At 41.7% G+C, this 288,358-nt stretch overlaps 4 protein-coding genes across 8 annotated transcripts; 3 read left to right on the top strand and 1 right to left on the bottom strand.

The window, feature by feature from the left end:
* Positions 1 to 7,534: 7,534 nt before the first annotated feature.
* Positions 7,535 to 42,933, top strand: RFWD3 (ring finger and WD repeat domain 3). Of its 4 annotated transcripts, none has more exons than XM_072636551.1 (13): positions 7,535 to 7,746; positions 10,838 to 11,261; positions 18,415 to 18,620; positions 19,666 to 19,760; positions 19,848 to 20,057; positions 20,912 to 21,003; positions 24,571 to 24,685; positions 28,170 to 28,395; positions 31,228 to 31,378; positions 31,711 to 31,887; positions 37,136 to 37,350; positions 38,502 to 38,713; positions 40,417 to 42,933. In XM_072636551.1, the coding sequence occupies exons 1-13, from the start codon at positions 7,572 to 7,574 to the stop codon at positions 40,558 to 40,560; spliced, it is 2,442 nt and encodes an 813-aa protein (XP_072492652.1). In that variant the 5' UTR covers positions 7,535 to 7,571; the 3' UTR covers positions 40,561 to 42,933. The 4 variants fall into 4 exon arrangements, with proteins under 4 accessions (XP_072492652.1, XP_072492654.1, XP_072492655.1 ...); XM_072636553.1 differs by having other exon boundaries at positions 19,851 to 20,057; XM_072636554.1 differs by having other exon boundaries at positions 7,535 to 7,731.
* Positions 42,934 to 65,692: 22,759 nt separating this feature from the next.
* Positions 65,693 to 208,821, top strand: GLG1 (golgi glycoprotein 1). 2 transcript variants are annotated; one of them, XM_072636556.1, is made up of 27 exons: positions 65,693 to 66,148; positions 137,910 to 137,942; positions 141,622 to 141,708; positions 143,637 to 143,852; positions 151,070 to 151,273; positions 152,211 to 152,282; positions 153,910 to 154,093; positions 158,896 to 159,110; positions 168,307 to 168,428; positions 173,929 to 174,030; positions 176,394 to 176,547; positions 177,711 to 177,848; positions 181,271 to 181,357; positions 182,570 to 182,632; positions 183,297 to 183,410; positions 184,159 to 184,247; positions 185,199 to 185,316; positions 185,950 to 186,042; positions 186,519 to 186,656; positions 196,913 to 197,036; positions 198,212 to 198,354; positions 198,537 to 198,638; positions 199,925 to 200,032; positions 200,527 to 200,647; positions 201,292 to 201,398; positions 202,782 to 202,945; positions 207,227 to 208,821. In XM_072636556.1, the coding sequence occupies exons 1-27, from the start codon at positions 65,723 to 65,725 to the stop codon at positions 207,267 to 207,269; spliced, it is 3,567 nt and encodes a 1,188-aa protein (XP_072492657.1). In that variant the 5' UTR covers positions 65,693 to 65,722; the 3' UTR covers positions 207,270 to 208,821. The 2 variants fall into 2 exon arrangements, with proteins under 2 accessions (XP_072492657.1, XP_072492658.1); XM_072636557.1 differs by lacking the exon at positions 207,227 to 208,821 and adding an exon at positions 203,484 to 203,550.
* A 9,688-nt stretch (positions 208,822 to 218,509) lies between these two features.
* LOC140521492 (immunoglobulin kappa light chain-like) lies at positions 218,510 to 222,380 on the bottom strand. The gene is made up of 5 exons (XM_072636558.1): positions 222,242 to 222,380; positions 220,502 to 220,861; positions 219,809 to 220,132; positions 219,415 to 219,456; positions 218,510 to 218,848 (listed from the first exon to the last, which is right to left on the bottom strand). The coding sequence occupies exons 1-5, from the start codon at positions 222,300 to 222,302 to the stop codon at positions 218,742 to 218,744; spliced, it is 894 nt and encodes a 297-aa protein (XP_072492659.1). The 5' UTR covers positions 222,303 to 222,380; the 3' UTR covers positions 218,510 to 218,741.
* Positions 222,381 to 243,012: 20,632 nt separating this feature from the next.
* PDPR (pyruvate dehydrogenase phosphatase regulatory subunit) lies at positions 243,013 to 270,383 on the top strand. Its single transcript, XM_072636559.1, has 18 exons — positions 243,013 to 243,191; positions 248,797 to 249,100; positions 249,628 to 249,761; positions 252,338 to 252,419; positions 252,517 to 252,680; positions 253,436 to 253,557; positions 254,369 to 254,486; positions 255,313 to 255,462; positions 256,376 to 256,568; positions 257,169 to 257,293; positions 258,408 to 258,563; positions 259,216 to 259,349; positions 260,168 to 260,316; positions 260,804 to 260,916; positions 262,491 to 262,585; positions 267,369 to 267,458; positions 269,040 to 269,222; positions 269,790 to 270,383. Exons 2-18 carry the CDS (start codon positions 248,871 to 248,873, stop codon positions 270,192 to 270,194), a joined length of 2,643 nt encoding a protein of 880 aa, XP_072492660.1. The 5' UTR covers positions 243,013 to 243,191; positions 248,797 to 248,870; the 3' UTR covers positions 270,195 to 270,383.
* The last annotated feature ends 17,975 nt before the right edge of the window (positions 270,384 to 288,358 follow it).

Below are 288,358 nucleotides of genomic sequence, written 5' to 3' on the forward strand. Positions count from 1 at the left end.
CATATTCCAAGCCCTTCAATCCTTTAATGTAGAAGCTGTTAGATCTTGTGTTATTCTTGATTATATTTTCACAATACTCGAATTGTTTCTTTCTAGCTGCTTGCAATATTTTCTCCTTGACCTGGGAACTCCGGAATTGGGCTACAATATTCCTAGGAGTTTCTCTTTTCATATCTCTTTCAGGAGGTGATCTGTGGATTCTTTAAATATTTATTTTACCTTCTGGTTCTAAAATATCAGGGCAGTTTTCCTTGATAATTTCATGAAAGATGATATATAGGCTCTTTTTTTGATCATGGCTTTCAGGTAGTCCTATAATTTTAAATTGTCTCTCCTGGATCTATTTTCCAGGTCAGTTGTTTTCCAATGAGATATTTCACATTGTCTTCTATTTTTTCATTCTTTAGGTTTTTTGTAATTTCTTGGTTTCTCATAAGGTCATTAGCTTCCATCTGCTCCATTCTAATTTTTAAGGAACTATTTTCTTCAGTGAGTTTTTGAACCTCTTTTTCCATTTGGCCAGTTCTGCTTTTTAAAGCATTCTTGTCCTCGTTGGCTTTTTGGACCTCTCTTGCTGTTTAAGTTAGTCTATTTTTAAAGGTATTATCTTCTTCAGCATTTTTTTGGGTCTCCTGTAGCAAGATGTTGACTCGCTTTTTGTGATTTTCTTGCAGCACTCTCATTTTTCTTCCCAATTTTTCCTCCACCTCTTTTACTTGATTTTAAAAATCCTTTTTGAGCTTGTCCATGGCCTGAGACCATTGCATACTTTTTTGGAGGTTTTGGATGCAGAAGCCTTGACTTTTAAACCTTCCTCTGACGGTATGCATTGTTCTTCCTCATCTGAAGGGATGAAAGAAAATACCTGTTCACCAAGAAAGTAACTTTATATAGTCTTATTTTTTCCCTTTTTTTGGGCATTTTCCCAGCCAGTTAACTGACTTTTGAGTCCTTTGTTGAGAGGAGGGTATACTCTGGGGACCTGTAAGTTCTCAGTTCCTCCAAGGTGGCACAATCAAAGGAGAGGGGTTTACTCCTCTCCTGGCTTGTGCTCTGGTCTGTGAGCAACCACAAGCACTCTGTTCTGCCCAGGATCTGTGAGTAGGATTCCCTGTCCAGAGCCTCCACCAACTCCACCAGCCAGTGCTCCTCCTCACCCCAGGACCACCACTCAGTGCTGAGATCCAGATTAGCTGCTCAATTCCCCCAGGGTCTTTAGGCCGAGGGCTCCAAAAATGGATGCTGCCACTGAAGTTGCTGCTGCCTGCGGGGCCAGATCATGTTCCCTTCTAACCACAGGTGAAAGAGCTTTCTCACTGACCTTTAAAGCTGTCTTTGGCATTTGTGGGTTGAGGAATCTGAGAACTGCAACTGCTGAAGCCTGCTCCAGTCCTGTTCCTGCTGTGCCTTGAGGCCAAGGCTGAGTTGCACACTACTCCAAGACTGGTGGGATAGATCTTTTCTGTCAGCCTTCCAGGCTGTCTTGGGCTGGAAATCTCTTTCACTCTATCGTTTTGTGGCTTCTGCTGCTCTAGAATTTGTTTAGAGTCATTTTTTACAGGTATTTTATGGGCTAATGGGGAGAGCTTCTACAGGTCTGTCCTTCTACTCTGCCATCTTGGCTCTGCTCCCCCACCCCAAGAACATCTTGAGGCAAAATTGTGCAGTAGGCAAGGTTTATTTGGTTCCTCTCTATTGTTGGAGTTCTCAGGAAACACAAGCACTTGGTGCCCTCAAGTTGCTGGCCTCCCACTCCTCATTGGCAATACCCCATGTTCTGGACCACTATGGCCCCTGTCTCACCCACAGAAGCTCCAATGTCCTATCTGTTCTTTGCTCAAGACACTTCTTCTCCAGACTCCAAATGTCTTACTTGACTGTTCCCCAAGGCTGGACCACTTTCCCTTCTCATCCCCCCCTCCTCCCACCTTCAAGTATCAATGAAAGTCTCACCTTCTTCAAGAAGCCTTTCTCAGTCCTCCTTAACCTCAATGCCTTTCCTCTGAGACTGCCACCAATTTATCCTGTGTGCATCTTGTTTTTTGCCTTTCTTTGTATCCCCAGAGCTTACCACAGTGCCTGGCACATAGTAGGAGCTTTAAAAATGTTAGTTGGCTGACTATTCCTTTCAGGACCTTGCTGTCTTCTTGACCACTCTGATAAACATATCTGAGTTAAGAATGCAAATTTCTGAGGGTGTGAACTATTATTCATTTACATCTTTGTATCCATAGAACCCATCACAGTGTCCACCACATAGCTGGTGCTCAATAAATGTTAATTGACTGAATGAATGAATAAATGAAAAAATATGCATTTATTAAGCCCTTATACAAAGCACAGGGTTAAGCTCAGGGGATACACATAGAATAGTAACACAGTCCTTGCTCTTAAAGAGATCAGATTCTAATGGGGGAGACAATACATATGGAAGGTTTTAGAAAAAAATCTTATCAGTTTCTGATGTTGAACCATTTGCCGGTGCCAAGGATCGTGGGGAGCAAAATTTTCTTTCTGGGTCTTCAGTGACTCTGGCCTCTGGCCAGCCCCAGACCCTTTCCAGGATGATTAATTGAGGGATCTGGGCTAGAAGTGCCACTATTCCCAAGACTCTTAGGCTCAGGGTCCTGGGACTATCTCCATCAAGATCTGAGGCGATACTGGTAGAGATTCTGAGTGGTTTGGCCTGCTTGGCACATGCTGCCACATCCTGTCTCTCCCTCAGGGTGCTAGCTGTGGGTGGCAGGCAATGGGTTAGCAGGTGGTGGGGATGACTGCTCCCTTCTCCACAGGAGCCACTTCCCCAGATGTTGGCTGTGGAGGGCTGAAAGCCAGAATTGTAGTCTGAGGGTGGGTGGGGAAGGGGTGGGGAGTGCTGTCGCTCCCAGGACTCCTGTGCCTATCAGCCAGTTGGCAGCAACTTATCAGCAGGCCCTGCTTGTGGTGATGAGGATGGTAGGCTTCTTCTCCACAATGATTTCTCTCCTTCGTGATGGCTGCCAGGCTGGACTAGAAGCACCGAAGGGGTCTCAAGTGGAAAAAGTTTAAAGAGCCCTGGCCCAGGGCACATTTCATTCCCAAGGCTCTTGGCATCAGAGTCCTGAGGTATCTCCATCATTTAATCATCATTTAATTGATAAGGTATTAGAGGCTGCCAGTGATCATTACGCATTTTAATTTTTATGTATTATTTATATTATAATGCATAAATAATATATCATATTATGTTACCTTATTTTATTATTATAATTTATTAATATTAATGCACAGACCTAAGGTCTAATCTAGATACCTAGCTTGGGGTACCCTACAGTTAGGGAACATAGTAGGTATTCAATAAAGATGATTAATTAATTAATTAATGCTCTATTATACATGTAAACAGCATCTCATTGGGATATGGAGGGAACCCTGGGTTCCCAAGGCTCTACTCAACGCCGTAACACTAAACATTTGAGTGGGATAGACTTAGTGAAGACTCCTCAGATTGTAATTTTTCTCCCAGGGGTGAGGTAAGGCCTAAAGGCTCAAGGTTACAATATTTTTAGAATAGAATAGTTCCATATAAGGATATAAAACTGTGTAGTGTATTAGGGTCTCAATGATTGGACAAAACTTACATAATTCCTCGATGTCTTCATTTCAAAAGGGATTGGTTAGATTTCGTGTCTAGAATGTAAGACCATTTTCTCAGCTAATGAGGATAATGGTCAGTGGGGGGAGGAGGGACTTGCGTTAGGGTCTATATAAATCACTGTCCTGTTCTTTGTCTTCGGCTTTCCTACTCCTACAGGGGAGCCCCACTTCTCGAGAATCGAATAAATCACTTTTCTGTCATCACTTTGAGAGGCCTCTGAGTAATTGATTTATGTAGGGACCTGAGCCATCCCACACACATTTGAAGAGGTTTGAAGTCCTGACTGTCAAAAGACTGGCATGTCTGGCATCTGAGGACCAGCCTGGCTAAGCACATTCTTCAGATCTTTCCAGAGAAACATCCACAAAAGGTTGGCCAGAGCTGTGACTAAGCACGATTGCACCTGGCATAAGTACTATGAAGTGCCCCTGGGGCAAATAGGTGCCAGGCAGACCTGATGGGAGGACAGGTCTGAAACAGAGCTCCAGGGACCCTGGCCTGAGGGTGGGAGAGCAGGTGTAGGGGGAGAAGGAGCCCCGCCCCCCAGTCCACTCTCTGGAAGTTTCCTATTTTAGCAAATAATTCTTCCTAACTAGACGCTAAACTTTATTTTTTCTATGCTGCCCTCTGAATTTAGCGCTCTGAGGCAAAGCCCCAATTCTTCTGCTCTGGTTCCAGCTCCGAAGTCCACCACCAAATGATTCATCTGAGAAGGGCCACGACAATATCCTGCTACTGTGAGGAGCCGTGAGGTTGTGAGCCTTTGAGGAAAGGCTGCCGGCCTTGAGACATCCCACATCTTTCAAAATTCTGAAGAGGCAGAGTTAGTCCTACACTTGTTTTAATTAGTCTCATTCATGGAGAGAAGGGCTCTTGGCACAAGCATCTAAGGGGTGCCTCCAGTCCCTCCACCTTTCACAAAGCTACCCCCCAAAATCTTTCTAAAGCATGGATTTAATCAGATCATTCCCCTATTCAAAAGTCCAAGATAAAATAGAAACCTAGTATTTGGGTCCTCTACAGTTTGACTCTAATTCGCCTAATTCTGCAAACTTCCCTACATGCTGTGTACCATCCAAGCTGGACCATTCCTATGACTGATCCTTCGCCTTGATGGCCATCTGCCATTTCCCTCCCTTCATCTCTGAACCTCCCAGAGCCCCTTTCTTCTGGGCTTAGTTCAGATTCTAGCTCCTCAATAATCCTTCCCTGATCCCCCAACTCAAGGGGCTCCCCCTCTTATTGAATATCCCCTGAGCACTGTCTGAATCTTTCCTTGGATTCCATCTTTCCCCATCTTCCATTACTCCCACTATCTGCCTGTCATAGTTCCTTCCCTCCCATGACAGCCCCATTCTTTGAGGGCAGAGAGTATTCCAATTTTTGGTTTTTCAGCACCTAAAACAAAGCCTTGAATGTATGATAAGGTTTTTCTTCTCTGAGACAAGATAATAATTGGGCCACAGACAGCACTGAAAGAGTATCGTTAAGGCACAGCATGCTTCCAAATTCTTATATTTTTTCATATAAAAACATTTTTACTATTCTGATAAATTTGTTTCATTTTCTAAAAATGAAATGGATAGAGCACAGGCCTCAAGACTGAAGAGGAATTGAGTTAAAATGTGACCTCATACACTAATTAGCTGTGTGACCCTGGGCAAGTCACTTAACCCTGATTGCCTCCTAAAATAAAAAGACCAAAAAACCAGCATTCATTACTGCCTAGTATATGTCTGAATGCATAATCACTGAAAACTCAAGGAAAATAACACCTAGAAATGCTTGTGAATGATCCTACAGATAGCAGTTTTTTCATTTGTTAAGAGTTGGGTCAGGAGTGTGACATAAGTTAGTATAAGCGTTACCCAAAGTTCTCAACCTGAGTTTCACTGTCATTTAAAACTTTTTTATTTACAATTGTACTCATTGAATATATTGTTATTAAATGGTTCAGTAGATAGTGTCAGGAAGACCTGAGTTCAAATCCAACCCTCAGCACTTACTAGCTGTGGGATTGTGGGCAAGTCTCTTAGCTTCTGTTTGCCTCAATTTTATCATCTGTCAGATCTCTCAAGGTTGCTGTGAGGACCAAAAGAGCTGATATTTATAAAGCACTTGGCACGGTGCTTGGTATACAGTAGGCACTATAGAAAACAGGTGCAGCTGTTGTTGTTTTGGGGCCACTGTGCTCATTCTGCATCACCTCCCACATGTCTCCCTTTATTTCTATAAATTCTAGGAAGGAAGGAAGGAAGGGAGGGAGGGAGGGAGGGAGGGAATAAGCAATTAATAAGCACCTACTGTATATCAAGGATTTGTGCTAACTGCTTCATAAACATCATCTCACTTGAGCCTCACAGCAACCCTGTGAGGTAGGTGCTGTTATTATCCCCATTTTACAGGTGAGGAAACTGAGGCAGACAGAGGTGAAATGACTAACCCAGGGCAGGCGGCTAATAAGTGTCTGAGACCGGATTTGTCATGTTTGTCATTCCTTGAGGGGTACTAACATCTTATCACATTCATAATTCGTTCAGCCATTCCTTAATTGTTAGTCAATTTGCTTTTTTGCTGTTAATAATGATTATAATATAAATATTACATACACAAATAAATAATATGTTATATAAAATGTTAATAATTAGTAATAATAGTAAGCGACACATTTTGGTAGCACTTTAAAGTTTGCAAAGCGCTTTTGGTCTCAATTGATCCTCACAACAACAACCCTGGCGGGCCCATCGACAGATAAGGAAACTGAGACAGTGATTTGCCCAGGGTCACCTATTACCAACAGTGCTGGGATGTATTTGGAAGTATGTGTGTGTGTATGTGTGCGTATGTGTGTGTGTATTGTATACGCATGTATATATGTGCATGTGTGTGTATGTGTGTATGTGTATGTGTGTGTATGTGTGTGTGTGGGTGTATATGTGCATGTTTGTGTATATATGTGTGTGCGTGTGCGTGCATGTGCATGTGTGCGTGTGCATGTGTCTGTGTGTGTGTGTGTGTGTGTATATGTGCATGTTTGTGTATATATGTGTGTGTGCGTGTGCGTGCATGTGCATGTGTGCGTGTGCATGTGTCTGTGTGTGTGTGTGTGTGTGTATATGTGCATGTTTGTGTATATATGTGTGTGTGCGTGTGCATGTGCATGTGTGCGTGTGCATGTGTCTGTGTGTGCGTGTGCATGGAGACACGAAGACCTGTATAACACACGTGTGCGTAACCTGTATTACGAACACACACACACACACACAGCCAGGCGCTCCCTTCCTGTTTGCACAAAGGCCCCGCGGGGCACTAACTCAGGGAGGGCATCACCAGGTACAGCGTACAGTGTACAGGCACAATTTTCTCATCTGTTGCACGAATCCAAATTGTTGGGGTCAGACAATCGGGGATAAGTGACTCGTCCAGGGTCACACAGCTAGGAGGTGTCCGAGGTTGAATTTGAACGCGCGCCCCCGCGCGCCCTCCGTTGTTTCTTTAAGTGGAGGCGATGGACTCCAACCCACGCCGTGGGCGTGGCTACTGACTCTGCCTATTTGTTACAAGGTCTTGTTTTTCTGGGGGGGAGGGGTTGGGCTAGGGGGCCGACGGCGTCCCCGCCAGTTTCAAGGCTCCCCCGGGCCTAGCCTACCCACGACCAGCCCTTCTCCATCAACACAAATTTTTCCCGCCCAGAAGTTCAAATGAAATGGAGGTGGGATGAGTCCATTTCCGCAGTCCATTAGGGGGCGGGCTGTACGGTGATAGAAAGGTTTGGCCCCCAAATGGAAGGAAGTCTCTGCTCTTCCCTCCTCCCTGCGGGCCCTATCAGTAAAGAGCCTCCAGAAGAACCAATCAGAGTGCCTCTGGGCCTGACTCCTTCGACCAATAGGAGGAGGAGAAATGGGATTGGCTGGAGGCTGGAGACCGCCGTCCAATGAGAGTTGACGGTGGTGGCGGCTGTGATGGTGGTTGCAGCGGCGGCGGCGGCGGAGACGCGGCGGCGTTTGCGGGAGGCCGAGACCTAAGCTCGCCTGGGAGCCCTCGGGGAGAGCGGGTTCAGTGCGCGGTCCCGACCCTGGATCCCAACGGCCTAGGTGCGGCGGCGACAGGTAACGAACGGGGCGGAGCCAGAGGTTCCGCGGCGTCTCCTGCCCCCGGGCCTGGCGCCTCCGGGCCTCGGCCGCCCTGCCGACTCGGGTCCGGGAGCGCGGAGCGGCCGCGCTAGGCCTCGGTTTCCACGTGTGTCAAAATGCCGGCCGCTCGTTCGCTCCCAGCTCGAGCCCCGGGTCCCTGGCGGCGGTCCAGGCTGCGTGGGAGGCCCTGGCGACGCCGGCCCTCGGGCCCAGGCCGAGCCCCACCCCCAGCATTCATTAAGCGCCCGCTGAGTGTCGGGCACCGGGGATACAAAGACAGGCCCACCCCACAGCCGAGCACCCAGCCCTGCTCTCAGACGGCTTACGCTCTCCCCAAGCAGAGGCGGGACCGAATGGGCGGGAGGAAGGCCGGAGCATGGACCTTCCCGAAGCCAGAACGTGATGGGGGCGGGGATCGAGGGTCTGGGGGGGATCAGCCCCGGAGGACCGGGCGGGTTGGGGGGTCCGGCCTGGGAAGGCGGTGGGTTTTATGTCGGCGACCGCTCCGGGAGATCTCAGCGCGCGAGAGCTTGGAGCGAGGATAGAGTCGGAGCCGTAAAGTTAGCGATACTTTGTATCCCGCGCCCGTGTCTCCGCAGAGGAGGCCCCCTCCCCCCCAGGGGTTGGGCAGGGCTTGGCCACAGGCTGGAGGCCGCCTGCAGCTGGAATGGCGACGTTCTGAAGGGGGCACCGAGAAGGGCTTCTGTCTTAGGCTTGTTACACGCTGGGACAGCCCGTGGGGATGGGAGATGGAGGCCCGGAGAGCCCTCAGGCTGGGGGAAGGGTTATCCACGTGGAGAAAGATCCCCACACACAGTAGCGTAGAGAGAGAGGAGGTAGGAGACCTGGACAGAGCCTTGGGAGACCCTGCAGGTATCAGGAAGACCTGAGTGAAGATGCTACCGAGGAGGCGTCGGACCGGGAGGAGGAGAAGCAAGAAAGAGGGACACATCACGACGTGGAGAGGAGGCCATTGGATTGGGCCATTGGGGGTCATTGGTAACTGGATGTGATGTGGAGCAAAGCCAGACTGGAGACAGGGAAACCTTCTGGGGAGGAGATGTGGGGGGCAGAGCCGGTGGAGGGATGGATTGGGGGTTTCAGAAGGGATAGGGAGGTTTGGAAAAGCCACCGTGGTGAGTGCGGCTGTGTTAAGGCTGCCCGTGGCAATGTATCCATTTGTGGTTTTCTTAAGGAGCAAAGGCAGTGAGTTGGTGGTAGTCCAAGAGCGTGGCCTGATAGGGTGACAGGCCTGGAATATAGAGGGGTCAAGATGGGGAAGGGGGCCAGTGCAGAGGTTATGGCCTGAGAAAAGGAAAGGACTGAAGAGATTGGGGGTCACCCTGAGGATGAAAAGCAGAGTTGAGGATTGTGCTGGCTCCCTCTGGCCCAAAGTTTGGGGAATAAATAAGCGAAGAAGTGCCTAGCACTAAGAGTGGCTAGGAACATAACATGATTAAAATCTAAAAATGCTTATAATTTCATGCTTGCGATTTGATGTTTTTGAAGTAAGCTGATGATCCTTCCAAGCCTTTGGTTTTGATAAACTGATTATTTCTGCCTTGAAAGCTATAAATTCTGACCTTTGTTCCTACCTAAGGCATCTTGATGAGCCAGTCTCCAAGCCAGGAACATACCCTGCTTCTGAAAGATAAGGGTTACTCACTTAAACTAATTCTTAGTACTTGAAGTCAAGGGTGTCACATCAGACCTGCTTGCAGCATGGCCAAGGTGCTTACAAAATTTTGAATACAACCTGAACCAGATTAAAATATAATTGGGAAATGTTTAACAAAATAAATAAAAGTATCCTACAACATAGATCAGTTTTTCCAAGTCATCCTGCGGCCTACAGGGATTTGTTTCTCTTTGAGTTTAAGTTGGTGGAGAGAGTTGTCAGTCCTATCCCCACCCCAGCCCTACTCCCACCAGTTCTTGATACCCCTGAAATCACAGGTCCAACCTCTATCTCTATCCCTAATTTTTCTTCTTAGGGATGTTGGTTCTCTTTTGAATCATTTTGGTATTTCTTTTTCCTAATTGTCTCAGGATTCTACTGGATTCTGTGTTCATTGAGTATTGGTTAACTTTCCTTGGTCTTTTACTATTAGTCAAGGGTTGTATTCTCTTTGAGGTTTTAGTACTTATCTTTCCTTCTAGTTTTAGGAACTTCTCTTTTGATTTGCACCTGTTCTTAAGTTTTTAATTGAATTTCCTTCCTCTTGAAATCTTTGGTTTTATAGACTTTTTTCTCTTGTGTTCCTTCATTCACTTTCTGATTCTTTCCTGCCGTAATGGGTACACCCGCAAGATTGGAATGCAAAGCTACTCCAACTTTCTTCTGTGTGGGGGAAATTTCACTGACCTAGGTCTCCCATTAATTACCCAATTCATCATTATCCATCTACACCTTTTCTTTTTTGGCCATCTGAATCAATATCTGGACATTTTCTCAGGGCTGAGAGAATGTAGGGAAGGTGTTCTGGACAGAGCCTCTGCAGTTTTGGGGGTCTCTTGGATCGGGAGCCATCCTAGCCAGCAGGCAACACAGTTTCCTCTCGCCCTTTCTTCATCTGACTGACCAGAATAAACTTTCAGGATGGAGAGTGTGCAAAGGTTCTCTGCTGAAAGAAGAGAACCTCATTGTGGATCCCAAGAACAAGCTCTGGTGAACTGAGAGGATGGTGACTGGTAGAGGAGGGATGCTGAGAGAGCATACAAAGTGGATTAGCACTTACTGTCTGGTGTTACTTCATAAAGTGGTTACTTTGTGGGGATCTCTCTTGTCCTGTGGATTTAGCTGTCACTGCTGTGTCTGGTACATCAGAGACACTCCCTTTGGCATTTATGTCTCCTGTCTTCCTATGGGTCAAGACAGTCACTGCTTTGGAAATAAAAGCTGACACCTCCCATACTGAGCCTGACACAGGAAAGACAAAAGCAGCACAAACCTCTGCTTGAGCAGCTCTGGAAGACTAGATTGAGTTGAACCAATGGTGTGGTATTTTATGTTTACTTTGGATATACTTCTATCATATATTTTTTTTTAAATTTGTTATCTTTTCAGCAATGGCTCAAGAAGAAATGGACATTGATCTTCAGGTGGTGGAAGGAGGTCCCGCTGTGGAACATCAGGAGGAGGCCTCTGCTGAAGCATTTGTTGGGCAGGTGGATGCCCCACTACTTCCTGTTCCTCAGGTGCCTATCGAGGTAACTGAGGAAGTCGTGTCTTCTGTCCTGGAGAATGAGGAGAACGTGGATCTTGGAGCTGCAGCAGCAGAAGATGCAGTAGGAGGGGATATCAATCCCGTCCTCCCAGAGTCTGCCCTGAGCTCAGTGAATAGTTTTATTGACAGACTGCAACAGTTGCATGGGGTGCTGGGCCTCCTGAGGCAGCCTTCCCAGCAGATGACACAGTCCGTGAGAACAAGGAGGAGGACAGTCCGCCTGCAGAGGAGGGCAGGGGGGTCTCAAAGGACTGTGGACTACAGGTAAGAAGCAGGGCCACACTCACACGACCAGAAGTTACAGGCTTTGGGGATGGTTGTGCCTGGGCAGACCACCTCCCTTCACACTTTTGGACCAAAAGAAAATCCAGGTGTTTTCAGGTGGGATAATTATTCATCTGGCAAAGTATATCCTGGCACAATCAATCCATAGTACCCAGGGGACCCAGATTGGTCAGTCAGATTATATTAAATCTTTTTAAAAGACTGAAGAAAAGTAGCCTGGTGTTGTGGGATGAGTCAGTGAAGTTTGGGGTAAGGCCCAGCCCCTGTGACAAGGAGCTGGGTAACTTTGGATGTCTATGAAATGGAGATAAGATGTCCCAGGCTGAAGTAATGCCTGTAAAAGTGCTCTGAGAATGCAGACTTAAGCTGATCCCTTTTACCAAGACAGGAGTCCTTATCTGCATCAGGCCCCGCTTTGGCATTTGTGCCAGTGAGGTCTGTGGACCGCTTCACAGAGTCACATTTTTAAGCAGTTAAGGAAATGCTAGTTTTCAGTTAGATGTTACTGAAAATATGAATGGTATTGTTTTTCTGAAATATATCTGTGAATTCCAGACAAAGATCCCCTAACCAAGATGCAATTGCTCCCCCTGAATGAGTTAATACATTTCTTGTGTGCTAAAAAATATTTCCTGGCTTTAAATTGAAGTCTTTAGGACTGGGGATGAAATACTTTGTTTAATAATCACCCAGTAAGTAAATATATCCTATCCAGTCATCTTTCAGGGACCCTAAGGCTAGAGGGGAGAGAGAGAATTCTAGAAAGAAAATTATGTAAGGTTATGAGTTAGTTCTGAGAGTATTTTCAGTATGAAAATGTTTCCTGCTCTCTGCACCTGAGAATATGTTATAAATTTGAAAATAATTTCCCTTTATAACCTTTTGTCTGGACTGATCTTACCTCTTGGTAGATGTTCTATATGTCTTGCTAGATTATCATGCAGTATAATTTTTATACATTACATTTTCAGCTTTCTAAGACCTTCCTGCTTTATTAAATGGTTGCATTTTGTGTAGGATTCTCACCTTCATAAAATCCTGCACCAAATCTTCATTGTGTCATGGAGGTAGCCATGGCTTCATGGAGACACCTGTAGAGCATAGGCTCTGACACTGGCTTCAGGTCTGATCCCAGTCTCAGGCCTTGCCTACCAAGAGGCTGCCCTCTTGGTAATGGATGTCAGTGACCATGGCCGCCCATGAGTCAGAATAGGGAACTGCCTTTGGCAGGGCCTCGGACAGTTCCATGGGAGAGGAGGCAGAGGGTGCAAAGAGTCAGCCTGTGAGTAAGTATGGTAACTGTGAGGGTTTAGTCCAGCCCCTGAGTGGAAATGAGCCCAAGCCATCTTGGCCTTCTCTGCTCCATAAAATCAGAAACTGAATGGCGGCCACAGATTCTTCTGGAAGAAGCGACTCCTTGGCAAAATTGGGTTTATTGTGTGTCTGAGAGCCACATCATGGCAGTATACGTGGTCATCTGTGGCCCTGCTCCTACTCAGTGTTTGGAGACAGGCCCCAGGAGAGTTAACTAGAGCCTTTGTGCCAGCACCACTGCAGGGCAGAAGGCAGGAAAGAGTTTCTATGAGGAACTCAGCAAGAGCGCTCTAATTAAACTTCAAAGTAAAAGTGAGCCATGGGAAGGGGCGGGAAGAAACTTAGAAAAGATGGTGCAGGAGAAAGACATGAATGAGACCAAAGACCTCACCCCCATACATCACCACAACTTTTGTTTAAGGAAGCATTAACTATAGCTGTATTCAGCAGGATATGGATATAACCAAAAGGTTTTCATTAACACATGTATTTGAGAGCTACTCCTCCAGCAGCCCATCCTGACACAAATCCTCTTTAATCCTACAATTTACCCTTCACAGCCAAAATGGCTTCATCCTTAAAATATCCATGGCTTCCTCTTGTGAATTTCCTCCATTAAAACTTCTCCCCCAGAGTTTCTCCTAACCAATTGAGCAATCCACAAGTGTTTATGAAATCCCAGCAGCATAGTGCAAGGTGGGGTACAAAGACCATAACAGAAGTAGTCTCTGATCACAAGGAGCTTTCATTCCACGTAGGCGGACACTGTTTTACGCTGAAACAGCTGCACAGTAATTCTAAGGCGTATACTTGGATGAGAGACTGTCAGGCTTCCAAGTACAGAGTGAAAACCTGAACATAATTTTGAAGGAAACAAAATGGTTGGGGGGAGGGGCCATATTCAGACTTGGAGATGAAAGTTTGGCTGGACCACATAGTGAATAAAGGGCAGTAACAGATTGGCAAGGTAGATTGGGACAGGGTAGGTTGTGAAAGATTTGAAAAGCTTGTATTTGATCCTGGAGGCAATAGGGAGCCATTGCAGTTTCCTGAGCAGGAGTGACATGATTAGACCTACACTCTAAGAATAGGACTTTGGCAGTTGTTTGGAGGATGGGCTGGAGAGGAAAGAAACTCCAGGCAGGAAAATCAATTAGGAGAATATTGCAGAAGTCTGGGCAAGAGGTAATAGACCTCACGGGTGGCTGCCCTGTGAATAGAGAAGGGGATGGAGGTAGAAACTACTGCCTTTGGGAGTTGATTGAATAACGATAAATCTGAAGGTGTGATCCTGGGTGATGGGAAGGATGGTACTGCTCTTGGGAGAGGAGAGGGGGAATATAAAGTAAAGAGAACAGGTTCTGTTTTGGACATGCTGATTTTGAGATACCTACAGAATATGCAGTTGTTGTCTGGCAGGCATTTGGTGATGTGGAGAGAGATTAGGCCCAGATCTGTGGATTGGGAAGCTGTCTCTATTCTGGTGGTGGTAGTGGTGGTTTTCAGTCATGTCTGACTCTTTGTGACTCCATTTGGGATTTTCTTGGCAAAGATGCTGGAGTAGTTTGCATTTCCTTCTCCAGCTCATTTTATAGATAAGGAAACAGGCAAGCAGGTGAAAATATTTCCTAGGGTCACACAGATCACACAGATTTGAACTCAGCAAAATGCATCTTCCTTATTCCAGCATTCTACACACTGTGCCAGCTGGCTGCCCATCTATACCTGTGCACATAAAGATGACAATTGAATCTGTGAAACCCAATGAGATAGCAGAGAGAGTGTTGTGAGAAAAGGATCCTTTCCAGAGCCACTGGGGACATATGCGCATGCATGTGTACACACACGGGCCTAGGTAGAGACAGGGAAGGGCAAGCTGGAAAGGTGACCCAGCAAAGGTGACTGAGAAGGAACATTCCACCAGATGGGAAAAGAATGACAAGAGGGCAGTGTTGGGAGTGTCTGCAAGGAAGGGGCACTCAGCAGGGTGAGCAGGAGGAGGAGGCCTGGATCTAGCACAGAAGAGATTGCTGGGCAGCAAATATAGGCAGCTTCTTCAAGGAATTTGCGAAAGGTGGAAGGATGTAGGGTGATAGCGTTGAGGGGGGTGATAAGTTTAAGGATTCGAGATTTGCTTCTGTGTGTAGTCATCAGGAAGGAGCCATTGGGTAGGGAGACAGGAAAGATGGGGGGGGGGGGGGGGCGGGGTAGGAGAGTGATGGTCCAGCTCCCAGAGGAGATAAGAAGGATTTGGCAGAAGGATACAGAGAAGAGGGTACATTATAGTCTTCTTGACTACAGCGGTAGATCATAGATCAGAGAGGTTTCAGATTTTTCCATTCTTCCCGAGATTTAGACTGGACATTGGACAGGGCCTCAGGTATCCCATAGGCTGATCCCCTCCCTTTACAGATGAGGTCACGGGTCCAGAGAAGGGATGCAACTTGACTGAGCTCCCCCTTTTGAGACATCCCCAGCTGTCAGCCCCAATCCCCCCATGAAATAGTGAGGTCATGTGTAAGCAGAAGCCCATGAGCCCTCTCTTCACCCTGTTTTATAGAAAGTGGAGAGAGGAAGCTTGCAGCTTGCCAGAAGCTATACAGAAGAAGGGCCGCAGTTGGAGACCCTGAGCTTTCTGAGGGGCACGCCTTTGGCAGGCTTTGGTCATTCTCTGTAACTTAGGGATATTTTCAGCCAAAGAGCATTTGTGGTTTTACTGGGCATTAACAAGTCTGAGCATTGGAGGGATCCTTTGTGACCCAAGATGGGCACAAGGCTTCAGGGCACTCTACATGAAGTGAATACTACTACTCTTAATTTCCCAGGAGAGTACCCAGGGAGTTTCTGGGTCTCCACAGACCTGTTCTTTGTCCTTATCCTTAATTTCCCTAACAGTTCTGAGGGACAGTAAGACAGCCAGCTAGATTTCTAGGTCTTTTACCTCCTTTTCAAGTTTCCAGTGTTGGCATAGTCTTTGTTTTCTGACCCAGCCCCTGGGCAAGACTGTTGTAATTGCTGCTTTCTAACAAAAGGTGGCTAAGTGACTTCGTGGGTAGAGCGGGTGCTTGGGGCAACCTGTGGTGTGATATGTTGGCTTGGCTGCAAGTGGCATATAGCATCCCTATGGGCCTCCGCACCACACTGGGCCTTCAGGGGCCTGGGCCTACCCCACTGAAAGTTTCTAAGTCATCAAGGAGGTGCCAGCTGTCCACAGAATCCTCAATAATTCTTGTCCTCCAGGAAAGGTGAGACACTGAAATGAGAAAGGAAGGCAGAGTGGACCCTAGGCAGAATTTCCATGACACTTCTCTTTTTTATCCCCTCTTCCAAACTTTTGCCTTTTTCTTCCCCTGTTGTCTAAGATTGTCTGCTCTTTTCCTGGCCCTATCAAAATTACTATTTCTTTTTTCCTTCACCTCTCTTACTTGATTTTCAAAATTCTTTTTGAGCTCTTCTGTGGCCTGAGACCATTGTATATTTATTTTGGAGCTTTTGGATGCAGAAGGCTTGATTTTTATGTCTTCCTCTAGTATATGCATTGTTCTTCCTCATCCAAAAGGATGGAAGAAAATGCCTGTTCACCCAGAAAGTAACCTTCTGTAGTCATTTTTTTCCCTTTTTTGGACATTTTCACAGCCAGTTACTTGACTTTTGTGTCCTTTGTCAAGAGGAGGGTATACTCCAAGGACCTGTAAGTTCTCAGTTCCCCCAGGGTGGCACAATCAAGGGAAAGGAGTTTACTCCTCTCCTGGCCTGCGCTCTGGTCTGGGAGCTACCGCAAGCTTTTCCGCCCAGGATCTACAAGTAGAATTCCCTCTCCACAACCACCTCTGCCTCCACCAAGCCAGCGCTCCTCCTCACCCCAGGGCTGCTACTCAAGGCTGAGATCCAGACCAGCTGCTCAGTTCCCCCAGGGTTTTTAGGCTGAGGGTTCCAAAAATGGAAGCTACCTCTTTAGGTGGGGCCAGACTGGTGTTCCCTTCTCACCCAGGTGAAAGAACTTTCTCACTGACCTTTGAAGCTGTCATTGGTGTTTATGGGGTGAGCAATCTGGGAACCGCAGCTGCTACCAGGGATTGTACCTCCTGAGACCTGCTCCAGTCCTGTCCCTGCCACACCACACGGCCAAGGCTGGGATGCACGCCACTCCAAGCAGTGCAATAGACCTTTCTTGTCAGCCTTCCAGGCTGTCTTAGGCTGGAAATCTTTTTTACTCTGTTGTTTTATGGCTTCTGCTCCTCTAGAATTTGTTTAGAGTCATTTTTATAAGTATTTTATGGGCTATGGGGGAGAGCTTTTACAGGTCCATCCTTCTACTCTGCCATCTTGGCTCCACCCCCACATTTCCCCATTTCTTTTTTCAATACATCTAACCTCAGAAAGCAGTCTGCTATAAAATATGAGTAACTGATGGTTTTTCTTAGCCCTCCTGAGGATGTTTACTTGTTAATCTAAATTGGTGGTTTTAGGTAGCGTGGGGAAGACCTGGAAAGGGAGGGTTGCTTAAATCATATACTTTGCTGATATGCTCTGTTTACCCAAGTCCTGCTTAGGAAAAGGAATGATTGGGGCCCCCTCTCCCCCAAGACCCTCTCTCTGGTCATGGGCATCTGAGGGCTAGAATTGGGCAAAATGCATTTGTTTGGAGGACTTCAGAAGAAGTCTTGGTCCATAATCCAAGGAAATCTGAGCAACCAGGACTACTTCAAGGTGAAATCACCTAAGAGTTCTGGGAGTTTGCAGCATTGTTGTATTGTCTGGGAACTGATTCCTTCACCCATCCCCTTGGGGTACACGGTCAGAGGACATGCCTTCTGTTCCATACCCCTAGATCTTCTGAAGGAATCTTCAAGCAGCTTCCTGCTTCTCTGAGTACCTCATCCTGCCAAGGCCCCAGGGGCCACTAGGTTTGCCAATCTGACCTGCTCACTGGTGATGCCCACTGGTCCGTTCTACACGTTGTGATAGATCCCTGTCACGTTCTGTTTGACTGCAGCATGTGTGCTCAGTCTGAGTTTTGTTGCCTGTGTAACATATTTGTCTGTCCTCGGTGTAAAAAATAGAGAGATTTATTGGAATCTGGTAAAGGTGTTGATGAAAAGCCCGACTAAATATCCCTCTGTGTGTCTGGTACGTGTTCTTCCAGGAATGGAGCTCCTCTTCTGGATCTCGAATAGATAGTAGAAGCAAACCCTGTGAATTCTTTTTAAATTCTTCTTTAGCTTAGCTCTGTGACTAGGTGCTTAGGAACCCCTGGTTTTCCACAAGAAGCAGGCGAGCTATTAGAAAATGTAATTTTTCAATTGCACATCACCTCTAAAAGTTCATCTGGGGACTTCTAAATTTGACTCAGCGACATAAAGGCAGCTATTAAAGCTAAAAGTGGATCATTTTTTAAGACATACTCTAGATAATTATTATGAAGTGCTCAAAGCACATGGGAAAAAAGAATGTCAACAAATATGAAATTGAAGTGAAGAGGGGACCTGACTGTCAGGAGCCTTCCTGCTCACACCCTGCACAGTTTTAGCCAGGGCTGCTGGAGTAAGCAAAGGGTAGGAGACACCCAGCCGCTTCCCATCTTCTCCCTCCCCATGCCAAGGTGCATTGTGGGATCATGGCCAGAAACCCTCAGTGTAAAAGCAAAGCTGCCACTGCAGACCATGCTCAGCCCACTCGTGGGTCCCATTCCCAACTCTGTGAGGGAAGTATTTAAGCACTCCCCTTGACTAGGAACAGTGTCAAGGCCTCGTGTGAATAATCACACTCTGAGCAGGGCAGGCGTCTCATGCTGTAATGTGGTTATTTTTCTGTACAGGTCAAGGGCTCCACTGGACACATATTTTCGGGTTAACAGGGTACAACCACTCCAGTTAGCAGAGCCACCCAATCCTGATGATGATGATGACCCTGGCTCTGAGGACATCCATGTGTCGAGTGTCTCTGATACAGAAAGTAACAGCTCCAGTGAGGATGAGGAGGTGGACATCCAAGATGAGGACCCAGACACTGTTGGGCTTGGAGGTAGGCACTCCTGAGGTTTGGGTCTGGGTGGGCCACGGCCCATCTTTCTGGAGTTACGACAGATGGCCCCTAGGTGGGCAATGTTCCCACTAATGCTAAGGTCTCAGCTGGAGTTTTTCCTCCATGTTTTCATTACATGTTACAGGGAGAGAGTTATAATAGACAATACCAAGCACACACTTAATTTGAGCTGAGGTATATGGTATTTATGGCACACTGGCAGAATGGAATTCGGTTTTAGAGAGCTATGGATGGATATGTTCATTCCCCCCATCTTAGATCAAGTCAGTGTCTTTTCTGGGCTTCTGACTTACTTTTGTTTTAGTATCAAAGTGTTGTTCAGTAATTGGGGGCTCCTAAGTATCCGTTCTTTTATTAATCAGCAAACTTTTATTCAGTACCTGTCACATGCTTAATGCAGAGACAAAGAACAAAGCCATCCCTACCCCTACGTCCTACAGAGCTGACATCCTAATGGGGAAGTCAGACAAGTATGTAAATGCATGTACATAATATGTGCAGAAAGAAGAAACAGAAGTTTAGTACCAGGTAATGTGGGCAGGTACCAACAGGTGGGGGGTGAGGCCTCCTGTCGAAGGCTCTGGGCTGTGTCCGACTTTGGTCTAGAGTTGGAGGAGGAAGGGAATGAAAAGGATGCAGGGCAGAGAGGACAAAGGCATGGGAGAACGAGAACAGAGTGGTGTGTCTGCATCCCAAAGCAGGGGTGGAAGGGCAGGTAGTGTTTGGTGAGGCTGCAGGGGTCGGCTGGGGCGAGCTTGTGAAGGGCTTTCTTTAAAAGCTAAACCGTCCTTAAAGGCAAGAGGGAGCCAGTAATGTTTGTTGAGTTTAGCAGTTACATGATCTGGTCCAGTGTTGAGGACTCTGACAGCTGTATCAAGGATGGACTGGAGTGGGGAAACATTGAAGGCCATGGTCTAGGCCGGAGGTAGGGAAGGGAAGTGTCAGATGCAGAACAGACAGCCAGCTGACAAACTCTGTGATATAGCCTTTGTGTCAGTGGTTTCTTTTCTGTGTCTACCTGCAGTTTCTGGAGAGGTTCCTGCAGAGGCTCTTCCAGAGGACCCTTCGGCCCAACAGGAAGCTGCTCCTGCTGCTGGCGCAGAGGCCTCCCCCAAACAGGTAACAGATCTGCTTGGTCTTTTAAAAGAGCAAATGAGACCAGTGTGCTAAGTTGCCTAACCAAAGCATGTCTGTGCTTCCTGTCAGCAGTCTCCACTGAAGCCTGAACCGCTCCCCTCGCCAGCTGCAGCTGCCACATGCCTCTCAGATGAGGAGGACGGGGACACTTGCACCATCTGCCTTGAACAGTGGACCAGTGCAGGCGACCACCGGCTCTCTGCGCTGCGATGTGGGCACCTCTTTGGGTATAAGTGCATTTCCAAGTGGCTCAGAGGACAAGCTGGGAAATGTCCTCAGGTGCGTACCCTCATGTCCTGATGCAGAGGTGTAGAGGAGTCAAGGCTCCCCATGCCTGCCAAACAGCAGCCTTGGGTGAAGACAAGGCCAAGAGGCCTCCAAGAGACCTCATGGGTACCTCCTGAGGTCATTCACACCATGCCACCAACAAGGCAAGAGCCAGTCTATTTCTGCTGTCTGATGAGCAAGCACCATCCTCTGTCCTTGGCCTCCAGAGAAGTGGCTAGTGGTCCTTTGCTTTTTGGATTGGCCTTGGGTCACACTCCCTACGGAAGCTGCTTCAAAACTTATCTTTCAGTTGATGTTGCCCTTCTAGTCATCAAGGAATTCTGTTGGGATCTCCTCTCCTTTGCTCTGGTTCTGAAGAAGGAAGTGGCCCTGCCCCTTAACACATGCCCTTGATCCCATTTCCCCCATTTTTTCCACAGATTGCAGCCTCAGTCTCTTCCTCTCTCCTGGTCCCTTCCCCACCTGCACACATGCTCAGTTCTCTCCTGTCATCCCCTGCAGCGTTCATCTGTGTATGTCCTTGCTGCTTCCACAGCTTTATAACTGCCCCCTTTTTATCTGTCCCTTGCAGTCTGGTTTTTATTCCAGTGACCCTACCAAAAGGTTTCCGGCAATCTCAGTGACTAAAGCTGATGACCTTCCCCAGCTTTTGACACTGTACAGAGGACCTTCCCCATTCCCCCCACTCCTGGCTTTTAGGACACCATTCTGCCATCTCATCAGTCTTCTTTTTGGGTCTCCCTCTGTCTCCTCCTCCCTTTAATCTGATTCTGTGGTTTGGGTGTGAAGCAGGAAGCAGCAATCCTCCTTTAATGATTTTAATGCTTTTCCTTCATTTTCTTTAGTGCAACAAGAAAGCCAAACGCTCAGACATTGTGGTTCTCTATGCCCGAACCCTAAAAGCCCTGGATACCAGTGAACAGGAGCGCATGAAAAGGTAGAAGGAAAGGGGTCTGCTTGTCATGTTCTCCTTTGATTCTCTGCTGGCATTTCTTAGGAAACAAGTTGGCACATGGGTAGCACTCTGAATTGGGGAATCAGGAAGACCTGAGTTTGAATCCTCCCTCAGAGAGTTATTCTTAGCTGTATGACCCCCAGCAAAGTCACTTAATCTCCAAACCTCTTCCTCTGCTGTCAAATGTGAATCACAATAGCACCTGCCTTCTCTTCTCAGGTATGTGGTAGAACCAAAGAAATAATGCCTGTGAAGCACTTTGAAGTCTTAAAGTGCCAGATAAATAGCAGCTCTTATTATCGCTCTTTTTTTTTAAAATGAGCTCCCCGGGTCAGTGATCACCTCTCCAGGGATTCCTGCCACAGCTGTACATTCAGCCCTCATCTCTAGGACCACATTATAGGCTAGGCATCTCCATCAGAGTGTCCTGGGAGCATCTCAAGCTCACTACCATACACAGCAGAATTCTTCGTAGCCCTCCTGGATCCCATCCTTCCTCTCCACTTGGGTCCAGGGCACCAGCATCCTCCATTCACCCAGCTTCACAACCCCAGACTCACACTCTCCTCCTCCTCCTCCTCCCCCCCTTCCTCTCCATTGTCAAGTCTGGACAGTTGTAGTCACACAACATCCCTCACCGCTCTCCCTCCTATAGCCTTTCCCTTCATCTCATCTTCTATAACCCCTTGTCAGGAGACATTAGCCTTTGCACCACTCTTCCTGTTTCTGGCCTCTTCTCTAGTTGCAGTGCCTGGCACTATGTGTTAGGTGCTACGTAAATGTTAGTCATGATTATTATTTTTCTCAAATCTGCTAAATCCATATTCCCAATAATACCTGGCTTAGCACATCACTCCCTGGCTCAGGCATCTCCTGGAGCTCCATGTTGCCACTAGGATAAAATGCAAGCTGAATTGTAGAGGTGGGTGATTGGGAGAGACTGAAGTGACCATCTGGTCCACCCCAGACCAAAAGGAAATCCCCACTCTGACATACCCCAAGAGGTGTGGTCATCCAGCTTTGCTTGAAGAACCTCCCAGGACCTCCTGAAGGTGCCTTGTCCACTGTGGTGGAGAAGATTTTCCCTTTTGTGGAGTTTATAACTTTAATCTGGCATTGAAAGCCTTCTGTGACCTCCCTCTCCCCTGCCCACCTTTCTAGGCTTATTTTATACAAGTCCTCCTCAGTCACTGTCTGTCCCATCTCCCCATCCTGTGCCCCTTACATGGAGTTAGTTGTCTGTGTACCTGCTGTATACCTCCCAGCAGAATATAAGCTCTCTGAGGACAGGGGTTTTTTCCTTTTGCTCTTATACCTTCCCCCCCCTGCACCTAGCACAGAACAGGAATCTAAGAAACGTTTTTAAGTTGCATCCACACTATGATTTCTGCCTCCTGATCTTGATCTTGATGGGATAGATATGAGGTGAGTGTGTGTATATCAGGACTCACAAGTCACAGTGTGAGTGGATCTCTGTGATTCAGTTCAGCAAACATGCTGGGTTCCTGTTTTGTGCTACACACAGGTGGGGAGGTATGAGGACAGAAAGTGATGGCAGCCTCCTGTGTCGGACTAGTGGATGATTCAACGTATCCACAGATAAACACACTCCTCACTGCAGCCCCATGGAAATTTAGCATGTTCCTTAGTGGCTGCCTTCCCCTTTCTGAGCCCCCTCCAAGCTGGCTGCTCTGTGAGCAGGACCCAGGATGGAAGGTGAGGGGAGGCGCCAGCTCCTGGGATAATAATCTCCTTGGAGCACATTCCCCATTTCATTGCCCAGTGAGCTCAGGATGCATCCAGCTATTCTGTTAGAATGATTATGCAGCTGAACATGAAGTTTGAAGAATGAACTCTTGTTAGGAATTCTAAAATACCATGAAAATAATACTTTAATATGCTATACTCTTATCTAATAGTAGATGCAGGGACCAGCCTCATGGAAGGTTGATTTTCTGATGCCCTTGCTTTCCCTTTGTGGAGAGGTGGGGGGATTCAGATGTAGAATGTTGTCTATACAGTCAGATTCATTTGCCATCTTGACAATTTGCTTGCCTGTTTTTCCTTGTTTTAAGAGAGGGCTCTAGAAGGAGTGGTATATATATACCAATGGATCAATAAGCATTGATTAATCACCCACTATGTGCCAGGCATTACTGATACAAACACAAAGAATGAGTCATTCCCTACTTCACAGAACTTACATTCTAATAGAGGAAACTTATGTATAGAAGTTTTACAGAATAATAACAATAAATGCAAAATTAGGGCAGTGTGTTTAAATTCAAGAGTTAGAAAGGGAGGACACTAGCAGAGTAGGGTCAGGAAAATTTCATGTAGGAGATGATGCTGGAGCAGCGTTGGGTAGAAAGAGGATTCTGAGAGAAGGAACACATTCCCTGGGTCACTGTGTGCAGGAGCGGGGAGTGATGAGGCTGGAAAGAGATGCTGGGAAGGTTTCTAAGAGTCCACCGAAGACGTAATATTTGGTTGCATCTGGAAGCCACAACCAGAGTTCTTTGTATAGGGGAGTGGCCAGGTTAATTCTGTACTTGAGCATCCCTTTGGCCGCTGTGTGGAGGACAGGCTCAAGGGGGAAAAGACTTGAGGCAGGGATACCAGGTGGAAGGACCTTGCAGTAGTCCCACTGAGAGAATGAATTTAAATGGTTGGGGGTTGAGACAGTCAGACTTGGCAACTGAGTGGATATGGGAGATGAAGGAGAGTGAGGTATCAAGGATAATGCAGAGCTTATATATCTGGGAAAATGGGAGTTCCTTCAACTAGTGGGTTTTGAGGAAAAGCCAATGAGCTCTTTTTTGGACATAGTGACTTGAAATGTCTTCAGGAAATCCATTTCTAAATGTCCCATTGCACTGGAGATGACATATTTTTAGGAGACATCTGTTTAGAGATAGTAACTAAACCCATAGGAGCCAGTAAGGGAGAGTTCAGAGAAAAGAGCCTAGGACAGACACCTGGGGTGCACTGAGGGGTGGTCAGACAGATGGGAGGAGAGTCAGCAGTGCAGGACATAGCAGAGAGGTCACAAAGTGTGAGGACCAAGACCATCCAATTTTGTTTTTGAGTAACTTGGGAGAGAGCAGATTCAGGGGAGTGAGGAGTTTGAGAGCCAGCTTGCAAAGGGTTAAGGAATGAGAGGGGAGGAAATGCCTAGATGGCTTTGCCTAGGAGTTTGGCTGAAAGAGAGGAAAGATGTAGGATAGTTGGTTTAAGAGCATGGAAGGATACACTGGTGGTTTTTTTAAGGATCAGAGAGGTGTTTACATATATGAAGGCTGTGGGAAAGGAACCAGTTGATAAGAAGTTGAAGATTACAAAGGGGGCTAATTAAGGAGGAAAAGACAACTTTTAGAAATAGATATGGTAGACTAGAGAGGAAAATCCTTTTGTGTGATGGCAGAGTGAGCATGTGGGACATAGGAAATGTCATGAGTTTTAAATGTTGTGTCATTGTGCTATGGTGGGGAGTTCTTGTGTAGAAGGGATGCCTTCTTAATGGCTACCTGTGGTGACTTCTCTTTCCAGTTCCTTGCTCAAGGAGCAGATGCTGAGGAAGGAGGCTGAGTTAGAATCAGCCCAATGCCGGCTTCAACTGCAGGTCATTTCAGATGAATGTAACAAACTTCGAAGTCATGTCCAGGTACGTGTCTTACCCCTTTAGTCCACGGCATTTTTGGAATAGAAGTGAAGCAGGAATCATTTGAGTAGCTGTAGATAGTCTTCATCTTAACAAGCATTTATTAAGTGCCAGAAACTGCCTGATGTTAGGTGTCTAGATCCCAAAACCAATCCTCATCATCCAAGAGTTTACAGTCTGCTGAGGGAAGGCAGGTACGTAGATTAAACAAATAAGAAATACAAAGTCATGGAGAAGGGGGCCCACAAGTAAATCAGCAAACATTTATTAAGCACTGTGTGCCAGACCCTGTCAGATCAACAGCTAGGGAAATCGGGAAACTTTCCCTTCTGAAGGGGAGGGAGTAAAAGAGTTTCCAAGAGGTGGTGGTAAGGAGAGTAGATATTCTTGGCCTGTCCAGAGGGTCACTGTCTGTGCAAAGATGAGGTGGGCAATGGCATGTCAGAGAAAGAACAACAGGTAAGCTGACTTAGCTGAATATGAGGGGGATTTATATAGAATTAGCCTCTTCGTGGAGGCTGGCTCTGGATAGCTAGGCTTTCAGGGACAGAAATGCAGAGCAGTTTGCATTTTCTCCTAGAGACAACAGAAGCTGCTGAGGCTTCATGGTCAGGGAAGGAATATGGTCAGACCTGTACTTTAGGAATAAAGTTTGGCAGGTACCTGGAGGCTGTGTGGAAATGGGGAGCAGGGCAGGGAGAAGCTGTGTACAGAATAACTAGGGGGGCCATGGTGGTATTCTACAGGAGGGAGAGAGGAGAAAGGCCAGCCAGTGTGACAGGTCTGGAGGCAGAATTGACCATATTTGGTAGAGCGTCTGGCCAGGCTTCAGAGCCTCATCCTCTGACTCCAAAGCAGCAATGTGCAATTGGAACCAGATCCACTTTGGCCAAACCAGAAGTAAGCCACAGGTGGAGCATTTATGCTTAAATCTGGGGACCATATTTTAGTAAGGATATTCAGAGAAGGGCCACCAGGATAATGAAGGGCCATTGGGTGCTGATAGGCATCGCTTGAGGATGAGAGGTTGTTTGAGGAAGTAAATATAGCTATTCATTACACGTTAGAACCTCTTTAAAGAAATAGCTAATGATTTTACAAATTTTACTGACCTTTTCTTTGTTTAATTCAATTTTTATTTTTGCCTTCAATTCTATTTACTTGACCTTTAATTCTGATAATTGCCTCTTGTGCCTGTTTTGGGTTTATTAACTTGATTTTTCTTTTTTTTTTTTTTTTTTTTAGCTACATCAGTTCATTAATTTTTCTTTTTCCCTTATTAATTTGTGTTCATGGATATGAATTTGCCTCTGAGGATTGTTGTAGCTATATGCCAAAAACTCCAATATTGACTTACCTTTCATATATTTCTTTGTTGTTTTTATGATTTGGTCTCTGTTGTACTTCCACTTAAGTCTCATTGGAGTTTGGTTGCTTAACAAATGTAATTTGGGGTGATGAAAAATCAGAAAAGTGCTATGTTCCTAGCCGTAGCTAAAAGGAATCTCTGAGCTTTCCCCGTTGGACTGGCCTCTTGTTAACCATGAGGATGCTGAGGCCCATCCCTGGTGAGAAGCGGAGCCAGGCTTCAGAGCCATATCCTCTGACTCCAAAGCAGCAATGTTGAATTGGAACATAAGGATCCATCCCCCTTTGTTTGTTGGGTCATACAGATTAGATCCATCAGAAGGGATCCTGTGACTGCCTGAACCTGGGTATGACAGAGGGATTCCCAAAGCCCAGCTGAAGGAGGATCCCCTTTGCTATTTCAGGCCAGCTTTCAGTGCAGTAAAAGGATTAAAATATGTGCATGTAAATATGTGCACTCATGTGCAGTAGCACATGGAGTGTCTATTTTATTTTATTTTTAATTATTTTGTTTTCAGTGTTCAACAGTCTCTTCCATATATCTTAGAAATTTTCCCCTTCCTTCCCACTCCCTCCCTGAGACAGCATGCAGTCTTATGTAGGTTCTACACATACATTTCTATTAAATACATTTCCCTTAGTCATGTTGCATAGAAGAATTAAAATGAATGGGAGAAACCATAAAACAAAACATAATGCAAAAGAAAATGGTCTGCTTCATTCTGCAGTCCAGTTCCATAGTTCTTTCTCTGGATGTGGAAGGTATTTTGCCTCAAGAGTCCATTGGGAATTTTTTAGGTCCTTGTATTGTTATGAAGGACTAAGTCTACTAGAAAAATTTCTCTCACACTGTGGTTGTTGCTGTGTACAAAATTCTCCTGTTGCTGCTCACTCAGCATTAGTTCATGTAAGTCTTTCCAGGCCTCTCTGAATTCTTCCTGTTCTTACAGCACACTCGTATTCCATTACATTCATATACCACAACTTGTTCAGCCATTCCCCAATTGATGGGCATCCCCTTGATTTCCAGTTTTTGGCCACCACAAAGAGAGCTGCTATAAATATTTTTGTACATGTGGGACCCTTTCCCATTTTTATGATCTCTTTGGAATACAGTCCTAGAAGTGATATTGCTGGATCAAAAGGTATGCACATTTTTGTAACCCTTTGGGCATAATTCCAGATTGCTCTCCAGAATGGTTGGATCAGCTCACAGTTCCTCCAACAATGAATTAGTGTTCCAACTCTCCCACATCTTCTCCAACATTTATCATCTTCCTGTTCTGTCATGTTAGCCAATCTGATAGATGTGATGTGGTACCTCGGAGTTGTTTTGATTTTCATCCCTCTAATCAGTAGTGATTTAGAGCATTTTTTCATATGACTATGGATAGCTTTAATTTCTTCCTCTGAAAACTGCCTGTTCATATGCTTTGACCATTTTGTGTGTTCATCCTTTGTTGCCGAAGAAGACCATGCCATCAGAGAAATAGTGACATGACTTGTACTTGACTTTGTTTTGAGTGAGGGAGGGCTGTGCAGGTCACCAGCCTCACTTCTCCTCCAGAACCATCTGAATCCAGTGACCAAATATTCATCAGAATGATTGGAGATGACCCAGGGTGAGGCAGTTGGGATTAAGTGATTTGCGCAAGGTCACACAGCTAGTGAGTGTCAAGTGTCTGAGGTGAGATTTGAACTCAGGTTCTCCTGACTCTTGCACTGATGCTATATCTACTGCACCACCTAGCTGCCCATTTTGACCATTTATCAATTGGGGAATGACTTGTATTCTTGTAAATTTGACACAATTCTTTATATATTTTAGAAATGAGGCCTTTATCACAGACATTAGTTGCAAAAATTCTTTCCCAGTTTTCTGCTTCCTTCCTAATCTTGGTTGCATTGGGTTTGTGCAAAAACTTTTCAATTTAATGTAATCAAAATAATCCATTTTATACTTCATAATGTTCTCTATCTCGTTTGGTCAGAAATTTCTCCATTCATGGAGTGGGTCTTTCACAGACTGTGTCCTGTGTATCTGCTGGAAGTTTCAGCATGTGGAGAGTGTGGCCAACTCCAGGGTGCTCTTCATGCATTTTTGTGGTTGACTCCTCAGGAATTGAAGGTTCTTGTGGCTCAGCATGGGTCAAGTTCTTCTCAGCCAGGCAGCTCTCAGGCGTGTTTCCAGAACTGCCTGCCTCTCAGCCAGAGCCAGCACAAGTACCAGTTTCAGAAGGCCTTCACAGTGTCACAGGAAGGGAAGTGCCGCATCATGGCATACTGTGACTCCCTGAGCTGCTTGGTGGTGTCCCAGCCCTCTCCTCAGGCCACCTTCCTCCCCGGTAAGCAGCCTGCAGCCTTGGGCTTTGTGGTCCTTATTGATGCCTTGGTTCTTGCTTTCAGCTCACCGTCCTTCCCTCATCCCCTCCATTCAGCTCTCCCTTGTGCTATAGAGAAGTAGCCAAAGCCAACCTTGCACGTGAGGTCATGGCCCCATGCCTTATGAGAGGAAGAAAGGTCTCTGGGACCATGACTGGGCAATGCTTGTGGAGAGCGTTCTCCAGGCCTGGCTTACTGTGCTCCACCTCAGTTCGTACAAGTCCTCTCGTGCTTTTGGGAATGACTCATCTGTCACTTTCACCCAGTGCAGTCGTAGTCTGCATTCCACAGTTGCTCAGCTATTCCCCAGTAGGGAGATAAATAGAGATAGCGTTATAGTTTGGCCAGGCACTGTGCTAGGCTTTGGGAGCTCAAGCACAAAGAATGAAGCGATCTCTACTTGCAGTGAGCTGTCCTCATACTGAGGGAGATAGCAAGCACTTATAAAAAGGTAGACAGCAGCGTGAAGAAGGTGTTTTGGAAAGGAGGGGCAATCAGGAAAGGCTTCATGTTGGAACATGGCACCTGAACCTCGTCCTGAGGGAACAGAAGGATTTTATGAGGGGAGGGAGGGAACACGGGCATCCCAGTCATGGGAGACAGACAGCCTGTGTGAAGTCAGATGTGATGAAGTAATGGGAAATGTAAGGAAGGAGGGGGAAGTCTGGTTTGCTGGAAAGGGAGGTGGGACCAGATTGTGAAGGGTTTTATAAACTAAGCAGGAGTTTATATCTTAGCCTAGATATAGTAGAAAGCCCCTGGAATTAGGGGAGGAAGGGTCACCTGGTCAGATCTCTGATCTGGTGGGGAGACAGCCCTCCATGAGGAGGCAGTTGCCAGAATCAAGGCAAGAAGGGATGAAGGCCTGAACTAAGGGGGTAGCTGTGGTCATGGAGGGATGGATGCCAGAGCAGTCTGATTTTATGGTTGATGTCTTTGCATGCTGCTCTCTTTAGCACTACTGAAGTATTTCTCCTGTAAACATATTGTTAACTGCTGTTTCTCTTTTCTCTTGTTATTTGGCTTATAGGAAGGAAAATTCTTATCCTAAATTTAACAGAAATCACTGTAAATGAATTTTCTGTTTTATTCTAATAGGTATGATGGTTTCCTTATTAGCCCTTGTAAGAGCTTCACTTTAGGATTAGTTTCTCCTCTTTCTTAATTCCTTCGCTGCCTCACTCCATTTTTAATTCTCTGTTGCTCTGGAATACCATTCTCAAACAGTTCATGATTTAACCAGGACAGTGCTCTCTGAATGTTACTGTAGTTCGTTAGCAACTAGTTGATCTGATTGGAGAATATACGTTTCAAAATAACTTACATTGAGAAGTATAACTTTTTAAAAATACCTTTTTGGTTGGGAGCCCTGGTTATTGTTCATAGAGCTTCTTAAAGTGTCTATGTCTCTCTTTAACATATCACAGTTGTAGTGTTTCTTTTACCTTCAGAAAGCATACTTTATTTTTCTTAATAGATCTAGCTGTGGGTTCATGGCCCCTAGTTCTCAATTGACCCTTGTCCTCCTAGAATAAGGGAGTGGAGGGAAAGGTACAGGTAGAAGGAGTCCATCCAGGTGCTGATTATTCCTTGGTAAGTGATTTCTGTATTTCTTGTAAAAAACTGAAACATTTTCCCCCATTATTGTAATTTTGATAGTTAAATAGAATGTGGCAAGGAGTGCTAACCTTAGGTTCTATCTTGTCAGAATCCTATGAGTTCCTCCTATATGTACTTTACCAATTATTTGTTCCATTTTGGGAAATTTTGTTTAATGATTACTTGAAACAAAATTTTCATATTTTTCCCAGATTTTCTGGGACACGAATATTAGTAACCCTAGACAGATTATTTATTGCCTCTTGATCTGTTACTTGTATTGTTTTTCTTTTTTTAATTCATTTTTAAAACTTTAAAATTTTTAGTTCCAAATTCTCTCCTTCACTCCTGTCCTTCCCCCATTGACCGAGAAGAAAAGCATTATGATTGTGCAAAGCATATTTCCATATGAGCCATATTGGGAAAAAAAATAAAGTGAGAAAATTATGCTTCACTTTGCACTCAGAGTTCATCAATTCTCTATCTGAACATGGATAGCATGTTATCATCCTAAGTCCTTTGGAATGGAATTGTGTTAGTGTTTTATTGCTCAGAGCTGCTGTGTCTTTCACAGTTGGTTATCATTATAAAATTGCTGGTTTTTTACACAATGATTTCCCAGTTCTACTTACTTCACTTTGCATGAGTACATAAAGGTCTTCCCATGTTTTTCTGAAACCTTCCCACTTAGCATTTCTTGTAGAACAGTGGTACTCCATCACAATCATATACCACAACTTGATCAGCCATTCGCCAGTTGGTGGGCATCCCCCCACAAAAGATCTATAAATATTTTTGTACATATAGTTCCTTTCCCTTTCTCTTTGCTCTCCTTGAGGTATAGACCTAGTAGTGGAATTGCTGGGTCAAAGGGTGCAGTTTTATAGTCCTTTGCATGTAGTTCCAAATTGTTCTCCAGCATGATTCACAATTTCACCAACAGTTCATTAGTGTACCTAACTTTTTCTTCATTCTTCATTTGGGGGCTTTACCAAACACACTCCAGGGTCTTTTGAAAGTCTGTTGCTGTTGGTCTCTGACTCCTCTCATCCCCTTCCACTTCTGGTGACGCCTGAATTTTCTTCTCTCATACTAGTGTTCAAAGAATCAAGAGGCTAATTTGTGAAGAATCCTGGTGAAAGGGGCAGGAGAGGAATGCTTCTCCTCAGTGGCCTTCTCTCTCTTTTCTTTGGTAGGCTTTGGTGTAAAGATGATCAGCATGGCAGACATGAGAAGCAGTCAGTACGTCCCGATGCACAGCCGGGAGATCCGGGGGCTGGCCTTCAGCAGCAGATCTAACAGCTGGCTGCTGTCAGCCGCACTAGATAACACCATGAAGCTGACAAGGTGGGGTCTTCTGGGAAGGGGTTAGAGAAGGAGGCTGCAGTATTTTTCCTGAGCACTGCTAGGTCTCTTCACCTTGCCCTTTGATCCCTGCATGGCACCCAAGAAGGGAAACCTGTACTAGTAAAAGATCGAATTCATTCATTTTGAAATCAGAGGTCCTGAGGTCGTTGGGGGAGACTCTCAGGGGAAAATGGGGATGAATCTGGTTTCCCAGGGTGGGGTTCATGAGACTCATTAATGCTGACAATCTTCTTTGCCTTCTCTACAGGGTTTTTAATGTAGAGGACTCACTTTAAGTGTCTGTATTCATCACTTTCCCCTTTTCCCCATAGCCTTGAGACTAACACGGTGGTGCAGACATACCACACTGGGCGTGCAGTCTGGAGCTGCTGCTGGTGCCTCGATGATGAAAATTATATCTATGCTGGGCTGGTCAACGGCTCTATCCTGGTGTATGATTTGAGAGACACGAGATCCCACGTCCAGGAGTTAGTTCCTCAAAAATCCAGGTAGGAAACTTCTTTTCTTTGTCCTCGTGGCTTCTTTCCGTATTGTTGCTTTTGTATTTATCACTGCGTCATTAATAATAGTAATAACAGCTGACATTTATATAGCACTTACTGTGTGCCAGACATTGTACTCATTGCTTTACAATTATTATCGTACTTGATCCTCACAACAACCCTTGAAGGTAGATTATTTCCATTTTGTAGATGAGAAAACTGAGGCAAATGGAGTTTCGTTTCATTTTGTTTTTTAAGTGACTTGCCAGGATTACACAGCATGTGCCTGTGGTCATATTTGAACTCGGATCTTCCTGGCTCCATGCTCGATCTCTTGTGCCAACTCCCTGTTGCATAAGGACAGCTTTCAGTAGTACTAAACTCTCACCAGAGAGAAGCCCTCAGATGCTCTGGTGAGCATTGTGTTTACATCAAGAAGATGCTTCCTACTTCCATAGGGAGATGCTTGGTCAAGTTCACAACACTAGTGAGCTCTTAGCAATTGCCACATGTTAAAACAGGGTGTATCCCCTGCCTGGCAGGGAGCCAGTGCAGGGGCCTGGGGATGGGGGAACAGTATGGCCATCAGGAGCAGTGTGATGAAGAGCTGTAAATGCCAAACCTAGGGTGTAGGGGCTTACAGAGGCTACTTGGGAATCACTGGCATTTCTGGGCTGGACAAGATCAGACTTGAGAGTGAAAAGAGGCTAGTCTTTGCCTGTAGTGCAGGTAGAGGCAACAAAGACCTGACTTAGTTTTGGATAGTGTGTGAATGGAGAGGAGGGCTGGGGTAGAGCCAGAATGATACAATTGGGCAATGAGTTGGCTCTGTGAGGGGTGTGAAAAGGGGGAGTCTCAAGGGGCTAAGTTGTAAGCTTGGGACTTTAGTACTTCTGTGCCTCTACAGAAACAGTGCAGCTCACCAGAGGATGACTTCTGGTTTTACGTGTTGAATTTTCAAGTCCTCTGGAACTCTCACTTTTGAAATGTCTCATCATTTGTGGAACAGGCCTGGAGCTCAGAAGACCCAGGGGTGGGTAGATGTTCATTGAACCACCACGTGGGAGTGTGTAGACAGAGAAGAGAAAAGATGTCCAGGCCAGAGCCCTGGGGGACTACCATGGTTAGTGGATGCAACATGAATGATGAATCAACACAAGCAGCCATCACGTGGGTGGGAAAAGAACCTGTGGCCATATCATCTCTGCCTACAGTATTTTCTCAAATGTGCTCTGAGATGGGGGGAGAGGGGGAAAGGGGAGGCTTTTTAAAGACCTAGCAATGGAAATTGTCCATTCTTTCCAAATATATTTTCCCCTTACAAATGACTGCTGTCTTTTCATGTAGCCTCAGAATAGCTAAGCAGAGGTGGAAAAATTCATTATTATGGTGTAGCTTTCTTTGGAAACTGTAAAATAATAACTTAGCAGCTTCACAGTAAAACTGATCTGTTTGGAAATATCTACTTTGATGTCTGTTGGACGCCTTCTGTGAAAGGGATGGACACAGAGTGGGAATGTATAACTTTGGTGTCAGCCAAATCAGGAATCATATTTGCCTGAATTTTCCTTGTAATAGACCACACACATATTTATGGTGATAATAACCACATTTCATAGAACTTTGTGGTGATCCTGGAGAAAAGCATCACCTACAGACCTCCTCCGAGGCTGCAGAGAGGTCAGGAAGCATGAGGACCAAGAGATGGCCATTGGATCTGGCAGCTTGGGATAGAGCAGTTTTAGTGGAAAGACGAGATAAAAGCCAGAGCACAGAGAGCTAGGAAGGGGAGGAGCATTTAATGTAGTCAGTAAACTTACCATGTGCTAGGTGTCTTCTACCAATACTCTCTCAATCTTCACAACAACCGCATGAAGTAGATACTCTTATTATCCCTATTTTATAGCAGAAGAAACCGAGGCAAACAGATTAAATGATGATCACACAGCTAGGAAGTATCAGCAGCTGGATTTAAACTCTGGTCTCCCTCACTCCAGGCTCAGTGCTCTATGTACTGTGGCATCATCAGCTGTCTGGAAAATAGATGGAGTAAAGGGAAGTGGGGGCATTGGTCACAGGCGGCAACATCAAGGAGTTCTGCTGAGACAGTCTCATAGGCCTGGGAGATCCTGTGAGGGCTGTTTAAGGACAGGCCTGGGAATTAGGTAAGTCAGCGTGCAAGCTGAAGTGCCCTGGACTCATTTCAGAGTGTGGTTGTACCCAGAGACCAGCCCATAACTTGCAAGCATGTTTGATTAGCGTTCATCATGGGTGATTGGGCAGGTGTTAAGTGCTCCATATCAGTTCCTCTCAGGGTATGAGCTGTACTTGATGGGTGCCAGTATGGCTATGGACACTCACTCAGCTGATGGAGCCTCCCACGATGCTTCTGTAACTTAGTAGATGGTCTTAGGGAGTTACTGGACCAACTCTAATGCCTTCATGGCTCCCTGACTGAGACTGTGAATGTAAGCGGTCCTCGTATCTCTCCAGGGCAGCTCTGTCAAGCTCAGTGCAACACAAGATCATAGAATGCAGCCCCAGAGGGGTAGCTGTCTGGCAAAAGGTTCTTGTTTTACAGGTGAATAAACTTAGGCCTTACAGAGTGGAAGTGGCTTGCCCAAGACCATACCTGGGGTCTCTGGCTTCAAGGCCACCTTTCTTTGTTCACTGTTATTAGCATTGCGCTGCCCACTCTGAGGTCTACAGGCCATTATCAGCTCAGTCATTGTCCATATCCTTTTATTCTCCATGACTTTGATTTTGTCAGTTCTTGTTTGGCATAAATGGATTGGTTTTTCAAGTAAGATGATAGAGTGAGGGATTGTTCAAAGGGAATCAGGCTTTTCATAAATAGAAGCAACGGCGAAGAAAAACAGCTTTAAAAAAAGACAAGCCATCCAAGATAAGGACTGAGCCAAAAGTGAAGGAAAGTGTTGATGTAACAAACAAAAACCCTAGAATGAAGCGACCGAAAAGGGGAGAATACCAAAAGTAATGCAGATCATAAAGGACCTGCCCTAGACTGCACCCCCACAGGTTCCTGCTGTAGGCAGGGGCCTGGAACTTACTTTGAAGATGTTTGGATCTCTGTCTTTTGTTATAATTGATCTCTTCTGTCATCCTCTGGATTTTATTTTGTGCATCTCACATCATGATTCTGAGACGGTGCTCTCTGGCATAAGAAGAGGTTAGAGCCGCCTTCTGCAATGGAATGTGAAGAAGGAAAGCGAAAGGTGAATCTAGTAAGAAGTGAGAAGACCAACTAGAAGAACTTGATTAAAGTAAGAAATCTCAGGAAGAAAGAAAGCTTGAATTTCAAGTTGCTTTTTTCAAGAAAGATTGGAAAGAAATAGTAAAAAAAAGTGACAGATTTGGAAGAATATTTCACAGAACCGTAGAAGTACTGCCATAGCAGGGGTTTCTGCCAGCACAGATATACGGGGGAAAATACAAGCTCCAAATAACTGAATTGTCCGAAGAATTAAACAAGCATGCCAAACTCAGTGGCAGCCATGGTGTAGTGGATAAAGAACTTGGCTTTGAGACCCAGGAGGCAAGACCTGCCCCCGACATGCTGGCTCTGCAGCCTCAGACAAGCCGTTTGACTTCTATGGGAAATTTCTTAACACTGTAAGTGCAGGCAGAGTTCTAGACCTGCTTTGGGAAATGGAGTTACCAACAAATGGACAGCTTCAGATCTTCCCCATATGTTAGAGGAAGGAAGTGGCAGTTTTGGAAGAGAGTTGGAAAACAGAGGCAACAGTCTCCGATTACCGGTGTTTCTGATGATGTAGACAAACAAAATCATCTGACGAATATAATTCCAAGAAGTCACTGGGGAAAATTTCCCAGTGCTAGAAAAAAACAAGCAACAATATACATGTAAAAGAAATGCGCTGCCCCTTGTCAAAGAGGCATCCAAATTTCAACTTAAACACCTTAAAAATAGTTAAACTCTTAACATAAGGAGGGGAAAATGCTGCCATTTTTTTCCCAGAAATTACCTAACCATGCAGCATTAATTATGATCACAGAAGACTTCTGAAGGAAAACAGGTGATTGGTAGAAATTGAAATTAAAACCTCTACAGTATCAATACCTAATACTAATTACATGTTGTATATTACAGCATTAAGGCTCAGTGGATAGAGCACCAGGTCTAGAGTCAGGAAGACCTCAGTTGTGATCCATCCTCTGGGCAAGTCACCTAACCACAGTTGCCTGAAAAAAAAGAAAAGAAAAGAAAGAATCAACAGGCCATGTATTCAGAATTACCTTGCAAAATTGAGTGTTTTGTATTGGTGTAAGAAAGGGACAGTTGGGAAATATTTTGACTCCTAAAAGTTTGTAGAACTTCAAAAGTCTTTGAAAAACAAGCCACTTCGCAAAAAAGTTAAGTACTTAAAATAATTCTGATTCCTGGAATCAAGATAAGCTATCTGCTAACAAAATTTAAAACCACTCTGAGAATTCTGTTGTCTAAATCACTAAGTGGTTCTTCATTGTTTCTGAAAAACAAAGGGAGACCAAAAGGAGGTGAAGGTGCTCATCCTTATTAAGAGGAAGTCTAGTTCCAATAGATAGAGCAGCAGGTTCAGGGAGAGGGCACCCACCTCCAGGGGAATCTCAGTGGCCTTCTGGCAGAAGGTGGTCTTGCAGCTGCACTTGGAGGAAAATCAGGGATTCCACACTGGAGGTGTCTACACCTTGTTCAAGTATAGAGATGGGAGATGGAGCCCATTTGACATGCTCCTAGAGGGGGTGTGAGGGAATGTGCAGTAAGCCTGGCATGAAAGTGTGGAGCAGCAGAAATTTGTCTTTTCTCCTAGAGATGAGGGGGAAACCTTTGGAGTGCAGGCCTGTGCTTTAGGAAAATCACTGGAGGATGGATAATAGGGGAGAGACCCCAGGCAGCAGCAAAACAATGAACAGGCTACAACCATAGTCCCAAGGAGAGATAGACGGGCCTGAACTAGAGGGATGGCTGTGTGAGTGGAGGGAAGGGGACCCAGGGAACAGATAGAGGTAGAATCAACCAAATTTGGCACCTGATTAGATTGAGAAGAAAAATTAAAGATGACTCTTAAGGGACATCGCAAACACATTCCTGGTTTGTTCACTTATTTCTGCTTTGCCATATGTGAAGAATTTTTCCTGTAAGATTTTATTACCTATTTGCAAGTTTCTTTTTCTCAGTATTGTGGGCTGTTTTCTCACTGCAGAGCAGTGATCATTCTTTGTCCTTCTCCAGGTGTCCCCTGGTCTCACTCTCCTACTTATCACAGATGGCTTCAACAGCATTTCCTGCTGGCGGGATATTAGCTGGAAGCTTAGAAGGTGCCTGCTTCTGGAAGCAGAGTGGCAATAACTGCTTTGACCCTCACAGCCTACCTCTAGAGCCGGGCGGCTGCACTGACCTTCAGGCAGAGAGCCACAGTGGACACTGCCTCGTCACCTACCGGCCTAGTAAGTGGTGGCCTCTTGGAAATCAGCAGGCTCTTCAGTCAGGGCTGGACTTACGAGAGTCATGGAGAAAATGAAGGTTAAACCTAGAAGGGGCCCTGGGGCTGCCTTTCTGTCTGCCTGTCAGATAAAACGGGCAGAAGCCCAGTGCATAAAGAGAAATCTCCTTTTCCCTTGCTCCCAACTATGACTGTGGCCAGATTCTGCTAATAAGGAAGCTACTCCATAGGAGAAAACTGGGCACTTGGGGAACAGTGCGACTTCTTTTTAAGCCAGTGCTGCCCCTGAGCAGTCATTTCCTAAGTTGGGGTGACAGGGCAGGGCACCACAGAGCTGCCTGTGATGTGATTAAACAAGACCCTTCTGACCAGAAACATAGCTCTGTAAATGTAGACATTTTGTTTCATTTCTTTTTTTATTTAAATAGTATTTCATTTTTTCCCTAATCACATATTAAGAAAAAAATTTTAGCAATCAATTTTACAAGATTTTAAGTTCCAGATTTTTTTTGCTTCCCCTTGCTAACTTATTATTACAGAGTGGCTTGTTAGTGAAGCAGGCTTTTTAAATCCCTAAGCCACTGTTCATTGTGGATGGGTATACCATAGTGTAAATGGAAAGATTTCAGAACCATAGCAACTTCTTGCCTAGTTAAATTGTCCCTTGTGCTAGTGCTTACTTCATCTAAGAGACTTCTAGCCATTGTAGAATATTTAGCAAAGATACCTTCCCTAGAGCATTTGGAAGATCGGCCTTGAGAGGGAACAGAAGGGAGAACATGTAAGTTTTGTTTGTCTTTCAGTAAAACCTGACTTTGCTGTTCACCTTATGAAATAATTTCCTTTCTTTATAGTAGTGCAAACAGATCGTAGATGAAAGGCACCCCTCACATCGAGAGCCCTTTAGAGGGACAAATTCCCATAACAAATTAGGGCTGTTTGTAGAAAAGATGCTGTCTCGGCCAGTACTAGAGACAACTCTTGTTTTCTCATCATCCGGGCTTTACAACTTCAATTTGGGCTGCACTGTTGGGCCTTGTTTGTTCTCAGATGGCATCCCCAGGCTCCAGTAGGTCTTCCCCACTTGCTTGGGAGGCAGTCCTGTGCTCCCTGGGGTGGGTCCAGCTTGCAACGTGCTCTTTTTTCCTCGCCTAGATAAAAACCATAGCTCCATGCGCAGTGTGTTGCTGGAATTGACCTGCAGTTTAAATGAAGCTACTGAGCCAGTCTACTCATGCCGGCCCATTCAGACATTCCTCACTGGACCCACTTGCAAACTGCTGACCAAAAATGCCATCTTCCAGAGCCCAGAAGAGAATGGCAGCATCCTAGTGTGTGCTAGTGATGAATCTTCAAATTCTGCCATGGTGAGTTACTCAAAATGAAAGCAACAATTTCAGATTTGAACTCCAGGCCAGGAACCATTATTCCTGATTTCTGGGTTCAAATCTCACTTAATTTTGCCACTGCTTTTTGGTCATGTAGGCCTGCAGCCTACTTCTGTAGATGGTAGCAAATATGCAACTTTCTGTCTCTCGTCATTACTTTGTGAGTGAAGGTTAATTCTTGTTGAGTTAACTCTTCATTCTAAATGCAAACAAGCATTAGGGATAAAACATCAGGAATCTTTTGCCTCATGTGTCTTAAAGTACATGTTTGATTGTACAGATGTTTCAAGGTGACGATGGCCAAGTCAGTGCTTGGGGAAACTCTAGGTCTTCTGGGAGAGCTGTCAGATTCATCTGAGACACCTTGTCCACCTCACACTTCAAGGCTTTTGGGATTTGTGGTTCTTGTCCCCGTGAGTACACCTTGTACCAAGGTGGATCACAGCCCCACCAGGCCTCAGGAAGTGACTTCAGGAGTAGCCTGTGACCAGTGGCCATGCTGTGCAGGCCCACAGAGTCAAATATCTCTAGTCTCTTTTAGCTGCCACTTTATGGATAGAATCTCCCAAAGGGAGTGACACATCCTGAGGGGTCAATCACTTCCACATCTAAGAATGGTTTTAGAGGAAGTTTGAGTTTATCTTCAAAAACGTAATTAGAAGTTTATCTTCTGTAAAGAGAAACATTTCTGGTATTCTTCTGTCCCCTTACCCTCCACCCTGCCCACAGCCAATAAGAGGAGGAGAGAAGTGGTTTTATGTTGTATAAAACTGAGTCATTTCTGAAGCCTTTCCAAGAAGCACCTGTAGATGTTTTTAAACACAAGCTTACCTGTCATGTTTGTACTTTTATTGAAGTCCCATCACAGTAACCGGCTTCTCCAAATTCGGGTTAGACCTCTGTTGTCCAAGGCTTATTGGTGTTGGCATGTGTAGCCGCTTCCTTTGGGCATCTGAGAAGTCTGTGTCTGGGACCCAGTTCATGTGCTACTGGACCCACAGGGTTGGAGTTTTCAGCCCTCAGTCTTTCTGTGCACCTTTGATTCCCCATCCAGAAGAAAACACTAGGCTTTAGATAGCGAGAGCTGGAAACCAGTTTCCAATTTTCTGACAGACCTACTCTAACTTCTCCCTGACACTACTGGGAAGAGAGGTTGGTTATAGATGACAAAATCCCTGGGCCTGGTAAATAGTAGAACGATGGCATCCCAGCTGCCACCAAGATGGTAGCAACAGCACAGCCCCAGGAGTCTCAGCTCCCTCCGAAGTCTTAGGCTGTCATTGCCTGCCACCCTGGGGGTGAGTCCCTGGCCCTGACGGTGTCCTGAGGCACTGGGTCAGGCCCCTACTCTTCTCTGCCTTCTTCCCAGTAGCTTCCCCCTAGAGGACTGGCTTCTCCTGTTAGAAGGGAAGTTCCTGGAGTAGAGACCCTCCTTTCTGCCCCCATTTGTGTCCATGGTGCTTACCTGGTAAAAGCAAACCTTTCAGGGTTCAGGATGAACCCACCTGCCTGCCTGTCTTTCCCCTTCTTAGCCTGATCCCATGAAGCAGGTGGCCTTCAGACAATGGAAAGGTGGAACAGCTTTCAAAGAAAAGCTTCTTTACCTTGTGGTCCTTCCTGTCCCCTTCCCCTGCACCCAGACTTGATGCTGGCTGTCTGACATGTGCCTCTTCCTCTTTCAGATCTGGGATGCAGGCAGTGGCAGGCTCCTCCAGAAGCTCCAGGCGGATCAGCCTGTGCTGGCACTCTGCCCCTTCGAATTCAATGAGCACAGCTACTTGGCCTCCCTGACCGAGAAGGCCGTCAGGATCCATAAGTGGGAGTGATGAAGGGGGCCAGCCCAGGCATGTGGCCAGCTTTCAGCAGAAGCATTCTGACTTTAAAAGCTGAGCCTCCACACTGGTGCAGGGAGTGGCCAGGAGCCTTTTCACACACTTCTCCTGTGCAAGGCTTCATTTGTTTTCTGTCTCTGGTCTCATCTTAACCAGCTGGAAACAGAGGACTTCCAGATGGGAGGTTGTATCAGGCTTTGGGGTTTGGTATGTGAAAGCTCCCCGCAGGCTTCATATAGCTGCCTCTCCAGAAGTCCTGTTTGCTGGTTCCTTTTCTAACAGGCACAGAGGATTGTCCCTGATCAGACACAGGGCAGCGCTCGGGAATAGAGGCAAACTTGGGTTATTAATGACTAAGTAGCCCAAAGAAGGGAGTCTCTTGAGAAACAGGGTGTCTTTGGTTGGGGCATCGGTTCTGTGGCTCCCCTCTAGCCCCACAGAGGCTGCCTCGGCTGCTGTGGCGTACAGGTTGAGGGGAGGAGGGGAAACTTGAATTTACCAGACTTCTTGGGATCTCAGGACAAATTTGTCTTAGCGACTGAACGCTTAGTCGTCCTTTGAAAAAAAAAACAACAGGAATTATGTCAAAGTTAATTCTTTTCTCTCCATTAATGACAGCCTACAAAGAAATGGCAAACGAACTGGGATGGCAAAGAGAAGGGAATTTTAACTGAGGTAAAAACAGAGTATGGGCAGAAGGGTCTCTTCAAGCTATTTGTTATCAGAAAAGTCCCAATATAGCTGTAATTTGTATGTACACCTGGGGATGAGTACTGTGCTGCTCCTTGAAATGTTTGTAAAGCCCAGGTGCACCATGGCACGTGTAGTATTGGGGTGCTTTCTCCATCCCAAATTGAAGCTAGATTCCAGCACCTCCTTGTCCCACCCCCAGAAGCCACACCTTGTCACCCAGGCTTGTTTCTCCAGAGGAGTTGGCAATAGAATGGTAGCATCTTTATAGAAGGTAGGAAAAGCCACTGCCATGCCGGAAAGGCCTGAGCTACTTTTTCATCCCGCATAGGGATTCAGTTTGGATTTCGATTTTATTCCAGTAGCCTGAGCTAACAACCCAGTGATCCAATCAGAAAAGTTTCCAGGTGCAGACCTCTGAAGTGAGAAATACAATGCTTGGAATGCCAGTTTTTTCAGTATTCTCAAAGATTAGAGACTTAGCATAATTTAAGGAAACATAAGGCAGCATTGCCCCCAAGACCCTGGGCACCCATCAGAGAGCGTTCCTATTAGCTGGGATGGCCTCTATTCTCTGGCCCAAATGTTCTGAGAGCCTGCTTCTTTACCCTTTGGTAGGTTACAGTGTTTACTAAATTAAATGCTCCACTCACCCTTCAGATCAGCCCCTTTCCTTCCCTTCTCAGCGACTCTTTTTAAATCCCAGTTTCCCAACCTATGAGAGAGAAAAGAGAAGAGCCCCCTTTTATCAGCCAAAGAAGGTTCAATTGTTCTGTTTTGATTATCAGAAATTGTTGCCTAAATCTGGGCCTGGGGCCCAGATTTAGGCAACACAAAACTTGAGTTAACACTCACTCAGTTGGGCCTTTCAGCAAGCAGACTGTTAACAGAAATTATGAGGGCAGGCACTGGGCACAGGCTCTCAGTCTTCAGAGAGGCCCTGACTATGGACCAAGGATGGGACATAGGTTGTACTCTACCTGGGTAACCCCAGAGCTAGGAGGCCAGAGTTAGCTGCCTAACAGTTCAGGTGCATTAAAGTTATGTGCAACCAGTGAGGAATTCTGGCTCAGAATCCCCTAAAGGACAGGAAAAGGAAGTGATTTGGGCAGGCAAGGTTGAAATTTTGCCAGTTCTTAACTTGCTTTTCTAAAGTGAATTCTGGCTTTTTGCTGGCAAGTATGGAGGAAAACAAATAACTAAATTTAAGCTCTCCCTCAAAATGCCTTATTGGGAACAGAAACAGAATTCTTCTGGACTTTATGGCCAAAACCATTGTGTGCTTTGTTGACTGGTGCAAAGGCCCACAGTGATGTGCATGGGACCAGTGTTTCCTCCTACCTTTCAGTCTTCTAACACTTCAGTCTGTACTTATTCATCAAAGGGTTGTTCAGTTAGAAAATAGATTAAGAACCTCTTTCTCCTGAGGGCCTGCGGCTAAGGATCCCTTCTGGAGTTTATAGGGTATATCTCTTGTGGCATCTGGCACAATTTTAATTTCAGTTATTTCCCATCTAAATCTTGGAGCCAAGAGGCGTCAGAGTATTTGGGAGCTTGCTTTGCACCTAAGTCCATACTTACTTGGTGAAACAAGATTATGTTGGTCTAAGAAACCTTTGTTTAACTATCCTTTTTTTGTGTCCTCTGTGTATATGTAAAAATAAAGAATTTACAGTAGGCTCTTTCTCCTTGGCTATTAAGTTTCTGCATGTGGATATGTTCTCTCTGTCGACTGAGTTAAGTCTACACATGATAGATTTTTCCATCTTATTCAGACCCATGTTCTCTAAACTCCTAATGAAAAGTACTCTTGCCACTCCTGACTTCAGCTATCTAAAGTGAAAGTTTTTTAAAAGTGTGCTATTGTTGTCTTTAACTGAATCGGCTGTTAAAGCTTTTACTGGAAGTGTTCATTTTACTTGTGTATTTTCCCACGTAATGACTCCAAGCCTTTCCCTGAGGCGTTCTCAGAATGCTAGCAATTTCCTAGGGGATGCCGAAGAGGTGTGCCCACAATCCTGATAGTGGGAACCTAGATGAGAAAAAGTGGAGGGTGGCCTGCCAGGAGGCAGATCCATGCCTCGATATCCAGGGAAGATTTGAGCTTGGGTCACAGGCTTCACCTAGCACAGAGCCTGGAGGCAGCTGACCACAGCAAGTTCATACCTTCTACCTTGGTATTTTTTGTAGGAGGACTGTTTCAGTCAGCAGTTTTCACCACCATCAGCCATCATGTTGTGGGTGTTAGGTTAGCAGGGCTATAGATAACTACAACTGAACTGCCAGTAGACCATACTGGAGCCTCACAGCAGTACGAGGGAAGGTCTCCAGGTTTCCTCTGGCAGCGGGGGGAGAATGGTGGGCAGAGCAGTCAGGATGTGAGGCACAAAGTGACACATAGAAGTCCAATTTGCAAGGGTATTCAAGTTCAAAGTAGTTTTTGTCAAGAGACTCCATGTCAGAAAGAAACTAACAACAATACTTAGTAGGTGCCCACCATGTGTTAGGCACTGGAAATAGACAAAAATGGAACAGTCCTCTGGGAGAATCCCTCCACTGTCCTGGGATATATATACACAGAGAACTTAAGGTGATGGAAGTCAGGGAGACCAAGACCTCTCCTAACTAGTAGGACTGGAAAGAGGTGCCCAAGCTGAATTTTAAAAGGAGCCCCAGGGGTCTGGCTGTGTTTCAAGGCCCAGGAATGGTCCTCACAAAGACATCAGTGCAAGGAGGGGAGAATGTTGAATCTGGACAACACCTACCAAGCTAGTTTGTCTGAAATGAAGTCCAGGAAGGGGAGTGTTATGAGAAATAACGGGAAAAAATAGGCTAAGGACCAGATTGTGAAGAGCCTTCAATGCCTGGGTGATGGCTTTGACTGGCGGGGATTCATCTTGGAGAGAGCGGAGAGAATGCTTGAAGTCAGGAAGCCCACCTCAGATACCCATGCAGCCATGGGTCCTTCTCATCCTGTTACCTCTTCATCTTTAATAAGAGGTTAACGATACCTGCATAACTTACCTTGCAAGGTGTGAGGCTACAATGAGACAACATGTGAAGCTACCTGTAAATAGGAAGATGTTTTTGTCTCCCCCATTAGACTAAGCTCCTTGAGGGCAGGGGTGGTCTTGCCTTTTTTTGCGTCCTCCGCACTTCATATGGTATGTGGCGTAACAGTAGACACTTAATAGATTTATCTACTTACCACTTTATTAAATATCCATTAATCTTAGAAGCAGGAGAGAACAGTGCTCCAGAAAGATTCTTTCATCCAGTTGAGATGTGATAAGTACTAGAGTGGAGGAGAATGGACAAATATGAGATGTTCATCATATATTTTACCATACTTGGAAACTAGCTGTGTTTCAACTTACAGTGGAGCAGTTTTGTAATAGATAGAAGGGTCGTAGGGCCATCCCCTCCCACTCTCAGTTCCTCAGCCTTAGTCTCTGGTCATCCTGCTTTGGCCAAGCCTCAAGATCCCCTTCCGTTTCATGTTGTGTTGAGAGCGCTGTGGGCTCCAGCAGTCAGTCGGTCAGTCCAGAAACATGAAGCAAAAGTTTATTGAATGCTCAACACTGTACTAAGTTCTGGAATACCAAGGACAGAAACAACATCCCTGCTCTCCACGAGTGTACATCCTAACGCAGGAGACAACATGCAAACAGTCATGTATATACAAGATACAGACGAGTGGTGGAGGCACATGGATTTGTGTGTGGAAATGGTTTATGACAGTAATTTAGGAGCAGGCCTTTTGCCATGAGAAGTTACAGTAGCATTACCCTTCAGGATGGCTGACTTGCTAGCCAATGGAGATTATATAAGGAAACAGCAATTGTACAATATATAAGGGCAAGTTGTAAAAAATTAACATCATGCTACAACTTGGTGCCTGCTATTTCACATCGTAAGCTCATTATCTCTTACAACCTGACATGAAAAATGGCATATGGCAAATACAGGATTTGAAATATCCTTGGGAATTACCTAGACTACTATAATTGTTCAGTTGGATCTGACCCCATTTGGGGTTTTCTTGGCAAAGATACTGGAGTGGTTTGACATTTCCTTCTCCAGCTCATTTGACAGATGCATACAGATATTTGACTGAGGCAAACAGGGTTGTGTGACTTGCCCAGGGTCACACAGCTAGGAAATGTATGAGGCCAGATTTGAACTCACAGAGATGTCTTCCAGCACTCTATGCACTACAGTGCCACCTAGCTGCCTTACTTTTAGGTTAAATCCACCTTATTAACATTTCATCCATCACTTTGTCTAGATTCTCTGATCAGCCAGGCAGTCAAGCCCTGATTTGTCGTGTTTGCTTGCTGATTAAATAAATGAGTGACTGCAAATAGCCTTTCCCGATCTACCTCCCCATCTACACTCCCAAGTTACTAATACTTTTCCTGATAACCCAGTGCGTGGTGCATAATTGGTGTTTAATAATTACTTGTTGACTTAAGTGGGAGGGTTGAGAAAGGAAGAAGAGTGAGAGTAGGAGAACCCAAGATAGAGCCTGATCATTCCTTTAACTACAACTAACGTGAAAAGGTCAGTTTAGTAACTTACCTGCCCTAACTATAGTATGAGTCCTATTCTAGCCAGCCTGGTCAGTCCATCTGTTCCAGCCTGGTTGTTGTGACTGGTGAGTTCATTTGGTTCAAGTCTTTGGTAATGAGGCCTGGTTCTATCCCTATCTAGTCCAATTAGCTTCATTCTGTCTCCAGATCACAGCATGTCGCATCCCAAGGACTAGCCAGCCTCTTGCAAATTCCTGCCCTTGGGGAACAAGGGGAGTAGGGGGGTCAAAGCTGGGTTGTAGAGTAATGCCACTCATGGAAATAGCTCAGGGAATGGTCAGCTGATGGAGGGTCCCTGGCATTCTCTTATCTCAAGGACAACAAATTCTTTGCCCTGTATGGATGTTCCTTTAGTTTCGTGGCATTCATCGCAGGGAGGGCTTAGATAAGAAAGGGGAGAAATGTCAGGAATCTTTTTTATTATAGTCAATACCCAGGAGACTTGTTCAGGTACTCTATTTAAGAAAGCTATCCATCATATGGGCCAGTGCTGCTTAGGTGCTTCAGAATTTGAGAAGGCTTTGATCCTACCCTCTTTGAGAAGAGAGATCTCACAAGGGTAACTAAGTGGTCAGACTCCCAATGGAAAGAAGAATCTTTTACAGATCCCTACCTAACCCTTGCCTCAACCTCAACACAGATGAGCATTTGTACTGAGAATCCAGTGCGTTTGTCCAAGGGACATTTCAGCTAGTTTGCCCTAGCAATGGCCCACAGTTGTGGGGTGGGAGGTTCCCCTCTTTATAGTGCCTGGCTTATAGTTTTTAATAAATGCATGTTGATTGAGTAAATCCTTTATGGCCAATCTCCATCATATTTACTGAGTACCTACTATATGCACAGCATTGTGCTAGACTCTGGGGGAAACAAAACACATTTATGGAGGCCTTTCAAGCTTACACATCACTTTGCTCATAACACTGTAAAATAGTTGTATCGTATTGTTGTCTTATATGTGTATATATATATATACATCTTTTATATATATTTTTATGTTATCTCCACCTTATCACTGAGTGTGATCCCAGATTTTAAGTAGCTCTGTGTCTCCTTGTTTGATCTACATACAGGAGTTCTTAACCTGGAAGGGATGATGAATTTGAGAGAGAGAATTTATTTGAACAAATTTGTTTGTCATGCTATGTATTTTATACACGTAAAAATATTAGTCTGAGTAGGGGTTCATAGGCTTTCCTAGACTGACAGTCAACATTTATGTAAGGGCTCCTACGTGCCAGACACTAACTAAGCATTGGAGATTAAAAAAAAAATGTAAAGCAAAGATAGTCTCTATCTTCAAAGGGCTGACAGCGTAACGGTGGAGGCGACATGCAAGCAACTGTGTACACACAAGATAGGCAAGATAAACTTGAAAGAGTCAACAGAAGGAATGAGCTAGAATAAAGAGGGATCAGGAAAGTGGGGTTTTCAATGGGACTTGAAGGAAACCAGAGAATATAGGAGGCAGAGATAAATGAAGAGAACATGGGGGACAACCTAGGAAAATGCCTGGAGTAGGGACAGTGTCTTGGGCAGGTTGTGCACATCTGTAATCCCTGCTACTAGGGAGACTGAGGCTGGTGGATAGGTAGAGTGATTAAGTTCTAAACTGCAGGTAAGTTGAAAGCTAGTTGGGTATTTTTACTAAGTCCAGTACCAATATGAAGAGCCCCTAGGAGTAGAGGACACCAGGGCTGCCCACCGAGGGACAAACAAGCCCGGGTCGAGAGTAGAACAGGTCAGAGTTTCTGTGCCAGTCACAAGGTAAGGGAGCTGTGAGTGGCTGCCACACTTCCAGCCTGTTGCCCTTTGTCCTTCATGCTCAAAGAAGACCAGTGACATCAGGGAGGTGAAGCCAGGACATGCAAATGAATTGGATTTAAGTGAAGGAGCACTAATAGCTTAAGCAAGATAGGAAGACCCAGTCTCCAAAAACAAAACGGAAAAGAAGATCCCCTGATCTAGAACTTTGTTTTCAATGCCTTCAAGCCATTCCTTCTCTTATCTGGTTTTGCCCTTATTTTACTAGAAGGAGGGAATAAATCTACATATTGACTATGCATATTTGTTAGAGAGGTTTTGTTTCCCTTTTTCCTTTCTCAGTGTTGGGAAGAAGATAGGAGAAAAAAATAAATGCTGGTTAATTGATAAAAATTGATTAGATTAATTAAAATTAATTTGAAAAATAGAAATCCAAAGACTTCAGCTTCTGGGATAAGAACTCACTTTTTAACAAAAACTGCTGAGAAAACTGGAAAATTGTATGGCAGAAACTAAGCATAGACCAATATCTTATACCCTATACCAAGATAAAGTCAAAATGGGTACATGATTTAGATATAAAGGCTAATACTATAAGCAAATTAGGAGAGCAAGGAATGGCTTATCTGTCAGATATATGGAGAAGGGAAAATGTTATGACCAAACGAGATAGAGAACATTATGAAATGCAAAATAGATGATTTTGATTACATTAAATTGAAAAGTTTTCACACAAAGCCAATGCAACCAAGATTAGAAGGAAAACAGAAAACTGGGAAACAATTTTTACAGCCAGTGTCTGTGATAAAGGCCTCATTTCTAAAATAAGAGGGAACTGAGTCAAATTTATAAGAATACAAGTCATTACCCAATTGATAAATGGTCAAAGGTTATGAACAGGCAATTTTCCGAGGAAGAAATTAAATCTATCTGTAGTCATATGAAAAAATGCTCTAAATTACTATTGATCAGAGAGATGCAAATCAAAATAATTCTGAGGTACCACATCATACCTATGAGATTGGCTAACATGACAAAACAGGAAAATGATAAATGTTGGAGAAGATGTGGGAAAAATTTGAACTCTAATGCATTGTTCGTGGAGCTGTGAACTGATCCAACTATTCTAGAGAGCAATTTGAAACTATGCCCAAAGGGCTATAAAACTGTGCATACCCTTTGACCCAGAAATATCACTTATAGGTCTGTGTCCCAAAGAGATCATAAAAATGGGGAAAAGACTCACTTGTACAAAAATATTTATAGCAGCTCTTTTTGTGGTGGCAAAGAACTGGAAACTGAGGGGATGCCCATCAATTGGGAAATGACTGAACAAGTTGTAGTACATGAATGTAACGGAATACTATTGTGCTATAAGAAATGATGAACAGGAAGACTTCAAAGAAGCCTGGAAAGACTTATATGAACTGATGCTGAGTGAAAGGAGCAGAACCAGGAGAACATTGTACACAGTAACAACCACAGTGTTCGAGGACTGTTTCTCATAGACTTAGCCCTTCACAGCAATTCAATGACCCAAAACATTCCCAAGGGACTGTTGAGGCAAAATAACATCCACATCCAGAGAATTATGGAATTGGAATGTAGAATGAAGCAGTCTATTTTCTCTTGTGTTCTGTTTTGTTTGGTTTGGTTTTTTTCATGGTTCCTCCCATTCATTTTAATTCTTCTGTGCCACATGACTAATGTGAAAATGTGTTTAATAAGAGTGTATGTGTAGAACTTAGATAAGATTGCATACTGTCTTGGGGAGGAAGGAAGGGGGAAGGAAGGGGGAGAAAATTTAAAACTTATGGAAGTGATTGTTGAAAACTGAAAACAAATAAATTTTAAAAATTAATAAAAAAGAAAAGAAAAAAGAAATGACAAACAGATGGACTTCAGAAAAACCTGGAAAGACTTATATGAACTGATGCTGAGTGAAATGAGTGGAACCAGGAGAACGTTATACACAGTAACAGCCACAGTGTATGAGGACTATTTCTGGTAGACCTAGCACTTCAGAGCAATGCAAGGACCTAAAACATTCCCAAGGGACTCTTGATGCAAAATGCCATCCACATCCAAAGAAAGAACTAGAGACAGAACACAGAATGAAGCAGACTATTTTCTCTTGTGTTCTGTTTTGTTTGGTTTGGTTTTTTTCAGGGTTTCTCCCATTCATTTTAATTCTTCTATGCAACATGACTAATGTGAAAATGTGTTTAATAAGAATGTATGTGTAGAATCCCTAAAAGATTGCATGCTGTCTTGGGGAGGAAGGGAAGGAGGAGGAAGGGGGAGAAAATTTAAAACTTATAGAAGTGATTGTTGAAAACTGAAAATAAATAAATAAATTTTTTAAAAAAAGAGAGCTCCCAGGACTTAAAAAATTGTTACATTAATACATGCTATCAACAACCATAGGAAAAATGTTCTAAATCCCTATATTAATTAAAGAAATAAATTCAAGTTAAAGCAACTTTGTAGTTCTATATCACCTTCATCAGTTTGTCAAAGATGACAAAATGGAAAATCAGTCAGTCAGTAAACATTAAGCATCTGCTGGGTGCCAAGCACTGTGCTGAGCTCTGTGGATACAAGGAAGATGACACTTGTTGGAGGGGCTGTGGGAAAATAGACCCACTAATGTCCTTTTGGTGGAGCTGAATTTGGTACAGCCTTTCTGAAAAGCAAATTGGAACTATTTTCAAAACCCACAGCACTGTGCAAGCCCATTAACTCAGAAATATAACTATGAAGCTTCTACTCCAAAGAGATCAAAGAAAGAAAAAGGACCCATGTGTACAAAAATACTTACAGCAGCTCTTTTCATAGCAGCAAAGCACTGGAAGTTCATTGAGTGTCCATCTATTAGGGAATGGCTAAATAAATTAGGGTAAATTAATGGAATGGTACAGTGAAATTACTCTAAAAAACGAAACCTGAGAAGACTTGTATGAATTGATGCACAGTGAAGTGAGCAGAACCAGGAGATCCTAAAGAGTACTATTTAAATTTTGACCATAGGCTACTTGATATATTTATTTCTGAAGACTCCTTACAATATTTGGCCTGATGTAAGGGCCCATGCCATCTAATTCATTAAAGATGTATATGCCTAGTCCAAACCCTACTCCTTCCCTAGTACTTTCAAAAAATATTGTTATTATAAATACTAGCTGTTAACAAAGTCAATCAATAAAATAAACACACAGAAGGCAAAATTTTACATGGACCCCTTACCTTTTAACAAGGCAGAACCAGACATGTTAACAAGCATCAGAAAAAGACAGGATATATAACAGAACTATCAGCTCCCAAACTTTGCACTGTACCTAGCACATAATCGGTTCTTCATAAGTGTTTATTGATTGATGGTTCCAGCCACTGTGCCTCTAAATGTAGTTTGTATATACATATAGTAAATATGTACTTAATGCATATATGTTGGTATAAACTATAGAGATAATATTTTTAAAAATATATTATTTTCACTTAGTGGTCATTGTATCTCCAGTTCTGGTTCAGTTGAATACCAATTGGTATCACCTTATAAATATTTTTGTATATACATATATGTATGTGTGTATGTGTGTGTAGTCTATCTCTTTGACCTCATTTTTACTGGTGAACCAGTTCTCCCAACATAATTTTCATTGTCTTCATCTGTCACAATCCATGTTGTGAAGTCTTTGGCAAAGAATATATTGATTTAATTTGGAGAGTTCTCATGAGTTCTTCATAGCTTTTCCTTTTACAATTCCAAAATTTTCCTTTTTGGAAACATATAATAATTTATTAAGCCATTCTCTGATTATTGGACACAATAGGTTGTTTCCACTTTTTTTTTTTTTGCTATTGTGAATAGAACAACAATAGGTATTTTTATACACGTGTCTTTTTCTTCCTTCCCCTTTCTCTGATTTTTTTAAAATCAAGCTCCAGCAGTCCCTCCTGGTGCCTTTTGGAGAGCCTTCCTTCACTGTTAAAAAAAATCTCATTAGTGAGAATCCCATGATCCGACTTTTTTTGCCTGGGTACTGAGGATTGCTTTTGCTTTTGTGTTTATGACAGTAAATTCAGTTGCATTTTGTTCCCGATCTAAAACCAGGCTTGATGGGCAAGCTATTACAGACATTTTGTCAAAATCATTTCATGCTGCAAATATTTACTGTGAGTGAAGTTGTGAGGTTGTATACTGGTCCTCATCCCAGTCAACCTGTTCCAGACCTGCTGTGATGGACCACCATTTTCTTCCTCACGCATCTGGGTGCTGGGATGAAGGCTCCTTTTTATTCTTCCTGAAAGCTCTTTCCAACTAAAGCAAACTTAGTCCATCACCAACACCTAGCAGAGTTTAGTTAGGATCAAAATAGAAGCACTTTTGCCTATGGCCAGTTCAGATCAAGAAACAGGTCATAAACACCTACTATGTGCTGGGACACTATGTTAGGTGCTAGAGACACAGGGACCGCAAACACTAATTAAGCACCTACTATGTGCTAGGGTACTAAGCTTAGCTGCTAGACACAAAGACAAAAAAAGAAACCAGTCACTGCCTTCAAGGAGCTCATATTCTCCTGGAAGAATGTAATACGCTGCCTATATTTTAAATAAATACAAAATCTAGACAAAGTATCACAAAGTAATCTTAGAAGAATTAAAATAACAGATCATGAAAGGCTTCCTGTAGGATGTAATAATCCTAATAAGCTAACCTTTCTATCGTGTTTACTGTGTGCTACGCACTGTGCTAAGCTCTTTACGGTTATCTCATTTGATCCTCACAACGACACTGGGAGAGAGATTGTTTCCATTGTCTCCATTTTATAGTAGAGGAAACTGAGGCAGAGGTGAAGTGACTTGCCTAGGGTCACATAGCTGATAAATATGTGAAGCCAAATTTGAATTCAGGTCTTCCTGACTCCAGGTCTGAGGCTCTATCGGCTGATCCACACCTGAATTGTGCATTGAAGGAAGCCTGGGCTCCTAAAGGGGGGAGCTGAGGAGGGAATACATTCCAGAAATGTGGGGATCCACTTGCACAAAAGTATGCAGGGGAAGAGACAGGAGGTGGAATGTCGGTATGAGGGACAGTCAGCAGAAGAATTTGACTAGAATAGAGAAAGCGTGAGGGGGAATAAAAATGAGAGAAGATGGGATAGGATGTGGGAGACAGACCATAGAGAGCTTTTAGCATCAGTCTGAGGAGCTTTACATTATCAATAGAAAGCCACTGAAGTATCTTGAACAAGGGGTGAGGGGTGACATGCTCATATTTGACACCAGAAAAAGGATTGATGAGAGAGAATTAAGGTTGGAAACAGGGAGACTCATGGGAGCCAGGAAAGGTGACAAGGATGGGGAGTAGTCAAAGTGAAAAATATAATAGAGATACAATAGACAAAACTGTCAACTGATGGAATTGGGGGTTTGAAGAACAGGGAGGAGTCAAGGTTGCACCTCTGGATGTTTGGAAGGACAATGCTGCTGTCAGCAGAATTGGGAAAGTATGAAGGAGAGATCAGTTGGAGGGCTAGGGTGGGATATAATAATATAGAAGGAAAAAATAATCATCGCAGTCCTGTTGAGTTTGAGATGCCCGTGAGGATCAAGATGGAGATGTCTAGAAGGCAGTTAACAATAGGGAATTGGAATTCAGGAAAGAGATTAGGAAGGGAGCCATTAATTTGGGAGTTCATAGGGCACTTCTATGTAACCTCTAGTGTAGCCCATATAGACCCTGAAAGTCCTTATCCCAACTCTCCCTAGTACTGATAAGTTGGGGTCTAATAATGGGGCTAGTTGGCTGGTTGCTGTCCTTTATGCTCAAAGAGGACCAAAATGGCATCACTATGTCCTCACACAGTCAAGGTATTGTGTATCCAACTGTGGCTGATCAGACCTATACAAGTTCAGAAGGCTCTACCATGCGTCAGGCACAAATAGTCCATGTGAACATTTGCAGTGGAGATGGCTCTAAGTTTGTACATCTCACGATTCCTATGTTTGAGCTACTGAAATTCTGCTTTGCTCATAGATCATAGCACCTTCTTTGATGCGGGCATGCCATGCTAGGTTATCCTGTGCCAGCGTCTACTATATTTCTCACAATTGATTCCAAAGTTCTTCAGAGAGACCTTGAGAGTGTGCTTGTATCACTTCGACTGACCTCTGTGTGAGTTCTCTGTAAAATAGTCTTTTAGGCAAACATACTTTTGACATTTCAACAATGTGACCAGCCCACTGGAGTTGTGCTCTCTGCAGTAGAATTTAAATGCTTGACAGTTCAGCTCCAGAAAGGACCTCAGTGTTTGGTACCTTATCCTGCCAGGTGATCTCCAGAATATTCCTCATACAATTCAAATGGAAGTGATTCAGTTTCCTGGCATGGCGCTGGTAGACTGTGCAGGTTTCACAGGAATATGACAATGAGGTCAGCACGGCTCTGTAGACCTTCAGTTTAGTAGGCAGCCTAATGCTTCTCTCCCCCATTTTCCTTTAGAGCCTCTCAAACACTAAGTTAACTTTGGTAATGAGTTTATCAACTTTATCATCCATGGGTACATCCCTGGAAAGTACACTACCAAGAAAAGTGAACTTATCCACAGCATTCAAAACTTCTCCATTTTCTGTAACCCATGGTTCTGCGTAGGGATGGTGCCGTGATGATTGGAGGAGAACCTCTGTTTTCTTTGTGTTAATTACCAGGTCAAAATTAACACAAACTGCATAGAACTGATCCATATTCTGATTCATCTCAGCCTCAGAGGCTACATTGTGTGCACAATAGTGTAACCCATATAAACTCTGAGAGTCCTTATCCTAACTCCTACTTGTATCAATATGTTGGGGCCCTATAGTGAAGTTTCATTACCCTTTCAGAGTTCTAGGGGTACCTCAAAGGGCTGAGTATTTTTCTATGCTATTGGCTCAAACCCCCTTTCCTGTGTGCCCTCCCCATCAATTGCCAGTTAAAATTTAAGATCTCACTTATATCATTGGCTGATCCTATGACTAGGATCTTCCCCCTCAAAGGCTTATGGTGGTGTTTGGGTTGATAAGGAAAAGAAAGTGATTTGACCAGCTTTTGTATGAATGTCCATTTCTCCCTCAGCAACCAACCAAAAGAATTTGTCTCCTATATTCAGTAAGTAGACAGGAAACAATATTTGTGCATGTTCTGGAGTTTATGTAGGGGAATGCCTCTTGCCTATAGGCAGAATGTGCTATGCATGCTTATTTGTACTGGGCTCTCATTGGCCAGTCTTCCATTACAACAAGATCATATATTTAGTCACCAAACATCTATTAAGACCCTTCATAAGCTGACCCCTTCCTATCTTTCTAGTTTTATATCTTATTCCGTACCACATACTCTGCGATTTCAGTCACTCTGGTCTCCTGACTGCTCCTTGAACAAGACCCTCCATCTCCCACCTCCAAGCATTTTCCTGACTCTTCCATGCTTGGAACTGTCTCCCTCATTGTCTGTGCCTCTTGGCTTTCCTGGCTTCCTTCAAGCCCCAGTTTAAATCCCACCTTCTATAAGAAGCCTTCCCTGGTCCACTTCATGCTAGCACCTTTTTCCCTCTGAGATTATCTCCAGTGTATAGTCCATATATTTTGTTTGTACACAGTTGTTTGTATGTTGTCTTCCTGTTAGATTGGGTAGGACTGTTTTTGCCTTTTCTTTATTCCCTGACTTCCTGCCTGTCAGACACCATGCTACACACTGGGCATATAAAAAAGATATGAAAAGTCCCTGCTTCCAAGGGGTTTCTCTTCGTATATGGGGCCAACATGGAAATAATGACATACAAGGTAGGTACAGAGTAAATGGGCAAGGCGAGCTGAGAGTGGCAGGGAGGCCAGGAAAGGTCTGGAATCTGGATAAGGTAAGCTGAGTCCTGAAGGATGTATGGGGAAGAATATTTTAGGCTCCAGTGCAGAGACCAGCAGTTCTGTATTGGACTGCATGGAAGGGAATGAAGGTAAAAAGTCTTGTAAAGTAGGAAGAGGTCAGATTATGGAGAGCCTCAAATGTCTAATAGAGGAGTTTATATTTGATCCTCCTGCGAGATGGGGTGGAGAAGGAAGATGGTAGCAGAGAGCCACTAGATCGGAATGGGGAGGGGTGTGTATATGTAACGTGGTCAGATCTAAGCTTCAGAAAAATAACTGTGGAGGCCCTAAGGAAGTTGGATTAAAATAGGGAGGGACACGAGGCAGGGAGGCCAATGAGGAATCCAGGCAAGTGGTAAATAAGGGCCTAAATTGGGGTGGTGACTGCGTGGTAACTTGAGAGAGAGAGAGAGCAGTTTCAATTGAATAATGGTATTAGAAACTACATTGCAGAGGGTTTTTTAGACAGTGAGAGGAGAGGAATTGGAGGCAGTTATTGTGAGTGGTTTTCTCAGAAACTTTAGTCATGAAGGAAAGGAAAGATAGGGATGATGGGATTAAGTGAGGGGTTTTTAAGGATGGAGGAGACATGAGAATCTGCAGGCAAAAGAAAAGGAGTTGGTAGATTGAAGCTAAGAGGGAAAAAGGGGAATGACAGTGGTATTTGGAGGAGTCAAGAGGAGATGGATGGGAGCATCTGGGGAAGGCACAGAGGATAGAGCACCAGACCTGAAGTCTGGAGGACATGAGTTCAAAGCCGACTTCATACACTTACTCACCTGTGTGTCCCTGGGCAAGTCACTTAATCCCAATTGTGTCCTCCACCCCCAAACAAACAAATAAATAATTTAGAAGGGTTGGATGCATATAGAAGAGTTGGTTTTGGCAAGGATCACCTTTTCATGCAAAACAAAAATGAAGGGGTTATGTCTGAATGTGAGTGTAGGAGGAGGGGCAAAGAGATAGGCTTCCATTTTTTCCACAAAATATGAAATGAAGCCTTCAGCTGAGATCATGGGAGTAGGAGGTACCAGAGAAGATAAACAGTAGTGCTTGGAACAACTTAGAGTGTTAGAAAATCGATTGGGGAGGAACAGGATGTTTGCCTTGTTGCAATGAAGCTCCGGAGATTAGATAACATAAATTTGTAGCGGACCCCATCGGCTTGGTTTTGTGACCTCTCTCCAGCCCTGTTCAGGGGCACTAGAACAGGAGCAAAGGAAATGTAGGATTGGGGTGACTGAGGGTTGGGGTTTGGCAAGATGTGACCAGCAGTAGGAGAAGGAGGCAAGGATCGGAGAACACAGGATAGCATGGAGTTACTGGTTCAGCAAGGAGGTGAGAGGTGTAGGGGTGACAGAAAAGAACAGAGGGGTGACGGGAATGGCCAGGATGAAGAAGTGAGGAGTGGTAAAGCCAAAAAATGAAATGATAGATTATGATCAGATAAAGGAATTTCTGAATTATTTAAAACCAGAAGGGATCTCAGAAGCCATCAGATCCCACCCCACCATTTGTCATTTTACAGCTGAGGAAACTGAAGCCCACAAAGGTTCGATGACCTGCCCAGGGTCACATAAGGAAAAGGAGTCAGAGGTAGGTTTTGAACTGGCTCCCCCTGACTCCAGAGTCAGTATTCTTTTCATTGTGCCTTGATAGGTTATCATCTTTAGCAAGATACAGTTATGCCCCCACATTGCAACTTTCCCCATTGAGGTTTCAATATGTCACAGGTCTGTATAAGAAATTAAATAGGAATTTGGGAGGAGTTTTGTGGATGCTGCAAATGACATGGGAAGGCCAGCAGATGATACAAAACCTATGACCAAATACTTCAACCAAATTTTACAATAAGGTACTTTAACACTCCATAAAAGAAAAAGAAAAAATTCAGACTTCATCTCTAGTATGAAGGGAGGGGCCAAAAACTTTTACGTGGATTTTCCAGGTCACAGGGCACTATGTCCCTAACCCCTACAATGTGGAAAGGATGACTGTAGTTGAATCCATGGGAGCTGATGAAATCACCAGTCAGTTGATTGATAAGTATTTGTTTTGATCTACAATGTCTATAACAACACCCATTTTATTTGGCGTTTAACATCACAATTTTTAAATTAACTTAATTTAAAAAAAGAGACTACTGGTAACCTTGGAAAGAGACACTCCAATGGAGAGTCTATAGGGGTTTAGAAGTCAGATTGCAGCGGATTAAGCCCATCCAATGTGCCTGCCATAGATGGTACCAGATGCTAGAGACATAAAGACAAAAAAATAGTCTCTGGTCTGCCTCAAGTAGTTTATATTCTTTTGTGGAAAATAACATACATACCTATGCCAAAGGAGAAGGCATAGAGTGAGAAGAAGACCAAGGATAGAACATGAAGAGTGAGAAGGTACCAAAATTAGGGATGGGTAGTAAACGGGAGGGAAGGATGGAGGAAAGAATCCTTTCAATGAATGGAGATCAGAGAAAGGGTGGTGTCTCAGAAAGCATGGGAGGAGAATGTCCGGAAGGTAAGGGTGGTCCACAGAGGTCCAGGAGGAAGATGACCGAGAAAGGGCCAATGGATGTAGCAATGCAGTGTTTATTGCTTTTGATAGTTACATGCTAAATTTATCATTTAAAAAGAACAGCAAATTGTACGTACCAGATAAATGGTTGTATAGAATATAATTTCATAGACAATCTTCTTTGTTGTACTATGTAGATGGCAACACCCATTTTATTGGGTGTTTAATATCAAAATTTTTAAAATTAACTTAAATTTTTTTTTTAAAAAGATCCCTGGTTCAGAAGTCAGATTATAGGAGATTAAGAAGTGATTAGGATGTGGGGCAATGGATACAACATGTATCTGTAACCCTTCCTAGGAGTTTGCCAGTGAAAAGAAGAGACAGAGGATAATAGCTTGAGGGAAAGGTGGGATCAAATAAAAAAAAAAACTTTTGTTTTAAAGGAGTTTTAAAGACTGTTTTAGAGAGAAATGGGTGGGTAGGGTCTGAGTTTAGAGACTGTGAATAAGGAGATACTGAAAACGAGAAAAACAAAAAGTGAGAATGACTAAAGAATCCGGGTGCCAGAGAGGGAACTGATGCAAGTCAAGTTACATCGCTTGCCCCAGATTACCCAGCTAATCATTCACAAGGCCTGTGCCTTGGACAAGTGCATCTTGGCCTAGAGTTCTTCGTACATGTTTACACCATGCTTCCACGGTGGCCGCCCTCCTCACCCTTGGCACAGAACTCGAGCTTTATGATGTAGGCTGGAGGAAGGAAGGACAGGAAGGGAATCTGCTGGAGTCTCTATTTTAATCTCCTATATAATCAGGGGCAGAGCTAGCTGCCCGAGTAGACTGCTTATATAATGATCTGAAAAACAACACATGAATTCATTTAGCTCCAAATATTTTACCATCTCTAAAAGACCACATTAGAGTCATTTCTTTGGGTTTATACTCTTTCTCCAAAAGGTGACTGGTGTCAGATTAGACTGCAAACTCCTTGAGAATAAGGTACTCTTTTTTGGCCTTTCTTTGTAGCCCCAGTGCCTGGCATATAGTCATAATATCTGGAAAGGCAGGAAGGCTATTTTTCTCATTTATCTATGAGAAAAGAATGTTCACACAAACTCCATGTCCTTTTAGAAAAGAGAAAACTATACTTTCTAACCTGACATACAAGACAGGTAAGTTTTGACGAAAGCTTAAAAGAAAGAAAGGTAAAGACAATGGCATTAGAATGCTGCAGACGGAGCCCTTAATATCTAAAAGCTGTCTTTGTGAGTACAGCCATTTTCACAGAATTATAGAATCTCAGAGCCAAGCAGGGTCCTCAGAAGCCCTCTGGCCCAAATGGAGCAGCAGTCATCTCTCTGATATCCTGACAGGTGGTCACCCAAAGTCCTTCAGGAAAGAGGAACTTACTACTTCCCAAGGTAGCACACTCCCTATGCTTCTTGGAGCTGCCTTGCACCATCTTATCCAGAATTCTAAGTCTGCAAAGCTCCTCAGAGGCTGCCTGCACCTTTGCCCCCATCATCCAAGACAGGGCTTGAGCCTTGGGAGTTGTCTGTGGCCAACAGCTTCCGTTGAGCTCCGCTGCAAGGGCACAGTTGACATCATCAGCCAGACAGACTGCTCTTTCTTTCCCATCAAAGAGTGAGTCACTCCTGATTGGAGTCAAAGGGAGGAAATAACAGTGCATTAGTAAATGCCATGCCAATATCTGATTACCTGGCTTGGGGACTCAGGGGAAATGCAGGTCCTCAGTTGGGGGATTTCAGTGCTCCCATAGCTAAGTAAACAATCCCTGAGAAGTCAGGGATCTGAGTCTAGTCCTAGATACCAGCACAAGACTCACTGCATGACCTTGAACAAAACTGTTTACTTTATGGGGACTCAGTTTCCCTCTCTGTAAAATGGAGAGACTAGAAATGGTAGATCTGAAACTAAAATTTGTTTCCTAAGTCCCCAGGAACTAATTCATAGGCATATTGTGGAGACAGACAGAACTTTGTTAACTGTATGATGTTATAAAAATGTCAACCATTATTATTGCTGAGAAGCACTAGAATCAGGTAGTATCGTGGTTCCTGTGGATAAAGATGTTTGTCATTTGAATTGCCTTTAAAACCAGGTCCACACTGAGCCAATAAATCACTTCCTAAAATGAGTTTGCTCCCCCCTTCCAATGATATATACATATACGTACATACATACATACATAAACACACATATATTAACATCAGATTTACTCCATTTGAATGAACATTAGCATCCAGTTCCCTGGAAAACTCTTCAATTAACAAGAGTTTAATTTCCAACTCCTAGGATTTTCACTGGTTGGTCCCCCATACCTGGGATTCTCTCCCTGTTCATTTCAGTCTTTGGGTTTCTTTCATTTCTCACCTAAAATGCCACCTTTTGTAAAAAGCCTTTCCCAATTCCCCTTATTTAGTGACTTCCCAGGTACCATGGTTTCTCTAGGCTTCTCTGCATGCCTTCTGCAATCCTGGCTCAAGGTCACCATGGCCAGATACCTGGACCTGGTGGGGATGAGTGGGGTTTGGATTTGGAACAGGGACCATGCTCTACACTCTTAACCTGATCTCCTTTCCACCCCCAAGACCAAGGTGGTATGGGGGCATAGAGGGAATTATGCCTCCCATATGTTGGGGGGATAAGTTTATATATTTGTGATTATATTTTTTGAAGTGAATTTTTCTTTGTAAAAGCTTAAAAAAAAATCCAGTGCCTTCCTTCTGAGATTACTTCTAATTTATCCTTTCAATCTCTTGCTTGTACATGGTCTTTGGCACATTTTTTTCTCCTATTAGACAGAGGGCTCCTTGAGAGTATGAACTAGTTTTTGCTTTTCTGTGTGTTCCCAGGGCTCCTGGCACATTGTAGTCCCTTAGTAAATGCTTGTTAACTGACTGACTGTCTGACTGGGATCCATAATATGAGTAAGAATATAAAGTCTCCTCAAGAGCCAATTAATTGGGGTCCGAAATTAAATGGATTTTTTTTTGGCTTCTTCTCTTCAGGGGAAAGTAGGAAATGCCATTCATTCATCCAACAAATATTTATTTTGTCCAGGAAACAATCTGAGGTCAGTGAGTAATTAAAAACAAATAAACAAAAATACCTTTCCGGGAATACACTGAGTTCAGTGCTGATTCAGCCCAGTTTCTTACATCTTTATCCCCTTTCCTCATGAAGACTGAGGTCCTACAAGATTCTCCTTCAGAAAACAGAACTTCACTCATGTTCAAAACACTGAGTTTTGCTGAGACACAAAAATGACTTGGCATCGTAGAAGGGAATTCAACAACACAGGTTAGAACACAGAGGGTTTCTGGAGGCATCCTCAGTTAACGGGAAAACTCAATGCACCAACATTCCCTAGGCATTTCTGGTAATGTCAGTTGTTTTATTATTGGGCAGTTCCAAGGCCAGTATTTGGAAAGGCAGAACTACAATGCATTGAGCAAGAATCGAGCCAGTCAATCACTGTGGGGCAGGAGCCAACTACCAACATACTACTCAGGAGGTTTGACTTCTTTTCAGTACATTTTGAATGGTCACAAACCTGAGTCTTACATGCTTTACTCCCAGATGTGGAGTTCTCCATCAATGGATTCAGGGTCAGAGGTCTTGGATTCAAATCTCAACTCTGCTACTTATTATCTCCACCATCTGGGCAAAACTACAACTTCTGGACTTCTTTTTCCTCCACTGTAAAATTTAGGGGTTGAAAAGAACACTGGTTCTGACCCAGATTCAAATTATTCCTCTGGTGCTTACCTGTATCTTCCTGGGTAAGTTACAGCCTCACTGGCTTCTCTGTAAAATAAGGGGATTGGATTGGATGACCTCTCAAGTCCCTCCCAGCATCACCTCTGGCTCTCTGAGCCTCTGTCTAGGTCTCAACGATTTCTAATGTTCCCTTCTGGCTCTAAATCCTAAGACTGTGGTTACCTACCATTTCTGTTCATAGAGTTCTGCAGTTCTTCTGGGTCACTGCCAGCAGAGAGGACACAAGTTTGACTGAGGTTAGTCAGTTGAAAACCTCAGAGTCCAATGGTCAGAAATAAATGTCATTGACTTGTCTGGCTCCCCAGGGCTGTGAAGATTACGAAAAGTCCTTGAGACTGTTACCCAGGGACTGGTATTTCCAATGACTGCCCTGGGTGTGCATGAACAAGCAGATGTGGAGAGATTGTGGACAGACTCAGCATAACATCCTGGGTCACTTATCTTCCTAGAGGTTGGTTATCAGCCTGCAGTAAGGAAATATACCCAAGACAATGATCTTCACTGCAGATAAGAACAAGAAGCTGTCTGAACTTTCCTATCTTAGCAGGACCAACAAAGAAGAGAGGAAAATAACAGATTGGAGCAGGCTACCAACTTGTTGAGAGGCTGTTTGATTTAGCTCCTTATCAACCTACCAGCCGGAGTCTCAAACAAAAAAATGTCACCACCATCCTCTTCTAGAATTGTGAGGCTTATAATGACCGTGGAGAGAAAGTGGTATGGAGCAAAGAGCAGAGGCTGCTTTTGACATGTTCTCAAGCAAAAAGGGCTTTCCCTTCCTGATCCTCAGTTTCCTTTACTGTAAAGTAAGTTGGGCTGGTCGATATCTAAAGCCTCGTTTAGCCTGAACATTCTAAGACCAAGGTCTTCCACTACATCTGGTGCCTTCTCCAGTTGTCCTGATCTATATCCTGCCACCGGACTCCAATGACTCTGGAGGATAGAGTGAGGCAGGGGACGTTGCCCAGCCCTGCCCCACTTCAATCCAATTCACTTGCAAGCCCTGGCATTACCTCCCCCATGTCATGGTCCTCTTCAAGAACGAAGGACTAACAATAATCTCGAAGGCATGTACAAAAAGGCCAGCTCTAACCATTCTCCAGGCCAATGAATGACCTCCCTTACCACAGACTGGGGAGAAAAGGATGAAGAAGGACTTGGGACAAGAAGGCAGAGAAGCCCTGATGTGGCTGGTAGCCCCAGGTCAGAGTCTGGGGGAAGGAGTTATAGCTGTAAACAAAACTTCCACCAATTTTATTCTTTCCCAATTAGATTATAAGTTTGTAGAGGGTCTGGACTATGTTTTCCTTTGGTTTCTTCCCCAGCACAAAGCACCCAGCCTCATCAATAGTAAATACTTAAGAAATGTCTCTTGAACAATGAGTTAATGATCAATGGATAAAGAGCTTATTATGTGCCAGGCACTGCTTTAAGCATTGGAAATATAAAAGAAGAAAAAGAGAATAAAAATGAATAAATTCAAAATAATGTTAATTAACCAACTGGTGAGACAGAAAAAGTGATAAAATGGAAGAAGTCAAGAGATTAGGAATTTAGGAGGCTTGGATTCCCTATTCCAGTTTGGTCACTGACTGTCTGGTAGTGTGACTCCATGATCTGGCAAAGCCCATTAGCCTCTCTGTGTCTCAGTTACCTAACTGGTTAAATGAGGGACAGCCTTAGTCCTGATACTATTGTCTATTTACTGAGCACTTGATGGGTGCAGGACAAAACTGAAGTTCAAAGTCTTGAATCTCACCTGTTTAGAATGTGGAGCACAAAATCTTAGATGGCATTAAAAAAATAGGTAAAAAACATTATCCAGATATCTATATCTATCTATAATTATCTTTATAGATATCATATATCACCACTTACCTTGGTAGTGTACTTTCCAGGGATGTACACATTGATAATGAAGTTGATGCATGCATTGCCAGGGCTAGCTCAGTGTTTGGGAGAGAAGAGGTATTAGACTGACTACCAAACTGAAGGTCTACAGAGCTGTTGTGTTGACCTCATTGTTATATGCCTGTGAAACATGAACAGTCTACCAGTGCCATGCCAGGAAACTGAATCGCTTCCATTTGAACTGTCTTAGGAAGATTCTGAGGCTCACCTGGCAGGATAAGGTACCTGACACTGAAGTCCTTGCTCTAGCTGAACTGCCAAGCACTCAAACCATACCTCAAAGAGCACAACTCTGATGGGCTGGCCACGTTATTCAAATGCAAAATGTATGCTTGCCAAAAGACTATTTTATGGAGAACGCGCATGGGGCAGGCGATCATATGGTGTTCAGAAGAAACGATACAAGGACTCTCTCAAGGTCTCTCTCAAGAACTTTGGATTTGACTGTGCAACATGGGAGACTACTCAGCATGGCGTGCCCACATCAGAAAGGGTGCTGTGCTCTATGAGCAAAGCAGAATTGAGACAGCACAAAGGAAACGTAGGATGCACAAATTTGGAGTAACCACCCCAAATGTTCACACGGATTGTCTGTGCTCAACCTGTGGTAGAGCATTCTGAGCTCATATTGGTCTGATCAGCCACAGTTGTACACACTGAAATTTCACTTTATCATGGCCTCGCTGAGAACGAAGGACAACCAACCATATATCTATATATCTATATGTCTATGGATCTATATGTAATTTTCCAAACACTTTATACATCTTGCTACCTTTCCTCTTCGTTGGGGGCAGACCCTTCTAGATTCTGGCTAACGTCCTGGTTTCCTAACCCCGCAAACAGATAGAGAGTAGACAACTGAAATTCCATCTCTTTCACCCAAACTTCTGATAAATTGGGAAATGGACTGATTCACGTTTCCTTTCTTCTCTTTGCCTTTTAGAAGGGACTTGAGTCCTGACCAAAGCAGCATTTTCTCTCAGATTGGCAGTGAACAAAGCTGAACTCGGGAGCTGGAAAACCTTGAATTAAAATAATTTCCCAAATCTTACCATCGGTTGGACCCTGGTCAAGTCACTTCCTTTTCTGTGCCTCAGTTTCCTCCCCAGTAAAATGGGGATAGTCATAGTACCTGCCTCTCAGGATGGATGCCAGGGTCAGGTGAGATATTTGTAAATATCTTAGAGAGGGCTACGAAAGCTAGCTATTGTAAGAGCCTGGAAGTCTAGATTCTGGGGTTTTCTGAGCAAGAGCCGATTGTTAAATGTTCAGAGTGGGGATTGTCATTTACTGGTTTTGTGTGTTGTCTAGACTTAAGAAAGGGATGGAGAAAATGCAAATAAAGCAGAATGAACTTAAATGAATAGTAATAAAATAAGACAAAAACGAGTCCACCCCTCCCCAAAGAAAAGCCACTTGTTAAGACTTTTAGCAGCACCACCACGATGCAGGAGACCCAGGAGCCTCCAGAAGCGAAAGCGCTTGGAGCAGGTGCCTTGGAGTGGGGGCGGGGCAGCTTGCGGGAGAGTCCAGGGAGGTTCTCTGCCCCCCACCCCCATCGCAGGGCAGGAGGACCTAGGTTGTCATGTTCGTAGATGCACACATAAAGTTTTTTTTGGAATGTTGACTCAAGCCGCTGCGCGACGTGGCAGCCATCTTGGGAGAGGCACCGAGTGACGCCAGTCAAAGGAGTAAGCCGGAGGGAAGCCACCACAACCCTGACTCGGCATTCCTTCTCTTTCCTTCCTTTCCTCAGTTTATTAAAGGAAAACTTGAGAAGAACCCGCTGTTCTCTAGGTCCGCTTAAGGCGCCGCCATCTTGAATGTGGCATCACCCTTTCTCCCCGTAACCTTTCCCCCGCGCCGCTCGGCCGCCCCCCATTCGCCGGGGGCGACGGCCCCCCCCGTGGCTCCGCCCCTCATTTAAATACGTGGCGGCGCCCGGTACGTCGAGGCTGCCGCGGACCCAAGATGGCGGCGTGTGGACGTGTACGGAGGATGTTCGCCTTGTCCGCGGCTCTGCCGCTGCTTCTGCTCTTGGCGGCCCGGGCCCAGCGGCTCCAGAACCCCCCGAACCCCCAGAACCTGGCAGTCCTCCACCAGCCTCCGGGGCTGGGCCACAGGCCCTACGCCGAGGCCCCGGAGCAGCCGGCTCAGGCGCACGCTCAGCAGCCGCCCCAGCAGCCGCAGGCGCCGCAGCCGCCCCAGCCCCAGCAGGCGCAGCAGCAGTTCTTCCCTGCCGGAGCGGGGCCGGCCCGGCGGGGCGGCGCGGGGCCCGGCGGCGGCTGGAAGCTGGCGGAGGAGGAGACGTGTCGGGAGGACGTGACCCGGGTGTGCCCCAAGCACACCTGGAGCAACAACCTGGCGGTGCTCGAGTGTCTGCAGGACGTGCGGGAGGTGAGCGCCCGCCCGCGGGGAGGGGCGGGGGGCCGGGCCCGGGCCCACGCGCGTCCGCCGGCCGCCTGCCTGTGCCCCGGGCCCGGGCGGGGGGCCTCGTCCGCTCCTCCGCGCCCCCTCCCCCGTGACAGCTCGGGGGAGACCCCGGGAAGCGGCGCGGCCGCTCATTGGTGCGCGCGGTGCGGGGGCTGGGCCGGGACCCCGTAGCCGGTGCGGTGGGGACACCGAGGCCGGCGGGGTGGGCGCCTTTGCCCGGGACCCATCCCAGCCGGCGGCGAAGGCAGGGCCCGGGGCACTTGGTTCCGGGGCGCGTTGGGGGTGAGCATTGTGTGGAAGGGCTCTGGGTGCGCTGCCCACGAGCACGGTAACTTTGTGCTGCCCCTAAAAGGGAAGCACGTGGGGTTCGCCTCGGAGGGTGCCCGTCGACCCCCGGTAATCTTGGGGCGGCCTCCCTCTCTGGCGTCCACATGTGGTTCTGGCTGTCCGACGGTCGCTTGGCGATGGCCGGGCGGCCCGTGATCGGTGCGATTGAATCAGCCCGTACGGAGAGTTTCCTCTTTCCTGCAGAGGTCACGATGCGCTTAGCAGTGACTGTTTACTGGAGGCCCCGGGAGCAGGGGCGCTAGCTTGGGTCGGGGCCGGTGGGGAGGCAGGAGAGCGCGCCCCGATAAATGGGGGTGTCTGATCCCCTACTGTGCGCTATCCGGAGGAGAGGCCCCTGACTGACTCCTCTGTGCCTGGGGCAGTGCTGGGACTGTGACCCGTGGGTGCCCTGCCTTACGGAGGAGGTGCCCTTTTCTGGGAGGGGAGGATGCAGACACAAACGAAATCACAGGTCCAGCTTAAAAAAACACGGGTTTTTTTGACCAACAGCTTTAGAGAAAGGAAATTTATTCCTAGATAAATTTTGTCTTTCTCCAACAGTTTAAGTTTAGAGTTTTATAAGAAGGATAAAAAAGTTTCCTTTTATGTAGCACTTTGACGGTTACAGAATACATTGCACATGTTTTCCTTTGATCTTGGTAACGTTTGGCATTTGCTGTGATTTTTTTTCCCCTTTCGCTTTTCGGGGATTGTTTTTGTTTAGAGTCGCTGCGAGCGAGTAATGGAGCTGCAGAGGTTTGGAGACTGGTGGAGCAATTCAATGGACTTGAGATTTTCATTGATCCTCTGGTCTGCTCCCTTAGGATTCTTGGAATTTTTCGTTAGCCATGAGATGTGTAGCCGGTTTTCCTCAAGCTGATCTGCACTCTGCGATTTCCATCTCGCTTAATGGTATTTGCTGTTGCTGCTCCGCGTGGTCAGGGGATTTTGTGTGTATGTGCTCTCGGGGAAGGCAGACCCTTTCTGTCTAGCTTTAGATCTTCCTCCCCACCCTGGGCGTGCTAATCCCGTACATGGCCAGTATTGCCAGGACTTGTGGTTTGGTTGGTGTGGGAACTTCCTCCACCAAAGCAGATTGCAGTCTGTTTATAACTTTGACCGTCTTAGAGTTGCGTGAGGCTGTGGTGATCCCACTGCTGACAGGGAGAGGGGGGTGTTTGAGCTGAAGTTTGGGGCCTCCCAGGCCAGCAGTGTCTATACTGCTTTACGTGATATGCAGTAGGAATGTTTAAAACCCAGCAGTCGCTGTTATAATCCCTGTTAGCCGTGCTGGTGGAGGGCAGGCTATTTATATGGGACTAATTATAGGATCTGTTAAAGAGGCACAGTAAGTGAAATCCTGCTTTAAGTGGAAAGAATCCCAGACAAGGATTCCTGGTCCCTGGTAGGCTATCAGCTCATTTGGTGACAGGACAAAAAAAGGTTGGATGTGACTTCATTTTGTTCCTCTTACAGAAGTGGTATGAGCTGTCCAAAGGAAGTTACTAGATAAAGCTTTCATTTATAATAATTCACTAGACCATGGAGAACAGCACTTTATACACAGAAGATGCTTAGTAAGTGCTGTTGATTGACTGATGAGGATCCATGAAATAGTGTGGAAATAGATGTCTTCTAAATTGAAGCTGCTTTAGTTGAGAAAACATGAACAGCCTGCCTTCTGTTTTCTTTTGAAGTCTTCAACATGGAATCTTATTTAATGTGACTCTGGAATTTATCAACTCTGGTCGATACATCTGAAAGATAGCAACTTGGTTAAGGACATGTACTTTAGATGAAATGTAAAATTATGAACAGAGTGAAATGGAGATTTTTTTGTGAATAGGAACATTTGGCAAAGAACCTGATAGCATTTTTAATTCCTTTGAACTTAAATCTAGAGGAAGTTTTTTTTTTAATTCTTATGAGAATTATGAGGTAGAGGTGCTGAATCCATAGAGTATTTAAATCTAAAAGAATGCACACTGTTTTCTTTTGATTCTAAGCATGATAAGTTGTCCGGTTAAGTCTTAAGTTTAAACAGTTTTTTAGTTTGTCTTTTTCCTAGTGGGATGTTAAAATTTATGTTGTTTATATTTCTAGATATACTTAAAGGTAATGATTAATACCATGTATTAATTACTTCTGTGCGTCCACGCAGTTACTTAAAACTGCCTGGTGATGTGTGTGGCAGTACATTTTGAAATCTGTACATGAACAGTTTGAAGCTGTGCTTAATGTTCAGTAAGAATTGTTTAGTTTATGGCTTTTTCATAGCTTCTGTTTTGAAAGTTTTAAAAGTGTGTTAAGTGGGAATCTTTTTAAGACTTTCTCAGATGAGTAATATTTTTAAAGCAGTTTAATTCACCAAAGGGTCAGTCAGTTAAATGATAATGATAATGACAGTGATGACTGATTGGTAGCTTTGGAAAGTGAAGACTTCTTTTCAAAGCATGGTCATAAAGAATAAAGTGCAAATTTCCTTCCTGCTATATATGAGAGGGCATTAGAGATTGAGTCCTTCTTGCACAGGAAAGAGTTTCTCTCTGAGAAGTTAGTTGGGCAGCTGGCTAGGGGTGCCACAGTACATAGAGCACCAGGCCTGGAGTCAGGACAAACTTAGTTCAAACCACAAATTCACATTATGTTGTATTGTGTTTTTATTTTCTTAAATATTTCCTTTAACTGGGTGATTTTTGCCTGGCTGAAAGTGTGATGCCTTTGTTCTAACTCTCTTGTGGTCTTTAGTTCATTCTAAGGTTCAGGGCCTCTGCAGCCTGTTGTCTAGTTCCCAAGAACTGTGTTCAGAGTGCATATTCAGTAGTTTATAATAATCACAGTTCACCTGTATATGCTGCCTTAAGGTTTACAAAGCACTTTTCCTCATAGACTGATGAGCTAGAGATCACAGGTGCCATCCCACTTTGCAGATGATCAGTTGAGGCTAGAGAGGCAGACTTGTGCAGTGTCACCACAGAATTGGTTTCCACCTCCATCCTTTTGCACCAACGCCTCCTAGGTCTGGAATGCCCAGAGGCAGCTTTTGTCACCACTGCCTTTTCTGTCCTTAGCTTCCTTCCACACTAAGATTTGTGACTTCTCCTTTCTCAAATCCTTTCCTCATCTGGCTCATTGTTCTCTGCCCCTGTCCAGATAATTTTGCTTTATTGATTCGCAGGTTTTATCAGGCTCCTGAAGAATGCACACTCCCTGGTGCCCGGACTGTTTTTTTTTTTTGTTTTTTGTTTTATTTTCATATTCCTATTGCCCTGAAAACAATAGTACCCTTCTTAGATGTTTGTGACAGCTGGGACTTGAACCCAGATCTCCTGACAGTCAGGTGCTCTCTCCACTGTTTCACCTAGAATTGAACATAAATTAATGGATTAGTCCTAAACCAAGAATATGCGCAAAACAAGAAGACTCTGTCAGACTCCTTCTACATCTGCTTAATTTACATAAAATAGAGCTGCTTTTTCAACCTCTGCTTCTCCAAAGAGAACTGGAAGATGAGACAGCTGGGATGTGGGAAGCAGCTGGACCAATTGTGGGCCAATTGCTGGAGGGACATACATGGGGCCTTTAACAGTTGGGTCACAGGCAGCTAGAGAATCCTTGTCTGCCTGGTCTTCCCCACCAGGATCAGCAGTCTGTAATAATAACCATAGCTGGCATTTGCATGGCAGTTTAAAGTTTGCAAAGTGCTTTACTTCATTTGCAGCTCACCACGCCTCTTTGAGGTAGTTTTTACAGGTATTGCTTTCCATTTTTATAGATGAGGAAACTGAGACTCTAAGAGGTAAGGGATTTGCTCATGATGAAAAAAATAAACATTTACTACATTCTGGGCACTGTGCTGTTTGCTTTACAAATATTATCTCGTTTAAACCTCGTGACTACCCTGGGAGGTGGGTGCTGTTATTATCTCTGTTTAAAGAAGAGGAAACAGATGTAAATAAAGGTGGGGTGAGTTGCCCAGGGTCACCCAGCTAATAAGTGCCTGAGGTAGGATTTGAACTTGGGTCTTCCTGACTTGAGGCCCAGCACTTGGAGTGTAACTGCTGTACGCCCAAGGGGCTTAATAAGTGTCTGAGACAGAATTTGAATTACAGTTCTTCCTGACATCCAACACAAAACTTAAAAATTGTAGAATTTCCTTCTTTCTGCTGCCTAAAAAATAATCCCTACAGCAGCATGAGAGAAATAGCTTGGTGTCCTGGCGATGGGGTCTTAAAGATCTGGGTTCCAGTCCTACCTCTGACACCTACCACCTCTGTGACCCTGTGGGAGTCAGTGCTCCAGATACTGATTTCTCAGAGGGAATGGAACTAGATTGAACATTGGGAAATGTTTAACAAAATAAATAAAAATGCAAAGCAAGATAAATAGTTGAATTTATGGTACTTCTATTTGATTTTCATACCACTACTCAGATTATGTGTAGCAGGGAAGGTACCCACATACCTTGGTAGAAAGAGTTTCTTTCCTTGAAATTTGTGTGCATGATCGAAAATACAGATTTGGCCCCTGGCCCTTTCCTTACTACTACGTACTTGACACTCCATTTAGTGGGAACCAGGGAACAGCCTATTTAATTTTGGGAGAGAGACTCTGGAAAGAGAATATGTAGACAAAAACAAAGCAACCTCTGCCCCCAGGGAGCTTATATTCCGATGGTAGAGGGAAAACCAGTGGAGAGCAAAAAACTAAAGACAAGATATATTCAAAGGAGATACCTAAGTGGAGAAGGAAAGGAGTGGGGGATGATGGGAGGTCTCTTGTAGTTGCCTCTTGAGCTTTGAAGGAAGCTGGAGGAGGAAACGCATTCCCTGCCTGGGGAGAAAGGAAATGGAATATGGGCCAGCTTGGATGCAGTGGAAGAGAGCGATGTGCAGTGAGGAATAGGGAAAGGGGGGTGGTTAAAATTTGAGAAGCTGGAGAATAGTCTGAACTTGGTCCTAGAGGAGGGACTCTGGAGGTATTGGGACCAGGCAGACTATGGAAACAGTGAGCCTGTCCTGCAGAGCTTTGCCTTTTTCCTTAAGTTGAGCCTGGTTACTTTAGTGACTTCTTTACCACCCTTTGGGGCCAGTTAAATCCATTCTCCAGGTAACATGTATCCTAATCTCCCCTCAGGTCTTCCTTTTAACTGCTTGATTCTCATATTGTGAACACTAGGCTCTTCACTAATCTGATTGCCCCTCTGTCCTCCTAAAATGTGGTGCCTGGAACTGGACTCTATTATAATAGTGATGGAAAAAGTGTTCGATGAAAAATAAATGTGTGAGAATGGTATAGTGGAGATGCCTGTGATGGGAGTTAGAAAAGCTAGTTCGGTTACTGACTGTCGATGTTATTGTTGTCTGATCATTTCACTTGTGTCCCACTTTCGGTGGCCATCACCATTTGGGGTTCTCTTGGCAAAGATCGTGGAGTGGTTTGCCATTTTCTTCTTAAGCTCATTTTACAGATGAGGAAACTCAGGCAAATAGGGTTTAAGTCACTTGTCCAGGGCCATACAACTAGTAAGGGTCTGAGGCCAGATTTGAACTCAGAAAGATGAGTCTTCCTGATTCTAGGCCCAGCCGTCTATTCCATATACCAGTGCTGCCCAGTATGGCTGCCAATAACCACCTCTAACCTCTGTGACCTCAGCTGTCAAAGAAAGCTGGCCATTGGACTACATGATCTTTAAGGTCTGCTAGTGCTGACATTGTATAACCTAAGAACAAAAAATAGTCTTGTTCCCAGTAGGAGCATAGCATGATAGCATGATATTTTTGAGGGGGGTGGCAGTGAGGGGTCACATCTATGATAACATTGGTGTAAGGAGAGTATTTGCCTTTGGGTCTGTGGAGGGAAAGGAAAAGTTTTATCTTTGGAATACATATACTGCAGAACACCTGGGCAGAAATAGGCTATAGACAAGCTCAGAAAACAGATCCTAAACTTGCCATAGAGGCTTGATGTAATAGTAAATGAAATAACTTCAGTTATCTAGACATCTTCTGGAGCTCTTTTTCTGCTGAAAGTAGAGTAGCTCAGCGTTTCTTGACTTATCTTAATGATCCTTCGTTCAACTAACAAAGTGATTTTCCTAAAGCTCAAGTCTGACCAAGTTGTTCCCTACTCAGTAAACTCTAGGGGCTTACAGGATCCTTTGTAGGACCCTGGATAACCTGCTCCCCTCCTACTTTTATGGTCTTCCTTTGTCTTCCTCCCTGACAGGTACTCTTAGATCTAGAGTTGCTGGCTTCCTGTTTGTTCCAGCAACAACGCGCTCCGTCACTCATGTCCTGTCACCCATGACTGGGATGCTCTCTCCTCAAGGACTATTGACTGCCCTGGCATCCTTTAGGACTCCACTAAAATCCCATCTTCTACTGGATGCCTTTTCCAACCTCTCTTAATTCTAGTGCCTTTCCTCTTAATTATTTTTTTTCTGTCCTAGATAACTGGCTTTGTATATGTTTGTTTGCATTTTGTCACCACATTAGATTGTGAGCTCCTTTGGAATAGGGATTGTCTTGTTTCTTTTTGTATCTGTAATGCTTAGCACAGTGCCTGGCTCTGGCGCACAGTAGGTGCTTAATAAATATTTATTGATTTTTTATTGATTGATTCTGGATTTGATTCTCATTAACTGGGAGGAACCTAATTATTGGGAGTGGAAATAAAAGAGGAGTGGGGTAGTGACCAGTTTGTCATAGAGGAAAAGAATTATAGGGATAGTCTGTCAGTTACCCCGTATGTAAGATTGTAACAGGTTGGTCCCAACCACAACATGAGTATGAACAAAGGCACAGAAGTAGAAATGAAAATACTACTTGGTGATCAAGGAAAGCAATAATAGTTCATTCATTAGCCCTTTGTGATTAGAATGTTTTCACACTTTCTTTTAGGTTAAGAAACTGAACTGAATGGAATGAAGACTTAGGAAGACCATGAATACCATTGTCGAGAATTTTAGGCGTGATTTAATAGACAAGGCCGTAGGCCTGATGAATAACCTGGCTTATGAAGTAGTCTGGGTGCTGAAGCTTGAGTTAAATAATTTTTAGAAATATCTTTTTTGTATCAATGAATATAGTATTTGTTGACAGAAAATTGTTGCATTCTGATTTATTGTGCAGTAATGAGAAATATAGAACATTTGGTCAACCAAAAATTGAGACGTTTCTCTATTATTTGGGTCATTAGAGTCCTAATGTGTTTAATCCTAGTGGTCTAAAAGATTCTTGTTTACTATGATAAATTTGAAAAGGAGACTGCTTATATATCTAATAGGATACTTTTCCTGTCAAGTTAGCTGTGCAGACTAAAAGTTCTTACTTTTGATGACTTCATATTGCCTTCTGAGCTCTTTGTACGTGACAAGAGAATTCATCGTCACTTACGTAGTAGTTTAACCCTAGAGAGTTGGCATGTGGAGCCTGTTACATTGTATTAGATAAATTTCAAACTTAAGAAAAAATTCCTATGTAGCTTTAGTTGTGTACCAATAGTAATAGCTGAAAGTAGTTAAAAATTAAGTGTTGAGAAAGCTTTTACAAATGTTAGCAGGCATTCAGTGACATTAGATTGAAAGTATAAGACATAAAAAGATGGGATTTCAGAAATGGAAAGGACCTACCATAAAGATTATAGAGCATAGATAGAGATCAAAGAGGCTGTGCTGTCAAACACCCTCTGCTCCCAACTCCAAAGACACAAAAGATTGAGTGACCTGCCCAAGATCATACTGGTAATAAGTGTAAGGACCAGGCTTGGATTGGAACCCAGTTCCTATGACTGAAGTCCAGTACTCCCCTTCGAGTCCTCCATCCCCTTCTCCATTTGGCAGAGGAGGATACTGGGACATTTAGGTTCCTAGTGATGAATGGGACTTTAGAAATTTTCCATTCTGATTCCTTATTTTACAAAAATGAGAAAACTGAAGTCCAAAGAGCTTGTGACTTGCTTAATGTCACACAGATACTAAATAATAGCCAAGAAGTGACACCATGCTGCGTTAATATGTAAGAGAATTACAGAGGGTACGTGGATATATTTGTTAAATTGAGGGAGCTTTGTTCATACTGGGGATGGGACAGTGTGCCCTGAGCACCCACCTGCCTGCCCATCTGCCCTAGACCCTGCTGTCCTGGTTAATGATTGGTTGTCCAACTTGCCCACTGTACCTAGCTCTGGCTCCAGCTCGCTGGGCACCTTCACTCCTCGTCCCACAGTCCCTGCTCTGCAGCTTTCTTACTAGAGGTGCCTAGAGCACGGAGGGCCAGGTAAGTTTAGACTTAGCAGAGTGTGTCAGAGGTAGCCCTCAGCCTGGGTCTTTCTGGCTCTGAGGCTACTTCGTACCTGCTTCTGAACCATAGACACAACTGTTCATGCAAGCTGAGGGTAGGAAGAGAAATGTTTTCCAAAGGGAAAAGAAATTGACTTAGGCAGTCATTATATACTCTATACCATACTGTCTCTGACACTTGACTGTGATTCCAATTTTGGAATCACAAACAAACTCTGTTATCGTTCCTGGAAAGGGTATGTCAGTTTGCTCCCCTCTAGTGCCCCTCACCATCTTTGTAATTTTCCAAACCAAACTATCCTTCTGAGCTCATACTCCCTTATCATATGAGGTTTTCTTCTATTAAAATGTCAGCTCCTTGGGGCAGTGACTATGGTAAACTTTTGTATTTGGAATTCTAGTGCTTGGCACATAGGAAGCATTTAACAGATGCTTTTTCATTCATGCTAGCACAGGCCAGCACCTCCTCTGCAATGTGCAGACTTTGTAGAGTCATATAGCAGTATGTATTGAGGTCACACTTAAACCTAGGCCTTATGAACTTCAACCTGAGACTTACCTTCTTTTTCCATTGTCATACTACCTCTGCCTTTCCTACTTCACAGTTTCCTTCTACATTTTCCAGGTGATGAGATGAATAAATTGCATAGGTTTTTGTGAGTTCACATTCATCCTATTTAAAAAAAAAAATAGGATTAAAAATCCTGTTTAAAAGAGAGACAGAGACAGACGCACCACTTTCAGCTTTCCTCTCTTTCAGAGGGGTTTCCATCAACAAAACGTTTTTTTCTTCTGAATTTTTTTGAAACTGAGTGTCAGATTTTAGTCATTAACATCAGCTTTCCTTTTTCACTTTTTCATGTGATTATCTATTTACAATGGTAATAATTTATATAGCACTTAAAGGTTTACAAAACACTTGGATGTGTTATCTCATTAGCACGTTGTTAAATGGTAGAGTTGAGTTAGTCTGCATGAGAATTTCTGGGATTCTATTTTTACATAATATTCACAGGTTTACATTTAAATTATAAATGGGCTTTTCAGGCACCAAAGTTCTTTTATTGTCTAAGGAACATTTTCTTTTTTTTCTTTGTTATATTTGGATTTTTAGATTTAATTTAGAAACTTAGAAAGTCAGCACCTCGATTGTTCTATTAGACATTTGGATTTACTTCTTTTGTAGACTTTTCAAATTATCTTGAAAAAGATTTTTCTATAAGTTTTAAATTTAGCACAATGCCAACAGGCAGTTACAGTAAACTTTAAAAAAAAAGAAAACCTAAATATTTTATTGGTCCCTTTTGTCATTATATGTCATTTTAGAAGCTCACCTCTCCAGATTGAGCCATCTTTTGTTATAGAGGAATATGCTCAATTGCCCTTAGCAAAGATGAATACAGTAAATTCTGAATTTAGTGCATTATTTACCATCATACATCCTTGCCTCCATCCCTGCTTCTACTCTCATACACCATACCTCATCATTCTTATTGTTTTCAGGGGTAGGAATCTGACTGGGTAGCCTTAAAGCAGAGGAGGAGTGAGAGGAGAGAAGAGAAAGAAAGAGAAAATATGATTCCTTAACTGTATATTAACTACTATGACATCTATAGGAGATAATGATGATCTTTATATTTCCATTTATATCTTTAAAGTTAGATTGTGTAGCTTAACTTTGAGAGTATTATTAGGGAATGAGTTAGAATATCCTCTGAAGAGAAACTAAAGCAACTTCCTGAAGTAATACTGTGTTTCATAATTTTTTTGCCCTCTCCCACAAAGTTTAAATCTAGGTTCTACTATTGATTCAACAACAAAGCCTTCGTTCCTATTTATAGGCAGGAGGTAGGTTCAGTGCTCAGATGTGGAAAGTAGAAAACTTTTTCTATTCTGCAAGATGCCCAAGTTAAACCAACCATATTATGGTTTTTAACTAACTACATTTTAAGACATCTATAGAAAAAAGTAAGAAGTGTTGTTTGTTTTATTGGTTGAGGAACAGAAGGCTTGAATGGCATCTGTGTGCGTGCTATAGCTTTCCTGAAAGTCCTAGTTGTCTGACTAGTAATAAGGTTTTTTTTCTTCAAAGCAGCCGTTAGCAGCTTACAAAAAATAAAACCCACAACTGGTCATTTTTTACTGTTCTTCCTACTTCAAGAGACCTGTGCTCTACCCTGGAGGAATTCAGCTGGTAGGTCCCTTGGAAAGTCTGGGAATTAGATTTGCAGGAGTCATTTGTTCTTGTTAGTGTGTTTTGTTTTGTTTTGTTTTTCATTTTTGACCCCACTTTCCTTTCTTTGGTGCAGCTGATCCTGTCATTTTGAACTTGGATGATGCTTGAAATAATAGCCTTTCCCCATAACAGTACCTTTTGCAATATCTCTAAGAGTCATTGAAGTGTGCTTTTAAGGAACCATAATTTTGCCCAGTTCCTTGTAGTAATCCATTCTTTAGCATTAAACACGGTGAAAGAGAGCTATGGAATGCTTACATAGGGCATGAAATCCAGAACACAATTGACAGAAGTCTAAGGAAAGGTGGGAAACAAGTTCAGTTTGGTTTAATGTGTTCAAGGTCAGCCCTAATGTTGGTAGGTTCACACACACATGACCATTGGTGTCACAATCAAGATTGTTTTTCTCAATTCACAAGCAGCTGTGGTCAGGGAGGGCACTGGAGGAGGGGGACAGTCATGTAGGAAGGACTTCCTACATGAAGTGCTCAAGTTCTTCTTGAAGGGAGAGGATTTGATGGTGAAGAGGGGTGACAGGTAATGGCCAGTGCAAAGACTCAGGAGGGACATAGCATCTATGAGGGACAGCACAAAGGCTGATTTGACTTGATTGTAGAGGAAGGGGTTAGTTAGGTGGTTCATGCCTAAGGTTGCAAAGTTATTTGGGGATAGGTTGTAAAAACAAACAGAGGAGCCTCTGTTTGGTTCTAGAGACAGTAGGAAAAGCCATTGAAGGTTATTGAGTAGATGAGTGTCATAGTTAGACTTGCACTTTAGGAAATGCACCTTGATAGCCTATGGAAGGTGGACTGGAGAGATGAGAGACTTGAAGAATATGGTAATTTACCTTAATGGAGAGGTAGAATTCCTTGGACTCTTCTTGAAAGACCGGCTTTTTAGCTCCTAAGGAAAACAAACTAGGAGCAATACCTGGAAGCTGTTTTTCAGGCAAATTTAGCCTTGACGTAAGGGGGAGAAATTCCTAATAATTAGAAATATCCTGAAATAGGTTAAGCTCAATAGGTTTTGGCCACTGGGAGTTCAGCAGACAAATACTGGATGACCACTTTTTGTTTATGTTGTAGAAAGGGTTACTGGTGGGCTAGTCAGTCTCTGAAGTCCTTTCCAGCTCTGAGATTCTGTGATTCTGGATTAGTCTTGATGTGAGGCAGGAGGGAACATTTAGATGACAGTGATGGAAGTTGTTTTTTTTTTGTTTTTTGTTTTTAAGAAAGATTAGTATGAAAGTAGCGTCTGTGAATGGGATCAGGGACTGTAGGGAAGATGTTGGAGTGGGATCTGAAGTCATAAATGTAGACCTTGAAGGGATTTTAGAGATCCTCTGCTGCCCCTTATTTTATTGATGAAAACCCTGAGACTCAGAGAGGGCAAGTCATGTGTCCATGGTCCCATGAGACTTAGCAGAAATCCAGACATGGAAGAATTGGTGCAAGTGTCTCTTGTCCTCTGGAGAGTAATTTGGTGGCACTCCTCTAAGAATTGGAGAAGAATTTCATGTGTTAACTTAAATCACTTTTTTCCATTTATAGACAGTCTTGTATCTGTCTCTGCCAATGCCACTGAACTAGGGAAGGAGAGTATTGAGCCTGAGCACTCTATCACACTTTACAGAGGTAGAAAGGGTAAGTGGGAGAAAATGTCAAAAAGCTTACTTGCAAAATAATAAATATTTGTTTTCCAATTTTATTAAGCTTGGAGTTGGAGGAAAAGGCTCATGAAAAAACTTTATTGTACTTCCCAAGATAGAGTCTCAGTTCCCCTTTCTTACTATTCGTAAGAGAATTTGAAACAGCTGCATTATTTATAGAGGACAGTTGGATTCTAATGTTGCTTACCATCTTACTGCTCAAATAAAACTGAGCCTCTTTCCATTAATGAAAAATAACAGTATAACATAATGAAAGTGTCATTTTATTAAGACTCTTTGACATTTTATAGGAAATTCCAATACTGTTCATAAATAACTGCCAGAAGTGCATTACAAATAGGTTCATTGTTGAGTAGACAGACGTGTGAAACATTTTTTGTGGCGAATGTCTCCTTCAAAAGAATTCGTTGTATTTTCATCAATATGGCCATTTGAAGTGCTGACATTTTTGTTGTAAGGAGGAAATGGGTTTTTAGGTTAAAAGATGCTGTACTAGTATTTGTTTAAAAATAGGATTCTACTTTTAAAATGATGTTTTTTTCCCAGTGCCTAGCCCAGTGCTCCATATATAACAGTCATTAAATGTTTGTTTATTTGATGAATTGTTACCCTAATTCTGAACACACTCAAATAATGTGAAGCAAGTAGTTCCACGTGTAGCTCTGTTTCATGGGGAGCCTTGCTTAGGGAGACAGAAATGCTGCTGGCTTTGGCAGTGTTATATTGTCCTCTCAGTTGATGCATGCTTCAGTGACTATAAAATTTAATGTGAAATTGTTTTCAAGTCTTTATGTATGTTTGAAACTTTCTAGGAAGAAAATGGTTAGCAAAATTTATTGCTTGTCAAATTTTAAAAAGCAGAGTCTATTATATGTGTGTCTTACTAGGATTAATTCAGATTTCTTTGAAATACAAAGTGTATATGCTAATAGTATAGTATATGTATGCATGTAATATATACACACATACATTATAAACACATATATTTATATGTATATATTATGCTTATGCTAATATTTAGTGTATGATATATGATATTTACATAAATATATACCACACGTGTGTATATTATATGTAAATATAACATAGTATGTGCCTATAATGAAATATTTTACATATAATATATATTCCACATATACTAATGTTAGTCTGCGTACATATATGTATATATTATACATACACCATACCTCAGTTGAGGGAATCACCATCATTCAAGTTTTCAGTCTTAGAGTCATACCTAATTTTTTTCTTTTTCCTCCACTTCTGATTGCCCAGCTGTCTACCATTGAGGGGCATGCAAGCTAACTTAGCTGAAGTAGCAAAGGGTCCCAGGAGAGTCAAACCACTGACACTTTGCTCACCATACCCTCTTAGTGGAAACAATCCAGGATCTAAAGTCCATGAGCTCTGAGGATTTCAGTATCCCCCACCCCCAGACCATTGGTCCTGTTTCTAGATTGATTTCTATAGCCATCTTAAAAGGAAACAGCTCATGTGGAGAAAGGGCTCACTGTTTCTGCTGCCATCAACAACAGACCAACTGCTAACCAGCAACATGAGCCTGAGAACCTCAGGAATAACAGCCTCCTCCCTACTACCACTCAGGCTCTGTCCCAGCAGTTATCTTCCATGGTGGAAATACTACTGACGTCGCAAAGAAGAGTTATTGCCAGCAAAGTCCTTAGTAGTAGGTGTTTAGTAAATGTTTGTTAAATTGAATTATTGAATTCATTTTATTGGGTTCTCATCCTTCTACTGTTAGTTTTTGACATGGAGAAGCTGGTATGATAAAACAATTTTATTATCTCAAAGCAATTCAGTTCAATTAACAGTAATGGATATATTTGTTAATCATTTGGGGTAGTGTGCTAGGGGTACAAAAGAAATCAACTAGACAATGTTATGGCTAGCATATGTGACTGGGGTTAACATACCTAAAATATACCCACTGAGAGGAGCTCTGGAGTGTTATTTTAATTGTCCTAGTCTGGAGGACACAGAGTCTGTTGGCAAGTCAACCACTAATGATTTGCATTGTCAGGTAATTGACTTCCCTTATTTTCGTGGATCCTACTATTATATAGGGGTTAGGCAGAAGCTCTTTTCCCTTCTGCATGTGTGCAAAAGAAAACAATCTTTGAATTACCAGTATTCCTTTATCTCTGGTTTTAAGTGTGGTGCTGTGTTAGTTTAAGCTTTGGTTTGTTCCACTTTTTATCAGGTCTTTGTGAGAATCAGATGAGATAACTTTTGCAAGACATTTAATTAACCTTAAAGTACTCTTTAACAAATTCCTTGTAGTAGTGCCTAGCACAGAATTTCAAAGTCAGAAGGGACCTCTCAGCAACTGTCTAGTCCACTACGTAGCTGAAAAAAGAATCCCCACTGCTACATACCTGACAGGTAGTCATGTAGTAGGAAGTCTTAGCAGGATTGGGTGGGAAGAAACTTACTATCTCCCTGGGCATAGAATCACCTACCCAGATCTGGACAGAATTCATCTCTTCCAACTTTGTCAGTTTATAGATGAGGAAACTGAGGTCCAGGTGGGTTCAGTGACTTGCATAAGGTCATACAGGGAGTAAGCATCAGAAGGAAGAAAAGAAGCACATTTATTAAGTACCTACTGTATGCCAGGCACTATGTTAATATTTGTAATGCTAAGTGATTTACATGTATCCCTTTTGATCCTCACAACAACCCTGAAAGGTAGATGCTATTATTATCTCCATTTTGCAGATGAAATAACTGAGGCAGGGGGAGGTTAAGTGACTTGCCCAAGGTCACACAGTTAGTATCTGAGGTCGGACTTTGTAAAGTGGCAGATCTATGCTGACCTGATTATGCCAGTTGTAGGGTGGTAGTCTATCCTGAGGGATGGTCCCACCTTCAAGAGAATACTGAGAAACTGAAGAAAGGGCAGTCCATGCCAGCATGGAAATAAATAGATTTTATTGGGGAAATCTAGCACATAAAGGGAGAGATCAGAGGAGGAGATTCAGAGTAATAGAGAAGAAACAAGAAGGTAGGGATCAGAGGAGGTAAGAAGGAGAATGAGGCAGAAAACAGAAGGGATGAGCTTAGAAGAGAAAGGAAGGAAGATGAGGGAAAAGAGGGGGCTGCCAAGAGGGAGACGTGGGAAACGGGAAGGATCAGGGAAAGGAGAAGCAGGAGGAAACAGAGAAGAAGGGGGAGCAGCAGGAGGAACCAAGGAAAAAGGGGAGTAGCAGGGGAGGTGGTGGGAATGGAGGCATGGAAGAAAGGGGCCAAAGTCCTGGGGGCCATAAGAAGTATCCAAAATGTCCAGTTGACTCCTATTCCCCTTTCGTGAGCCAGCTCTAGCTACAAGCATCTTGCAATCTTTACTGAGAATGGGGTCCTGAGAGAGCTCTATGAAGGCCATTTTTGACGGTATTTCCATCCATTTCCCTTCTCTGGGACACTATAAATCTAGGTGTAAGAGAGTATTGCATTGTAAAGACCCCAAAATGGGCCATGTTTTTTTGGTCTTCAGGTGATATTGAAGCCAAGCTCTGTTGCAAAAAAACACAAGCCTTTTCTTTTTAAGTTCTTTAGAGAAACTAAACTTTTTTCCAATTTTGTAAAAGACAACCCAAAGGCGAATTTGTGGGAATTGAAAAGGATTGACCCATCACAGTGTGGGGACTGGGAGTAAGCCTTGGGAAACAAATAAAACAAAAAAAGTACCTGAAGTTTTCCCTGTTCTCTAGTGTCCAAGAGAATTGAGAGAATTGGGCATATGCTTCTGGTTAGGGTGTCTGTCTCCCAGGCTTGTGCTCAGGTCCATGGACTCTAAACTGAACTGATAGACCAAGAGACTGAGAGCAACAGTCTGGATGCAAGACAGCCTCCTTAGTGTCTGACCTAGATGGAACCTGAGAGCATCAGGCCGAAAATGCGTCTCCAAGCCTTCCTCGGTGCTTGGAGAGCAATCCCAACTGCAGGCAAGAAAGGGATAGGGAGAGAGAGGAGGCTTACATACCTTCCAGTCGTGGTTGGAGAAGAGCTTGAGGGTAGGCATTTTCCTGGTATCAGGGAGCCATATGTTGCAATGTAGGGGTGCTGGGAATCCTGAAATTCAAGGGCAAAAGATGCTAGTCCCACCTCGAAATTATTCGACTCAAGCCTTCTTTCAGTCAGAGACAAGGTTTATTGTTTCATCAATAGAAGCTGGCCAGACTCTTAAAGAAGGAATCTGAGCACTTTAATGGAGACAAGATGAACCTTTTATACAGAAAGACGGTGGGAAAATCTGCGTGTGTTTGTCCTTTGTTGCCAAAGAAGACCATGCCATCAGAGAAGTAATGACATGACTTGCACTTGACTTTGTTTTGAGTGAGGGAGGGCTGTGCAGGTCACCAGCCTCACTTCTCCTCCAGAGCCATCTGAATCCAGTGACTAGATATTCATCAGGATGACTGGAGATGACCTCATCTCCAGGAGGAGGCAATTGGGATTAAGTGACTTGCCCAAGGTCACACAGCTAATGAGTGTCAAGTGTCTTGAGGTGAGATTTGAACTCAGGTCCTCCTGACTCCTGCACTGGTGCTCTATCCACTGCACCACTAGCTGTCCCAGGAAAATCTATATGTTAAGGTGAAGTGGCTAAGTAGTCTGGGATGACTGGGAGGTTATAGAAGGAACCTAGAAGGAATTAAGGTTGGGAAGTTACCTGGGGCCATCCCAACTATGATGGGTGGCCTAGAGTAGGTTAGAGGTAATAGAATTAGACCTTTGGACATGGGGCCACAATGAAAGGCCAGTTGAAAGGATTACTGGGAAGAAATGATGCCTCAGGGGACCACCAGTGACTTGGCCTTGTGGAAAAGTTGGAGTGGTTTCCAGGGCATACCCCCTTCATTCCTTTCTTAGAAACAAACAAATAGGAGTGGAGCCAAGATGGTAGAGTAGAAGCAGGTACCAGCTAGAGCTCTCCCCCCACATCCCTTGAAAAACCTGTAAAAAATGACTCTAAACAAATTCTAGAGCAACAGAAGCCACAAAATGACTGACTGAAGCAAATTGTCAGCCCAGGACAGTCTGGAAGGTTGACTGGAAGGGTGTTTCATCCCAGGTTGGGAATGCAGTTTGGCTTGGGTTGAGCCAGCAAGGACAAAGTGGGAACAGACCTTAGGGGAGTGAATCCCAAGTGACTGCTGCAGATTCCAGTCTTCTCAACCCACAAACACTAAAGACAGCTTCAAAGGTCAGTGGGAAAGGTCTCTCATCAGGCTGAGAGGGGAACATGGTGGGCTCTAACCCCAGGGCAGCTGCAGCCCTGTTGAAGGTAGAGGTTGCTTCTGGAGACCTCCACTTAACAAAGCTCAAAGTCAAGTAATTGACTAGGAAAGTGAACAAACGGGGTAAAAGAAACAGACTATAGATTCTTACTTTGTCAGTGAAGAGATATTTTCTTACATCATTGGTGATGAGGAGGATCAAAATACACAGCCAGAAGAAGACAACAAAGTCAAAGCTCCTCTAAAGCCTCAAAGAAAAATATGAATTGGGCTCAGGCCATGGAAGAGCTCAAAAAGGATTTTGAAAATCAAGTAAGAGAAGTAAGAGAAATGAGAGTGATGCAAGAAAATCATGAAAAATAAGTCAACAGCTTATTAAAGGAAACCCCAAAAAATGCTGAAGAAAAAAGACAAAAAACCTTCCTAATATGTGCCAACCCAACAAATATTTATTGAGTGCCTCATTGGTGCTAGGTGTTTGGGGTACAGCAACACAGCGACAAAACAAGACAGTTCTGACTTCCGGGAAATTAGAAAGTCACATTTACATATGTATTGGGAACATTATTTCCTAAGGCCCCACCCTTATTAGGCTAGGTTAGTTTTCTTTAAAAAGAAAACATTGAAACCATTCTTGGAGACCTACCTGACCCAAGGGAACTAAGCCATTGGAGTATGTAGCTTTCTGGTAGCCCCAAAGCAAAAGTCAATTCATGAGAAGTTGAACTCTTCCCTCCGGTTTCTGGATTGTGAACCAGCCTGACTGCCATTGGCAGAGAAGCTGCATCTCCCTGAGTCAATATTGTATTCTTGCTGAACAGCCTGAGGCTAAGTAAACTTCCTTTTGCTAATTGTTAGATGGTCTCTGAGTCCCATTTGAGTCTGTGCAGACTAGCCTGAGTCAGGCTTGGCCTACAGCAGTTGGTGATTGATAATAGGACTAGTTTGGTGTGATGGCTCACATTTTGGTCGAAGTAATTCAGATGCAGTAGAGGGTGAGTCCCAGGTGACCTCTGCCTGTGAAGGGAAATTATTGACTTGTGGGCATTAGAAAGAAAATAAACTGTCTTTCGGCATTTAGCAACTAGGGACAGGTGTGACCCTGAATTGTCGATCTGATCTGAGTCAGGCCTGCCCTATGACCGCATAAAAATCTGTACTAAGTATGCACCAAGAAACTACAAGGTAATTTCAGGGGAAACTTCATGTCAGAGGTAGTACTCATACTTAGGGTAGAATCTTGGAAGGAGGCTAAGGATCCTACAGGCTGAGGCAAGGACAGCATGTTTCACAGATAACACACAGGAAGCATTGGAGGTCTCGGACTCCAGCCTCTAATAGGTTCACCTTTGATCTGGTCAGATGGGCAGACTGCTTTGGAGGGGTTAATGATCAGCTTGATTCTAGTCTAGTCTTCTCAAATGGTTGCTTGGAGAACCAGCTCCTACAGTATTCACAGGGGGCTGATGAGAAGGGGGTCAACTACCCCTACATCTCCATGGGGTCAGTTGAGTCATGCAAGCTTATGCACTCCCCTAAACCCCTCAAGCCTCAGTGGGAGCCAGTTAAGACAGGTACATGTATTTCTCTATGCATTACTATGGTGTCCCCTATGGATTCCCCATTGACTGACCAGTGCCCACTTGCTTTATAGGGCAACAGACAAAGAAGGCATCTTGCCAACATTAAGCTCACTTTAACAATATTGTCATTCCATGCAAATGTAGTAAATATTACTTATGTCATCCCTATATCTCACTGGGTAGCCTCCATAGGTGTAACACCATTGTGATACCCACAGCTACTGCTATGAATATACATGCATGTTTCCAGAGTAAATTCACAAAACATTAACTCTTAATATTTTCAGATACCAGAAAGCCAGTTCCACCATGGTAACAATGAAGTTTGTACACATTACCAATAAAGGGAGCACTGCCATCCCCAAGCCTTCCCTCTGTTAGACCTTCCCACAAACAAGCCCCCCTAGGCAAATATTCACCTCTCACTCATGCTAACTGCTCTGTTCTGCCTGCTCTCTCTCAGCTCTGCCCTTCCTGCTCTTCTCTTTCTGGCAAGCCCCTCCCCTTCTGACAAGCTCATCCCACCATGGGCTTCATGTGACTCAAGTTGTGGGCTGGGCCAAAGTTCAAAGCAGGTTACATGGGCCTATTAAGGGATAGGGAAGATTTTCAGATTCTCTTAACATTATAGTAGAACTGCCTATCACTATGATTTTGGGAATTACTGTCTAGAATCCTTGGAACTATTCTGAGAGTTATTATCTAATACCTGGAAACTACACATTCCCATGGCCATGGATCCTGAGAAACTAAACTAAAAAGGATAACTATATCCTCTTTACATACACAGTATGTCTTCCAGGCATGGGGAATAGACTGCAAAATGCATGGAGATGGGAGGGCATGTCCTGTGTGCAGAGAGCAAGTAGGCCAATCAATGTGTAATGTGTCTGGAAGGGTAGGTTGGTATCCAGGCCCTTCTAAATGCAACTCAGGATCACCTTAACTTCCTTGGCTGCCATATTCACTGTTGGCTCCTAGTGAGTCATTTGTAGACAAACTGTTGTCTAACCAGGACTTCTCAATTTTGTATTTATGTAGTCAGTTTCTAAAATTCAAGGGTAAGACTTTTCCTTTACCATATCACATTTCGTCTAATTCAACTCCTTTTTAAACCAGCTGAAATGGAACAGGGATGTATTCAGTCTCTTTTTGGTAACTGGATTGTGTATATTTGGAGAAATTTTCCAGCATTTTCTGCATGGACATAAAATCTATTAAATAAAAAATAAAATCCTATCCAAAGAGTAAATTTTCAGGAAATGTAGTTTTATTTTAATACAGTTTAAACTAGCGAGAGACTTCAATTCCCCACCCCACCCCTCTAGCCTTACCTTAGGAGTTTAGAGTGGCATATTCTGTAATACTGTTATTTCTTATTTGCAAAGCAGAGTTAATTATTACCTTTTTTCACTTGAATTCTTACTTGTTTCACTGAATCTGTGTAGTCTGGTTATTAATAAAAGCATTTTAAAAACAACATTAGTCATGTGGAGGGTAATGATATAGTGAATACTTGTCATATCCTGTTGCATCTCAGTTATTTTCTCCCATTCACCTTTAGTCTTTCTTTGACCAACTTTCATTCCCATTCTATTCTCTTTATGTCTTCCCCATTCCATGTATAATTTCCATCTCCCAATTCTTTGTGTTAAATATCTTGGTTTTTAAAATGTTGATTTTAAGCTACTAGAAAATGGTATTCAATATCATGTTAATTGTCCTCCTTATGCTTGTTTTAGAAAGTAACAATCAAGTCTCCTACTGCTGGAATAAAAATTATTATGTAGTTTTAGAATATATAGTAACTTTATTTTATGCTTTTTTTAGTAACCAAATATTTTCTATTAAGTACTTCTAATTTAACTTTTACCTGACCACGTGTGAGTACTTATGTGTTTTTTCCATCTTTTACTTTTGCCTCAGTCTCTAAAGATATTTTTACAATTGACTTTTTTGGGATGCTTTCCTTTTTATTATTATTATAAGCACTTTCACCCTAAAGAAGAACTCCTAGATAGTAATTTAGAAGAGGAGGAATAATTTACTGACTATAATGTTGTTCTCTGTTCCAGGAGGAGTTGATCTTTGTCTTTACTGGGCCATTGGCAGGCATCTACAGTAGGAGAATAGGGTCTATACTATTGAAGTATTGTGTATTGGGATTAAAAATGAAAAGACTATTGTTAGGCAAAACCAGGATTTTAGAAGATTTTTGTACTCTGGAGATTATTTCCTCTTTGTTTCTTATCTTTAAGACAGATCCCCACCAGCCAGGCACTAGAGTGATTCCTCAAAAGTGGTTATTTGTCCCTCTTAATTCAGAAGTCATAGTTATGCATATTACTTTCTACACATAACCTGGTCTCAGAGCTCTTGTTTCTTTCCTAGTGTTGAGATGTTGTTACAGCTTCCCTGATCAGAACACGGATATTGGATATGGGTGGTGAGAGAGTGGGGGAATCAAGGGGGACACCTGGATTGTAAGCCTCAGTGTCTGGGATGCATGATAGTGGTACTCTTGATAGTAATACGGAAGTTAAGATGAGGAGAGGGTTTTGAAGGAAAGATAATGAGTTCAGTTTGGGTGATGTTGAGTTCAAGATGTCCACTAGGCAGTTGGAGATGTGAGACCAGAAACTGGAGAAGTCAGGGCCAGATAAACAGTTCTGAGAGTCATTAGCATAGACATGATAGTGGAATCCATGGAAGCTGATGAGATCAAGAGAAATAGAGAAGAGGGCCTAACCTAAGGCAAAGCCTTGGAGATACTCAAAATACTGGCTATGACCTGGATGAAGATCCAGGAGAGGAGACTGAGAAGGAGCAGGCATATAGGTAGGAGGAGAACCAGGAGAGAGAATTGATGAAAACCGAACTAACATATGTAGAGAGAAGGGTAGTATCAAGAAGAGGGTGATCTACAGAGTCAAAGGCTGCTGAGAGGTCAAGGAGAGAAGGCTATCAGCTGCAGTCCCAGGAAGGGGAGAGAGGATTTAAAGCAGGTGTTCTGTGCCTCCTACAGCTTCTTGGAGTCACAGGTGAGAGTTGAGTGAATCAGGTGAACACCAAAGGTGTTTGAGCAGCCCAGAAAAGGGCTTAGCAACCCTGACACCAGAGGTGCTGGTCCTCCCGAACACCCATACATCCACCACTTTGGTTAAATGAGAACTGGCTGTAATGTCACATTTAATGTTAATAAGAACCCTTCAAGACAGGGGCTTTTATTCCCATTTTATAGGTGAAGAAATTAAAGCTCAGAGGGGTTCTCTTGTCTGAGATGGTATTCAAAATCAGAACTTCTGAGTCCGTTTCCAGGACTTTATACACTATGCCATGTTGCCTCTCAGATAACATCAAAACATACAGTACATCATTAATAAATATATTTGATCCCTAATAGAATATTGAACAAAAGAGAAAAAGTTACATGTGTGAGCTTTCATCTTTTTTACTACCCTTCTGTCTTCTGGTTGAGTTACTTTAGAGTAGTGAGATGGCTGGAAAACAGTCAAAGAAAAAGAAGCAAAGGGGGAGTGGGGGTCTGACTTTGGCCAGTTTTGGGGGAGTTTAGATCTGACATTGGAACAAAAATAAATAAATAATTTGGGAGTGGAGTGTAAGTTATTCAGCAGTTAACAGAAAGAGCCAAAACTAGAGGTGGATTTTCAACAAGGACACCTGGAGCTGATTCAGCCAAATGAAGTAAGTCCCTGCCATCCTGATCCAGGAGCCCAGTGTCAGAATGTTGGCCTGGAGCTCCTCCAGGTAGTTTTATGTGCATGTGATCAGGAAGTAGTCAGCTGTCTGGGCCATTAGCATCTGATTATTATGTATATATATAACCTGCATAAATGGACAGGGGGAAGAGGTGTTAGGAGAGTGTACCCATCACAATTCAGATAAGCCTGCAAGTTAGATAAATACCATCTAAATAAATGCCATGTCTTTTGGGAAGTTAATAAAATATAATAGTGGTGTTTTTTTTTTTTAATCACAGATGGCTTTGAGGCTTAAATATTCATAGTGACCAATGTTTTACATTATTGAAGCCCGTGTTTTGTATGGTCTGATAATCTCCAGATTATAACAGCTTTCATGCAATTTAAAGTAAAATTTCTGATTTTAAAAAGGGGCCATTTCAGAGAAACCTGGGAAGACTTGTATGAACTGATGCAGAGTGAAGTGAACAGAACCCTAGAGCATGTTACAATAAGAATAAAATTGTTTAAAAAAAAAACTAACCAAAACATTTTGGAAAGACTGAATAACCCTGCTCATTGCATTGACCAACCATGATTGCAGAGGAACCGATGTTAAATCATACCACCTATCTCATGACAGAGAGATGGTGGATACAAGGTTACAGAATGAGATGTGTTTTCAGGCATAGCCAAGGCAGGAATTTGTTTTGTTTGGCTGTACATTTGTTAAAAGGGTTTTGTATTCTTCTCTCCACTCCATCTGTACCCCCACGAGTGGAGGGAGGAACGGGTTTAAACTTACAGGGCTGCCGAGAAAAAGAAAAGAGGGTCACTGAAGCATTTTTTTCTTTAAGAAATGCACATTAGAGAAAGGAAGGAAATACAAATAAGGGCAATTTTGAAAGTTACCTGTTGGGTTTATTGCATACTTAGAAGAAAAAGTAAGCAGTATGTAATAAAGATTTATGGTTTCTTGTACAATCTCTCTTTATATTCTATTTTGCATGTGAATGTGTTCATTTCATTTGATATTTTTTGCAAAGCCTGCGCTTAGCAGACTTCTTGGCACATAGTAGGCACTTAATAAACTGCGAAGGTCAAATTTTAAAAATTAAAATAAATGGCATCAACATGGAATATTATGGGATTTTTAAACCTGTTGTTGCTGCATCCATCTTATGAGCATCAGTTAGCAAAATGAAGTCAGCAGAATCAAGATAACAAGATATGCGATGACTACAAAATGCTGCTAGAGCAGCAGAACAGTCGGAACTGAATACTGTGAAACTGACCAAACTTGGCCCCTTTCCAGCTTTGTAGGGGAGTGAAGTAGAAAGTGAGTGGGAAATGCTGAAGAAGATGGCAGACATTTTTTATTTTTTCTTATTGGTTTGTTTAACTATTCTGCACCCATCCCTCCTTTTATTTTTACCTTTTGTTATAAAGGTTAGCTCTCTGGGAGGGCAAAGGAGAGAATACATTGGGGAAAATGGGGAAAAAAATCCACAAATTTATTTTGCAAAATAAAGCAATTTCTGGTTTATACCCATTGCCTTCTTTGCTCTCTTCCTTCCTGCCCTTTCTTTCATTTATGAAGTGGTGCAAAACATAATTCTCTATTAGCCATGTTGCAAAAGCTTACCCCAAAACAAAAAAACTGAAAAATAAAGTGAAAAAATATGCTTCAGTCTGCAATCAGTTCATCTGTTTTCTCTCTTTGGGGGTGGATAGCATTTTTCCTCATGAGTCCTTTGGGGTTATCTTTTTTTCCCTATTTTCCTAATGGAAATAAGTTTAAAGATGTTATATATTCTATGTTATTAGGAGTAAGCTGTGTAGTACAAGAGAAAACACCAAAATTGTTGCCAAAACTGACTCAATATTCCTATTACTCCCTTTAAGAAAAGCACTATGAAGATTTAATGCTTTATTTTTCTGGATTACATTTGAGAACTCAATATTGTCTTATTCATTTAGTTAATTAGGATACACTAGGTTATTGATGTGATGAGTAGTTGTTACTCTGATTTTCTGGTATCAATCAGCCACCGTAATTATTTAATAATTTAGCTTAGTATAGTAGCTTTTCTAGGAAGTTGTCCTACTCTTATTAAACTGCTGTTGGAAACATCTGTGCTTGCTTCATTTTAAAAAATATTTCATTTTTGCTTCTCCATATCTAATAAGAATCTAGCCTGTTACAACAGATCGTTCCATTGACATGTCAAATTATTATAGAAATGAGCCTATATTTTGTTAGGTCCTATATTTATTGTAATCATGTGAGGGCTTCCACCTGGAGCTTTCCAAATTTTGATTAATATGATGAACTTTAGGTTTTCATGCTGAGATTATGGCTATGCAACTTGCAGCCCCTTGCAAAGGATTTCAGGCAGCCTGCAAAAAATGTAGAAGGAAACATTCTTTGTATGAAGACAGACTCCTTTGGCTTGTTGTAAGCAGCCTGAGGGCAGAGAGTTGTGCAGGGCTGCTCTATTGGTATGAAGCCTGTATTCCTAGATGGACCCTTAGGACATGGAATCTTGGTTTCTTTTTTTCTTTATCATTCAATTAAATGAGAATGCTAATGTTTCTGGCAGTTGTGGGTGTACATGATCATTTCTAGCATATGGCATTTCTTGCCCTGTGTGTCAGAGGTAGGGCTTGGCCCTAGATCTTTCTGATTTTAAGACAAGCCTTCTATGTTCTGGGCAGCCAGGCTGCTGCATCTCTGTGGCTTCTTTCTTGAAAATGATTCTGTGTTTAACTGGAAATCACCAGCCTCACTGAGCTGTATCTGAGTCCTCTAAACCTAGAAGTTCAGTTTCCAACTCAGTTTATTTGATTCACTGTTAAAAAGAGAAAATGTCTCCCCTCTGTAAACATCTTAGAAAAGTAAGGAGGTGACAGATAAAAACATGCACATTAACCTTACACTAATCAATTGTTATAGTAATCTAATTGTTTGGCCAAAAAAATTATAATTCATGTGATTTTAGTGTTTGGAAATTCCTTCTCCCAGGACATATCAGTATCCTGATTTTGAGTGTGATTTTGAGTCTTACTTGGGGTGGGCACAGCCAATATAGTATGTGTTAGAGGCTGTTTATGAACCCATTTTTCCCAGCTTCCAAGATAGATTTCTATTCACTACTGTAAGTGATGAACTTGACTCACAAAAAGGTATCAAAGTCAAGTTTGTTCAAATGGAGTTCAGAGAAATTGAACTCCTAGGCCAAGGTGAATTGGCCCCTTCTTCAGAAAGGTAGAGTGAGAGAGATATGGAAGTGAGGGCATTTTTATAAAGTTAATGCTGGATAGATCCTCCCTTCAGAGGACGGATTGGTCTGTTCTCTTTCTGGTCGAAACCTTTGATACGCCCATTTTTGCAGTTGAATTGTTTCCTTTTCTGATAGTCCCTGATCCTCTTCACCTGACTCATGAGGTCACACAGGTCAACTTTCCCTTTTGGAAGTTTTGACTTTATGGAAATGAAACTTCCCATTGTTTCTCACAACTACCCTTTGTGGCCTTTGATTCAGCAAATGCAAAATTCACAATACTGTAGAACTTCAGTTTATGAGTAACCTGGCTTATGTATGCTTTGCTGGATGAGGAAAAATTTTTCACAAAATTTGTCTTGCAGGACAAAGAACGATTCACAGTAGAAACATCATGTTTGGACTTGAGGGGCTCAAGAAGGGATGTCATGCCATCTTGGGAAGGGAGGGAGAGAGGGAGGGGTAGAAAATTTAAAACTAGGGAAGTGATTGTTGAATACTGAAAAAAAATTAATTAATTTTTAAAAAAGTCAAAAGCAAGTGTTGTTAGATAGATTCCTAGTCAGAAGCAAACATAAAGAAAAAAAATCAGTGAGTCCAATCATGAAAGTGATTCTAAAAAACGAAAAATAAGTAAAGACAGTAGTGTTAGTCTTACTTTTAGTAAAAGTAGCATAAGACAGAACACACCTAATGTTGGAATCCCTGATATTCTCATAGGAGACTCTCCTTCCAAGCAATAACCCTTCCTCCTCCTCCTCCCTCTCATCTCCCTCATGCCATGACTCTTTTCAAAGGTAAAGTGCAGGTTAATTTATTTTATTTTCGGTTTATATTGTGTACTAATCATTGCTATTGTATTTCAGGCACATTAGGGACAAAAAAAAAACCTTACTTAAAATTATAAGTAATTATTTTTATGAGACTATTTTTGGGGATGTGGTACTGGTCATCTGACTTTTACACTGTTTTCTATGGGAAAATTCTCTTTGCAGTATGAACAAATCACATGATGAACACAATTTCAGAATGAATTAAATTCGTAAACCGAGGTTCTGCTGTACTTTTATTAGACAGTGTTCTTTTAAAGAAAGAAGTGAAATTCATCTGAAATAGGTAATTTTGATAAAGGTTTTCTTGGAATGAAAACCTTGCAAAAATACCAGTGCTCAAAATAGCCAGACGGGAGAAGATGATGCATGACAGTGCAGGATAGCCTTTGGAATTATGGAAACAGTGTTGGGATTTTAGAAAATAACCTTATTGAAAATCTGTCCTTCATCTTTGTTATAAATTCCTCTGCATGCTACATGAAATGTGTGTGTGGGATAATTAGTCCTTTTACAAAAGTCAGGTTTTAGAATAGATAAATTAGCAGCACTTACTCTGCAACTTGGCATTCAAAAAAAAAATTTGAATCACACCCTGTTGAGGAAGTAGGAACCGGCAATTAAAGTACAACTGCTTCTGACCTCCTGGGTTTCTAAATACACATCAACGTGTCAGCCAACTATTAAGGGACTCAGTTTTACTTTCTGGGTTAGGGTTGCCAGAAAATAGTGGGTTGGGTATATTTTGTTAATATCGCCTCGATATAACATCTTCAAAGAGTTTTGCTTAATTTTATCTTCTCTTTCAGCGTTCAATTTAAGGAGACCTAGGAAAAATTGCCTTCAACCTATTTTTAGAGATCATATAATATTATTAATTTGTGTTGCACTTAATGGTTGACAGAGCACTTTATATCCATTGTCTTAGTTAGTCTTTAGTCACATTTTTCTTATTTAATATTTTAATTTTTTGCCAACCCCATGTAAAAACAATTTTAACATTCTTTTTTTTTTTTTCAAAATTTGAGTTCCAAATTCTTTCCCTCTTTCTCTTCCCTCTCACTGATTGAGAAGGCAAGCAATTTTACATAAGTTGTACATGTGTAATCATGCAAAACACATTTCTATGTAAGTCATTCTGTGAAAGAAAACAGACAAAAAGAAAAATAAAGTAAAAAAATGCAAATCAAAACAACTCTTAGGTACCACATCACATCTGTCAGATTGGCTAACCTGACAAAATAGGAAAATTATAAATACTGGGGATGTGGGAAAATTGGAACACTTATGCATTGTTGGTGGAGTTGTGAACTGATCCAACTATTTTGGAGAGCAATTTGGAACTATGCCCAAAAGGCCATAAAAATGTGCATGCCCCTTTGACTCAGAAATACCACTTCTAGGGCTGTATCCCAAAGAGATCATATAAATGGGAAAAGGACCCACATGTACAAAAATATTTATAACAACTTTTTCTGTGGTGGCAAAGAATTGGAAATTTGAGGGGATGCCCATTGTGATGAAATGCTATTTTCCTATAAGAAATGATGGCACGTGGACTTCAGAAAAACCTGGAAAGACTTAGATGAAGTGATATTGAGTGAGATGAGCAGAACCAGGAGAACACTGTACACAGTGACAGCCACAGCCACATTATGTGATGACATACTTGGATTGATTTGGCTCTTCTTAGCAATGAATGGTTCTGAGATAACTCCAAAACGGTCATGATGGAAAATGCTATCCACATCCAGAGAAAGAGTTACAGAGTCTGACTGCAGATTGAAACAGACTCTCTCCCTTTTTGTTTTGTTTTTTCTTTTTCGTGGTTCATTCCATTGGTTATAATTCTTCTTTACAACATGACTAATGTGAAAATATGTTTAATATGAATGTATATGTAGAGCCTATATCAGATTGCAATGCCAACTTGGGGAGGGGAGAGAGAAGGAAGGGGAAGAAAATTTGGAAGTCAGAAGATTATGGAGCTGAATGTTGTAAAGTAAAAATAAATATTCAGTTTATTATTATCAAATTTTTATTTTAAATTATTATTAAAGATTAAAATCAATTTTCTATAAGTTATAACATTATAATATATCTATTAATATATTAAAGCGAATAATATATTAATTAATTTCATTAAAAATATTTAATTATGTTATTAAATTATTAATGATGCTATTAATTAAAATTAATACTGATAGATTAATAATAAATTAGAATATTAAATTATTTAAAAAAGAGTGGGGGGAAAGACAAAAGAAAGTAAAGAAAAAGTATCTTTGATCTGCATTCGGACGCTACTAGTTCTTTCTCTGGATATGGATAGCACTTTTTTCCTCAGATTCTACAGAATTGTCTTGGATCATTGAGTGACTGAGAATAGCTAAATTATTCATAGTAGATTGTGATACAGTATTGTTGTTACTATTTACAGTGTTCTCCTCGTTCTATTCATTTCACTTTGGATCAGTTCATGTAAGTCCGTGTTTTTCTGGGAGCATTCTGCTTGCCATTTTAAAAAATTTAGTTATTTTAAATTTTTTTCCACTTAATAATATTTTATTTTTTTCCTAGTTACAAGCAGAGATAGTTTTCAACATTTACATTTGCAAGATTTTGAGTTCCACATTTTTCCTCCCTTTCTCCTCTCCAAGATGTCATGCAATCTGATACAGGCCATACATGTACAGTCATACTAAATATATTTCTACATTAGTCATATTGTGAAAAAAGAATCAGAACAAAAGGGAAAACCATGAGAGAAAAAAACAGAACAAAAAAGTAGTATGCTTTGATCTACATTCAGACTTCATAGTCCATTGGAATTGCCTTAGATCATTGCATTGCTGAGAAAAGTTAAGTCTTATCAAAGTTGGTCATCAAACAATGTTACTGTTACTGTGTAAACGTTCTCCTGGTTCTGCTCATTTCACTCAGCATCACTTCATGTAAGTCCAGGTTTTTCTGAAATCCTCCTCATCATTTCTTAAAACACAGTAGTATTCCATGACAATCATATACAACAGCTTGTTCAGCCATTCCCCAATGAATGGACATCCCCTCAATTTTTAATCCTTTGCCACCACTAAAAGAGCTGCTGCAAATACTTTTGTGCATATAGGTCCTTTTCCTTTTTGTTTTTTATCTCTTTGGGATATAGATCTAGTAGTGTTGTTGCTTAGTCAAAAGGTATACATGGTTTTATAGCCCTTTGGGCATAGTTCCAAATTGCTCTCTAGAAGGATTGAATCAGTATACGATTATACCAATAGAACATTAGTGTTTTAATCTTTCTGCATCCCCTCCAACATTTGTTATTTTCCTTTTCTGTCACATTAGCTGGTCTGACAGGTGTGAGCTAGTAGCTTAGAGTTTTTTATTTGCATTTCTCTCATGGGTAATGATTTAGAGCATTTTTGATTACTTTATCATAAAACTGCCTGTTCATATACATTGACCAGTTAGCAATTGAGGAATGGCTCTTATTTCTATAAATGTGATTCAGTTTTCTGTTTGAGAAATGAAGTCTTTAACAGAAAAATTCACTGTAAAATTCTTTTTTCACAGTAATAATTACCTACTATGTATTTCTCTCTACTTTCTACGTTTATACTAATCTCTCCTTTTACCCTGTCCATTCTCAAAAATGTTTTGCTTCTTTTTCCTCATCCAAACTGCCTTCCCTTATATCAGCTTCCCCCTCCCCCCCATCCCTCCCCTCTTATCCCCTTCCCTTCCTATTTTCCTGTATGGTAAGATAGATTTCTATGCTCAAGTGACTGTGTATATTATTCTCTCTTTGAGTCAATTCCAATGATAGTTTAGGCCCTTTTTTTGATTTTTGACTTTCAGGTAGTCCAATAATTCTTAAATTATCTCTACTGGATCTATTTTCCAGGTCAGTTGTTTTTACAATGAGATTTCACATTTTCTTCTGTTTTTTTCATTCTTTTGATTTTGTTTGATTGTTTCTTGATGTCTCACAAAAGTCATTAGCTTTCATTTGCCTTTGAATTTTAGTCTTACTGCTGCTTCTTAAATCCAGTAAACTTTTATTAAGCAACTACTATTGCTGGAAAGGGGAAGTGGGAGACCAGAGAGTACCTAGCATGAAGGCACGACGTTTCTTGGAGTCCACAGTTCCCAGAGCTGCTGATGGAGTGTGGAGAGTTAGCTGGAAAGGTCCCAGTTCTCTAGAAAGGCAAGCTTTGGGAAGTTTAGTGCTTTACCTTTCAGTCAGAGGAGAGAGGAGGCAGAGGGAATTGAGAAGGTGTTGAGTGTACAAAACTGAGTCCTCATGAAAGTGAGATTTCAGGTGATCATCTCTCCTAAGTGAGACATAATCAATGGAGTCCAAACCAAGCAGAGTTGCTGATGGAAAATGGAGAGTTAGCATTTATATTAACCAAGTTAAGTTATTGAGATATTAGGTGCTATAATGGATAGAGCACTGGGCCTGGAGTCAGAAAGATTCATCCCTATGAGTTCAAATCTGGCCTCAGACATTTACTAGCTGTGTGACTCTGGGCAAGTCTCATAACCCTGTTTGCCTCATTTCCCTTATCTGTAAAATGATCCAGAGAAGGAAATGGCAAACCACTATAGTATCTTTGCCAAGAAAACCCCAAATGCAACGTGATCGAACAACAAAGGTAGGTATTAAATTGTTGGTAGAGTTGTAAAGAGGCTAGCCATTCAGGATTTCTCTTTGGAATTATGCAAGAAAAGTGACTCCCTTTGACTCATACATTAATGACATGACTAGGCATGAGTGAATAAAAAAAACATTTTTATGCTGTTAGCATGTATTAAAAAGCACTGAGGGTACAAATAAAAGTGAGTCAGTTTTAGTACTCTAGGAGGATACTGTAGTGGAAGGTCTGGTCTGGGCTTCTGGAAGGCTCAGCCACCAAGGCCTGCTTCTTGGAAGTGTAGCCCCATCCTCCTACTTCTCTGGTCACTATAACTTCTATGGGGCCAGGGCCTATGGCAGCCTCACCTGCTGCCAACTGATAGCACTCAGAAAACTTTGATAACACAAAGGGAAAATATTGACATGAAGAAGAAAAGGAGGAGTTAACTAAAGAACCTGAGATGTCAGAACTGTTGTAGAATTTTTCAGATATTCTGTTTAACTCTCTGCTTTTTTTTCCTGTTTCTCTTATATTTGTCAAAGCTTTGAAAAAGGCAGGCTTAAATATCATGAAATCATTGTCTTACAGTGTTAGTAAACACCTACTATGTGCCAGGCATAAGAGGCAAAAGATAGGATCTGCCTCCAAGGAGCTCACAATTTAATTGGGGAAGGCTAAATGCAGCCATTTATGTAACAATCTATTTGTAGGATAAATTGGATAAGTAGGATAAATCAACAGAAGAAACTCGGGGTCCTGAGCTATAGAAAGTGGGATTTTAGCTGGGAATTGAAGGAAGTCAAGAGGCAGAAATGAGAAAAAGAATTAGCCAAGTCAGAATGCCCAGAATTGGGAAATCATGCCTTTTCTGCATTTTATTTACATTTTCTTTGAAATACTTAGATGCTGTGCCCTTTGATGTATGTGTTTAGTACTAATATTCTTTTTATCATTTTACATGCTTTAAGAAAGTAAAAAGAAAGCAAAGGTCCAAAATTTATCCAACTATTTATAGCACTCTTATTGATAGAAAAGAACTGTAACAAAGTAGCTACTCATCTGTTAGGGAATAGCTACCCCAAAATGTCAATATTGCAATATTATTGTACCATAGGAAATGATGAATGTGTAGAATTTCAAGAAATATGAGCCAATCTGTATGAACTGATTTAAAGTGAAATAGGCAGAACTAAAAGAACAGAGATACTATCAGTGAAAAGATAACTAAAGGGAGGGTGAATTTTGGGTGATGGAAAAACCAGTGAGGGGCTTAGAGAAGAGACAGTGATGTAAAATATGCGTCATCCTCATGGCAGAGAAGTAAGGGACTCTTAGAACAGAATGTACATGTATGTAAACATACACACAGATAGTCTCTGTGTTGAACGTTTTTGTTCAATAGTATTTTTTACAAGGAAGGCTTCTGTAGTGGATCGTGTGGGAAATGACTGATGAAAATCAACTAAATGTATATTAAGAATGTCATTTCGATAGGTAATTTGAGAAGACTTACGTGCATATCTGTGGAAGATAACAAATGGCAAAACTGTATTGTAATTTAAACAAAACGAACACAGCACTGCATACACACAACGTAACGCTGTAGTCTTCAAAGGAAAAAGGAAAGGATAATTGAATTATGAAAAGGTCTACATTTTAAGGCTGATTGTAAGGTATTTTCAGTGTACCTTTTTCAAAGTTAAATGAATGTAACCAAAAGGTAAATAAAAAGAAAATTATGAAACTGAACAGAATGTTTGAAAAATTAGATGGGATAGAGCTTTGACAAGTCAGCCTCTTTAGCTTACCCCCTTTTTCTTCCTCATTGAAATATTTTCTCTTTGTGTTTTCAGAATTTCATTCTTGAGAGCTTCCTATCCCTCCTGGGCTGACTTCCCTTGTAGAATATTAGTCCAGGGGATGCTTCCTCTCCTTTCACTGAACACTTTGAAATCTGCTCTCCCAAAATCTAAGGTATGTGTCAGACTGTGACCAATTTTCCTTTCCTCCATATCACAAATTTTAAAATTGAGTAATCACTTCCCCTGAGGGTTCTGATCATTTCTAGCTTAGCAGCTGTTCTTCTTGTTAGAATCCAGTTGCAGAAGGACTATTTCTCTGTTTGTTTTTTTTCTCTTTTTGAAGAATGAAATTATCATTAAGGCAAGCCAAAAAATTAAGTTGTTCTGCTTTTGGCAGAGGGACAGCTGCAGCATATGTCTGAGTAATTGAAATTTTCCATTGTTAACTCTGCCATGGTTCTGTGACAGCCTTGTGTTCTGTTTCCCGAACTGCTCAACTATTTTCTCTTTCTGTCCAGGTGGTCTGTAGCATACATCATTTCTTTTTTCTGGATCCTTTGATTTTTGCCCAAATGCTCTCCAGCATGTTTCCATAATTGGTTCTTGAATGTCCTCACACAGATATATTAACTTAATATTTAATGGTTCCTCTCCTCCCACTCTCCTCTTCCTTATCCACTTTTGACTCAGTCATACCCTTCCAGGGGCCTAGTTATGAGGCCCAGCCCCTCAGAGTCTAACACTCTATAGCTGCCCTTCCCTCTCCCTCTCACCAACAATTGGAGGATCCACTTAAGCATCTTTTTCCTTGTCTTACTAAAGTCTCTTCCTCCCTTCTTTTTTCCCTTCCTTTCTTCCTGAGGGTTCTTCCAAATTTTGCCCAATTCCACATTACATGAAATCTTCATTGTAATTTTCTAAAGGCTTCTGAAAACTTTTCTTTAAGCTTTTCTTTTAGAGAGATTCATTATTTTGTAATAGGCAGTAAGCATTTATGAAGTGTATACTATGTTCCATAGAGATTTGTATCTGAGGATACAAATAAGAAAAAGAGAGGCCTTGCACTCAAGGCACTTGTGACCTTTAGCTGTAAATATCTGAGCCCTCTGTAAAGGAAACCTTTAGGAGGAGTTTATTGCTCTGCCTTCCAGCCCCTCCAGCAGACAGACTGCTGGAGGGCAAGAGAAGGTATGGAGTATCAAGGAGGGACCATTCTCCAGCATGATGAGATTTCCAGTCATAAGCTTGTGCCAGGGAAGGCATAATGTTCCTGGAGTAGAAACTGAACATAGCAGCTGATGGAAAATGAAGAAATATGGTTGTACTGAGTGATATGAGAAACGTAAATCCTTGCACCAGTATATGGTTGGTGACAATGTGAATTAACTCTGAACCATTATGAAAAACTATTTGGAATCTACTAATAGGAAAAAAAAGGCATGAAGCTCTTTATATGCTCTGATCTAGTGATATCTCCCAAGGAAGTCATAGACTGAGGGAAAGGTCTCATAGATGGGAAAGTATTTATAGCAGCACTTTCTGTGGTAGCAAAGAACTGGCATCAAAATGATAGAATGCATTATGCTGCATGAAAGCAATGGCAGATTACTGTCTCATATAAGGTGATGACTATGAAGAAAGAATTCAGGGAAACTTAGAAGGAGTCAGATATACTGATGCAAAATGATTTGAGCAGAACAATTGGTGCAGTGATGTCAGCGTTAGAACAGACAGCACTGCCAGATACTAGAGCTGATGATCGCCATGATTTGTTGTTACTTCACTGATACGTTGGTGAGACATTGTGTCTTCTCTCAGGAGGGAAGAAAGGAAGGCCAGTGGGTGTGTGAAGAGGAATGTATTGTCAGGTGTGGCCTGTGTGTTGATTGTTTCCTAAACTGTGCTTTGTTGCAAGGAAATGGTTTCTTGGGTCAGTGGGTGGAAACATTAGAAAGTGTCAGCAATGTTTAAAAACAATTAAAACATTTTAAAAATTTACTTATCTGGTCCTGAACCCCCTCCCCCCCCAAAAAAAGTAATAAAGGACTTCATAAATAGATTTGTTTAGTTTTTTAATAGTAGAAATTAGAGAATTTCTAATAGAAATTAAGATTTTTGGGCCAGGAGAGTGTGCAAAAATGGTAGTTGTAGTTCTGTCATGTTGAATTCTTGGTGACCCCATGGACAATACTGTTCTTAGTAAAGATACTAGAGTGGTTTGCCATTTCCTTCACCAATGAATTAAGACAAACAGGTTAAGTGACTTACCCAGGGTCACACAACTAGTAAGTGTCTTAGGCTGGATTCGAACTCAGGTCTTCCTGACTCCAGGCCCAATGCTTTATCCACTGAGCCATCTATCTTAAATTTTTTTTTTAATTTTTTAAAATTTAAATAGTATTTAAAGAAGACCTAACAGTGGTGCAGAGAGAAGCTAGAGTTAGAAAGTCCAGTTTGAAAAGTTTCTGCAGGAATCCATAGGCCATGGCTGGTAGTGAGAAAGGAAACAGAGGCATGGTAGAAAGACATGGAGGTGGCATCCACCGAATTTAGAGACTGTTGGGGAATATGAGGGATAAAAAGAAAGAGGGCTGAGTCAGGGACCCCCGTAGATTTTGAACCTGAATTGCTGGGTCGGTGATGGTGTCCTGTATCCCTTGAATGTCTGTTACCTTCAAGGAGGGCACTTTGTGTAAATTGTGAGATGTTCCTATAGGCAGTGATGGAAGAAGTATGAGGAAGGTGTATATGCATAAGAAAGTATGAAAATATAGGAGTTCACCAGGTGATAGAATTGATGTTTATTTTTCATGGTGGGGCAGTCATAGGGAACATTGTGGCTAGTGAGAAAAATGTGGAAGCATTGTCTCTCCTATGTGTCAGGAAGGAAGAGGGGGGAATTGGAGAGTTAGGGAAATAATTGGGCTGAACAGGATTAGGCCTTGTTAAAATTAACTTGAAGCTTCTGCATATGTCTTTTATAAACCTAGTATAGCCCTTCAAAGACTTCTCTTTTAAGTTGACCAGCAGCTTGGTTTAGGAGCATATCAAGTATATAGTACTGAAAACATGACTTGTGTTCTAGTCCTGGTGGCTGTGCCCTTGAGCTAGCTAGGCAGTCACTAAATTTGACTATGCCTCAGTTTCCTCATCTTTAAAGTTAAGGGATTGGATTGGGTCATCTCTTAATGTCTCCCTTTCAGCTTTGTGATTGTGCTTCTATCATTAAACTGAAAACTGTTTTGAATCTGTGAAGAGTATCATTGGTACCTGACTGGGGCTGTTTCTTCATATCCTTCAGATTCCCTTCCTAGTAACCTTTTCTTTGCTCACAAATTGAATGTTAGTTGTTAATGAGCACATTAGAGATGCTTTATGGAATCATCATCATGGTAATTGATATTGCATAGTCATCTTAGGGTGGAATCAGGCTATTGGGGCATTTATACCCTGCAGGTACCATTTTGTAAGCTTTAGAAACTTACAGGAAAGAAGGCCAAAATTGACTTAAATGCCACCCTGAAGAAACAGACTCTGACCCACTGGGAAAAGTACCAGAGAACTTATTGTGCAGAAAAGTGATAACCTGAAATAGGCAATCCATTGCTTTAGTAGTATGATATGACAAAAATAGGACCAGTATTCTAAGCATGTCTTCTTTATCAAAATGAATCCAAAACTCAGGGATTTCATTGACCATAGAGTTTCCAGTGAATCCTTATACTTCTTGAAGTATAGGAATTTGAGGATAAATTAATGAAATGTTAAAAATAATAGAAATTTTTCTTTGCTTATTGCAAAATAAAAAGTACAGGATCTTTTTTCAGATAATAAGACTTTTAATTCTTCAAAGTTAACATCTACCCTGTCAGTTTGTCACACTTAATTACTTGTGGCACCAACAGATGTATACTAAATTATAAATTGTTCTCACTAAGCATTTTCTCAGCTTTTCAGAGATTTGTTGCACTGTAACCAAAAAATGTTACCTGCTGTGTAGTGTAGCCTGTCAAAAAATGTTATCCAACTCAATAACTCCAGAAGTAAACCCTTGGAAAGCAGAAAAGTGCACGTTCCATTACTCCATCACATCAGTATGTTCAATGCTCTAAGTTGAAATTCAAAGGACCCATGGAGTCTTTAATAACTTTTTGTATCAGAAGAGCTTTGAGCCACCTAAAGAAAAGGGCCATGGGGAATTTGAAATATCATGTAGAAATGCTTGAATGTTCAACATTTTCAAAGCATTTTTGGATATTTCAGGTATCTATGATTTCGTTGCTTTGGGTTTTCTCTCTCTGATGCCGGTTGCACAGTCACTCTTAATTTTGTCACTGGTCTTTATCCTGTGGCCATCCTCCGAGAGAGCACGGCTGGTCCTTGTACAACAAAAATGTCAACTGTCCCTGGTCTTGAACTAGAAGCCATTTGGTGGACTAGCCAAATCTTGCCTTACCTTCTTATCATGATGTGTCATTCATTAGTCATTAGAGCATAGGACTTAAGTGGAAGTTTCTGTTTAATTTGTCGATCCTATTGATCTTTGCTTTATAGCAGAAACTCCAGCCTCCTCCTCATCTTTTCTCCCTACCCTCAGTACTGGTTTGCCTTTCCTTAGCAGCTCAGTGGCATAGTGGATAGAATGCAGGATGATTAACTCTGTGTCCCTCAGCAAGTCATTTGACCTCTCTCAGCCTCAGTTTCCTCATTTGCAAAATGGGAATAACAGCACCAACCTTGCAGAGGGTTTTGAAGATCAGAGGAGACAGCATCTAAGAGCTTGGCAAACCTTAAATCATTCCATAAATGAGAGTTTTTTGATAATGGTAATGGAGTTTGTCTATGTTTTCAGTGATACTAGTTTCTATAGGGTTAACTATCATTTTTCTATGAAGATCGCTTCCAAATCTACAGATTTCTTGCTCCTCTCTCCCCTGAGCTTTAGCCCTCCATCTTCACCTGCCTCTCTGGCTTCTCTGATCTTCTGATGGGCATCTTAAACCCGGCATTCTAAAACAGAATTTATTCTCTTTCCTTTAAAATCGACTCTTCCTCCTAAGTTACTCTTTCTGTTGAGGCTACTACAAGTCTTCCAGTTACTCCAGTCAGCAACCTAGGGTTAGTCTTTCACCCTTCACCTTCTCAGACTCCTCTCCCACTACATGCAGTCATTTGCTAAGTCCCTTCCTTCCAAACCCTTTCTCTGCTTTCAGCACAGGTAACCTCTGAGGTTCTCACCAGCGCTTGCTTATCAGGTTATTGTAGTAGCAGCCTAACAGGTGTCTCTGTATTCAGCCTTTCTTCACTCCATTCTCCACACCGATGCCAAACTGATATTCCTAAAGCACAGGTCTTACCTTCCTGTCACTTCCATGCCAAGAAGTTTTATTGCCTGTAGAGAAATATGCGTACTCTGTTCTGTTTGGCATTGGAAGCTTGACTCCAGTTGGTTTTTCCAGTCAATCTTTCAATATACATTTATTAATTATTTGCTTTGTACTAAGTGCTGAGAATATATAGGAAGGCAAATAAAAAATACACTCATGTCCCTGCCCTCATGGAGGCAACATGTAAATAACTAGGTACATAGAAGATACATACAGAGTAGATAGAAGGACTAGGACAGGCCTCCTACAGAAGAGGAGATTGGAGCAGAGTCTTGAAGGAAGACAGAGAATCTAAGAAGCTGAATGTTCCAGGCATGGGACATAGCAGCACAAAGGCATGGAGATGGGCGATGGCATGTTGGGAGCAAAGAGCTGTGAAGAGGCCATGGTAGCTCCATCACAGTGTTGCCTGAAGGGAATGAATTGCAAGAAGACTGGAGAGGTAGGAAGGGACCAGGCCATAAAGAGGTTTAATGCCAGACAGCGAGATTATGTTTGAATCTAGAGGTGTACTGGAGCTCATTGGGGGTGGGGAGTGACATGGTCAACAATTTAGAAAAGTCCCCAGGGAATCCCAGTGGAGGATGACATGGAGTGGGGAGAGACTTGAGGCAAGGACACAAGTCAGCAGGCTGTTGCTGGAGTCCACGTAAGCAATGAGAGCCTGTTATAGGGTGGCAGCTGTATGAGTGAAAAGAAGTAGTTTATAAAAGAAAGAGGACAGGAGAAGTAACAAGTTTGTCAAGAGATTGTGCATGTGGGGTGAGCAAGAGTGAGGAGGCAGTACTGAAGAGTTTTGGGCCTAGGAGACCAGAAAGATGTTGGTTCCCTCAGCTAGTAATAGAGGAGTTTGGGAATGCTGAATTTGAGAATCCTTTTGGAAATAGCGACTCTGCCTCATGCCTGACAAGCAGCCATTATTCTGGCCTCATCTTATTTTCTCATTATCTCTCCACTTTTCTTACTACCTTTGTAGCTTATTCTTACTGCTCAGGAATGCAACCCTTTAGTTTATTCCGGTTGATTTAGCTTCCTCTTTCCTCTATCATTGTACTTATTCTTGCCTCTGTCTTTGTTTATGTTGTTTCTTGATCATGAAGTACTTTCCCTACTTTGTTCCGTACTTCCCTCAATACAATTAAATTCAATAAATATTAATTTAAACACCTACAATATGCCAGGGAGAGGTGAAATGCGCCTAGATTGTGATCATATAAGGGTATTTTAGAGTTCTTGAACATGTATGTGGTACATTTGTGGGTGATGGCAAGGTCAAGAGTATGACCATCTTCATGTGTCTCTTAGGTAACTTGGAGAGGGGTAGGTCATGGAAGGTAAGTTGAGGGACTGCAGTTAGATTGTCAGAGGGAGTATCTGTCTGTTTATCTGTCTGTCTATCTATCTCTTATGTGAGGGCTTGTTGAGGAAGAGAAGTATACTGGAAGTTAACCAGAAATTTTATCTGGTATCAGCCAGACCAAACCTGCCTCTAACCTGTGGGTGGTCAGGCCTAATGGAGCAGGCTACAGACAGGAGACTCAGAGAGCAAACAAGTTTAATTTCAAAGTGAGGGAAACCACTTAGAAGCCAGGAGGCAGATTAGACACTTGCCAGCCCAGTCCCTAATGTGGGGACTGGAAGCTGTGTGGGATCTCAGTTCTTATACCAAGGGCTAAGCAGTGAACTTAGCCCTTACAGTTGGGGGAAATAGCAACAATGAAACAGGTGTGATTCATAGCAGGGCTTCATGGCTGGAACATGGATCCTTGTCCTGTGCTCAGAGAACACCTGGTCTGGTCAGAGTGATACAGTAATATGTGATTTATCCAGAGGGTGAGTACAAAGGATTGTTGTTAGGCCAAGCTCAAGGCACAGCCTGCTTGCTGGGCCTTAGCTCTGGAAATCAGGGTGTCTCCTAATGTCTTGACACTAGTGATAGATGTGAATTTAATGCTCCTCTAACCCTAAATTCTAAATGTGTGTGTGCTTCAGGGGTAAAGGACAAGCCTGGAAGAGGCAGTGGAGAGAAAGTGGAGTGTTCCAACTCTCCTACCAGAGCAACCTGGCCTATAAAGAATGGTAGGGGTAGCCTGGTGTCATTGAGTGCAAGAAAGGAAAAGATTTTGCGTGAAAGCTAGTTTGTTCCCTATTATTGGAGGCGAGATTGAATTGAAGAGGCTGAGAATTAGGAAGAGATGGGGGATGGAGAACAGTTTAGAACCATTTCTAGGGTGGTGGTGGAGTGAAGCGGGTTTCCAAATCATTGGGATAGAGAGGTTATGACTGGGTGCAAGTATATTAAAAATTGAGGACAAAGTTACCTTAAAGGTACTTATCTAGAAAAAATTGAGGACAAAGTTACCTTAAAGGTACTTATCTAGATCCTCAGGGGTAGACAGTGGGGCTAAAGTCACTGCAGCAAATGTTAGAGGGAACAAAGGGGAAATTAGGATGGAAAGGCATTTGGTGTGGAGTTTTTGGAAACTGTAGAGAATGCCAAGAGGGTGATGAAATGGCTGGCCAAAGGAGTTCAAGATATGCCTCTCTTTCCTAGGTAACTTTTGATAATGAAGTTTAGATGACTATAAAATATTTTAACTAATACTTATTAGTTAAAGTACTTGAAGTTCTCCCTTTGAAAAATGTTTGAAAACCTTGAATTTAGGGCCTTGTTACTGAACTACTTTATTGAAATCAATAACCAGTGGTTACTTGAAAAATAGAGGAGTCCTACTGCTAGAATAGGCTACCAGGTTGGCAGACTCTGTTCGGTTTTCATTTCAGGGTACATTTCAGTGGGGTTGTTTTTGACTCCATTGTATACACATTTGTATTCTGTATGTTTTACAGCATCTTTCAGATACCCAAAGGAATGGTGATAGAACTTATAATTTAGACAAACTTTTAATGTTTATAAAGCTTTTTTTCATTACTACCTTGTGGGTTGGGTAACAAAAGTCTTATGCCCATTTTATAGGTGAGGAAACTAAAACTTTGGTTTTCTAGGACTTGTCCATCATTAACAGAGTAAAGAAATATATAAAATAAAACAAGAATCTGTGTTGGTTGATTACAAATTGAAACTCTTTACTATGCCACTTACGATAATAACTAGCATTTTGTATAGTGCTTTAAGGTTTGTAAAGCACTTTACATATATCATCTGATTTTATTTTTATATCTCCATGAGGTAATTCATTACAGGACAAAATAGTTCCTGGAAATTATGGATCTTAAGCCTGTAAAGATAAGTATCTGGTTAGCTACAGTTTGAGGACTTTGTCTTAATGTCTAGTAGGCAACTAGGTGGCAGAGTGGATAGAGCATAGGCCTGGAATCAGGAAGACTGATGTTCCCAAGTTCAAATGTGATCTCATACTAGCAGTGTGTCCCTAGGCGAGTCCCTTAACCCTGTTTGCCTCACTTTGCTTATCTGTAAAATGAGTTGGCAAAAGAAATGGCAAACCACTCCAGTATCTCTGCCAGTAAAACCCCAGATGGGGTCATGAGAAGTTGGACAAGACTGAAAACTGACTGAACAATAACAACCCTAGAGGGTAGTAATAGAAGTTCTGTTCTATGTAGGGCAGAGCAGCGAGCAGGTACCACATGGGAGATCATTGAACCCGTTAGCCGATAATCTTTAAAGTTTGATTAGTACAGACTCCCTGTATTTGGTGAAGTTTCTGCTGTAGCACTATGGTTTTTAAATGTCTCCAAGTACTATTCTTGTCAAAGGCTAAATTCTAGTACTAAGAAGAAACATGAAACAAACGCATTTAGCTATACTCACAAAAATACATTTATCAAAATGAATTCTTTCCACACTACTAAGCCTCTTTAGTTTGAAAGGCTGTCTCCAAAAACAGTCTTTAAAGAGCAGTTATACAGTTTATAATTGACCTTAGGATGTGAGGCTCTTAAAACTTTCCTCACAACTTATGAAAAAATCTTATCACTTCTTTTTGTTATTGTTGTTTGGTCGTTTTCGGTTGTATCCACCTCTTTGTGACCCCATTTGGGGTTTTCTTGGCAAAGATAGTCGAGTGCTTTGCCATTTCCTTGTCCAGCTCATTTGCCAGATGAGGAAACTGAGGCAAACAGGGTGAAGTGACTTGCCCAGGAAGATGAATCTACTTGATTTCAGGTCTAGTCCTCTGCACGATGGCGCCACCTAGCTGCCCCTTGATGGTCCCTAGGGTGTGACCAAGTTTAGCAGCAAGTTTATCAATTACTTTGGTAATCTTGACCTTTGGGGTAGCATATACGTACAGTTATTTCTATAAATTTAGCCTTTAAATGTGAATTTTTGACCAACTTGGGGAAGGGAATAAGCATTTATTCAGTACCTACTGTATACCAGGCAATGTGCTTAGTGCTTTATGCATAGTTTTTAATACTCACAACAACCCTGGGAGGTAGGTGCTAGCATTATCCCCATTTTACAGTCAGGTAAACCGAGGTAGACATAGGTGAAGTGACTTGCCCAGGGTCACACAGCTTATAAGTGTCTGAGGCTGAGTTTGAATTCAGGTCTTTCTGACTCTAAGTCCATCACTCTGGGCCCAGTTGCCTTTAACAGACAAGACAAGGTTTATTTTAGTACAATTTTAATTTCCCTAAAAAACCATTACTAATTTTAATATAGTTCATTTGGGCTCTGTCCAGAAGTTTGACTTGTTCAAGCAGCTGATTTTCAGTTAATGATACTAAAGATAAATTCCTCATTTCTCTTTCTGTTAGCCAACAGAGTAGGCATGGTGTTCACATGCAGGGTTTAAAAAAACTAGAAAGTGCATTATAATGACCTGACCTAAGATTCAAGAAAATGAAACATGCCAGGTGAAAATTTCTTCTTCCTTTGGTGATGGCTTTTGAACATTTGGTTATTTCTTTCTCCCCAGGGAGAAACTGCTTTGACACCTACTTAGAGAATAAAGCCCACTGTTCTTGTGCCTCATTGTAGCTTGACATCAACTGACTCTGAAGTCTACCAGCTCAGAGTCCACCAGCTCTGCAGTGAATGGGATGTGCATTTTCTCGTTCCTCCTCCCCTTCCTGCCCTTCGTCTCACGGTGGAGGGCACCACCATGCTATTTGCTCTCCAGGCTTGTGGCCTGGATTCCTCATTCACCCCATTGTCAAAGTTTGTCAATTCTACCCTCATCACCTTCCTTTTCTTCTTCCCTTCTCTCCACTCATATAGTCACTCCTTCCCTTGATTACTATAGTAACCTTCTGACTGGCCTTGCTGCTTCAAGGGTCTTCCCAGTCCCCTTCTTCCACTCATCAGCTTCCATAATAGTCATGTTGTAGAAGAGTAACCATCCTATCCTGCCCCCCCATTTCTTTTATTCTCTCTTTTGACTTTGTCTCTCCCCAAGAGTGTTGACTTCTAATTGCTCCCTCCTTCCCATTGCCCTCCCTTTCATCATCCTCCCCACCCTGCTTATCCCCTTTTCCCCCACTTTCCTATATTGTAAAATAGGTTCTTATACCAGAATGAGTGTGCATTTTATTTCTTCCTTGAGTCAAATGTGATGAGAGTAAGCTTAATGCAAACAGTTCAAGTTTAGTAAGTCCCTTATGATTGCCCTTTCCTGTTTGCCTTTTCATGCTTCTCTTGATTCTGGTGTTTGAAAGTCAAATTTTCTTTTCAGCTCTGGTCTTTTCATCAAGAATGCTTGAAAGACCTCTATTTCTTTGAAAGACCATTTTTTCCCCTGAAGTATTACACTCAGTTTTGCTGGATAGGTGATTCTTGGTTTTAGTCCTAGTTGCTTTGACTTCTGGAATATCCTATTCCAAGCCCTTCGATTCCTTAATGTAGAAGCTTCTAGATCTTGTGTTATCCTGATTGTATTTCCACAATACTCAAATTGTTTCTTTCTAGCTGTTTTCAATATTTTCTCCTTGACCTGGTAACTCTGGAATTTGGCTACAGAGTTCCTAGGAGTTTCTCTTTTTGGATCTTTTTCAGGAGGTGAATGGTGGAATCTTTCAATATTTATTTTGCCCTCTGGTTCTAGAATCTCAGGGCAGTTTTCCTTGATAATTTCATGAAAGATGATGTCTAGGCTCTTCTTTTGATCATGGCTTCCAGGTAGTCCCATAATTTTTAAATTGTCTCTCCTGGATCTATTTTCCAGGTCAGTTGATTTTCCAATGAGATATTTCACATTATCTTCCATTTTTTCATTCTTTTGGTTTTGGTTTGAGATTTTTTGGTTTCTCATAAAGTCATTAGCCTCCTTCTGTTCTATTCTAATTTCTAAAGAACTATTTTCTTCAGTGAGCTTTTAAACCTCCTTTTCCATTTGGCTAATTCTGCTTTTGAAAGCATTCTTCTCCTCATTGGCTTTTTGAACCTCTTTTGCCGCTTGAGTTAGCCTATTTTTCAAGGTGTTATTTTCTTCAGCATTTTTTTGGGTCTCCTTTAGCAGGGTGTTGACCTGCTTTTCATGCTTTTCTTGCATCTCTCTCATTTCTCTTCCCAGTTTTTCCTCCACCTCTCTAACTTGATTTTCAAAATCCTTTTTGAGCTCTTCCATGGGCTGAGACCATTGAATATTTGTTTTGGATGTTTGGGATACAGATGCCTTGACTTTTATGTCTTTCCCTGATGGTGAGTATTGTTCTTCCTCATCTGTAAGGATGAGAAAGTAGCTTTCTATAGTGTTATTTTTTCCCCTTGTTTTGGGCGTTTTCCCAACCAGTTACTTGACTTTTGGGTCCTTTGTCAAGAGTAAGGTATACTCTGGGAATCTGTAAGATCTCAGTTCCTCCAAGGTGGCACAATCAAGTGTGTACACTGATCCAGGAGCAACAAGAAACTTTCATGCCCAGAATCTGTGAGTAGTAGTTTCCTCTCCACAACCACCTGGCCTCCAGTTCCACCAAGTCAGCACTGGAGGCTGAGATTCAGATAAGCTACTCAATTCCCCCAGGGGCTTTACCATCTAACAATGGATGCTAGCTGCTGTGGGAGCTGCTGCAGCCCCATGTGACCTCTGCCACTGCTACCTGAGGCTGAAGCTATGGGGAGACCCTGCTCCCTTCTTGGCCAGCTGAAAAAACCCTCTCACTGACCTTTGGCACCTGTGGGTTGAGGGATCTCCAAACTGCCACTACTGCTGCTGGGGATTCTGCCCCAGAGGCCTGCTGAGGTCCCCCTCCAGGCGCAGTGCTGGGAAGCCAAGGCTGGCTTGGGCTCCGCGCCCAGTGTGACAGATCTTTCCTGTCGGCCTTTCAGGTTACCCTGGGCTGGGAATCTCCTCCACTCTGTTGTTCTGTGGCCTCTGTTGCTCTAGAATTTGTTGAGAGTCTTTCTTTACAGGCTGTGGGGGAAGAGCTAGTGTATGTTTGTCTTTCTATTCTGCCATCTTGGCTCTGTCCCATAAAGACATTTTTAAGCTGAAAGGAAGTATTTTACTCAGTAGGGATATATTAGAACCTTCCCCCCTCCCCCCAATAAATACAGGAGTGAATCAGGGCTGCCTGTTGTTGCGACTATTATTTGTTACGGTTCTGGATTTGCTCATCACAGCAGAGAGAGAAGAGCAAGAAATTAGAGGCATAAAGGTGGGTAAAAAGAGGATCAAGCTATTTCTATTTCCTGATGATATAAAGTGGTTTACTTAGAAAATCCTGGGGAATAAGCCAAATATTAATTCAGTTTAATAAGCTTCAAGTAAAATTGCAGGCTATAAAATAAACTGTCAAAATTAATAGCTTTTCTATACAATAACACAATCTAAGCGGTAATAAAAGAAAGAGAAATTCCTATCCAAATAATTGCAAAATGCATTGACTATCTGGGAATCAGTGTACTAAAACACGAAGTAATTTTATAGAATTGGCTTTAAGTTGCTGACTAAAGAAATAAGGAACAACTTTATAGCTGGAGCAATATTCAGTGCTCATGGTTGGGTCATGCTAATATGATAAAATGATAATACTAACCAAAGTAAATTTACAATTTTTATGCTACAGCAACCTAATTACCTACCATATGGATACTTTACAGAACACAGTGAAATAGGAACAATATTTATTTGGTAAAAATAAAATAACAAATGTAGAATAGGAAGGGGGAAAATAAAAAAGCAATAGTAGTGAAGGGGAATATTACTTCTAAGCCTCAGAGTCTTATAAAGCAGCAGTCATTAAAGCCTTAATAGGATAAAAAAAAAAGAGAGAGAGAAGCAGATTAAAGGAACAAACTAGTAAAGAAAGAATCAAACTGTGGAGCTCAATTACACAGTGGTCAATAAATTGGAAAACATAAACTACTTAGGAAAGAACTCCCTATTTGGTTAAAACTGCTGGGAAACTGGAAAGCATCTGGCAGAAATTAGATTTAGACCAATTCCTTATACTGATGAGGTTTAGGGTTGCTGGGGACCCCAAAATACTGACAGTCTGGGTCCTGCTCAAATGAATTCGACTCAAGCCTTCTTAAAGCCAAAGAAAACAATGTTTATTAAAGATTTGCCAAATTGGGTTGACTCTCAAAGAGCCTAAGCATTTATAAGGCCTGTATTGCAAAACGGGACAGATAGAATCTCAGTTTTACAGAGTCTGAGCTGGATTGAATCTGAGCGCTTTCATGGAGGCAAGATGGAACTTAAATACAGGAAAGACTATAGGAGGGATCTGGGGGTGGTCTGATAGTCTAGGGTGATGGGAGGAAGAATTTAGGGAGGGTCTTGAGGAGAAGTCCTAGGAGGACCTCAGTGGGACTAGGATGACTCGCTAAGAGTTGGAAACTGTTAGAGGCAATCAGGAGATATAATCTGGACAATGGAGGGCTTGAGTGGGAAGCAGGTGGAAGCAATTCAGAGATCGTGATAGGGGCGGTATGGGAATGCCCAGTAATAGGAACAAAGGAAGAGAGAGAGATTTCCAAAGAATGCTAAATAGAGGATAGGGAGTATCCGAGCTGAGAGATGGAAGGGAAATCCAAGGAGCCCCCCCCACCCAAGACCAGACTTTCTGGGGCCTTGCAGTTAAATGTGACAAAAGTCCTCCTGATCCAAGGGGTAATGGTCTTGGCATGGGCTTGTACCTCATCAATACCATATTCTATAACACATTCCAAATGGGTGCACAGTCTTAATGTTAAAGATCATACTGTTAAAAAAAAATTAGAAGAGAAGCAGGTCTATACTTACTGTAGCTATAGGAAGGAGATGTATTTTTAAGCAGTGGGTAGCAGTAATTACATAAAACAAAACAGGTGATTGCCTATATGAAACCTGAAACAAAATCATTACACCTAGACTAAGAAGGAAAGTGGTCAAATTGGTGGGGGATCTTTGTACCAGATTTCTCTGATAAGTTTGGTGTCTAAGACAGTTAAACATAATTTACAACACACACAGGAGCACATGCTCTCGCACACAATCAAAAACCATTCCTGATAAGTAAGTGGTCATAGAATATGAGCAAACAGTTCTCAAAAGAATTACAAGCTGTTAGCCAACCATATGAAAGAATACTCTGAATTAGTAATACTAAAAGCAGTGCAAATTAAAACAATCCTGAGGTTTCCTCAAACCTTCAAACTGGCAAATGTAGCAAAAGATGGGAATAGTCTGTTTTAGAGGGGATTGTGAGAAGATAGAAACACTAATCCATTGTCAGTGGAGCTATGAATGAGTACAGTCATTTTGGAAAACAATTTGAAATTATGCAAATAGTGACTAAAATGTCTATTCCCTTTGACTCAGAGATTCCATTGATAGGAAGAAAGCCCCCATAATCTCCAAAATATTTAAAGCAGCATTTTTTTTTTTGATAGCAAAGACTTGGAAACAATAATTATCCATTGACTGGAGAATGGCTAAATTAAAAAAAAAAACTTTAGCACTTTTTAATATTTAAAAAAATATTTTAGATCCAGATTATCTCCTTCCCTCCAGTTCCTTCCTCATTTTTTGAGAAGACAAGTAATATATAATAGATATAATATATAATATATGATATCATACATGTGATGGCTAAATAAATTGAGGTACATGAATGTAATAGAATATCACTTTTTTTATAAGAAATGATGCATGTGATGAATATGGAGAAGTCTGGAAAGATCTACATGAACCGATGTAAGTGAAGTCAGCAAAGCCAAGAAAACTATACAGAACGACTGCAGTAATGTAAATGAAAAGAACAAGCACAGAAAGTAGAGAATGTTGCAAAATTACAAAAAAACCAGGCACATCTCATAGGAAGATATAGACAACACTCCTATTGTGCAGAAGTGGGAGGCTACAAATATTGTACACTGCCCACACGTTTTCAGGTGTAATTATGCTGATTTTTTTTTTACCTTTTTAAAAATAAGTTATTGGTTATATGAGCTGACTTTCTGGGAGGGGGTGGGAAATAAATGACAAAATTTTATTTTTTAAAAAAAAATTAAAAGTTTGTAATAAATTTATAGACAAAGTAGGTTTTTTTTGATAAGACGTGGAGATGGGAAGAGAAAATACAAACTGAATTTAGCAGATTTTTTGGGTTTTTCTCATAAACTCCCATGGGTTCAGTTATTATATCTATATATCTAGCTCTGATGTTTTTCCTGAATTCCAGTTGTGGGAAACAAGGAAGTTGTGTTTCCATGGAGTTGTGGCTTAGCACGGTCAGGTAGAGGTCAGAAACTTGTGTGCAGGCCCAAGGAGCTGTTTGAGGGGAAGCCTTTCAGAGAGGAGAACGTAAAGTCATGTGGCCATTGATGGTGTTGCGGGGAGGTCAGGAATTCAGAACAGTGTGAGAAGCTTCCATTGATCTGAACAAATTGTAGTCTTCTTGTAGCCTTACTGGAAGCTGCTCCTCTCCTCTGAGCTCTAGCTTAATGACTTTTCCTTGGTACCCTTTTGTGTGTCATGTTCTGCTCTGACAGTCTAGGCTCAGTGCCTATTCTCTTGCTATGTCTTGTCTTCATTGACACTTGTAGCACCAAATGCAACACCCACAGCAGCTACTAGGGATGTGCAGGTGTATTTCCAGGGTAAATTTGCAAAATATAAGCTCTCTTCCTCAAAGAAGAAACCAGAATATTTATTCAGATGCCAGAAAGCCAATTCCACCATGGTAACAAGAAAGTTTGTACACATTACCAAGAAAGGGAGCACTGCCATTCCCAAGCCTTCCGTCCTACTGGCCTCCCCACAAACAAGCTCCCTTAGGCAAAATGCCCCAGGCTATCTGCCCTGCCCTGCCCTGCTCTGTTGCTTCTGCTCCACCTCACTCTCTCTTCCTGTTGGACCCTTCCTGCTCCACCCATTCAGTAAGCTCCTCCCACCATGGAAGTCTTTAACTTGTTTATCTTCTTGTTAATTCTTAGTCACCTTGGTTTTCCTTGTCTGAGTTCATTCTCACCTTTTTATCTCCTTTTTCCTCATCCCTTACTCTCCAGTTAGATGCTGAGTTTTGTCCAGTCTGCCAACACGTACTAGCTGTGTGAACAGTTGGCAAGTCAGTTAACTTGCCTTGCCCCATTACCGTGAGGTAATATAAGTGATTGTACAAATAATAATAATTGTACAAGTAATTATACACTTAATACAAGTGATTGTATAAAGCAGGTAATAGATCCTGCCTCACAAAGTTGTTGTGATGTCATGAAAACAAGGTAAAATGTTAATTGCTTTGCAAACACTAAGCAGAATTATTATTATTATAGAATGTTCTCATTTATTTATATATCCCAAACTGAAATTAGCATTTTCGTGCAGTGAATTTTGTGTAGAATGGTAACGATGTATAACTGGTAACATCTTTATTTGATTTAACTAAGCCTCACTTGGTTTTGTTAATGGAATAGGGAGGTGTTTGTTTTCCTGTTAGGAGTTCAAACTTTGGATTTAAGTGACTTCAAGTCTTCTCTTTGTATCCTCAATTTCCTCTTCTGGAAATGAGAGGTCAGACAGGATGACCTCTAAGGTATTTCCAAGTCTGAATAAATGATCTTGTGATTTTTGAACTATATCTATTACCTCTGTCTACTCACATTGCCTTCTTACCATTGCACTAAATAATTGTGGCCTGGATTATTTGAAAGCCTGTTGTAGTCTGTCTCCAGAGTACCTTCCTACATCTATTTCATATTATTGTCCTTCATGTACTCAAGGTTGCAGCCAAATTGGCCTTCCTGCTGTCCCTTGGATGTGACATTTTCATCCTTGACACTGAACCTTCATATGGGTTAGCCCCAGTCCTTGGACAGTGCTCTTGTCTTACCTTAGCTTTTTGGGAGCCACAGCTCAGGTGCCATTTTATCCTAGAAAACTTTTCTCATACCTGTAAAGCCCATGACTTAGCATCACAGGATCATACGTTTAGATGTGATCTGGCCATATGCAGGGTGCCCTGAAAGTCTGCTGTAAGGGGCGCTGACTGCCACACCATCTGGGACGCCACACTGACGGACATCAGGTAAACTGAGTCCGGAGCAGGGAAGGGTGAACAAGATGGTGCTGGAAGGGACGGCCCCACCCCTGGTTTGTTGTTGTCACTATAGTTCCAGCTTGTGTTCATTTCTATAGTTTCGGGTTTGTTTATGTGTGTTACCATGGTTCACTGGGCTAGCTGGCAGAGACTATATAATCAGAGTGCTTGCTTGAATAATCGGAATTGCTTCACTGACCTGCTCTCCCGCCTTATTCTTTTACTCGCGAGCTCCACAGGAGGACGAGCAGCCTGCTGGCCAGGCATAAGACTTGCTCCTCTTGGTAAGCTATGCCATCACTATAGCAACTTGGCGCCCAACGTGGGGCAAATAGCAGTCTGCAGTTATAAGCTATTGAAACTTAAATTGCCTTTTGGGACACCCTGTGGAAAGCTCTTAGATTTTTGTCGTGTGACTGACTTGAGAGGCCGTTGGATCCCACTGCCCCCAGAGTTAGGGCAGTCAGGTGACCTGCACCAAGATCTTGTAGTTAAAAAAACATCTGAGATGGAATTTAAACCCAAGTCCTTTGACTCCTAAATGCTGTGCTGCCCTTCACTGTGTTCAGTCTCATGAGCACTGTGAGGTCAGGGGCTTCCATTTTATCTTAGCATTCCATTTGTCTGATTTGTGGTAGTCATTTAATAAATATTGTCAAATAGAAATCATGGAAACGGGAATAGGGAGGGAAATGGTGACTTTCTTTCATGCTCACTTGCTTTCATTTCCTTGGTTGGACTGAATGAACCCAGGCCGACGAGGAAAAGAAGGGCGTTATGTGTAGCAATAAGTATTCCACCCCTGCCTTGAATGGATGCCAGATCTACCCTTTTTCTGCTTTATTTTATATGAATTTGTTTAGTGGATTTTATACCAATTTGCCATAAATCTTCAGCTCAAATCCCACTTTCCACAGCAGGTATTTTCATAGTTCCCCTAGATACTTGTTTGATTGAGCATTTATTAATGGAAATGCCTTCATCTCTGAGATAATTACCTGTATGAGAATGTCCTCCCCCATTTACTGTGTGTATGTATGAGCTTGTATATAATACCTGTATTATCTCCCCTATTAGAAAGTGAGCTCCTTGAGGACAGGGGCTGCTTACCTCCTGTGTTTATTATTAGCACACAATGCTTAGAAAGTGTTTAATAAATTTTTTAAATACATTTTAAAAATGGCAACAAGGTTGGTAAATTTGGTATTTTACTTGACTCTTCCCTCTCCAGGGCCCCACATATCCAGTCAGTAGCTCCATCTTTTTTGTTTTTATCTTCCCAAAGTCTTTGTCTTGCAGCCACTTCCCCAAGGTCCTCCTCTTGGGTGTCGTTTTCTTCAATACCACTCAGTTCCATTACTTCTTCCACATAGCTTCTAGAATGATTTTCATAAAATGGAGGCCTGACCATATCAGCTTTCTATTACTTTTAGGAAATATAAACTATCCTGTTTGGCATTTAAATGTTTTCATAACCTAATCCTTTTTTACCTTTTTTTTCTTTTCTGGGCACTCTGTGATCTCACTCAGCTGTTACATAGGTGACACATCTTCCATCTCAGTATCTTTGCATTGGCTGCCCCTCCAGTACTGGAGGACTTACTGCATCCTCACCTCTGCCTCTGAGAATCCTTGGTTTCTTTCAAGTCTCAGCATAGGTACTGGTATACCTTGCTCAATAGAGCAACCTCTTAGGTGAGTTGAGATAGTAATACAGTGTAATTGACTCTTAATATTGAAAATACATTCTGAGAAGAAGTGGTACAACAACTTAATTTTTTTATAATAAAAGAGTAGGTAAGCCATAAAAATTGAAATGCTTCACAATTCAAACCAGGGTACTTATGCACATTAATAATAATGTAATTTATATTAGTCTTTTTTGTCATGGCAAAGAATCAGAAGACTATGGAGTGGATTGGACATCAGTTTAGGAATAGCAGAAAAATTATGGTATATGAATTCAGTGAAATACTGTTGTGCTGTTAGAAATGCTGAAAGGGAGAATCATTATTTTATGAAGTACTTGACATTTGATTTAATCTTCATGATATCTCAAACCTTACCAAAACAAATTATGCACCAAAGATAAAAGCATTGTCAGTTGTCTCGATGGTCTGGGACACCCAGACCCAAAAGAAGGTTTAAAAACAGAAAACACCATGAACTGAAACCTACCGGGATCTCACACAGCAGCAACTTCCTCTAACACCCGCCATGTGTGGGAAGGCAGGCTGCAGGAGCCAGTCTGACCCAAGTGCTTGTAGCAAAGCCCAGCTCTTCACCTCTGTCTTCCTTCTTTCCAGTGCCATGGAGATCTGAAGTTTGATGGGGCTTTGTTAATTAATGCTCTGGGCTGCAGAAGATTTCTTCAAGAGAAGTGGAGGGACAGAAGGAAAAAGGGCAAGTCTTGTATCTGGGCTTGAAATAGAGTTCCACCATACAACCCAACTCACCCAGAACCTCTGGACCTAAATCCAAATGACTGAGGTCTCTCCCAGCTGCAAAGACAATCCTCTGAATTGCCAGACCTAGAGAACTAAAGAACAGAGGACATCATAGGAGCAGTGCTCCATTAACCCTGAGGGAAAGAGAATGTCAGCCAGTTGGGTTGAATTTTGCCCCCCCAAAAGCCACTTGGGACAAAGACCTAACCTGGTGAACCCAGCATGGGAGGATGATGAGACACTTTGAGTTCCAGACCCCAGAAAAACCACCATCAGAGGGGAGGGAAGCAGAAATTGAGGAACAGTGGGGAATAAGGAGAGGAAAAACTGAAATTATCAAAGATCTCAGGAAGAAAAAAGCTCAAAAGCCCTTGCACTAAGTAGCCCAGGGTGAGCGACCTGCAGCCTTGAAGGCCACATGTGGCCTGGTAGGTGCTTGGGTGAGCCCTTTGGACTAATTTCAAGTTTTACAGAATGGTAAGAATGAATATTATTGTATTTTGTTTTTACTCCCACAAATGTTCTTGAAAAATAGTAAAGCTCCATAGCCTGTTTTGCAAGGAGATGGAACACCTCCTGACTTCAGGGGGAACTGAAAAGGTGGTAGTGTGACAAACAGCCTGGACCCTGGAGGTCACTAGTATCCTCACTACCATGCCTGTGTAATTTGCATAAGGCAGGGAATGTAGGGTAATAAAGAATGTAACTCTCAGAAATTTGAATTAACTGTAACTGATGGGAAGGTCAGAACTTTGTAACCTCATTGCCTCTGTAGCGGGTGTGAGTGTTCTTAGTGAGCACTACACCCAACTTCCTCTGCCCACTGTTTCTGAGTTCTTTCAGTGACAGTGAGTCTATCTCATGGGTCTTCCAGATAGCATGCTACTAGGGAAGCAATGAGCAGAGGAAGCTCACCCAGGCTAACTCCCTGACTTTGCCTGGGAAAAGTCCTGTGATCCCCAAACTGTGTTTCTCATCCTTTTATGAAAGGGATTTGTTCTGTGAAGCTTGGATTCAAAGGGCTGTGTTTGAGGACCTAGAGGGCCACATGTGGCCTTAAGGTTACAGGTTCCCCACTCATTGTAAGCAAATAAGTCAACAGGGAAAACATTAACAGAAGAAGGAAATATGTCCTCCAGATCTAGTAAACCAGTTCAGGCATCTATGAAAAAATACTACAAAACAAAGAAGATGATTTAACCTTTGATGTTACAGAGGACCCTGTAGAATTTGAGAAGACACTGTTCTTGTGTGGTTTAAAAGAGAAATGACATTTGTGAGAGCTACCTGCTGTGGCAAGCCTCTCCCCTCAGAGAGAGAGAGTCAAGAACACAGTTGATTAGGAATGCAGATGCATAGAAGCAAAGGTCAGTCTAGAAAAAGGGAAGTAATAAAACTAGTAACATTAAAAGAAAACATGCTCTCCAAGTAAAATATACTTATCTCAAAGACAGGATATATAGATCTAATCTCTAATTTCAGAACTATAGCTCTCCAAGAAGAACCTGACATGTTAAAAAACCTGAATGCCATAATGCCAAAAAAAAAAAAATAGAAGAAATGTACCTACAGCTTGTGAACACAAAATGAAATACCAGTGGAAAGAATTCATACATCAGTATAGACCACATGTTTACAAAAGGCTTGCCTTTAGGGCTACAACCAGGTTACAGTAGTAGATAGAGTGCTGGATCTCACATTAGGAAGACAGTTCAAATCCAGCCTCTGACAGCTGTGTGACCCTAGGCAAATCACTTAGCCTCTTTGAGTTTCCATATTTGTAAAACAGGGATAATAATACCAACTATTTTCCAGGGTTGTTGTGAGGATAAGAAGAGATAGATAATATTTGTGAAGCACTTTGCAAAACTTGTGTGTTGGAGCCAACTGGTAGAGATATTTTAAAAATAAGGATTTATACCTAAGAAATTGTCTTAATAGTCTTTAGAAGGTGTGTGGGATGGCTCGGATCCCTACTTCAATTAATTACTCAGAGGCCTCTCAAAGTGATGACAGAAAGTTTATTTATTCAATTCTCCAGAAGCGGGACGATCCTATACCAGTTCATCTGGAGTAGAAAAGCCGAAGACAAAGAAAAGGCAGTGATTTATATAGACCCTAACGCAAGTCCCTTCCCCCCCACTGACCATTATTCTCATTAGCTGAGAATATGATCTTACATTCTAGACACGAAATCTAACCAATCCCTTTTGAAATGAAGACATTGAAGAATTAGGTAAACTTTGTCCAATCATTGAGACCCTAATGTACTACACAGTTTTATATCCTTATATGGAATTATTCTATTCTAAAAATATAGTGACCTTGAGCCCCTCAGTCTCACCTCACCCCTGGGAGAAGAATTACAACCTGAGAAGTCTTCACTAAACCTGTTCCACTCAAAGGTAATGGGGAAAATGTTAATAATGCAGATTAAACTTAAAAGTATGGCATGTGTAAAAAAAAAAAAAATCATCCCTTCACTTTCTGAAGAAAACCCAAGACTGCAGACTCCACGACTGTGGTGGCTAAATTTAACAATCCAATTCAGAAACTGTTAAGTTCCGAGGAGGCCTGGGTCAGAGACCTCCAGATACAAAGGAACAGAAATAGGAATAACAAAAGACTGTTTTGTAGCCACCTGAAAACTGCTGGAGGGAATTGAGGAACTGTTCCAGAATGCAGAGGAGGTCCGGGTGTAGTCCAGAGTGACCTATCCTGCAAATCTGAACTTAAACATAAGTGAAAAAGAGGGAAAAACCAAACCCAAACGGGCCTTCGTTTGCTTTTCAAACACCCCAGACAACAAAAGTAGGAGCAGTGGACAAATGGAACCACCAGGAAACAGCATCAGAGTGAGAGCAGAGACCAGAGAGCTTTCTTTGGAATGGTACACAAGGAGAACAGTGGTGAAAGTGAAAATCGGGTGGAGAAATGGGACTGTGGCATTATGGAATAATGACACAGGTGAATCTGTCTTTTTGTGGGACTGTATTGTTGTTCATCTTTCCATTTTCAAGAACATCACAGCTAATATCTTGACTTGTGCGTGAATTGGATTTAAATGAGGCAGAGTTGTGCAAAGTTGGCAGCCTCACTCTTTCTTCCAGTCATCAAAGTCCAGCAAGACAAAAATCAGGATGTAGTGGATGGCCCCAGTATATTCAGTGTATAACCAAGCTCTAACCACTCCACAGAGTCAGCTTCAGCCACCTTCATGGCCGCTGGAACAAATTGTTCTCATCTGTCCATTCTGCTGGGGGAAGTCTTCACATGCTTAGGATAGATGCTTCCTTAACTCACTGATGGGTCTGAGGCCTATTGATTTACCCTCACCCTGGTTTAGCCCATCTGCTGAGATGGTTTTTCTGGGCTGTGATTGTCGGGGCATGCTACAACTTCTTGGAGCCACTGGTGAGAGTTGGGTGAATTAGGTGAAAATCAAAGGTGAATGAGCAGCCCTAAAAAGTGGTTGGCAAGCCCTAATAACAGAGGTACTAGTGCTCCCTGAACACCCCAAAGGTAGGGAAAGAAAATGTGGTTTGAAGTATTTCAATTAAATTGAGAGCTAACAAGAAGGGGAAGGTGGTACCTATGAACACTCAGAAAGATAAGAACTTGCAGGGGAGTAGGTAAGGAAGGAGGAGGGGAAGAGGAAGATTTGAAAAGGTGAAGGGGCAAAAGAGGTAGCCACTGCTTTGGTGGTGGGAGGTGTTCCACTGTTGGATGTTTTTATGGGTATAGAGAATGCTGGCCCTTGTGCTGGTTGTTGTCCAGGAGATTTGGTCCTTGAAAAGATTACTCATCCTAGTTGAGGGAGGGGAGTTAAAGGGCAATTAGCACCTGATTCAAGGGGAGGCCATGGATGGGAAGAGAATTTGAGGCAGTTGAGGAAAGAAGGTAACTAGGAAGAGGTTATGGATCTGTGGTGGGCTGCATAACCAGGGATATAGGGGTAGGAGGTGGGAAGTGCAGTAGCATGCGACAGTCCTTTTTGTCACCTGCATAAATTGGCATTATTTGAGGAGTGAGGCACCAAATAAAGGAGGAGTCTGAAGGCAGACCCTAAACAACAGTGGCAGACTACTTAGAGAGGAAAGCCCAGAATGGATTCTTCAGAGAATCATAATGATAGTACCTTCACATTGTATGAGTGATTGAGGAATGCTTGACTAAAGAAGGGGTAAAGAAGCTTATTATAGACAATTCTGATTCTATGAAATTGAGAAATTTCTGTATAAACAATGTTAATTTAGAGTTAGAAGAGAAACAGTAAACTGGGGAAAATCTTTACACACACATTTCCCTGAAAAAGATCTGATACCCAAGATTTTTATGGGGATTTGATAGAAGTGATCTTAAAATAAGAAAGTCAGACTATCAACAGCCATATGAAAGTATTCTTTAAACCTTTAATTACAGTAGGAATTCAAATTATTACAACTCTGGGGTTCCTTTTCACATTCTTCCCATTAGCAAAGATGACAAAAGGGAATAATAAAATATTGGAGGGACTGTGGGAGAATGGACTTACTACTTCACTCTTGGAGGAGCTGTGAAGTAATCCAGTTTAGAGAGTAATTTGGAGCTATACCTGGAAAGTCATTAAACTGTGCATACTGTCCCAGCAAAACCACTATTAAGTATATTCCCCAAAGAGACTATTTTCGTTTTAAGAAAAGAGCCATATGTACAAAACTACCTATAACAGCACTTTACAGGAATGAATTGGAAACAACGTTGTTAGGTAATGGCTGAACAAATTATGATGCATAAATTTAATACAATATTATTGTGTGAATTTGTTTTGTTTGAATAAACTTGGTTGTGACTGGCTAGGAGGACTAGGTTTGTGGAGGAAGAAGTGATAGTAATACAAACAAAATAAGAAAAGGCAAAAAAAAGCATCAATGAAACAAATCTGAAAAGAATATTTCTGAGGATGGCTTCAAAATGAAGTTGATCAGATAGGGTGACTAATTTTAGTTGGTAGTCTTTTCAAACTTTTGTCTACTGTTGTTTATTTAGGGTTCTTTTTTTGTTTTTAAATGACATTTGTATGACTGATTTCAAGGTGGAGTAGCTTCTTCCAGAGAGTTGGATTTAAATGAATGGTGGTGATCATACGAGGTAACCCTGAAAATGCCTTTCTGTGATGATGATCTTTGGTCTTTTTTTCCACATTAGGATGGTCTTCTGAGAGGATCAGTAATTCCAAGAATGTGTTTTAATATATTGACTAAATTATTTTTTGCCCTTCAGTCTTTATGTTTTGATTCATGTTATAGACTTTGAGGATAAAATCAAAAGTGCCTTGGAAGAACATATGTGTATGAGTAAAGGAAATAAAGTAAGTTAGGAGAGATTGCTGAAATGTTAGCTGTAACAGGGAACTTCTAATCCATACATTCTGCTAAATAGAAAAGGGATGAAGGCAAAAGTTTCCTATCTTGAACATTTACTGAAACTCAAAACAGCCAGACTATCTTAAAAGGACAAATGCTGTTAGATTTGGGGGTTTTCTTACTAATCAGAGAATTTATTTCATTGGCCCTTTCATTTTTAATATTCTTATTTCTGAGAAGACTTTGAAGATAAAAATGACTGGGAGCCAAGCCAAGAGAGGCTGGTTTCTCTGCTGCCAAAGGGATAACAGGGTTCAGCACCTTCTAAATGGTGATTCCCTAAGGTAAAGTTTTTATGGTTCCCGTTAGCACTGATATTGGGATATGCAAAGATTATTTCCATGTAAATGCATTAGAGTTTGTTTTCAAGATCTTATGTATCTCTATGTTTTGTGTGTACATGTATGTATATTTGTGAAAATAGAGAACACAATCTAGGTGTTAAAATCTCAGATTTTTTGGCATTGAAAACTTAGGTCTTTAGCAGAACAATCTAAAATTAATTTTCTGGATGTGTTCCCAATTTTCCTTCTTTCTTTTTTGAAGCTGAAAACAGTAGCTTTGAATTAACAGCTTATTTCCCTCATCAACACAAAACAACTGTGGTCTTCTACCTCCTGCTGAAAAAATCATTCTTATTCCACTGCTGTGGTGGACTTTATTTAGCATAGGAGTTTAGGAAATTTAGGTGGGATACAAGCTAAGGATGCACATGGAAATGCTGTGGTTTGAAATGATTCTTTCTATTTCTTTAGACAATCATTTAGGATGTTTGTGGCATTCCTTTTGAGTGACTTGTCTTAATTAAAAGCAATACTGGCTTTCAAATAGTAGTCTTCCTTCCATCTCTTAACTATTTTAGGTATAGACTAAATATTCAGAAGCCTTAAATCAAATCTTGTTTCTTTTGGATTTGTAATCAGGAAGACCCTGGTTCAAATACCACCAGCTTAAATACTTATTAGTTATATGACCACATGCAGGTAATTTAAACTTTCTGTTTCTCAGTTTCTTTAGCTTTTATAGAATGGGGATGATAATACCTGTAGTAATAATTATCTCACCAGGAGTTTTATAAAGATCAAATGAGATAGTTTTTAAGATGTTTTGCAGACCATAAAGATACACTCACACTGCTATACATATACTCCATCATGCCAGAGCTAACGTTAGTCTAGTGCCTTTGATTACTGGAGATGTTCTTAGCTGATAAAGCTAGCATGACTTTAGTATTTTGTCAGTTAAGTGGATGTGGTAATTGAACTTTTACCCTTAACGTAAATGTCAACTGACATTAGATTCCTTATTACCTCTCAATTCAAAACAATTAAGTTGGTGACATTTTTCAAATACTTCTGTAATTTGTAGTATTTTAAAACTTTATAAGTAAAAATAATAGCGAAGTTAAATTTTGGAAGTATAGTAACTAAATATGTAGAACCTTTACTTCACTTCTTTCAAAGCCTGGATTCCTTTTACATTCATTACCTTATGTTTGCTGGCAATGCAAGATTGCATGGATCCCTGTGCCTGTCTTTTAACTGTCTTAATAAGTCATTGATCTTGGCATTATAGCCAGGATTGGTGACATCCAAGATATGCCTTCTCAAAGTTAGTTGGCTTTTGTCTAATCTAGTTGTAGGAATATATTGGTTGCCATCTGTGGGCAAAAAACCTTTCCCAAGTGAAATGTAGAATCTTGATCTTAGGACAACAAAATCCTGGACCTGTTTATTTAGCATGCCTGCAGCTGAACTATTTGGTTTGCCAGGAATCTTGGGACTTTGTGAAGCATATAGATAGGCAAAACTAAGACTTGTCAGACCTTTCAGTCTTTACACAATATTGGGAATTTAAATTCAAATATGGCACTTGAGTCAGAATGGGCAATAAATTGATTCTTTCTATAAAGAAATACACCTGTACTTACCTGTGCTAAGATGATTTACTGAAAGAGTTATTTTTAACTCTGTCCTTTCCTGAGAATATTCTTTTGTTGAGTAATTTCAAACTCAAGATATTTTGCATATGCCAAGAAGGCTCATGCCTGCCCACCTGATTGAGCTGGAGTAAAGTCATCCTAATCTCCCATTTTTTGTGGTCAGGGCTGTGGCTGAATGTGGGTTCCATACACATTAGACATTGTGGTGGTAATTGCCTTTGAAATATCTGTAGCTGTTCTAATGGCAGCAACACTTCCTCACTCCCCATTGTTGGGGTTTGTTTTTTTAATTGTCCTGCTTTGGGCACTTTGTTGTTGATCAGTGTCCTTTTTAGACTATGGTGCTCAAATCTCAACAGTATGTCACAAGGAGTCTGATAAGGGTAGAGTAGAGAAACTATCACTTCCCTCTTCTTGGAAGCTTAATGGATCCCAACACAGGCCACAACACAGTGCTAATTAATATCAATTATTTAGTCTACTGAGACCTGGAGATTTTTTTCAGATCCTCTGCTGTCTAATAATGCCTTCCCCCATCTTGTACTTGTAAAGCTGAACTTTGGGTGTCCAAATGTGCCCTGATTGAATTTCATCTTAGTAGATTCAGCCCCATTTTTTAGTGTGTCAAGCTTCTTTTGGGTCCTGGCTGTCATCATTCCGTTAGTTGTCCTTCCCAGCTTTGTATCACCCGTGTGTTTGATGGCAGTGCTGTTCAAGCACAGATCCCCTAGTTTCTTTGGTCAGTCAGCAAGCATTAAGTAAAGCATTGAATACAGTGCTCTAGAGCTCTTCAGCTATATTAACATTGACTTAAGAGCATCTTTTCTTTGAGTCTAGCCATAAAACCAGCTCTTAATCCATCACAATCCATTGTATGACTGCTTGTTTCACATCCTTCCAGCTTCTTTCCAAGGATAATATGAAATACATTAACAAAAGTTGCTAAAGCCTAGGCAGAGTACAGCCATAGCATTCACCTCTCTGAGGCTGGGAGAAGTTACGTGATTTCTTTTATCCCACGTCTTCTCTCTCCAGATTCGATGTTTTGTTGTGTTGTTTTGTTTAACCATGCTGTCTTCAAAAACAAAACCATTGCTGTTGTTCAGTTGTGTCGAAATCTTTGTGACCACATTTGTAGTTTTTTTGGCAGAGATAACTGGAGTGGTTTTGCCATTTTCTTCTCCAGTTCCTTTTACAGATGAGGAAATTGAGACACACAGAGTTAAGTAAGACTTTCCCAGAGTCACACAGGGAGACAAGGAAGATGAGTCTTACTGACTCCAATCACCATGCTCCATCTGCTGTTGCACCTAGCTTTCCCTATTTTTTTTAACTTAACCATGCTGCCTCCAAAAACAATCCCACCCCCCCCCCCCAAAAAACCCCCAAACACTACTCAGTTACAAGTTACCCTGTACTTTAAGGTGTACAAAAGGGCCTTCCTTCCAACAAGTCTGACTCATACATGGGCACATATTTAATGTATCCTAGTTAGAATACAAATACATCTTCTGATTTAAAATGGATTAGCACCCTATTCACTATGTCATGCTGACTCCTCAGCTAACATATAATGAGTGGGCATGCGTAATGACCAATTCTCTTAGTGTGAAAATGCACTTTCCATTATAAATTATGGTATATTTGCAATTAGTAGCAACATTCTCACAGTTCAGAAAAAAATTTTTTAGATTTATTTTTAGGCCTTTTTGATAATTCCATCAAATATATTGGTGAAAATGCACCAGTTTTCAGGTAACCACATTACTTGAATTCAGCAGGGAGTTGTTAAATACCTTTTAATCAGTCACTGTACTAGGCATTAGAATTATAAAAATTAAAAATAAGCCCAAAATGAGGCTTCTAGGTGGTATAGTGGACAGAGCACTGCGCTGAGTTAAAATCCAGTCTTGGTCTACTTACTGGCTGTGTGACCCTGGGTAAACCACATTTGCCTTGGTTTCTTCATCTGCAAAATGACCTGGAGAGGGAAATGATTCCAGTGGTCAGGCAAAAAAACCCCAAAGGAAGTTATGGTGAGTTGAACACGACTGAAAACCTTCTGAACAACAGAATCCAAAATGATATTCCGTGTAGGAAGGTAGATAGGGAGGGGACAGTTTAGAAAAAGCCATATCATATGTAGGAAGTGGCCCTTGAGGTGGGAGCTAAAGAAAGTTAAGAAATTGGAGAAACAGGTGAGGAAGGAGAGCGTCTAGGCCTACACAGTAGCCAGCGTCTCTGGCTCTGACCCCGCAAATGAGCAGCTCTTTGCCTTGTTATGTCCCGCCTACGTTCTTTAAATCTTAATATAACTTATTGTCTCATTATCAGGTAATCAATCTGATAACTTGTCCCACTATATAATAACTGACATTTCTATACAGTCCTGTTCGAGGCTTATAGCTTCTCTAAGAGGAGTTGTACAGGTGTTATCCCCATTTTTTCAGATGAGCAAACTGATGCTCAGAGGCTAACGTGACTTCTTGTACAAAAGTGACTTTCAGTGGTTAGTATTAGAAACAAGACTGAAAACCAAGCCTCGCCTCTGAGGCCAGCTCTAGATTTTTACCTGAGGTCATGCTGCCTATTTGTAATGCCAATCACAGTAGCACACCTGAGAATTTCTGCTGTGAATGATTTCAAGGGTCTGGTCACATAGTATAATGAACTCTATTCAGTAACAAACTAAATATTGTTCAGCAAAGTAAAGCATGACATTCATAGCAACATCCTTAAGTAAAACATATCATTCAGTCATTATCAAATATTCAAGTAAAGTCCTTTTCCAAAGTACCACACCATCTACCCCTAGATCACCCTAAGAATAATCTTATTCATCAATATCATGTCCAAGTAAATTCCTTTCTTCTTAACTCAAGGTTGACTTCCAAGTACCATGACTCTTTCTCTGTGGGCTGACCACTCCTGACTCTTGCCTGGATTCACACGTAAGCAGCTCTCTGCTCCTGCTCCCAAGTTTCTTGGGGACTGCTCCACTCTTCAAGTTCTGCCTCTGGGCAGGGCAACAGCAGTATTGACACACAGCACCAGCATCATCATCTCAATTCACTTATTGAGACTAACAGACAGGGCTACCTCCCGGCTCTCAGAGTTCTTCCTCTCTGCTCTCTTCTCGAAGCTGGCTTTCATCATGTCTGCTCTCAGCTCTGGCTGTCTTTATATACAGTTCTACTCAGCATCTGATTGGCTAGAGCACATGTGTTTGATTGGTTAGAGCCCAGTTGCTCATGTCTGATTGGTTAAAACTGTATTTATATGCATATTTATATTACACTGTTTCTAATTAAAGACTCTCAGAGGCACTTGATTGTCTAAAATAAAAACAGCAAAAGATCCTACTTCGCTTGCCATTACACTATTTTATTAGAATAGCTAATTTTGATATTTGATTCTTTATGCCATGTACATAGAATGATAAATTATACTAATTGTCAGTATTTTTATTTGGGCTGTAATATGCTGTATTTCCCCAATATGGGTGTTATTTAAATTGTGAAACAACGAGTGGGATAGCAAAGAAAACTAGCTCATTTCATCAGAACTAACTAACCTCTTCTTCCTAGGTTCATGTCATGAGTTTTTAGTTTGATTCAACAAGAATTTACTCAATACCTACTGTGTGCCAGGCACAGGGGCTGTGAAGATGAGAATCTTGTTGGTTAATTTTTTACTCTTACATAAGTAAAGGTGAGAAATGATTGAGCCTTGGTCTTCTTCCAGCCATTGATTCTAAGTAATGTTGTGGGGAAACCTGTTTTGTTTTCTCCTGCACACCCTGTAGGCTCTGCTGGTATGAATATCCTCTCTCAACCAGAAGCAGTGCCTTTCTGCTGCTCATCCCTCTCTAAATAACTTGTACTGTGTTCGATTCTTGTAGGTGAAGAGCATTGAGAAACTGTAACACCTTATACAAAAGTGCAGTGCAAGGTGATCTGATCTCCAAAGGAAGGAGCCACCTGAAAGCACGTTAGGCCTTAAATACCTTAGGATGAACAGACTAGAATTTCTTTATCTAGGCAAGAAAGTTGGGGGAAAAAAATCAGCTTCATCTCCGTTCCCTTTCTCCCTCCTTCCCCATGCTTGGGATGCCAGGTATGTGAGCCTAAGGCTAAAGAATCATACAGAAGTAACGTTTAGTGAATTGGAGCATTTCTGGGATAAGCACACTTGCAATTATCAAATTATTCTGTTAGTTGGGAGGCTACTGAATTCCTTACAGCTCCCCACTCTTACTCATTCCACATATCCAAATTTTTGCTAAGATTACATTTATGATGTTAGGAGGCAGTGTGGTACAATCTAAGGAACGCTCACTCTGGAAACAGAAGAGGTGCCATCTCTGGTACATCATAATGTCACAAGATCATAGAGTTAGAGTTTGCAGGGAACCTTGGAGGTTACCTGCTTTAGCCCTCCAGTTTTATAGATGAAGACACTGAAGCCCAGAGAAAGTGTCAGAACTTGAACCTGGATCTCTGACTTCAAAGTGCTAGGTCACTAGGTCCCTGGCCCTCAGTTTCTTCAACTATAAAATGGGTTGGATTAAGTGGCATTAGATGACGTCCCTTTAAACTATAGAATTGTGTTCCTATGTTCCCTCTCATTAATGATTAATCCTCCCTTTCTTCCTTCCTTCTTTCCTTCCTTTGAGCAAGGGGAACAGTCTCACAGTTGCTTCTAGTTAAAGTGTGGTCTCTGAGAGCAAACAACAGAAATAATCCATGATGGAGTCAAAATAAATCAGTAGGAGGATTTCAGTTTTGAGGACTGATGGTCTGTTTTGACTTGCTGATGGGGAAGTAAGAGGAGTTTTGTTGGGATAAAAAGGTTATATTTTTATCAATTGTCTCATACTTTATTTGCTGTTTCTTTTTCTTATCTCTTTGGAGTTAAGAAATTACTTAATTATTTCAACGAGAGCATACTGTACTCCTAATGTATAAACTCCCAGGAGTAGGAGGATTCACATTACTAATACTTGTTTATTATGTCAGCTTTATATTTGTGTTTAGAAATTCACTGTCACAGTCTTTGAATTTTTTAAAGCACAATATAGCTTCATACATTTAAAAATTTGTGGTTAGCTTATCCCTGTTATCATCTAATTTACTTTAATGTCACTTATTTTTAAGGAGTTTAGGGGGTCACCAAGCAGGATTGCTGAACTTTGCTTATTGATTCTGGAATAGTAGGTATTGTAGATACCACAAACAAATAACAGTAGAACTTGGGAAGATTTTTGGACTACTTAGGCAAAACCTTCAAACTCTCCTTCCAGATCCATTAGCCCATTTACCTTAGGGAAATCACAGTCTGTTCTCCTTAGCTGATTGAATGGTTGGTTTGATTGAGAGCATTTAGAGTCCTTTTCAGTTATTTCATTCTAAAACATCTTCTTTGTCTCTAGCCTATATGAAATCGTTAAGATGAGGGGGTAGGGAACCATAGTCATGAACTGCAAACAGTGAGCTTTTTCAAAGTGCCTTGAAACAAAGTAACTTTAATAAATACATTTCTAAAAATTGATTTATGTCTTTCTAGATTTTATTGAATCTTAAACTGTCTGGACAAGAAGGCATGGAGAGTTTAGCTCTCTTATTTTATACTTGAGGGAATAATAATAGTTGACCTTTATGCCTTGTAAAGGACTTTACACAATATGCCTCATTTGTTCTTTACTATAGCACTTTGAGGTTGACATTACCCCTGCTCTACAAATCAGAAAACTGAGGTTTAAAGAAATTGTGACTTACTTATGGGCACATAATAAATGTTGGAGGTGAGATTGAAACCCAGGACTCTCCTGACTCAAACTCTAGAACTTCTACTCAGCCATGCTGAGATAATACTAATTAAGCCACAGAAATCAAAATAATGCTCTCAGATCACCAGCATTTCTGTATAGCGTAATAAAATTGGGAAGAAAATTATAGAAAAGGAAATTCACTTTATAACAACATCAAAATGCATAACATGTAACTTACTCCTCTAAGACGTGCTCAATACTTACAGAAGCACAATTATAAAACACTTAAAAAAATTAAAATATTACTTAAATAGTTGCAGGGACTCCATTGTTAATGTTTGGGCTATGTCTGTATATTAAACTTTGTAAATTAATTTAGTGTTATATAAAGCTACCAAATGAGTAATTTATAGAGCTAGATAATAAAATTCATGTAGAACTAGAAGCACAAGGTAAATGATGGGAAAAGTAGAAATAAAGTAGGAATAGCACTTGCAGATCTTAAATTATATTATAAATGAAGATTGTTTGGTACTGGTTTTAGAGTGGCCTTTTCTGTATCCTCATCCTTCTTGATCTCTCTGCAGCTTTGGACATCGTTGGTCACCTTCTTTTGAACATTCTGGCCTCTCAAGGTTTTCATGACATTGTTCTCTCTTTTTCTATTTCTCTGATCCCTTCTCCTCTGCCAGACCTTCAACGTCCCCTACTTAAGCAAGGGTATTCCTTAAGCTTCCTTTCTTGGCCCAGCCTCTTCTCTCTCTACACTGTTTTGTTTGGTGATTTAATAAATTTTTTTGTATTTAGTTATACTCTCTCTCCAGATGATTCCCAGATCTTTTTATCCAACCCTCACCTCTCTACTGACTTGTTTCTATCATTTTCTTCTAAATTTATTGAAGGGAATGCGGTATGAGGGAATGACGATGGAGTGGCTAGAGAGGGTGGACACAAGGCAGGGTCTCTCAAGTCCTGAGTACAATTAGGCAACCCAAACTTGTGAAGTGCAAAAGGCTTTTCTGGGGTTTTGGACTGTATTAAGGAAGACCAGGCATTGGGGGGAGAAGTGGGAATCTGGATCTAGGATGTAAATCAAGGTTCAGGGCCTGATGCTGGTTCATATTAGAAAGACACACTTGGAAAATTGGTTGATAAAGGAGTTCCAGACTCCCCTTTGGCTTATTCTGTTAGTTTGGGAGGCTACTGAATTCCTTACAACTCCCCACTCTTACTCATTCCACATATCCAGTTTTTTGCTAAGTGTTGTTATTTCTACCTTCACAACGTTTCTTTGCTAGATCCCCTTCTCGCCACTCACACAACCTGACCACATTGGTGTAAGACCCCATCACCTCATGAATTGGAAGAACTGCTGGTTAGTTTTCCCACCATCTTCCTAGCTGCACTCTCCACCCTCCTCACTGCACAGAGTCACTTAGTAAATATTCATAGATTCCTGGTCACTTAAGGGCACAAATTTCATCACTGTTTAAGAAAGGAAGGAGAAGTGAACATAAACTAAGGGCAGTGTTTCTCTTAGTATTTGGGTTTCACTTGCCTCTCTTTGCATTCTAAGCTCAGAAATAATCCATATTTACCACCAATTCTATTACTGTGGAATAAGAAATAATCTGTCTGATAAAGTGACTTAAACAAAATCTCTGACAAACGTGGCAAGCTGGAAGTGAGAACTCCGTACCAGCACCAAGTTTGGGTATTTTGGTGCTAAGATGTCTACGCTTCTTACTAAATCAGCTAACCTGATGATCCTTCAAACTTGACAACATCTAAGAATCTGAGTTGGAAGGGACCTCATGGGCCTTCTAGTCTGACTTATATCTGAATCAGATACCCTTGTGATGTTTTCTTCCTTAGACAATTTTAATACCAGCCCCACAGATTCCAGTGATGGCAGTGTCCATCTACATCTTAGTCTCTATAGCCTCTTGGTTAAAATTCCAGTTCCTCTATTTTGCCTTGTTAACATATGATCACCTCCTTTGGGTTTTTGTGACTGCTCTTGATTCTTCTACAACCTTTCTGAGATTTAGCCATATCTTATGATTAATTACAGGTGACCATTAAGGGCTTTCCTGGGCCTGCTTCTCTTCTTTTCTTACATTCTTTAGTTGATGGAAACCTCATCATTTCCTACGGTTTTTAATGATCATTTCGGTGCAGATGACTCCCAAATTTCTGTCTCTCTCATCTCCTTCCATAGTTCCAGTTTACATAATTCCCACTGCTTATTCGTCATTTCAAACTCGATGGCCCATATATACTTCAGTCTACTTGTCCAGAGCAGAATGAATTCCCTCTGTGCCTCCCAAATCCACCTCTCTTTTGGCAGCTAGGTATCTTAGAAGCTAGAGTGTTGGACTTACTATGAGGAGCAAATGAAATAATGTAGCATTTTATAAACTTTAACATTCTATATAAATGCTGGTTTATTATTAGGCAGTCTGATGAAGTGACGTATGGAGCAGGCCTGCACAACTTGTGGCCCATGGGCAGCTTGTGGCACACCAAAGGATTTCTGGCACTGCTTGAAAAAATGTAGAGAAAAACAGCTTTTGTACGTAGAGGGGATCCTTTAGCGGGCCACAAGTTGTGTAGGCTTAATACAGAGTGTTGGACTTGGAGTCAGGAAGATCTTAGTTCAGATCTGATTTTAGACAGTTACTAGTTATGTGACGCTGGTTAATCGGCACAGCGGCACAGTGGGTAGAGCATTGGCCCTGGAGTCAGGAGGATCTGAGTTGAAATCCAGCCTCAGACAGTTGCTAGCTGTGTGACCCTGAGCAAATCACTTAACCCTGTTTGCCTCAGTTTCCTTATCTGTAAAATGAGTTAGAGGAGAAAGTGGCAAACTACTCTAGTATCTTTGCCAAGAAAACCTCAAGTTGGGGTCATTGGAATTTGGACACGACTGAAATGATTCAACAAGTCATGTGATCCTCTCAAGTCTCTGCCTCAGTTTTTCTCATCTGCAAAATGAGGATGATAATAATGGCACCTACCTTATGGGTGTTGTGAGGAATAAATGAGATAACATGTTAAGTACTTTGCAACCTTAAATTGTATGTAAATGCCAGCTATTATTATTTTTTCTGTTGAGGCTGCCACTTTTTATCATTTCCCCAAGTTCACAGTCTTGACCATATCTTTGTAACTTGAACTCATTACATATTCAGCCCACTACCAATGTTTTTGAAATAAATTTTTATTGATATCTTTTGGTTTTAATTAATATCACTTCTTTAGGGCCAACCTTGTTGGTCATATGATTTCCTGACATTTCATTTTCATTTTCATTTGTTGTTGTCTCCCTTTTCCATTGTTATAACAGCTTTATCCCTGCCCCACACTAGGCAATCCTAGTGGTTTCCTATTGCCTCCCTCTAGAATGAAATAGAAACACTCTGGCCTTCGATGGCCTTCTCACTGTATTGAACATGGCTCTTCTCATCTCCCACCTCCCCCTCTCCCACTGTGTTCTAGCCAAACTGGCTTTCTCTCCATCTCTATCTCTTGCCTTTTCACTAGTCTTCCTGGACCTCTCCCTCCTTTCCTCAGCCTCACAGAGGCACACTTTTCCTTTGGGATGCAGCTCAAGGACAATTTTCATGCTCTCCCCAACAGCAAGTTTCTTTCCTCCGAATCAACTTTGAATTTAGTGATTTTGTTTATTCTCTATTCTGTATATTTAAATATGAATTTGTTGTCTCCCAAATAGTAGGTACTTATTAACAAGTTGTTGATTGGTTTATTGTAATGATTGAATATATTGTTTTCCTGGTTCTGCTTACCTTACTTCACATTACTTTGGCCAAATCGTTCCATTCTTTCCATGTCTTCTAAGCTGCTTCCTTACTCTAATGGGATTTTTTTTTTTTTAATTTTCAGAGTAATATTTGGCTTTTCACAGCCTGAAGTTATGATATTTCTTAGGACATGGTGTGTCTATATTTGATCCTGATATCTTAACTAAAGCCTGCTAGTATTTATTTTGATGAATTCTATTAGTATTCATATTGAATTACTATGGAAACCCCAAAGGGAATTGGAACAGTGAATTATTGCATTTAAGTTCTCTTAAAATTGTGAATAATTTAATTTAAAGTATATTTATTTCAATCCCATTTCAGATAACACCCAGCTCTTTAAACTTTGTCAAATCATATAGTTTCTGAAAAAAACTAATTCCAAATGTGATTTGGGTATATTTTGTTTTTATTAAATGGGTATATTCGTGAAGTTGTCTACAGATGGAAAATTTTCTAAACCAGATAACATTTTAAATTCACTGAATCTTGCTATCTTTTTAAAAAAATATATGGATTTTCATATGATGAGAGTTAGCTTTAAATGAGTACATTTGTATTTTGCCTGAACCATCTTTCAGTTCTGAAAAGTTTGTGCAAGGAAACCTACCCTCATCTCTGAAGCAGTTCTGTAGTTTGTCTACCTCCCTCACAATCTGCCATCTCTGGGCGTGGCTTGTGGTATCCATTCCTTTTGGGTCGTTTCCCTTACTCACCAGTCTTGAGTTTTCTAAGTGCAGATGTTGTTTCCTGCATTGAGAAACATATTTTTAAAAGCATAGTTGGAATATGTGGATTTTTATCTTTACACTGATTTCGACAATGTTTTATATTAACGTTTTTTTCTTTCCTCTTTCTCTTCTAGCCTGACAATGAAATTTCATCAGATTGCAACCATGTAAGTATAGATTTCATGTATTTTTGCTTTGAGCTTTATGTTTGCAGACATTGTAGGTTGGCTCCCTGAGTTGCTCACTTGAAGCGTTCTTAGTTATCTTAACAGAGGGCTGTGTTAAACATTTTTTCTGGCTTTCTGGTAGTACACATAGGCATTCCATATTTTTAGGAATCTGGAAATGAAGAAAAGCAAATCTGTCAAATTGACCGTAGGAGATTTTTTTTTTTTTTTTACATATTACACTTGAATTTAAGTGGCATCTACAGAAGAATTTTAATATTGAATCCTCAAAGTTCTATAAAACATGGTAAATGCTGAAACCAAAGAAGATAAAGGAAGTTGTGTTTACAAACACAGATATAGGATATAGTAACAAATAATCAAGTATTTGTATTTCCCATGAAAAAAGATCTAGTAGCATTGTGAATTTTATTTTCCTCCTATTTGAATTTGTAAAAGGAATATCATACCCTTATATTTGTAGTTTATGTTAAAATAAAAAGAGAAAGAATGCTGGAACGTTCAGCCATTGACATTAGGCTTATTGGCAGAAATTTATCTTAAAGGAGAATTTTTGCCCACAAATCAGTGAATTAATTTACAGAGCATTGTACAGTTTTGAGGATTACCATATTAGCTTAGTTTGGTGCTGAAGATAGTCCAAAGGTTTTTTGCTCTTCACAGAAAATCCCTTTCTAGTCTTCATAAGACTGTTGCTTATTTTACATTAAGATATTTGAGACTGTGCTGGGATTCATATTTATTGTTCTTTGATTATTTGCCATTGTCTAAACTCAAACAGGCTGAAAGTTTTGTTCTGGGCAGTAATTCTCTAAAAAATAAATGTGAATAACAATGGGTCAGACATAAGGAAAAAATATTTTAGTCCAGGTCTTTGACCCCAGTATTTAGGACATAATAAGGGGGTACTGCACTTTTAAAAATAAGATTGTTTTTACTTTACAATATCCTTTCTGGCCATGCGAACTTGTCAAAAATATGAGATCATAGACTTTAACCACAAGCATTTATTATCTACCAAATACATTACTAGGTGCAGAGAGATAGAAAGACGTGAATTAAATCACCTCCACCCTTAACAAACTTATGCTATATTCTAGGGCAGGATTTCTTTTCCAGGAGCCAGAGCTGTACTTTTCTAATATTGTGAATCACATCTGTTATTAAAAGACCAGGAGAGCTAAACTCTATGACTCCATCAGCCAGAACTCAGTTTCTGATCACTAATCATGTTAAAATTGATTTTTTGACTTTGAATTTCTCATTGAGCAAACTTTCTTAGAGAGCAGTAGAATGGAAGATTGGCAGGCTGGTGTTGAGGGATCAGCTTTTCTATCATTTTTGGTTCTTTAATTAATTGTTGTTCAGTTGTATCCAACTCTCTGTGACCATATTTAAGGTTCTCTTGGCAAGGACACTGGAATATTTGCCATTTCTTTCTCTAGCTCCTTTTATGGATATAAGGAAACTGAGGCAGACAGATTTAAATGACTTGCCCAGGGTCACACAGCTAGGAGGGGTCTGAGGCTGCATTTAAACTAAGGTCTCTTGACTCCAGGTCTGGCGGTGTATCTACTGTGCCACCGAGCTGCCCCATTAATTAATCGATATCAGTTGATAGATTTTAATTAATATTGTAACATCCTTGATCAAATATAGCATGTGTATTATTATGGCTTCAAATTCTATTTGATTGGTTCTATTACTTTTTAAAATTGTAAAACCCTGTCACAGATTTGCCTCTGACTGGTGCTTGTGTTCATATTTATAGAGAGCCAAATGATGTGCTTCATATAAAATGTAATCTGGTATAAAAAGACTTTCAAAGATAAGCAGACTTTGAGAGTGTGTTCAACATAGAAATTCACATTTAAGATTGGAGTTGAAACCTTTTCCAAGTTGGGTGGTGGTTCTCTTGGAATGGAGATCCTCATCTTGAGTTCGAGATAATGTTTAGATTTAAAATATAACCAAATACTCAAGCAACTGCTATATGCAGGGCAGTAAAGATCAACGTAAAGAAGTATAATATTGTTTACTTTCAAGGATTCTTTCCTGCCTGCCCCTACCCCTTACTGCTATTGCTTTGTATTTATTTTGTATTAATACTGTATGTATGTTTTCTCTATATGTTCATATTGTCTTAGAATATAAATATATATTTCTGTTTCATTTTTTATATTTGCTTTCTCAGTGCCCAGCACATAGTAAATGCAATAAAAGCTTATTGATTGAAATTACATATAATCAAGTTGACGTGTCAAGATTTAAACATCTAAAAGGAATAATATACAATGAAAGTAGGATATTAACTTCTCTGATGAGGTTTTATTCTTTTTTGAATAATTGACCTAGATATTTGCTTCTAGAGTAGTATTTCAAGGACTAGTGAAAAGCAAAACCAAATATTGTGTACAAAATTTACTACATAACTAAGCTGTGGAAGAATCCAGACAATAGAGAATCTAGCACAAATGAACTGGCGCATAACCTTAATGGTATATGGGTTTCATTTGTTAAATGGGTTTCATTTGTAAAGGATTGAAAAATGCCCAGGGAACACATTGGTAGTATATTTTTTGAGAGAAAAGTCCTCTACATATAAGGTCACATTGTTTGAGGGTAAATCATGTGCCTCTAATGATTTGCTAGTCTCCCTAATAAAACGTTTAACATTGTAGATTAATGTGGTCTAGATGGTTGGGTTCCTATCCTGGCCATTTAAATCAGTGGATGAATATATTTGGAGTCCCTACTGTCTGTCCAGTAATGGGTATCTAAACATCCAGTCAATTCCATGTCCACTGTGTCTCTCCGATTGCCTGGATTCTTTTCAGGTGCAGTTGTATATACTTTGATGCTCTGCTCTTTGCTCCTCCTCCATTCCTTCCCATTTCATTGTCCCAAACTGCTGAGGTTCTTGAATCTGTGCTTGAACTTTCACAATGACCAGGGAATATTGAGCACACAGACAGGAAGCACCTCAGGACTCTTTAAAGCATTTCTTTGTTGGGGAATAGATATTATTCCTGCTGGCATTTGGAGAGGAAAGTATCTCCCAAAACCCTGTACTTGCTGTGTGTCTGCCCCATGTTAGCCAAGTTCAAAAGGTAAATTTTGGAGACTGCTTTTCTTTTTCTAAATTTGAATGTGAGAGTTATTGGTTTGGTTCTGAAATTTGCCTGAATTGAGTCCTTTCATGTCAAAATGGTTAATGGGGAAAAAAAAGATAGGGTCATACTAGATGCTAATTTCCCTCTATAAAATTGACCTATTATTGACCCACTGTTAATGAAGTTGATACTAAAACTCTGGGGGTGCTTAAATGTTTGGCACTCTTTTAAATAAGAATTGGCAGCCCTGTGTATGTTTTGGTTTTTCCTTGCGTTTCCTTGTATTTGTAAAAGCTCTGATTTTCTTGATCTTTTACTGATGGAGTCCAAAGCTTTGTGTGTATTTTTGAAAGGTATCTTATTGGTGGTTTTACTTTTGTAGAATGTGGTAATATGTCATTTTAGTGTCTTCATTACTTTGGAATATAATTGTATTTTATCTGCCTCTCTATAACAGACTTTTGTCGTTTTGGCTGTAACTGAACCAGTAATGGTGCTAAATGTTCCATCATCTTAACCAGGCTTTTCCCCTCCTTTTGCCCTAGTTATTATGGAATTATAAGCTGAATCTAACTACAGACCCAAAGTTTGAATCTGTGGCCAGAGAAGTCTGCAAATCTACCATATCAGAAGTAAGTTATACAGGAATTTGGGTGGACAGTAGACGTTGCTGGGGAAAATGTTGATGTCACACCAAATGTATAAGGGAAAGAACTGATACATTCTCCTTTTTGTGTAATTTGTGCTTGTTCTTTTGCAGGGTAGGGTGGAGTTGAGATAAAAAGCAGGTTGGAAGTTTTATAAAGCGGGATAAACCAAGCTCACAATGTATTCTCAGATTTTATAGCCCACCTGGGCTTGAAGTGCAGTAAATCACTGGTCCCTGAACATTGGAGTCCCCAGAAGCACCCAGACGTTGAAGTTACTGGTTCTTTTTTTTTTTTAGCTGTGCTTTTGGCTGTGTTGAAGAGTTCTTTTAACTTTTTCATCTAGCCATATATGAATGAAGGTCAGCATTATCACATCTCCTTGACAAGGTCATTTAAACTTAAAAGCAGAGAGCCTGGAAGGATAACTGGCAAGCCACTATAGAGTGGGAAGTGAGAACAGAGACGACTCTTAATGTGAAAGATTACATTTCCAACAATTCAGTCCTGGATCTCAAGGGTATACCATTCCTAATAGAACTCAAATATATGATGCAACCAGAGTATAACACAAAAATCTTTGGGCTGAAAGTAAGTCTTAGGGGCCCTCTCATTTTATGTGGATGGTCTTATGGGCCAGGCCCGAAGCAGACTTCCCAATAAAGTAGATAAGAATCTGTCCTGTTTTCACATTTTTGTTAGAAAAAGCAATTTCTGATGTCCGAAATTTAATATCTCTATCAATGCCAGTTTGAGAATATCTAATTGAAGTTCAATTTATTAAACGTTAAGAGCCTACTGTGTTGCACAGCACTGTACTAGTCACTAAGGATATACTTAATGATGCGTCTCATTGTGACCTTCTGGAGACTTCTGTTTTGGAAGAATGAAGAGAAAGGGGGAGTTCTCTTTACTCAGCAGAGAGTTAATGCTGGCGCCAGGAAGGTGGCAGGAGGGTGCCGAATTCTGACCTCTTAGTTCTGAGACTTCTGGTTTCCAAAGAGCAAACAAGGACACAGAAAGATTTCCTTTGCTTATACCACAATTGCACCAAATGCTGCCTGCTTTTCATTTGTCTGATTTCATTAACGGAGCTTCTTTCATACTTGGATATATTCTGAACATGCTCTGCCATCATAGAGCGCATTGGGCTCCAATTCTTCGAAGCATTTGTCTTTGAAGTGCAGTGGCAGGTCTGGCACGACTATATAGGCTTCTAATTGAACCCTAATGACTGCACACAGTACTAATTTGTGGTGAATTAGGCTAGAAGAAGGCCCCACCTGAGATGCATGCCTGACCTGTGATGGGGCTTGTACCTGTCTAAATGGGCTCTTGGTTTCGAAGCATGTCAATGCATTACCAAGTACCCATGGTGCAGCACTTCAGTAGCACAAAGTACCTGTTGTACCTATTACATTACCATTTATTTTAGGATTTTTGCCAAATAACTATAATAGCCTGAATACCAACTTGAAAATGTGATTGTCCTGGGCCATTGTGAGGTCTAGTTTGGATTTTACTGGATTTGATAAACTTTCAAGCTGACGTAACTGTCCCAAATAAGAAAGAATGTGCTTTTCTTTTTGCTTAAGCTGTGAGTTTAACCTGAAATGACAATCTACTTCTTCTAGACCTGCACTAGATTAGGACATGAAATCATTACAAAATTTTGTTTCTGGATTTTCCAATTCCCTAGAGATTTCCCCCTGGACCAGTGTCCTGAGGAATTACTAAGCGGTTTATGTATCACAACTTGAACTGTTAAACCATCTCTTCCTTTAGAAACAAGTTCTGGCTGAGCTAAAATCTCATAGGTGTTGCTTGCAGAGAGCACAATGATATGAATCTTCATTTAGCATTATTTAAGATAACAATAAACTGTTGATTTAAAACTGCTTTCCTTTGAACAGATTAAAGAATGTGCTGAAGAACCAGTTGGGAAGGGCTACTTAGTCTCCTGTTTGGTGGATCACAGAGGCAACATTACCGAATATCAGTGTCATCAGTACATAACTAAGATGACAGCCATTATCTTTAGTGATTATCGTCTGATCTGTGGCTTCATGGATGACTGCAAAAATGACATCAACATTCTGAAGTGTGGAAGTATCCGTCTCGGAGAAAAGGTATCCACATCAAAATGGCCAAAAGGGTCTCTTGGATTTATAACATTTAAAAGACTTAGGAATCTGGTGTTACAGAAATGAAATATATAATAGGATCATGAAGACCTTCTGGCCTAACTTTCCTAACAAAAGCTATCTCATTTACTGTATAATAATGTATTTTAAATATTTATCCGAGGCATAGTAGGGAGAATTACTTTGTGCTAAGAATAGTTTTATCTTCAGAATGATGCTGTAGTTCTTAAGTCAAGCATTTATTCAACACCTGTTCACTTTGCTGAAGGAACCTGCACATAGACAAAAACGATAGTCCCTTCCCTCAAGGAGTTTATATTCCAGTTTAGGAGACAATTTGTGTATATTTAAGCTTATATAAAATAAGTGCAGTTTCTTTGGGAGGAGATGTGGCATGACCCTTTGTTTAGAAGATAACAGTGGAGTTGAATTCTTAAGAAAGCCTGTGATTCTGGTAGGCAGAGATGAGGAAGGAGACAAGGCACACAGCCAGTGCAAAGGTATGAAGACATCAGATGTATATGATTTGTGAGGGGCTGCAGGCTGGCCAGTGTGGCTGGACTGTCTAGTGCTTTGGGGGGCAGAGGAGAACAGGGGTTTCTGTATGATCCTATTGTGCTGACTAGGAATACTGAGTGGCATTCCTAAAGAGCCTCTCTTCAGGAAAATCACTTTGTAGACAATATATTGGAAGCAGAAAGACAGTGCAGGCAGAAGTAATCAGTGGGAGACTGTACACAAAGAAACAGAAGGATTTGGCAACTGGTTTTATAGATGGGTGGGATGAATGAAATGAATCATGGGAAGATTGGTTACTGTATATCTGTCTATTTTACCTCCACAGTGATCACATCTCTCCCTTTTTCCCCATTTGTGAATTAGATCCTCCTTCCCTCACAAGTGCTTCCTCATTGGGCTTGCTGCTTCCCTCCTTTCTTTTCCCACTACCACACAGTTGCCAAAATAACGTACCAAAGTCCAAGTTTGACTCTGCCATTCCCCCTCGGGATTCTTCAGTAGCTCTCTGTTCCCTCCGAGGTGAAAGGATGAATGTGACATTGAAAGCCCTTCACCATCTGGCCTCAGCCTGTTTTCCGGATCTGCTTTCCATTAGTCTTCTTTTTGTACTCTGTGTTCCACCATACTCTGCTGCAATGGCTGTTATTTTGGTGCAGGCCTTTATCACCTCACTGAATTACTCTCTCCCAGCCACAGTTTTCCTCCCACTAGTCCATCCGCCCCCAGTTGCAAAGACTCTAAAACATAAAATGAATATGAGCAGAAATACAGTTTATCTTCGTAATAGTCAACATAATTGACCAGATGGGGCATTATTTCAGGTTGTTTCCTGTTGTCTCTGAATCATCAGTGCATAATATATTTGTACAAACTTGCAAGGGCCTAAAATCCTGAGAAAAGTAGATTAAATTAGTGTGATATACAAAGATTAGGATTTTTCTATCATGTTGGCATGTAAACTGACAGGGCATTTTTTAATGTCTATTTTGCCCATGGATTTACCTTTTTTGTGGTGATCTGGTCCAGCTTTCTGTACTAGATATATTTGAGAATGTTGAGGATTTTCTTGCCTTTGTTGGGCCCAAAGATGGACCGATGTTCCTGAGCCCTGTTTTCCATGTTCCGCTTCCCAGAAAGACCCAAACTCCTGTCTGCGCTGGTGCTCAGGAAGTATGCTTTGTGCTCCCAAGTAGTGCTCTGCTTCCCTGAAGTCTGCTGACCACCTGAGGGGGACAGACTGGTGTGAATGTTTCCCTGACCTGTCTAGAGGCAGCCTAGAAAATGAAGAATTGGGTGTATCTAATCAGGAGTGAGAGGGCAGATGATCCAGTGCAGAATCGCTGCCTGTGATAAAGCTGAGCTTCTGTATTGTCAGTAGTGGTGGCCAGGAGGAGGGGAGTCCGTCCTCTTCCCACTAGTCTCCGTGATAGCTTGAGTACATTGTTTAAAGTGGTCATGAGTCTGTATTCAAGATACATGTAAACTAAATTCAGAATAAAAATCATGTAGAACTAAAAGGGGAGATTCCCAGTTTAGGGAATTAATTGCCACCCTTGGCTTGCATTATTGCTTTTATTCTCAACGAATGAATAAGTTTTGCCCATGAATTTAAATGGTTGACTCTCCTTCTGTCCTGTGCCGTGTAGGGGCAGTAGTAGGCTTCACCTTCCAAAAGTGGTAGCTGAGCAATGGATAAAGGTTTGTTATCAGGAATTAGAACTCTCTTAAGTTCTTATCAACAAGAGAAGTATGAAAGGAATAAAGTTTGTCTCTCCCACTCTTAAATACTTAGAGCAGCAGTCATGAGGCAGTTGTCTTCTCTAGTAGATAGTTACAAAATCCAGTGTATAATACTTGGTTTACTAGAAACATTGTCATTTTACGCTAGCCTACTGAATCCTGGTTTTAGTACTATATCTAAATTTTTTGTAACCATGGGCATCTTTAGATTTTGGGGGGTTTGTATACAAATGTGCAATTTTTGTTCATTATTTTATTCATTTTTTTTGTATTATAATTTCAAATATTTGTGTTTGAATTCCCAAATGTTTTACTCAAATAGAAAGAATGGTTAATGTTGAGACTCTTTGGGAAATAAATTTAGTTTGAGAATCATGGAAATTGGAACTTAGAGGAAAATTCTATCTAAAACTATAGCAAATAAAACTGTTTATGATGGAAGTGGTATTGTGGCCCAAGCTTTATAGTGTGATACCTCAATCACTGTAACTAATACACACTTTGTGTTCCTTGGGGAATACTAAAACTGTGAAAGTGGTTGACTTTAATAAGAAGCAAATGGAGCCATTAAAAAGTATAATGGCACTAATATTAATGTTATACTTTTAAAATACATACACACATCTTAAGTATGCAGAGGAATCACAGATCTAACTTCTGAGTCATTTCATATAATCCTGTTGTCTAGAAATATCAAAACATAGGATTGTATCCTAGGGAGAGTTGAAGGGAAAGTTTACTATGACAGTTTGCCATGAGAGCTACCATTTACCTGAGACCCTTTCTGTCCTGATGGACTTGGGACAACCTCTGTTGTGTTTCACTTTATTCTCTGGCCATCTTCTGTTCATCTATGTTGATGCTCATGCCAGAAGCCATGTCCAGGAGTCTTGGACCCATTTAGCTCCAGAGCTCCTGACAGGAGGCCCTATTTTCATTCCATGAGTGATAGAAGACCGAGGATCTCTGGTCCATCAAGTATTTATTATAGAGACATGTGTGAGAGCAAACTCGCCTCCCCCTGCTTCTGTTTTTAGAAGCGTTGAGAAAGCAGTTTTAAATTATCTTAGTTTTAAAGCCCAGCCACTTTCTTTTGAGGAAGTGTATTTAAAGTGAAGAAGCAAAACTAAGATTCAGGCAAATGAACTAAATTGGTAACTGGACTTAGACCAGGAAATAACTCCACCTGGGTAAGATGATCATCGTAAGAGAAGGAAGAACTCTTTGGTTTAATGGAAATATTCCTTTGACCCCAGATTAAGAACCCCTGAACTAGAGTCTTGCAAAGCTAATCAAAAATCCGTAAACTAAGACAATTAAGAGAAAGGACGAAGTGATTAACGTTTGCCAAACTAAAGGCCACAGAGCAGATCTGCTTTATAGACAGAGTAGCAGGAGAGATGCACAGAAATTCACAAGAGACAGGGTCAGAGAGGCCAGTAAAACTCAAGCCTTTTATTGTCAATAGACAGACACACACTCAGTAGGTGATAACTGAAGTAAATGAGAAGGCCAAACACAAGGGACAGATTTGGCCTTAGAACTATTACTGAGACTTGGGGAAAAGTTACGAGCAGATTATGACTTTGGGGTAGGGGTATGGCAAAGATAGCACCTGTGAATAAAACTAAAGACCAGAGGAGGGAAGTATGCTGGCAAGTACTGAGGTTAAGATCAGAGGCAGGAACGTTTCAGTCACCTTAAATCAGTCTGCTTTCCGATATAGACTTCTTAGCCCTTTTTTACAGCTGCAACTGTTTAAAAGTAGTTTATGGGAAATACATGGGGTGGGGGTGGGGGTGGAGGCGCGAGTTTCAGTATATGCTGCTGTACCAATTATAATTCAGGAGTTCCATTGGGCCCTTTCTTTTCTGATATATCTCCTTTATTAATAATGGCATTTTATGTTCTTTGTCCCTGAATTCTCCTTCTGTCCTTCTTACCCTCTTTGCTGAGATGAGGTAGGATTCAGTGAGACGGAGAGGCAAAAATATATCAAATTACTTGGTATATATTTTACTATATAGTATTATTGTAATTTACTATAGTACTAATGTACTATATTGTAATTTAGTATTATATAAATTTGCTTGTTTTGCTGGATTTTTGTTTTCTTTTAAATTAGCACTATTTAAGTCAGTTTAAGTGTTGATATGTTATTGCTTAGGATTTACTACTTATTTTGTCCATTTTCCCCAAAAATTCATCTCGGTGATCCTTTCGTCATTGTTTATAAATCTGTAGGACTAGAGGCTAGGGTGATGAGAGAGAAGCTGGAAAGAAAAGAAGGATGCAGGAAAGGGGGGGGGGCCCTTAGGAGTAAGTGGTCCCTATACCTTTGACCACCAAGATCCATGGAGTCTAGCAGCACAACATTCTCTATGGTGCCCAGCTCTAGACTGCCCTTCCTCACTTTTTTCAGGCCACTTTACCAGCATCTTCCCTCAGACTTTACCTCCCTATGCCGCTGCCAGCTCAATGCTTAGGCTCTACTCTCAGTTTTTCCTGCCTTGTCTCCTCCTTAGAGATTTCTAAGCAAAAGTTGGATAAATACTTTTGATAGTAAAGATAAGTTTTAACATTTTTTTTCTCATAACATTTTGAGTTTCAAGGTTTCTCCCTCCCTTCCGTCTCCTCTGTCTAAGTTGGTAAGCATTTTGGTCTAGGTTATATATGTGCAGCCATGTGAAACATAGGATCAGCACTTTTGACAGTGTGTAAAAGTTTCTTTTTCAAGTATCCGTTGGACTACGGTGGACTCCAAGATGCCTTCTGACTCTGCCTGTTCTCTGTCCTACCCCCAAAAGTCCTGTGTCTGCCAGGTTATCACAGGGCAATGTAGTCAATATTAACATGTTTCTGAGAGAGACCCAGCTCCAGTCCAGATGTATTTTTAATGCTTCAATATTTTGTTTTATGTTAAATACCATTGGCTGTGAAATAGAAAGTTCAAAGTAAATGTCACCTTATTTTTAGAAGTAGAAATTCCAGATTGAACCAGGCATGTTGAAAGAGCCATTATTTCAGAATAATTGCCTCTCTCAATTAGCCATTCTCTGGCTCACTTATCGATGTCTCTTTCCCTTTCTGGTCTTGCTGTAATGACCGGCCCCTCCCTCCTTCCTTCCTTTCCTTCCTCTCTTCTTTCCTTGTCTTACTTTCTTCTTTCCCTTCCTTTTCCTCCTTTCCATCTCTCCTTCCCTGCCTAACCCTCAGATCATACCCTGTACTCAAAAAAGGCACACACTGTTCCATTTGTGTCTGGTGAGCCTTTTCTCATGAGATAAGGAATAAAGAGATCCTGCATAGTGGTTCAGGTGAGACAGATGTAGGCACATAAGAGTTGGCATATGAGGTTTATTTTCTCATCTGAAAGATGGGCTTACAGGTTGGAAAGGCAGAGATTCCCAGAAATGTCTTTTACCAGATGATTCCCCCATTAAATGGCAAACAAGATCAGAATTGATTTTTATGTAAGTGTTACACACCTTAGTTTATTTCCCAGGAGAATAACCGGATCAGGGTAGTGCTAGTAAACATATTACCTAACATTTCCTTGGCAGAAAATTTTGGATTTCAGCACTTCCTGACTACATTGTGCCTTTCCCTTTTAGGCACAAGTTCTGTCTCTGCTGCTTTTTTTGTTTTTGTTTTGGCTGCTTCATTTATATTGGTCTCTCAGCAGCATGATAGCCCCAGTAGAGTTTTCCTATCCATTGTTTACAATCAGATAGTAACTATATCCCTTGGTGGGGGGAGTGGTCCTGCCCAGTCCTGCCCCTAAACCTTTTGCTTTAGTCTGAGAAGAGACGTAACATGGTCTCTGGGACCTTGGGTGAGTCACTTCTTTCCAGGCAGTTCTGTAAGTCACAGAGGCTTATACTTGTGCTGCCGGCAATGTTCTCACCTGGTGGTTCTCTAAACCCTAACCCCATTCTAATACGTAACAAAAAGCTCATTCCTTTTCAATCCAATCCTCCAGCAGTTTGTGTGCATCAATAAAGATTAGATTCATAGTATTGGAAAGTATCTCTCTTTAGTTGATATAGCAGATGTTCCAAGTATAGAAGTAGGGACTTGAATAGAAAATCTTTCTGAGAAGTTTGCTATGTGCCATTAACACAGCTTATGTTTGCTGACCAGTCTTCTCTTCACAAAGTGCTGAGATGAAAAACAGCAACTTGTTACCATGGTGATCAAGCAACTATGCAATTAAAGATAATTGGATGATCTTAGGAAAATACTCAAAAGCAGTATGCTTAAATGGTGATAATCTTGTTAAATCACATTAAGACAAAACCAGACACATTGGAGGGAAGCGTTCTCGCTATGAATCATGTATGTTTAAGTGTGTGAGCCTAACAGTATAGAGAGAAAGTGAGTAAGAACAGTGACTTTGAGCTTCACTGGAGCGCTTCTGTTTTGACTTTCCTTTTTCTCTCCCTCTTTAACCTGCCTAGAAATAGAAGTATCTGAGAACCAGCTGTTCTGTAGAGAGAATGAAGATTTCCACAGGCCAACACTTGACACTGAACAAAAGTGTTTCTGTATTAGTAGGAGCATTGATTTTTAAAAGAGCATAATTTTGTTCAGAAAGTTAACTTAAAGTGTTCACTTTGAATTTTTTGAAATGACATTTCTTAATTCTAGAGGTGACCAGCCCACTTGGTCCTGTCTCCATTTGCAACATTTAAGTAATTCTACTTTGATCAAGAGCTTCAGTTCAGGGGTGCCACAGGATAGTTAGGTAACCTTTTTTGGTTTCTGATACTATGTAGGTTTCAGCACCATTTTTTCCAAATGAAATTTATTTGAGACCCTGCGTTATACCTGGGTATGAAGTACAGAATGCTCCCAGTACTTTAGAAAACTAAAATAAAATCAGAATGCCTAATCATTTAGTAGAGATTCTCTGGTATTAGGTTATCTCTGTTGTGTTTCAGGACGCACATTCACAAGGCGAGGTGGTAGCCTGCTTGGAGAAGGGCTTAGTAAAAGAAGCAGAAGAAAGAGACCCCCGGTTTCAAGTCTCAGAACCTTGCAAAAAAGCCATTCTCAGAGTGGCCGAGCTGTCCTCAGATGATTTCCACTTGGATCGCCATTTATATTTTGCTTGCCGAGATGACCGGGAGCGTTTCTGTGAAAATGTGAGTCAGCTCAAAAGTGAATATTCTTCTTCCCTTGTTTTCTCTTTTTTGCTATGTTCCCCCAGAAAAGATCAAACCTGCACACTAAGAGATAACATTAGAACTTAGACTGGATGAGATTGGCATGAGGAATATGATAAGGGGTATTCCGTTTTCATTGGTTTCTTGTGGCGTTAAACATTGCCCATGCCAATCTCAGCATACTATTTCTGAGTCCCCTTTTCCCTCTGTGATCTTTAGGGATGCCATCTTACTTTGTTATTGAGTTTCCCATCCTGAAAAAAACTATTTGATTTATATTCCAATCTTCTCTAAAGAAGTTGGGTCTTATTTTTTAGCTCTCCTTGGTCAGAGTTTTGGTGTTTGCTTATGCATGTTTTTCCCTGTGCCAGAATATCGGCAAGCTGTTTTCATGCCAAGAATTGGGTGGTGCCCTCCAAATGCTTTAGCAAAACTCTTGTTTTACTAGTTTTACTAGTACCTCATAAAGAATATCTTGTGCCCTTTGAGCAAAGAGTATCAGTGAAGTGTTTATTTCAACTCTGCACATAGCTTGAATTAAAAGCTGTAACATTCATTTGCCATTTTGTTTCAGTTAGAATGGTATAGAAGGGTGACTAAATCCAATGTGAAGTAATTTTTTTCTCTTATTTAGCATTATTTTTATGTGAACAAGTGACAACAGCCAAGGATCATAGGAAGGAAATTCAACCTTCACTTATTCTTCCCAATTCTCAAATTTCTGTGGTCAGTCCAGAGTTCCTGACTTGTACTACTAGCCAAGCCATTTGTCCAAGTGCACATGGCTTTTTAATAGCTTTAAAGGCAGATTTTCCATGTAAGAGTGCTGTTGTAATGTTGGTGTTCAGTGTAACTCTTTGGTTTATAAATTAGCCTGATTTGCTCCAGTGATTAATGTATATTTCCCATCTTTCAGACACAGGCTGGTGAAGGCAGGGTATATAAGTGCCTCTTCAACCACAAATTTGAAGAATCGATGAGTGAAAAGGTAAGCATGGTTCTGAAATAACCAGATCTTCCCTGTTCTGTCTCAAGGGCTTTTCCTCAATTTCAGATACTCTGCAGCGTTCTTTTTCTCACAAAACTTTCTCTGTTAAACTCACTTACTGCAACATGTAAATAACTGGTCAGACAGTTTTCCCATGGGAATTCATATTTTAAGTAGCCAAAACCCCCATTTGGGCTTAACATAAAGGAATGAATGACTAATTGTGCCGTGAGAAAAGGCTGTATTAACATGGAGGTATCACAGATTTTGGAATGAGAGAACTTACAAGTCCCATTCCTGACCACTCTCTGTGTAACCTCAGGCACATTTAACCTCCCTAATTTGAAGTGTCCTCGCTTGTAAAATGAATTTGGACTCTGACCTCTGACATCCCTTCCCGGTCTAGATACATGATCTTAGGTGTTGTAGGTATCAGTCAGGCAGTGAGATAGGGTGTGATTTTGAGGGGAGAGCTTGGTGGATGGCCTTCTTTCCCTAGTGCTAGTGTAATTAGTGCAGAATCATACCATAGAAGACATCATGAAGCCATTTCTCCCCTTCTTCCTAGATCATTGTCCATAATTTCCAGAAAGTTTGGGCTTAAAAAATCAGGTGGACCAAGAGAACACTGTATACAATAACAGCATTATTGTTTTAAGAACTTTGAACAAAGCAGTCATTTTGACTGTTATAAATACCCAAATTAACTGCAAAAAATATATGAAAGAAGATGCTATCTGCGTCCAGAGAAAGAACTAATTAGTAGAAGTATACATAGAATGAGTTAACATGCACACACGCACACACTTGTGTCTAATGGTAGCCATCTCTAGGGCAGGGTGGGGGGAAGGAAGACAAAAATTTCATGATAACTTTATTATGTATTTAAAAGGAATAACAAGTTGTATATAGTAGATTTGCAGTTTCATGTGCAGTCACCTTTCTTTATTATCCTATGTCATAGAAATGCTTGTTTTATTCCATAAATTAAAAATAAAATAATTTTTTTAAAAAAGATAAAATCATATGGTACTACATGTATACGTTTTAGCATTTGTCCCAGTATATATTCACACTGCTATTTGGTTTTTGTCACTGGTCTGAATATTTATCAGAAATATTTTATAGTTTGAAAATAACATTCATTAACATTCTTGTACTTCTTAGGAAGTGACTAACAATGTTAGTTTTGTGTATTATTGTGCTATTAAATCTTTTTAAGATATAAAGCTCCATTTAATGAGAATTCATATGATGAAACTTTCCAATAGTTATGCCAGTTGCCATTTTGATTCGGGTAAGATTAGTGGTAAAGTCGTTATGAATGGGTAAAGATGACTTCGTGACATGTCTCAGATGCCCTTGTATCTATGGCAGCTGCTTCTATGATAGCAAAACCAACTTGGATTTTTCCCCTAGTTCTTGTACAAAAGTTTGCAACCTCACATGTTCATTGAATTTTAACCAGATTTGAAAGTAGGTTTTCTGTCAGCAGTCTCAGCTGATGAAACAACTGATATTTCTAGCTGTGGATTTGCTTGTTTTAGAGAATACATGTCAGCAGCAGAGTAGTATGTGTCCTTATACTTCTTTCTGTTTTCTCTCTCTCCCTCTTTCTATTTTTCAGTGTCGAGAGGCATTGACAACTAGACAAAAGCTGATTGCCCAAGATTACAAAGTCAGTTATTCTCTGGCAAAATCTTGTAAGAGTGATCTGAAGAAATATCGATGTAATGTGGAAAACCTTCCCCGGTCCAGGGAAGCCAGGCTTTCCTATCTTCTGATGTGCCTGGAGTCTGCTGTACATAGAGGTAGGTAATCATAATTTTTTTCTCCTTTTTGCAAGGAAAAGGATTAGCATCAAGAAGGAAGATCTCTTCTGGCGGATATAAGTGTAGTCGTATAATAGCTTGTTTGTGTACTTAGAGACCAGGGTATTTCTTTTCATTCTTATTGATTTGGAGCTCAGAGCACTAGAAATTACTGACACTGAAATGTAAAGTTTGCCTCGTTTTAGCTTCATTTAAAGTCCTTTTAGATCAGTGATTCCTAATTTTAGTTTTTGCTACACCTTAATGGTTTGCCTTAGTTTTACATTTTTTCAAAGCCAGTTTAGTTTTACTTTGCTTTTAATTTAAGGACTTTATGACCCTTTTGCTGCAGCTCAACATATTTTCAGTGACAACTTAAGCACAGGTTTAGTGGTATAAGAGAAATCATTGAGGAAATACATGATCAGAAAAGAAGGGGTCAGTAGTCATGCAGTGAGATCACGGAGTACCAGATGGACAGGTCTTAGAGTTCCACTGGTATTTACAGAAAATGTCATATGGGATGGGTGAACTTTTAACCAGCTGTTAAATACAGTTCGACAGCTGTATTTCAGTGTAATTGGCTTCATTGTATTTTACTTTATGCTCTGAGATTATTGTTCTGAGAAGAGGTCCATTAGCTTCATAGACAGCTGTAACGATCCATCACACAAAAAAGGGGAAAGACCCTTAACCTAGAGAAAATGTAGATTTTCTTTGGAAGCTTGTTGGAAAAACACGGATCTAGGAATACAAGATCTAGAAAATGCTTTAAATGAAAGCCTGATGGGAAAGAAAAAGTCATAGTTTGTCATTTTTCAAGCCCAGGTTGACTTAGTGAGACAAACAGAGAGATCCATAGACTTTGGTGGCAGGCTTGCTGGAGCACAAGGAGCATTCTCGCACCCAGGCTGGGACTGTGCACCAAGACAAGAGGACATCCCCGATCTGTAGGAGGGTCCTTAGTACAGGGGCAAGAACAGGTGGCACCTGACAGCTTTGTCATCCACTACCCATTTCAGCCATAGACTGAGGAGAGGACCTCTTCATAGGATTGTCAGTCTAGGGTAAAAAGCAGTAGTGGGCTGTGTACCAGGAGAGGAGCAGAACTTCCACACTGGGTGGTAGTGACCACGTCCAGTAACAGTCTCCCATTATCCAGGCTCAAACCCAGAAATTTGTAGAACTTGCACTGGGGGACAACAGTCAGACTTACTTTAGATCAGACAGCTTTGGGAACACTGATGGCTTGCAGATCCCCAGCCTGAGAATTTTTTTTTCATAGATACATACACATATACATACATATACAAGTACACATATCATATCACATATATTAATATGTAATGAATATATAAATAATATATTATAGAATAATAGATAATAATATTATATTATTATATAATCATATAGCATTCAGTACCCCAAGAATGCAGCAAGAAGACTAGACTAGGCTTTCCTTTCAGAAGTATGCAAGAAGTATGTGGGGGGAGAAATTCACCATCCAAAGCTCTTATGGTTACAATACACAAACCCAGAAGAGAATGAACTCCAGAACATCTACAAGCAAAGCCTCAAAGGTAAACCCTGACTAGATGGATTTCATGAAGAGCTTCCCACCACCTAGCAAGACCTGGTGTCAGTACACTGTGTATTGCCTGGAGTCGCCTGTCTTGATTAGGTGACTCAGGAGTAGGGTTCTCCCTGGACTGTCCAGACAGGAGTTTTTGTGCTGCTTCCAGGTCCCCAAAGACCATTCGTAAGACTACTAGCGTGTTACAGGAAATATTCTTTTGGGAGAAAAAGAACCAGAAGAAACTACTATCTCTAAAGGGTAAGGTGATGACAGAGATGAAGATACTGAAGCACTTGCTGAGTGGTTCACATTTTGTCAAGTGATATGTAGGCAACGTGAGCATTGTTTGATGGAGTTCATGAGTGGCAGCTTTGCATGCAGATACTGAGAATGAAGATTCACATTTTTGTTATTAGAGAGACTATGATGTTGAAGCACACAAACAAGGGTGAAGAGATACCTGTGAAGGAAGATTGTCTCATTTAACTGCCAAAGGATGAACCATGTTGGAATGCTTGTTTGGAGATAACATGGCTGGAGTGCAGACATGTCTCAAGAAGGGATTAAGGGGATGGGGTAGACACCACCCCAAATACTGATGACTTGAGGATACGGATGTTGATCACAGTTACTAAAGGAGGCATCTCGGTTCTCTTTCCATGGTAGGGAGGTGGGAGAAGAAGCATCTTTATCATTTCTCAAAAAGTGATAGAAATCAGTTCTTTCTCCAAACAGATCTACACTTTACCCATATCAGTCACCACCACTAGTTTGTAGTTTAAAAAAAATAAGTTTCTAGTCTTTATTAACAAAAGCAGATGAATTCAACATGGGTCTGTAATCCCTCTCCCCAATCATACATTTTCTGTGAGACATCAAGGTCACATAGTTCCTAGCACAGAGAATTGACAGTTATAGAAATATTTGAAGGTAAGAGGATGCACCCAAAATATGCCTTTTATGTGTAACTGAAGAGACAGCATTTTATTTACCCCTTTCAGTCTTGTGTCTCTGCCTCTGCTTTTTTGTATTCAGGATTAATCAGGTAACTATCCATAGGGAATACCTTGAAAAAATCCCTACATCTATGAGTATCCTAATTAACTATTCAGTGGTGTCCCACTAACATCCAATTCTGACAAACTTTTGCTGTTTTCATTATGTTCACTTTACCTTGAGAAATGAATTTTTAAATTGTAGACAGTTAAAATAAATTGGCTTCAAAAGCTGTACCATCTTAGGTTCTTGTAAAAGGTTTAGGGAAACTGGATGAAGTCCTCAAAATACTGTGGGTGACAGTTCTTTTATGCCATTTTAACAGCTAACTAAATCTAGGTTTTATAGGTATTTTTTTATCTTAAATGTACTATAAAGCAATAATCATTAAAATGATTTGTTATTAGTTAAAAAATAGGTTCACAACATGGAAACATTAAAGATCATATCATAAGAAAAGTAGTGGAGGAAGGAAGAAATAACTTATCTTTGGATAGGGAAAAAGTTCATGACTGATCAAGTGATAGAGATCACAGATGATAAAGTAAACAATTTTGATTATATAAAATTAAAAAATTTTTGCACAAACAATCTATTGCTGTTAAAATTAGAAGGGAAACAGGTTGCTGGAAAATAAATATTTGCTGTAAGTTTCTCTGATTAAGACCTCATTCTTAGGCTATCAGCAGTTTTCAAAAAAAGAAATTCAAGCTGTCAACAACCATATGAAAAAATATTCCATATCACTAATAATTCAGGAAATGCTGATGAAAGTAGCTCTGAGGTTTTAGCTCACACCCGTTAGATTAGCAAAAGTAGTAGAAGAAGGAAATGATACATTGGAGGGGTTATGGAAAAAACAGGTATATTGGTGCAGTGCTTGTGCAGCTGTGAATTGGTGCTTCCATTCTGGAGGGCAGTTTGGGACTGCATCTTAAAAATGACTAAACTACACACCTTCCAACCTAACGATAACTCTGCAAGGCCTGTCTATCCCTAGAGAGCACACAAAAAAGAGGAAAAGGATTTATGTATACAAAAATAAATACAGCAGTTCTTTTCATAGTAACCCCAAACTAGAAACTGAAAGGGTACCCACCTTCAGGAATCGCTAAACAAAGTGTAGAACATTAATATTATTGAAATATTGTTATTTTCCATTAAATACAAGTCTTCCCAGGTTCCTCTGAAACTATTCCCTAAATCATTTCTCATAGCACAATTGTATCCCATCTCATTAATTCAAATGATAGTTAAGGCTTTCTTTCCTCCTGTGCAAAAAAAAAGGGGGGGTGGCAGTGGTGATGGGAGGATGAGTCAGGATAGAATAATAGAAAACGAACAAGTATCATTGAGGGCAAAGAAGAAAATTCAGAAAGAAGCACAGAAAAGCAGGATAGCCTTGGAAATGATGAGGTGAAGTTACCGTATGCTTAGAAATATAAGGATCTGCGGTTTGGTATACAATTTTCTTTTCCTTTTCCTCCAGGTTTATGGTAATAGGTAGATAAAAGCCATGATCTTTCCCTTTAATCCTGTGTGATCTAGAGAGGAGAAGAGAGGAAATAGTACTGAAACTTTCAAAATAGTGTCCAGAAATATAATGTAGTGTTAGACAGACTAGTATATAAATTAAAAGGAGATGACTAAAGACTGAAGTAGATGAGGAAGGCTTCATGGTGGAAATCAGGCGTGATTTTGCAATATAGCATGCCCCTTGTGTTGACACTGAGCCGTTCTGTGTGATCATTATGGCAGAGGATATCCATTTGGTTGCTGTTTTTGCTCCAGTTTTCACCTGTAATGACAAAGCATTCGATACTTCAAAGGTGTAAGATAGGATTGGAGAACCTGCATCCTCACAGCCACATATGACCTTCTAGGTCCTCAAGTATGGCCCTTTGACTGAATCCAGCATTCGACAAAGAAATCCCTTTAATTAAAGGATTTGTTCTGTAAAACTTGGATGCAGTCAAAAGGCCTCACCCAAGCACTAGAAGAAGACCTCAAGGCTGTAGTAGGTTCCCTACCCCTGAAAGAGAACACCCATATCACATTTAGCAGCTGAATTCTAACTTTCTTTTGTACTCCTAAGTCTTGAACCAAGTTCAGAATTTTACATTTTAATAGTAGCTGTAACTTATGTGTTCTGATTACAGGAAATTTGTACTTCTAATCTGATTCACCTTCCTTAATACTATGACTTACCTCTCTCTTGTACATGGTTTAGGTCGACAGGTAAGCAGCGAGTGCCAGGGGGAAATGTTGGATTACCGACGCATGTTGATGGAAGACTTTTCTTTGAGCCCTGAGATTATTTTGAGCTGTCGAGGGGAAATTGAACACCACTGTTCTGGACTACACCGAAAAGGACGGACTCTGCACTGTCTGATGAAAGTAATTCGCGGAGAAAAGGGAAACGTTGGAATGAATTGCCAGCAAGCGGTAAGGAAAGAATTGGTCTGCCATTTTAATGCTACATTTCAGCATCTAAAGAACTCCCTCCTGACCCCATAGCTATAAAAGCTCATTGCTGTGCACTTGGTTCTAAGTGTCAAGTTCAATAGGACTGTTTCTCAAGGCAAATGTCACTAAGGACATGAAATTTTCAATAGAGCAGTCATTGGAGTTCATAGTCTGTGGTTGCCATTTTTACTTAAAGATACAAATGAAAAATATTCTTTGCAATTGTTTTATAGGAAAAAGGTAATTTCCTGTGTTTGACATCTTTAAAATCAATCATCAAAACCAGACCAGCTTCTCATAAATTGGAAGAGGTCCTCAAACTTAAGAGAATTGGTTTGCATTAATGGTTTTATTGATTGCTTTCATTGAGTCTGAAAGGTTTAGAACAGATAATAGAGGAAACTAATAATTTTTAGGAGTCGTTTCCATGTTGATATGTTGAGCCACTATCTCATTTGGTTTCTCAAAACCTCATATTTACTGTTAGAAGAAGCCAGTTACGTAAGGGAGAAGAAAAACATACACATCCACCAATGTTTCTTGCTAGCCCTTGGGTGCTCCCCATTCCAAGGTACCTAGAGTATTTTGATGTTTTCTAAACAGCAAAATTATTCTCAGCATTCTTTAGGTGGGAATATTAGCAAATCATTATTTCATCTTGGGTTTGTTAGGTAGGTGAGTGGTAAATAAGGCTGGTAAATAAATAATCTATAATTTAGATGGCAAATATCAAGGTCTTTTAGATATAACTCACTTGTGTTATCTCTGTGGCCTACATTTTTTTTTTACTTTTCACCAGATAGTTTTTTTTTTTTTTTTTAAGCAATTTGGGATAACAATAGCATCCTTGGGCACCATGCATATGAAGTAATTTTTCATTATTAGAACCTGAAATTCAAAGGAAAGAGTTTAACTAAATATTATAACCTTACTTCTCAAGAAAACACTAGAAAATTTTAGTTCTTTATTTTGAAAATGACATTTTTATTAAAATTTGGATGTTACTTTGGTTTTATTTCTGAGCCTTAAAATTTCTATTCTGCTGCATTGATATAGAATAAAGTTGTATGTTGCATCTAATTTTTATCTCCTCCCCTTAAAAGTAACATGCTAAATTGGTCTGAGCCATCAAGTACTATAGAAAATTGGTCTTCTTATTCTTAGTAAGACAGTAATTGGAAAAATAGTAGACAGTTATAACCTGTTCTCCCAAAATGCCAAATCAGACTTATTAGTAATGTTCTTAGATGATTCTGGTCTGATTTTTTTATTGTGATTTCTCCCCCTGGTAGCCTTGAAGCTGTGGTCAGCTTTTGTGTACACAAAAATAATTAAATACTTTTAAAAGTCAATTAAAGATAAACTAAGAGACATCCACTGTTTGTACATTTGCCCCCAGTGTAATATGGGCCAAGGAGTTTTAGCTATTTTTGAAGCCTGAGCAAATGTGGAGCCTTGCTTCTTTTTAGTATTCATATATATGGGATAATGGACTGTAAAGTGGGTGAGTTGGCTGTAGTAAGAATGAATTCTTTTCCATACCTGTGAAGAAATACTGCTGTTTCCCATTTGGAAATTCAGCTTTTTGAAAGAGAATGTGGCTCATCTTCAAAAATCATGACCATTGATTTCCTTCTAGACATTTGTAATAGAAATGCTTTCCAAATTTAGAGTGGCAGGAACTTTAAAGTTTTCGGATGGCAGCAGTAGTCAGTCCTTCAGACTGATAGCCCAACCCTTGGCTTCTCCCCAAGTATAATTGCTCCAAGCCTTGTTTGCAGTCAATAAAGAAATTAAAGAGCAGTGGTACATTTGGAAAACACTAGTGGTATTTGAGACTAGCCAGGTGGGAAAGCAATGTAGGCCCCTTAACTTTAACATTGCTTACCTGTTGAGGAGTAGTGAGTCAACAAAAGAAGTTTTCCTTGTGCTTTTCCTTGCTCTCTGCTCCGTTATGAAGCTTTCATCAAGTGTAGAGAGCCATGTAGAAATGGTTCATTTGGGGATGGTCTTTTTCTCCCTTTCTTCTTAGAAATTTCATTCTTTTTAGCACAACCAACTTCCATGTTAACATTTAAAGCACCTGTTATCCATCTATATACCCATGTGGTTAACCATTAATTTTAGCTGTTTTCCATTTACTAAAAATGTGATTTAGTGACCTTTCCTTAACTGGTAAACTACAAAACATAAGGAAGATTAATGTATCTTAATCACAGAGTTTCCTGTTACCCACTGACTCAGAATACATATTTAATACCCTTGACTTCTAACTCAGTCCATTTAAGACAAGGGCTCTCCAGAGCAAAAGAAAATGACTTGCTCATCTATTTTCTGTACTAAACACTTGCGTGCTTTTCCAGATTTCTCATCTACATATTAGAGACTAGAGGTAGGTAAATAAACCATGAGCGCTCCTTCCCAAGCCACTGTTGCTACTGTCCTTAAAATTCCAATCTGGCAGCAATAATCTTTGAGTTTGCCTGGACTAGGGCATTTACTGTCTTTCCCCACAACTGAAAGAGCTTATGTCAGTGGTGCATTCATTTTCCCCCTACTTTTGACCATGGCTTGTCTATCATTCACATGCATTTAACAGACAGCTTTTGTTGGAATTCTAGTATCCTGTGTGGATGCGAGACAGGTTACCTTAAGAAAAAGGTATATTTTATTACCCTAGAAAGGAAGGAAGGAAATAAGCATTCATTAAACACCTACTGTGTGCTAAGCATTGCACTAAGCACTTTACAAATATTATCTCATTTAATCCTCACAACAGCCTTGAGAACTTTGTACTTTTATTATCCTCCCCATTTTACAGATAGGGAAACTGAAGCAGACAGATGTCCATGGTCAGGTCTGAACTCAGGTCTTCTTGACTCCAGGCACCCCAGCACTCTTATCTACTGGGCCACCCAGCTCACTCTAAAGACAGTGTGGATAAAAAGCTAGACTCAGAACTGAACTAACAGATCCTTTGGAATCCTCTGTAACTTAATTAAGCTCCTGGTGTTCTAGACAACTTGCCAGAACTCCTCTGGTTTTGGCCCCTGACGAATGGAACGATCCTTTAAATATTTGAAGACAATTATCATGTCCATCTTTAATCTTCTCTTCTGGATAACCAGGCCCAGTTCCTTCAGCTGACCCTAAGATACCCGTGGGCTGAAGGCCCTTGACTGTCCAGGTTGTCTTCCTCAGGACCCTCTCTGTCTTATCAAGATCCTTCTAAAAACCTGGTCCCCAGAACTGGGCATAATGAGAGGCCTGCCATGATACATTCACCTCCTCACTCCTAAAAGCCATTGCCCTTCTCAATGCAGTGAGTAACCGCATTAGCTTTCTCAGCTGATGTGTCACAGCACTTGATAGTCACAGCTTAGATTCCACCTCCAACCACAAGTGCTACACTTTCTTAGTCAGAAACTCTGAAATTCATCATTACACTGCTAATTCATTGAGCTTGGGGTCCATTGAAACTCCCACATCTTTTTCAGAGCAATTATATACCCATATCGGCTTCATCTTATTCTTGTAAAGTTGGTTTTTACATTTATCCATATTGAGTTTCATTGTGTTAAATTCAGGCCAATGGTCTCATCTGTCAAGGTCCCTTTGGATTCTGATTTTGATTTTCTGTTGTATTAGACCTCTCTCCTAGTTTTGTGTTTTTTTGTAGAATTGATAATGTACAGTGTTGATGTCATTGATAAAAATCCTAAACATCCCAAGGCCAAACACAGATGCCTTCTGTACTCTCCTAAAGACCTCCTCCCACTTGACTCTGAACCATTAACTACTCTTTGATTCTGGCTATCCAACCAATTCTAAACCTATCTGATTATATTACTATCTAATCTATATCTCTCTATCTTTTTCCTTGGGGTACTATGAGAAACTTTATCAAAAGCTTTGCTGAATCTTGGTAAACTCAATCAGCCCTCTGAGGTTGATTTAGTAATCTTAACAAAAAAGGAAATGAGGTGAGCCTGAAATGACCTATTGCTTTTTTTCTTCTTTTTATTCAGAACTTCAACATCAAATACAATGAGCATTTCCATTTATAGTAGAACAGAAAAAAGAGATCTATCCTTGAAGCTGTGAATCTGTATTATATACAGATTCTTTTCTTTTTATGTATGTCATGTATTTAACACGTCACTTTCAAAGCTCTCTTCTGTTATTCCTCCTGGCCTTCCTTCTGTTTTCGTCTGTACGTTTTAAAGAAATGCTTCAATGATCCTTTTTTCTCCTTTGGCAACACTTCTGTCCTTTCTTTCCTTTCCCACTCAGCATAAAGGGTGGGGGGAAAGAAAAATTTCTATTAAAAAACTACCTTTTTAATAAATATACATAGTGAAGAATTTGACACTCTCCAAACATGTATGAGCTGTTCTTGATAGTGTTATGCTGGCCTTTTGTATTCACTGCTTCTCTTTCTAGATGTTGACCATGTCTGTTTCTCTCTGTGTGTCTTCCTCTCCCAGACCCTGTCCATTTCTCTTTACAAACTCTTTTTCTAATTATCAAGTATTTACTTATTTTTTATCCCCCAAACCTCTCCTCCTAGCTAAAAATAAGTTTCTTTTTCTGCATATTAGTCCATCACCTCTCTGTCAGGAGATAGGTGTCATTCTTCATTGGACCTCTAGAACCAAGATTCATCACTGCATCCATCAGCATGCTGTCTCTTTAATGATTCATTCACAAATTTCCTGGTAATTGAAATCAAGCTCACTGGCCTATACTTTGTAGATTCTATTGTCTTTACTAATTTTGAAAATCAGGATACTTGCCATTCAGTCTCTCATTTTATGTGTCACTGACAGTGGCTCAGCAATCACATGTGATCACATCAGCCGTCAGACAGGAGAATCAGGATAGAAAAGTTTTGTGGAATCCTAGAGAGGAGACATTATAAGGGAGAAAGGAGTGATTAACAGTATCAGAAGATATAGAGAGGTTAGTAAAGATAAGGTTTGAGGAAAAGCCCTTAGATTTTTTTCAATTAAGAGATCATTTGTAAAATTGAATAACCTGATCTGAAGCCAGAATGTAGAACCTGAATAAGAAAGTGAAGTAAAGGAAGTGGAGACATCAGTTATAGATGTTCTTCAGAAGTTTATCCAGGAAAGGGAGAGATAAGGAATGACAGCTAATGAGGATGGACAGATCTAGTGAGGACTTTTGAAGGGTAGGGAGATATATGCGTGTTTCCTGGCCGCTGGGCAGCAGCCAGTAGATGAGGTTGAGATTGGAGATAAAGGAGAGTGAGCATGGCAAAGGGAGCAATCTGCTGGAAAGGGGGAAATGAATTAGGATCATTTGTTTATGTAAATGTGTGTCCAGGAAGTCCGTACTGGAGTCTTGATTGGGATAGATCAGTTTTTAGTGGACCTCAAAGGAGAAGAGGTTACTTAGTGATGGTGATAAAGGGAGGGCTTGGAAGTAGCAGTTTGGAGCAAGGAGTATTCCATTTCCCCAGCTATCATCATCAAGTCTGGGATCTGATTGAAAATGTAATCAAGGCTGGAAATGGTGGCCAGGGAAGCCGTGTCATAATGTGGGAGCTCGATCATCTCAGTGACTACAAGAAGATGGAGGGAGCAAGAGAGGAAGAGGTTTAACATGAAATCTAGTTTCGTTGTCCTTGGCTCAGGCATTCCAGAGAACACATTGCAAGGGATGTGTAGTTTTCAAAAAGGCCACTGATAGGGTTGGATTGAGGGGGTTGGCAATAAGGGATTAGGCAAGGGAGAAAATGGTATTAGAATAACGACCTCCCAGAGTTCGGAATCACTGGGATGGGGAGAATATGTCTGAGAGGGCATTTTTTTAATCATTGAAGGATGAGTTTAGGTAAGTTATTTTTATAGTACTATCCCAATTTTATATTCATCTTCTGTTACCTAGCCTTGCTTCTATCCTCTGTACACTTCTTTTTTTAAATCTAAATTTGGTTTATGAGTTCCCTTTGTTACCCACATTCCTCTCTTCAGTCAAATTTTATTTTTCTTCCTTATTGGAATTGTTTTCTTTTGTGTCTTGAGAATTTTATTTTTAGGTTTCTCCCATCCCCACTTGGACTGACTTCCCCTGAAGCATTTTAATCCCTAGGATTCTACCTAACTTTTATCTGAACCTTTTGAAATCTGGTTTTTGTGTGTGTGTGTTGTTTTGTTCACAAAATCTAGTGCTAGCATGTTGGCCAATATCCAGGTTTCCTCCTCTGTCACAAGCTTTACGATGAAGTGGTCACTGCATTCCCATACTGCTAAAGTTCCTATCATTTCCAGCCCAGCAGTCAGTTCCTTCTTAATAATGAGAATCAGATCCAAAAAAGAATTTCTTCTTGATATCTCTTAACCCTCTGAATGATCAATAAAGCAAATCAGGAAGTTATTAGCTACTCTACTTTTGGCAGAGAAAAAGCTCCAGTAGATATCTGTATAATCAAAGTCCCCCATCATATTACAGTCAGACTTGTGCCAGACTTTTGATTTATTTCCCAAACTGCCTCCTCTCTTTCCTTTTTTGTCCAGATGGTTAGTAATAAACTCTAATGACTAAATCATTTCTGTGTTTCCCTCTAATGACTGCTCTCCAGTGTGCTTCCTCTCTCTGGTTCCTGGACTTCTCCATGAATATACCTTCTTAATATGCAGTGCTACCCCACCCCACATCCATTCCTTTAGCCCATGACTTGTTTCTTTAGAATTCAGTCTTTCTTCCTAGAGCCACCTTCCAGGCAGAGGTTTCATTGTACCAAGCCTCACTTGTAACTGGGAGGTCATTAGAACATCTAATTCCTCCTGCTTTTTGTTTTAACCTTAGTTCTATTCAGACATTTAAAGTCATGAATTTTAGTACCGTTTCCTTCCTGTGAAGTTCTGGATACCTCAACTCCTTCTCCTCCTTCCTTGTAGCTGTCTCTGTGATATCTGTATATATTTGGGCAGCTAGGCGGTGCAATGGTTAGAGCACCAGTGCAGGAGTCAGGAGGACCTGAGTTCAGATCTCACCTCAGACACTTGATACTCACTAGCTGTATGACCTTGGGCAAATCACTTAACTCCAACTGCCTCATCCTGGGCCATCTCCAGTCATCCTGATGAATATCTGGTCACTGGATCCAGATGGCTCTGGAGGAGAAGTGAGGGTGGTGACTTACACAGCCCTCCCTCCCTCAAAACAAAGTCACATTCAAGTCATGTCATCATTTCTGTGATGTCATGGTCCTCTTCAAAAATGAAGGACAAACACAACAACAGTTCTTTTCTATTCTTGGACATCCTGACATAAGGGTCAAAAATCTCACCTTTTCTACCCCAGATCCCCCCCCTTTTTTTTAAAGTTGAAACCTTGCTTCTACATAACCTGAAATGTGGAGTGGCATTCTCCAATCTCCTCCCTTTCTCTAGCAGTGTAGTCAGGATACACTTGAAACTCAAAAGCTTAGACAAATACAGATCTGGCATAGAGCAATGCAAGTTGCGTATAGCAATACAGTTTCTTCTACTCTATATCAGGTGAGATTTTCAGGCTTATTTTTTAGTTGTTTGCAGTTTACACCTCATGAAGCCTTAAGTATCTAGTTACAATAGGCCATTTTCACCTCTTAATAACTTGTCAACTGCACAACGTCGTTCCTCTTCCCTCTTCCCCTTCAGTTTTATGAACACTCTTGATCCTTCATCCATTTGTCCTACACACTACCAATCAGCTCTGTTTGTTTTCTTATACATTTTCTCCATATTCCTTTTCTTACCTTACCTTTTCTTTCTTGAATGTGTTCTACAAGTTCTCTCTAGTCTTCCCTGATCCTTCTTAATATTGTTAATCCTTTTGTTGTTTTCCGTAGTTGTCCTTGATCCTGGTCTTCAAACAGGAAGTCAGTATTTGGACCTAGAGATTGTTCTTCAATTTCTCCCCAAATTTCTTCTCTCCAAATTCAACTTATACTGAGTGAACCTAATGTAGTATTCTGAAATTCCCTCATGTGATCATTATCCACTGACTTTCCGTTTCTCCCTCTGCTTTTTAAAGCCAAACCCTGCCATTCATCCACAGTCATGTCCAATTCCTTGACCCCCTCAGGTCTTTCCCTTTTCTCTGGCTGAACCTTGTGCCTGGAATGCTCTCTCATTTCCTGGCTTCCTTCGAGTTCTGTCTGAAAAACTGTACTCTATAGGAAGCCTTTCTGTGATCTACACAGAAATCTTCAATTTTAATGGCCCTACACCTCTAAGTTTCTCTTAGATTTTCATGCCTTCCCATTGTTAATTATTTCCTGTTTACTTTCTATACATTTGTTTTCTTATTGTTTCCTCCATTAGATTGTGAGCTCCTTGAAGTCAAGGACTGTCTTTTGCCTTTTTTTCTATCTCCAGCATTTACCATGTGTCTAGCACATATTTGGTTCTTAATAAATGCTTATTGATTATTGACTATTCCATACCCATGTACTCTTCCTATCTATGGCTTCTTGTTCCTTCTTCTACAATCTTGTCCAGTAGAAACTGAAAATGTGGTTCAGAAATGACTCATTCTGTCTAAGCAAGGTATCTTCACCGTTTTCAAAACAGAATTAGAATTCAGAATTAGAGAAACCAGGAAAAATTTAGTTAGAAGTTAGTCAAAATAGGAATGTGTCATCATTATCATTTTGACAAATTAAAGTTGCAGAGAATTGGAAACAATAGCTGCCTCATGAATGGAGGAGTGTCCAAATAAAATCTCACATAGTAATGTAATGGAAGTGACTATCAAGAGTCCAGAAAGATGTGGAAGAAGACCTATGAACTGATGTCCAGTCAGGGAAGCAGACGTAGCAGAACACCAAGACTTCCAGCATGCAGACGAAAGATCAAGCTAAGAGGACCCATCTTCCCTTCTCGGTGTGGAGTGTAGACCACAGTATAGGATGTTGGACTTTGTTGAGGCATTTGTTAATTTTGCCTAACTGGTTTTTGTCACTTTATTCCTTGCCTGAAGAGACAGTTCTCTGGGAGGGGAAGAAATATATTGGGACATGAAGGTCGTATAAAAACAAAAGATCAATAACAGTTTTTTAAAAGTGACATTGAAATTGAATAAGTGAATGTCAGTCATTGTGTTTGGTGTTCGCTCTACTTACTCAGTAACTTTTTTATTTTCTCAAATTACTCTCATCTAGCTTCAAACACTGATTCAAGAAACTGACCCTGGTGCAGATTACCGCATTGACCGAGCTTTGAATGAAGCTTGTGAATCTGTAATACAGACGGCCTGCAAGCACATACGATCTGGAGACCCAATGTAGGTGCCTTCTTCACCATGTACAGTCATGTTACATTTAGCAGTCAATCATCTGTCAAGTGCCTACTATGCTATATTATGCTGTGCTTGGCTCCGTGAGCACCTGAGGAAATGAGAGTACCTGCTCTTCCAGAACAGAAATTCTCATGAGACAACCTGCTCATACAGAAGGATGTATAGGACAGCTATAGGACAGTCTAGACAAGAGAGACCACTGGCTCCTTGGAGGAGTCACTCAAGGCTTACTGTAGCAAGTGGTGTTGGAAGGAAGTAGGGAATTTTGTGAGGAGAAGATGAGCAGGAAATTCTTCCAGAAGAGAGTAAGAAGGTCATTTTAGCCAGAGGGTAAATGATAGTGCGGATGTTAATGCAGTTTGAAACTAGAAAGTTATAGTAAAGTCAAGTTGTGAAGGAATTCAAAAGCTTTAAACTCTTTAAAAAAAAGGAGTATTTGATCAGAGACAATAGGAAGCCATTGTAGGGGAGTATGGTGTCACTTCGTTAATTCTCTTGAAGTTGGAGGGTGGGCAAGATTTGAGGCAGAGAAACCAGTTAGGAGGCTTTTTCAGTTATCTCATTGAGAGGTGATAACCATGTTAGTAGTGGGGAAAGATGAGATTTGAAGCTTGAAGTGGCCTTAAAGGCTATTGAGTAAGGAAACTAAGGCACTGAAAGGTTAAATGAAAGGGATAGTGAACTGATAAGCAGTGAAATTGTGAAATGCAGGCAGGCACACTGGTTGTTTGGAGACTTACCAGAAAAGTGGCAAAAAGTGGTAGGGGTAGGTAGGCAACAGAGGGATGGAGAGAGGGAGAGGCAGAGAATATTACTCACAATAATATGAGTGTTGGGAACACTCAGCAGGTTGGACCCAACAGAGAGTTCAGGGGCAGAGAGAAAAGGAGTTAGAGGTCTTGTTTTTGAGGGGACAGATGAATTCTTATCTGTACCACCTTGGAATTAGTTCATTAACATAACCAAATCATCTCAAAGTTGTCAGTGAAACTTTAAAATGAATATGTCTACATCATCTCAAACTTATCAGCACCTTATGATGATCTGCTGGTCTTACCGCAGAGGTCTGGATGGAACTTATCTGAGATTTACGTATCATCAGACCAGAAGGCCCTGATAGCAGAGTCCAGCTGTCTTCTTCTGGTACCACGCATGTTACCAGGCTGAGACTTCCAGTTAATCTGTGATAGAGATGGCAAAATATGCCCCTTCGATCTTGGGGACACTTTGTACGTGCTGCCCAGGTTCCCCTTTGCGCTCTTGTTTCCTGCTCTTGCCACTTTCTGCTGTCTCCTGACAGACATTGTCCTGACTAGAAGCGGAGGCAGTTAGGGAGACCAGATGTAATTTTAACACAGATGGGCACCCAACATATTGTGGAGACAAAAATGGCAAGACTTTGCGAATGGTTGGATGTGTAAGGTGACAGAGAATGAGAAGGTAAGGATAATGCCACAGTTGGAAAACTTGGAAGGCTGGAAGAAAGGGCCATAATTTCAACATTAATGAAATAATGAGGCTTGATTGTTTGGTTTTTTGTTTTGTTTTGTTTTTTTGACGCTGAATTTGAAACATTTTGTGTTATCCGTTTTGTGATCTGTTGATAGGCCATTGGGAGAGACATGGAGGAGAGCCCAGGAAAAGCTCCTGGCACTAGATCTATAGATGTGAGGCATCATCCTAGAGTTCAGACTGTAGAAAGAAATGTGAAGAGCACTGAGGATAAATCCTGTGGATAATATACGCACAGTTAGGGGGCCATAGTGTGCTGACCCAGAAGACTGAGAAAGTCTGGAGAACCTGGAGCAAGGAGGGTCCCCGAAGCTGAGAGGAGAGAGCGTCCAGGATGGGAGAAATTTTAGAAGAACCTCAGATACGGCACTGGGAGGGTTTGTATCCATGGAGAAAGCTGTGTCGGTTGAATAGTGAGAGCAGAAGTCAGATTTTGCAGTGTTGACATGAGAGGACAGGACTTGGAGGCAACAAGTATAGATGTTTTTTTTCCTAGGAGTTTGAGAAAAGGAGAAATCTAGACTGAGAACTTCAAGGTTTGTTACAGTCCAGTGGAAGCCTCTTTTTAAAGGATGGGGGTGGAGGATATCTTAGCATAATTTAAGCAGCAGGGAAGGAACCAGTAAGATAGGCAGAGAGGAGATGATAATGCAGGAAGTCTTGTGGAGAAAATGAGAAGAGCCAGAATCCAGGTGGACAGACGTAGCAGGATTGACTTTTTCAAGAACAGGCATCTTCTTCTCAAAGAAAGTAAGTGAAAGTATGGGATGATCTTTGGGGATTTTGAGAAAAGAAAAAGGAGCTCGGAGCTCTTGACCTCTGTTTTCTCTGTGTGGTATGAAGCAAGGTCTTCAGGTAGAGGTTGGAGGAAGGAGGGGGAGGTAATAGAAGGCTTCATCCTTGGTGGAGAGTGGGCTAGGGCAGAGGTACACACAGTTTATAGGACTCACATGGTCCACAATGCTCCAAAGTACAGCCCATACCAGATTAAAATGTGATGAGTAAATGTTTTACAAAGTAAATAAGAATATGATAAAATACAGATAATAATACTTTTTAACCTAAGTCTCTATGTGGCCCACAGGGATCTTTATGCACAGTTCAATGGCTCCCATTTCTATTTGAGTTTGATACCACTGGGTTAGGGAATGAACTATGGAGGAATCAAAGGATTTTCTTGCGGTGGTGAGCTCCGTTTGTAGTGGGCTCAGTCAGCTCTAGCTCTTCTTTGGCAGGATATGTGGAGGAGGCAGATTGTAGGGGTGATCTAGGTGCAGTGGGGTGCTGAGGGCAGTGACGAGCTAGGACTGGACAAAGAAGACAGTCAAGTCAGAGCAGAGTTAATTGTCTCGTGAGTGGAGTCATAGGACAACTGACTGGGTTTTTCTTCTCAGAGCAGGTTAAGCGTTTTGGGGGAGGGGACGGGAATTTTGAGGGAAGATCATCATCCTAGGAGGCTGGTTGGCCATTTAAAGTATTGGGCTCACTGAGTTCAACTCAGCTCCAGGGTTGGAGGTTCCAACCTTAAATCAGAACCTGAAATTAGACAAGCTGAGTGTGAATCCAAGTTTGCACTTAGGACAAGTGTGACAGGGTACTTTACCTCCTTCCAGGCCTAAATCCTATGATTCTTTAAATGATCATAAATTATGATCTGAATTATGCCATTGAGTAATCAAAAAAATGAAGAAAAATGTTCATAGGATAGTGTTATATACCCTGACTCTACATTTTCTTGAGCTCTTTTGTTGATTGAATATATTATATGTATTCTAACTTGGTTTTCAAACCAAGGAGTCAGACATAGACAATTATGTATTGTGTAGGTTCATCCAGCGAGTGGAAATTATCAGACTTAGGATGAGGGGGAAATGTTTAGTGTTCACAGTATTTAAAGAATCTGTATTCTAGTTGAGGAGGCAGGACTCTTATCCACAAATAAAATGGAAAGCCCTTAGGAGAATGGAAACAACGTCAGATTGCTATGGTATACATAAGTATTGGAGTTAATTGTACACATGCTAGCATAATGAAAAGAGCTAAAGTAAAGAAAGGCAGAGGATGTCTTCTCTCAAGTCCTGGAGAAGTAGCCAAGTCTTGTTTCCAGAGCTACACGGGAAGCCTAACTAGTTGGTGAACTCCCTCATTTCCCCTGCTCTGCCCCATAGAACCTTTGGGTGTCTTTTCTCCTCTTTGCTTCTGACCCAGCCTCTGAAGCAGAGGGAGCTCTTCCCTTCCCACGGAGAGCCTTCCACTTATTCTCTTGTTCTCATCCCCTCCTGCCTTCTTAACTCTTCCTAATCACGTTCTCTCGTCTTCGCTCTTTCTCCTGACTGCATGCCTCCATCCTACAGATATGCCTGAGCTCCTCACATCCATACAAAGCCTTCATTTGGCCCTGCCCATCCCCTCAAGCTTCCATCATCACATCACTTTCTTCCCTTTCACAATGGAAGTCGTATATGCTTTACATCTTTCTAATTATTGACTTATTCTCACTCCACTAAAAACTGCTCTCCCCAAGCAACCTGATTGCTTCATTTCTGTTAGGTCCCATGTTCTTTTCTCATTTCTTGATTCTTCTTCAGTTTTTGCAGCCTGAGAGCATTAGCTATTTTCCTCCCAACTGTTCTCTGTCTTTAATTTGTATCATATTCTTCCTGATCTGCTCATACCTACCTTAATGGCTATCCTCCTTTTCTTTATCATTGTTCATTTGTCATTCCCTAATCATAGGTAGCCCCTTAGAACCTTGCCTTGGGTCCTTTTCCAAACACATCCTCGGTGTTCATACTGACTTTCATGAATTCACTCATCTCCAAGCTGTTAACTCTCAAATCTGTCTCTCCAGACTTCAGTCTCTCTCCTTAACCCTCATTCTGTATCTTCACCTAGATGTCCCATCACTAGTTTATGCTTAACACATCAAATAGAACCTCTTCTTCAAAGTTCCCTGTTTCTTTTGAGAGTATTATCAACCTCCCAATCCCCCAGTCATTCTTGATTCCTTTCCAGTCCATTGCCAAGTTTAATCAGTTCACCTGTATGTCACCTTCTCCCTCAAATAACCACCACTGTGTTGTGTCCTTACCACTTTCTGCCCAAATTACTGTATTAGCCTCTTAAATCATCTCCCTACTTCCACTTTCTCATCTTTGATCCACCTTCCACATGACTCCCAGTTAGCTTCCTAAAGCAGTGGTGTGAGCATGTCACTTCTCTGATCAAAACCTTTCACTGTTTTCCTTTTGCCTCAAGGATAACTTATAAATCCTTCCAACTGGCATTTAAAGACCTCCACAATGTTACTTAGCCTACCCTTGCAATGGTTTTCCCCTCGCATGTTCTCTTTCCTGAATGTCTGTCTTTGTGCTGCCCTACCTCCAACCCACCCTCCTCCTTGCCTTCTTTCGTTCTTTCAGTTGTTAATCACATAGCAGTACAGCAGAAAAAGCCCTGGATTTGGAATTAGAGGACCTGTGTTCAAATCCCTTGTGTGTCACATCTTACCTAGATGACCACGGACAAGTCACTGAATGTGTGTTTCCTCATCTCTAAGATAGGGGAGTGCTAAATCTTTGATTTATATACATATTGATTTTCTTACAGACAAGGAGTTTCTCCTTTTGGGCTCTGCCTCTCTGGTATGTGTAAGAGGCAGCATGTCATAGTGGGGAGCGAGTCACGCTCAGAATCAGGAAGACCTGTGTTCAGCTGTGGTCAGACACATACTGGCCACATGAACCTGTCAGAAGGCTCTGGCTTATACAACAGTTGCTGATATGCACTGGTAGGAGTTTCCTCATCTGGGATTCCCTGTGCTGGTGAAATCATACCTCAGTTTAAAAAAAAAATCCTTATGACCTAGCACAGGGCAGGCACCTAGTAGGTGCTTTGAGGTGCATTTGCATTGTAAAAGTATTGTGGGTGTGTTCTGACTCTGCTGGTGCCCTTTCTTCCTCCCTGTGGGCAGGATCCTCTCTTGCCTGATGGAGCATCTCTACACAGAGAAGATGGTCGAGGACTGTGAGCACAGGCTGCTTGAGCTCCAATATTTCATCTCTCGAGACTGGAAGTAAGTGTCTCATACCTTCACCCAACTCTTGGCAAAGTTTACTTCATCTTCTAATCTTAGAAATTGTCGGTAGGAAAGGGCTGGAGTTTCTTTTTCCTAGAATGGCTAGCATACTTGATTCTGAGAGGCCTGACCCTTATTGCTTTACGTATAGCAACTTGAAAGTAGAGTTCATTGCTAAACTGGCACTAGACAGCACTGATTTCAAGTACACAAGGTCAGAATCCTGGCATAACAGATGTCTGTCTATAAAAAAAACCCTGGTGCCTATGAGCAAAACAAATAACATTTTTGAATTATGAAAACAAATTAGTGTTTCACTTTTTGTTGTTTTATTGATTGTTCCAGTAGGTGGGAATTTGCCTTTGTTTCCTTATTCAAAGTAATTGAAACCACTATTTATTATGAATTTCTTACTATCAAAATGTAAGAACTTGGTTTTTAGTTCCCCTTTTATTAAACTACCCAAATTGATTGTCAGGAGAGTAGTAGCTGCATTGTCTTATCAGTTCAGTTTCACTCCTTACCCCCAGACCAACAGGTAATAAATGAGCTGTGCTTCTCCATGTTCTCATGATTTATATGTTTAATCCAAACACCCTTGGGCTATTGCTAAAATTTCTTCTTGTGACTCATTTTGCTAGAATTTTTACTAGAAGATTCCATGTATTTTGTTCTTAAATCTCTGAAGTTAGTTAACAGCATAGCTATAGAAATCCATATTCTTACCCAACCTGTCCAAAGTTAGCTAAGAAGATATGTTCATAAAAATAAAATATTTCATCGTTTAGCCTGTCTCCAGTTTTCCCATTTCATTCCTGAACATTCATAAAAATCATGGAATTCTGAAGCTACTTGGTAAATTTTTCTCTGCTCTCTTTCTTGCTTTCAATACATCATTCCAAAAATGCTGACTATGTGTAGTTAGGACAGAATAAAACTTCCTGTGATTTTTACAGATAGGGCTTGGATAAGTGAGCAGTAAGCTCTGTTCCCAGCTTTTCCTTCATTCTCAAATTTAAAATGTAATGTAGGAATGTTTCTGATATGTATAATTGTTATCCAAAAAATAGAAGTTCTTTTGAACAATTTAACAATTAAGACATTACCTGTGTGTGCTTGTCCTTCATTGCTGAACAAGACCATGCCATCAGAGAAATAATGACATGACTTGCACTTGACTTTGCTTTGAGTGAGGGAGGGCTGTGCAGGTCACCAGCCTGTCTTCTCCTCTAGAGCCATCTGAATCCAGTGATCAGATATTCATCAGGATGACTGGAGTGACCCAGGATGAGGCAATTGGGGTTAAGTGACTTGCCCAAGGTCACACAGCTAGTGAGTGTCAGGTGTCTGAGGTGAGATTTGAACTCAGGTCCTCCTGACTCCTGCACTGGTGCTCTCTCCACTGCACCTCCTAGCTGCCCCTCCAGTCATGTAATGCTTCTTTTAAAGCATTTACAATATAGACCACAAACCATTTTTCTTTTAACATTAACCAACTTGAGACAAAAATAATAATGACTGTGTATGCAAATCTCACAAACCCTTGACCTGATTGTCTCCACACTATTACTAAGAATTAAAGGACCCAGCTTACCTAGCATAGAGGGAAAGGAAAGAAATTTTAAAAAGGAATGAGATGATAAGTAGGCCAGGGCCGGGTCAGACTTGTCATTTCCTTATGGGGTCTAGTACATCAAAAGATGATATGCTTAAAGACATAGCTTTTTTTTTTATTTGGTATTTTATTTTTTTCCCAATTACATGTAAAAACAAGTTTTAACATTTGTTTTTAAATCTTTGAGGTCCAGATTCTCTTGCTTCCTCCTTCCCTACCCACCTCAATAAGAAGGCAAGCAATTTCGTATAGGTTATACACGTGTAGTCATGCAAAACGTATTTCCATGTCAGTGATATTGTAAAAGAAAACATAGGAACCCCCCCCCCCCCCAAAAAAAAAGCCTCAAGAAAAATACAGAAAAAAGTTTTAAGTGTGCTTCAGACACCACCAGTTTTTTCTCAAGTGCTTCCGAGTTGTTAAAGACATATCTTGGCTGCCCAGTTGTGACCCTGATGGATCAGCATATGGACTCTGAGTTTGCTAGGGACTGTGTGTTACCATGAATGCTATCTTTTAGGTGAGATCCAAGTTACCTTTCCTAATACATAGATTTGCTGCCTACCTACCCTAATGTTCCTTTCCCAGGGCAGAATCAGGCTTTGAAGGGGGTAACATCTTAAGATTACTGAAAAATAGAGTATTTTTGTGTTTTCCAATATCTTGTCATCGAGTGAAGTGACCTGTCAAAGTCCTGTGTAAATTAGACCCTGTGAAAGATAGTTGCATTTTTACTGTCTTCTAGATTGGACCCTGTTCTTTACCGCAAGTGCCAAGGAGATGCTTCCCGTCTTTGCCATACCCACGGCTGGAATGAGACCAGTGAGCTCATGCCACCAGGTGCTGTATTCTCCTGTTTATATAGACACGCCTACCGCACCGAGGAGCAAGGCAGAAGAGTACGTACTCTGTGGTTTCTTTTTCTCCTCAGCTTCGTAAGTGACTGCATCAATTGACTCAATAGTGTTGTGATTTTTAGCCATTACAAAGTTAGTGTTAGGAGGAAGTGCCAGCATATCTGGCCAAAAAAATTCCTCCCTCTGACAAATGCTTTTGTTCAGTGATTGGGTCAGAATGAAAACTTGGCAAGTCCTATTTTGGAGTCTTCAATGTGATCTCCAGCAAATAGTCTTCCCACCTGTTTCTTCACTTATTTATTGTTCATTTGTTTAAAGGGGAGAGGAGGAGATCCTCCAACTGAAGCAAAATAGTAGTTCCAAGGCCGTGATTCAGTGCTGCTGTAGGACTCCACCGAGCTAGCTCTGAGCAGTGTTCAGAGGCCCTTCAGGCTCTCTTGTCAGTGTTAGTGAGTTTCCTCTGGTGATGTGCCCCTCACAGCAGAGCCCTCTACTTGTGACTTCCCACACCTCAAGATTCTTCTTGTGGACTTGTCTCCAGAGCTCTCTCTTGACTCTTACCTTTTAGGGGTAGAGTATTTGTATTTGGGTGTCTCTAAGGTGAAGTATACAACCTTCGAGTGCCTCCCTGGTCCTTACTGTTGTTCAGTTGTGTTCAACTGTAACTCACCCCATTTGGGGTCTTACTGGCAAATATTCTGGAAAGGTTTGCCATTTCCTTCTCCAGCTTATTTTACACATGAGGAAACTGAGGCAGACAGGGTGAAGTGGCTTGCTTAGGGTGTGATAGCCATGTGTCTAAGGCCAGATCTGAACCCAGGAAGATGAGTTTTCCTGACTATGTTCAGCACTCTCTCCACTGTGCCACTTCACTGCCCTCTCCCTGGTGCCCTGCTAGACTGTGAAGGAAACCTTCCAGGATTTCAAGAATTCTTGAAATCCAAGAATACCTTACCTATGGCTATTTCATTTCATTATTTAGTTCCAGGAAGAAGAGATTAAAATACATGACACCTTTGTTCACAAATATGCCCTTCTTGAGCTTGGGGGAAGGCACAGGACACAGAATTGGGGTTGTGTGTCTTTCATTTCTGCAAATCAATCAAACTTTGGTAGTTTGGAGTTAGATCATGAAGCCATTTCTTCTAGTTGTCTCATCATTGGCCTTTTCCTGTGACTTCTAATTGTCATGTCTCCCTGTGCAGCTGTCTCGAGAATGCCGAGCTGAAGTCCAGAGGATCCTGCACCAGCGGGCCATGGATGTGAAGCTGGACCCTGCACTCCAGGACAAATGCCTCATTGACCTGGGCAAGTGGTGCAGTGAAAAGACCGAGATGGGCCAGGTAGGAGAGGGATGCCATTCTCTTGTACAAGCGTTTATTAAGCGCCTCTGTGTGCTGGGGATGCTGAGGTGTCCACTGAGCAGCTCTCACCCTCAGAGAGCTTGCATTGTACTTAAAGTCATTTTACTTAGAGGCTTGAAAGGTTCCTCCAAGTACTGACATTAATGCCTAACAGAGTCAAGAAGGGCTTTTTCTTGGGAGGGGCTGTGGGGCTGAGCCCTGAAGGGAGCTGGGAGCTACAGAAGAGAAGAAGTAGATGGAACAGTCTTTACTAAGTGGCATGTCATGTCTGGGAAATAACAGGAATTTGAGCCTTTCAGTGGTCTACAAAAGGGTTTGTATCCTATCCTAGAGGCAACAGGGAGCCACGTGGAGGGGAAGTGGAAGCTTTATAGAGCTTTGTTTTAGGGTTATCACTTGGCAGTTGTTTGGAGAATGAATTAGAGAAGAGATAGACAAGAAGCAAAAAGACCATGTTTAACAATCCAGATGAAGGCAAGAGGGCAGGAAGGACTGACTTTAGTGGTGGTGGTGTGAGTGGAGAGAAGGTGATAGATAGGAGAAATGATGTAGTGACAGAATTGACAGACCTTAAGGACTGATTGAGTATAGGGCTGATGGAGACAGAAGAACCAGGAATAACTCTAAGGCTGTGAACTAGGGTGCCGGAAAGAGATGCAGTCGTTTCCATGAAAATAAAGAAGTGAGAAAGAGGAGGGGTTTAAAAGAGATAGAGAATAGATTCTGTTGTGGGTATGTGATGGGTAACTGGAGCTCAGAAGAAAGATATAGATTTGTGAATCATGTTCATAGAAATGATAATTAGATTCATGGAAACTGATGAAATCACTCAGTAAGAAAATGTGGATAAATAAAAGGCATGAGCCAAAGACCTAGCTTTGGGATGCACCCATAAGTGGGGGTTGTGATAAGAATGATGAACCAGCAAAAAACTGAGAAAAGGAGCAGTTGGGTAGGAAAACCACCATAGGAGAGCTATGTCACGGAAACCTAGAAGAAAGAATATTCAGGATGACAAGGTGTCACTGGTGTCAGGTGCTGCAGAAAAAGGTCAAGGAAGGTGAGGACTGAGAAAAGAACATCGGCCTTAACAATCAAGAGATCACTGCTAACTGAGGGCAAAGTAACTTCAACTGAGGATGAGGTTAGAAGAAAGGGCAGATGGCAAAACAGGAAAATTATCAGTGTTGGAAAGGATGTGGGAAAATTGGAACACTGATTCATTGTTGGTGGAGCTGTGAGCTGATCCAACCATTCTGGAGAGCAATTAGGAACTATGCCCAAAGGGCTACAAAAATGTGCATACCCTTTGACCCAGCAATAGCACTTCTAGGGCTGTATCCCCAAGAGATCATAAAAATGGGAAAAGGTACCACATGTACAAAAATATTTATAGCACCTCTTTTTGTGGTGGCCAAGAACTGGAAATCAAGGGAAAACCCATCAACTGGGAAATGTATATGAATGTAATGAAATGCTGTTGTGCTATAAGAAATGATGAACAGGTGGACTTCAGAAATACTTGAATAGACTTATATGAACTGATGCTGAGTGAAGTGAGCAGAACCAGGAGAACACTGTACACAGTGACAGCCATAGTGTGTAAGGACTGTTTTTGATAGACTTAGTTGTCCCATAGCAAGGCAAGGACCTAAAACAATTCCAAAGGATTCATGATGCACAATGCCATCCACATCCAGAGAAAGAACTATGGAGTCGGAATGTAGAGTGAAGCAGACTTTTCTTTTTTGTTATGTTCGGTTTGGTTTGGTTTTACTCATGCTTTCTCCTATTCGTTTTAATTCTTCTATGCAACATGACTAATGTGTTTAATAAGAATGCTTGTGTAGAGCCCATATAAGATTACATGCCATCTTGGGGAGGGAGAGGGAGAAAATTTAAAACTTATGGAAGTGAATGTTGAAAATTAAAAACAAATAAATTTGAAAAGAAAAGAAGTGAGGGCAGGAAGTGGAAGCAATGGAAGTCGACTGCTATTTCTGGGAGTTTGACTTTGAAAGGGAGTGGAGATGTCTCCCATTTGTCTTCAGTCTTTTCCTCTCTACTGGCTGTTTCCCTGCTGCCTAGAAATGTGCCTATGCCTCTCTCATCGTCACAAAACCCTCACTCACTGTATTAACCCCTGCCAGCTGTTGTCCCATCCCTCTCCTCTCTTGTGCATTTAAACTCTTTGAGAAGGACGTCTGAGTAGGCACCTCTGCTCCTTTCCTCTCCTTCTTTTCGTAATTCTCCAGTTAGACTTCCTGCTTGATCTTCTCTCTCAAGCTACTAATGATCTCTTCGTTGCCAGATCTAATGACCTTGTCCTAGTTCTCTTTGTCCTTGCCTCTCTGCAGCCGCCGACACTGTTGATCACTCTCCTTTCTTGCAGTTTTCAGAACCCTGCCTCTCCTGGTTCTTCTCCGATCCCTCTAATGGCCCCCTCTCTGTCTCTTTGCACCACTTCCTCTCCCCTCCCTTCACACACTTTTCAGACCAGTTACACTGGCCTCTTGGCTCTTCCTTGAACAAGATACTTTCATCTCCTGATTCCAGGCGTTTTCATGGTCTGTCACTTATACCTCGAGTACTCTCCCTCATCTTCACCTTAGCAAAAAACCATTTGACACAAAAATAATTATTGCCATGGCATAGTTTTAGGAATGTGCTAATTATTTAATTCCAGCTGAAGGAAAAAATAGTATGCTTATATTCAGGGGTGGCCCAAATCCAGTTCACAAAGTCCTCAGAAAGAGGGAATCTACACATGGAGATAAATTTATCTCAAAGTCCTTTTCCTCCACTGGCTGAATCTTCTCATCACTTATTTGTTTTATTTGCAGTGCTAGGATAGTTTTGTGTGGTGCTGAAATTTGCCTTCTTGCATCAGATAGTCCTCCAGTTTAAGTTTGAAACAAACTTGAAAATCCTTAGCATCTTCTAAGGCTTTTCTTATACTTATGTCTTTCCAAACTAACTCTTTTAGTGACTGCCATTCACAACTGTTTTTTGGTATTCCAGTCCTGAGACCTTTACCGAACAGTTTTCACCTGGTTTGTATATGTCCATGGAAAGCCAAAAATTACCACATTAATCTTACTAACTTGTATCCTTTCCTGAAGGAAATATTAGTAAGAATGTCTGAAGTCCATTTTCAAATAGAGAATTTTGGACATGGAAGATATGAGAGTTCCAAGTGAAAGCTCAGAGTAGGGCTTTAGATGTGAGATGAGACTGCAGCTCTGAGTGCTGCTGGGCCCCAGACAGACTTTGTCCCTCAAAGTGGACATTGTGCTCTAGGGCTCTCAGAACTCTTTTTTTGACTGAGACCAGTTGAATTGGTCATGAAAAGTAACTACAAACTACATAATGACATGGGTTTTGTTTTGTTTTAATTGTAGGAGCTTGAATGCCTCCAGGATCATCTTGATGACTTAGCTGTGGAATGCAGAGATATAGTGGGCAACCTCACAGAGTTAGAATCGGAGGTAAGCCATTTGCAACTCAGAAGGAGAACCCTTGATCAAAGATCTACTGGTACCAACACATTTTTCCTTTTGAGGGCATCACATTTTCTTTTCATCTAACAAAAGGATACAAAGAGTTTGGCAGCCCGTTTTTCCCCTCCCCTCCTTGCCCAGCCCTTCTTACCTTCATTCTTTGAAGTCTTCACTTCTCCTGTGCTATTTACATCTGTGGCCCTACTTTCTAATCTCTTGAATGACCCTACCCAAATTAGATCTTTGACTGGATCTTCTTCATTCATTAGAATCTGCCTACTTTTCAGTAATAGATTTAAAAACCTATTATAAATAGGGTCATAACCCCTTATCCTCACTCTGCAAGGCATCAGCCCTTCTGTCATCAGACCCTCGAGTAATATTCCTGTACAAAGCAACCTGGCAGAACCTTTTAAATGACATGCAGCCAGGTAGATTAGAATTCCTTACTTCAACAACTCTAGTTGCAGTTGGTGACATACGAGAAGCGTAAAATTCAATGACATGCAGAATCACCCTCAGGTGTGGGGCTTGGTAAACTTTTGGTAGATTTCTTTAGCTAGAGTGGAGCAGTGACTCCTGTGATTGAGGCCATCAGTTGTAACCATGCCTGTTCTCCTAAAACTTTGTTGTGTGTTATTTTATTTGAAAATGTAGACATCTGATGGCTCAAGATTTTGGTAGATGTCACTACTCTTAGTTATTGCACTTCAGTATATTTTTGAGCCATTTAAATTCTTAAAAAACTTCCCCCAAAACTTGCCAGATGATATTAAATTTTCTGTCTTCCTCTTTCCCTTCTTTCCTTGCCTGCAGTTTTGTGTAGTTAAGGCCCTGTAGAAAAATGTTTTGTCTCCAAGAATACGAATTTCATATTCTTCCCTCCCAGCACCTCTCTAAAATCTGCCTAGTCTTGTATTATCTTAAGTACAAATACAGTTTACACTTGTATCTGTGGGGAGTTGATAGGATGCCCTTGACTTAGTGGTTTTCCCACATCCTGTGCAGTTTTGAATAGGGATGGAGAAAATTCTAACCTCCTCTTGTGCTAACAGAGAAATCATCCAGCTTAATTTGCAAGCAGAACCCAAAACAAGTAGATAATCTCCCCCAATAAATGCTACTGACCTTTAAAAATGAAGCAAACCCTCACCTTCCTTAGCTATTTCTAAGCTCAAACTGTAACCTTGTCTCCTACAGGACATTCAGATTGAAGCTTTGTTGATGAGAGCCTGCGAGCCTATCATTCAGAATTTCTGCCATGTAAGTGACCTTTGAGCATTGAAGGGTTAAATTTGATGCCCTATATAATAGGCAGGAGGACCCATTGCCCCTCCTCCCATCCTTTATCTTCAGAAAGAAAGAAGCTTTTCATAATACATGATTTTCAAACCAAATCACCAGTAGCAAATTAGAAAGAAAGAATAAATCTTCAAAGAGGTAACAGTGTCATGGGGAAAACTGCGGTGATTATATCTCATAGATGACTAGATATGTAGCTAATGATTCTAACAAATGTGCCGCCTACAAAGTAGTCTAAGATCTGTATCTGCACTGACAGCAGCTTCCTGTGCCATGTACATTTCCTCTTGTTCTCCTCCCTGGGCAATTCAGCACTTCATTCTTGATGCCCTGATTGACTCGGTGTGAGTCATGACTGACACATACCCATAGATAGCATGGATTAGAAGGTATGTTAGACATCCACAAAGCCAAAAGCTGGCATCAGAGCAGAGCAGGAGCAGTAACACACACATTGGTGATTTATAAGAAACATCTTGTTATGTCAGTGTCCCTCCATTGACTTCTTTACACTATTTTTGGACTGCTAGTAATTCGGTTTACAAAACCAGACCCTTATTCATCTTGTTTGAGCTAATGTGGGTGTTTCTCAAGTGGAGGGTCAATGAGCTTTGCATTCCTTCAGGACATGGCAGATAATCAGATTGACTCGGGAGACCTGATGGAGTGTCTGATCCAAAACAAACATCAGAAGGAAATGAATGAGAAGTGTGCCATCGGAGTCACCCACTTCCAGCTGGTGAGTGTGTTTAACCTAGGACCATGGGGCAGCTCTTTGAATGGTTTGCTCATCAAGTACCTACTGCCCTTCCAGAAAACCAAAGCAGATCTGGGGGTGGGGAATGGCTAGTTTTTCCAATCTTCATTCTATTTTAATATCTATATGTGTATTTCCTGTCTTGTATTGGGAGAAAATGATCCCCAAAACTATTGATTTAAAGATTAGGATTTAATCAGAGTGATTAGCTTTCCTGGTGTGGATGTTCAAATATCTGTCCAGGAGGGAGGAGAGAGAGAGAGAGAGTGTGTCTGTGTGTGTAGAAGCATTTATGAAAAGTGTCTACCAAGAACCAGGACTTCAAAGACAAAAGTGGGGCAGCTTCTACTCCTCAGACCTTCTAATCTCTCCTCTCTTAGGAGGAAATGAGAGCCTTGTCTTGGGGCTCTGCAAGGTAATCCAGATGAATTTTTGTACACCACCCTTCTTACCTGAATCACTCCCTGGAGTAACTGCTCTCTTTCTTGCTGGATTTTAGCATTCTGCTCCTAACTTGTGAGTGAGAAGCTGTTGGTGGCTTTGAAAGGTAGAATGTGGACATTCTCCCTAGTTCGACAAATGTTTTATTCCTCAGAGAAGGACTTCTTAAACCTTAAAAAGACAAAACAGTCTTGGTTTGTGTGAAATTATGTTGATTAAATGATGGTCCCCTGTCATAACTGAATACTGCTGTATGACCTTCTTTATTTTCTGCCTCTTAATGTTTCAGGTCCAGATGAAGGACTTTAGATTCTCCTATAAATTTAAAATGGCCTGCAAGGAAGACGTCTTAAAACTTTGCCCCAACATCAAAAAAAAGTATGTAGCTTCTAAGTGCCTTACCCTGCCCTGTTTGTATAGAAAGTATAAGCTTCATTGGAGCACTGGATACTAGAGAAGGAACACTTAATTCCTTTCCTCCCCAGACTTCTTCAGGAACAGGACATGAGAGGAATCCATTTGGACTGTCCTGGATGCCAAGCCTTTTGGCTTTCAGCTGTCTCCAGCTCCGTAACTTTTGTAATATAGCTGTGGCTGTCCTTCTGCAGCATTGCCACAGGCTGGGAGCAGATGCAGGCTCTAGGTAGATAAGTGTGGGGAGCTAGTGCCCTTGCTTTGTACCTTCTGTAAGATAGCATGTGTGGTGCATAGCAAAGGCCAGCTTGTTGGAGCACTGACAAACTGGGGAATAAGATTAACTGGATCCCTCCAGACTCTTCCATTATGTCATTACTTGAAGAAAGCAATAGAGTTCTTTAATGAGCTATCTAATGTAAAAACAAACACTGTATTGATTTAAGTATTAGTACTTAATGGAGGCAGTGATCACCTTTCCTGGTGTAGACTTCCATGTCCTGGTGCTGCTGCTTCTGGTGATGATGCCCAGTCTAGGGGAGATGCTTCTTCACATAGAAGCTGATCCCTTTCTTTGCTAACATGTTAGAAAACTGCTTCAAGATATCAGGTTTCCCTATCTTCCAGGAATAAATTTGTAGTAACCTTGAGATAAGGAACAGATTTAAGTGCTGTGTCAGCCCAAAGGTGTCTGTTCTTAACAAAATAAATGTTTGGATATTGGGCTTTTTGCCGGGTTGGACCTACCACATAGGATGCTGAAAAGCTGCAGCTGTGAAAGTTGTCAGTAGGGGGAAGTCAGAAAGCTTGAGGCCAAGATAATCGAGGCACTGGGTTCTCTGGAGATGAAGCTGTAGGTACGAACTGCTCTGTTTGCCAGACTGGCCAGGCTCACAAGCTCTCCTTGGTTGTCAGAGTGGATGTGGTGATCTGCCTGAGTACCACCGTGCGCAATGACACGCTGCAGGATGCCAAGGAGCAGAGGGTGTCCCTGAAATGCCGCAGACAGCTACGTGTTGAGGAGCTGGAAATGGTAATGCCTGAGATGACCTCAAATGGTCTTTTCCTCCTTTTCTCAGGTTTGCTTTCACTACAACCCACAGTTATCCTGTTTTTAAAGCTTGTCAGAAGATTTGAGCCAGTCCCCTGATGCTCAGAGATCTGTAACTGTGTTGGAACTCCATATAGAACAGATACACCTTACCCATTTATAATCTAACTCCTAAAGTTAAGAAAATGCAAGGGTTCACATCATCCAGTTTTGCTGTCCTTCTGTTTTAGCAAGGACAAAATTGCATGAACCACACAAAGTTTACCCCAGAAAAGCATCCTCAGGTTTTCAATAAGAATGCATCAAGACCCTAAAAGGTGAGGCCTTCACACCCACCACTGTAGAACAGCAGAGCACATATCCCCTTTTGTCAGTCGAGCCCCTGAGATGAGACTTCACTGAAACCATCCAGCGTATGTGTGATGGCCATGTGAGCTGTTCACTGGCTTCTTAGCTCAGTGCTCTTCTCTCCTGACTCACCGACCTTTGGCTTTTGTGGTAGAAGTTATAGGTCCTAGGTAAGAGCTGGGTGCAGAAAAGTCCAGGCCATGTTTGACATCTCAGTTCTGAGTTCAGTCTCATGACTTTTCTTTCTTGGTTCCCTTTTTGGTGCAGACAGAGGATATCCGCCTGGAACCAGAGTTATATGAAGCCTGCAAAAGTGACATCAAGAACTACTGTCAGACTGTGCCCTTTGGCAACGCCCAGGTAAGTCATCCTTGGGGAGCCCCTGCAGCAAGATCCAGAAAGAGCTCTGTACTTGTTCCCTCGGGATTGGTCCTTCATTGGGACACTTGTAGGGAATGGGGACAAAAGCCAGGAACCTTGCAAGTGAGCTTGAGGTGATGTTCTCTCCTTCATTCCTTTCCTCTTTGGTCCTTCTCCTCACCGTGGTGTGGTCAGTTTACAAGTCAAACACCAAATTTAAGCTAAACTAAGCCTATCTAAGACATGCAGATAATTGGATCATCTGGTAGTGCATCCCTTGCCCTGAACTTCTTCATGGCTTACTTTTACTGACACCAAAGCCTGTGATTACAAGTCAAAGTAGAGTTTACTTTATATCAGGACACGGATCCTTCACCATATCAGAACTGGCCTAGAAACAGATGTGCAGACGGGCATTTCCCAGTCATCATCACATGTAAGACCCATCTTCAGACCAGCTCTGTCTCCTTTCCTAGATCATCGAGTGCCTTAAAGAGAACAAGAAGCAGCTCAGTCCTCGGTGCCACCAGAAGGTCTTTAAACTGCAGGAGACAGAGATGATGGACCCTGAACTGGACTACACGCTCATGAGAGTTTGTAAACAAATGATAAAGGTAAGACTGCCTGTTCCAGCAACCAGTGGTCAGGCCCACTTCCTCCCTTCTGATGCCCAAGTAGGCCTGTGCCCTTACTGATTCAGGAGCTTCTGCTGCTGGTGCAAACTGCAGCCATCCACCCCCCTCCATCATGAGATGCTTGTTTTGGTCCCACCACATGACCAGCCAACCCTGGAGACCTTTCTGAATCTTTGCTGACATTCCAAGGGTACCAATGAAACATTCTGGCTGCCCACCCATCATCCCTACTTCTTGCTGTGTGGCCAGGTCATCTTCTCTTTATCTTGTACAGTTCCTCTCTGCAGTCTTTCAGTCCTGCTTTCTTGGAGGTCTTCCTTGGCTGTAAGTTGCAGCCTTCCCACTCTCACCATGTTCCTTGCCATTGCCCCCATTTGGTGCTTATTCTTACTTCTTTGGTATGGTGTCCTCTTTGTCTTGCTACCATATACTCTGACAGAAACCTGGTACTGAAAAGATGGGTATTTGCTTCCTTTGGAAGCTTTACAGCATCACCAAAGCAATCTAGCCCATGTACTTCCTTCTAGTCAACTCTTGGCCTAACGCCTTTCCCAGTCTGTTTTGTTTCAGATATACACACTGATAGACAAGCTCCATAGAGATTCTGTTCAAATGCACATTGAAATCTAGCCAGTAGACCTTCTTTGTCCCTTGATCTTGCCCTTGTGAATGTTCAAGCCAAACTCCTTTGGACAATTACAGACCTCTATGCAGTGTTCTGGAGCTTGGTGCAGTCAGCCCAGTGGCATCTGCAAACAGAAGTGGAGGCCCTTCTCATGCACGGGGAAGCCTCCGATTCAACAGCAACAAATACCTTTGATAAGGATACATCTTCCTGTATTAGGCCTCAACTGATTTTTTTATCATCAGAGTCACTGAACAGGATTATTTCTATTGTTAAAACTTCTTAGGCTTCTTGAATTAAAAATAGTGTATGCATGGGAAACACTTTGTGGCAAAAGAGCCTTTCGAGCACCATTTTGTTCTAATGAATTTTCCTAATCAGCATACAGTAAACACAGTGGAATATTAAATCCTCTACATCTTTCATTTAAGTGTAAGAAATTTGATCTGTGGTTAAATATCACTTGTTTATTACAAATATACACACCAAGGATGTCCTTGATTTACCTATGAATGACTGTCAAAGATTCTGTATTACTTGTAGTAGAGTCAGCTGATAGTTTCAGTTCTCAGTGAATCAGTTTAACTCTATGTTTACATCCTGGATTCCCTTGTCCCCTTGGCCTTTTGCTAATGATACCTTGTCAAGGGCCAACCTTTGACTGCTAAGAGCATCCATCTCCTTCCCTCCTATTCACAAACTGCTGGACAGAGCTGAGGGGAGAGGAGCTCACAAAATCCTGTTGACTGGGCCCTCATTTCAGGAGGAGAAATATGCTGTTCCTCCTTTATTGATTATCTGTCTTGCTCTCCACAGCAGCTGTTCCAGATCTTGTCTCCTCCACCTTCCTATCACATCCTTCCCCTTGCCCTCTCAAACTTTATAGCTGTATAAAATACTAAGTTGTGTGATTGTTGTTGTTAAATTTTACCAGAAAAAAAAATTGAGATCATTGTCATCGACCTTTTCCACTCCTCCCTGTCTCACATCATTCCAAAATCTCCCTCCACTGCCTCTTTCACAGTGGCCCTCTCCTTGCCAAGAAAGGCCCATACCAGGTTCTCCAGCACATTGCTTTCACTGTCAAATGCACTCTTATTTTCAGTCTCTTTCTACTGACTCTTTCTCTACTTCCTATCTATGTAGTCCAGAAAATTCCAGTCTCTAACAAAAGTTACTGAGACACAGATCTGAGCATGATTAATCAATTTATTAGGGAGGCCAGTAATCCCTAATTAATTGGGTCTAAGACCTTCCTTATGGTCCGAGACCCCTCTGCTTGTGGAAAAATTGCTTCTCTAGTCATTGAGGAGTAGCAGAAATAGAATGAGACAGTACAATTCCATGATTGGTCAATTACAGAAGTGAGGAAATCTTAGGATTGGCTAAGAACAGTGCCCATCAATCATGACCACTGTTAGACCTTTCGTAGGCCATTAGCTACAAATCACAATCCGAAGCCATCAAGTACAGTCCACCTCAGCTGCAAAAGTCATAATACACTGTCAGCAACGTCTCAGGGCCTTCACAAGTCCTAAGACCCTGGCTTTCTGAAGACCATCAAACACTAGTGTTTGACCAGTAGTATCCAGGAGCCCAAGGAAGTTGTGGTTTTAAAGGTCACTGGGAAGTGGGTAGAAATGATTCCTAAAGGTAGAGAGGTAAAGGATCCTTATTAGAAGCAGTTAAGGGGAGGGGGTTAGTGGAGCAATAACATTCCTATGATAGAATTGCTAGCAGTATGAATCTATCACATAAAATTATTATTATCATCAGTACATGATGAATTAATCATTTATAACTCTTATCCTAACAGCATTAACATAATTACCTCATACTTAATTCTGTTTTGCCTAATTCACTAATACACTTATTGATACCCATCAAATCACAATGAACTGGATAAATGTTGATTAAATTGGGTGGAGTATCAAAATTACTGGTTGTTGTCCTTCTTTCTGGAACAGGACCAAAATGACATTACCATGATAAAGTCAAGTTTTAACGTGTCCCTCTGTGGTCAGATAAATATGAGCTCAGAAATGCTCTACCAGATTGGGCACAGATAGTCCATGTGAATATTTGGGGTGGATACTCCAAATCTGTGCCTCCTACGTTTCCTTTGTGCTGTTTCAATTCTGCTTTGCTCCTAGAGGACAGCACCCTTTCTGATGTGGGCACACCATGCTGAGCGGTCCTGTGCCAGTGTCTCCCAATATTGCACAATCAGATCCAAAGTTCTTGAGAGAGTACTCCTTCTGACCACCTGTCTCATGCAAGTTGTTCATAAAAGTCTTTTTGGCAAGTGTACATTTTGCATTTGAACAACATGGCCAGCCCATCAGAGTTGCACTCTTTGAAGCATAGTTTGAATGCTTGGCAGTTTAGTTCAAGCAGGGTCCTCAGTGTCTGGTACCTTATCCTGCCAAGTGATCTTCAGAATCTTCCTAAGACAGTTCAAATGGAAGCGATTCAGTTTCCTGGCCTGGCACTGACTTTTCATGTTTTACAGGCATACAACAATGAGGTCAGCACAAAGGCTCTGTAGACCTTCAGTTGATGATGACCTTCAGTCATCCTAATACCTCTTTTCTCCCAAACTTTTCTTCAGAGCCTCCCAAACACTGAGCTAGCTCTGGCAATGCATGCATCAACCTCATTGTCAATGTGTACATCCCTGGAAAGTACACTGTCAAGATAAGTGAATTTATCCATCGCATTCAAAACTTCTCCATTTGTTATAACCAATGGTTCCATGATGGAGCAGCTGTGTTTCCTTGTAGCAGTTAATTCATTTGTTTAACTTCTGGATGAAGTTGTTAGAGTCAGTGGCAATGTCATTTCTGTTGTCCATTTTTTATTTTCAGTTATTTGTTTAAATAACTCAGGATAATATTTCAGTTGTATATCATTTTCTCATTTTTGTTCTTGCTTTCCTTCTCTCCTTCCCTTCCCTGCTTTTTTTCAAACTAATTCTGATATTAATACTGATGAGTCAGTGATCTAACTGTACAGTCAGCTGAGTCAGTTGGCTCCCACATCAGCAGCATATCTTTTCCTGTCTGTTTGAATATAATGTTTATTTCTTTTTTTTTTTTTCATTTTTAACACAGTTTATAACAGATAAAGCAATTCAAACTTTTGGTCAGGTGACACTTCTTTTTAAAACATTTACAATACCACAAAAGAATTTTTTTTTAAACATTAACCGAGACACAAGTAATATTTATATTTGCTAACTTCACAAGTTCTTGACCTAATTGTCTCCACATATTACTAAGCATTAAAGGACCCTAACTTGTTGTTGTTGGTCTAAAGTCCTATGCCTAATAGCTTAATTTTAGACTTAACCTCAGATGTTCCCCTACCAATAATTTATAATTTAATAGATCTGGTATTAAGCTTACAAACCTTTTGACTATAGGAAATGGCCACCGAGAGTAGGGACATTGCAGGGAAACAGTATCTCCCCAACTTCATGTCAGTTCCAGGCAGGATTAGATTGTCAACTTGCATTCAGTCAGGCTTAAAGGCTGCCAGGTGTCCGTGGGGAAATTGAGTCAGGAGAATCCTAGCTCAGCACAGGCTGAATGGTCACTCTTCCACCCTTCCCATGAGATCACCTTTTGCTGTTCCTACCAGCATCGCACAGGCTTACTGATATGAATTGGAGGCTCAGATCACCTTTCTTGCTATCCATACCTGGAGCTGAACTCAGAAGAACAGTCACTTACTAGTCCCATAGCATCTAAAAATGGCAAGTTCCAATAACCAGGTTTCAAATATGATTATAATTTCACTTTGGCTAAGGAACATCTATTGAGGCAAGTCTTAAGTGGCTTACATGCCTTTCTATACCTGTTCTAGTTTCTGATTAAATAGTAATCATAAAATCAAATTTACCATTAAAATCTTAACTTTTCCATCAATGCCAAGTTTTACCCAAGGTTACCCTTCCTCTAGGAAATTTAGACTAAAATTCCTTTCCCCAAACTGAAGATGTCATTGATTTATTCTCAGTAATTAATTCAGTCAATTGTTCTAATACTAATTGCTTTTACCTCACTTTGTAACCTGTCCAGTTTTTCTCCCCTTTACTCCCCTCACCCTGCTTCCTAATACCTTATATTCTGATTACTTCTTCCTTCAGTATACCCTCCCTTCTATCACACCCCACTCTTCCCTTTTCCCCATCTTCTCTCTTTTTTTGTAGGGCAAGATAAACTTCTATACCCCATTCCCTGTATTTCTTATTTCCTGATTACATGCAATAAAAATTCTCAACATTCATTGCTAATACTTTGAATTTCAACTTCTCTCCCTCCCCCCCCCTCCCCAACCCCATGGGAAAGACAAGCAGTTCAATACAGACTAAATAAGTGACGTTTTGCAAAAGACTTCTATAATAATCATGTTGTATAATACTAATTGTATTGCCCTCTGTCCTACTCTATCCTCCCTTATTTTTTTTCTCCCTCAGTTGACCTTGTCCCTTCTCAAAAGTGTTTATTTCTAGTAACTCCCATTTGCCCTCCCTTCTATCATTCTCCTCACCTCACTTGTTGCCTCCTCCCCTACTTTCCTGTGGTGTGATATAGATTTTCATATCAAATTTAGTGAGCATGTTATTCCCTTCTTCAGCCATATGTGGAGAGAGTAGCTTCATTTTTCCCCTCTCCCCTTCTCCCTTTTCTTTTCCATTGAACAAGATTTTTCTTATCTCCATTCCATTTCTCCCTTTCTCCTCCCGGTATTTTCCTCCCTCACCCCTTAATCTTTATTTTATTTTATTATTTTGTGTGTGTGTGTGGATATCATCTCTTCTGATTCAACACACCCTATACTCTCTGTCTATATATGTGTTTATGTGTGTGTGTGTGTGTGTGTGTGTGTGTGTGTGTACAGTCTCTCCGTCTACCCAAATACTGAGAAAAGATTCAGGAGTTATCAATATTTTTTTTCCATGTAGTAATGTAAACATAAACAGTTCAGCTTTAGAAAGTCTTTAATGATTTTTCTTTCCTGTTTACCTTTTCGTGCTTCTCTTGATTCTTGTCTTGTAAAGTCAAATTTTCTATACAGATCTGGTCTTTTCCTCAATATGAATGCTTCAAAGTCCTCTATATCATTGAATGACCATTTATTCCCTTGAAGTATTATACTCAGATTTGCTGGTAGGTGATTCGTGGTTTTAATCCCAGTTCCTTTGACTTCTGGAATATCCTATTCCAAGCCCTTCGATCCCTTAATGATGAAGCTGCCAGATCCTGTGTTAATTGTATTTCCACAATGCTTGAATTGTTTCTTTCTGGCTGCTTGCAGTATTTTCTCCTTGATCTGGGAACTCTGAAATTTGGCCACAATATTCCTAGGAGTTTTTGTTTTCAGATCTCTTTCAGGAGGTGCATGGTGGAATCTTTCAATATTTATTTTGCCCTCTGGTTCTAGAATCTCAGGGCAGTTTTCCTTGATAATTTCATGAAAGATGATGTCTAGGCTCTTTTTTTGATCATGGCCCTCAGGTAGTCCCATAATTTTTAAATTGTCTCTCCTGGATCTATTTTCCAGATCAGTTGTTTTTCCAGTGAGATATTGCACATTATCTTCTGTTTTTTCAAACTTTTAGTTCTGTTTTTTAACTGTTTGGTTTATCTCATAGTCATCCATTTGCCTGAACTCAATTCTCTCTTTCAGCGAATTATTTTGTTCATTGAGCTTTTGAACCTTCTCCTCCATTTGGCTAATTTTTCTTTTTAAAACCTCCTTCTCCTCTTTGGCTTTTTGGACCTCTTTTTCCAATTGAGTTAGCCTCTTTTTCAAGGTGTTATTTTCCTCAGCATTTTTTTGGTTCTCCTTTAGTAAGCTGCTACCTTGTTTTTTCTATTGCCTGAGCCCAGTTTAAGTTCCCTTTGGAGGCCCTGGAGGCCGAGGCCTTGACTTCCTCTGACAGTATGCCTTGTAGTTCCTCATCTGAAAGGATGGGGGGAGACACCTGTTCCCCAAGAAAGTAACCTTCTATGGTCTTATTTTTTTTCCCTTTTTTGGGCATTTTCCTAGCCAGTCACTTGACTTCTGAGTTTCCTCTCCACAACCACCTCACCTCCAGTTCTGCCAAGCCAGCTCTCGGGGCTGAGATTCAGATGACCAACTCCAAACCCTCAGGGGCTTTAGTTGGGGTACAGGGCTACTATTCAGTGTGAGATTAAGATCAACTGCTCAGGTTGGGGCACAACTGCCACACAGGGCTCAGTTCCCTCAGAGGGTTTACAATGAGACCTTCAACAATGGATGAGGGCTGCTGCCTGCTGTGGGAGTTGCGCCCCCCCCACCCCCTCACTACTGCCTCCACTGCTGCCACCTGAGGAGGCCCGAGTTATGGGGACACCCTGCTCCCTTCTTGGCCAGCAGACAAAACCCTCTCACTGACCTTTAGCGCCTGTGGGTTAAGGGAGATTCTGTCCCTGAAGCCTGCTTGGTTCTGCTCCTCCTGGTGCTGCATGACCAAGGCTGGGCTGGGCTGTTGGTCTTTCAGGTCACTCTGGGCTAGAAATCTCCTCCACTCTGTTGTTCTGTAGCTTCTGCTGCTCTAGAATTTGTTGAGAGTTCTTCTTGACAAGTATTTTATGGGCTGTGGGGTAAGAGCTAGTGTATGTGCATCTTTCTATCATCATGGCTCCGCCCCCTGTTTATTTCTTTATGGTATTTTTTGGTGCTGGTGCTCACCATATCTATCACCTGTTTTTTTCCAAAAACAAAACAAAACATTTGTGGTATGGAGACCTGAGACTTCTTTACAAGTCTTTGGCCTCCTTTTTATCCTGAGCCATGTTTTCTCAGACATTTCTCCTCATCTTCACTTTTCCCTAACTCATGTATTTAAGTCTCTAAGCATTAGAGCATCTCTTGATTGTATTTGAAGGGTCTCATCAAGTTCTTCATGGAATTTCTCTTCCAGTTTGTCCTTAGTAATTTAGATTGATACATGAGCTGCAAGGATTTCCATGGTAGCCTTTTTGTTAAAATTATCTCTTAAAATTATAATACATAATGATCAGTATCCCATTAAATTGCATGTCACCTTTCAGTGTATAATAAAGCTCACTCCTCCAAATCCAAAGGCTGTTTTGTGGTACCTGTGAGTTGTCTGCCCATTTCTTCTGATTTTATTTATGACAAAATATCAAGATTGATATGATTCATCTCCTCCAACAGTATATCCACTTATTGGTCATTGGACATCGATCTTGTATTTGAGATACTGGTAGTCAAATTAAAGTTTAATTAATTTGTATTTCACACACAATAAGTTAAAGAGCTTTCCGAGACAACTTGGTGGTTCAGTGGATAGAGCACTGGGCCTGGAATCTGCCTCAGTTTTCTAATCTGTGAAATGGGGGATAACAGTAGCACTTACAGTACAGAGTTGTTTCAAGGATCAAATGAGATAAGGTTTGTCGAGCACTTAGTTCAGTGCTTGACATGCATTAGAGGCTATGGAAATGTGTATCCCCTTGCCTTCCCACTTAGGTGCTAGAGAATTAAAGCAGCAGAAGATTTGATACTCTTCCAAAAGTTGACAGATCATAGCCAGTTGAAGTTCATTAGTGAACCAAAGGAATCCATGGCTTAAGGAAAGCAACAAGCACACCAAGAAAGTCTCACTGTGCTCTCTAGCCTTGTGGCCCCTGCACTGTAGAGCTTGACAAGACAGTGATCCCAGGGGTATTAGGGAGGAGTTGGCCTGGTTCTGCACCAAAGGAAGCCAAGCAGCCACTCCCCGTGTCCCAGAAGCAGAGTGGACAACCCTGGAGGCTGTGGTAGCCCTCTTTCCCTGTACCCGCTCCTCAGTAGCCTGCGTGCTCCCAATGTCTTCTGACCCAGGCAAAACAGTTTTTTGTACCATTAATAAACAAATTTTTAAGACATTTTAAAAATAACTTTCATCTTTATTTCATCCTTTTTTCTATTTTTGTCGTGGTTTTGTACTATATAATGTATCAGTTCAGCAGTAGGTGAATACATATATATAATTCATAAATAAGGTATGTGCTCAAAATTTTTTTGCTTATAAAAGGTGCACAGCCAGAAAGTTTCAGCTGTAGTAATAACTCCTTTATTCTTTGATACAAATATTTCCAGTCAAGCCACACGTTTGTTCCATATCCATGTTTGGGGTTAAAGAATGGCATGTGTTTTTCATTGAGTTGGAGCAGATTTGGTTTGAGTGCCATGTGGCCGTTCCATAAGTCAGTTCCGTAGCCATGTGAAAAAAATGCTCTCAATCACAAATAATTAGAGAAACATGCATTTAAAACAACTCAAAGGTATCACCTCATACCTGTTAGATTGGCAAAGTTGAGACAAATGAAGAATGACAAATGCCAAAGCAGCTGTGGAGGAAAAAAAGGACAGGTACATTAATGCACCATTGGTGGATCTGGAACTGGTCCTGCCACTGTGGAAAACAATTTGGAAGGATGCCCAAAATCCTGTTAAGCCCTTTGACTCGTCAGTACCGCTATTAGATTTGTGCCTCCAAAGGAAAATGACCCAAATGTAGAAAAGCATTTATAAGAGCTCTTTTTGTGCTAGCAAGAAGCTGGTAACAGAGGGCATACCCGTCACTTGGGGAATGGCTGAAAAAGCTATGCTATGTGAATGTGATGGAATACTATTGTTCTTAAAAAAATAATGAAGGGGATGGTTTCAGAAAACCCTGGGAAGACGTGTATGAACTGATGCAGAGTGAAGTAAATAGAAATAGGTGAACAGTTTATACAGTAACAGCAACAGTGTAAAGATAATCAGCTGTAAAAAACTTGAAAATAAAAAAAAATGGCCAGGCCCAATTTCAGAGGACGTGTAATAAAACACGTTGCCTACTTCCTGAGAGAGTGATAATAAACTCAAAAGGCAGGTTGAGGCAAGGCTTGAGGGTCAACACCAGGAGCAGGAAGGGGTTACATTTTATTTTGTCAGATACTGCCAAGGCAGGAGTTTATTTTGCTTGGCAGTACATGTTTGTAATGGGTTTGGGAGAGAATTTGGACCTGAAAAAATAAAATTGAATTTTAGAAACCTTATTCATATAGCAATGTGCATATAAGCTTGTAAGTAGGCTACCCTGCAAGATAAAGTGCAGACTTTCTATTATCTTAAGGTATTGGGAACAGAGACTTGAACCCAACACCAGCAAGGCTGGTGGAGAACCCAGAGAGAGCTGCATCTTTATGTTCAATACACAGAGATCAAGTTTTGACTCCTCTTCTGTGGGTAAGCTGGCCTGAAGCAATGGCCACAGCCTATTCTATCTTGAGCCCTTCAGTACAGAAATTGCCAGTGAAATCTCTAGTCAAGCTCAAAGGTAACTAGGAAATAACGATTGCTCACATTTTTTAGAACAAGCTGCCCTGTGTTTTATGTAGTAAAAGTATTACTAACCTTGTTTTGCAGGTCAGGAAACTGAGAATTCAGTTGCCTTTGGCTGGTCACATGGCCTCTCTCCAAGCTCAGGGCCGAGCTTGGTGTCCTGGACTCTGTGTGGCATGCTTGTGCTGCTCAAGCCCAGAGCTGTGCTTGGCGTTGCTCACGGGACTTCCTTTCTTTGCAGAGATTCTGTCCAGAGGCAGATTCAAAGAACATGTTGCAGTGTTTGAAACAAAATAAAAACAGTGAACTGATGGACCCCAAATGTAAACAAATGATCACCAAACGCCAAATTACTCAGAGCACAGGTAATTAACCCCTCCTCATTCAACTCCTTTTCCTCTGTTGAGGATGGTGTGGATGGAAGTCGGAGTAACAAGCCAGCCTTGAGATGCTTTCTCTCCAGTGAGATTCTCCTTTGATGTGATGCAGGCTAGAAAAGATGTCATAGATCCCACTTAACGAGGAATAGAAAGGGAACCAGGCTTAGGTTGTCTGGAGAAGCACATCCTGGGGATGGGCATCAGGTATGTAGAGGAAGGGGATGTAAGGTTGCCCATCTTCTCTGGGTACAGAAGAGGAGGAATGGTTGTTGTCAGAATTGGGGTTTCAGTTAGACATGAGGACCCAGAACTGATGAGAATAACTACAAGACCTTGGCTCCCATGGCTGGCAGGAGCGGAAGAAGCACCCTCTGGAATCAAGAGGATAGACAGATTCCAAGACCTCTCTCTCCACCAGTCAGTCCTCAGTTTGGGGTGATTTTACTGAAGAGTGAGTCATCACAAGACGAATTCTGACTTAGGACTGAAAACTACTTCAGTGTAAAGAGATAGCATGAGTCTCTTCCTCTTACAGTCACATAGCATTGAGGAGGAAAAACAGCTCGTGGGTGTTGAAAGGCTACGTGGTGCCCCCAGGCTTCCATTGGTCTCCAAAATCTTGTTCCTGGAGAACTGTTAACGAGCCATACTCTCCTTTCATTCATGAGATGTAGGCAGGACTGCCGATGCAGGAGGTTGTGTGGATATCACACGAAGGCACTTATTTTTTCCTAACTCTTTTTCTGGAGTTCAGTGTTGGGGGGAGAGGGCAGATCAATAAATGGCTGCTTTTAAGGTGTCAAGAACTATCACAACTCCAAAGGACTCCTGATGTTAAAACTCCCAGAATGCTATCTAACTCCACATAGAGAGCTGATAGTCCCAGAGAGCAGAGTGAAGTTTGTTTTTCCTTTATTTTTTCTCCCTTTTTATTTCTCAAACATGGCTAATGTAGCAATATGTTTTGAATGACTTCATATCTATAATGGGTATCATATTTCTTGCCTTCTCAATGGGTGGGAGAGTGGCTAGAGGGTGGGGGTAGATTTTGTAACTGAAAAAGAAATTTTTTTTAAGGTGTCAGTAGAAACAGAATAAAAGATAGGTGTGTATGAACCCAGATTGAGTTTTTGGTCCCCTTTCTCTTCACTTTGTCCCAGATTACCGTCTCAACCCTGTGCTGAGGAAAGCCTGTAAAGCTGACATTCCTAAATTCTGCCAAAATATCATCAATAAGGCTAAGGATGACTCTGAGTTGGAAGGCCAGGTCATTGCCTGCCTGAAACTGAAATTTGCTGATCAGGTAAACCTGGAAGAAGAGAATGATCCCTATTCTATGGTAGTGTGCCTGCAGAGGGTTTGGTTTTTAATCCATTGCTTTGCATTTGTTACTCCTTATACTTTGGAGAAATCATCTCAGGTTGTGACTGAATAGGTCAGTGTTAGCAGCCTGAGGATTTATTCTCCTTGCCCTCCCACATGCAGCGCCTTTCTCCGGACTGTGAGGACCAGATCGGTGTAATAATCCAGGAGTCTGCTTTGGATTACAGACTTGACCCGCAGCTGCAGATGCATTGCTCGGATGAGGTAGGAGAGCCTATCGTGAAGCCAGTTGTGAGCAGAGCCAATCCTGACCACTTCTAATGGGCAAAAGAAGTTGAGTTAAACTGAGTTCACCCCTCCTTTCTAACCCGCTTTCCCCCAGTTTACCTCCCTTATCATGAGTATTCATAGACACTTTTCTAGATCCTCCTGAATCTTGCTTGATGGAAAGAGGTGACTGTAGTCTAGTTAAAAGGACATGGCATTAGAAGAATCCCATCTCTTTTTTTTTTATCCGCTATCTGGCCCTGTTAGAAGAATCATAATTCTATCTCTCCACTTCTTGACTTGTGTGTATAGTTATCTGTAACCCCAGAAGTGTTATGAAAATAAGTATGATTGTATAATAGAATAGATTTCATTTTACTGCTTGTTCATAGTATATCAGATTACCTAGAAACCAAAAATAAGGTTTCATGTTGGTGTTTCTATATTTCTCTAAGAAGCAGCCTGCTAGACAAAACGTGCTAACTATTCCTATTGAAGTTTGATTTTTTCCCTCCTCTTCCCTGTCCCATTCTGTTAGATGGTCCATTACAATTCAGAATGACTGAAAAGATAAAATCACTCCTTTAATACCTTAGAACAATACTGATTCTAAGAGCCATTTGGCCTCTGGAAAGGGAAACATTGAGAAATTTAGTAAGTATCTGTTTCTGTAACACACTGTATCCACCATCTCCTTTCAAAGAGATCAGTCAGACAAGGCATGGATTAAAATAAATGAAGGAAAGTCAGTCTTTTTCTTCTTTGTTGTGGACTGCTGGTGTGTGCTGATTATGACCCTCAGCTTCTAACCGTCCACCTTTACCTGTCAGGCCCTTGTCCATCTGTGTCAGATCTTTCCCTCCTAAGAGAATAACCCTGTACGTGACAAGCCCTGATCCTGTGACTCACATCTGAGTGTTTGTAGTGTAAGGATACTCAGTTTTCTTTTTTCTTCTGACTGCCAGGCATGGCAAGGGAGGCAAGCTGAGCCTCTAAGGCAGGGGAACAAGAAGCAATCTGTGCCACTCCCTTGCCAAGATTCTCTAAGAAGAGAGCTATCTGTTGGCAAATGTAATTGGTGATGTTGCAGGTCACAATGCTGCACAGTCTGAGAACAGCTAATTTGGTGATGTGAGCTAAGTTCTCCCCAACGACAGAGAGTGGTCTAACACAAGTACACAGCCATTCTGTTTGCCTACTGTTGTTGAGGGTTCTTCCTTTTACACTTTAGTGAGATGTGCTGCCTCTGTGTGTGTGTGTGTATGTATGTGTCCTTTAAATAGATCTCCAGCCTGTGTGCAGAAGAAGCAGCAGCCCAGGAACAGACTGGTCAGGTAGAAGAATGTCTAAAAGTGAACCTGCTCAAAATCAAAAATGAAATGTGCAAAAAGGTAAATAACAGTCCCTGGTTCTCTCTCCTTCCTCTTCATCCTCTGATCAGGCCTTGAGCCTCCAGAATCCCTGCACATTTCCCATCATACACATGCTATTTATAAAAGAGATTCATCTTGATAAGTCAGCTTCCCAGCTGCTGCCCCCCCTCCCAAGACTTGCTCCTTCAGCCCTGGGCATCTTCATCCCTTGTGACTTGCTTCAGGGGTCACACACAATGATGCTTTGTGAGTTTGTTCATGTGTTTCAAGTCACTTTTATTGGCAGCATTCTTATCATTCCTTTCACCCAGACTACCAGTAGTCGTTGATAAGACATTAAAAATATACATGCTTTTCCTAGACTCTGTGGTTCCATCAAGCCTAAAGCAATTTATATTCTATTGTTCCATGGGATTTAGTAATTGATTCCTTGTTTGATGGTAAATACTGGCAAATAATAGGCCTGATTTTGATTTTTATGTCTTTTCTTTGTTGTCATTTTTTCTTTCCAGGAAGTATTAAACATGCTAAAAGAAAGCAAAGCAGACATATTTGTGGACCCAGTTCTCCATACAGCCTGTGCCCTGGACATCAAGCATCACTGTGCTGCCATCCCCCCTGGTCGAGGGCGGCGTAAGTCACTGACCTTTAAATTCATCATCTCTCCACTCTTCCATATATGCTGTGATCTTGGTGGAGAAAGAACAGGGACTCTGGGATGTCAACATTCTCTGCCTTTTGTAGTTGGAGGTGTTTGGGAGCAGGACTCATATAGCCTTTCTTCTCGGTTAAGTACTCTGGAAACCATGGCTGTTAGTGGGTTAAGTAGCTGCTGGAACAAGGCTGGCTTGAAGCCCCCTACTCAGAATTACCCAGGCATAGAAATAGAACAGAAGCCTTAAAGACATAGTCTTCAGCTTCCTTTGCCCAAATTTGAGCAGCTGCCCACAAGGTTGGGATGTTTGTGTCTAGAAAGAGGAAAGAGGGACAAGGGCAGCTCTGAATGTGGGAGAGGCTTAGATTTGTATAGGCATGGCATTCTGAACCATTGAAGTCTTGCATTGGCACAAATGAGGAGATTTTGAAAAGGAAGGAGAACATTCCTTTGTATGTGGCCTCTTGGTTTAGTTTCCTCAGATGGGCTAAAGGAAACTTGTTTTCTTGGTGGTTTTGAATTTTATGGTGACACGGGGCTGGACCGATGTCCTTCTCCCCCGTTGGTTAGAAATGCCTCCACCAGCTGCTGAGGCCCTTCTGTGACCACCTTTTCTCTGCAGAAATGTCCTGCTTAATGGAGGCCCTGGAAGATAAGCGGGTGAGATTGCAGCCCGAGTGCAAGAAGCGCCTCAACGATCGGATTGAGATGTGGAGCTATGCAGCCAAGGTGAAGGTCTGAGGCTGAAGCCATTTGTCCAGGAGTTAGCACTCCTCTGGAGAGCCCCTGCTCATCTGCTGTTCCTTATTCCTCTTATGCGGGAGGCCTAGAGCTGTGTGTTCACATTGAGGAAGCGCATGCGGGGCTGGTTTATGTTATGCTATGTTGAGTTGATTCTTAAAAGCCAATCAGTACTTAAAATCTTCCCAAAACAGAGGTAACCCTTGATCCTAAAGCATCTTCTCCCTTTCCGTTAGGACATAAAATGTGGTAGGGGCTGCAGCCACAAAGCCACGCCTGCACACCTTCTGCCAGGCTATGTTTTCTTGCCCTCAACCTAAACAGCTGAGAAATGAGTCAGCTAGGTGAAAGATGTGGCTTAAGTCAGCCGTGCAGCTTACTCTGCTCCTTAAGCCAGAGGGAAGTTAGGCAGCAGACCCATGTATATATACTAAGTATACTAAGCCCCACCTCCCCTCCATAGTAATTTTTTGTTAAGTTTTCATCCGAGTTTATGGGAGAATGGTATCACCCCTTAGTCTGAATTAATGAAGAACAAAGAGTAAGTTGAAGATAGAAGAAGTCATAGCTTTAGACAGGATCTCATCTAGGTCAAGATGACTGAAAAGTCATTTGGGACACCTAGGTGCTGCAGTGGATGGTGCCAGGCCTGGAAGACCGACCTGAGTTCAAATCCAGCCTCAGACGCTTACTATCTCTGTGACCCTGAGCAAGTCACTTTACCTCTGTTTGCCTCGGTTTCCTCATCTATGAAATGGTGGCACCTCTCTCCCATCGTTGTTTTAAGGATCAAATAAAATAAAAATTGCCAAGGAAGCTTTATGTAAATATAAGCTATTCTTATTACTATCCTCTAGTCTGGGGTTGGACTTTTTTTGGTTCCTTCTTTTCATCATCCTTGATAATTGATCATTCAGTTATTGTGTGAACACTTAAAGGTGGCACCTGTGAGTGTATTGTTGCTTAAAAGGGTATGAAAGGATTAGTATCTCATTTTGTTGCCATCTTCTTCCCATCCATTCCCCCTATCAGTCTTAGACACCTGAAGTCACCTGACTTCCAGGTGCCCTGTTCTCTGTATCTCCTGGGCAGAGGAGACCATAGGATAAGCATTGGAGAAGTACAGCTGTCTACTTGTCTAGGTGTCTGCCAGACATGAGACTTCTGTTTGGTTAATCCTGCCTGAAAAGACTGAATTAACGGGGAAAAAAAGGCTGAATTATTGCACACCTAACGAGCTTCTCATTTCATCCTGGTTGAGCCAGAATATTTGCATTGTATTTCCCCTAGAGAGCAGTTAAGAATGTGGAGGATGAGGAATGGGTGGAACCAGCAGCCAGCCCTAACCCTCTGCGTCCCCTTTGCTCCTAGGTCGCCCCAGCAGAAGGCTTCTCTGATCTTGCCATGCAAGTGATGACGTCCCCATCGAAGAACTACATTTTGTCTGTGATCACAGTGGGCATCTGTATATTGTTTCTGATTGGCCTGATGTGTGGACGAATCACCAAGAGGGTCACACGAGAGCTCAAGGACAGGTAGAGCCCAGATTGACCACCAAAGCAATCACCTGCCCAGCACCCACTTTGTACAGCCCTCTTGTATAGTCTCCCCAGCCACCTCTTCTGAGAGGAGAAACAGGCACCCAAATTAGAACAGCAGCAGTTGTCCACTCCATTGCCCCATCTTGGATTTCGTCCACAGCATCCTCATCACTCTCTGAAAGAGTCTGTGTACAACCTCAGCAGCTGGCCCACGTTTGTTATCCCTTGTTAGACTTTTGTTTACCTGCCTCTAGATAAGTCTCTCATGCCAATGGAACTACCAACACTCCCAGAATCAGACTGACCTGACCTGCAGCTCAAACCATTTTTAAGTAAAAAAATTTTTAAAGAGAGGAAAAACAAAAAATATATATATAAATATAAAACCTCCAAGCTTGATTTGGGTAGTGGGGTTCATACCTGGATACATTTATATTCTATGACTGGGTAAAAATCAAGATAGGACTTTAGAGAGTTATCATGTCACCTAACATAACTTGTTTTTTGGATGTCTTACTTGTCTTCTCATAAGTGTCTTCAGCATTTAATCAGGATAGTGCACACCAGTGACAGGATTCCCCACTGGCCATCCTGATTTTGGGTCCCATTTATTTCTGCTGAAACATCAATGCCTTCCAGCTTCCGTCCTCGAAGATCCACCACTGGCCAAGGTCCCAGAGCCTGAAGGATTTCTTAAGATCTCTATACATAAAGTAAAACATGGATCATTGGAAAATGAATTGGGGAGACTAAGCTTTTTACAAGTCCCCTGATAGTTAGAACTCGGCAACCTTCTTCCAGCAAGCTGACTCATCAGTTAAGATTAGAGCTAACTCGGGAAACCATTTGTCTGCTTCATCTAAAGATGTTGCCTGGAATTAGAAGAGCCCTCTGGGATATGGCTGGGGGAGGGAGCTTATCAGGAAGGGTTTGGTTCATTTTTTTTTTTTTTTAATATTTAATTATAGGCTAGCAAAACTCAGTTCGCAGAGATCCATTGGAAGTCTCAGTGTGTCTCTTATAATCCAGCAACTAAAGCATTCTATAACCTTCTAGGACTAGAGTCCCTTTCTGGGTACTCTTAGCCCAGTGATACCTAAGAAAAAGTGATCCACACTTGGGCCAGGTAAAGATTACACATCAAAAAAGGGAAGTGTCCTCTCCATCTCTGCCATGCACACCAACCCTGGGAGGCCCTGGATGAATACGGTGTTTTGGGGACTCGGTATCCCTTCCTGCTTCTGAGCTGACAGAGGAATGTTTGCTAAATCAGTTCCTTTACTCAGGGCCTGGCTCCCTTATTTTCCCCAGTTGTGAAAAGGATTGGGGGATGGATTGTGGTCCAATCCTAGTGTACCTTAGGTTGAATGTGGGGCTTAAAGTCACAGTGGTTGCACAAGAGGGCAGCATGTACAGTAGGAGATATACATATATATATATAATATATATTTTATTAACCTGTTAGATGTGTCCACATATTATGTGCTGGAGTATTATAAATGATGTGCCTAAAACTGTCCACGTGGGCCGAGGCTGATCGATCATTAATTTCCATTCCTTCACCTTTTTCAGTTTTTTTCCATGCCTTATCAAGAATTACCTGGTATCTCCATCACATGATTACAAGATAGGGAGCATATATGATTGTGGACCAGCTGATCTAGGTTACTTTCTGTGTATAGAGTGTATATGAATACTGTGATTTCCTTTGCTACCCCTCCTGAGTACTAGAGAGGGTACAAAGATAGGTGTTAGGCAGAGATACCTGTGTTCTCACCTCCCGTACACCACAGGTTGGAAAGAAAATAGTCTCAGTTGTGATCTCTTCTCAGCATTGGCAGAGTAGGAGTGCCTCCCTTGGGCTTGGGATTCCAGCCCATGGTCATCAAGAGAGAAGATTATGGAGGGATTCTGCAAGGCAGAACAGGTCCCAGAAGCCAGCTGGACTCCCTGCCTGCCTGGGTTATGTGAGCTTCCCCTTCACACAGAAAGGGGAAGCTTTGGCCCTACCCATCTTGTTTAGATGATTTTCCTAGTGCTACTTGCACAGTTGACTTGAGGTTCTTTTTTCCTCCAGAGACAATACCTCCAAATTCATGAAACTTGAAGCTAAAGGGGACATAAATTCTCTTCTCTGACCCCTACTTCAGCCATGAGTGAAGGGAGATTTTGGTTATAAGAAAGGGTTCATTAGAAATCAGTTGACTGGTTGAGTGTGTGTGCGTGTGCGTGCGTGCACATGTCTGCACATGAGTGCTCTAGAGTTTTAAAGATAAAGCATCAAACATTTTTTTAAAAGAGCAGATTAAGCACATTCACCTTCTCCCTACCCCCATAGGAAAGAGCCTCTTAGGGTTGCCATCCAGGTACATCAAAGGAAGGAGATAGGGGAGTAAAGACCAAGTGCCCAGACATCATCTGAATAGATCCCTAAACACCATTTCTCATGGTGTCTGACATAGGCTTTCAGGACAAGATCACTTTCTACCATCCAGAGAATGATTTCTCAACTTCTCAAATTTTCCCCGATATAACACTATTAATCTCTTGTGTTTAGTAAGGGAAGGATTCCAGCAACCCTGTGGGTGGTGTTCCAAAAAGGCTTAGTGCAGTTTTAAACTTCAGCCGCTTAAAACTACACCAAGACTATGTAGTACTGCAGCGGATAGAGCCCTGGACCTGGAATCAGGAAGACTTGAGTTCAAATCCATCCTCATACACTTATTAGCTGTGTGATCCTGGGCAAGCCACTTCATCCTGTTTGCCTCAGTTTCCTTATGAGTAAAATGAGCTGGAGAAGGAGGTGGCTTTAAGCACTTGAGTATCTGCCAAGAAAACCTCTGATGGGTTCAGTGAGACCATCCAATACAACTGAACAACGGCTAACTAGCAAGACTTTGGGATACCCTAGATATCGGAAGCTATTTTTTTACCCTTCAAAATAGTGAGCTATGCTTATTCTCTGCATGTTAACAGAGTTAGAAATTAAAAAGGAAATTTGACTCTTAAACTTTTGAAATTATTAAATTAGTAACCAAAATCCCACCTTCTCATTGTTTATGGGAAACAGTTTTAGTTACCATTGCCCTCTTATCAGAAGGTATTTTGAGAAGGTCAATATTAGTCACAGACTGAGGCCTCAGCAGTAAGTTCTAGTCACAGTGTCCTAAACGCATGCCATTCCATTTTCCAAGCCCAGGTGTCCAGCACCAACTCAGCCAATTTTGATAGAGTGTCCTGTGATTTCAAAATCCAGAGAAAAGCTCTGTCAGCACCTGTGGAAGGGATGTACTTCCTCTCTGTCAGGTTCATTTATCTGTTGTCCAGAACCAATCAACTTAGGGAAAAATTTCTTGCCATCAGTGTTAGCATGAAATCCTAATCTAAGTCTCTGATGAGGGCTCCATGACTTGTTAAATGATCCCATCCAGCCATCTAAAAGAAAATGGTCCAGACCCTTAATGAGAAATAACAGCTCATTTGCAAGATAGCAGGCATCCATTGGTTTATGGTTGGCCTCTCTTTCCAGTCTCTTCCAAAGATCCTTGCCCCAGCTCTCCAAAGTCATTTGGATACCCATCTCCCATTCTGGACATGTCATTCATTACTCAAAGGACCAGAAACATAGGTAATTTGATTGCAACAGAACCAAGCTGGATCTCTACTGGACCAGTAGTAAGAGGCCATTTGACAGATATGGGGGCCTTTATTAAGGATTATGGGGGAAAGCAGGTTCTAGAGTGCCCTATTCTCTGAAATTGCTGTTACCCAAAGAAAAGGCTTTTGGAAAGAAGTACCATGTTACAGTTCTTGGTAAAAGCAGGGCCTGTATGTATTAGTCGGATATTTTCAGGATAGAAGCCTGTAGTAGGGGAAAAAATCTGGCTATGGGAAACACGTTTCTTCAAAAGTTGGAAGAGCTGAGGATTTCAAGGCTCCCAGTAAAGAAGGAACTGCAGTCTCCTGTACCCCAAAGATGCCTTGTAGCTCTCACTTCTACTTCCAGAGTTATTGACCTGGAGGCCCCCAATTCTAAGTCAGAAAACTCTTGAGAAATCAGAATAACTCCAGGGAATTGCCATCAGCTGCAGGGCAACATTTACTTCAAGTTACTTGTTAATTAATACTTTTGAATTGAGTTTATTTCCAGAATCTTTAACATATCACTTAATCCTCCAGGAGAGTTGGGAAGGGAATGCTGTTAAAAGTTGATAGATGTTTAAGTTTGCCTTTCATCTTCCAGGAAAATAAATGTCAGGTTTCCTTTCCTCCTAGGGGAGCACATCTGGGCTATGTCATCAGCCTGACATCACCTTAACAAAAGTATTGACAAGAATCTACAACTTCCTTTTAAAGTTAGAAAGCGAGTGAGTATTAGTTCCTTAGTTTGAGAGCTGCCCATCCAGTTTCTTCATTAGACACTGTATTTATTGTCAGTTGGGTCAGAACAGATCTTTCCTTAGTATCAGTGCAGTCTTTGAAATATTTTGCATCCTGGATTTCTCCTGCTGTCACCATCCCCTTCAGAAAGTCTCTGGTGGGTTGTCGAGCAGAGATCCAGGTTCCATTAGGGATCTGGTAGGGAGGGGAGTCAGGGTGGAATGAATTTTGTTTCAAGAAATGAAGAATATCTTCTGCATAAACTGCAATCAGCCCATCCATCCCCTATGTGCCAACTCCTAACAACCTGCAGCCACTCTCTCCACATGGCAGAATTTTCTCACTTGGCAGACCTTAGTCATCGTTAACCTCTGGGTCAAGGAACATAGGAGATTGGCCTATGAACTGTCTCCAGCCTTAATAATGAAGTATTCTGCCAGCCCCTTTTCCAGCTGGTTAGAGGGTCTATAATTCCCAGTCATTTCATAGAACAGACAGAATGTGGCTTTTTTGAACTGTGAATACTTTTACTTTTTTTTTTTTCCAACTTCTGAGAGTATAAGAACACAAGTCAAAATGCTATGTCCCTATTTGAATCATATCTAGTTTATAAAATGTGACATTACTATTACAGTAAAAGTTTTAGTGGGGTTTTCAGTGTGACTGTACCCTTTTCTCCCCATTTTCCATGTGATGTTACTATATCTGACACTGGCCCTTCCTTTTTTTCAGTTGGTTCACTTTCCAGTTATATTCCTTTTTGCTCCTTCTCACCCCACCTCTTTCTACCAGTCCTGTTCCATCAGAGGTTGGGTCGCCATAAACCCTGGCTGGTACATCCAGCTTCCTGTGTCTGGTCCCCCTGTCACTCGGGCTCTGGAGGCAGCCTTAGCTTTAGCACAGGGAAATGGGACTGACTAGACTAGAGCTAAAAGTTAATGGATTCTGTAGTGATCTATTCTCCCATTGTCTTCCTCATCCCATAAACAGACTACCAAAGAGAGAACACAATGTGTTAGGGATCCTAGGGGTCTTGGTATTAGAGAATTTTGCAGCTGAAGTGGAGTCAGATGTGTGTGGATCTCTAAATGGGGCTCTATGTCAGATGGGATGAACTAAGTAGAACAGAATGGCAGGGCAGGATGAAGTGGGAAATTCCAGACCTGAAGGCGGTTAGCATCATTACCATGTTGTCAGCCTCTCCAAGGGCAGTGTCTCAAATCAATCAAACAAACTGGACAGCAAATGCTGTGTGTGATCTTAGGCCTTTTTTTAAAAAAAGAAAAGGAACGAATAAAAAAGAGGAAAAAAGAAATAAAAATAAGACTCTTTTGTAAATTGTTTTCTGTGTATAAAATTCTGGCCGTTCCTTGTTTTTACATGTTCATGCTGTGTAATTTTGAGATGTTACTGAGATTCTGAACATAATGTGCATTTTTTTCTGTACAGATGAAATGGGAGAATTTAATAAAAAAAAAAAAGAGTCTGCAGGTTTTTACTTGTTAAATCTTTCTGTCTGTGGTGAATGGGGAAAGTTTCCAGGCATTCTGTGTGCTAGAAAAAGTTGATGAAGTGTGTCCATGGTGGGGGAAAGATAAGTTGCAGACACTGAATTCTCATGTAGCTTGCAAGTCATAGCAGTGAGGCTGCGGCTATACCACCAGCTCCCTTACAGATAGTCCAGGTTTTTGAGATGGAGGGAGTTGAGACAAGCTGGAGAGAAGACAGCTCATCAGAACTGGAAGGAACATTCCTTAGGGACCATCTCTCTCCTTGTATCAAGGAGGAAACAGGTCCAGAGAGAGTGGAGTGACATGTTTGAGGTCCCAGAGGCAGGAGCAGACCCATGGCCAAGATCCAGGTGCTATCTGTCCTTCCTTTCTTTTTGAGGCCACAGCGTCAGCCTGATATAGGAAAGAAGGAAGTGTTTGGAGATAGCGGCTCCTTTTCTTAGTAATCTCATCTCTTTGCAGCACCTCCCTCATACAACCCTGGGAAGTAAGAGGTGGCAGTGTCCACTTTGACCAGTGAGGTTGTGATTTGAATTGCCCATGTTCCCACATCTGATCAGTGTTCCAGGTCGAATTCAAACTGAGGTCTCCATATGATACCAGCATGTCCTGCACAATACCACGTGTCGTCTTGCAAATGGGGCAAGTGGTAAGAGTGTTTGAAGAACTGCTTACTTAGTTGTCAGTCTTCTGCCTAGCACGTTGCCTAGACAGACTGCCTCAAAGTTAATAAAGGATTTTTTTTAAGCATTCATCACACTAAGTGTCAGGGGAGGGAGGGAAGTAGCCTTTATCTACATATTTCTGGCAAAGACACGAAATCTATTTTTCTCTGCATTCATCTCCCTTTTACTCTTTCCCCAATTCTCATCCCTGATCCAGGTGCCCAGAGTCCTTTGTCATCCTTTTGTAAGTGTGACAAAATACTGGTAGGGATCTATGGCACACTGGATTATCAGGATACAAGATGGGAGCAACATGGTCAGCACTTAGTATCTGAGACACGTCTTTGGATTTTACAGGGTCATTGGGTAGCCAGTTGTCAAAATGTTTACGGAGCATCTACTATGTGCCAGGCACTCTGCTAGGTGCTGGGGTAGAAAGGTAAAGGACAGTGCCTGTCCTCCAGAAGTTCACAGTCTAATAGAGAACCCATAAAAGAGCTCTTGCTCTTTACGCTCTCCAGTGTGGGTAGTGGTGGTGGACAGACCAAGAGCCCTGAGGATGTCTTTGGGCCATGATGACCACAGCTGGGAGGGAGACCATCAAGCCCAGTCCCCTCATTTTGCAAATAAGGAAACCAGTATGAAGAGGTCAATTAGTAAATGTTCATCAGTAAGTGGCAGAGGGCAGGGCTCTCACAGGCCTTCTGACTCAAAATCCATTGTTTCACCGTATCATCCTTCCTGTCCCAAGTGGAAAAGGGCCACAGCCTCAGTAAGTCAACAGCTGTGAAATGGACTCATGATATACGATGCTACTCCCTCTAAGGGAGAACTGATGAACTCAGTGAAGACTGAAGCAGATTTTTCACTACTTCTCTTGCTTTTTTTCTGGTAAAATGGCTAATGTGGAAATGTTTTGTATGACTTCATATGTGCAACGGGTATGGTATGGTATGTCTTGCTTTCTCAGTGGGTGTGAAAGGGGTGGAAGGAGAGAAAGAATTTGGAACCAAAAATAAAAATATAAAATAATTAATAAAAAGAGAAGAGGGCATTTTCAAGAGATGTTACAAAGGTAATATTGACAGATCTCAACAATAGCTTAGAGGGGAGAGGTAGTAAGCAAGAGTTGATGACTCCTGGATTTTGAGCCTGAGGGACTAGGAGGATGGTGTTGCCCTTTATACTAATAGAGAAGTTTGGAAGAGGGAGGGTATGGAGGGAAAAATAATTGGACATGTTGATTTTAAGATGTCTGCAGGGTATCCAGTTTGAAATGTCCATTAGGTAATTGGAGATTTGAGACTGGAGGTTGGCAGAAATTAGTAGGTTTGAGAATTATCAGCATAGAGATGCAGATTGAATCCATGGGAGCTAATGAGATCAAGTGAGGTAGCTTAGGAAAAGAGAAGAGCCTTCAGAATGGAACCCTCCAGTGTAAGCATGGTACTGCAGCATGACTTGAAGATCTAGTAAGAGACCTAGGAGAAGCTGCTAGGTAGGAAGAGTGCCAGGAAAGGGGGTGCCCTGAAAATCTAGAGAGAGGAGAGTATGGAGGAAGAGTGATCACTGTGGGAAAGACTGGAGAGAGGTCAAGGACAATGAGGATGGAGAAAAGGTCATTGTAGTTGGCAGTTAAGGGATCAGTTCAGGGACCTCCCCGCCCCCTCAAGGACCAGTGTACAGAAGAAGGTTGTCAGAACTTGGCAACTTAACAGGAGTGATGCTAAAGCTTGTATAGGAAAAGTAGTGGATTATGTGCCAGATATGTTAATTAGGGGATAACTTATAATCTTAGTCACTGATGTCATTCACTACTGGAAACCAGAGGAAGCGGTTTCTCAGGTGTATTTTTGGTCTGTCACATCTGTAGCAAGATAGCTTTGAGAGTTGACATGTATAGCTTGACCTCTGGATTGAACATGATAACTTTGGGAATCAATACATGATAATTCTGTGGTTACGAGATAGTGCTGTTTTTACAAGAGAATTTCCCCAGAGGTCAGCTTGTTCTTGTGATGGGAAAAGATAGTTTACTGGGGGCCTGCTCATTAATAATTTCAGGGAAAGGTTATTTGTCATATTGGGGCCCAGTATGAGTTATTACTAGGCATATTGTCCTTGGAGGAGAAAACTGTCAACTATGGAGAAATGTGATCTTGAAATTGGGGTCCAAGCATAAGCACCCCATCAGAAGGAAATGGAAGTAGATGGTCTGGAATGAGATCATACATTGAGAGGATTTTGTCTTTATGTGTGAGACAGGTGAAGGAGGAAATGGGGCAGAAGGCATGTAAGATGAAGATGAAATTCTCAGCAAATGGCCTCCGTTTTTTCATTCCAATATGAAACAAGGTTCTTAGCTGAGAGGGAAAGAAGGGGAGCCATGGGAGGTTTGAGGAGAGATGAAAGGATTTGGAAGAACTTTGATAGTCAATGGGATAATGAGTTGATTAGGAAGTGTGCCCAGTCAGAACAATTTGATGATTTTCTCCAGCTTCATTCAGCCACACATGCATAACACCAAAAGTAGCCAGAAGTAGGAGTGATCCAAAGCTAAGGCTTAGCAGGGCAAGACCAGCAATGCTAGAGGGGCCAAGGGATGCAAGAGAACAGTGTAGAGTTGGGTCAGGATAGGAGAGGCTGGTACACATCAGCTATCAAAATTTTGAATAGATAGTAAATATAGATTGAGTGAACGTCAAAGGAGGAGAATAATGAGTAATGGTAGGAGAGGGAGAATCTGGAAGTGGCAATGGGGGGAATAGGGAGTATCTTACTCACCCATCTCAACTAGTAAGTTGAGAAAGGGGAGACAATGAATAAAAGTGCCCCCAGTACTAAAAGGGGCAACCAAGGAGACTATCGTCAGGAGGGAGCCGAGTTTCAGTGAGAGCCAAAAAATAAAAGGAGTGGGAAAGAAAAAGAGGTAAGATGGAAGCAGGTTTTGTATGTAGCAAGCATTCCAGAGTGCGCGGTGGGAGGGGTGTGGATAGCTTTAGAGTGGGACTTTGGAAGGAGAGATTTGAGGGGAATGTGAATTAGGCTCTAGGCAAAGGGAATAGAATTTAAGTGATGACCTCCAAGAATTCAGAATCCCTGAGATAAGGAGGGTGTGACTGGGTGGGAGTATATCTATCTTGGAGGAAAGAGTTTGTTTAGGGACATTTTTATTGCCCTCAGGTCTCTGCGTGGAATCTCCTTTGCGCCTTCAAGAGAGGGAACTGGTACTTGAAGCTAAAGGAAGGGTGTAACTCCGTTTCCCCCAAGGCTGAAGATTTGATAAAATGTCGTTTCTCCTCCTCCCTAGAAGGCTAACAGTGGAGGACAGAATACCAGCGTATACCTTCTCTCTTACCCCCAAAGGCAGGAGAATGTGTGTTCATCCTTCGTTGCCCAAGAAGACCATGCCATCAGAGAAATAATGACATGACTTGCACTTGACTTTGTTTTGAGTGAGGGAGGGCTGTGCAGGTCACCAGCCTCACTTCTCCTCCAGAGCCATCTGAATCCAGTGACCAGATATTCATCAGGATGACTGGAGATGACCCAGTTGGGGTTAAGTGACTTGCCCAAGGTCACACAGCTAGTGAGTGTCAAGTGTCTGAGGTGAAATTTGAACTCAGGTCCTCCTGACTCCTGCACTGGTGCTCTATCCACTGCACTACCTAGCTGCCCTGTGAATAGTTGGTTATGGAATGTTGGTCCTCCTGCTACTGGAAGCTGGAGATAAAGAACGATGTAGGTGCTGTGTCCCCTTACTCCAAAGACACTGGTTCTCTGTAGAACATTGTTCCATTTGCTTAACTTTAAAAAAAAAATTATTTATTTTTAATTTTCAAACTTCAGTTCTATAAGCTTTTGAGTTTTAAATTTTCTCCACCTCCTTCCTCTCCCCGCTTCCCGAGGTGGCATGCAATCTGATACAGGCTCTACATATACATTCATATTAAACCTATTTTCACATTAGTCATGTTGTAAAGAAGAATTAGAACCAATGGGATGAACCATGAGAAAGAAGAAACAAAACAAAAAAATGGGGAGGGGCAAATATAATGCTTGGATCTGCATTCAGACTCCATAGTTCTTTTTCCTGGCTGTAGATAGCATTTTTCCATCATAAGTCTTTTGGAGTTATCTAAGTCTATCCAAATTGGTCATTGAACAATGTGGCCTTCTAACTGGCAAATTATTACATGGTCTCTCTTTCCTCTACACTCTTGATAATCCCATCCTGGGTCACTAGTGGGAACAGCAGCTGCTCCTGGGGGGTATTTTATGGGATCATTGCTAGCCATATAATCCCCAGACTTTTGGGCGTGTTCCCAAATTCTCCCCTTCTCCTCAATGGCACAACAGGCAGAGAAAAGAATATGCATATCCTTCCAAGAAAGTTCAAATTGTAGGGAAATGTCCCTAAAACTCAGTAAACCTAGTGGGGTCTTCCAAGTTTCTCTCCAGTTTCTCTTTAACCTGAATGAGGTCTGAGATGGAGAATGGGACATGAGGTGCTGTGGGGGCAGGGGCTTGGTCAGAGAGATAGGAAGTCCTGGTTTTCACAAGGAAGAGGCTGGGGAATGCTGACTGAACTGAATTGGGGTGCAAGGTCAAGGGATCAGGCTGGAAGGAGGAAAGATTAGCTGGCACCTGAGGAGGCAAAGGGGTTAGAGGGGGAGATACCCCAGAGACTGCCATGGGGGTGGGGCCTGAGGTTGGAGTGAATGTTGCCCCAGGGAGAGGGGCTGCAGCGGGAGGCACCTCTGAAAGACCTGTGGCTGGGAACTGAGCAAGGGTTGCCAAGGGGGGAGGGGTCATGGGAGAAGATACAGAATAGGACATGTGGAAGGTAAATGAGGCAGGAATCAAGGGGGTTGGGTTACAGGAAAGGGAAGGGAAACCAAGAGAAGGAAGGGGTGGCCAAGGAGAAGGAGGTCAGGGTTAGGGGAGGTAAGGGAGCTGCAAGAGGGGCTGTGGGAGATTGGGGTGGGGATAGGAATTGGGATAGGGGCAGCTAGGTGGTGCAGTGGATAGAGTACCAGTGCAGGAGTCAGAAGGACCTGAGTTCAAATCTCACCTCAGACACTTGACGCTCACTAGCTTGGGCAAGTCACTTAATCCCAACTGCCTCATCCTGGGTCATCCCTAGTCATCCTGATGAATATCTGGTCACTGGATTCAGATGGCTCTGGAGGAGAAATGAGGCTGGTGACCTGCCTCCCTCCCAAAGTCAAGTGCAAGTCATGTCATTATTTCTCTGACAGCATGGTCTTCTTCAGCAACAAAAGACAAACACACAGGAATTGGGATGTTAGGAATGGAGACAGGGAAGGAGGTGAGGTTGAGACCCTGGGAGCCACAAAATGGGAGTCATCCAAAATGTCCAATTCACCCCTGTTGCCCTTTTGTGGGGTGGCTCTAGCTACAAGCATCTTACAATCTTTTCTAAGAATGGGGTTCTCAGAGAGCTTGACAAAGCCCTTATTTTCTATCCATTTTCCCTTTGGGCCACAATAATTCTAACTGTAAAAGAGTATTACATAGTAAGGTCCCCAAAATGGGCCACACTTCAGTCTTCCAGGTGATATCGAGGCCAAACTGTGTTGCAAAAAAAACACCAACTTTTTCTTTTTAAGTTCTTGAGAGAAGCTAATTTTTTTCCAATTTTGTAAGAGACAACCCAAAGGCAAATTTTTGGGGATTGAAGAAGATTGACCCATTTTAGGCGTGGGACTGGAAGTCCCTCCCTCTGTAAATGAGGATGTGGGAGTAAGCCTTGAAAAAAAATGAGAAAAAAAAGTCCCGATACTGGGACCTGAGGTCAGGTCTGAAAACCCCTTCCAAGGTGCTTGGAGAGCCAGAAGGGGATAGAGAGAGGGGGAGGCTTACATACCTTCCAGTCTTGGCAGGAGAACTTGAGATTAGCAGTTCTTCCTGGTCAGGGAACCATAAATGTTGAGGTTTAGGGGTGCAGGGGACCCAGAAATACTGACACGCCAGTTCCTGCTTGAATGAATTCGACTCAAGACTTCTTTAAACCAAAGAAAAACAAAGTTTATTAAATATTCGCCATATTAGGTTGACTCTTAAGGAGCCTAAGCATTTGTAACATTTGTATTCACAAGCTGGCCAGATAGAATCTCAGCTAGACAGAGTCTGAGCTAGATTGAATCTGAGCACCTTCATGGAGGCAAGATGGAACTTAAATACAGAAATGATTGTAGGAAGGATCTGGGTGTAGTCTGATAGTCTAGGGTGATGGGAGGAGAGGTTTAGGGAGGGTCTTGAGGAGAAGTCCAAGGAGGATCTCCAGGGGACTGGGGTGACTGGTCTAGGGTTAGAAACAGCTGGAGGCAATCAGGAGATATCAGTAAATGGAGGGCTTGGGTGGGAAGCAGGTGGGGCAATCCAGAGGTAAAGACAAAGGAAGGCCAGGCTAGGCCAAGGGCAACAGATTTGAATATGAAAGGCCAGATTAAGTGGGGATATTCAACGGGAGTTCAGGGAGGTTCCCAGAGTCTGAACCCCAACTGTACTGCTAGGTCAAAGGGCATGCACATTTTGGGCATAGTTACAAATTGCTCTCCAAAATGGTTGGATTAGTTCACAATTCCATTTCCTTAACTTTTCAAAGAGCCTTCCCACCCCTTAGTTGATTCTCACAGCAGTGCTGTGAGAGAACAGAGAAAATGAGCCCAGGTTAATTTATGTCAGATTACATACCTAATTAGTGGCATAGATGGCACGGTCAGAGGCAGCCAGGTATTCTGTCCTATGCCCCTTCTACTAGCTCCATCTCTACCTTGGAACTGCCCCAGACAAGCTCAGAGCCTTAGAACTGGCCTCCGCTAGTAGGGTAGCTGTGCTCCTCCCTGATATCTCTTCCAGAAGTCGCTACACATATATGGTCTATTCCAACATCATTTAACAGATTAAAAAGACAACTGAGAAAGACCTAGGAAGTAACTTGTACACCATCACATAGTTGGGCAACATGAAACAGTGTAGAGAAGGCTGAGGTTAGAAGTACAAAGACTTGGATTCCAGTTCTACCTCCATTCTAGCTTTTTGACTCTGGGCAAATCACTTGAACCTCTATGTGGTTCAGGCCACTCTCTAGTGCTTAGATTGTTAGAGACATAATTGCCTTTTATATTCTGGTTTCCTCAGGCTGTTAGAGGTCTTTTCCTCTGGACCTAAAAGGCAGTTTAGTCTGCAGAAAGGAGAAGCAAAAGGATAGTATTCAATCACTCTAAGGTTATTAGGGCGGTGCTCTGGGTTGTGTGAAAAGGAAGTGGATTCAGACTTAGGTATGGGTGGGAGGATGTGGCAAGTGCTTGACCTTGAGAACTCTTAGCTTACACACTTCAATACTTTCTGTTCTTCCTGGAGAGGAAAGACTGCCCCTTCCTGAGGCCTGACCTGTGAAAGAGATTAGAATTCAAAGACCACCCCCTGGCACCTTCTAAATGGCTAGGGAAGAGTTACAATTGTCATAGCTACTGCAACAACCCCTAGAAAAATGACCTCATTTCTCTTCAAGAAAATGGTCAGTTGTGGGTCTAGAAATAGATTGGGCCGTTAATGAGAGCCCCTTGCATCGAGAACAGGGTAATCCTGCTACTCATTCCAGAAATCTTTGTAATTTAACTTCACAGGGCTTCACTTTCTTCATCAGTAAAAATGGGGGATTAACCCCATTGATACTTGGTTTACAAAGGTGTTAAGAAAACGCAATGAGATCACAAACATGAAAACACTTGGAAACATTTCTAATGTGCTCTCAGAAATTCCAGGCTGTTACTAGTATTAGTGTCTAACTATTAGTATATACTCTAAGTTCTAATTGTGGTCTGACGAACTGACTTCCCTCAGACCACTGATCCTACGATCTAGAACCAAGGTAGGCTATAGCAGGAAAGGAAACAAGATTATATTACTGTCTAGTTGTAATGTTAGATCATAGGACCCATGTCGATATGTTTTCTCCTGGGAAAAAATTAAACATAGATTTGATGTGACTGGAACAGTAATATAATGTCTGTCATGTCCCCTCTTCTCAAGGACGGAACAGCAGGGAGCCAGCATCCTGCTAAGCCTACTTCATAGCACTTCTATTTGTAGAAGGCATGTGCTTCACAAAGCACTTTGATATACCATTGACTTATTTGATCTTTAAAACAGCCCTATAACTTAATTGGTACAGGGAGAGTGTTGGATTTTGAACCAGGAGGACTTCAGTTCAAATCTGGCCTTAGACATTTACTAGCTGGGTGACCCTGGGCAAGTCAACCTCTGTTTGCCTCAGTTTCCTCATCTGGAAAATGGAGATCATAATATCACCTACCTTTCAGGGTTGTTTAATGATCAAGTGGAATCATGTATGTAAAACACTTTGCAAATCTCAGAAGTATTTTATAAATACTAGCTATTATTGTCATCAAAGAAATTAAATGACTTGCCCACAGTCAGTGCTGGTAAGTAACCATCAAACTCATATAATGATAATAGTAACTTTTATATAATATTTACTATGTACCAGGTACTATGCTAAGTGCTTTCCAATTATTATCTCAGTTGATCCTAACAACAGTCTTAGGAGGTAGGCACTCTCTATTTTATAGATAAGGAAACTGAGGCAAACAGAAGTTAAGTGACTTGCCCAGAGTCATACAGCTAGTAAGTGTCAGGTTGAATTTGAACTCAGGTCTTCTTGACTTCAGGTACTTTACATAGGGGCAGAGTTCAAGACCTCCTGGACATAGGACAAGCCTAGAAACTTTGTTCTAGAGCTTTTGCAGGAGTCTGGGCCCCAGCCAGGGTCAGTCAGTTCTCTTAAGGGTCAGGTATCCCACCTAGGAGGCCCTAGGTCTGCTCATCCTCTGGGTCTTCCAAACATTAAACCTGCTGTCTAGAGCTTAGCCTGAGGCCCTATGTGTCAGATCCTCCCATTAAGTGTTTTCCCACCTCCCCCCCACCCCCCACCTTGTACCCACAGCACAACATTTTGTAAAAATTGCATTTATTTTTTAAAGTTGGGGGTTTTTTTGCGCCTGAAAGGGAGAGTAGAGGGGAGGGATGCTGAGAGGGTGGGCTAAGGTAAGTCTGAGAGAAAGGACAAGGTTGCAGAGATGTGTGAAAGCTGACAAAAGGCAGGCTTCAGCTTGAAGGGGTCTGGAAACTTGGCCCTCCCTTGGACCTCCGGTGAATGTGGAAATCAGTAGAGAGAGAAGGGGGTCATCGGGCTGCCAACAGAGCACCCAGAAGCAGTGCGCAGAGATTCGCTCCTCCTAGCAACCCCAGGTAGCAATAAAGGGCAAAAGTGAGGATCCACTCCAGCTGGGCTGTGGGGGAGAGAGTCACAGAGTCAGAGGGCCCACAGGAGCCTTCCACCTCCAGCTCCTCTTCTAGATTCCCTAACTCTTCAGGAGCCTGGGAGGTGAGAGGTGAGAAGGAAGGGGCTGACAGAGTAATGCACTTTTCCAAGAACTTTCCAGTCTTAATAACAGTCCCTAGCTCACACAGTTATTGCAAGGATCAGATGAGATATTTGTAAAACACTGAGAACAGTGCCTGCATGGAGTCAATGTTCCATAAATGTTAGCTATTATTCTTATTATCAGTCAGATATTATCTCATTTCCTCTTCACAATAACCTTATGAGAAGAACAGAGAAGTCATATTATTCCCTTTTGATAGATGGGAAAACTGAGGCCTAGTGAGGTGAGTGACCTGTGCAAGGTCATACAATTATTTAAGGGCAAAGCTGAGACCAGAACCCTGCACTCCTCCCTCACAATTAGGAAGGATTTTGAGGGGTGAGTGGTCATGGAATGAAAGAAAATTCAAAGTGAGAAGTCCAGGCTTCACAGTCTGGGCGGTCGGAGGTGTCCGACTGGGGAGACCGTACCTAGTGCATTCTGGTCATGTTCCTGACCCCTGTTCTGGGCCTCTGGAAGAGCAGCAGGAAGAAAAGCCTTGTTAGTAGGGGGGTATGCTTTACAACTCTCTTACCCCGCTCCGTCTCTCTGTCTTTGGTATTCCTGCTGTCTTCGTCTCAAAAAGAAATGAAATGCTTATTAATCATCATAAAATATAACCCTAAAATGGGAAGGAAATGCTGGTTGCTATTTTTTTTCTTTGTACCTTCCACCCCTACCACACTGCCTTACACATAGTAGGTGCTTAATAAAGTCTGTTCTGGTTAAATTGAATGACTTTTGACCCTCCCTTGGACCAGGGATTCATTTGCAAGATGAGTCTGGTGGAAGGAAAGAGGAGTCAGCAACCAGTGGGTACAGCACCTGCATCCCAGAAACACTTAGCCTGCTTCTTAGAAGGAGCCAGCCTCAGGGTGGCAACTGAGGTCCCGCTCTCGTGGTCAGCCTTGCAGGTGATGGTGCCTCCTACGGTCCTGTTGGACAGATGCAGGATGTTGACCGCAGTGTCCCCCAGATCCTCCATCAGGTTCTCCTCCACTCCCTCATTCTGCAGCTGGCTCTCCAAGGCCCAGGAGAGCCTCACTGGGGCAGGCTGGTGCCCCAGGGCCACACACAGTATGGGAGATCCAGAGTCTGCAGTCAGCAGCATCAGCTGAGGAGGATGGGGAGCCAGAGGCAACCTGTCAGCTGGAGGACAGACAGAAAGGAGAAAGAAACCATCACAGAAACAAGACTTCCAAGCCTCTCCTGGTGCCCAGTCCCAGGTACCTGACTCACTCCCTTTATCTCCTGGGCCCTCTCTGTCCTCAGTGCTGTAGTTTTTCCATTTTCCCAGCTCTCCATTCCTCTCCAGGACAGACCTCCCAATTATCCGACTCCCCACCAAGCCCTTCCCAGCTCCCTCATCTTCCCTCCAATTCCCTTCACTTTCCCCAGTCCTCTATCAGCAAATACTTGAGTGCCTACTCCCGAGGTTGCCCAGCCCCCAAGTTCTCATCTACATTTTTTCTTTCCACAGTCTGTCACTTTTTGAAATTCCCTAACCTAGGGTCTTACCCTGATAGAGGAACCAGGTGCCTTCTCCAAAGATATACTGGCCAGCATGCCACAGAGCACAGTAGTAAATGCCCACATCTTCAGGACCAGCATTGCCCACAGTGAGGCGGGCACTGTTCTTTTCAAGGTCTAGCTCAGCCAGGAAGCGAGGGGTCACACCAGGACCATAGACTGGGGCAGCTCCCTCCCTCTGACTCAGCAGAAAGGTTGGGCCTTCCCCAGGAAGTTGTTGGTACCAGGATAGGACGTGGGTACTAGCAGGGCTACCCAGCACCTGGCACAGGATCCATGGATTTCCCTGTCCATTGCCCACTGAGGATTGGGGCTGGAACAAGGAAGGTGGGGGAGTACCCTGGAAAGCTAAGAGAGGCAAAGAATACAAGGTTGGGGATCCAGGAGAAGAGTCACCCACAGACATCTCCTGACCCCCTACTGTGCGCACAGCTCTATCTATGCCAAGGGGGTAGCAAAAGAATCATTCATATCAATTGGTCTTTGATCTCCTGCTCTTCCCTCCCAATCTGGGTCCTTATTCCTCTTCCCTTTGCTCTATCTCCTTGATAATCTCATGTACTAACAGCTTCAACCATCACCTCTTTGCTGCTATAATAATAGTGTTTATAGGGCATCTTAAAGTTTTCGAGACTCATTTGAACCTCATAAAAACCCTGGAAGGTAGGTAGGGAAGGTAGGGAAACTGAGGCAAACAGCAACTTGCCCAGGGTCACCCAGCTAGGTAGTATCTGAGGCTGGATTTGAACTCAGATCTTTCGGACTTCAAGTACAACACTCTATCCACTATACTACCTCAAACTCAAAAACAAATTCAAAATTGGGGATTTAACAAGGAGTTTAAAGGAATTTTCCAATCCAAAATCTTTAGTTCTCTCTTCTAAACTCGAGTCCCAAAATGTTGACTTCTTGCTGAACATTTTGCACTACCCATGAAACATGACATGTCCAAAGTCAAACCCAACATAGGTCCCCAGGATTACCTGCCCTACCAAGCACCACCATTTTCATGCTCTCCCAGGCTATACTCCTTCCTCCTTTTCATTTCCTATATCCACAGAGTTGTACTCCATCTCCCTATTAATTCAGCCCATGCTAATCTCCCACTCTGAATTTTTTATTGTTTGTGCCATTCACTTTAGCCCTTACTTGGGTGCTAATTGTACAAGGATCCAAGCATCTTACCCCCTAGCCCAAACTCACCCCACAAAGAACCCCCCCATAAAAAACCATAGCTATTTCCTGTTCAATGCAACATCAGTTAGGCTTGAGTCCCTGGGGAGGGGGTTGGGGGTGGGGAGTGGAAAACCTCTAGTGCAGTAGGGGGAGGGGGAATAGAAGGGTCTGTTATTTCTATGGCAGAGAAATGGAGGTCCCTAATACTATGCTTTAAAATTCCAGCCCTGCCCACCATGAAAATTTCTGGACCTTTTATGAAGATCATAGAGTGGAATTCAGGGACCTTAGAGGTCATTTAGTCGAACTATTTTATGCACTAAAAACAAACGTCTCCAAGAAGTGACCTTCCCAAAGTTGCCCAAGTGATAAGTTGTCTCTAGCTGAAAGTGGCCCCTTCTTTCATGGGACTCACCCCGCAGGAATCACCCTTTACGTGAGAGCTGTTACTCTTCACCCAGCTGCCCCCATCCGTCCTCACCCTCCCCCACCCCCAAAAGAAGACAATTCAACAGGAACGGGAGGAAGAGTATGAAAGGCAAAGGGCCTCACCATCGAAGGAAGACAGTAACAGGCAGAGGAGGAGAGTCATGTCTGTTGAGCTCCACGCCATTGCTGAATATTCACAACTTCTCTTAACTGCTTCCTTGTGTCTTCTGTTGCATAGGAGATTGTGGGGGGTGGGGAATGATAGTCACTTCCTGCTCTTGGTATGTGGGGAGTGGAGATGGGGTACAAGAGCATCTCACTTTTGAGACTTACCTGCCCATCTAGGCCCCACAGCACTGGGAGAGGAGGAGTTAGGGTTCAGTTAGATCAGATGGCAGAAGAGCCACTTGAAGGAGGGAAAGGGAAGCCCCTAACCACCCCCCAAGGAAACCCCCTGATCTAGGGTTTTGGGGGAGATAAGACATTGAGGTTCTGGCTTAAAATCTCCCAAGTCTGAGGCCAAGGATGGGGTAATGTGTTGATTTTGAGGTTACACTTTGGGAACAAGGAAGAAAAGGGATGAATTGGGCCCTAGTGCTGGTATTAAGGGTCTATTGTTGAGGGGATGTTGAAGGAGGCAGTGTGGTCCAGTGGAGAGAGCCGGTCCAGAGTTCAAGTCCCACCTCTGATGTTTATTAGCAAGGCAACCTTGGGCAAGTTGCTTAACCTGCCTGGGCCTTCAGTTTCCTCATCTGTAGGAATGAGGAGATTGGACTAGACCAGGGGTGGGGAACCTGGGACCTCAAGGCCATGTGTGGCCCTTTGACTGAATCCAAACTTCACAGAACAAGTCCTCTGAATAAAAGGATTTGTTCTGTAAAACTTGGACTTATTCAAAAGGCAGCATGCAAGGACCTACATGTGACCTCAAGGCCCCAGGTTCCCCACCCCTGGACTACATGGTCTCTGAACTCTCTCCATTCTAGAGTGAGAATCTTTTCCAAGCTTCTCTGGCTTTGTTGCAAAAGGACCATGCTTACCCCTTTTTCTCTGTCATTATCAGACTCCCCAGCACCAGCCTGGCAGGATAAAAAGTGATGAAGTTTCCTCACCCTGTCCCACCCCAGGGTCCCCATCCTCATGCCCAAAGTTTCTCTCTCTCATTATACAGTCCCTCATCCTCCTTGTAACAAATAAGCCTAGTAGAGTCAGTCACTCAGTGAACATTTATTAACCACCTACTGTGTGCCAAGCCCTGTGCTAGACACTGGGGATATACAAAAAGAGACAAAAGACAGCCCCTGCCCTCGGCGAGCTTATAATCTAACAGGAAGACAAAAAGCCAACAAATATGTACAGACAAGGTACTACAAGACTAGATAAATGGAAAATAATTAACAGAGGAAAGGGCAGAGAATTAAGAGGAGTTGGGGAAGGCTTCTAGTAAAAGGAAGGATTTGAGTTAAGACATAAGGGAAGCTAGTGAGGTCAGTAGGTGGAATAGGGAGAGTGCTCCAGGCATGGGGCCAGCCAGAGAGAATGCTAGAGCCAAGACATGGGGTATCTTACTTGGGGAGTAGCCAAGAGGCCAGTGTTGCTGGATTGAAGAAAGTATGTCAGGGAGTAAAGGTGTGAGAAGACTGGAAAGGTAGGAGGGGGCTAGATTTTGAAGGGTTTTGAATATTTGATCTTGGAGGAAATGGCCACTGGAGTTTATTGAACAGAAGGTAACAACAGGCAGACTTGCACTTTAGGAAGATCACTTTAGTGGCTGAATGGAGTATGGATTGCCGTGGGGAGAAAGATTTGAGGCAGGCAGACCTGCCAGCAGCTACTGCAATAGTCCAGGCATGAGGTGATGAAGGTCTGCACCAGACTGGGGGCAGTGGCAGGGGAGAGAAGGGAGTATATTCAAGAGATGCTGCAAAGGTGAGATGAAAGCCTTGGCAACCACCTGGATATAGTGAGAGATATCGAGGAGTCCAGGATGACTCCTAGGCTGTGAGCCTGAGGAATGGGAGGATGCTGGTAACCCTCTACAGGCATAGGGATAGTAGGAGGGGGGAAGAGTTTAGGGGGAAAGATGATGAGTGTTGAGTTTAAGATGTCTACTGAACATCCATTTTGAGATGTTTGAAAGGCAGTTGGAGACATTAAACTGGAGGTCAGCAGAGAGACTGGGACAGGATAGATAGATTTGAGAATCATCGGCATAGAGATGGTAATTGAATCCGTGGAAGCTGATGAGGTCCCCAGATGAAGGGAGTGATATACAGAGTGAGAAGAGGGCCTATGACAGAAACCTGAGGGACATCTGTGGTTAGAGTGATCTGGATGACAGTTCAACAAAGGAGCAGTGAAGGAGCACTTTAATAGATAAGAGTAAGTAGAATCAGGAGTGGTGCCCTGAAAACCTAGAAAATTGAGAAAACCCAGGAGGAGAGGGTGCTCAACAGTGTCAAAGGATACAGGGAAGTCAAGGAAAATGAAGACTGAGAAAAGGCCATTGGATTTGACGACAAAGAAAGAGATCAATGGAATATTTGGAGAGAACAGTTTCAGTGTGATGAGGTCAGAATGATGACGTCAGAAGCAAACAAAAGTCAACAGCACTTGGGCTGTGTTTGGAAATGTACATCTTGTTCTTCACCTCTCTCTGCCAAGAAAAGGAGGTTTGGTTTTTTTTATCAGTCTTCCAAAGTCTTATTCTTATTCTATTGTCTAAGAAGCCATCTCATGATGGTGATACAGGTGAAGATGAGGAGGGAGGTAACAGAGGAAGAATATCCTTCCTCTCTCCCCAAACTTACAAGTCAGTACCAGAGTCACATGTAATTTTGAATAGAAGTCAAAGTAAGTCTGCATGAACAGCCTGATTCTCTTCCTTGGACCCACAGCCTTGCCTGGTACCAAGGACCAGGTAAATAAACATGGGCACCACCTCCATGAAGACTTCCCTAGTCCCTCCAGCTAGTCGTGATCCTTCCCTTTCTGGATTTCTTGCGCTGATTTGTTTGACCTCTTTTATGGACTTAGCTCATTCTAACTTGTAATAATTTGTACATGTGCCTCATTCTGTCCATACTCAGTATCAATAAGTTCTTCAAGGTAGTGTCTGTGTTAGCTTTCATCTCCAGATCCCCAGTATATGTGTATGTGTATACATATATATATGTATACACACACACATACATATGTATCCCACATCATGTAGAAAAGTCTTGACCTTAACAACAAAGGATCCTTGAAAATCTTCAAGGTAATTGTTTTTTCTGGGTGGTTCATGGGCCTGCTCTGCTGAATGTGAGTTGAAGGGCTCTCTCATCCTACAAAAACCTTTTCTTTCCTAGTTCCGGACAACAACCTTTTCTAGCATTAGCGTAGAGATGTGGAATGTACAAATGTGCCTACTGGGTCTAGCTGAGCTCCAACTTCTCCTTTTTTAACTTGATCTTTCCCATCCGTCTCCTCCCCTTTTCCCAGGACCAGAAATCAGTCTGTGGAAGGACAGGATGAAGGGTGAAACACTTTTTTCCAAACATGGAGCAGTCAGTCAGCAAGCATTTATTAAACACTATGTGTGTGGCACTGTACTAAGCTCCAAGAACACAAAGACAGGCAAAGATTTGGCACCTGCCCTCAAGGAGATCACATTCTACTGGGGGAGATGACATGTAAATGATTCAGTACATGCAAGATATAAACAGAGGAGATATCTCCTTTTCTCTGGCGCCAATGCTGCCCTCCCACCTCTGTGCATCCCTCCTCAATTCTGCCTCTCGAAACCCCTAAGACTCAGCTCACACAATTTTCTTAAAGAGGCTTTTCCTTTTCCTCCCAGTTGTTAGTACCTCCCTCCCAAAACACTGTATTTTTTTTTTTTTGCACATATCCTATATTTGGAGAGGTTTTTCTACCCCAGGAGATGATAGCACAGGGGCAGCTGATTGCCTTAAAGAGGTTAAAATGGAGGAATCTCAAGAGATGATAGCAGAGAATGGTTTGGTGACCATGACACCCGAAGAGATGTCCCTCAAAAAATGATGATGGAGAATGGAGACCCAATGATGTACATAGCAGAGATCAGAGATGCAATGCCCAGCAAAGAACAATGGAATAAGATAACCAGAAAAAAAAGAGCATTATATAGGATACCAGGGATCTCTATTAAGTACAGCTTTTCCACAAGTGTGTGTGCAATTTGCCATGGTTCTTGAAACGTCACTTTGCTTGTTTCTGCCCCTTTTTGAACCTCATGTTCTATGCATATTTTAAAATGTTTAATTGACACTTATTTTCTTCCTTTTTTATATTACTATACTTATTCCCCCCCAACATAAATCTCAATTCCTCTCTTCCTGAAATAATTTTTTAAAGCCCTTCCTTGTAATTAATAAATACAGACACATTAGCCATGTCTGAAAACTGTGTCTCATCATATTCTTCTAGTTCATTACCAGTCTTCTGGAATTGGTCTTTGCAACAACTATAGCTCTTAAGTCCTTCACAGTTGTTTTTCTTTTCAGTGTTAGAGTCTTTGTCTAAATTGTTTTCCTGGTTTTGTTCACTTTACTCTCTATCAGTTCCTACAAGTCTTCCCAGGTTTCTCTGAATCCATCCCTTTGACTATTCTTAATGACACAATAATAATGGTTAATTATATCCATATACCATAATTTGTTCAGTTATTCATTTTATTTCAATAAACATTTATTAAGTACCTACTATGTGCCAGGCATTGTGCTAAGCTTTGTGGGTACAAAAAGAGACAATACACAATCTATGCCCTCAAGGTTCTTGAGAATCACCTATTCCTATCCTTTGATCATTTATCTATTGAAAAATGGCTCTCCTTATACATCTGTATCAATTCCCTATATGTCTTAGATATCAGAATTTTATAAGGGTTGTTTCCTGTCAATATTTTTTCCATTTAACTGTTTTCTTTCTAATTCTCTCTGCAATGATTTTGTTTGTGCAAAAATTTTTTTTCTATTTTATCTTTCCTGATCCTTTCTTTCCCTTTTTTGGTCAGAAACTCTTCCCCCATCCACAATGAGAAATGCGTTTCTTTCCCAATTAGTTTATGATATGATCTTTTATTTCTACCTCCTCTATCCATAGGGAATTTAGTATCATAGATGTGGTGTGAGATGCTAATCTAAACCAAATTTCTGCCAGTCTGTATTCCAGTATTCTCCAACAATTTTTGTCAGATAGTTTTTACCCCAGTATTTGGAGTCTTCGAGTTTATTGAACACTGTGCTACTATGTTAGATTGTCTTTGGTTCTTGTGTACCTAATATGTTTCACTGATTTTCTATTTTTTAACCAGTAACAAATATGTTTGATGGCCACTGTCTTTTAGTAAAATTAAAAATCTGGTACTTCTAAACCCTCTTTCTTCTCACTTCTTTTCATTATTTTCCTTGTGCATCTTGACTTTTTATTCCTCCAGATATATTTCATTATTACTTTTTCTAGTTCTATAAAATAACTTTGATAATTTGATTGATGGCATTGAATCTGTAAATTAATTTAGGCAGTATTATCATTTTTATTACATTGGTATGGTCCAATTATGAACAATTAATATCCTTCCAATTATTCAAGTTAATCTTTATTTCAGTATTCAGTGGTTTCTTCATATTCTTCCTGTGTTTCAATTCCAATATATTTTATATATTCAGTAGTTATTTTCCAAGTAACATCTTTTTCTGTTTCTTTCCAATGGATTTTGGTGATGATATACAGACAAACTGATAGTTTCCGTAGGTTTATTTTATATCTTGCTACTTTACTAAAGTTATGAATTGTTTACATTTATTTTAGTTGAATCTTGAGCATTCTATAAAGAAGATATCACATTATTGCAAAAAGATGATAATTTTGTTTCTTCTTTGCCTATTTTGCCTCATTTCTTTTTCTTAACTTGTTGCTATAAATGTTATTTCTATAACTATATCAAATAATAGTGGTGACAAGGGACACTTATCTGTTTCCTTTATCTTATTAGAAAGGCCTTTATAATCTCTCCCTTACAGATAATGCTTATCTTGGTTTTAAATAGATATTAAATATTATTTTATATTTATTACTAGATGTTTATGTATATTAAGGAAAGACTAATTTATTCCTGTTTTTAATGTTTTAAAGATGTGTAACATTTTGTCAAAAGCTTTTTTGTTTTTATTATTATAGTCATATGATTATTATTTTTGTTATTAATATGACCATTTATAATTTTCCTAATATCAAGCCAATCCTACATTCTTGGTATAAATCCAGATTGGTTATAGTGTATATTCTTTTAAATATGTTGTTGTAGCCTCTTTGTTAAGATTTTATTTAATATTTTTGCATTGATATTCATTAGAAGTGCTCTATAGTTTTCTTTCTCCAATTTATCTCTCCCTGGTTTAGGCATGAGGATCATATTTGTCTTATACAAGGAGTTTGATAGAATAAGGAATGTACTTATAAATGTTTAATAGTCAGCTTTCCAAAAAAAAAAATACACACAACACATTTTTAAATTTAGCCTTCATTATTAACATTTTCTTCAACACTTGTTTTCATTCTAGACAATTAACAAAACAATAATTCAAACCCTGATTTGTAGCATTTGTCAACTGAAAATTTAACAATCAGTTCTGCCAGGCTAGGTCCTTAATTTATTTTCTGTTTATCTTTTTGCTAGATTTGTGTAGTTTTGAAAGCAACAAACTGAAGTAACTAATTATTATAATTTTGCTGACCAATTCTCCCTATAATTTGATGAACTTTTCCTTTAAGTACTTAGATGTTATGCCATTTATTGTACACATATCAAGTACTGATATTATTTAATTACTCATAGTGCCCTTGAGCAAATGTAACTTCCCTCCTTATCTGTCTGTTTTAAACGTCTGTTTTTACTGTTGCCTTTTCTTAGATTCTTACTATTATCTCTACGTTTTTTAATTTACTTGAAGCATAATAAATTCTTCTGTGAACCCTCATTTTAACTCTATGTGAATCTTTATGGTTCAAGTATATTTTGGTAAACAATATGCTATTATTGGATTCTGCTTTCTAATTCATTCTTCTCTTTTCTCTGTTTTATGGGTGAATTCATCCTATTCACATTAATAGTTATGATTATTAACTTTTATTTTGCTCTGTCATGTCCATGTTTTTCCCCTTTCTTCTTTCTCTCTGCTCCCTTCTTTGCAAAGGAAGAGAGAGAGAGAGAGAGAAGAAATCTGATGGAAACTAGTCATTTAAAATAAAAGTGATTTGTTCTTATTCCTGTGCTCTTCTCTTCAGGGAGTATACTTCCTCCTTGCCTTCCCTTTACTTATCCTCGAACCCTGGGTTGTCCTGAGCCCATTAGGGCTCCCAACTGGGAAAACTACCATGATTGCTTATACTACTTCGATGAGATAGAAGTTACATACTCTAATCCTTCCAGTACAACTACCTGGCCTTACCATCTGTCTTGCCTCTAAGCCTGCCAGACCCCTAGACACTATCATTTGACTAACTCATGTATTCTAATGACCATGGGTCTTGCCATTTTCTAGGTGATTGCATTCTTAGGCCTTTCTATTCATGCTGCAGCTAAATTATCCTTTATATGTTGTCTCACTCAAATGCTCTCTCCTTGAGAGAGGGGACTGCTTTATATTTTCTATTTGGGGGATACTCCAACAAAGTGCTTCACAAGTAGTAAGTGCTTACTAAATGCTTTTTTTCATTCACTTATTCATTCACCAAAACTAAATGCTGATCTCTGGTTCTTTTCCTTTTTCTTCATACTCAACACCTTGAAGTTGATATTTGTGCCCATTCCCTCCCTTACTTTATCCCCTCAACCACGTCTCCTCTTTCTCTTTCTGAGTTTAAAATATTTCTATGAAAACTCCTTGAGTAAGTCTGTGTGAGCTTGGGTGTGTTTAGCCCTCATTTGTCCAGTTCAGACATGAGGGAGTCTCAAGAGCTGCCTGTGCCACCAGCTTCTTCCTCCAATTTGTGTGTCCTTTATCTTGCATAACTGAAATATACAAAATATGACACTCTTCTTCCTTTTTCCTCACCTCTTCCCTATCCACCAACCAGGCATCACTTGGCTACAATCATAGGGTCTGGTGTCCTGCGCCAGTTTCTGCCCTCTACCATCTCAGTTTGCCCTGGATTTATTGCTCTGGCGCTGCCTAATTTCTCAGCAAGAGAGCTGGCTCCTTGGTATAACATTCCAATCCCCACCCTACCTTCTTGTCCCCCCCCCCCATATTCTTAAGGGAATTAATTTCCTGTAGAATTGCTGATTATATAGTTATTGGCTCAAAGTTTAAGACTTTCCCCAGTTTAGGGAAGGAGATTGAAAAAAAGGTACCTAACATACCAACATGAATCCGGCATGGGACACAGAAAAGGGGATGCTAAACAGAAAAGAATCAAAGGATAAAACAGAACGAAATCCAATAACTTCTCACAACCAGCACAATCAGTTGGGAGAAGAATGTTCACGCCTTGCTGGAACACAGCTTCTTTGCAAGCTTCTGATGACCTGTTCCACATCTCTCCTCCCCTGAGCCTAGTCTTATCAAACATCATGGATCCTCTTTCTGGGGACTCCCTACCCCTTAAGTCTCTGTTGCTGCTCTTGCCTTCTCTGTGGCTCTGATATACTTCATAGGCTTTCCAAGACCACTACTCTTGACAAGGTGAACATTGTATGAAAAGAAACACAAAGCAGGAGGCAAGACAGCCAGGGGCCTCTGCTACAAGTCCAGCTACTTAAGCCTATGTTCCATGTAAGGGAGCAGGATCCCACCATCCCAAGAACTTCTTCCTCTTTCACCTTTAACTAGAGTCATGTTTTGTTCTCCTGACCGCTGCCTCTAATAGGTGTACCAGAGAGAAGTTGCTTTCTCTTCTCTACCTGTGTGGTACTTTACACCATCATTTTTTATGCTTCAGTAGTCAGTTGGGTCAGTGATAAGGCATACACAACTAGTAAGCAGGCAGAGAATATCTCTGTGCATGCACCAGGCCCTTAGGATGGAAAGTAAGAGAAGAGAGGTCCATGTACTTGACTGAAATATCTTAAATGGGCTACTGTTAGGGCTTTAAACCTCATATGCTCTTTTTCGCCCCTATGTTCTTTCCTCTCTCAAAACCAACAAAACAGAACAAAACCACACTCAGTTCCTTTGTTTGTATGTTACTTAACTTCCTCTGGGGTATAGGGAGATTCAAAGAAGATTGGTCCCTCTTCTGTGAGGGCTGCTGAGCCCTTCTCAGGTCTGATTTCCACCTCTGGTGTTGACCTGCCTCCCAACTCTCACCTGTGGCTCCAAGAAGCTGTAGCTACACCCTGGTCAACTGTTTTGGCAGATGGACTAAACCAGATTGAGGTCTCAACAGGTCTCAAAGCTGTCAGGGAATTAGTGGGGTGTCTACCCCAAGCATGTGAATATATCTCCTGGTGAAATGGGCAGATGAGAACAATTTGTCCCAATGGCCATGAAGCTGACTGATGCAGATACTGTGGACTGCTTAGAGCTTGGTCAGGCCTTGAAGATGCCAAGGTCATTCACTGCACCCCAAGTCATCGCCAGCCATCTTGACTTTTGTCTTGCCATTGGACTTTGATGACTCTGCCTCACTTAAATCCAATTCATGGGCAAATTGAAAGATATCACCCGTACCATCTCGTCATATTGTACATCAGTTTCATGACAACATGCTTGCATGGGTTCTGGATGATGGAAGATGCTCTTTTGCTTTCCCCATCACCAGTGCAGTGAAGCAGGGTTGTGAGCTTTTCAGCGTGCTGTTTTCAGTGTTGTTGTAAAACACCTCCAATGAGGGTGAAAAGCATGGACGCTGAATTATTTAACTTGAACAGAAGACAAGCCAAGACTAAAGTGGAAGGAGAGTTGGTATGTGACTTTTGTGCATTCAAATGCAGCATCTGAGGCTGAGATGCAACAAAGTATAGGCCAAGTCTCTGTTACTTGCTCTACTTTTGGACTAACAATGAACACCAAGAAAACAGAGGTTCTCCCCAGGCAGCACTACATCATCCATACATGGAACCATTGATTACATCAAATGGAGAAATTTTAATGCTGTGGATAAGTTCACTTACCTCAACAGTATACTTTCCAGGGATAGACACATAGATGTTGAGGTTGGTGCATCCATTGCCAGAGCTAGCTGAGCTAGCTCTAAAGGAAAGAAGAAGGGAGAAGAGGCATTATGCTGCCTACCAAACTGAAGGTCTACAGAGCCATTATGCTGACCTCATTGTTATATGCCTGTGAAACCTGGACAGCCTACCAGCACCATACCAGGAAACTGAATCACTTCCATCTGAATTGTCTTGGGAAGATTCTGAAGATCACCTGGCAAGATAAGATACTGGATACTGAGATTGTTTCTCAAGCTGAACTGCCAAGTTTTCAAACTCTGCTTCAGAGAATGCAACTCCAATGGGCTGGTCATGTTGTTCAAATGCCAAATATTCTTTAAATGCCAAAAAAAGAGTATTTTATGAAGAATTCACACAAGGCAAGCACTCACATAGTGGTCAGAAGAAACATTGCAAATACACTCTCAAGGTCTCTCTGATGAATTTTGGAATTGATTGTGAGACATGGGAGGCATTGGAACAAGACCACCCAGCATGGCGTGCCCACATCAAAGAAGGTGCTGTGCTCCATGAGCAAAGCAGAATTGCAATAACTCAAAAGAAATGTGAGATGCACAAATTTAGAGCCATCTCCACTCTAAATGTTCATATGGACTATTTGTGTCTGACCTGTGGTAGAAACTTCCAAGCTCATATAGGTCTGATCAGCCACAGTCAGACACACTATACCTTGACCCAAACATAATGATATCATTTGGGTCCTCTTCAAGAACAAAGGACAACAACCAACCCACTTAACTTCCTCTGCTAGCCTTGGAGACATTGGGATTCTGAAGGGACTCAGAACTCTTGCCCCTATTTAAAATGCACACATATTATCATCCTTTGTTGCTGTTGTTCAACCATTTGGGTTTTCTTGGCAAAGATACTGGAGTGGCCTACCATTTCCTTCTCCAGCTCATTTTAGAGATGAGTAAATTGAGGCAAACAGGGTTAAGTAACTTCCCCATGTCACCCAGCTAGCAATTGTCTGAGGCTGGATTTGAACTCCGGTCTTCCTGACCCCAGGCCCACGACTCTATCCATAGCATCATCTAACTGCCCTCACCACTTAGCAGCCCCATCGTCATTTATCCACTTTCTAATGGTTTGTCTGGATTTACCTTTCTAGTTTTCCCTTGACTGTTGTATTTACATTTCAAAGTTTCTGCTTAGCTCTGTCTTTTGTTTTTGTTGTTGAGAATGCTTGAAAATCTTCAGTTCCATTAAACATTTATTTTCCATCTGTAGGATTATATTGTATTGCTGTGTAAATGATTCTTAGTTGAAAATTTTTATATTTTGCCTTTTGCAATAATGAAATTAAGTAATTTATTTCCTTTATATTAGGTGTGGCATAGTTTTGTATGATCCCAATTGTGGTTTGTTATTACTTCAATATTTTCTTTCTAGTTACCTACATTTTCTTTGATTTGGAAGCACTGGATTTAAGGGTTTCTTTCAGGAAATAATCAGTGCATTCTTTCTATTTTTACTTTATCCTCTGTTTCTGATAGATCTGTATAGTTTTAAAAAAATATTTTATTTTTTCCCAGTCCCATTGAAAGATAATTTTTTTCCTTTATTTAATTAAATTATTTTCTTTTCAGTGTTTGACAATCACTTCCATATATCTTAGATTTTTTTCCACTCCCTGCCCCTCCCTTCCCCCTCCCTCCCTACTCACGCTCTGAGACAGCATACAATCTTATATAGGTTCTACACATACTTTCCTATTAAATGCGTGTTGCATGGAAGAATTAAAATGAATGGGAGAAATCATAAAATAAAACAAAACAAAACATAACACAAAAGAAAATGGTCTATTTCTATCTGAGATCCAATTCCATAGTTCTTTTTCTGGATGTGGAAGGCGTTTTGCCTCGAGTCCATTGGGAATTATTTAAGTCCATACATTTCAATGTATAAGTTTACCAGAAAAAATAATAATAATGAACTAAGTTTACCAGAAAAATTCTTCGCATACTGTGGTTGTTGCTGTGTACAAAGTTCTCCTGGTTCTGCTCCTTTCACTCAGCATCAGATCATATAAGTCTTTCCAGGCTTCTCTGAAGTCTTTCTGTTCATCATTTCTCTTAGCACAATAGTATTACATTACATTCATATACCACAACTTATTCAGCCATTCCCCAATTGATGGGCCTCCCCTTGATTTTCAATTTTTGGCCACCACAAAGAGAGCTGCTATAAATATTTTTGTACATGTGGGACCCTTTCCCATTTCTGTGATTTCTTTCGGATACAGTCCCAGAAGCGATATTGCTGGGTCAAAGGGTATGCGCATTTTTATAGCCCTTTGGGCATAGTTCCAAATTGCTCTCCAGAATGATTGGATCAGCTCACAGCTCCACCAACAATAAATTAGTGTTCCAACTCTCCCACATCTTCTCCAACATATATTATCTTTCTGTTTTGTCAATCTGTTAGCCAATTTGATAGGTGATGTGGTACCTCATAGTTGTTTTGATTTGCATCTCTCTAATAAATAGCGATTTAGAGCATTTTTTCATATGATTTTAGATAGCTTTACGTTCTTCCTCTGAAAACTCTGTTCATATCCTTTGACCATTTATCAATTAAGGGAATGACTTGTATTTTTGTACATTTGACTCAGTTCTCTATATATTTTAGAAATGAGGCCTTTCTCACAGACACTAGTTGCAAAAATTCTTTCCCAGTTTTCTGCTTCCCTCCTAATGTTGGTTGCATTGTGTTTGTTTGTGCAAAAACTTTTCAATTTAATGTAATCAAAATTATCCATTTTGCACTTCATATTGTTCTCTATCTCTTGTTTGGTCATAAATTTCTACATTCTCCATAAATCTGACAATTACACTATTCCTTGCTCCCCTAATTCATTTATAGTACCAATCTCTATACCTAGATCATGTATCCATTTGGACTTTATTCTTGTGTATGGTGTCAGGCTTTGGTCTATGCCCAGTTTCTGCCACACTGTTATTCAGTTTTCCCAGTAATTTTTGTCAAACAGTGAGTTCTTATCCCAGAAGTTGGAGTCCTTGGGTTTATCAAACAGTAGACTGCTATATTTATTGACTACTGTGTCTTGAGTACCTAATCTCTTCCACTGGTCTAGCCCTCTGTATCTTATCCAGTACCAAGTAGTTTTGATGATTGCCGCTTTATAATACAATTTGAGATCTGGTAGGGCTAGGCTACCTTCCCTAGCATTTCTTTTCATTAGTTCTCTTGATATTCTGGACCTTTTATTCTTCCAGATAAATTCTGATATTATTTTTTCTACCTCTAGAAAATAATTATCTGGTAGTTTGATTGGTATGGCACTGAATAAATATATTAATTTAGGTAGAATTGTTATTTTTATTATATTACCTCAGCCTATCTGTGAGCAACTGATGTTTTTCCACTACTTAGATCTGACTTTATTTGTGCAAAAAGTGTTTTGTAATTGTGTTCATATAGTCCGTGTTTGTTTTGGTGGGTAAACTCTCAGATATTTTATGGTGTCTACTGTAGCTTTAAACAGGATTTCTCTATCTCTTGCTGTTGGGCTTTGTTAGTAATATATAGAAATGCAGATGATTTATCTGGGTTTATTTTGTAACTTGTAACTTTGCCAAAGTTGTTTATTATTTCAAGTAGTTTTTTACTTGATTCTCTGGGATTTTCTAAGTATATCATCATATCATCTGCAAAGAGTGATAACTTAGTTTCTTCTTTGTCTATTCTAATTCCTTCAATTTCTTTTTCTTCTCTTATTGCTACAGCTAACATTTCTAATAACATATTGAATAACAGTGGTGATAATGGGTATTCTTGTTTCACCCCTGATCTTATTGGAAATGCATCTAGCTTGTCCCCATTGCATATAATGCTTGCTGATGGTTTTAGGTAGATACTGCTTATTATTTTATGAAAAGTTCCATTTATTTCCACGCTTTCCAGTGTTTTCAGTAGGAATGGGTGTTGTATTTTGTCAAAGGCTTTTTCTGCATCTCTTGAGATAATCATGTGGATCAATAATGCTAATAGTTTTTCTAATATTGAACCAGCCCTGCATTCCTGGTATAAATCCTACCTGGTCATAATGTATTATTCTTGTGATAAGTTGCTGTATTCTTTTTGCATCTATATTCATTAGAGAGATTGGTCTATAATTTTCTTTCTCTGTTTTGGCTCTTCCTGGTTTAGGTATCAGAACCATATTTGCATCATAAAAAGAATTTGGTAGGACTCCTTCTTTGGCAATTTTCTCAAATAGTCTATACAGTATTGGAATTAACTGTTCTTTAAATGTTTGATAGAATTCACTTGTAAATCCATCTGGCCCTGGAGATTTTTTCCTACGGAGTTAATTGATGGCTTGTTCAATTTCTTTTTCTGAGATGGAGTTATTTAAGTATTCAACTACCTCTTCTGTTAATCTGGGCAATTTCTATTTTTAAAAATAATCATCCATCTCATTTAGGTTGCCAAATTTATGGGCATACAGTTGGGCAAAGTAATTTCTAATTATTGTTTTAATTTCCTCCTCATTGGAGGTTAATTCACCCTTTTCATTTTTTGTATTAGTAATTTGATTTTCTTCTTTCTTTTTTTTAAACCAGATTGACCAAAGGTTTATCAATTTTATTGGTTTTTTCATAAAACCAACTCAGTATTATTAGTGCAATAGTTTTCTTAATTTCAGTTTTCTTAATCTCTCCTTTGGTTTTCAGTATTTTAATTTGGTATTTCCCAGGGGATTTTCAATTTGTTATTTTTCTACCTTTTTTTCAGTTGCATGCCCAATTCATTGTTCTCCTCTTTCTCTATTTTATTCATGTAGGCATTCAAAGATACAAAACTTCCCCCAAGAACTGCTTTTGCAGTATCCCATCAGTAAAGATAATTTTTTAACATTCATATTAAAATAATTTTGAGTTACAAATTTTCTCCTTCCCTCCCTCACTTCCCCCTCTCCCTGAGACAGTAAGCAATTTGTTATAGTTTATACATATTCAATCATGCAAAACATATTACCATATTAGTCATGTTGTGAAAGAACACACAGACCCAAAGGGGGAAAAAACCCTCAAAAATAAATACAGAAAGTGAAAAATAGTATGTTTTGATCTGCACTGCAACTCAGTCAGTTCTTCCTCTGGAAGTGGATGACATTTTTCATGAGTCCTTTGGAGTTGCCTTGGATCAAAGTATTGCTGAAAATAGCTGTCATTCACAGTTGATCTCCATACAGCATTGCTGTTACTGCGTACAATGTTTTCCTGGTTCTGCTCACTTCACTTTACATCAGCTCATATGTCTTTCCAGGTTTTTCCAAAATCTACCTGTTCATCATTTCTTATAGCACAGTAATAGTCCATTACAATCATATACTGCAAATTGTTCAGCCATTCCCCAAATTGATGCACATAACTTCAATTTCCAATCTTCTACTATTTCTGTGTTGTTTTCATTTATATTCCTTAACATGTAGTATCCAGGTTTTTTATTTGGTCATGGTTTCTAGAAAGTCTGATGATTCTTAAATTCTCTCTCCTCAACCTGTATTTCAATTGTTTGTTTTTTACAGTAGCTACTTTATATTTTTTCAATCTTTTATCTTTTTTCAAATATTTCCTGATTGTCTCATGGAGTCATTGGGATTGCTCCATTACATTTTTGTGGAGTCCATTACTTTGGTAAGGTTTTTCATCTTCTGTTCTAATGTGTTCTTCCAACACTTTTTTCCCTTCAGATCTCATTTTGGTTCTAATTTATTTTTAACATTTTGTTTCAAAATGAAACATTTACCGTTCTTGTATTTTTTTTTTTTGCCATTTTTTTCCTCTGTGGCCCTATTAATATTTGTTGTGAGATACCTTTTCTGGGTTTCCCTAGGTGGCTTCTCTTACTCCACGCTACTCACACTTGTTTTTGTTTTCTTTCCCCATGGTATGAACCCTCTTTTTGAATTATCAGTTTTCTGGTTTGTTTACCATGTTTAAGGGCACCTCCTCTCATTCAACCTCTCTCCTAACCATTGTGGGCTTCTGATCATTTTTTTTTCCTTCCCATTTCTAGATTGGATGGAGGTTCTTATTTCTTGGGAGTTTTTTTGGTCTAGAGTAATCTTGTCCAGCCCTTCTCGATTTTTTGTCTTTGAATTATCATTACCCAACACAGTGGTTTGATCATAGTAGTACTTAAGAAATATTTGTTGACTTGAATTGAACCAAAATATACCCTTGTAAACAGCTGAGGACAAAAGAATGGATAGCCAGCTGGTGGTGGACCCAGGCTACCTTATCTCATTAACTTATCCATCCCAACCTTTATTACGCACCTGTTAGGTGTAATGTATTTAGAGTATTATGCTATGAGCTAGGGGAGATAAAACATTTAGGAAAGTTTAGGGCGGCTAGGTGATTGGGCAGGGTGACCCTGGGCAAGTCCCTTAACCTCTGTCTGCCTCTATATATACTTATTACATATATAGAAAGAGAGGAGAGAGGGGGGCAGGGAGTGGGAAGGGGAGAGAGAAGGAGAAGGCAGACAGGAAGGCAGGACTGAGAGATTTTTTTTTTTTTTACATAGAATCCTCACCCTAATTTATTGTGACTATTCATCTCCTAAATCTTCAACTCAACAGGTTAGGTCATAATTAGGCAATGGTTATTTGACCACTAATCACCAGATATTTTTGGCATTCAGAGTTTCCCACTTTTTAAAGTCCTGAATATCTCCTATTGATCCATGCAAATGAGTAGGTGGGGGAAAGCACAGAAGTTTAAATTTTTTCAGCCAGCTCAGTAATTTCCCTGGCCTTTTCATATGCAGATAACCTACTTAAAGTCTTTCTTTGTACCTTTTACCCGGTACAAAGTGGTCCATGGAGTCACAAAGCGAAAATCTAATATAAATAGTGCACCACACAGTCTCTGTTACTTGCATTAAAAATTTTGTTGACTGAAAGTATGATGGGATAATTACCTCTTAAGAGTTCTCTTTTCCATTCTTCCTCCATCCTCAATATGAATTACTTAGTTTTTCCTTGAAAATCAACAAAGCTAAGAAAGAAGAAATCATCCCAGGAGGTGCACAGAAGAGTGTCTTATCTCCTTCCCTGGGGCAAGGCTCTGATGGTCCAGTTTGGAGGGTAGAGTAGGAGGAGTAACTCTCCTTAAACTAGGCCTGGTCACTTTCTCATTATCACCTTGTTAAGAAAACTTTCTTAAAGGTAGGTAGACTTAGGTAGATTCCTTTATCAGTTCTCTCCGAGTTTTTTCTGGTCCTGCCACTCATACTTCTTTATCCCTAAATTCCAGATATAAGAAATGGATTGTGATGTGCTTTGACGTGAGCTCCAAGTTTTCCCTTGAGGTATTCCCAAGAGGTATTTTATGTCTGATGGGTATGCAAGACTTTGGCTACTAGAACAGAACTTTGGTATTCTGGGGCTTAAAAATACTCTGTCCAGGTCCAGGGTTTTGCCACAGCTGCTTCTCCTGCTGGGACCGGGGTTTTACTGTAGCCTTTCTCTTGTTATCTCTAGGTGTATTGGGCATCTTTAAAGCCAGACCCTGGAAGTACAGCATTCAGTAATGGCAGATGTTCTGGGATCTTTGTCGTTCCCAGAGTGGCTACCCTGGCTGACAACAATTACCTTGAAAAAAACCTCATTTGTGGAATTAAAAAAGAAGGCCCTTCGGTGGCTGCTTGCTTGAAATAAAGTACTAAGCACTGAGCCCGGTAAGTAGGTGCTTGATAAATGCTTGTTTCCTTTACTCCCCCTCCCGTCCTCAGCCCCCATACTGAGGAAGAGGTCAAGATTAGTGTTAAATAGTCAACCTCCCCTAAGCCTGATGCTCATGGAGTTTCCTAAACTAGACTGGTGGTCTTTCACCTGCCCCAAGCAGTCCCTAAAGGCTTAGAAATCCAAGATAACACAAAGCATTAAATGACCTACTCATTCCAGTACGAAGAAAAGGATAGAACTTCTAATCCAGCTTTAGAACTCAGTTTTTTCTGTTCAGTAAAAAGAGGATTTAATTAAATAATCTTTAAGATCCTTTCCAGGTATATGATTCAATGAAAATGCAATCAATCATTCAAGCATTGATTAAATATTATACAAAGGAAAAGCAAAACTCCCTGCCCTCAAGGAATTTGAACTTCTAATGGTGTGTGTGTGAATAACCAATCAAGCAAGCATTTATTAAGTGCTTGGCCAAAGAGGTACTCAAGAGGGAAAAAGCTGAAACAGGTACCTGCCCACTAGGAGTTTACATCCTGTTGGAAGAGACGCTAGGAATAGGTGGGAGCAGGAGACAGAATTGATGGAAAGTAGCCTTAGAGAGGAAGACTAAGGAGGCAGGCGGTGTAATCTTTCTTCCAGCAGACAATCACCGTCTGACTTTGAATACTGAAAGAAGCAGGGATTGGAAGAGTCTGAGGTACCTAAAGGGAGTGAATTGGAGGCATGGAAGTCAGTGAAGGCAAAGGCAGAGCGGGGTCAACGGAGCCTTCTGGGTGAGGGCTGTACCTGGGCTAGTAGAGTGCAGTGGGGAAACTGGAACGATACAGGGTTCTGAAGAACCTCGTGTTCCAAACGCAGGAGGAGTTTCTATATGTTCTATAAGAAACACTAGAGTTTATTGAGTAGAGGATAGGGCAATGGGGATACGGAAAATCACTTTGGCAAGTAAAATGCCACCTTCTACAGGAAGCTTCCCAAGCCCTCTTAAATGCAGGACTTTCCTTCTTTTAATTATTTCCTATTTATCCTATATGCAGTTTGCTTGGCATATAGTTTGCTTGTTGTCTCCCCCTCTAGATTGTTAGCTCCTTGAGGGCAGGGACTGTCTTTTGCATCTTTTTGTGTGCCCAACTGCCTAGAATATAGTGGCACTTAATGCTTATCGATTGATTGGTTGGGAAATAGATTGGAGAGGATCAGGCCAGATAGTAACAATCCAGGTGAAAAGTGATGAAGGCCTGATCTAAGGTGGTGGCTGTCTTACAGAGAGGAGAGAATACTAGGGATACTGCAGAGATGGAAACATGGGGCTGAGGGAGCGGAATCGATACCCATGGGTTACACCAAAATGTGGATTCTTTTCACTCTCCTTTGGACGATGTGTTCATTGGACTTTTCGATTTCTAGACAGACGCCTGGACAAGAAGCCAGAGCTCTCCCAGATGGATCCCACGCAGATAAATAATATCCAGACTAGGCTGGCAGCTCTCAATTCTAACTTGAACCAACCAGAGGTTAACCCATTTCTACACGGAGGTTGTGCCCTGGACTTTGTAACAGGTACCGGGTGGCTGGCCACTGAGGATGTAAGTTCTGGCAGGGGGTGGGTCCCTTACTAGCATCCAGGGAGGGTGCAGCCGAAAGGCCGGCGGGGGGTGATGACAGGCAGCCCAAGCCTCAGCTGGAGGGATCCGTGACACGCGGCTTTCTCCCTCGGGAAAGACAGGCAATCCGGTGGTAAAACCGGGGGCCGAGTGCACGGATCACGCCGAAGGAACGGAGAGCCTGGGGGGGGCCCTTCGCCGGGCAGGGGCACGAGGTCTGCTTGGCTCATCGTTTAAAGGGGGGAGGAAGGAACCGGAGCTCCACGCCGCGCGTCTTCACCACGCGGGCCAGCCCGGCCCAGCAGAGCGCCGCTCACGTGCTTCCCGTCCCGTGTCTCCGCAGCCCACGAGGAGCGAGTGGCCCAGGCGGTGCTGCAGGGCCTGCCGCCCGTCGTGCAGAGCTGCATCCGCATGGAGCGCGGCACGGGCTTCGCGCGGCTCATGGCGGCCGCCTTCCAGTGCCGGGCGGACCTCAAGGCGGCGGTGGAGCTCCAGCTGCGGCTCCGGGGCCCGGAAGGCGTCGACTGGGACCGCCTGCTGGCCATCGAGCGCCAGTGCAACCTCTGGACGCGGGAGGCCTTCCGCGTCATGGCCGGCGTGCAGCTGCAGGACGACAGCCGGCTGCTGCGGAGCGACGTGGTGGCCGAGATCGCGGGGCGTTGGCGGAGGAGCCGGACCGCATCGGCCGCCGCCTCCGGGAGGCGCGAGCGGCTTCCGTCTGCGCCTGCTCCGAGAGCCTGGGGCCCGCATCCGTCCGAGCCAGAGCCCAGAGGCTGGTGCCGCTATCCACCTGCCCCGGCGCCGAGGGCCTGGCCACCGCCCCCGCCCCTGCCTCCCTCTACGCCTGCGCCGAGGGCCTGGCCCCCGCCCCCACCCCCGCCTTCGTGTACGCCTGCGCCGAGGGCCTGGCCTCCGCCTCCATCCGCTCTTGCTCGGAGGGGTGGGGACTGGCCTCCACCTGCGCCTGCGCCGAGGGCCTGGCCCCCGCCTCCATCCGCTCCTGCTCCGAGGGGCGGGGACTGGCCTCCGTCTGCGCCTGCGCCTGCGTCTGCAGACGGGTGCCCGCCTGCCCCGAGAGGCACATGTTGTTCTGGATGTTGTGAACCCAGCTCTCCTCGGACGCACAACATGTAACGGGACTTTTTTTAAACATTTTATCAATAAAGTTTTTTTTACTTGAAAAAATGTCCAAATGCTATCACTTCTACTCAAAGGGCGGGGCCACCGAGGACTTCCGGTCGGCGAAGTCAGTGAAGACCCGAGGTCGGGTGGCGCTGCACGTGGGGACGCGCTCCGGAACCCAAACAATACCACGTGGCGAGGCTGGGCGGGGCCGGCGGCGTGACGACACGCGCACGGGACGCCCGCCGCCGTACCCTTGCCGAAGGGGCCGTGAAGCGCGAAAGGTCGGGAGCTTGGGGCTCCTCGCCCCGCGGCTCGTCGTCTCCTCGCGCTCCTTCCGCATCCTCCGGAACCCTCCGGCCGGCCGCTGCTCGCTCCTCTGCGGGGCGTCGTGGGGCGCGGAGCCCGCGGCGGGGCCGTGAGGTAAGGCGGGGCCGCGAGTCTCCCTCTCCACTCTCCCTCCCTCGGGGCTCCCTGCCCTAGGCCGCGCCCTCGACTCGGCCCCGCCCCGCCCTCCTGCCCCTCCCCCTCCCCCGCAGCCGCAGCCCACTCTAGGTCAAGTTCCCCCGGCGCGCTCCCGTCTCCTCCTGGTAGCGGGGGCCCCACGCCTGGGTCGGGTTCGTAGTTGGCCCTTCGGGCCGCGGTCAGTCAGGGTGGCCGCAGCCGGACACGCGAGCGCTGCCCTCTGCGGCGGTGACACGGAGGAGCCGCCGGGCCCAGACGGACCCGGGGGAGGGGGGAGGGGGCCACCCGGAATCCTTCCCAGCCTTGTTCGTAAAAGAACTTCTCCAGGGCCAGGATTTTCTTTCTCTTTCCCTTTCTGTCTGGTGATTAAACAGTTTGTGGATTGGACTTTGTTTTGGGGTGCAGTTTAGACGCTTTTAAAGGGTCCCAAGGCTAGCCGCTGAAGAAAAAAGAGACAAAAGTATCTGCCTTTTTCATTACATCAAAAATAAAGGGGGGGGGGGGGTTTGAAACAAAAATTACTTGTAGGCACTTAAAGGGTTTTGTACATCTCAGCATGATAGACTCATGACAGCTCTTACGCCAGATCTTAGCACAGAGTTCATTGGAACATCCATCCGTCCACACCAGCGCTCTCTCTCCCTTGAAATGTCCCCTGTGCTTTCTAAGAAGGACATCACGCTTGGACAGACAGCATGGTGAATGACCGGTTCTCAATTCTGTCTTTAATTCCAGCCTGATTGTGTTCAGTTTCCCTTTTGTGGCATGAACCCAAAGCCACAAACAGCAGAGTGGAATTCAAGGAATGCTCACCCTTTGGTCTGCCTTGTTATTTTGGGCATGCTGTTAGACGACCTCTTTTCAGACACTTCCATGGACTTTTTCCAGTAGTATTGGAGGCGAAGTTATTCAGTAAAAGTGTCTTTGAGTCTCTGGCTGACTTGTTATTCTCACTGCAGGAATCAGTCTGTCTCTTGAATTTCCTTCGCCTTGACCTTTTTTGAAGTTCTGAATAGCAGCCCATCATCAGTCTGTGTTCCAAGGCCTTGTCCACTTGTGCTTCTGTCTTAGATTCCACCTCCGCCATGCTTTTGAGATCCCATCCTTGGGGCTCGCTGAATTCAGTAGCATCTTCAAACGTTCCTTTAGTTTCTCCTGAGTAGTTTTATGATAACCGGCTCCTGATAGCGTCTTTGCATTTTCCAGTTTAAGTTCAGTCAAGGATTTTTGAGCCATTGAGAACAGAAGTTTTTCTAGGCCTTTGTCCGATGCATCTTATCACCAAACTTGCCAGATGTGGCAACTTGGGGCATGCACGCCTTGGAGATCATGTTTGCAAAGGAGTCAGTGTTGCCATTTTTTAGTTGAAAATCAAGTTTCTAGCCAAGAGATTAAAAGCCATAGATGTTTCAGTTTCTGTTTCTGGCTTGGGAGTCTCTCTGTGTACCAATTTCCTCTTCCTAGCTGCTTCTTTTTCCTCATCTCTGTTCTTCTTCTCTTCATCCAGTGATGCCTTCACTGTCCCTTTGGCAGGTGTTGTGTTCTTTGTTTCCCATTCAGAGCTTTCCTTATCCTCCTCTTCCTCATACTCACAGTCTTGTTTGGCCAGAATTGCATGTTTTCAGAAAGAGTTCTGCACCCCCCTCCTTCAGTTTCATTGGTCTCATTCTTAGAGTTCTACTCATTTTCTTTGCTACATTTTACTTGGAATGGCTGTTGCTTTAGCCTCTCTTGCCTGTCAGCTAGTTTGGATGGGGTTGGGCTTTCATTGCATTGGGGTTTGGCTCCTTTCTTAACAGTAAGCTGCTCCCTTCTTCCCAGAAGTCAGTACTTTTCTTGTCAGGTGTGGCAACAATGCCTTGTTGGCTGGTGGTACCTTCCTTTCTTCTGGGAGCCATAATCTCTTATCCAATGCTCCTCTCATCATCTTTTGACATCCTCTTCCCTACTGCCTTCTCTCTACATTGGGGAAGGACCCATTTTCTTTGAGCCTCCTTGATTTTTAGTAACCTTGCCAAGCCTCACTGTGGTGGGGACCTAGGTTAGAGAGAGATGATCCTTCATCAGGAGCCCAAACAGTGGAAAGTCCCCTTGGCCTCTGTTTGCCAGACCCTTTGGCTGGCAGAGATTATTAAAGCCTGTTGTGTTCTTATTTTGGTTTGCCTGTTTCTTTTTTTTTTAAAAATTTCTTGTCTTTGCTTTTCTTCCTCCTTCCTGGCAGCATCTGCTAAGGCTCAATGCTTAGCTTTTTTTCTTTGTGGTACCTTCTACAAATCCTCCTGAGGTTCCCATGGTGCCCCAGTGATGATTCTACAACACCAACATCCTTCTGTCTCAGCTCTATTTGTGTGTCGAATTGCCTTAAAACTCAGAGAGCCTAGGATAGCACTCATCTGTCCTACCTTTCTTAGCTGACAGAGTTATTTTCCTGGTCCCTGGTCTCAAATATTTGGAGTCATCTTAGATTCTTCCTCCCTTGTCTCTTATGTCAGACGAGCTTCCTCTTCCTTGGGAATTCTTCCTTTGCAATCAGATTTTCTCTTCTTCATTTTTATTCTGACTTTTGTTGTTTTTTTTAGTCATTTTCAGTTATGTCCTACTTCTTTTGTGACTTTATTTGGGGTTTTCTTGACAAAGATACTGGAGTAGCTTGTCAACCAGGATTAAGTGAGTTGCCCAGGGTCACACAGGTAGGTGGCATCTTGAGGCTTGGCGCTCTATCCACTGCACTACCTAGTTGCCTTATTCATACTGACTACCCTTATGCAGACCCTCATTTCCTCATGGTCTACTAGCTAGGCTTTCTACAGTCAATCGCTGTGCCCTTAAAATACTTTTTTTTATCATGTCATAATACTGTGAAACTTAGTGGTTACTTACTACTTGCTTCAGCAAGACCAAATTTCTCTGTCTGGCCTCTATAGGTAGAATGGGCCTAACCCTGTCACTTTACAGATGATGAAACTGAGGCCCAGAGAACTCCAGTGACTTCCCTAGGGTCACCCCGATAGTGACAGCCAGGATTCAGACCCAGCTCCTTTGACTCCTTTCACTGAATTCTGGTGTCTCTAATTTGAGGCTGTCGAAGTTCTGCTCTAGGCAAGTATAGAAGCAGTTATTAAATGCCTTCTATCTACCAGAACTGGGCAAAACCCTGGGAACACCTTATTCATTCTGCCTTACCTTTTCTGTTCTGCAGGGCCACCTCTGCTCTCTCAAGGCAGGTTTCTTTGCTTTTATGCACATGTATCATGGGACAGTTAGGTGGCACCAGAGTGCACCAAGTGCTGGGCCTGCAATCAGATGTCCTCAGACACTTACTTGTTATGTGACCCTGGTCAAGTCTCTTACCCCTGCTAGCCTCAGTTTCCTCATCTGTAAAACAAACTGAGGAAGGATATGAAAACCACTCTAGTGTCTTTGCCAAGAAAATCCCAAATGGGGTCATGAAGAGAGAGATCTGCCTGAACAACAACATGTATCCTGTTTATTCCTGCTCTGCCTTTGTATTGTAGGCTCTTCAGTTTAGAACTGGAAGGGATTTTAAAGGCCAACTTGCCCAACAATCCCCCCCTCTCCTCCACATTTAACAGCTTGCCTAGGGTCACATGGTTTCTAAAGTATCAAAGACACGCACTACCCACGTCTTCCTGACTTCAAGCTCAGCAAGAAATATTTTGGAAGTGCCTGCTATGTCCAAATTCTGTATTTTCTTTAGTGTTCAGGGTAAGTCCAACTTCTATGAAGCCTGTCAGATTCCTTTTTGGATCTCTTTCAGGAGGTGATTAGGGGATTCTTTCAATATTTTGCCCTCTGGTTCTAGAATGTCAGGGCAGTTTTCCTTGATAATTTCATGAAAGATGATGTGTAGGCTCCTTTTTTGATCACGGCTTTCAGGTAGTCCCATAATTTTTAAATTATCTCTCCTGGATCTATTTTCCAGGTCAGTTGTTTTTCCAGTGAGATATTTCACATTGTCTTCATTTGTTTTGTAATTTCTTGGTTTCTCATAAAGTCATTAGCTTCCATCTGCTCCATTCTAATTTTTAAAGAACTATTTTCTTCAGTGAACTTTTGAACCTCCTTTTCCTTTTGGCTAATTCTGCTTTTTAAAGCATTCTTCTCCTCACTGGCTTTTTGGATCTCTTGCCATTTGAGTTAGTCTATTTTTAAAGGTGTTATTTTCTTCAGCAGTTTTGTGGGTCTCCTTTAGCAAGCTGTTGACTTGCTTTTCATGATTTTCTTGCATCGCTCTCCTTTCTCTTCTCAATTTTTCCTCCACCTCTCTTACTTGATTTTCAAAATCCTTTTTGAGCTCTTCCATGACCTGAGACCGTTGTATATTGATTTTGGAGGTTTTGGATGCAGAAGCCTTGACTTTGATGTCTTCCTCTGATGGTACGTATTGTTCTTCTTCATCCGAAAAGATGAAAGAAAATGTTCACCTAGAAAGGAACTTCTGTGGTCTTATTTTTCCCCCTTTTTTGGGCATTTTCCCAGCCAGTTACTTGACTTTTGAGTCCTTTGTCAAGAGGAGGGTATTGTCTAGGGACCTGTACCTCCAAGGTGGCACAATCAAGGGAGAAGAGTTTACTCCTATCCTGGCCTGTGCTGTGGTCTGGGAGCTACCGAGGCTCCACCAGCTCCACTGAGCCAGAGCTCCTCCTCACTCCAGGGCCGCCACTCAAGGCTGAGATCTAGATCAGTGGTTCAATTGTCTCAGGGTCTTTAGGTGAAGGGCTCCAAAAATGGACACTGCTGCTGCTGCTGCTGCTACTACTGCTGCCACCGCTACTGTCTGGAGCTGGGTCTAGGGGAGGACTCTGCTCCCTTCTCACCTGGGTGAAAGAGCTTTCTCACTGACCTTTGAAGCTATCTCTGGTGTTTGTGGGTTGAGGGATCTGGGACAGCAACTGCTGCCAGTGGTACCCTGAAGCCTGTTCCAGTCCTTTTCCTGCCACACCACCTGGCCAGATTCTGCGCCTGGTGCAACAGACCTTTCCTGTTAGCCTTCCAGGCAGCTTTGGGCTGGAAATCTCCTTCACTCTGTTGTTTTGTGGCTTCTGCTTCTCTAGAATTTGTTTAGTCATTTTTACAGGTATATGATAGGCTGTGGGGGCAGAGCTTATATAGGTCATGCTTTACTCTTGCCTCTGCCCCTGCCTGTCAGATTCCTTTAGCCCACGTGGATCTGTTCCTTCTTTGTTCTGCTCTTAGGGTTACTTATCTGTATTGTGCAGTTTAGTATGTTACATAGCCTATTACATCTTTTTATAGTTCCACAGATGTAAACATTGTCTGCTTAAAGCCTGTAAGTCTTATCTCCCTTGGAGGGCAAAGCTTCATGATGGTAACAACTCACTTTTATTTAGCAATTTGCAAAATACTTTTCTCACAGACCCCTGTGAGGTAGAGTGTTTAAGTAGTATCCCCATTTTAAAGGTGAGGGAAGTCTTAAATCTCAACAAAATATTAGTTATATAATAGATGTTTTGTTACAAATATTTCTGATTGATCCTGTATGCTGAATTGAATTAAACATTACCAGTTTTTCCTTCTCTAGGTTGAATTCTTATGGCCTACTTCCTCTTGTATGAGTGAAGATCACATTTCTAGAAAACTGAAAAACAGGCCATCATGTTTTTCCGGTTGCTCTGTGATATTCGATGGCAGAGAGCCAGTCAGAAATGGCAGAACAGGTCCCAGTCAAGGTGCAGCATCACTACAGTTGCAGAATCCAATCCTTCTGTCTCAGTCCCTGCCCAGGCCCAGGTAGTCATCTGTGGTGGTGGAATTATGGGCACATCTGTAGCCTACCACCTTTCCAAGTTGGGATGGAAGGATGTTCTCCTATTGGAACAGGGCAGGTAAGAGCCACATTGCATAACATTAACTGCCGTACTCCACTCAGTGGCTGGTATTCCCCTGCTTCCTTAGGCCTTTGTGTGTGCAAATCTTTTTCTTTCTAGTAACAGATGTGATTTCCTCCCTAGTTGTTGATGTAATATTCAAACCATAGAGGAGAAATTGCTTGCAGTTTGCCATCTAATGATTTATGCCCTTTTGTGGTTTTTGAAGAAAAAACAGAATCCATCAGTCACATGACACCAGTGCTTACAAAACATGTCTTTTATCTTAAATTTGGAATATTTTCTAGGTGCTCATAATAATGAATTTGCAAGAGCCCAGGATTCAGCAGAGATCAGGCACTCAGTTGTTTTCAAGAAATCAATTAAAATTAACTAAGGGAGCAGAGGGGTTGGGGAAAGATGGACTGTTCATAGCATTTTACATTCTCTTTTATTATCCAATTCTTTTGCTCTTTCGTAGCAGTCTCGTGTCCTTTCCTGTTCATGTTACGTATGTGAATTCCTGTTTATGATTTGTCTTACAGGTTGGCTGCTGGCTCCACCAGGTTTTGTGCTGGTGTTATAAGTTCTGCTAGGCACTTTACCTTAGAACAAAAGATGGCCAATTATTCGAACAAACTCTATCAACAGTTAGAGCAAGAGACAGGGATTCAGACAGGTAAGACAGTGACATCTTTTGGTCTGAATGTTACTCAAGCTTCATTTCTCTATATTCATTCTGTATTGACCCAGCTTTACACAGATGAATTCTGCTAGACCAGAAAATGAAAAAATGTTTTGGGTCATTTCTATCTATTTATCCTTTAATATATCAAGTGAGATTTCAAATTGCCATATTTCTGAGAGAAATTGGGAGAAGGAAGAGCATGTGCTGCCCTTTGGGTGCTTAGTATCCATACGACACTCATTTAAGAGTAATTTTCTTACTTGTGGTGGTGGATTAGTTCAACTTCTTTAGTTAATTAAAATACCGTAGTAACATGGCCAGACACAGATTTGCTTCCTGTAGGTGCTCTTTTGATACCTGGTTCTTGATCACAGGTTGCAGCTTCAGCCCCTGGCCCAGTGTCTCATAGATATGTTTATGGATCAGCATAAATTCACTGCTCTAACTGCACTATTCTATTCACCAAGAAAGTAACCTTCTATAGTCTTATTTCTTTTCCCTTTTCTGGGCATTTTCCCAGCCAGTGACTTGACTTCTAAATATTCTCCTCACACCCACTTTGCCTCCAGATCCACCCAGCCAGCGCTTCGGGTCTGAGATTCAAATGCTGCTTCCCAGCCTCAGGGCTTTGGGTGGGGGTGGGGCTGCTATTCAGTGTGAGATTAAGTTCAGCTGCTCAGGTCGGGGCAGGGCTGACTCTTGTGGCTCAGTTCCCTCAGGGGGTTTCTGCAGAGACGTTCAACAATGGATCCAGGCTCCTGCCTGCTTGGGGAGCCCTGGTCTGCTGCTGCCTCCGCTGCTGCCTCCCGAGGGGGCCTGAGTTTTGGGGGCACCCCACTCCTCTCTTGGCAAGCTAGAGAGACCCTCTCACCAACCTTTGGGGCCCGTGGGTGGAGGGACCCGCGCGGCCGCTGGCGATCCCGTCACTAAAGCCTGCTCGGATCTGCTCCTCTTGGCGCCGCGCAGCCAAGGCTCGGCTCTGGTCCGCAGCGCCACGGACCTTCTGCGAGAGGTTTTCAGGCTCTCTGGAACAGAAATCTCATCTGCTCTGTTGTTCTGTGGCTTCTGCTGCTCCAGAATTCGGGGGGGATCTTTTTTACAGACATTTTATGGGCTGTGGGTTCGGAGGTAGTGTTATGTGTGTGTTTCTACTCTGCCATCTTGGCTCCGCCCTAACTGCACTATTCTAGTAATAGTGGAAGATCTGAGATCAAATCCAGTCTCAGATACTTACCAACTTTGTGACTCTGGGCAAGTCACTTCACCCCTGCTTGCTTTAGTTCCTTCCCAGTGTACAATGGGAGTACTAACAGCATCTCTCGCCCAGGGTTGTTGTGAGAATCCATTGAGACACATTTGTAAAAAGTGCTCAGTACAGTGCCTGGCAGGTAGCAGATACCATACAAATGCTTGTTTCTTCCCTTCCTGTGACAGCATGAATAACCTATGAATTGGGCCTTTATAGCATGTAGTTAGGTGTAGGAGATAGGATTTTTGCCTTTAAAATGATATATTTTAAACTTAATAACTTGTAGTTTAATGGGATTTTTTTTAATCTAAACTCATGGTATGAGGAAACTTCCTGTACCCTTGAGATTAGCAGTTGTCCTGCAGCTTAGAGTTGGAGGCATGTGTAGGGGCATGGAGTGGTTCAAGTAATGAATGAGTGAGCAAGTGAGTGAGTGAATGAAATAAGCACTGACTCTGACAGAGAAGAATGTAAGGCAGCCCATGCTCTCACAGAACTTCCACTCTGATGAGGAGAGACAACTCAGAGAGGAGGTTTCAGCTGCAAGTTAGATGCCTTAGAGGGGAGTGGCAAACTAAGCCAGTGCGTATCCGAGGCCAGACTTGAATCCTAGGCTTTTTGCCTCTCACGCTGACTTTTTATCAGCTGCATCATATTGCCTCTTAATGCCATTTTACTGTATGGTGTAATTCCAAGTAATTTGATCTCTTTGAATTAGGCCTTTGCTTTTTTCACCTGAAATCCATATTGTCTACTTCCAAATTGCCCCTTGAGATTAACCATTTAGATTATTACTTCGCCTTTATTTTAAATTTGTTTTCCCAGCTCTAAAATCCCAGTTCTCTCAACTTGGGTTATAGATAGGAGTGTGCTAGAATCAGCTAATGGTAGCTTTTGAGAACTAATTGATCAGTTTTCAGAACATTTGTATCTCATAAATTGGCAAGTTCTAGATTTGGGCTTGATTTGTTGTTTGGTTGGTTGCCCAGCCTTAAGAGAGGTATGGAGAGAATGTTAACAGTGGAGATTAAACTTATAGGGGTGCTTTGGATTTTGTTTACATAATTGTTAGCTATTTACCAATATACCCTTCTTACAGGCTTATTTCTGTGGGATTCTTTAGAATGGAGGCTATGAAGATGTAGGACTCTAGCTTTAGTTGACTAGATTTATTCTAATTGTATTTAATTTTTAAAAAGTTGGATTAATTAAAAATTGTTTTCTGTGGGAAATGAGGTTTGCCTGTATATTGGAAGGATATTCCTCTAGTAAAGTCTATTAGAGAACTTTCTCTGGTCTGACTTGGCTTTTCATGTAGGTTACGTAAGGACGGGCTCAATCTTTCTGGCTCAGACTCAGGACCGACTAATCTCCTTGAAGCGTATAAATTCGAGACTGAGGTATGTACGAGGCTGAGAGGAGTCTTGCTCCTCGTTGAGTACAGGTCTTTTTGCAGAATTGCTGGTAAACTTCTTGCCTCTCTGTTTTCTGTGACAGTGTACTGGGCATCCCTTCTGAGATCATTTCCCCCAAGAGAGTGGCTGAGCTTTACCCACTCATTAGCATCCATGACCTGGTAGGGGCCATGCTTGTGCCTGAAGATGCAGTGGTGTCATCATCTGATGTGACTCTTGCATTGGCAAGTGCTGCCTCTCAAAATGGTGAGAAGCTTGTTTGGATGTTGATTCAAATTGAGAAAGTAATGTGCTATCTGAAGTCCCTAGGAAAAGAGATTGTGTTTCTTTTTGATCCATAAAGAAACAAGTCTGACTTTGGAGAGATTATTTTCCATTTGGGATAGTAAGTTACATTTTATAATCCTTGAGTATTCATTAATTAACAGTTCTTTAATGGTAACAGAAATTTTTTTTTTTTTAACATCCATTTTTCTCCTTACTGTCCCAGAGAATTGCTGTCTGTACTAGCTCATAAACTGCAAGGAGTTTCTTAAAACTCCAGGATCAAACACCTTAGATATTTGATCTACAGATTTAAAAAGTTGTAGGGACTGAAGGTGACTGAGGCAAGGGCTAAAGGGAAGATAGACTGGGTCTTGGGCCTGCCTCTTCTGACTCCTGTGGTTCTCATGCCTCTAGCTCTTGAAATGATCATGTTTGGGGACTCGAGTAATTCCTTGAGAGAACCTGGCATTTTCAGGGTTAAGAAGGATCCTCCTGTATGCTGTCAGTGAAGTGGGTCTGCCATGTATCAAGCTGGTAGAATGTCGCTTGATACTATTTTTGAAAATTAAGGCAAAGGGATAGGTTTTCATTCTCAATTTTTGTAAATTATGGAGTATCTGGCCTGGTGTCTTAAAGAAAGAATGCGATTGGGACATAGACTCAAGATGTTTGTATCCTCTCTAGTTCACAAACCTAGTGTGACATATTAACTCACTTTTCTTACTTTGACACAGGTGTTCAGATCCGTGACCGGACAAGTGTTGTTCATGTGAAGGTCAAAAACGGTCGTGTGACTGGAGTAGGAACGGATAGAGGAGACGTTGAATGCCAGTATTTTGTCAGCTGTGCTGGTCAGGTTAGAAACAATGTTGTGTTTTGATTTTATCTTATTTAACCTCTTACATTTATTGAGTTTAAGTATCCATGACTCCAGGTACTGAATCATCTAGAGAAGTGGATGGTTATGTTATTAAGTAATTGTAAGAAAGCCAAATGATTCTCTCTGTTTTTGACCAGAGAAAAAAACCTGGAACTGAAATTAGAAATCCCTTGTGTCTGAAAGAGAGGCACCTCTAGACCTGACCTTCTTCCACACTTGATTAAATGAGGTCATCACGATCAGAAATGTCAGCGTATGGCCAGCCACCCCTGGGTCTGGTTGTTCCATTGGGCATCTTTTTTTCACCAACTTCAGTTAAGTTGCTGACTTATTTCACTGTGTTAGGGGCATGGAATTCAGTTTGTCAGTACTAAGGAGCCTGTTCTAAGGAACTTTGTTTTTTTTTTTTTTGCACTGTTCAGTAATTTTAAGGTGAGCTGGGAAATTACAGTTTGAAGTTCAGTTAGCCGCTGTCATTTTGAGGTCTGTAGGTGAGACAATGCCTTAATTTGCTCTTAAGAACTCATTTTTGTCCCCAAGAGATTAGCTGCCCTCTAAGCACTGGGATAAATCTTTATCTGTCTTTGTTCCAAAATTGAACTCTGCAACATAAACAATACGGTAACATTTCCTACATGGACTAATGCAGGCTGAAGCTGGCTTCCCATATTTGACATTGTAGCAAGAGCACAAAAGTCACTTGAAATTAAGGTTTCCAAGAGACTTAACTTGCTCATTTGTATTTTTTCTCCCCTTCCCACCCACAAATAAATCTGTCCATTTGTAGTGGGCTTACGAGCTGGGTCTGTCCAGCGAAGAACCGGTTAGTATCCCGCTACATGCCTGTGAACACTTCTACCTTCTGACTCGTCCCCTGGAGACCCCACTGCAGAGCAGCACACCAAGTGAGGACTTGTACTTTTTAAAACAACTCTTACTCATTTATAATATTCTTTCTTCTGGAAGGGACATCTTTAGCTTGAGGACAAAACTTACTTTCCCCAAGGAGTTTTTCTAGGGAATATTATAGGGAGGTAAACCCAATTCCAGCCTATTTCTTCAAGGTGAATATTTATTAAAGGATAGTCAAGACATCATTTCACCTAAACCACCCTTTCTTTCATAAGAGAATTCTTCTTCACTCCTCCTGTGCCGTCGGAGAACCCTGGCTGGGAAATCACTCTGATTTTTGCCGTGATAATCGGACCTAAGAGAGTATTTCAGACAAAGTAAGAGGGATGGATAGTTTAGATTCTCTGTGTGTGTGAGCCTTGTATCAGAGGGTCTTGGGGACCATCATCTCCCAAGAGGTTCCATAGACCCCTCTTTCTGCCTGAATTTCAGTTGATACAACGGCAGTTAAGTCCTTGTGAGCTACAAACACTCACAGAGAGTGTAGGGGATTAGAAGTAACAAGAGAAACGTTCTCCATTGGCTTTGGAAATGAAGTTGACTTGGAGGTGGCTGACCAACTTCTATCCCATCCCGAATCCCCCACCACACACAAAAATACATCAGAAGTATGTTAAAGCTAGAATGCCTGTGTCCCTAATGGATTCTGACTTGGGGGACTTTGGCAAGTTCATTAATGAATGCATCTCTTTTATTGGTTCCCAAACCCTGCTTTGTTAATTCTTTCTTTTCTTTGTCCTTTTTAGAAAAATTGACAATTTAAAATGGAGATTCTCTTCTCCTTCTCCCCATTGCTTTGTTGCCATCTCTTTTCTATAGCTGTTGTGGATTCAGATGGAAGGATCTATATTCGGAACTGGCAAGGTGGTATCCTGTCTGGAGGCTTTGAGAAGAACCCTAAGCCGATCTTTACCGAAGGCAAGAACCAGCTAGACGTTCAGAATCTACATGAAGACTGGGATCATTTTGGTATGTGAACAGAGCTGTGATGATACTGAATCACATTTGTGTATCACAGACGTTATCCTGTTGGATGCTCACAACTCTAAAGAAGGCTGGGTGGTAATTATTATCACCTTTTTACAGATGAACCAAATGAGACTTAAGGAAGTTAGGAGTTGTCCCAAAACATAACTAATTAATGACAACCTAGACCCACTCTACTTTTTTTTTTTCCTCCTTTCTTTAAACATCTTAACAAAGTATTTTATTTTTGAGCTACACAAGTAACCACCCACCAGATCCAGATTTCTTCATGTACAAAATCACAAGGCTCCCGGGCAGGGGCCTTGGTTCTCAGGGTAGCTTTTCTGACTTTGATAGTGACTGAGTAATATAACCTGTTCTTGTGACTTCTCATTCTGTTCTTTTTACATTACTTGAAGGAGAGGAAGACCTTCTATCAGTAGAACTCCATATAAAATTCAAGAAACCACTGGAAAACAGTTTTTGGATTGTTGATCTTTCTGTTTATTTTTGAAATTAAGTGGAATGTTTGTATCTGCTCATAGAAACCTTAGGAATTCATTGCTCCTCATTATGTGAGATCCCTTTGAAGACTCTTTAAAAGCTTTTCTGTGATCCCATCTCTTTCACTTTTTTCATTATATAAATAGTATAATTGATAGCCTCTGCTCTGTAGAATTTTAAAAAGATGACCTTTTCTCTTCTGTGCGGTGTTATAGTACCATTCTTCCAAGGTATTTCAGATATCACAGATCCTCTTCGGTGGTTTTTTTATTGTAAGATTTTCCTTTTAAAGGTTTTGGTTTTTTTTTAAATAGGTTTTATGGAAGAAGAGGAGAATGAAGAGATGGGGGATTAAAAGTCTTTGCTTTCAGGTGAAGATTACATTTTTTTGTATTTTTTTTTTCCTGCTCAGAGCCTCTCCTCAGCTCCCTGCTTCGAAGGATGCCAACCTTGGAAGCTCTCGAGATTATGAAGTTGGTGAACTGCCCCGAGTCCTTTACGCCAGACATGAGGTGCATCATGGGGGAGTCTCCGACTGTGCAGGGTTACTTTGTATTAGCTGGAATGAACTCTGCTGGAACTTCATTTGCTGGAGGAGCAGGGAAGTAAGTAACTTAGGCGCAGTTGTGGAGTTCACCACGACTGCTGCAGTTTACTGTTTTATCCCCTTACTGAATCATTTGTAATACTAGGGGGTGGTGCCATTTTTTAAATAAAAATACCAGAATTTAATGTCCCTTTCCAAGGAGTCACCTTAGGAGGCTAGCTGCTTATTCTAACAAAGCCAGAAATATTTCAGGAACTTTTGGTAAGTCTGGTAAGAGGAGGAGAATAGTCACGCTGAGGATTTCACCTAAGATCAGAAATAGATTTTGGCTTGAAAAGGTCATCGTGCTAGTTTTCTTGTGTGGTTCGTAAGTGGCCTCTTAGACATTTTCAAATATAGTTTGAATTGGGTGATAATGTAATTTCCAAGGTGGCTGCTTTAAAGGACAGTGGGCATTTTGATTAATAAAAACCCTATCAGGCTGCTTCTCTGTATCTTGTAATGTTCATAATTATCGGTACTGTAGTATAGATAGGTCAGTTACAAGTAGCTCTACACTTTATGGCTTGTGCACTCAAGAATGTTATACTGATGTGAGAGACCACGGCTTCAGAGTCTTGGAAACAGGAGCTTCCTCTTCCTTTGTATTCTAACACAGGTATCTTGCTGAATGGATCATTCATGGTTATCCGTCAGAAAATGTATGGGATTTGGACTTGAAGCGCTTTGGATCTCTGCAGAGCAGCCGTACCTTCCTCCGCCACCGAGTCATGGAAGTGATGCGTGAGTGAGCCTTTTTCTTACTCCAGCATCATCTGTTGCTCCCTTCCCAGAGCCTTTGTGTTGTCATCCAAAGGAATACTTTTTCTTCAATAACCTAATTGCTCCTGCTGGTATGATCCTGCTTTTTGACTGTTTTAGTCCTGTATTCTAGGAAGTTAGACTGCTCTCTTTGGGCTGTTACGTCAGTGTGAGTTGTTTATATGCTAATCCTGCTGGGTATGATATATCATTTTATTTGGGTATTGCAAGTTCTCTGCTTCATCCTCAGAAGGTTCATTGTGGAGAGTGGAAAGTTTTCTCCTTTTTTCCCCAAAGATCCCTTTCCTTTCAGATGTTCAGTGAAAGTGGTGGCTATTCTGTAGGTATGCAGCAATGCCCATGTTGGTTTTGCCTGAAAGAGATCATATGTTGCTTAGTGAATGTTTTCTTACTTTCTTGTTTTTTTCCTTGGAATTTTGGACTTGTCTTTCCTAGATAGTAGAATCACACAATTATTCTCAAAACCATAATCTTCATTAATGAAAGTCCTGATTAGTTGTTACATAGCCATAAGAGAAAACAGCTACTAACATGTTCCTACCTTTCTATCACCATCAGTCTCCGTTCTCTCTCCCTTTTGGTTAAAAAAAAAATTTTGTTTTGAATGTCTTTACATTACTGCTCACTCTGATGGAATTCATGCAAAGACTTCGCTAAAACTGTTCCTAAGTCTGTGAATATTTATGTTTAGAATTGAATGTTCCATTGAGTGTGACTGAAGCTCTTAATTTAATTTGCTCTGGGTTTCAGTGCCTGGGACGCATGCACAATAAAGCCTTTGAGTGCTGTTCAGTGTGAGAGTTCTAACTTTGTACCACATCTCACCCAATTCATACTGATAAAAGAGGCTCCACTGCTGTCATTCGAAAGAAATGTACTCTTTTTCCCCAGGCACTGGGAAAGATTGAGGGTTCTGAGACAGTAAAACAGTCCCTGTCTTCCATGTTCCCCATCCAGCCTTTGTTCAGAGACCCTCAAGGAAGGATATGGAAGAACCCTCCATCTCGTATCTCTCACTGATTAAGGCTCTTCTTGCTTTAGTGAGCATTTTCACCTCCTTTCCTGTTCATTTTAGCCCTGCTGTATGATCTTAAAGTCCCAAGGTGGGACTTCCTGACTGGTCGGCAGCTGCGTACATCTCCCCTTTACGACCGCTTGGACGCACAGGGAGCCAGATGGATGGAGAAACATGGCTTTGAGAGGCCCAAATATTTTGTCCCACCTGACAAAGGCAAGACCTCATTTTAGTTTTTGATCTGAAAAACTGAAAAAACAAAAAAACCCCATACATTGTGGGGCACGAGAGGCAGCTATTTTTAGAGAAGAAAAAACGCTGGATTTTGGAGGCAGGAGGCCTTGGTTCTAGTTCCTGATCCACTTTGGGCAGATCACCTGATCTCTGTAAATCTGTTTCCTTGTCTGTGAAATGGAAAAATTTTCTGTCCTTCACAGCGGAATTGTGAAACTCCAGTAAGATAATTAATTCAACACACAATTAAAAGTACACAAAAGTACTTTGTAACCATAAAGTGCTATATTATTTTGGTTCAGATCTGTGATTTTAGAAGTTTAGAAAAGCCTCTGTATTAATGCAGAGCAGCAATGGATTTGCCACTTAATCTTAGTGAATTGCCTCGGGCATAGTGAAAAGGGTAAGTGACTTGCCTTGCCCAGCTTCACCCAGTCTGTGTCAGAGGAAAGATTTGAACCTATGTCTTCCTGACTCCAAGGACTGCCTTCTGTCCTGTGTCATGCTGCCTCTCATATTTAACAGGAAAAGTAAACGAGAATCTGCTCTTGATTTACTCACTGGAATACATAGTGACCCCCTAATATACATCCTCTTTCTTTTCTTTTCAAATTGTATCATTTCTCTTCTTAAGATTTACTGGCATTGGAACAGAGCAAGACATTCTATAAGCCAGACTGGTTTGACATTGTGGAGTCCGAAGTCAAATGCTGTAAAGAGGCTGTATGTGTCATTGACATGTCCTCTTTTACTAAATTTGAAATAATTGTAAGTATTTGGGAACCCAAATGCCAGGTTACCGAACCTTCCCTGATTGTCAAAATAACTTTATCTGATACCAGTACTTTGTAGAAGGAATGTAATATAGTTGGATTCTTTAGGTCTTTGTTTTTTAGGATTTTCCTGAATTCCTTGGTCTTATTTAATTTTTTTCAGGAATATCTATGTGTAGTCAGAATTCACTGCGACCTTTTCTTTGTCATGCTTCTAAGAGATACATTCAGAATTTTTATTTTATCCTATCTTCCTGATGTCAGTTCAACAAGCATTAATTAAGCACTTACTTTGTACTAGGCTCTGGTCTAAGGCCTAGGGATACAAGAAAGGACAGCTCAGGGAGCTCACAGTCTAATGGGGGACACAGCACACAAATAAACTATGTACACACATTGGGGTGGGGGTGTTGGGTTTTGAGCTGAGACTTGAAGAGGATAGGGAAGCCAGGAGGCAGAGGTGAAAAGGGTGGGAAGAAGGAGGAGTGTGCTGGGGGCTGGAGGAGGTCATGTGACCATGGGATCTGGATGTCATGTAGGATTTTGGAGTTCATCCTGGAGGTGACAGAGAAGTGGGGTGAAATGGCTAGAGCTGCATGTGGAGAGGGGAGAGACATGAGACAGAGGCAGCTACTGCCAAGTCCATATTGGAGCGATCATACAGACCCAACCCAGGGTGGGTGTAGTAAGTCCAACATGGCACCCCGGGGAGTGTCGCTCTTGAGTTTTCTCTGCACATCTGCTTCCTCTTCAGGAGAACTCACTGGCCTGAAGTTGTTGGGCTAACTCTGTTTTTCTCCTCCAACTCCACAGTCTCCTGGAGCAGAAGACTTTGAGCTTCTGCAGTACCTCTTCTCCAATGACCTGGATGTGCCTGTGGGCCACATCGTGCATACGGGCATGCTCAACGAGGGCGGTGGCTATGAGAATGACTGCAGCATAGCTCGGCTTAGCAAAAGCAGGTGAACAGGGGCTGGGGTCAGCTTTCTCTGCTTCTGTATTGGGGGGGGGGCCCTTCCCCCCTAGTCTTCCCACTCCCTGCCTTCCCCTCCCCCCATGATGGTACAGGAGCATGGCTAAGAATGCTCTCTTTATCCATTTTTGAATAGTTTGCTCTTTGGAAATCACAGAAATAAATTATTGACAGTTCTTAATTTGGAAAGTCTATCTATTTTGTGGAAATTTGCACAGTCTGTCAGCCAGACCCCATGTAATTTGTGTGTCCTGCACACAGGCCAGCCTTTTCTGTGGTTCTCCTTAGGTGGTATTCGGCCCCAAGCTGCTTCTGGCTCTTGTTACTCTCTGGACTCTTGTAGGAGACATTTGTACTTGGACTAGCATCGTTTTCTCTGCTGGCCTGGAGAATAGAGGGGCCGAGTTCCTTGCTAATTTCATCGAACAGTCTTTGCAACTTGGTTTTGATTTTTTTTTTTGTACTTTGCTTTCTAGTTTCTTCATGATTTCTCCTACTGACCAGCAGGTCCACTGTTGGGCCTGGCTCAAGAAACATATGCCTGAGAACAGCAACCTGCTTTTAGAGGATGTAACCTGGAAGTACACTGGTAAGGTGGGTTTAGGGGAGGAACAGGAGATGGCAGAAGGGCCAGGTTTAACTTAGGCTTCTGTGCTGAAGTAGGCAAGAGAAACTGAGGTCAGTTTTGCATAGGCACTTGCTAATTCAACAGAACTATTCTAGTCACCATCTTGAACTCTCCTTTAGTATAGGTTATGGCTTTAATGACAATAGCTAGCATTTTTATAACCTCTTAAGATTTGCCCTCAGGAGGGAGGTGCTATTAATATCCCCCATTTTACAGATGAGGAAACTAGGGCAGACCGAAATCAAGTGATTTGCCCAGGGTCACTTAGCTGGTAAGTGTCTGAAGCTGGATTGGAACTCGAGTCTTCTTGACCACTTGTCCAGTGTTCTGGGCCACCAGTTGCCTCTAAATCATTGCAGAAGATTGAAATCATTCTAATGGGTTTTCTGGCCATGGGAAACTAGCCTTTCCTGCTCTTTTTTGCTATAGGGTCTGTAAATGAAGGCTTAAAAGGATTCAATCACTCAGCTTTTGAAAAGAGTATGCTGGATATTTTTAGGTTTTATTCCCACCTTGTCCACTTGACTGGTATATTGCCAGGTACACTCAACTTTTCATTTAGGAGTATTAATTGAAGGGTTGTTTGGAAGCTTATGAAGAGTCTTGGGGGTGTTCTGCAAGAAGACTGTGGCTGGGAGAGGGAGATGCCCTTCACATAACAGGAAGAAGCCTGGCTGCCTCAAGGCCCAGACACCTTTAACTTTGTGTTTCTCTTGTGTATTTTCATTACTGAAGTTCTCAGGACAAGCATTCTGTTATAGAGAAGGCACCTCCGTGTGGTAGCAGAGCTGTTCTGGGGAGCTTGGGGTTGCTCCTGAATCGATCTCAAAGTTGTCAGTCTGGACACAGTGTTAAGAACCTTAAGAAACGCAAATGAAGGCGTTTTGTGTCTGGATAGTAGTCAGAAGTATTAACAGCTTTTTTTCTCTTAACGTTTATGTTTCTAAATTTGATGAAGAATTGTCCAGTCTGACGCCCATTTAACTATGTGTACCTATAGCAAAATGGTTGCTATGGGAAGTACTGTCACCAGATACCTACATGATGTCTTCATGTAGAACATAAGCCCCTTAAGAGCAGAGATGGTTCTGTTCTCAGTGTTTTGTATACCCTGTGCTTGGCCTACACTAGCCCCTGGTAAATGATGCTCTCTTAAGTGGACAATCCTCCACTCTTCCCGCGTTGACCCTAAACTTCTCATTAACAATATTGACAAAACCCCCGCTGGCCATTGCTATTGTCGAATATTTGGTCATGCTTTTCCATTTCTGTGTAAAACATTTTCCTGAGACGTGGTGATAAATCCAATGCCTTTCTATAACTTTTTGATCCTGATAGGATTTACGTAATAGTTACAAGATGTTAGTAAACTTAGTCTCATCATTGTGAATGGCAAAATTGGAACATTGTGATTCAGTAGGCATCGTGGACTCCTTTGGGCCTTCCTGTGCAGGTGTGACCATAGGTAAGATGAATCCAGAACAAACCTTTGACATTCCTTTAGAGAGGCCAAACATCTCTTCTTTTCTGTTTAGCTCTCAATCTGATTGGCCCCCGTGCTATGGATGTTCTCTCTGAATTATCTTATGCCCCTATGACTCCGGACCATTTTCCATCCCTCTTTTGCAAGGTGGGTAACTGCATACTTTTGTTTCTATATTTATGTATCAAATTGTTTTGAGTTTAGGGTACATATTTCTCTTGTAAGATTATAAACACAGAGATGGTTTTGACTTTGAGCAAACAAGGAATATAATGAGTAACTTTTCCTACCTCTCCCTTTAGGATTATCCTTGTTCAATCATCAATGAAATTATTTTTTAAAAATGGACTCAAATATCTGAATGTCAGTGTGGTATTAACTAGTTCCCACAGCGGTGGATTTAATTTATTTTCCACCTCCAAGATTATGGGCCTTACAATATTATGTTTTCCAAGATATAAAAAAGTTTATGTATTTTGGGTGTTCCCTAGAAATACCACTGGTGTTTATAGTTTTTTATTTTCACCTTTCTCGGTTTAAACTAATTGATACTACTTGTAGAATTTTTTTAAATGCTAGCTGTAGTGTTTATAGAATTAGATACACATTTTTAATACAAATACAATCCACTTCCATTTGTGGGGCCTTTCCCCTCAAAAACACCTTGAAAAGGATGTGGCTATGAGCTTGAAGAGCCCTCTGCCAATGATCCAATGACTTCTGCAGAGTGGGTCTTTGCCAACGCCTACTCATTTAGGGGACTAGCTAGAGTAACAGAGCATTGGGTGATCTCTGACCCTGGATACCTGGATATCTAATGATCACAGAGGTGGGGTGAGCTGAGACTTGACACTGGGCATCTTACTAGGAATGAAGGACTGAACTTTGTGGTCAGAAAAGAACTTATTTTATTGAGTGAATAGACTGGGGGCTTTCACCTACTCATTTGTTTTCCTGTTGCTTCAAGGGGATTGGCCCTTTGAGAGAGACCATTGGAATTTACCAGTATTTGAATGTGCTTCTGAATGGAAATGCAAAGATACTTTAAAAACCCTGTTTACCTGTGATCATTCTCTGAATGTCTCGGATTAGACCTTAGGTATATAAAAGAAGGGCAGGTAGATGGCACAATAGATAGAGCACTGGGTTTGGAGTTAGAGAGACCTGAGTTCAAATCTGCTCTCAGATACTTCCTAACTGCGTGATCCTGGGCAAGTCACTTAATCCTGTTTGCCTCAGTTTCTCATCTGTAAAATGATGTGGAGATGGAAACCACTCCAGGATCTTTGCCAGGAAAACCCCAAAGAGTCAGACAAGACTGAAAAACAGCTAAGCAATAAAAGTGCCACCACTCTTTTTCTTTTTAAGTCTTATAAAATGAACAGTTTTTTAAAAACCTGGTGGGATTATTTCCCTTGTCTTCACCACCTCTCTTACCCATTCTGAATTCTAGTCAAAATCTCCTTGGGGAGCCTCTTAACAGTCTTTTCAAATTAAGCCACTACAGCCTGGTCTATTTGCAAATGATTCGTAACACAGTTGTTGTGCTGTTGGTTCATTACCAGGTCAGTTCTTCAAAAACGTTCCCTTCTCTTCTGAGAGGCAGTTTGAGTTTTATCTTTCTCTTGGTGCTCGGTTAAATTCAAGTTAGTGAAGTCTGTCTTACCTGCTCTGCCTTGGTCTGATACTTGAGTTGCTTCATCAAGCCTCTTCTGTCTCAGTTATGTGGGGCTCTGATTGCTGTCATGTGTTCCCAAGTCACCTGTCAGTGTTGGCAGATGAACGCTGCCATTCAGATATCTGTAGTGCGCTTCCCCTTGCAGCCATAACCAGTGGGTGAGTCAAAGCTAATGTTTCATCGCCTGCTGAGATAGTGACTTTTAATTGGATGGTTTCCATCCTTTGATTAAATGTATAGTCTGCTTTTTTAACAGCAGACATAAAGTACTCTACAAAACTTTGAAATTGACAGACCTGTGGAATAGGTAATTGTGAAATCATTTGAAAGTCCCTTTCTGAAGGGGATTATATGGCCTTCAAATCAGAGTTGAAAACGACTTCTGAATTTTCCACCAATGTCTTTTGTTTCAACTTTCAGGCAAATGCAGTTGAAAATTGTTTACTATTAGTAATAAATAGACTGCTTCATAACTGCTTTATTGGAAGAAGGGACCAGCTGGGTTTCCTTTTGATAGAGAAAGCATTGATGTTCCTTTTCTTAAGGAAGCGGTTTGCTTTCCGTCTTCTGGAGTTTACCACCTTCTTAATAGGAGCAATAACAACTGCCATCTGATGAAATATTTGGCAGATTTCTGGAATCGGTTAGGGCTCCTTAGCTTCGGTAAACACTGTTGAAAATCTAGGAGCCAGGTCTCTAATGCTGTGGTAGCAAACCAGTCTGGGTGTCTACAGTACCTCCTTTGTGCAGCATAGGTATAGGATCTGTCAGCAAAGCCATCCTGTCTTGTAAAGAACTTGGAGTAGAGAGGAGTCATCTTTGGCTCCTGTAGTTTTTATGGAATGAATCTAGTTTTTGTTTACTACTCTCTCTAACTAAAGAAAGAAGTATCCCTTGATAAGATGTTCTCCCAGTGACCACTGTCTCCCAAAAAGTCAACAGATTGTAAATCAGGTGATGCCATTAGGAATGCATCAAGGCAGCCAGAAGTGCAGATGAGGTGATTGGCCACTTTGAGAATCAGAGCATTCAGAGTGAGGGAGAAGGTAGTGGCACCACCTTCTGCCCTGGTCAGTACACACCTGGAAGCTCTGTTATTAGAACCATTATTCAGAAAGGCCATTGAGGAACTTGAAAGTGCCCTTCAGAGGAGAACAACCAGGCCAGGAGGGACACTAGAGATTAGGCCATTGAAGGATTGGCTGAATTAGCTAAGAGAATTTAGTGTGAAAGATACTTGGGGAGAAGGATACCATAGGTGCCTTCATGTATTTGATGGTACAAATCAGACTTCTCCTCTTTGACCCCGGAGGACAGAACAAGGAGTAGTGGGTAGAAGTTACTAGATAAATTTTATGTCAGTTCAAGGAAAAACTTGCCTACTTGTTAGAGTTGTCCACCACGGGAACATTGTTTTTGTGAGGTGGTGGCTTTATCCTTCCCTGGAGGACATCAAGCAGACACTAGATGATGGATTGGTGATGTTAACAAATGTATGGAAGAGAAAGTCTGCACCTTAGAGATTGTTTCTACTTGGAAAAAGGTCAAAACTGGCAGAGTTCGTTAGAATTTTCTCTAGCCCCACCTGTGTCCACTTGCATTTTGTAGTTATTCTGTAACAAAAGACAGCAAGATGAAAGAAAAGCACATAATTTAGTTTGGGGGCTTTTGATTTGCTTAAACAGAAAAAGAGTAAATATACATCGTTGGTGAAATAACTGCCTTCTTAACTATTCTTTTTAATTTGGTGAAGGGTGAATAAAACTAATCTTAGTTTCACTAATCTTAGTGTCTGAACTCAGTTAGTCAAAGGATGACTAATTAGGTTTTCCATTTGGGTGAGATCAAAGCCTACAGACTATAGTCTGGTCAAAGTATTGTTTCTTTCTGTTTCATAACACGCTTAAGTCCTTAGTGGTAAATAGTTGCCATCCTTTTAGAAAATAATTTGAGGGGCAACTAGGTGGTTCATTGGATAGACCATCAGCCCTGGAGTCAGGAGGACCTGAGTTCAAATTAACCCTCAGACACTTGACACTTAGCTAGCTGTGTGAGCCTGGGCAAATCATTTAACCCTGATTGCCTTGGCTGGGGCGGGGGAAGAAGAAACTAATTTGCCAGTAGAGTACACAAAAGACTCCCAAGTCCTATATATCTAGACCTAATCTTTCTCCACATTACCAATGGTCTGATGGACATCATACCTGAAAAGGGCCCTATAGGCATATCAAATTTAACATATCCAGAACATCTCATTATATTTCCCCTCCAAAAACACGTAACAGCCTTATTTCTTTTAAAGGCAGGACCTTCCTTCCAGTCATCTTGGTTTGTAACCTTAGAGTCACCTTTGACTTTCCTTTGCTTCACTGGCAATATCCGGTTTTTTGCCAAGTTAACAGTAACATCTGTTAAATCTGTCCTTTTGTTTGCACTCACATGGCTCCTGCCTAGTTCATGCCTCATCTCCTTTCACTGGGTCTAATTCAATAGCCTGATGGGACTCCTTTCCTATAGCTCCTCTTCTCTCTAATTCATATTCCACAGAGCTACCAAAGTCATCTTCCTCAATCTAACCACAAGTCTAACCATGTCACTCCCCAGCTCACAAAGCTTCAGTGGCTCTATGTGGCCTCAAGGAGAAAATACAAACTCTTCAGCTGATCATAATCTAGGTCCTACCTAACTTGGTAGACTTACTTTGTAAATACTCCCTTTCAAGCACTCTTTTCTAGCCAAACTGTCTGTACTGGGTATGCCCTCTTCCTTTCCACAAGGCTTAGCTCAGGTTCTGTCTATATTTGAAACCTTCCCTGTGTGTGTGTAGATATCTATGTATCTATATATCTATACACACATACACATATATGTATAAAACTTTAAACAGTAGTTATGTTGCATTTATTTATGTGTATATGTATTCCCCCCCAATCCCTATCAAATAGAACATAAAGAGTCTTGAGGGGAAGGACTGTCATTTCTGTCTTTAAACCAAAGACTGCCTAGAAGAAAGATGATTCAGTACTTCAAGGATCTGTGATTGACAGGATAGTGTAGGCACTTGACAAATATTTGCTTAATTAAATTGATCTAGTGATGTTCCTGATGAGCAAAAGAATTTAGAAACTTGTTCTTGTGTGGGAACCCCAGCCCTTTTCATTGGAGTGTGTATTTCTTAGGGCTTGGAGTGAAACCTTAATGCTTACTGTAATATTCTGTTCCTTACTTCTTCCTCTGCCTTGGTTTCTACAGGAGATGAGTGTGGGTTATGCAAATGGAATCAGAGTGATGAGCATGACTCACACAGGAGAGCCTGGATTCATGCTCTATATTCCTATAGAGGTAAGAGTTACAAGAGCTTCTAGCGCTAACAAAGTATGATCACTCCCACAGGCCACCATGTGATTCGTGACTCGGATTACTGTGGGCAGAATTTAAGACAAAGCTTAAAAAAAATGAGGTTATCCACTTACTTGTATTCTCTTTCTCTGTGCTCAGTATGGGTTCAGTGTGTGCAGGGCAGGCTTAGTGACGCTACTTCTGTGGTCAACTCCTTGTATGAATGAGACTGCATAATCTTTTGTGCAGTCATATTAATTTTCTTAGTTGACATCTAGTATCCTAAATTTGCTTCCAGTTCAAAGACACCTACATATAATTAAACTATTTGCTGAGTAACAGTTTGTGAAGCCAATTTTTAAGTGAATGAATGTATGAAAAAAGCATTTATTGAGTATCTGTTGTGTGCAAATACTTGTGTGAACTTGAGTTAGAGATACAGATACAAAGAGCACAAAGTCTCTGCCTGATGGAACTGAATTCCAGTGGATGAGATCATAGCCCGAGGGGGCAGAGGCTTGGGAGGGCTCTTTGGTCTCTAGTTACTGGGATGGGGAAGCAGGTGGGTACACCTCATCCAGGAACCACAGCATTTGGCCTTGGGAGGGAGAAAAGGGTACTTGTTGGGGGCAAAGTGGTTGGCACTGAAGAGGCCTGAGAGGAGGGCTTGAATGAAGCATGCTTGGGACTTTTTCTGAAGGGACCAGTCACAACTCACAACAGGGGGGCCCCAGGGCAAAGCCAAGAAAGCTTTTGTGTTCCCTGAAAGCATCCTTTTAAATTTAGGGATGGAGAAAAGAGAGACTGGCTTCATAGTTTTTCTTTTGATTGCTCCATGCTCCCAGAATTTATCATTGTTAGTATCTGTGCGAAATTAGAAGCTGTTATTCAGACCTAGCGTTGTCCAGAGCACTACTCCTTTTATCAGAAGAAGCAGTGGGGGGGGAGAGATGAAGACTCTGAGGAGTGACTTGAGAAGCAGTGAGAGTTAAAGGAGCCAGAACAGGAGTGGATCCTGTTGTAAGTAACAGTGAAGGACATTCTGCCTTTAAGCTGTCAATGCATTTGTTTAACAGGTATTTGTTTAAGACCTTGGCATAACATTATTTAGTAGTTTGGAGGAGACAAAAGAAGTAAAAAAATAATTTTCCCTTCCCTCAAGGATCTTACTGTCTAGTTTGGGAGAATAGTATCCTAGGGTCTTGATTTCTCTGTTAGAGATACAATGTGTATTTTATAAAGCTTTTTTTTTAATGTTTCCAAATGCAGATCATAGAATTTTATTTGTGTCTTTCCATCATGTCAGTTGATGGAATAATGGGACATTTTTCCTCACGTGAAGGAGTTAGGAATCTATTAAGAGGGTAGGGTATCCAGGTGAATTTATTTTTTAAGAAGGGTAATAACTGATGCCACCTAGTTTGGACTTTATGCATTGGTTTGACCTGGAAGGAGCCTTGGGGACTATCAATTGTGTATCTGAGCAAGAAAGAGGACTTGCAAGCCATATATCCTGGTCTTATTTATTCATCAGTCTTAATTCCCTAAAATGCAGTAATAAACTCCCTTTCTTACTCCTTATAGTATGCCCTGCATGTGTACAATGAGCTGATGAGTGTTGGGCAAAAATATGGAATCCGAAATGCTGGCTATTATGCTCTCCGAAGTCTTCGAATTGAGAAATTTTTTGCCTTTTGGGGTCAGGACTTGAACACTTTCACAACCCCCTTGGAGTGTGGACGAGAATTTCGAGTGAAATTGGATAAGGTACGGTACATGATCCAGGTACCTGAATGATGAATCAGATTAGAAAGGAGAATACTCAGAAATTCCAGATTGTAGCAATGGGTAGACAGTTATGTGCAGGATGTCCTTAGACTGGAAAATTTTATCCACAGCATAAAAACTTGTTATTTGAAAATTCTAATGCTGTAGTTATGAAACCTTTTAGATTAACGGCTTTTCTGAATTCCATGATAATTATGGGGTTTGCAATGTCACACTAACATTTGTTCTGCACTTAGCTGCCTATTGTCCCAGCAGATGTTTTCGGATCTAGTTGTTTTTTTTTTTTCAATTTAATGCTAGTTTGTCTTACGATTGAATTCTTTAAAAATTATTTTAAGAAGTATTTTTTTCTCTTGTTAAAGAGGTGCTCTTTGGAATACCCTTAACATTGTGAATGTGGCTCATATAGAATAAAGACATCACCAGAAAAGGCTTAAAGGGGGCACTGTGATGCACTGAGATCAAGGACTCTTCCCTTAATGCTATTTCTCAAGACTAAATAATGGTGGCCTACACACTTAAGTCCTATATTTTTTTCTTTTCCAGGGAATGGATTTTATTGGTCGGGATGCCCTGTTGCAGCAAAGGCAGAATGGAGTCTACAAACGCTTTACTATGTTCATCCTTGAGGACCATGACACAGACCTGGACCTCTGGCCGTGGTGGGGAGAGCCCATTTATCGGAATGGGCAATATGTTGGCATGACCACCAGCAGTGCCTATAGCTATACTCTAGAGCGCCATGTCTGCCTTGGCTTTGTGCACAATTTTAATCAGGAGACTGGGGAGAAGCTAGTGGTGACCCCTGATTTCATTAATCGTGGGGAATATGAAATTGACATCGCCGGGCAGCGCTTCCAGGCCAAGGCCAAACTTTATCCATTCAGCTCCCTCTTTACTTACAAACGACGGAAGGATGAGATAGAAATGAGTGACTTCCAGGGAAAGTAACGCTGATAGGGAAGCCTGCTGCCTCCTTCCTCACACTAGGACTTCCCACTAGGATCATCTTGCCAGCCACTTCCTCCTTCCTACATGGTTTCCTATTCTTTCTCCATTTCTTAACTGCGAAAGTTATTTTCAAAACCTTGGGACTGTTGGAAACTTAGCCGACATTAACATTTTTTTGTTTGAAATTTTTTTCATCTTTCCTTCTTTAATACCCCATCCAGTACCTCCTCCCCTTCCTTTCAGTCCCTTCCCTCCTCCACCCTCCCAAAATCTTAAGTTGGCAGATGGCAAGTGGTACACTTGACAGGCTGAACAGGAGTAATAGCCACTCGGCAGAAATAGCTGCCCCATTGTCACTGCTCTTTGAAGGGCAGCAGTTTGATTCCAAATACTTTGCTCTGTCCAGGCTACCCACAAGCAAGAACAGCTGGTATTTGCTGGCCTCTACTTTAGAGTTAACTCTTCTTTCTCTCCTTGGACATTCTGTATACCACTTTCAGTGGAGTGGCCAGATACCATACCCATTAGGGCTACATCCAGGCAGTGGCTTGAGGAGATGCTCCTCTTCGGCAGTTCATTGGGGATACTCTGATTTACATTCTCCTCACGTACCTTGTGCAGAGGGCTTTGGTGCAATGACACCCTGAGCAATAGAACGATTCACTACCTCATTGGTGTGACACTTGGCAAGGGTCTTATCAGAGAGGCAGTCTCCAGCTTGGTCTTCAGGCTCTCTTAAAGAGCATTTCTTACAGAGCAAGAAGGTGTTTGATCATTGGACCCTCCAGCTAGGAAAGTCCTGCTTGTAACTTCTGCTCCCTTGTCAAGCTCCTCCTTAGGTGAGCGTCATCCCTGCCGATGATCATTGTCAGTGATGCTGTTTTTCTTTCTCTCAGAAGTCTAGTCCCCTTCTTGGTTTCCTTTTCTGCAGTTGTCCTGCATCTTGTTTTTGACTAGTTCAGCCTTACTTGGCCTATCTGTAAAAGGTTTATAAGTTTCTAGTCTTTGGGGGAAAATCAGCTGGAATGACCTGTGTGTGAGTCCAGTAGATACACCTTGCGAGGCATGCTGAGTAATAGCCATGTTTGATCCACTCAGCTCCACTGAAGACGGAAGCATTGTCTCAATTCATGTGGGCCTTGAACCTGGCTTCCCATCCTCCTCTCCCTCTAGGAAATTACTCCGTTACTCATGCAGTTTTCTTATTTCTGCTTGTCCTTACCCATGGAGATGGAGAATTAGTTTTGCCTTTTTGGTTTGCTTTGTTTTCTCTAGAAATAGAAGTTCTAAGAAAAAAAGTGACTTTGCCCTTTGTTTTGAGTAGAGTATTTCTTTGTTCTTTGATTTGGCAGTGAAGCTCCCAAATTCTACAAATTGCCATGAGATCGAGTCCTTTAACTTTTTTTTTTCCTATTTAAAGCTACTAAAACCAAGGAACAAAAACATAGTACAGATTATTCATGAACTTAAAAAAGCTGTGCTGCCCACATAAGCACCTTCTTACTACTGTGTGTCAATGCTGAGGGTCATTCTCCCCCCTCCAAGTAGTAGCTGCAAGGTCTTTTAGAACTTTAAAGAATTACGGTTGGCTTGCCTTTGGAATCTCTCTTTTTCCTTACTTTCCTTAAATTCTGGGTTGTTGCACTGTTATTTGCCCACTGATCTGTCTAGGTCACCCTTTCTTTAATAACTTACACTTTTGGACTTAGCCAGGCTGGGTTTTTTACCTTGGGCCCTTGCTCATTTGTTAAAGAGGAAGAGTGTGGCTAATATTAGACCTGAAGGAGAAACTAATTTGTGATTTAGATAACTTGCTAACAGCCTATTATGGAAGTCTGCTTTTTTTTGTCCGCTTTGCTGAGTAGAGTCCGTGGTCTCTTTGACAGCTCTTTTGTTTAGATTCTTTTTATCTCCTGTGTTTTTTGTTTTGAGTCCAGACCTTGAGATTTCTGCTATGTTTAGCATTCCGTGTAGTGCTCGTGGCTGAATTAAGGCTTGGAAAAAGAAGAGAAGTGTCTCTCCACCAAAGAACAGAGCAACAGATAGAACCGTTAGAAAAGATATTTAGCCACCAGAGTTTGGGAGTTGGGAGGAAGGGCTGAAGGAGCAAACATGGGCAGAGGAGGTTTTCTGGAGTGAGGTTCCAAAGGCCAGGTAGAGTGGCTTTTGTTTACCCTTGAAGACAGCACCATGGATGTGGATAGGGTGCTTCTACCATTTGGGAATTTTGCACTAATCTAAGTTCTTTCTTTGTAAAGAGAAATGTGGACTTTTCTGGGTTTGTACGCACAGACATCTCTTTCCCCTAAGAGAGGCCTCCTTCACCCCTCCACCTCCCACCCCTTCCCAGCAGGGGCAGATAAAGCTTAGCAGTTGCATTAGGATATTGCTTCACTGCTTACAAAGAGAAATAGAAAAGAGGCAGCCGTGTAGTCCCAGAAGCATTCAGCTAGAAACTGATTTGGCAAAAAGGATACTTGGCTTTCTTGTTTTTTTAGTTACTGTTCCTCCTCAGAACCCTGGGCAGGGAGAAGTAGCCCATTCTCACAGATAAGAAAACCCAAGGAGGGGAAAAACCAGTGTGGGCCAGCCATACTCCCCTCCCTCCCCCCAATACTTTTACCTCCCAGTTTGGTGTGTTTGTTTCTAATATCAAACCGCCTCTTTTCATTTGGAGGAGAGGTTCAGACTGCAATTAGTTGGCATCTCATCTGGAAAGAGGCCTGGAGCTTCTGAGGACCAAAACTACATTATTCTTCAATAATTTGGAGTTTTCCCTTTGTGTATAGAAGAGGATTCTTAGGGAGTGAGATCTGAAATGTTTGTTCTCTTTGGATTCAGGTTTCCCTTAGAGCAGATTCAGGACAAGTAGCCAATTTGATCCATCCACTTCAGAACAAGCTAGCTCCTTTGGGATAAAAAGGTCTTGCCTAAATTATCCTGTTAAAAGGAGATCTAGATCCCAAAAGCCTAAGACAGCCGAAGTGAAGAGAACCGTTAATGTTCTCATGTTGAGTAATGTTTTTTCCTTCCCTGGGGTATGTGTAACCACCCAACATTATCTCATCCCATCCATCCAGTCAGATTGTTCCTGTTTTAGGGCATTCAAGGGATTTTTGTGTTTCTTGTGGAGGAGCAACAGCAAATTCAGCTAATGTTTTCTGAGGTTATCCTTCAGTTGGGAATGGTCGTGTCATTCTTTTTAATCTTCCTTCTTGCAAATACATCTATATTGTTCTCTTTTGTTTTGGTCTTAGGTAGAGATTTTGGTCTCTTGGGAACACTCACTGTTGCACGTCTTCTGTGAGCCTCCCTAGAAAACAGCTAATGGGGACTTCCTTCCATTTGCGTCTGTATATTTGGATCTGATTTCTTGTTGTGGTGAAAGTCTTTTGGCTTTGGGACTTTGAACTTTAGCGAGAGGATATTAGGTTTGCTTGGCACATTCCTCTTGCTGTGTTAAGAGGCACTGAGGTCAAGAAACAGGATTACTTAGTAGTGCAGAAAGCTTTGAAAAGACAAAATAATGTGATTAATAGAGTTAATTTTAATGACTGATTTTAATGACTAATCACAATCATAGAATTGAAATTGCTTGCTTTAGTAAATCAGTATCTTGATGGAAAATGGGAAGAGTTTAAGGAAAACAAGTTGCTTCATCTGTTCTGGACGGTTCAGCTGCTCTCAGTGTCTCAGATTGTTGGCAACAAATACAATATAATGACCAAATTAAATCCCTGCAGTAGAAACTTTCCTTCCAAGAGGAGCTCAGTTCTTAAGACACTTGCAGAAGAAAGCTCTCCTTTTGCATTAGTGCGTTAACTGGTGCATCATTTATATCTTGATGTTTTCACAGAGACACATACAATAATTTTGCAATGGAAATGAACATCTAGAAAAAAATGCTTGAGAATTTAACATAATAACACATGATAATGTGTGCAACCCATACTTATATTAACACAAAAATGCTTAAAGTATATTTGCTTTTCTGGTAGATGAAGAGAGAACAATGAACTTGTAAGCTGTCCTCTTGACCTGGACAAAGGTCTCTCGGCTAGTTGGGGTTTCTGCTACAGAAATGATTTCCATGAACTGCAATGTGGGTATGAAATTCATTGGAATCTGAAAGACTATTCAAAAGAGTAGGGTGGCTGTGCCCCATGATCATCAGTTACATGTAGTCCCAAGTATTTCACACTTTCACTCTCCATTTATTATAAAATGACTTTTCAGGATTCATTACTCTGAAAATTCCCAAGCTTTCTAGTATTCGGACTCTATTAAGTCTTTAACTGTTAAAGAAAATGTCATAATTACTGTACCAGACTGAATGAAAGTTCACACTTATGTGATCATAGTCTTTTTCTGTGCAGATGACTTTGGTCTAGTATCCTCTAAAAGGCTATACTTGTCTAAGCAAAAATGGGATTGTAACCTAATTGTCTGTATTTTGAGGCTTCTAGCACCCCATGCCCCTTATCTTCTTCCTCAAATGTTTTATAGTAGCCACAATTGGGGGAATGGTTTCTATTTAATTATCACTTTAAGACTGTACCTCCCTAACCCTCACCCTTTTTTTCCCCCTTAGCACAAAGATTCCAGGGACTTTTGTCATTCCCTCACTCCCAGTTATGACTAAATCATAAGAAGAAATTTGCTTGCCTATTGAGGAGCATCACTTTTTTATTAGCTCTGGGCAGGGGGCAGATAGGAAGTAATTTTGTTTGTACCTGAGCATCCAGTTTTTGTTGAGTATGTAGTTTCTCAGGTATGTTTCTAAGAAACAAAGAGACCTTGAACCTGGCGTGCTGTGCAGTTACTGCTTCAGTCCCAGTGCCAGCCAGGCTTCCTAGCGCTGGCAGATGAACTTGTTTGTCAGAACTGTTAGTCTGAAGGAACAAGTGCCGTTTGTTCTCTGATTTAATGACATCATTCTGAAATCGGCACAGCAGGTCCTTTTTTTCAGAAGAGTAGGGCCAAGTAGTTTACATTTTATGGTCCCCAGATGCTTCTCCCATCTTATTTCAGAAAGAGAAATTAATTTTTCCCTAAGTTAGGCAGTTGGTTATGGGAGTTTGAGAGTCTGGACTGTCAAACTTCAGGACTTTGGCGGTTCCCCTAAATGGCAGAACAGTTAAAGGTGGATCCATCAGAAGTGACCTCTTGGTACATCTCCATGCCTCCCGCAGCGTAGAGAGTGTAGCTCTCCAGTCCAGTAGAGTCAGGTAAGTTTTCTCAGCAGTAAGCAAGGCATGTGTATAGTGTTGACCTTTCTTGGGCTACCTCTTTAGCCACCATAGTCCACAAAGAGACTCCTAAGAGATCCAAGGTACAAATTCTCTTGATGATGGCTAGTGTATTAATTAAACAGCTCCTTCTCGATATCAGTGTCATGACATGGAGACTCCCACAGGCAGGAGAGCATTCTCTAGCATATTTTCTGTCAGATGGCTTTAGAATAAACAAAAGTTGCCCCTCACGCATCATCTACCCCTGCAACCAAAACAGGATAAAATTAGTTTTGAAATGTGTTGTCCTTCCTGTTATAAAACTTGGTGAATAATGAGCCTGCTTTGTGTCTTCAGAACTCCAGCCATCACCACTTTGGGCCCTTGGTTTAAGGTGCTAAAATCATGACTCCTTTCATGAAAGCTCTTCTTCCTCTGAGGAGCTTTCCAAGAGGGCTGAGCCTTTAGTCGGTTGGTCTTTGCCGGCCTTTTTTCCATTGAGTACCAGAAGTACCCTTGGTGTAGTCTGTCATGTTGGGCAAAATGAGACACCTTCACTTCTCCCCTGTGAACATACATTTTATTCCTCAGCCTTCTGTCTCCTAAGGACAGGGCTGACACTGTTACAAGAACCGGCCAGTGTTTCCTCTGTAGACAAGAATGAGAGCGCAGAAAGCTTGAGCTCTCAGCGCCATTTTCTAGTGCCTTACACACATAGGGGAGGTGGCCAGCACAGAAACTCCTTTTCAGTCTGAGTCTCCATAAACCTTCCTCTTCATAGCCATGCCTCTCTCCATAGTAGGAAAAAAAAGCTTTCCACAGATGCATTTGAATGAACATTGTTCTCAGAGCACAATTTATGCTTTAACTAAATCCTTGGTTTATATAAAATGCCATTGTAGTTATTGTAAAGTATTGTAACCCATGATGTTTGTGCAGAGCACTTGAAGCCCTGTTGTGTCTGTCGGGCATAGGGTGAGAATGTGATCCTGAAAACACGAGGCACTTTAGCAAATTGGAATCCTTTTGTGGGGCACTAATGGTGGGCGGCTGTTAGTCATATGGAATGGGCCCCTGTCCTCCACCAAGGCTGGGTTAGCTGAACATTGTGCACTGTGTTTATATGGAATTGTATTTCAATTAAGATTTTCTGGTCTGTTCACATATCATAATGTTTCTTTATGAATAAACAGGCATTTAATTACTCTATCTCTAGCATGTTGTGGAATGTTTTATATGTAGCAGGGATCATTCTCTCTCATCCTCCAAGTATGCATATATATGACAGTTTTATATTATTACTGTATATGGGAAGAACCACCATAACCATCCTGGCCTGATGCCTCATCCTAAAGGTTCCATCCCACCACCCCACCCCCTCCTCTTTCCCAGCTCTTAGAGAAGTGGGGCAGAAGGATAGCTGAGACTTGGAGTTAGAAGTCCTCGGTTTGAATCCTGCCTTCTGTCACAGTGTGACTCTGAGACTCTGTCCTCTACTGTACAATGGCGACAAAAATACCTACTTTACAAGGTTATTGTAAGGGGCTACTGAGATGTCAGAGTGCTTTGAAGCACTGTGTAAATGCTAGTTATTCCTGGCTATGCCAGTGGGCCACAGGCTCTGGAAATGCCTATGAAGCTGGGAAAGGAAGGGTGCAGACTCAGCAACACCCTGCATTGATCATAAAATGGGGAGTTTTTTTGGAATTCTGGAGAAAGTGAAGAGTTTGAAACTGAGTTAAAGAACGAGTGGTGAATGGCGTTCCACAGTGGTGGCAAGATGAGAAAAACGAGAGGAAAGGAACCGATTGCTAGGTCTTTCTCTAAAGCTGACTTTGAATCTGCTTTGTGAAGGACCTGTTCTAGTGAGAATTAGTTTTGGTCTTGTATAATGGAGGGTTTAATAGAAGGGCGATGAGACCTCTAATGATCCCTGGGCAAGCCCTAACCTCAGTACTGCTAGCCACTAGTTTTATGTCCTTAAATAAATCATCTTCCCCTCCGTAGACCTCAGTGCCCTCATTCTAGAGTGTGAAGAGTAGACTGAGGGATCTCCAACCTTCCTTCTAGCTTGAAAAGTTAGCCCATGATCAAAATACTTGTTACTGTTTTGACTTGAAAGAGCTTTAGACATTGTACCTTGGTATTTCAGTGATTTACCCATGTACTGATTGGTGGAAAAAGAACAAAACTAGACCCAGTATTGTGGGAATTTATTTTGTAAAATCTTTAGGCGAAGAATGTGACTTTCAGAGAAAATAAATGACTATGCAACCCAGCCTGTTAATTGCAGTAGTGCTAGGCTGAAATGACCTTCTAGCATTCCCACGAATTAGCCCTGCAAGGTGTATGCTGGTAACAAACCTTCAAGTCTTTACCCTGCTGGCCTTTCTCGTGGTTCCCTGGGTCAATATGAGAATCGCTTTCTCTACTGCCCTACAGGGTTTAGCATTAGGCAAAATTGTACCAATACCAGACACCAATGGTGACAGATGGAATCTTCTCATTCCCTTTGTTATCCTAAGATGAAACCAGCAGGTGGCACCATTTACATATAAATTGAGATGACCACCCTGTTATTGCTGAAGAAAATAGAAATCTGAACTAAGTCAACCCTAAAAGTCAATTTTCGTGAACATGGGGAAGATGTGGAAACCCAGCTTGCTCTGCCTAAGGGAAGTGGTCTGGCCCATTAAAGAAAGCCTGTTGAACTGTGCTACAGGCACACTCCTCTTTGGCTTTTTACCTTATAGCCTTGAAAATGAGAACTGACATTTAAAAAACTCTCCTGCTCCAAGGCTCTTGAGTAGACATGAGCATAATATTATAGAAACTTCTAGAACTGGAAACAAAATGCAGAAGCTTAGTCCTGGGAGAGACCCATCATTTTGACACACTGCTATGGTGGTGGAAAGCACCTTTTTGCTAACACATTTGGCATTACCTCGATATTTAGGGTTTCATGGTTGTTCCTTTAGATTCATTTGGGTTTAGTGAGGTGGCAGGTAAGATGACTGAGGCAGAAAAGTGTATGCTGTGCCCAAGTACCCAAGGGGCTCCCAAGAGACTCCCTGCATTAGAGCTTCTTTCATATTAGTTGGGATTCTGTGGTCAATCAATCAATCAATAAACATTGATTAAGCATCTACTATATGTACTATGATAAGTGCAAGGGATACAAAAGGAGGCAAAAGACAGTCCCTGCCGCAATGAGCTTACAATCCAATGGGGGAGACAATAGGATAAACAGGAAATAATTGACAGGGAAGAAATTGGAATTAAGGGGGGTTGGGGAAGGCTTCTTGGAGGAAACAGCACTTTGGTGTCCTTTGTTCTCAAAGAAGACAAATGGCATCAGGAGGGGGATGTCTTGACTTACAACTTAATTGGATTTGTATGAGGCAGAGCTGTGCAAAGTCATCAGCTTCACTCGATGCTCAAGTCTAGTGGCAAGACATAGGTTGAGACATCTGTTGATGGCCTCCAGGTAGTATTTTCGTTGGGATTTAAAGGATACCAGAGAGGTCAGTTGTTGGACTGGAGGAGAGAGAGCATTCCAGGCATAGAGAAGAGCCAAAGAAAATGCCCAGAGCTAAAAGATAGAGTGTCTTATTGTTGGAACAGCCAGGTGACCAGTGTCATTGGATCTAAAAGTATGTTTTGGGAATAAGACTGAAAAGGTAAGAGAGGATTATGAACTTTTTTGAAGGTAAAACAGCATATTGTATGGCATCCTGGAGGCAATGGGGGTTAAGTAGGGGTAGGGTGATGACATGATCAGATCTGTGTTTTAATAATAGCTCTTTGGTGGCTGAAGGAGGATGGATTGGAGTGGGGAGAGACTTAGGGCAGGTAGATCCTCCAGCAGCTATTGTAATAGTCCAGGTGTAAGGGAATGAGGGTTTGGACCAGAGGGTTGGTAGAGTCAGAGAAGAGAAGGCATATGTGAGAGATTTTTTCAAAGTTGAGATTGACAGGCCTTTACAGCTTGGATTTGGGAGATGAGAGACAGTGAGGAGTCGAGAATGACTCCTAGGTTGTGAGCCTGATGAACTGGGAGGATGGTGGTTTTCCCAACGTTGATGTTGAGATCTGGAAATCATATGAGGTTTGGGACCACAAAATAGTGACACACTGGGTCCTGCCGAATGAATTTGACTCAAGACTCCTTCTAGCTGTGGGGCAGAGCCAAGATGGTAGAGTAGAAAGACCCATATATTCTAGCTCTTCCCTCACAGCCCATAAAATACCTATAAAAAATAACTCTAAACAAATTCTTGAGCAGCAGAAGCCACAAAATGACAGAGTGAAAGAGATTTTCAGCCCAAGGTAGCCTGGAAGGCTGACAGTGTGGAGCAGAGTGCAGCCTATGGAGTCCAGCTCTGCCTTGGCTACATGGCACCTGCAGGAACAGGACCAGAATAGGCCTTGGGGGTAGAATCCCCAGCAGCAGCTGTGGTTCTCAGATACCTCAACGCACAAATGCCAAAGACAGCTTCAAAGGTCAGTGGGAAAGCTTTTTCATCTGGGTGAGAAGGGAGTAGGGTCCTCCCTTAGCCCTGGCCCCAGGTGGCGGCAGTAGCAGCAGCATCCATTTTTGGAGTCCTCCACCTAAAGACCCTGGGGGAATTGAGCTACTGATCTGGATCTCAGCCCTGAGTGGTGGTCCTGGGGTGAGGAAGAGTGCTGGCTTGCATGGTGGAGCTGGTGGAGGCTCTGGAAAGGGAATTCTGCTTGCAGATCCTGGGCAGAAAAGCTTTGACAGCTTCCAGACCAGAGCACAGACCAGGAAAGGAGTAGACTCCTCACCCTTGCTTGTGCCACCTTGGAGGAACTTACAGGTCTCTAGAGTATACCCCCCTTTTGACAAAGGACTCAAAAGTCAAGTAGCTGACTGGGAAAGTGCCCAAAAAAGGGGAAAAAAATAAGACTATAGAATACTATAGAAGAAGACTATATTACTTTTTTGGTAAACAGATATTTTCTTCTATCCTTTCAGATGAGGAAGAGCAATACTTGCCATCAGAGGAAGACATAAAAGTCAAGGCTTCTGCATCCAAAAATTCCAAAATAAATATACAGTGAGCTCATGGAAGAGCTCAAAAAGGATTTTGAAAATCAAGTAAGAGAGGTGGAGGAAAAATTGGGAAGAGAAATGAGAACGATGTAAGAAAGTCATGAAAAGCAAGTCAACAGCTTGCTAAAGGAGACCCAAAAAATGCTGAAGAAAATAGACTAACTCAGTTGGCAAAAGAGGCCCAAAAAGCCAATGAGGAAAAGAATGCTTTAAAAAGCAGAATTAGCCAAATGGAAAAGGAGGTTCAAAAACTCACTGAAGAAAATAGTTCCTTAAAAATTAGAATGGAGCAGATGGAAGCTAATGACTTTATGAGAAACCAAGAAATGACAAAGCAAAACCAAAAGAATGAAAAAATAGAAGATAATGTGAACTATCTCATTGGAAAAACAACTACCTGGAAAATAGATCCAGAAGAGACAATTTAAAAATTATGGGACTACCTGGAAGCCATGATCAAAAAAAGAGCCTAGACATTTTCTTCCATGAAATTATCAAAGAAAACTACCCTGATATTCCAGAACCAGAGGGCAAAATAAATATTGAAAGAATTCACCTATCACCTCCTGAAAGAGACCTGAAAAGAGAAACTCCTAAGAATATTGTGGCCAAATTTCAGAGTTCCCAGGTCAAGGAGAACATATTGCAAGCAGATAAAAACAATTCGAGTATTGTGGAAATACAATCAGGATAACACAGGATCTGGCAGCTTCTACGTTAAGGGATCTAAGGGCTTCAAATAGGATATTCCAGAAGTCAAAGGAACTGGGAGTAAAACCAAGAATCACCTACTCAGCAAAACTGAGTATAATACTTCAAGGGAATAAATGGTCATTCAATGACTTTTGAGCATTCTTGATGAAAAGACCAGAGCTGAATAGAAAATTTGACTTTCAAACATAAGAATCAAGAGAAGCATGAAAAGGTAAACAGGAAAGAGAAGTCATAAGGGACTTACTAACTGTTTACATTTCTACATGGAAAGATAATATTTGTAACTCTTGAAACTTTCCTCAGTATTTGAGTAGTTGGAGAGATACACACACACACAGAGAGGGAGCACAAGGTGAGTTGAATAGGAAGGGATGATATTTAAAAAAATAAAATTAAGGGGTGAGAGGAATATATTGGAAGGAGAAAGGGAGAAATGAAAAGGGGCAAATTGTCTCTCATAAAAGAGGCAAGAAAATTTTTTTTCAGTAAAGGGAAAAGGGGGAGGTGAGAGGGAAAAAGTGAAGCTTTCATTACATTTGGCTTAAGGAAGGAATAACATACACACTCAATTTAGTATGAAAATCTATCTTACACTACAGGAAAGTAGGGGAGAAAGGGATAAGTGAGGTATGTGTGTGGGATGATAGAAGGGAGGGCAAATGGGAGGAGGGGGTGATTAGAAGTAAACACTTTTGGGGAGGGACAAGGTCAAAAGAGAGAATAGAATAAATGGGGGGCAGGATAGGATGGAGGGAAATATAGCTAACCTTTCACAACATGACTTTTATGGAAGTCTTTTCCATAACTACACGTGTATAACCTATATTGAATTGCTTGCCTTCTCAGTGGGGATGAGGGGGGAGGGAGGAAGGAAGAGATGCTGGAACTCAAAGTTTTAGGAACAAAAATTGAGAATTGTTTTTGCATACAACTGAGAAATAAGAAATACAGGTAATGAGGTATAGAAATTTATCTTGCCCTACAAGACAAGAGAGAAGATGGGGATAAGAGAAGGGAGGGGTGTGATAGAAAGGAGGGCAGATTGGGGGAAGGGTTATCAGAATGCACGGTGTTTTGGGGTGGGGAGAAGGGAGAGATGGGGAGAAAATTTGGAACTCAAAATTTTGTGAAAATGAACGTTTAAAACTAAAAATAAATAAATAAACATTAAAAAGTAAAGACTCTTTCCAGACAAAGTAAATAAAGTTTATTAAAGGTTCGCCATATTGGGTTGACTCTTAAGAAGCCTAACCATTTGTGATGTTTGTATTGACAAGTGGGCCAGACAGAATCTCAGCTAGACAGAGTCAGAACTGGACTGAATCTGAGTGTCTTCATGGAGGTGAGATGGAACTTATATACAGAAAGACCATGGGAAAGATCTAGAGGTGGTCTAGTATTCTGGGAGGAGGGTCTAAGGAGGATCTTGGTGAGACTGGAGTAACTAGTGATGTAATCAAGGGTGGAAACAACTGGAGGTGATTGGGAAATATCAGACAATGTGGGCTTGGGTGGGAAGTAATCAAGGATGGACCAGGCTAGGTTAAGGATAACAGATTTGAGTATGAAAGGCTTGCATTAGGTGGGAAGATTCAAGGGGAGTTCAAGGAGGTTCCCAGAGTCTGAACCCTATCAGTGATAGATAAGATAGGAAGGGAGGGAAAGTTTAGGGGGAAAGATAATGAATTCTCTTTTGGACATATTGAATTTAGAGGTCAAGACAAATAAGGCTATTGATAATGGGAAAATAATGAGAAAAGGCTATTAGATATGGCAATTAGGAACTCATTAGTAACTTTGGAGAAAGCAGCAGTAGAATGACAGAGGAGGAAGCCACATTGTAAGAGGTTAAGAAGAGAGAGAGGAGACGAAGTGAAGGAACCTTTTGTAGACAACCTTTGTGGAGAGTTTCCTTACAAGGAACAGAAGAGTTATAGGATGAAAGCTATCAGGGAAGGAAGAATCAAGTGAGGGTTTTTGCAGGATGGAGGAGACAGGGATATGTTTGTAGGTAATAGCAAATGAGGCAGTAGAGAGGGAGAGATTTAAAATAAGAGTAATTGATCAGACAAATGCAAATTAAGACAATTCTGAGGTACCACTTCACAACTATCAGATTGGCTAAGATGACAGAAAAGGAAAATAAAAAATATTGGGGGAGATGTGGGAAAATTAATGCAAAAAATTAATGCAAAACCAATGCATTGTTGGTGGAGTTGTGAACTGATCCAACCATTTTGGAGAGCAATTTGGAACTATGCCCATAGGGCTGTACAACTGGGCATAATACCCTTTGATCCAGCTGTACCGTTGTTAGGTCTGTATCCCAAAGAAATCATAAAAAAGGGAAAAGGACCCACATAAACAAAAATATAGCAGCTTTTTTTGTGGAAAGCAAGAATTGGAAATTGAGGGGATGGCCATCAGTTGGGGAATGGCTGGACGAGTTGTGGTGTATGAATGTAATGAAATAGTATTGTTCCATTAGAAATGATGAGCAGGTGAATTTCAGAAAAACTTGGAAAGACTTACATGAACTGATGCTGAGAGAAGTGAGCAGAACCAGGAGAACATTGTACAACAGTAACAGTCACATTGTGCAAGGATCAACTATGATAGACTTGTCTTGGATCACCGTATTGCTGAAAAAAGCTAAGTCTATTAACGTCAGTCATCACACAATGTGGTTGTTACTGTGTACAATGGTCTATTCCACAGTTCTGTCTCTAGATGTGGTTAGCATTTTCCATCATGAGTCTTTTGTAACTATGGAGTCTGAATGAAGAGCAAAGCATATTACTTTCACTTTTTTTCTTGTGGTTTTTCCCTTTCTGATTCTTCTTTCACAACATGACTGATGTGGAAATATGTTTAAATGATTGTACATGTATAGCCTATATCAGATTACTTGCTGTCTTGGGCAGGGAGGATGGATGGAAGGGAGGGAGGGTTAGGATTAGGGAAAGAAAATTTTGGAACTCAAAATCATAAGAAAAAAAGTGAATGTTGAAAATTATATATATAATTAAAAAAATACTATTGTACAAAAAGAAAAGATAGATAAGAGAAAGAGTAAGGATGACAGAAGGGGAGGAGACAATGGCATGGGATCACTTGTCCAGGTAGAGGGATTAGCCTTGGTCAGGAGTAAGGGCACTTCATCATATGAGAAAGGGGTGAAGCAGGAGAGAGTGGCAGAAGGCACCAGAGTGATAGGAGATGAGGAAGAGGAGAAAAGAGGAAGCTCACCACAAATGACTTCAATTTTTTCCTGCAAAATATGAAGCCAGGTTCACATCTGAGAGAGTGGGGGGGACAGGGAGGGTTTGAGGAGGAATACAAAGATTCAGAGGAGCTGCTGTGGAGACTGGGAGCATCAGCTGATAAGGGAGGTATAGCAGGATTGCCAAACAGCAGAGAGTGCCCAGTTGAGGTCATGTAACCTAAATTTGTAGGTTAGTGATTTTCCCCACTTTTGTTCAGCTGCCTGTGTGCAGTAGGCAAGAAAGTGGTCAGGGACAAAAACATGGCCTCTGCCTCTTTCTAGATGCCACCCAAGATGTTCCTGAAAGTAGGATTTGTTGCCAGTTTAACCATGGGAAGAGCAGAAGTGAATGAGCTGTAACTTAAAAAAGCTGAGAATTTGCTGTGCTAGGGTGGATACCTCTCTCAGAGCCCTGCAGCAGACCCCCCTGCATCTGTGTACCATCTGACTTTCTAGGGTACAGAATGTGTAGCCTCATGTTTGCTTTTCTGTTCCCCCTGGGGCAGCCATGCACGCTCTGCCTGCTGTGGTCTCTGAGCTGTCTCCACTAGGAGAGCTGGTTAAATACCCTCCCTTTCTTCCTGTAAGTCTGAGCTGACCAAGACACAAAGCAGCTATACAAGGGTGAACTGGACCTGCCTCCTGAATCCCGGTTTGGCTTGGACATCTCAGGAACTGAGGCTTAACATGCTCTGGCACTTGGCCCTTCTCTGGCTGGGCATTAAGAGATGCTGGCTGCTACCAGATTTAAGGATCAAGAGAAGCCACCCTCACTGCATGGTCAGTGAATGAGGTTTGCTGTTTGTTGAGCCCAGGAAAGCTTTTGTCCCATTAACAGGCCCTACCTTTGCAGTAATCCAATAATCTTCATCTTTCTTCTACTTCCTACCACCCAAATGGCTCAATTATTTCATCTTAACCAAGGCATGGTTGAGAGGGACTCAAATGTTACCTCCACCCTTTAGAGGGCCTGGTTAGGAAAAAAAAAAAAAAACAACAAACATCCCCAGCCAAAAAAACCCTTTCTTTCCCACCCAAACCAGCTTAATTCCTTTTGAATGCCACCTCTCCTCCTCTCTCAGTTTGCCAACATGTCCCTAGGGTAGTGGACGACAAGATCAGGAATGGCAGAAGACCGAGCAGTGCTTCCAAAATATGTGGAGAGCAGAAGGAATTTTGAAGTGACCCACAGAGTGAATGATGCATCATGTCTTTCTTTTCTGGTTAAGTAAGGGTTATCTATAATCAAACAAATGTATATTGTTATTCAGTTGTGTCCAACTCTTCACGCCCATACTTCATGCAGTCACCAAACTGATATTTCTAAAATTCAGAAGTCAAATCGGTTCTTTTTAGACAACTTTGACCTTTTTGAATTATCACATGCTCCTATCTGTCCTATTATCATGCCCATGTCAGTATCGTGGCTAATAAGAAAAGTATGGATTTTGCATCCCTAAAATGCTGCTGCCCAGCTGATAAATTAGACTTGGTGTGAGATCCTTAAGAACTGCCAGTCTTTAGGACAAAGTTTGCCTGCTTGCCTGGAAATCCCAAATAATCCATCTTCAGTACTGAATCCTTTCTGTTAGAAGCCCCGCACTTGTTCAGGGCTTCATTGGTTCTGTTTCTTTATCCTTTAATTGAATCTACTTGTCCTGTAAGGTTGAAATTGCGCGGCCTTTATCCTTGGCATGGCATAGAGCTATTCAGAAATTCCAGGTGCTCTTTGGTATGGGGACCCGGAAGAAAATTCTCAAACTCCAGGGAGATTAACTATGGTACAAGGTCTCCTAAAAGGATTTGAGTGTGCCCTGCATGGAAAAACACCGAGAGAGTTTGTTTGGACTTTTAGTTGGATTTCCTATATATTTTTGAGACCTCGAGAGAAAATTAGGGTTCACCTATATTGTCTCAGGGACCCAGAGGAATTTTACAGCTTTAACCCTATACTGTGAATGTGGGGGGCCTGCTCTTAACGTAGGGCTTCTTAACCTTTTTTGCACCATAAGTCCTCTTGGCTCTCTGGGGACTATGGTCCCCTTCTCAGAACAATGTTTTTTAACACGTAAAACATATAACATAAAGAAAAGCAGTTATATTGAAATACAATTATCAAAATATGTTTTAGAAACAATTTCATGGAGCTCAGCTTGTTCCTGTCTTAGTGGAATAGAGAAAGAGTGAGGAGTCCCAGCTACTCCCCCTCACTCCCATTCCCTAAGAGTGACAGCCAAACTCGTTTGGTTTCCCACTTGTGGATGAGGAGGTGACTCCCTGACTGCCTGTGGACAGAACTTAGGAAGTAGGAAGCCCCTCTTTTTTTGAACTCGATTAGTTATTAAATCTAGCAGTGATGGGCAGTAGGCCCCTTTCGAGGGAAAAGGAGAGGACAAAGTATCCCAGTGCTTCCTAGACCCAGCACTGGTTTTGGGGTAGAACTTGGTGCCCGATGAAGATCAGAGTAGAGGAAGAGGACAAAGGCAAGGACCCCAGCCCACCTGGAGTCAGGACCCACATTGCTACATGAGTAGCAAGCTAAGCAGGCTTTATTCCTCATCTGAAGGAAAAGGAGGTGATTCCCATTTGAGGCAAATTTAGGAAGGCAAATTCATGACTCTACAAAGAATCCAGCAAAAAAACAACAGAGGAGGAGAGAACTCAGTGAAAGGAAGATGAAAACTGAGTTCCCAGAAACTGGGAGGTGTGAGTTACCCCCCTTCACTGTATCATATGGCTCTAAACTTGAACCCTCTTTACCTGTGTCTCTATAGGTGCTTGTGGGAGAGACTTCCTTCCTTCCTTCCTTCCTTCTTTCCTTACCACCTCTCTCCCTCCCTTCTTTCCTTCCTTCCTCTCTCCCTTCCTATCGTACTCCTTCTCTCCTTCCTTCTTCCCTTACTTCCTCTCTCCTTCCTTCCCTCCCCTTTTTCCTTCTTTCTTTCCTTTATCTTTCTTCCTCCCTTCCTTCCTCTCCCTCCTTCCTCTTTGTCCAGTCTTTCATATCAGTTTTTCATGCATCCTTCATTCTCTGTCCTTCTGGTTGCTCTCCATACATACCATTCCATCTCAATCCTCCATGTCTGGACTGTGCTTTTTACTTTCTCCCTCCTCAGAATCCCTCACTTTCTTTGGAGTCCAGTTCAGCTGACTCCTTCTACACCAGCTCTTTCCCTTTGGAAACTAGCCTGTATTATTTTTTACATGCTTTGTATTTGCTTGCATGCAAGTTGTGTCTTCCCAATAAAATGGAAGCCCATTGGGGGATGAGGATATTTTCATTTTGTCTTTGTGGTACTGGTGGGCAGCCCTTAATAGGCATTTAATAAATACTTGCTGATGGGTTGACAAGGATGGTCATTCTACCCTCTACAAGTTGAGGAGTTCACCTTGACCAACTTTGATCTACAGTCATTAAGGAATGGATTCCCAGTCCAAAGTTAGTGTCTTAGAGAAGACTTGCTTTTTGCCCTTTTTTCCCCTCCCCACCCCTTAAAAAACAAAAATGATTCCTGATGGCAGGTATCCTGAGAGAGTCTTTTTAAACTAGTCCCTTCCCAGCACAAGCCCCTATGGAATGAGTCTTGGCCTGGGAGTCAGGACACTTCTGTTCTAATTCTAAACTAACCACTAAATAGCAGCGTGGACAAATCACTTCACCTCTCAGTTTTCTCTTCTGTAAAAATAAGATAGTTGGCTAAGATGATCTCTGACTGCTTCCCTTTTTGCCCAGGAGCCCCAGAGGCCTTGTGGGGGCTGGCAGGAGAGGCCAGCTGGACCATGCAAGCTCTGCAGCTCTTGGGCCCAGGCCCTTGGAATGGCTTACTGCTCCATAAGGCAGCCTTTGTAACTCACACTCCCCCTCCCCTTACTTTAC

This window comes from Notamacropus eugenii, chromosome 1, assembly GCF_028372415.1.
Source record: "Notamacropus eugenii isolate mMacEug1 chromosome 1, mMacEug1.pri_v2, whole genome shotgun sequence".
NCBI lineage: Eukaryota > Metazoa > Chordata > Mammalia > Diprotodontia > Macropodidae > Notamacropus > Notamacropus eugenii.

Bases quoted from the DNA above. Each gene is read 5' to 3' on its own strand.
- RFWD3 (XM_072636551.1), top strand. From the start codon at position 7,572: ATGAGAGTTGACGGTGGTGGCGGCTGTGATGGTGGTTGCAGCGGCGGC. The intron at 31,379-31,710 runs GTGGGGTCTTCT...TTTTCCCCATAG, and splicing joins AACACCATGAAGCTGACAAG to CCTTGAGACTAACACGGTGG. The intron at 37,351-38,501 runs GTAAGTGGTGGC...TTCCTCGCCTAG, and splicing joins CCTCGTCACCTACCGGCCTA to ATAAAAACCATAGCTCCATG.
- GLG1 (XM_072636556.1), top strand. From the start codon at position 65,723: ATGGCGGCGTGTGGACGTGTACGGAGGATGTTCGCCTTGTCCGCGGCT. The intron at 174,031-176,393 runs GTAAGTGTCTCA...ACTGTCTTCTAG, and splicing joins TTCATCTCTCGAGACTGGAA to ATTGGACCCTGTTCTTTACC. The intron at 185,317-185,949 runs GTAATGCCTGAG...TTTTTGGTGCAG, and splicing joins GTGTTGAGGAGCTGGAAATG to ACAGAGGATATCCGCCTGGA.
- LOC140521492 (XM_072636558.1), bottom strand. From the start codon at position 222,302: ATGGCGTGGAGCTCAACAGACATGACTCTCCTCCTCTGCCTGTTACTG. The intron at 220,133-220,501 runs GTAAGACCCTAG...TCTGTCCTCCAG, and splicing joins CACCTGGTTCCTCTATCAGG to CTGACAGGTTGCCTCTGGCT. The intron at 219,457-219,808 runs GTGCTGTACCCA...CTGCTCTTCCAG, and splicing joins TAAGTGTTTCTGGGATGCAG to AGGCCCAGAACAGGGGTCAG.
- PDPR (XM_072636559.1), top strand. From the start codon at position 248,871: ATGTTTTTCCGGTTGCTCTGTGATATTCGATGGCAGAGAGCCAGTCAG. The intron at 256,569-257,168 runs GTAAGTAACTTA...ATTCTAACACAG, and splicing joins TTTGCTGGAGGAGCAGGGAA to GTATCTTGCTGAATGGATCA. The intron at 269,223-269,789 runs GTACGGTACATG...TTTCTTTTCCAG, and splicing joins TTCGAGTGAAATTGGATAAG to GGAATGGATTTTATTGGTCG.